General features: G+C 40.6%; 2 protein-coding genes across 2 annotated transcripts; both read left to right on the top strand.

The window, feature by feature from the left end:
- Positions 1–13,461: 13,461 nt before the first annotated feature.
- On the top strand, positions 13,462–157,105 carry LRP5 (LDL receptor related protein 5). Its single transcript, XM_035539937.2, has 23 exons — positions 13,462–13,650; positions 48,521–48,917; positions 61,130–61,327; positions 66,217–66,413; positions 68,405–68,536; positions 85,403–85,799; positions 86,393–86,564; positions 124,087–124,303; positions 124,485–124,774; positions 126,792–127,018; positions 127,392–127,576; positions 130,751–131,074; positions 133,437–133,639; positions 135,798–136,009; positions 137,990–138,180; positions 143,522–143,731; positions 145,742–145,867; positions 147,764–148,000; positions 148,718–148,828; positions 150,315–150,551; positions 152,984–153,123; positions 155,925–156,022; positions 156,660–157,105. The coding sequence occupies exons 1-23, from the start codon at positions 13,560–13,562 to the stop codon at positions 156,919–156,921; spliced, it is 4,854 nt and encodes a 1,617-aa protein (XP_035395830.1). The 5' UTR covers positions 13,462–13,559; the 3' UTR covers positions 156,922–157,105.
- Positions 157,106–190,301: 33,196 nt separating this feature from the next.
- On the top strand, positions 190,302–251,272 carry MUC2 (mucin 2, oligomeric mucus/gel-forming). The gene is made up of 59 exons (XM_035539225.2): positions 190,302–190,371; positions 191,977–192,241; positions 194,254–194,368; positions 194,789–194,879; positions 195,274–195,383; positions 195,624–195,840; positions 196,298–196,423; positions 196,963–197,080; positions 197,398–197,536; positions 198,216–198,326; positions 198,663–198,732; positions 200,580–200,717; positions 201,574–201,738; positions 202,319–202,413; positions 203,185–203,311; positions 203,974–204,229; positions 205,122–205,174; positions 205,449–205,558; positions 205,985–206,136; positions 206,592–206,730; positions 207,323–207,433; positions 207,774–207,953; positions 208,995–209,234; positions 209,891–210,047; positions 211,150–211,278; positions 213,566–213,713; positions 214,636–214,679; positions 215,259–215,519; positions 216,286–216,759; positions 217,684–217,881; positions 218,944–219,408; positions 223,029–223,199; positions 224,498–224,737; positions 226,714–227,355; positions 228,653–228,892; positions 230,190–230,429; positions 231,728–231,967; positions 233,192–233,503; positions 234,729–235,040; positions 236,266–236,601; positions 237,645–238,105; positions 239,192–239,366; positions 239,961–240,208; positions 241,580–241,763; positions 241,897–242,101; positions 242,768–242,946; positions 243,330–243,332; positions 243,687–243,756; positions 244,074–244,174; positions 244,337–244,368; positions 244,523–244,700; positions 245,332–245,436; positions 246,060–246,100; positions 246,750–246,872; positions 247,334–247,432; positions 248,066–248,194; positions 248,855–248,894; positions 249,175–249,304; positions 250,709–251,272. Exons 1-59 carry the CDS (start codon positions 190,302–190,304, stop codon positions 250,947–250,949), a joined length of 10,551 nt encoding a protein of 3,516 aa, XP_035395118.1. The 3' UTR covers positions 250,950–251,272.
- Positions 251,273–251,552: the final 280 nt, after the last annotated feature.

The following is a 251,552-nucleotide window of genomic DNA, read 5'->3' as shown; positions in this document are numbered from 1 at the left end:
AATTGAGCAGCAAAAAGGCAGGCAGAACGTCAGCATTGCAGGAACTAATATTTTCTGAGAAGAAAAAAAAAAAAAAGAAATCACTAAGCAGCTCTGAAAGTCACCACATTACAAGAGGGTGCATTGAAATGTGCTGCTGGTGCCTGAAATCACTCAGTATGTCAATGGCTCGCACATGGTTGTTTTTTTCCTTTGAGTAGCAAAAATCGCACATGATAGATTTTTGGGGTTGGTAGAGTGGTTCAAATCAATTTCTGTTGTCCCAGGTTCCTCAGAGTGCAGTCCACCAAAATGAATTAAATTGTTTTTGTGCCAACAAGGGCCATGTCACGACTTGACTTTCATAGCCAAACTGGAGGGGTAAAATTCTCGCCAGCCTTCTGTTCAGTAGGTACGCAGCACTTTCTTCTGTACTGAAACCTAAACGCAATCACCCAGACTTCTCCAGTTTGCAAAACTGGACCTGAAATATCACATGCCCAGACCTTCTCTCTGAATTTTGCCATAATAGTTTCTGTCAGAAAATTGGATTAAAAGTGAAATAGAGGAGAGCTGTTCATCACCTGCCTGTTTTAATCAGGATTCCACCTGGTGAGAAGTTGTAGTGAAGTTCAGTCGGACTCTTGTTGCTCTGCAGTGATTTTCCTATCTCTACTTCAAACCACCCTCTGTGGTGTTTTTTTAGAGAAGGAAGAATGTACTGCTCTGCTCCACAGAAGCTACTTATAGCAATGTTCATGGTGCTGGAGGGATGTCAGCTTTCCTAAGCTGTGGGGCAGGGGGTAAGCAGGGATTCAAGATAAGAATAGCACATGAAATCTTAAATTTGACAGGCCTGTCAGGGAGGAAATTACAGCTTGGAGGAGGAAAAGTGGTTGTCTTTTTGAATTTTCTGTAGTAAATATAAAGTCTGGGGGTTTTGGCGGTGAGGAGGCAGTTCCACCAGGAATGTGTAAGGCTTTGTTTGGGACATGCCTGTCACAGCTGTTTTCCATTATAAGAGAGCAAGAGGAGGACTTGGTGACAAGGAACACTCTATGCTGTGGTAGAGCTGGTGTAAAAGGCAGGCTAAAGGTTAGAGGCTGGAAGATACTGGAAATCACTTAGACAGCCCAGGTGGTACTTGAATGAGCTTGGCATAGGGTTGCCCTTTCCTCCCCTTCTCCACTGAAACAATAAATTGCTGACCTCACCTGGCAGTAACTGCAGTGCAGTTTCCAGCTGTGCCAGGGGCCAGACTCTTGTCTCTTTATGGTCTGTGTTTAAGAATATTTTGCTTGCTTTTCAAATTATATTTTAAATTCTGTTCTCAGGCCAGCCTGAACGCATACCGTGGAAGAAATAGTGGTGTCTATGGCTGCTATGCTGAGTTTCTGCAAAGATTTACGCCACAGGGAGTGGAGGGCAGAAGGGGGGACGAGAGGTGTGGAGAAGGGCTTTGTAGCTCTGATCTAGAAATGTGCTGGTGCACATACATGCACTATCACAGGCTGTTCAAAGGTCAAGAGTTGTTCTGGCCTTGTCTTTGAGGCAAATTCAGTGTCATCCCAGTGTTGGAACAAAGTTGTCCAGAAACATTGAGACACCCCTTACCAGCCGGTTGTGCAGAAGAGTCCTACACAGGGGACAGAAGCTCTGTTTGTCACCACCTGTGCGGCTGCTTCTCTGGAGATCAGCCTGCGGTTGTGCCACCTTCTGTGAGCCATCCTCTCCTCAGCAGACTTGGGCTGACTTAGTCTGTTGGTCAGACCTTCCCCAAGGGAAGAGGAGATACTACCAAATAGTGTGAGCGTTAGTGAAGTGGGGCCAGGTATTCTGGTGCTGTGAACACCCAGCAACTAGGCCTGAGTTTCTGAAGTGCCACCCTCGGGCCCAGTCTTTCCGTCCTTAGCACCCTGAGATGTTTAAGAAATTCAGCCTTTTATTTCAATGCTTATATGACTGCCAGTCTACATACCTGGCCTTGCATTGTGTGTGTGTAAGATATCGGGATATTTCACTTTGCTCTTCCTGTTTGCCCTCCTATTTTAAGGGAGGGAGGTGAATGATTTTTTGCTTGTCCTTTAAGTAAGACTCAGCACTGATGATGTCCCACCTTACAGGAATACCAAGTTACTAATGAGTTTGGTCTTTGAATTCAGAGCTGTTTGTTTCCCACCTATTCCAGCCTGGGTTGTGCCCACAATTTTTAAACTCTTTCAGAGTCCTTTCGGATTCTTTCTTAAAGAGCAAATAAATGAGAGTTCCTCTCATTTATGAGGGAAATAAGAATGTTAGAACCAAAAGCTGGCCTGTTCCCTGTGGACATGTTATTGTGATAACGGGCAGCTGATGACTAACCCGGGGCAGTGCCAGAAAGCCAGTATGATGACCACCACTCCTACCAGGGCTCTGGTGTTGGCTTCTTACAGTGACATCACGGCGCTAGGAGCTCAGGCCAGGGACAGTCGTGGAGCCAAAGAAAATATTTAAGCAAGGGCTGATGAGCACAGACTGCGTCTCTAACGTCATGTGTTTCTTGGAAATTTGAGTGCTAAGAGCTCAAGCTTTTTCATTTCTGCTATAACAACAAAGTCAACAGCTCAGACAACCTCCTTCCCTCAATCTTTTCCCCTATCTCTTCTCTTCCAACTTATTTTTTATTTTTTTTATTTTTCCCCGTGGGCCATGAATAACGATTATTAATCACTTTAGAAGGCTTGAAAATAGCAGGGAGGTATGGAAACAAGGATTCAACCTCTCCCATCCACATAGCATGGGCTGGAACACAGAGAAAGCAACGGGCTTTGTGTCCTTGCTCCTGGCGAAGACAGGACAAAGATGATATGCTGGTCAAGTTGCCCAAGGAGAGGGTATCAATAAGGCATTGATGAATTTTGGAAGGATAGCTTGGTTGTTGTTTCTCTGTCTTTGTTCTTTTTGGCCCCTCAAACAGGTTACAGAACTAGAACAGGTCTGGCTTCTGCTTCCCAGTCAGCTGAAATTCCATGAGATGTGGCTTCTCTGCTTTTCCCCTCCAGTCCTCCAGAGATGAGACTTTCATACTCCAAATACAACCACTTCAGAGAGGAGGCACAGGCAGACTTCCCCACACCCGTTCTCTCCAAACAAGCAATGAGTGCTCCCCCTTTGACCAAGTAGCAATACAAAGTGCATTCCACAGCTTCTTGCTGAAATTCACTGCCATAGGTTTAGCTACCACTTGTCTTCTTTTAATTGCAATTATTCAAAGACATAGCTTTTAGTTCAAGAAGGAGGAGTTCTGGTATTTTATACTAAGTACAGTCATGGTCAGATTTCAGCCTGCAGTTTTTGGAGGCTTGAAAAACATTTTTTTTTTTTTTTTCAAAGCCAAGCTGCTTAATAACCTGTTGCAGCCTATACTTACTAATGGTCTCAGACACAGAGCTATTGCCCCTGTATAGATTTCTTTTTCTTTCCCCTGGCATGCCTTCCTGAGGTTAGTCTTTTAGTCTTGGCAGATAAAGTGCGAGCTCCTTGTTTGCAAGTAGCTGCTTTATACTTTCCATTTTGGCTTTTTATTGCCCAGTTGCTAAGGGGCCTTTATTCCTGTTGCGTTTTCCCTTTATTTTCCATTTGGTTTTGGGTAGTTTCAGAATTTATAGTGTCTTCTCACAATAATAACAGATGTCAGCGTGGCTTGTCTTATGTCATCGACTGTGTAGACCAAAACAGGATTGACCACCGTTGAACCGGGCTTCTTCATATGAGCTGGCAGTGCATCCTAAAAGTCCTTTGGGACTTAAAGGAAGGTAAAGATGTGATTTTAATGTGAAGAATCTTTTGCTTTCCTCACTGATGAATTGATGGAAGCTGGTGTAGGTGTCATGTAGTGTTCTTTACCTATGGACTTGAAAACATTTCAGAGGAAAGCAGGATTCTTCCCCCTTTTATAGGTGGTTAAAGCAAAGCACATGGTAAAGGTATTCATCAGATCAGATGGTGAACTTGAGAATACAACCCGAGCATCCAGCACCTCAGACCACGCCCTCTTCATTAGGTGATGTTGCCTCTATTTTCATTCCATTGCTGTCCAAATCTGACTGCTGGTGTCAGGAGACACTGGGAAAAGTGTGTGCAGAGGCTGGATGGGCATCTTGTTACCCCATGAAACCACAGAGCAGCATCAGCCCTTTGCAGTGTGGCAGAGCCCTTTCTAATGCCATGACTTCTCTTTTTAATGATGTCTGAGATTACTAAAGTAAAGCAGCTCAACAGCTTTATCTACTTCTTTTCTCTCTCTTTTTGTTTTTTCCCTTCTTGGTGAGTATTCAATTTTTTTCAGCCTGGGAAAGAGAGAGAAGCTAGTCAATCTGTACTTCTGTTCACTAGCACTGGTTTACCCCTTTGTGCTACTGGGCATCCTAGTAAACTAATGTAATTCTTTTGTAAGGAATTGTTAAAATCAGGGTGAAAAAGGGACCGCAAGAGGTCAGCTGGCCCATGCCCCAGCCTCAGGAGAGAACTGCCTCTGCAATAAATCTGAGAAGTGTTTGTCTTACTGGATTGCTTAAAACCTCTGGCAGGGCTGATTCCTCACTCTCCATTAGCATCTATTCCAGCTAACCTTATTATAATAATATTTTTCCTCACTTCTAACCCAGACCTCCCTTGCTGTGATTTGAGCTTCTTGACCTGTTTACCAAGGGCGTAGTTTTTTTTCTTTTCTCTTTACTGAAGCTAACACTCTTCTCACTTTTCTCAGTCCTCTTTCCTATAGACCAGCCAATCCTGATGACTATTGCAGCTACTGATGCCATTTGCCAATGAATATCACAGCTACTCTAGCATTTTTATCCAACCCATATTTTTCTGGTTTGCTTTTGAGGTCATGTGAAACAGTGCTAAAGCCCTTAGCAGAATTAAAGTATGTGGTTTCCTGTGCTTGTCATCTGTCTGTATCAGAAAAAGAAATTTAAACATGCTTCAAGTGATTTGTTTGTGACAGATGTGTGCTGGATGTTACTTACCTGATGATTTACCTGGTGGGTGCTTCCAAATGGTTTGTCTGTGTTTGGTTTCTGTTGGAATTGAAGTTGAACTAAGCAAGTCATGCTTCTGAGTCCTCTCTTTCCCTTTTCAAATATGAATACCGTCTTTGCATTCAAAATGTGTGGATGACTCTTCTGTCTTCCAGAAACTTTCCAGTCCCGCACAAGCTGTCAGAGATCACCTGTGATGGCTCTGAAGGTTCTCCTCAATTTCCCAGGATTAATATCATCCAACTAAAAACAATGTATCAAGTCTATTCTATTCTTCCTGAATTCTAACCTGAGGTTTTCCCATATATTTCTATTAATTATGTCGACTGCCTGATCCATAGGGGCTTTTAATAGATACTGAAGCAAAAAATCATTAATAACTATGCCTGCTTCATGACATCCAACAAGAGACTTCATTGCCTTGTAGTAAATCAATTCCTCACTGGTTTTCCTTTCTCTGTTATTCTAACAAGGCAAGCTTTGTCATCTTTCTTCTCCATGCTAGTTGTATTTCCCTTTCTGCCATGGCCTCCCTGATTATCTCTGTATACCTGTACTGTTGTTTTATATCTACAGGCTTCCTCTCTGTGGGGAGGGCTGCTGAAGAAGTCATGATTTGGTCTCTTTGTCCCTGCAACTTCTACGCTAGGGCAGTTTGTGTCTTAGGTACCCTTTCTTTAAGGATTGGAGACTCGTATGAGCTTCTTTCCCATGGGATCTTTCCTCTGAATTCTGTTCATTTAATTCCATGTTCCTTACAACAGCTTAATCTGTTTTTTCTCACTCTTTCCTTTCTTAAGGCTCTGAGGCTTTATTGCTTGGTCACTCTCAACCAGCTTGCTTTCCTGCTTTGCTGTTTCAGTGTGTTTCAATACTGCTAGCATCAAATAGGGGGGACTTCAGTCCTCTGTGTGGTTTCTCAAGATTTTGCATCCACAGTGTTTCTCCTTACGTATGGCTGAGGAACTTGTGGAACAGCCCATGCTCTGCGATATTCCTGTCTCTCTAGTCCCTTACTTCCCCTGGCAATTAAAGGTATTTTTATAATGAAAATTGCCATATTTCAGTTTGGCTGGAGTTTTATAACTTGGTTTCTTAACAGTTTTCTTATGGCCTGAATTTACACCAGGTGTAAATTACACCTCTGTAAGGTTTTATTCTTGATTTACCAGCCACATTGAGGAATTTAGGTGCTTGCTTTACAAAATCCCTTAGGGAACGCAGCAGCAAGGAAAACCCAGAAATGCTGGAGAGGTGAAAATCAGTAAATCAGAGCTAACTTTAAGACTGGCCTGTTTCTACAGTGAAGTCAAACAGTAAACTGAAGATAGAGCAGGTGGAAATTTCTTGGAAAGACACCATTTTTTTTCTCTGGACTGAAGAAGTCCAAGATGTTAACACTATCATATCCTGCTCTTTGGCAGAGTGCTCTGATGTGTTGACTTAAGCAATTGGTCTGATCTCACAGAAATCCAAGTAATGAAACCCTAATACTTAACGCTTCTGTTTCCTAAGCTGAATGTCATAAGTTTTGTTGTAATTGATGATGTTATGCTGATACTTCATTAGTACAAGTATTAGCTTTCAAATAAATTCTTGTGCAGAAGTTCAGAACTTCTGCATGGTGCCTCAGCACCACATTCCTGTGCCTCTGTATGTGGTGGGCTGTATCAAAATGCACGTCTGTTATGTATTTGTACTGTGCAAATATTGTTTGTTTAATGCATGATCTCAGCATCAGAGAAATATGGGTGAACGCGAGCAGTGAAGAGTCCAGAATCATTAATGATTTAAAAAAAAAAAAAAAAAAAAAAAAAAAACCAGCACCACCCTGCTTTCCAACAGTGAAAGGTGCTACAAAAATCGTAGGTATTAGTTGGACTACCCGGAGCTGCGGTGTGGCTGGTGATGCTCACCAATGCTGCCATCTACGGGAAGTAATTCACCATTGCCGACCTTCAGGCACGTTTCACGCTGTTGAACCACCACAGAAATAACTTCATTTTTCTGTACAGAGTTTCAGTCAACTGACTTGCCACATAGCAAACTCAGTGTAGGCATATTATAGGTTCTTATATTTACAAAGTGCTAAGAGGATAATATTCAAGAGAATACTAAATGTAGGAAATTTGCATGTGTATGTATTGATGCCTGCATAAATCTTATAGAAATATAGGAAATCAGGACTCTTCTCACATTTACACCTGTCTGCAGCTTTTCCTTTACACGTCACCTTCCTTTTTTTCCTCCCTTACCTTCCACCTCCTTTCTTTGGCAGCCAACAGGAGCACTTGGTGCGATCCCAGCAAGAACCACTCCAAGTGCTGTCAGCAGGCAGCTAGCACGTAGGGTTCACGTAACATTGCATTTGGGACCAGTTTCAACATCCACCATTTTAATATCTAAATAGTCATGGCACTGAGCCATATCGTGGGGCCTTTCCCACTGCATACGAGAAAGATTCGCATCTTGCCAGGACAAAGCAAGTCTTGCCTGGCATCTTAACCGCCCACAAAAATTAGTCAGACAGTAACTAGTCGAGCATGGCTTCACCCCTGCTTACAACACTTTTTATCTTAAGCAGCTTTGAAAAGTCAAAGAATTTTCTTTTTACGTGCTGAAAATGTCAAAGAAATGACCTTTGTGACCTTCGCTTGTAACTTAGTTAAGGGAGCATCTTACCACCAGTTTGTTCTGATACTATTTCTACATCTTCTAATCCTACACTACTTGACTTGGTGATGCTTTTAATGATTGGAGGTGAGTTTTGTCTTTTAAGGTGTGAATGAATATGACAGGCATGTACTAGTGCTAACAGATCATGGTGTTTTGCAATGTTTCCTCTCTACACCCAAGTGCTTGCTGAAAGGGTAATCACACTACAAATGTAGCACATTCTGTGGCCTATCACACACATTGTAGCAGCTTATTTTTATAGTATTATTTTATAATATTTATAGTATTATTTTAGATGTGAGTATCAACCACAGTTGTTTGGGGGTAAAGTGAGGCAGGGCTTGGCTGTTGTATGAATAAATGCTGTGTCTCTGAAGACAGATGGATGCCAGACTTACCTCTTCTCCTACGAGAAGTGTGGGCTATTCAGCAGCTCAAGTATGACTGCGTGGAGCTTTGGTTTGCAACCACTGACTGTAATCTGCCAGCTGTAGCAAACCTATGGTGCATAGAGAAAAGAAGGCAAATACACCAACCTAAGTTTGCAGTGAATTCAATATTGTGGTGAAAAGCCAGTTACCATGGGTGGGCAGATGGGAGATGTGATCATTTATAGACATCAATTACTGCATAATGCTTTTCTTCAAATAATGAGATTAGCGGGGCTTCAGGATCCTTCAGAAGAACCTTTCCTTGCTCTGCTTGGTACAAGACTCCTGTGTAGTGCAGAGATGCTTGGAGCAGTGTAGAAGCATGTAAAGATGCCACCCTAAATCACAACACTTCTCTCTGACCCTTTCAGGATCTGTTCTTACATTCTCACTATCTCAAGCCCAGCTCTTTCCAATCAATGCTGCATTTGGAGAAGTCATCTCAGGTTACCCTTTATCTTATGTCATGACTGGAGCTAAGACACTCCTTGAGAAGTTCCTGTGTGATGAATATAGCACTGGAGTGAGACCGAAGAAACCTGCCACTGGCTGTTGTAGTAAGGCCTCAGGTGATACCTTGTGTTAATGGCTGTGCAAACTTAATGTTTTAGGTCCCTGCAAGCACTGGAAAAAGGGAGATGCTTAGCTCTATGAATGGACCTACTTGGTTGGTTATGTGGATGTAGCATAGGCGAGATTTAATGACCTTGCAGTCTGGATCAGGCAGAACATATTATGTTCAACTTCTTATCTGAATTTCTTAAAAAAAAAAAAAAAAAAAAGTTTAATGTGGGGATTTTTATAGTGCTACTTCAATACTTAGTTCTGTGCTGACTCCTTTAATTTTTGCTGTCACTTTAGATTTCCACTGAAATATTGGAGTTGCTCGTAAAAAAAAAAAAAAAAAAAAAGTCTTCCACGAGGAATATAGGGCAAAGAATTGCAGCTGACTTTCTGTGTCTCTCCAGGCAGAATCATTCTCCTTTCACAGTTCCCTTATTTCCTGCTAAAGGGATAATATTTCCTCACTTTGATACAGAACTTTGGTGACCAATAATGAGATGTAAAGTGCAGCTCAAATAGTTTTACAACTGGCTTTGCAAAGGTAGCTGACATGGAAGTTTTAAACAGCAACTCTTGCTTGTACAGCGCAGAGAAATGTGATGACTGCTGGTCTGGTAGCTGTAGCAGGGAGTTTATTTGTGACCAGAAAAGTATTCAGAGTCCAAGAATCACCACCAAAAAAACCCACTGAACTATTTTTATGTTTTCATAACTTTTTATGGTGACATGTTTCTCCTCCTCAGGCAGTGTCAGCCCCTCTGTTCCTGAGGCTGCTGGCCAGCAGGAGGCTTTGGGAACAGGCTCTTTACCCTCGCCATCTCACTAACACAGTACAACCTTAACTATTGTTTCAATTAATACTACCAGGACGCCTTTCATACATTTTTTAGTATTAGTGTTCCTCTTGCAACCCTGTCAGCCATCTCTCCTTAAGCTCACTCCTTCCAGGAAGTCTCTATCCCATAGCACTCTGATCTCTTGACTCGCAATGTCTCCAGATTTTCCTGTATTTACATTATTGGTGTGTGCGTTCTCTTTGTCTCTGTTGGAGTAAAGCTCAAGGCAGATGGGCCCTGAGTACTGTGGAAGATCTCAAGCACTGGCAAATGCTTGAAGATTGCTATTCTCAGGCTCCTTCCTTCTGTAGTCCCATCTAGATTACTTACAACACTTCCCTTCCTTAAAATATAACTATTGGACAAAATTGACTTTTTTTTTTTTTTTCCAAGCTCCCAGCCCTGTTTAGCTGCTGTACCCTCACTGGGGTCACAACAATGGAAATGGCTGCACTAGAAATGTCAGGGTTGTAGTTCCATGCGTGGCACTGGAGCCCTGCCTGGGAAGGAAAGTTCTCCAGTTTATACATGCATAATGCACAACGTTCTACAGTTGTATCTATAATGCACACACGCTCTTTCGCTTGGCTGCCTAGGCCCCAAAAGAGTAGCTTTTTTTGATATTTAACCGTAATGCTTTCCTGACCAACCTAAACCTTTTAACCTTTTTCAGTGCTTGAACCCTTATAGCTTTCCTAATAAGCGTAACAAGTCACGTATAGAAAACTTAACATAACAAAGTTTGGCTTGTTGTTAGTTTCATAAGTGTCCTAAAAGCATACAAATCAGAGGCTGAAAGATCACTGGCTTAAACTTAAGTCACACATTTTTATGTCTGTATGACAGATTCTTGCTGGTTTAACTGTTCAGTTCATGTTATAGTTTATCTGGGGAGGGGGAAGAAATAATAAACTGGACATGTTTAAAAAAAAAAAAGTTGGGTTGATGAGGTATTTTGGGGAGTATTTGCTCTGAACAAGATCTGCCTTTACTACTGTGCAATGCCAGGGAAACTGCATGATGTAAACAAATGTGTACGTCTTACGGTCTTTTTTTTCTAGGGATTAGAAAGTAGTAATGATAATGCTCTTTTACCATGTCAGGCAGCTTAATTAGTGTCAGTGCAGCTTTTTAGTTCTAAACGTTAAGTGACTTTTTTCAAAGCAGTGCCTAAAAGTCGTGTGCAACCTCAGACCTGGCTTGGACTGTGCTTGTATCTGCAGGAAATGATGCTCTGAACTGGCAAGACAGATAAAGGAAGAGGAAAAAATTTACCATGTGGGCAGAATATGAGCAACTGATGTTGCGGGAGCCACCGAGTGGTGCCTATAGAGTCTGATGGATGGACGTGAAGACAAAGCCCAGGTTTTCTGAAGCATGTCATGGTGAGTCCATAACCACACCCATCCCTTGCACAGATTTCTTCAGATGTCTTCTCAGTAGGTGTAATCTGAACTATTGTTGTATACATGCTGTCCTCCTTGCATCTAGTTTTTGGAGGAGATGAGGGAACCTGCATCCAGATGATATTTTCCTCAGTCATTTCTTACTTATTCTAGATTACCTATACACATTTTCTCTTGTGATAAAGGGTGAGAAGGACTAAGAGTCCCTACATAATTTTAGTTTGTGGCTGCTTTCTGTCCAAAAGGTGGGTGAGGAAGCATGAAGAAGTGTATTTGAGACACTGGAAAAGGAAAGTGATTCTGTCTTATGGTCTTAGAAGTAGTGAAGGAAAATGTCGTCTTATTATTATTTTCTGTTCACTTTGCATTGTTTTTGCAAAACCACAGAATATCCTCAACGAATTTGGATCTAGAGACTTTGTCTTCAATAAACGGTGCTGCCCCAGAGGAATAAAAATGCATGTCTTGGTACTGATATTCACCATAAAATAAACCTGTGTGTCATTTATAAGGCAGTAAATTTACTTTAGGGGCTTCTGCAGTTGTCATTAAGTGTTTAGTTCTACAGGAGCTCAGACAGCTCTGGCAGCTGGGAGAGAAGGATGCTGTAAACTGGGGTAGGAGGGAGAAATACAGGAGGAGTAAATACGTAGAAAGCATTTAAAGCAATTCAGTCAAGCCAAGTTTTCCAGCTGTGGTGGGATGGCTAGGCTACCCCGAAGGACATCCCTCAGAGTTCACATACAGCTGGGCTCTTTGTTTTCCCTTCTATGCCTCTGCACTTCCCTCCTTTCTCTGTCAGGGATGACCACAATGGCAGAATGCAAGAACTGGCCTGCTTGCAACTTCGAGGGGGAGTGCTGGGCTTGCAGCCTGCATTCCTCCTCTTCCTTCTTCCTATAGCCAGGCCCCAAACCTGCTGCAGCTTCCTTTACACTATGTGTACAGAATGAAAGGGAAACTATTCCCCCTGCCCCTTTCGTGAAAGGAGAAACTGACGAAATGCTAGACTGTGACTTGCCCAGGGGGTTACTCAATGCCTTGTTTCACCTAGGTTTTCTTGGCTCTGTTCTTGGAGTCCTACTTGAGCACTGTGCACATGCAACCTTCTCTGAAAGGAGTGCCTCTTCTATTAAGGAAAAGAAAAAAAAAAAGTGTAACACCATGTTGTTGCTAACCCAATAAGGTATTTTTAACCTGTTTTTCACTTCCTCACAAATGTGTCTGATATTTCAGGAATGTCACAGCTTTGCTCTCCCTGGTTTTGCTGGAGGAATTCTTGCACGGCTGGCAAAAAGGCAGGAGGCAGCTTTCTCAGCACACAAGTCAGACTTCCTTTTGGAGTTGTCCAAATTTAATTTTCTCCCCCAAACCCAACAACATATTAGCTGAGGTTAAAACGGCATCTTCCAGGTTGGAGGAATACTGCATTCCTCCTGACTGCTACTAGATTTGCCAGCACTTCAGGTAACAATATCTTTTAGCAGAAGTGTTATTGTCAAAGCCCCCCAAAAAGCATTCTGGTAAGACTTGTTTTTTCCCCTAGTTGCCTACCTCTATAGCCTGGTCTCTCTCCCCTTTGCTTTAGCTTTAAGTCTGCCACCCAATCTGTTAATTGAGGTAGGCTGATTCAGGATGGAAAGGGGGTACCAAGCGAGAATACTCTCTAAAAAGAAACGTTAATTTTATTCAAACATTTTATTCCAGCTCCATGCTACTGTGAAGAATGAACTTCCACATGGCATGAAACTCTGCAGTTTATGCCTGTGAATAGTTCTCTAGGGTTGCTGCGTGGCTCCAATTGGTCACCAATGGATCTTTCTAGTCTAAACAGTTCTTCTTATGGCAGGTACCTTCCTTTGGAAAGCATGTTTTCTGTTGAAATCTCTGTCTAAATCCAGTCAGTGCCATCTTTATCTCTTTTAGCCTCTACTTTTGTGTAACATGTTTCTGCCCCTTTCATGTTGGTAATGCGTTTATATGAACAGGGAGCACATTTAACAGGGAAAAAGCAACAAAACGTTGTTGAAAAGTGCCTTTCTTTGAGAAGTAAGGTAGATGAGAAGTGTTTTCAGAAAATGTTTTGGTGAGAAGAGAAAGGTAAATTCCCCCTCACAGAAGCAGGCACCCACCTTTTTTCCTGGAGACAGGTAAAGGAGTACACATCTGCACACTGAACTTCTACATCAGTTGCAGAAACGTTTCTTTATAAACATGGGGCAAGCAACTTTTTCTGACCCTTCCTGCATCCCCCTTGCAACCTCCTGGCTGGTTTTAGAATAACTGTTCCAGAAAGAAGAGGGAAAGAGGAAGGAGGGAAGGCAGGGAGGAAAAGAAGGAAGAAGGAAAGAAAATATCCCTAACTCCCCCACCACCAGACTCAAAGAAAGAACCGCCCCAACAGCCCCCCAGAGCCAGGACTCCACCCGCATCCACGGGCTCGGGGCCTGGGCCGCTCCCCCCGGCGTGGGGCGGCCGGGCTCGGGGCTCCTCCCCGGGTGAGAGCAGGAGGAGGCGGAGGAGGAGGAGGAGGAGGGTCGTCTCCAGCGCCTCCCCCCTTGCCCGCCTCCCTCCCCGCCGAGCGCAGCGCCCCGAGCATGGAGCCTGCCTGAGACGCTCCGGCGGCTGCTGCTGCGGCACAACATGGAGGCGGCGGCGCCGCCGCCGCTCCTGCTGCTGCTGCTGCGACTCCTGGCCGCCTCCCTGCTTCGCTACCAGCCCGGCCCGGCCGAGGGTGAGTTCTTCTGGGCGCCGCGGGGCCCGTGGGGGCGGCGGTGGAGGGGAGCCTCAGCCCCTTTTGTTGTAGGACTTCGCCAAACTTATCCAACCGCCCCCCCCCTTCCCTCCCGGGATGTGGACGGGATGGGGTGAATGGGGTGAGAGCGGGTTTTGGTGGGGGGTACATGGACGGGATTTGGGGTGAGGGGGGTTTTGGTGTGGGGGTGCTTGTGCCACGGGTTGCTATTCCTTCTCCTAACCCTTCTTTGCTCCCCTTAAAGGCACGTGTGTGGTGGGGAGGGGGGGGGCCTTCTTTCTGCACCCCCTCGGGACACGTCCTTGGGGTCCGAGGGTATTTTCCCCCCGGGGCAGAGGGGGGGAACTCTGGTGAACTCGTAGGGTTGCAAAAGAACAAAAAAAACAAACAAACAAACAAAAAAAACAACCCACAGAAGTCGTGCCCCCGGAAAAACCCCAACCCACCCTGTGCCGTGCTTCTTCCGCGGTCCCAGCCGCGGATTTCTGCGGGGTTTGGGGAAGCTGGTGTCGGGTGTCGCTCCCAGGCGGAATCAAACCTCTTGGCACGGCTGCCAAAGGGGGTGGGAGGAAGGCGAGGGCCCCCCCGCAGCCCCCCCGGCTCCGTTTGTCAGGCTGTGGGCGGGCTGGGGGCTGCCACGCGTGGGCCCCGGCTCCGCCGAGCCCGGTTTGCTTCCCCGTTCCGACCCAGCTTGCTGACCTGGGCACTCAGGTTACTGGTACCTTGCTCTTTGCAGTGATCCACAACACTATTTTGAAGTAAAAGTGCTCCCACTTAAAAATAAAATAAAATAAAATAAAATAAACGAAGGCTGCGTTCTGTCCGCAACATCCTTGGGGAAGGGTCCGGGAGTTGTTCCTTTCCTCTCCTTTTTCTCACTGCTTCAGTCCTGCGTTCGTAACATCCTCCGCTGGGAGACTTCTGGCTTCTTGCGGCTGCATCTGGCCTGCCTGGATCCATCAGCTCCCTTGGATCCATCACCTGAGCGCTTTAGCAAGCTGAAGCCTAATTGTTGCAATTTCCTAGGCAGTTTAGAAAACTCGGCAGCGCGGCCAGGGCTGGCAGAACATCACCTCGGGGCCTTTTTTATTAGGCCACCCACCTTTAGAAACCATCTGTAATTATTAGAACTGTCATTTAGAGCAGGAGAACTGACCGTTTTCTGCTGGCATTGTTGCTCGCTGTTTTTAGTTGGAACTGTACGCAGGTGTATGCTGTGCCTTGCTTATTCTGCCATAATTATAGGAAAAAGACGTCCTTTGCATCTCAGACTGAACCTTCTCTATCTATACATATCGCCCTGGTCTTTTAAAAACGTTTCAGAAAACCTGAAGTGTGACTTGTTCCATTCTGAGCATTTCTGTTTGTGTGAAGATGTTCAAGTTCCTACTTGAGTGAATTCAGCTATGTAGCTTTAGGAAGAGGGGAAAAAAAAAAAAAAAGTTAACTTCTAGGGAGTCTTAAATGGAGAGAGAACAGGCTGATAGTGCTCCTTGAGGGTTTCCACACATTTACTTGTCGATGTTACGGACTCTAATCGAAAGGAGTATTTTAAAAAGGAGGTAAGTTTGCTTTTGGAACTCTTAAGGAAGAAATGTAATGGGGTTCACAGTAAAACTAAGAAATACGTTGTAACTTGAAGGTTGGATTTGATTCACCTCGTATTAGAGCCAGTGATTCTTTTAATATAGTATATATTCTGTATCAACAAACACCTTCCTGAAAAATGTGTGGAAAAACTCCTCTACAAATGTGCTGGTTTTTAGTAATTAGCTGAAGAGTCTTGGTTATAAATCTTAGTGACATTGCTTTTGTTCTGAGTGCTTAATAGGAAGGTATGTGATTCTTTGTTAGGTTGGTCTAGATGGTGCTTTTAAGGACAGCTCATCTGTCCTTTTGGAAAGAGCATGAATGTACTATGAGGGGCTCCCCACATTTTCAGTTGAGTTGTCTTGGTTATCAGTATGTTCTGTATTTGTAGACTGCAAAATATCAGAGAGGTGTAATATGTACTGTATTTTCACCTTCCAGACATATTCATAAAGCTGTGATTCCTCCAAGTTCGAAGAATTACAGCGTGTTTTTCATGCATGTGAGACAGACCAGCTGTAAACAATCTGAAGAGGCTCGTGCTTTCTGTTTCCATTCCTGAGAATCGAAGCAGATGCCTGACTTTAAGGGACTTTTACCTCTTGAAATTATTTTGATGTGCTTATATTACAAATATGTAAATAGATCTCTGCAAGGTGGGGGATGTGTTGGAACTTCTCTAGTGTTAAAGCTTCTGCTAAGTTTAGCGTGTTATAATAGATTCTGAATACTTTGGCCATGAAATAATTTTTGCTGTGGAGTAATGTCCTTGCTCTGTATGTGGTTGTGTCAGGAGTGGTTTTATTTATGTGGCTTGAAATAGTGATAGTCAAGATGTGTGTTATAATGGATTCTGTTTTCACCGAGGTGAGACAAAATGATCATTGCATTTATTGCTTCCTTGAAGGGGGGTTCATTTGCCTGTTGAAGTATTCAGGAACAGGATAACTATAGCAATTACATGTTTGTTGTTTTTTTTTTTTTTTTTCTGAAAATATTTTAAGTTCTGAATGCTTAATACTGTATAGCAGATGTTTTATGTGTGGCTCTTGAAACCTAAAAGCATTTGAAATAATTCTTGCTAAGAAGTTATCTTAAGCAAGAATTGCTCTTTCTTAAACTCACAGGAGTTTGGTTAGCTGTTGTTTGTGGTATACTAGAATGCTTGACAAAATTGTGAGACTATATCATAATTTTCTTTAATGGAATGATTATTTGCCTAACGTTAAGAAAAGCAAGATAAGGAAAGCTGAACAGAGAAGTGTGTGGGTGATTTACAGAAGTTCGAAACCAGGGATGCAGTGTGAAATAAAAAGTGCAGTTGAGCACAGCACTAAGATGGCTTTTATCTCAAGAAAAGCACTATGAATTAAGCTAAAAGTAATGAAACTTATCACTCTGCTTAAACACAGAACACAGCAAGATAGAACATGTGCTACTTTTATGATGAGGGAATGTGCTACGTAGGAGTCCCTACAACTTCAGAACTGTTTCAGTCAGTCTGTCGCTGGTTTTGGTAGCTATTTTCCTAGTAGCTACTACTAGCATGGTGTGAGGGTTTGTCACAAATTATGGTCATCAATCCGCTGAACTAGTGAAGAAACGCTGGAACTTCAGACTAACTATGAAGTTTAAGTTCATGTTTTCAGAGCACTGCTGCTTCTCTCTCCAGACACAAAGGTTTCACTCTCTTTTTGGTGTGGTGTTTGAATTCATTCGTTAGTTCTGGATGCTTTAAATTTACTCTTGTTGTAGATGTTTACATAATACATATATCAGTTTGACACACAAGGTTAATACTGTAGAAGAGTGAATGTATTTCGTCAAAATTTGGCCAGTAATGTAAAGTTGAAAGCAGTTGTCCTCTTTTTGTCAAAGCATAAACAATAATGATAAATCATTCTTCATGATGTTCAGAAATAGCTTTAATGGCAACAGTTCAATTTGTTTAGTTTCATATTAGGTCTGTATTTTTTGTGAACATAGTGTGTTGTACGAAAGCAACCTGCCTTGTTGAGGTTGAGAACAATGACTAGGTTTAAATCTATTGTTAGAAAGAAGCTGCACATTGTAGGTAACTTTTTTCTAAGAAACCCTCTTATTTTTCCCCTTAAATATTTAGCCTAAGAGCTATTAAACATCCAAAATATTTGACTTTTTTCAGTACAGAATTTCTTCTGTGAGTTGGTATGGCTGAGAAAAAACACAGTATTGAGAATACTTGAAGGAAATTGTTATTTTTTTGCTTGGGATCTCTGTGAAGAACTGGAATAGGTATCAACCTGATCCTTGAGAGATGAGTGGCAGTGGAATAAGTATCCTTCAAGTTTATGGCATAGGCCAGCAGCAGTGCAATTCTACTAAGCACAGTAGAGTTGGCGTTTTGTTTAGAAATTTGAGGCAAGTGGATTGTTTTCCTTTTTCATTATTTTTTCTGTCATTTTCTGTCAGAATGTGCCCAGCAACACTGCGAGTTCACTTAGGGCATGACCAAGTAATGAGAATATAGGCTGGGGATACCGGCTGGTCAAAGCCCCGTGCTGTTGGACACTTGGGACGTCGTGAAGAAGTCAAAGATGTGCCATCTGACAGTGCACATCTGGGACTTCTGAACTAGAAAAACACTTCTGGAGAGCCCTACGCTCATTAAGTTAGGCCGTGGAATGTATCCTAATAGAGTTAAAGGATATTTTGAGCAGTATTTGAGATTGTGGGAGATCAAACTGTTGTGGTGAGAGGAAGAGAGAAAAGTGGAAGTATGCCCCAGAGGGTATTGAAAAACTGTACTGAACGTTAGGAGTTTATGGGCCAACAATTCTTTCGGTTCCTTCTCTCTCGTGGAAAAAATAGAATGTGGAACTCACCAATGTTTCATCTCTGTGGTTTCTGCTCACTAAAGAATAGATGGAAACTATCTGTCAAGCCACAAACTTCCACTGAGATGTTCCAAGGAGTTTAAGGAATGGATGATGTATTGGTAAGGGTGCTGAGGGTCCATGTAATAAACAGGATTTTTAATTTAGCTGTTGATTGCTTCGCTCTTACTTGACTTGTACTTTACCTGCCAGCACAGGCAGATGTAAGGTTGTTGTTTTATATTAATAGTAAATCCATGGGTGACTTTTGCAAGGACAGAAGTAAATTCACACGTTAGGATTAAATTGGTTAGTTTGTTGTGGATAATAAAATGGTTAAAGCAACCAAAACGACTTTTAAACAAATAAATAACTTCTGTGATTGTGTTGCATTAAATTAGCTGAAAGGGGACAGTCTTATATTCAGGCAGGCCTGTTGGGAATAAGAATATATCAAACAATATTTAAAAATATATCATCAGCTACAGGTATTGTTTCATTTCTCACAGGTCAGTGTGCTGACAGCAGATGCAATAGCAAGTTCCCACTGCAGTTGTGAATGGTCTGAGACCATCAAATGTTTGTATATGTATTTAAAAGTGCCCCTGTTCAATAATATAGTTGTTGAATACCATTTGGTACTTTGGGTTTCTGAAGTGCATTAGATAATTCTGAATATTCTGCTAGCATAGCATCTATTATTTATTTTTAATCCATAAGGAAATTGAGCTTCCTCAGTGTAATTAATTTTGGGGTTCTGTCCTTTCGTTCATAGAGGACCACCACTGGCTTGAGTTTTGTTTGAGGCAGCTGACTCATGGTTTACGTAGCTACATTAGGCTCAGTATTTAATATCTTTTTTATGGTGATTTCAGAGGTTCTCTGCTGCCCTTTCTTTAGGTTGTCATGAGTTTATGTTGACATTAATTTCAGTGTTGTTGCATTAAATCTGATTCATTAATCTAAACATTCTTTTTGCAAGTGACTTATTACATACGATAATAAAGGTGTTAAATTAGCCTTGAGGGACTCTAGATACTCAGTCTGCAAGAATAGGTTCGATCTGAAGTAGGAGGTGGCTGCAAGTGAAGACAGAAGCTTGGCCTCTCCTTTCTGTGATGTTTGAGTTTTTTTTTTTTGTTGTTATAATTTATTTAAAAAAAAAAGCCAGAGTGTGAAGGAAACATTGTCTACATAGTGTTTCCAAACTTCTTGGCTGATGAGGAAGATGACTGATTGAGTGGACCTGCTGAGTTAGTTTCTTGTTTTTTGTGTTTGGGGACCAGATAACATTTACAAAATCATGCTGTAGTGATGCTCATTTTCTTTTCTACTCTTCTGTGCTGTTTTAACTAAACCAAAGAGAAAAGGAGTAGAGAATGCGAGAAAATTTGATGTACAATGCTGCTATAACTTATGAACTTTTGAGATGTCATTTTAGAACTTCTACAGGATGTTGTATTGAGAGTTTGTCTTCAGTCCTGTGCTCCAGGTTTTGAATTGGGCTCAAGTTATGCCGAACGGCAGGAATCCACTTAAATCTTTATCAATAACTTCAATGTACCTTCTGTGCAGATTTCAATTTCACTTGGATTCGATTCATGAATACTTTGTCCAGTACTTGTACTTCTATCGATTTTTTTTTTTTTTTTGCATGAACACATTCTTTCTGTTTGTTGTTGTTTGTTTGTTCCAAATTAAAACTCTCCTAGCTGGAATTCAGAGGGTAGAAAAATGCTCAGAAGACCAGAAATGTAATTCAAAGTTATTTTTTATGCAAAATTTCATGCTATAGAGTATGGCTGTCAAGAAGGTTGTTTCCTGCAATATCATCGTAAATTGAGAGAAAAATGTAACCCTAAGCTTGACAAGTGTAGTTGTCTTTATATGAATTAAAAACAAACAAAAAAAAACCAACTTGAGCGCCTAACTGACAATGTATCTTGTGGATCAGCTGAGCAAAATGTCTTTGTGATAACTTGTATTGCTTCAAATTATCCAGTGCATAGGATATCCTGACCTTAAACTTCTGTGCCCGTGTACTCCACTGCATGCCCCACTTCTGCCAGGCTGTTTTCTCTAAGTGGTTCTTACAGATGTGGGTTTGACCTTGCTGTGAGAGAAAAAGTGGAAAAAAGTGAACTTTCTGGGACAGCGGTGTTCTGCAGTACCACATTTTTATGTTGTTGCATGCTGCTGGAGGAAGGAGCTGGGCTGTGCGTGCTGTGGGTGTTTTGCAGGTTTCCCTCCCTGGCGCATCTCTGTGAGCTTTTTACCTTTCTGGAGTAGCTGGCATATGCCACCTAAAGCTTAATTTCTTTGTAGCATGTTATATTTCTTTTTAGACTTCTTTATTTGTATTTGTTTTTTCTTTCATTATAAAGGAATTTAAAAAGCAAGAGTTTGGCTTTTGGATAACAAGCTGTCTAATGATGGTGAATAATTCAGAAGGAATAGAACGTTATGAGATTTATTACCTGATGTGTAACTATAGGGGATGTCTGCATAATATACTTAAGCTAAAAGTACTAAGACAGAACATTAATACAAAAGCCAGAATGCTGTTTCTTGAACTTTTTAAAAGAGCAGAATTTAAATTAAAAAAAAAAAAAAAAAGAATCCTTTGTTTTATAGACGGTGTCACCTTTGACCACCGAATCATAAATTACCCAGTGTAATACGTTGCGATTGATATGCGTTTATTGTGCAAATTTTGCCTTGGTTTAAAGTTGCTTTGGAGGCTTTCTTTCATTTACGTAACTTCAGTTATTTCAGGTAAAGTGTGGCCTATTTATGAATTTGAACCCATTTAAGGAAGGTCACTCGGGCCACAGAATTACCTGTTTTCTCTATCACACTTTACTTTCATTTTAGTCATTGAAAATTTTCTGATTCTGGATCAGTTGAGAAGTTCAGATTAGAGCTGCCTTCCTACCTCAATGAATTTTGACGTAATTTCTCATATAAATAGTGTTTTTTTCTTTAGGTTTTTCTCGTTGCTTCCTCTACTTGAGCACTGGAAGCTTGAAGTATGTGTTTAAACTTTTTTTTTTAGGGGAAAATGCATTAACATCAGAAAACGGTGTTGGTAACTTACCTGGATGTGTGTTTTGCAAAATCTATGAAAGCAAATTAAACTGCTGTGTTAGAGTTCACATTTCCAAGTCAGAGCCAAGAGGATGGAAATGCACATGGGCAGCATTTTCCACATACAGGGTCTACACAGCTGTGGATGGTTTAAAAAAAAAAAAAAAACTATACATTTTCTGAATCTTCAATAGTCGCGTGAAAGAAATCTGTACTATGGAGAATTTTTGTCTGTCTGGGTTTTCACAGCTTGTTTTTACTATCTGGATAAAGCTAAGACTTACTTATCCATGCTGTCAAACTCAGTTTGCAGGTGTTCAAGCGCTAGAAAGTATATACTCAGAAACAGTTCAACATCTGGACTGATTTAGGCAAACTGCATGGTGAGATTTAGATAGGGTGTGGCTATTGCAGGCAAAACCATAGCAAAGCCTCAATAAATCGAACTTGGATCACTTGCAAGTCTTTCCCTTTTGCCTTTCTCAAAACCTGCGTGAACCTAGATATTCATCTCATCAAAACTTTCTTTATAACCCCCTTCTACCCCACCCCAAACCACGAAGCCCCGCTAGACTAGATGGCAGCTCTGACTTGGGAACTTGTGTACAGAAGGAGAGTGTTTTCTATGATGCCATTAAAAGCTGTGTTTTTCAATTGCAAAAGTCAGATATGGGACTATGAGAAGAAACAATGCATGCCATAAGGAGACAGGAAATATTCCTGGAGATATTTTTTTTTTATTTGAACAGAGTAAATGAAACTCTAAGGGAGATCAAAATTTTGGTCAATATTGTAGCTAATGACGTGACTGGGAGAAACGCACACAAAATAGCAAAAAGTTAAGTGAGCATTGGATAATATTTGCAATAAATACACCACTGTCGGGAGGTATTATGGAAGAGTTGCGGACAAACAACTGCAAGAGTGAGCTCTGTAGCTTGCCTACAGAACTAAGGCGTACCATTTGAACTTTGAATTGTGTGCTCTCAGGAGAAGGACCTGGAGGTGTTGGTTAATGAGAGAAGCTCAATGTGAGCCAGCAAGCTGCACTTGCAGCTCAGAAAGCCTCCCGTACCCTGGGCTGCACTGAAAGCAGCGTGGGCATCAGGGTGAGGGAGTGAATTCTCCTCCTTTCCTCTGCTCTCGTGAAACCCCATCTGGAGCCCTGCGTTCAGCTCTGGGGCCTCTGATATAAGAAGGACATGGATGTATTAGACTGAGTCCAGAGGAGGGTCATGAGGATGATCAGAGGGCTGGAGAAGTAGAAGGCTGTCTGTGAAGAGAGGCTGAGGGAGCTGGGGTTGTTCGGCCTGGAGGAGAGAAGGCCCTGAGGAGACCTCACAGCAGCCTGCCAGTGCCTAAAGGGGGCTGCAAGAGAGCTGGGGAGGGACTCTTTGTCAGGGGGTGTGGTGATAGGACAAGGGGTAGTGGTTTTAAATGGACAGAGGGTGGGTTTAGATTAGCTATAAGGAAGAAATTCTTCACTCAGAGGGTGGTGAGGCCCTTGCACAGGCTGCCCAGAAGAAGCTGGGGGTGCCCTATCCCTGGAGGTGTTCAAGGCCAGGTGTCTGTTAGTGGCCAAAGAAGTGATATACATTGTGATTAATTCTCTCAAGTGTTTTTCATGTCTCTGTTCATTTCCACTGGTCACTACCATCACATCTGACTGCAAGCAAAAATGAAATGCTCAGCTCTGAAGACTTTTACTTTAAAGGGCAGGGAGTTGGCCATGAAGTTCTTGTAGCTACTTCAGAACTTCCCTTCTGCTGTCATAGCAGTAGAAGCCAACATGTTTGCTGGGGGTGAGGGGTGGTAATCCTTCTCCTTGAAGGAATCCCAAATGGTTGTGACAAAACGCATATGTTGCATGCCTGCTAACACAGAGGTCATTCTGTTGTTTGCAAATTTCAGTGCTTTAAAGAGCCTTCAAGACATTTGTGGAAAGTGAACACGTTTTGCTTGAGCCAGAGGACTGGAAAATGCTTGGATTTTGTTTACTGACTGGTAGTTACTCAGAGTTGAAATGTGCTACCAGATAACTTAATTCCCCAGAGCAGAGACAGATTTGCTCATAGTTCACAGAAGTGCTGACATAGGCAGAAGAAATCTCTTACAAGGTCCTGGTGAGCTTATGCTGAAGAACGTACGTGGGGAAGCGTGAGATGTTTGAGAGGGGAATGCGTTCCCTGTGTGTATACAATGTGTGTTTTTATGTGCTTAAATACTTGATTAACCAGTTTCTCCTGCTCTGTTTTTTTCCTCCATTCTAATGTTTGTGTTATTCAATAACCCTCCCTTTCTAAGGGGAAAAAATGCTTTTTTGTGTAGACTTCAACTCCATGTCTTTATACGGGATTTTAAGGAGGAAAGTTTCACAGTTGCTAGGCGTTGCACTGGAATTCAGTACACCTGGGTTTCTTCTTGGTATTGTTACTGAAGCATGCCCTTAAGTCTGTGAACTTCAGCTTTTCATCTTAGAAAAGGTGACAGCGGTATGTAAATGATCTCTCTGAATGCATCTTGGAGTGTTTTACACGAGAAGCACCTCGGAGTAATCTTTTCCTATACCAATGCTTTTTAAATAACGTTCTAGTAATAAACCTGCTCTATTTGACTCCGTTGTATTAGTCTCTCAGTAAATGGTGTTTCATTAGAATAAAATGAAGCTGCAAACTAGCAGAACAATAGGGAAAGTGTCCCTGAAAAGGTAGGAAGATGCGTTTTATTAAGCAGAATTGTATACCTGATCAATTTTGTGCAGCTAAATCTTAGATCTTGCATAACCAACACTTTCCAAACCTTTTTCAGTCTTTATTTTATAATTTCTACGTGGTGTACCTTTCTCCTGTGTTGGTAGTGTTTCTTCTTAACTTGTAAGCTCTTCTAGGCAGGGATCTTTTGTATAATTTTTCTTTTTACCTGCTTGCTTTCTGCTTTTTTTCCCACTGTCTGAAGAACCACGATTGCTAAAGGCTGTAATGTGTGTAGGTGTGTAATTAAAAACAGTGGTCAAGAGAGCTCTTGGAAACTTGTTGGGTTACTTCTCTAAGTAGGATGATGAGACAGCATCATTGAATGGAAGAAAAACAAAACAAAAAACCACCACCTATCTTTTTCTGCCAGCTTGAGGAGACTGCTTGCTGTCCCCTTAGCATGTGGTTCTGCTAACATTGTCTGCCCATGGTAGAATTGGTAAAAAGGGAGAAGCTGCAACTTACATTTGAGGATTGCTGTTTGGCATTCAGCCTTGTGCACAATGGAGAGAAGATGATTAGGTAGAAGTACTTTACATTTGTGACCTCTGTTCCAAATCGTCTCTCAACTTGCACGGTCCAAATTAAGGTCTTCATTGTTATCTGCAAAAGATTTAAGTGATCTAGGATTCATTTACCTTGGCGATTATCACCTCAACACATCCAGCCCTTCTCCATACTGCTATAATAATTACAGCTCATGGAAAATAACTCTGGCTGCTGCTCCCCAGGGTGTGGGACTCCTGGCATCTGGAGATAGAGCACATCTGGCGCTGGTCCTCAGAGGCACAACTCAGTCAGCCAGAGCTTCAGAGCTTATTGCATGTGGGGAATGATGCAAGTGACATGTTTTCTCTGAACAATGGCTATGGGATCTTTGTAAGCATTGGCCTCTCGCCTGGTTATCCTGATTTTTTTTTTTTTTTCCTGAGGAAGTCTGTGTGCAGTGAGGGAGGATATGGAGTGCTGTTAAGTTCTTGATACAGCCAGCTCAGTACCTGCAGCCATACTCACTCCTTGGGACTGTAGTTCTTACATACGCGGAAACTGTGTGTAAAGGCTGCTGGGCCCATCCAGAAGGCAGTTGGTAGATCTTGGTAAAGATTCTGGTGTGCGTTTGTGTTTTTCTGATTCTGAGGGTTTTGTGGGGTCAATGTTGTAGGGACATGGAGTTTTCTTTTTAAAGTCGTATACTGTAGTGCACAACTTTGAGGAATGTTCTTGGGACCTGTTTGTATGGATTATGAGGCTTTTGTAGGGTAACAAAATGTACTTCATTTGAGATGGAATATGCATTCAGAATTTAACAGCTGTTGCAGAATAAATTCCCCAGTAATGCTTTTATTTTAGAATGGTTTCCATACAAAGCTCTGTTCAAAAATACTTCATTGTAATTCTTTCTTAGCATTAGCCTTGGAGCTTGTTTCTGCCTATAGGAATTGGGGCTGTATAACAGGTTCATCTATTGAATCTGAGCATCTTCTGGTCACATCATGATATAAACTGATTCATTAGCATGGTTGTCTATAACATAACACCTGTCCATATGATTTCTGACGGCCTGTTAAGACCCTCTTGTCTATGAATGCTAGTTTGTGAGGGAGGATGCCTTCTTCTATGTATCTCTTCTCTTAACACAATGTTAAGAGCCTGCGAGAACATCTTTGGGGCTATGCAGCAAGAGAAGAGCATCTGGACCTGTTTTGCTGAGGTTTGACACTTGTTTGTCATTGCTAGGGGTAGATGGGAGGACTATTTGAGTGGACAGCAGAAGAACTAATGCTTTGCTTTGGAGTCCATGCTGTAGGACAGATACAGTCAAAGCAGTGAACTAGTATGTGACATGCATTTGTTCTTCTACTTGCAAGCTTTGCTGTTCTTTTTTAATTGCTGCTGAATTCTCCAGATGTTTCTCTTTACTACAGTTCCCCAGCTATTAATTGGGAAGAAGCTGCTTTAGACATTCTTTCCTATGCTCATTTTGAGACTAGCAGCAGTTCCTTTTTTTTTGGTTATAAATAAAATCTTGGTCTGTGTTGGAAACCAAAATGACTTCAGGTCTCTCTTCCCTGCTGGGTGACTGTCATTGCAGTTGGAAACCACTGTGTTGACAGAACCTCATCATGGGCTCAGTAAAACTTGAGCGATTGAGAGGTTGTGTACTGGTGCTTAGGAAATGCCTTTGTGTGCTTTACGGAGACTTGGACATCACCAGGCACGTGGAGGGGCTGCGGAGAAAAATACAACTTGACAGCTGCCGTGCTTAGGATTACACCTGTATACAATGCTTTGTCCTGTATAACTTGTCAGCTGCTTCATTGTGAGGCAGTAGTAATGTGTTGGATTCTCCAAGGATATCCTTATTTTGTCTGGGAAGTTGAATTTTGAAAACTTTTTTTTTTAAACTGGAGTCTCAGTACGCAAGTATAGCGCATTCAGGCTCAGTGGGAGATGGGAAGCATTACGTGCACACACTTAAGACTGTAAAAAGAAGCTTTAGCACTAGTTTGTTATTATAAAATCTGAACTAATGTTGGCTGCTTATGAAAAAGAATGGAGTTTGCAGGATTATTTTCCTATTTGAACATCAGCAGGACACAAAATCGATTACTGTGAATATTTGAGCAAGTCATGTTTGCTTAGTGAGCTTGGCAACGTTTCTGTCATTGAAAGTTTAATTTTTTATCCAAGTTCAATTTCAAAACTTTGGCCTCAATCAGGAAGGTGAGGTGGCTGGGAAAAATATTTTTATTTTTACTTCTATTTTTGGTGTGGATGATGTCAATCGTATATATGGCCAGAAGCGAATGTTTTATTATCTTTGTTGAGAAAGACTTTTTGAAATGAGGAATGGCAATTTAAATCCAGTCATAAATATTGCTTGTTCCTAGGAGGATGATTTTTCTGGAACATTTACAAATAGATCAGCCTCCAGCAGATAGTATTCTGTGCCGGTCTTTCTCCCAGGTTCTGCTGAGCATATGCCAAACGTATGATCAGACTCTCTGCAAGATGCTACAGATCTTCCAACTTCGATTCCACTTGTTGTACTGGCTTTAGCGATGCATTGCTAAAGCAGTAAAGTTTCCAAAACACTTTTCAGTGTCTGAAACGGCATGAACGTTCTAGTCCTGACAGTGGTAAATTCATGTTAAAAACCTGATCTTAAAGCAAGAATCCGTGAAACTTGTCTATTAGAAACTTCAAAGGCCATCTTTCTGTACAGTTGTAAAATTGGCACCAACAAAAAAGGCTGTGTTTAAATTGTACGCAGAACTTTACATGCAAACCCCAAATAGCACAGAATTTGGATTATCTGCAACTTATAGTTTAGATATTATTTTTTCCTTCTTCCCTGATACTTAAATTGAATTCAACAAGTGCTTCTCTTGTTGCTTCCTAAATGCAGTAGTTTTGCTTGTTTATTTATTTTAATAAACAATTGAATCAATATTTAGGCATAGATTACTGCAAATGGGGTTGCAACAGTATCATGCCACTCAGTGGACTAATTTTAAACATTCTAGACCCTACTGGGAACATTTTCTTAACTAACTGTGTTGCTTTAAGCTCGAATGAAAAGGAATTTGGTTGCAAAATCCAGCATAGTTTAGGAAGAGGCTGTTTTCTAAAGGAGCATTTCGTCCAGTGGTTCTAGTTTAAGCAGCTCCCAGCTTCCATACCGTGACCCATGCAGGGACAGCACAAAAAAGTGTGGTCGCATGGCAAATCAGATTTAGAGGACTGGTTGGGCTGAAAGTAACCTCCTGTTACAAACATTACCTGCTGGTTTGTGGGATGGTTTTTCCTTGCTGGATTTTTTTTTTTTTCTTTCTTCCCCTCCTCCTCCTTTCCCCAGCCAAATCATTTTCCTTTCCTGATTCATGGAAGCATGATAGCATAACATACAGCTTATGATAGCTGGGAAGCTACTGGGTGAAAAGTAGCCACAAAGATATCTAGGTATATTTCTTCTAGTTTTGGCTGGGATAGTTAGCTGCATTCATAGTAGCTGGTGTGGTGCTCTGTTTTGATGAAAATGATGGTGATAACACACTGATGTTGCTGAGCAGTTTTTACATGGACTCGAGGGCTCTTCTGCTTCTCTTCTGCTCTGCCCAGTGGGGAGGCTGGGGTTGCACGGGAGAAGCTGGGAGGGGACAGGGCCAGCACAGCTGACCCAAACTGCCAAAGGGGTGTTCCATGCCACACGGCATCATGCTCATCCGTAAAACTGGGGGGTGAGGAAGGAGGAGACGTTTGGAGTGATGGCATTTGTCTTCCCAAGCAACTGTTAGGCACAAGGAGCCCTGCTTTCCTGGAAGTGGCTGAACATCTGCTGCCGGTGGGAAGCAGTGAGTGAATTCCTGATTTTGCTTTGCTTGTATGTGGAGCTTTAGCTTTACCTAGTCATCTCCCTTTTTCTCAGCCCAGTTTTCTTTCTTCTACCCTTCTGATTCTTCCCCACATCCCACCGTGGAGTGAGTGGGCGGCTGTGCAGTGCTGAGCTGCCTGCCAGTGTTGAACTGCAATAATATTGAACGTCTCCAGACTGCAGGTGCTTCTTTCAGCCACCCAGCCTCTCCCTGATTGACTTCATCTCTTCAGTAATAGTGTGCTGTCTGACCAAGTCCCTGTAAACTAATGCAGAACATAGGTTTTAGGGAGAGTGGAGCATGTCTCTTATCTGTATGCACATAGCAAAATCAGAGTATAGAAGTGTTCTACACCTTGGTTTACAGTTTGCTCTAAAGCTGCAGTCATACAGCTCTGATGTGTTATGATATGTTAGTGGTGTTGCTGTCCTGTGTTCAGCTCTGGAGCCCCCAACATAAGGACAGGAACCTGTTGGAGTGAGTCCAGAGGAGGCCATGAGGATGCTCAGAGGGCTGGAACACCTCTCCTGTGAAGACAGCCTGCAGGAGCTGGGGTTGTTCAGCCTGGAGAAGAGAAGGCTCTGGGGAGACTTTGCAGTACCTAAAGGGGGCTGCAGGAGAGCTGGGGAGGGAGTCTTTGTCGGGGGGGGGGTGGTGATGACAAGGGGTGATGGCTTTAAATTGCCAGAGGGTAGATTTAGGTAGGTTATATTCGTCAGTGAAATTCTTCACTCAGGTGGTGGTGAGGCACTGGCACAGGCTGCCCGGAGAAGCTGTGGATGCTCCATCCTCGGAACAGTAAGGTCAGGAACAACATCTGTATGTGGAAGGGAAACCTTAGCTTAGAAATGACCTATGCCAGCTTTGCCAACATCCCTTGGCATCCTTTTGAAATCAGTTTCTGAGAAGTGGAAGGTGGTAGCCTGTATGTAACTCACCTACCTGATGGGGGGATAAGAGGTGCTGCATTTGCATTGTCAGAGTGTGGGTGGTTGGAAAGCAAAAGCAATCTTTGTACTGTGAGTGCAGTCATGGAGCCATTCATCAGATGTAGTGTTAACAAATACCTGCATACCTGAGAGAGGGGCTGCTTTATGATACTGGGTAAAACATGATTTAAATCAATTTTTCTCTAGTCTAATAAGAATTGTGATAGTGCAAGATCAAGGATTTGATGGGTCTAACTTATTCAGCTTTGAAGGAAGGGTAATGCCACATGTTTCCATGCAATTCAGATGTTATGCAGCCTATGATGTTTTGTTCTGTTCTTTTTTTTTTTTTAAATCTAAACTCAATGTGTTATTTTTGCAAGTCTTTAATTGTTTGTTCTGCACCTCATTAGCGACAAGAATAGCATCTTGGAGAATCTTCTAAGGAACACAGAAATGGAGCATGTGTTTGCATTTATAGTGTGATGTTATAGAGGGTTAATTGTATGGATTAACTGTTATGCAGGAGCAGATAGACGTTCTCTTCTTTGATGTTGTGTTGTTCTGTGGTGTGCTTGGACGATTACTGCATGAGCCAAAATTTCTAGTTTGAAGGCTTCAACTTAAGTAGCCTTAAGAAATGTTTGGTGTCATTTGATGTCAAGTCCTACAACCATATGAAGTGTATACGCGCACATATATTTATATATATAAAGATAAGCACTCTAGGGTTTCATAAAGGAGGCAACATAATGCTGTAATCAGTGGGGCACATGCTTTTGAGAGATTTTAGATACCCTAACTGCCTCCAAGTAAAACATAAGATGTTTTTCACATGTTGAGAACAGAGAGGAAATAAAATGCATCTTCTTGCTTCAGTGCTTTGTGGTGCAATTATTAAGAAGAGGAAGTGGCCTGATGGTAAAGACTTAGAGTTACTGGTTCCTCAGTGACTCGTAGAAAACGAGCTGGTAGTTCTGAATCTCATTCCTGCTGAATCGGTAGGTGTTCCTCACAATGCTGCTGTATGGTACAAGTAGTGGTATCAGCAAAGGGAACAACAACAAAACACACAAACACCCAACCTGAATTGTCCTTGAAAGTGATTTACTTGTCACCTAGCTAAGGTCTGTTAACAGCAAGGTTGGCCTGTATTGCACATGGCAATTACTAGAAGACTGACATAAACAGGGAATTCAGTGTTTCAAGTCCACTTATTAAAGGAGAAAGAAGTCTTCATTTCTTTTTAAATCTTCATTGATTTATTTTTGCACTAGGTGAGCTTGATAAGGGAGTTATTCCTTTTCACTTTGTACTGCTTTTGCTCTTCGTGTAATGTTGCAATGCTTTCTGCCAGTAGAAAGCGAAGGTTGCCCTAACTCCGAGCAAGTATTTGGTTACAGATCGAGGTGCCTAAGTTTAGTATAGAAGCAAAGGACTTCTGTCAGCTCTGCTTCAAGTTTGTGCTTGTTTGTGTGGGCTGGGGTTTTTTTATTTGCTTTGTTTTTGTTCTCAGGAGAAAGCTGAGTTTCATAAAAAGCAAGTGCTTCTGTGGTCTAGTTTACATCTAATTTTTGGGGAAGGTAGGTTTTTCCTTTAGTTTAGCCTTCTCTCTGACAATGCTGCAGAGGCTGAGTGAGTGCAGACAGTGTTCGATTTTCTTGCAATTCACTAATGAATTTTAAGGTGTCTTTTCTGCTGTTGTTTTTTAAAAAATTATTCACATAAAGCTTACGTTTGGGTCAAAACACTTTTTAAAGAAGTTTTCCCCCTTTAGTATGTAGGAAGAACAGCCCTTCTCCTCTGTATGTAAATGTGTGGGTTAAATTCGTAAGCCCCCACTGTTTTTTAGGAGGGTAGGTGTTTGCTTCTGTATTTAGTCATTGTAGGTCATACCTGGAGGGAGTTACTTAAATGCAGTCATTTCTTGCGTATATTTATGTTTATTAATCTACTGCAGGGGATTCTTTAGAAAAGGTAAAATGCAGTTGTTAAATGGTAATGATGTCCTAGTGTCTGGCGTGACGACTGTGCCACACGTGTCACATTTTTGGATTGGAAATGTGATTTTGGGCTGTGGGCCCATAGCTTTTTGTATTAAGTGGCATGCAGTGTGTTTTATAATTTTTTTTTTTTTTTAAAAAAGTATACTGCAGAGCGCAGAATCCATGGTATTGCAACTCCAAAACATTCTGCAACAACTGGAAATGGAAGAAGTTTCCTGGTTCGGCTCCTGAATCATAGCAGTGTTTTTTTTTTTCTTTTTCTAAGCTATAGCACGGGAATGTTTGCAGGATGGTGCTTGGTGGTTGTTTGTTAAAGTAGTGGATGTTTCCCAGACACAAAGGGAGCTTGCTTCCTGCTCCAAAAGGCACGCAGTCCAAAGTCGTGTCTGCGGTGCTGAAACAGGTGTAATTGTTACGCCGGGAGAGCAATCCTGCTGTAAAAACCCGGATAGAGGGAGTCAATGCGGCTCCATGTAGCTGATGAAATCTCAGGTGAGGAGTGCCACTGGCTTTTTACTTGATGTAAAAGTTTCCTTTTCTCTGCTGGCATTTTAAAATTGAAATAGCGTCTTACTCAATGTGTCTTACTCAGAGCATATTAACTCCCTGTCAGTGTAATAATTACATCTTTAGCAAGGAGGGCACAGCCAAACAGTGAAAATGAAGGGGAGAGGAAAGGGATACAGTGCACAAAACAGTATAATCAGATCACTGACAGCAACACATTGTTTGAGTTGGCTTCGTTTTAGTATAAACAAATGCATTTTGCTCTGCCCTCCATGCTGCTGCTTCCTTGTGTAATGCTCATAGGCTTGCACCCTTCCTTCTGCAGAAATAAGGGGTAGTTAGAGCATTAAATGAAATAATAAAAAATGAATAAGCTTCCCCCCCCGCGATGTGTTTTGTCACCTGTGTTCTTTGAGCAGATTCAGAATTTGTATACTTAAATTTTTGTGGCAGAAACTGTGTTCCTGTTCCTCTCCCTATCATTCCAGCAGTGTGCTGCTTGTATCTTTGGTCTTCTGATTTTGCAGATGAGCCAGCTGTCTTTTGATTCCCAAAATGGCAGCCTGTATCTTCATTTTTCTTTGATCTGACACTGGCTTTTTTTTTTTTTTCCCCTCTATTCGAAACAACTGACTGTAGCATAGCCCCAGAGTTTTCTTTTGGCACTTAAATTTGCTGAAATTGGAGAGGGGAGAGATGGAAAAATCTTCAGTCGCATTTCTCCGGATGTTTTGTACATCAGGAGTCCAGTCCATTATTTGCAGTACACCTTGTCTAGACTGCCAGAGGGATGGGAGAAGGGATGGGGGGGGGGGGGAGGGTATTTGCTTACCCTGTCTGGAATGAAACCCTGGTTACAGTGTAGTGCTCCACTTGGCACATCTGGGTTCCCATCTCGGCTCGGCCACAGCCTGAAATGTGTAGCCACGGGTAAGACCCCTAATCCCAGTCTTCTGTGGGCTTCCTTTCTTTGTCTTGTGTGTCTAGATGTCAAGTTCTTCAGGTGTGAGTCTTTCACAATGTGTGTGCGTCGTATTTTGAGGGTGAGAATCTCAGTTCTGGCTTCTAGGTGTTACTCTAAAGGATGGCGTAAGGCTTGTGCTTTTTTCCCCCTTGCACAGTTCCTTTGAAGGGAACGTATTGAATTCCTTCTCACTTTGGACCTCTTCTATGATGAACTGAAAACTTTTTAGGCATTCATTTCCTTTCTTGTTTGGGAAAGGCAGATATGTGTTGGGTTAAAACAACAATTAGGCTGGGCTGTTTATACAGGTGGGGAAGCATGTGGGCAGAAGAAGAAAACTTCTCAGAGTGAACTAGGAAGAAAAGAATGTTTTTTTCCCTTCAACCTGCTGCTGAGGTTGAAATGCACAAGACCTTTCTAGTTGCTTTCTAATACCTCTCCAGCTTGCTGTTAGGACAACTTTGTGTTTCTGCAATAGGAGAGGATCTGACAACCTTGTGGCAGCTCCTCCTGTTTGTGCAATGAAGGTATTTAATTTATTCTGGCAGTAGTATGCCATTGAGACTCAGATGCAAATTTCAAAAGGTAAAAAAGCATAACTTAAAAAATCAAAGATGAATTGTAATTTGTAGCTCTACATGAAAATATTTTATAATCTTAATCTTGTGTATGTGTGGGTGGCTAGGTCTGTGTTTGGACATCAGACTTGCATTATGCATTGCTGTTCAGGCACTTCAGAACAAATGTTTTAACCTCTCTCCTGACCCTGTTATACAGGTAGGCTGATTAAATGAAAATTTTGCTTACTGCTTCTTCAGGTCATGTTTGTGTTGACCTGTTCTGATGTGGAATTTAAGAGATGAATGGCTTCAACCCGAAATGAGTAGTGGTGTTTATGTGCCTTTGCTATGAAAAGTCCACCCCGTTAACCTCTCTGTGCAAAGTGTTAAATTGTGCATGGATTCCTTATAGGACTGTATTAGACTCAGAGAGCTGCATTAGGAATGGATGTTTTTGGGGTCACGGTACTGGTAAGCCACTTGGCAGATTGTAATTTGTTTTCTATTTTACCAGACCACCTCCTGCAACCACTGTTTAAATATTGCCCCTTTTTGCATTGCTTCTAAGAAACAGTTTCATACTTTGATTAAGGATTCAAGTACAAACTTGCATTTTGCCTAACACAATAGGGCTCCAGTTTAAATTCCATAGCAGTGTTTACCATTTTCAAACCACACTGGAGCTATCTGTCAGCTGACTCAAGACAGTTTTCTTTGTGAGAATTAATATGGCACTGTGCTTGTGACCACAAAAACTGGAAAGAGCCTGTCTGTTGAGATTTCTGGTATTTTCTGATTTTAGAATAAGCAGAAGTGGCATCGAAATAGTCTCTTACGTGGTATTGCAGCTGGGCTTTGCCAAAATGGTAAGTGCAAAGGCAGTGCTTAAAAATACGGATGGGGGATGTGGCAGGAGGAAACCATACTTGGATGTTTCACATCCTATGATGCAGAGTACATGGCAATAATTCATTTCACTGCTGTTATTTTAAATGTACTAGGCATGGATTCCCCCACCCCCAGTGTTATGCTCAGTGCAAACTGAAAATTTGTCCTATTGATGCATAAACTGGTGTGGAAAAAATGCAGACGAAGGGGTTACTTCCATGAACACCTAAACAGTAGTTTTGTTTTAAATGGGGAAAAAACAAACAGACCTGTAGTGTCCCCTTTTAGATTCTGGATGCCAAATGTTTGTGAAGGGAGCAAGGTCCATTTCTGTTGTTTTTGCAGTTTATTTTATTCCTTCTTGGTTTGGCAGACAACTGTCTAGCCAATAATAGTAGATTATGCAGTGATGACGGTTCCAAAATCTTAATGGATAAAATAGTGGTTCTACATCATTTGGAAAATTTGGCTTTCAAATTTTCTTCAGGACTTCAACAAATATAGGCTTGACAAAGGTATGCTTGTTTCTAATCTGAATTGTTTCCAATTCCTAGTTCCAGATGTTATATTAACTCCAAAGGGTGCACATCTTAAAAAAAAAAAAAAAAAAAAAAAAAGCTGAAAAGAGACTTCTTGCTTCTGTCTGCACTAAATATATGATATTGCTAAAACTACGAAGAATTAGCATATGCTAGATTTGACTAGTGGCAAATGTCGTTCGTTGGAACAAACGTATAGTTGAGTCAGATATAAAGGTCTCAAATGTAGGTTCTACAATAAGATTTATTTTTATTCTAACTGTTACAAATCTTCCCAAATAAAACTGTTTGTTAAGTGGAACCTGCCCCATGATGCTGTGCTTTAGAAAGTATGAAGTAGGGAGAAGTTTCTAGTGACTAGTCGTGGACAGCACTTCTGTGCCAGTCGTATGGCTGTCTTCCAGGCAAATATTCAGTCTTTTGGTTTTGTGTTAGCTGGTTAGGAAGGAGAGCAAAAAAGAAGGTGAAGTGGAAAGGGTTATTTAAGATAATGAAATCTGTAATATTGTACTTGTATTTTTATCAGTGATAATACTTAATTTACAACCTCTGATGTAGCACATAACTATCACAATCTACACTCAGCTCTGTAAATCATTCCTTGCTGGGGATGCTTCTGCTTTAGCCAAGATCATTGATTAAACTAAATTCGGTCCTTATGGCTCCTTTGTTTCTCTGTAAGGCCACTGTTTGTCCTGCTGCAGCGACATGAAGGAATATTTTTTCTACTGTCTTCTGTATTATTCTATAAATCTAAGTGTTGCTTAGTCTTGTGGAGTCAAACACGTGACACTTCTGAAAACGTGTTTTTTTTTTTTTTTTTTCTCAAGCATCTGGTCAAAAAGAGTGGTTTCCCTGGAAGAGAGGGCATGTTCAAAATTTCACTAACTCTTCTCCCACTTTCTGTCAGAAGTTTGCCAAGGGTCTGGAAAAAAATAAATAAATTTGAGTTTATTTTGGAGTTAAAATGTTCATAGTATGTTACAAACTGAGTGGAAAAATGCTTCCAAGATCTGTAGGGATTCCAGTGCTCCTTCAATTAAAAAAGGCATCAATTCTAGTAATTTCCATCATTTGGGTGGGATTAACAATTTCTGTTACTGCCTCGAGTTTCTCCTTCAGAGTCAGTGCTTATACGTCCATTTATCATACTACAGTTGCAAGAACGTATAGAATAATTTTAGGACTGTAAAGATTATTGCTTGCGATGTTGCTAATCATTAGTAGAGGTCTGAAAGCTGCCTTGCAAATAAAATGGGGAAGAAAGGGGAGGACCTATCCGTTGGGTTGCTTCAGGTTTTGCATTGGCAAATCTAGTAAGTGTAAAAATACTGCAAAAAAGACTTAGTACCAAGCTAAGGTTTGGTGGCATGTCTCTGTTGGACACAAGAGCTTGAGTGGTGTTTTCTCCATGCAGTTATTTTCCTTTTCAGTTGGAGTGGCTCACTGATAATTCCGCTGTATCACAAATCAGTGAGGATCAGGCTTGACTCTAGACTGGAAAATTGGTTTAAAAAAGAATCTTTCCAGTATGTCAGTGCCCAAAGGGTCTCTAATAGAGAGCAATGAAGTTAAGTACAAATGCCAGCCTTGCTGAAGAAGCATGAAATAGTTCTGTGCTGTTTGTCCCTCCAAAATGTTGAATTTAAGGACATTTACATGAAAAACAGTTGTCATTCCCATGCCTCCAGCATAAAGTTGGCTCTCTAAATTTGGGCCGTGTAGGTAATATTCAAGAGAAGGCAGATTGTATCAGTCTCCTTGTACCTATTTTTTATAGGCTGGTAGGCTTTGTGTGGAGGAAGAGAAATGCATTCAGGAATTCAGCCTCAGAATATCTTCTTGGCTTTCTTGGAAAAGATTTTGAGTCTAGATGATGATTTGAAACTGAAGAAAATCTGCGAGAGAGTGGAAGTTTGGGACCTTGGACTCTTAAAAGATGAGTTACGTAGGAGCCATTTAACGGTTTTGTTCTGTGTTGTTTTGCTTTTTTCTGTTTTCCTTTACAGCTAACTAATTACTTCTCTGCCTGATGATGTGGCTATTAACTGGTCCCTTCTTCAGTGTCTGAATTCTGGTGCTTCTGGCCTCGTGCCTGCAGTATGATACGTAGTTGGGGCTAAACCCCAAACACAAGTGGTGTGAGAAGGCTGAGCTACTGAAGTGGGCAGGTGGCACCAAGACTGGAAACCAGTTTTTGCCAGGGTATAATGGGCTGGAGAGGAAACTAGAGGTCCCAGGACTACTTGGGTGAGACCTTGGCCCTGGGCTGTTGCCTTTCTTCTGTGTTTTCTCTTGTGTCCTGGCAAAACAGGCAGGCTTTTCTGGAGGCACAACGAGGAGCTCATCTCTGTTGAGATTGCAGGGCGGACCTCCCCGTGGGTGTTTTCTTCAACGCACAGGTTCAGATGTAAAGCTGCCTTTACCATATGGTGTTTCTAAGTGGTTAGTCCCAGAAAGGAGACTAAAAACAACAACAACAAAAAAGCATCGATGCCAGCCTCTGGTTGAACTTTCTTGTGTGTTCCTGCCCGTCCCCAGCTGCTGGCTGCTCCCCAGCCTCTCCACTGCCTCGCGGATGTTTCGGTGCCCCTAGAGCTACCAGCATGACTGCACACACCGTTGCTTTCCTTGGGAGGATTCTGCCAAAAGGATCCAGGTTTGAAAAGGCGAGCCCAAAAACGTGTGCTATGGCAGCTTCTTCGCTTGGCTGAGCTGCAGCCGGAGCACAAATGGAAAAATGCAACAAATGGAAAAACGTTTTACTGTTGCAGTAGGTTTTTAAGAAATGCTCTCAGTGCTGCTGCAGTAGAGATGCACATGGATTTACATCGAAGGGCCACAGACCTGGCCTTGAAGCAAATGTGCATGCCATCAGCAACTTTTTTTTATGCCCGTGTCTTCTTGGTGACTTGCAGAGTGAGTGATCTCAGAATATGGTCCTGAGACTTCTCAGTTGCATTTCCGTGGGCTTGTATGAGAGGCACTGTGAAGGAATACTCTTCTTCCCACAGTGAAAGTAACTTGTGTTTTGGAGCCAGGGTTACACGTTTGCATCTCTCGCTCCTAGAAAAGGCGTAGCAGAGACCGTGGTTTGGTGTAGCCGAAGGAAGCGAGATGCCAGTGCAGTGCTCTGTGATGTCTCTGGAGCGGTTCGCTCCTCGCATTTTGAGACAGCAGCTGGTGCGGGAGGCCTGTGACAGCCCTCATTGTGTCACACTGTTCTTAATTTAACATAGAGGGGATTTGGAGGCTAGCTGCAGCTGGCTGTGGTGGGGGTCAATGGATAGTCCTTGCATATGCGATGGGTTTTCTTCTATCCGATTCCTTCGTTTGGACGCAGTGGCAGACTCGAGCAAACGGGTGCTTTTACAAACCAGGGCTGCCTGGAGTTTGCTGCTTTGCCCTTGAAGCTGTTGTCGATTCCTCCAGTGCGCAGGTAATTCTGCGAGCCTGCATTTGGGAGCACGGGACCTCGGGGTCTCGATACTACGATCCCTTGAAGACTGAGAAACTGCAGGGCAAAACTGGAAGGGAGCCAGCTTCAGAGCAGCTTAAAACAAAATTGCTGCTCGGTAGTAAAATAAACCAACCAACCCAAATGCAACATGTCCACAATGAATGAGGTGAACTGCAGCAGAGGGACTCGAGAGGTATTTTTTTAATGATAGGTTGCAATCAGATGTGTGTTGGTTTTTAAGCTAATGCAGTTCCATCATTATTTTTCAGGGTATCAGACATTCTTCAAGACAGCAATCGTTATCTTAACTGATACGTTAGACCTTTGCGTTACTGTTGTCCAGTTGTTCATAAAGACTGGGAAAGGTTTTTCAGCTTCCTTGTGGAAGGTCTGGAATTTACTGTCTGCATTTAGAGTGGGATTTTCTGTGGAGCCAGGGAGCTTTGGCCTTCATTGCTGAAGTTTGATGGCAATTCTGTTTAAACTCCCTTTGAATTCAGTACAAATCCAAATCTCTAACCATCACCAACCCAAAAAGTGGACTTTTGAGCCGAGCATGCTCAACTTAATAGTTCTAAAAATGCGTAGTAGTTTTCAAAGCTTGCTGTTGGCTCTCATGTGGAGGAAAAATGTCCTAATCCCAAATAGACAACATATTTGCATTGAAGCTGTCACATGCATTGTGGTTGAGTAGCAAAGTCCTATTATCCTATCACAAAAAGCTTATATAATGATTACTTCTTCAGAAGTACTGTGCTTAAAAACTGACAAACTGTTGGTGAACAGCATACTTTTGCTTTTGGAGTGTTGAAACTGGAAAATCCTATGGATGTTTTAACCTCTGTAAAATGCTCAGATGGAGAATCTGAGGTCAGGAAGAGGTGGAGGTTCAGACTGCAGAGAGATGATCTGTTTAGCATTAGCTAGTCAGGATTGCATGAGACTGCAGTCCTCACAACTGTTTGGCTGAGCACCAGCTCTGCGTTACATAGAGAGTGATTGCCAAGAGCCGGGAGTTTAGCAATAATGTTTAGAAATTTCCTCTATTTAACAAAACAGAGCAGAGGAAAATTGCTCTATACTCCAGTGAAATGTATTCTCCTCTAAATAAAATGGTTAAAGTGGTTGAGAGTCTTATCTAATGAGTATCTGAGCAACTTCATATATGTGTCCCCAGATCTCTGCTGATATTCTGGTTTTTGTTCAGTTATCTAGCACATCCCTAAACACGTTTTGCGTGCTGCTTGGTGGTCCGGGCCATGTTGGCTGCTCACATGGGCTTGGCTGTCCTCCTTCCCAGCTGCTGAACTGTGTTAAGAGATGATGAAATATGCTGTTCCATGTAACCAATTTCAGTATTTGCTGCAGGGATATTAAGGACAGTCTGAGAGCTATTGCCTTGTGCACCAGGAGGGGAGTTCATGTGGCATGCTTAATGGGTGGTCTGTGGGAAAAGAAAGAAAAGCTTGAGGAACCCTCCATAAAAATATGTCTGTAGGAAGGTGGTCCGAAAGACACGGAGAGCTTGTTTCCAGCCTCTGCAGAGATGGAAGTGTGCTAGGTTATGCGTGCTGAATCCAGTCATTTGCCTGTTCTGGTGTGTGAAGGTTTTTACTTGGAGTAGGCGATGTAATTAGAAGCAAGACAAAACAGTGAGTAAGTTCAGAGTGTGCTGTTGGGGAGTTTTGAAACATTTTAGTGCCATCCCAGAGAATCCCAACAAATCCTAAGTTACAAATAAGGAAAAAAAAGAAAATTAAAAGGCAGCTTTTCTGGATTTCTTCAGAGAAATCCTTTCACATCTTTGATCCAGGTGCTATAAACCAATTCAGGCCAGTTGAGATGAAATTATTTACAACAAAATGTTATATTCAATAATGTTAACAGTGACAAATGGTAGGCTGCCAAAATCAACACTGAACTAAATCTCTTCTTCCTCAGACACTGCTATTATTGGGGGGGAAGAATCCTATGAAATATAATGAGATCTTAAAAAATAAGCTTGCTTATTTTATTTAAAAGCTAAATAGCAGTTTATCTTAATATTTTATCATACTTTAACATTAGTATTCAATAAAAGGTACTAGATGCATCTGCTTTGAGAGGCTGACAGGATCGTGACTATGATGTTACTGGGAGAGGTGTGTGGTTTTTGGTGGCGGCGTTTATTGTATGTCTTGCGTTTCAAGACACAGATGAAACTCCTTTGCAGGGGTAAGATTGAACAAAAAACTTCAGGGCGATGGCTATCCAACTGCTATTTAAAATCACCTTTTGCAATGAATTCTACAGCTTCTGTAGCATGTTCCAGTGTCTTCAGTGCACGTGTTGCTCTGTACCCCATCCACATCGACCAAAAACCCGAAGCCTGCCCAGATCTAATTTCTTCAGTGCGCCTTTTCTCCAGGGTCTAAGGATTAATGATCTTGATCCTCTCGTAAAAGCTTTTACTGATCGGACTGTTATTTTACTCCTCTCTTTCTCCACGACCACCTTAGCACATCTCCTAAACAAGGAGAACAAATCCTTTAATTCTTTCACTTCATGTGTTTTCTGAACCCAGTTACAACTTGTTATTTTTTACGCTTTGCTGTGGGCCCTTTCCAAGTAGCTGCTGCTAAACCAGATGTCCTCTAAACTTACAGCTAATTTACACGAACCCTCTCCTTCCAACATACGTGTAACTAAAGCTTCTTTGCTTCTTGTAGGTACATTGGTGGCTGAGCAGCCTCTCTTATTCTAGCCTGATGGCAAATAGATGACTGAGCTTCTGGTTGTCTTCTAATACTTAGCAATGATACTCAATATAATACTTAGCATATATAAATAAAACTGGCACCAAATAGGTTTGTATTTTGGGATACGAGTGTGGATATGATTACTTTGCACTAATTTATGCCTAGTGTAACCATGTAAACAATTTAAAGTATAGGTTTTTAAAGAGTAAAACTTACGAAAATTGCCTGACATCTGCTACACACTCTGGGCATATATGTGGGATATTCTTAGTGGTTTAAAATAACACCTCAGTCTCCCCCAGAATTTCAGACCTCAATTCCACCCAAAATTAGATAAATTGCAAATGAATCCTCCTTCCATGATAACCAGAATGCTTAATTTCACATTTTAGAGGGGGAAATTACCATCAAATGGATTTGGAGAGTTAGATGGAGTGGAGAGTGGGAGGTGTGGAGTGAGTGAAAATGGAGTGGAGAGTCAGAGGAACGAGGTGGAATGTGGGAGAAGGAACTTACTTTCCTCTCAAAGGTGGGACTTTAAACCAGCCATCACCAAATAGCTGTGTCTTTACAGCTCCTCAACCCCCAAGCTCACTGCCTGATTAATTAATTTATTACAAATGGAGCGAAGAATAGGCTGCTGAAGCAAGGTGGTGTGTGTGGGAGGAGAAGTGGGGAACCCTGGTTTTGGGTCAGGTCTGCGAACTGCTACCACCTACCTCTAGGTTGCAGCAAGAATATTCTTTAATTCAGTAATTACACTGGGAATTCACCTTATCTAGAATAATGGGTTTTGAGGATGAAAGTCATAGCCTTCTATTCTTTGGAGGACTGTATCTGGCAAGTTTAAACTCGGGCTGGATATGCGCAGTTAGTACAAGATCAACATTTAATCTCTCTTTTTGAAGTTGGTGATCAATGGATTTCAGATTCTCTGCAGCAGCAGCTGCCAGTAAAAAGGGCTGGGGTCCAGAGCTTAGGGTTTTTAAGAAAGATTTTTTTTTTCTACTGAATATATAGCAGTTGTGTTAAAAAAAAGAAAAATTTGTGTTTGTGGGATTTGTGCGTGCCATTGTCTTCTTGCACAGTGAGTTGTCAGAATTTTATTTTTAGTTGTGCTTGATTTTTGGAGATGGGTCTGGCAAAACTCTTGATTGCCATACTTTCTCTTTCCTTTTTACCTTCTTTCCTGGGTCTTTATGGTTCTCGTAGCATCTGTGTGTTCTGGCATGTGAGCTTCCTGCTGCCACCAGCTGCTGGCTCACCCCCTGAGCTAAGCCAAGAAAAATGGGGCTAACACCCAAAAGGGTGACAGCATGTGGAAGAACTTCCTTCTCTGGATGTTTAAAAGCAGCCTTATGCTTCGTATCAAAGGCCTAGTCTCCTTATGTTCCGAAAGTGTTAGAGCTGAACGAGGAAAGGAATCACACTGTGCTGTTGGTCTGGTTTCTCTGTTGAATTTCAAGCTGGTGGGACTGTACTTAACCGAGCTGTTCCTGTGCAGCAGCTATTTTTGAGCACAGAAAGCTGGTGCACGCTGGCCCTGTATCCTGCCTTAGAGTTTGCATAAGACTGTAACACACTTGGGTGCAAAAGTTTTGACATGTTTGTTTTTACCATCTTGTGTGCCTGTGGCATCGGGTGTGGGGGTTGTTTTTGTTCCATGGTAATGAGTGCTTTTGTGGTTTGGGACATGGACTGCTGCAAGAATTAGATGCTATTCTCTCTGTCCAGCAGCACAGACAGCTTAACCACGGAGGTCTCTGATGCATTTGTCCTGTTAAGAATTGCTGTAATATTTAAAATTTCAGCTGTTGCACATACTGTTATTTTGGATAGCTGGTTTAGGTTGTATGCTTATTAAAATGAGATCTTCATTCTGTGTTGTGAACCAGGCTCCCATGATCCTCGGTCGTGTCTGTTAAAAGTGCAGCCAAACCCTTCTATGACCTTTAGCCTAGTTAGCTGTGTTAAGATTTGTTAAGTAAGGCTTTTTTCCTGGGCTATACATAGGATTTATGTGTCTTCCAGTGCTTTCGAGAGTAAGAATCATGCGTGTGTCCAGTGGTGTCACGCCTTCAGCTTTCAGGGGATGCAGACAAACTGTGGGCACGTAAACAACTGTGAGCCAGTAATATAAATATCTCTGCCTAAAAACCTGATAGCTCAGCTCATCCTAGTAGGGCTACTACTGCTTCACAACTGACCAGCAACTGGTAACATGCTCTCTTGGTACTGCTTAATGTCATCTTGGTCTTAATATGTCAATGAGTTGAGCAGTGTCTGACTTTTGCAGAACTACCGCTGAAACCAAGCGCGAAGGCTGTTTCTGAAGATCATGTAGTCATCTAAGTGCAATTAGCAGTCGTTTGTCCCACACCACTTCTGCTGGGGCTAGCGGAGTGCTTCGTAAGCTTTAAGTGCTATAACTGGGGCTGGTGAAGTTAAACCCCAAATGAACGTCAGTGACTGAATACAGAAGTATGTTGGGGAACAGGAGGTACATACTGGCCTGCTCTGCTAGAAGGCAGTTGGTTATAGCTGGCAGATGGCATCAACAGAAGATGAGCCCAAGAGCGTTCAGAAGATCTAGAGGAAAGCTGGAAACCGAACCCAAGCAGGCTGATCAGGACTGTTTTCTCCAACTAACAGACCGATGAGAAGCTGTATTTTCACACTCTTGTGCAACAAGCTTCTGTGTAGACAGCTCCCTCATAAACTCAAGGGCGTGTTTTCCAATAAGCAGAAAACCACTGGAAAATGGTGTTTTAAAAATGTGGTGTCTTTCTAGAATGAAGTGATGTTCTTCAGGCACTGCATAATCCAGATTAGGTTGTAGAACTACTACAGATCTGTACCTAAACTGCAGTAGTTTTTACCTGTTTAGAGTTCATTTGTTACTTTGTGGGATTTCATGTTCTTTTTTTTTCTTTGTCAAGGGATTGTGATCTCCAACTATGTACAGAGGTTGTAAATGTTGCCTATTATGGAAAAATATGAACTGTTCTAATTTTACTGAAGAAAATGCAACTTTTTTTTTAGTAGCTACATTAAAATGTTGTCCTTTCAATTGGGTGGTAATAGGCTGCATATAAACAGTTTGTCCTCCACATTCATCATTCATCCTCTTAGTGTTTATTCTTTCCTCTTTTCAAAATAGAAGCTGGTTTTCCTTTTCCAGCATTTTGTAATTGTCTGGAGTGTTGCTGATCAAAACAGAACATAGAACCAAGTGTTCCTTTGAGTGTCTTTTAACTTGCTACCCATGAAATAACTTCTCAAGCAAGGGATGTTGCATCTCGTCTAACAGATAAGCTCATTTGAAGGTAAGCAGTAATCAAAATTGCTGCTAGTTTTTTGGGTCTGCTTCATGTGCCCTCGCCTCTAGCCCGTCTTAGTAAAAAGGGTCAGAGGTTTCAGAGGAGTTTGGAGTAGGACGCAAAATGAGCTTGACCACAGATGGATTTTGAATATCAGCCCACAGTGACAGTGTTTACAAATTAGTTGCTTTCACTCAGATTTCTGTAGAAACACATTGGCTGTTTGACATAATAAACATGACCGAGTTTATGGCATGAAGATGGAGCAGATAGTGGTAAGAGCAGAAATTGTTATTAACCGTATTTCTAGTTTGCCTTTTTAAGAGCTGTGCAGTAGACTTAAATGCACCAAAGATGAAGTGTTCTTGGAAGCTTCAAGCCTAGCTCAGGATTTGAGTATAAGACTTGGAAGGTTTGTGAAGAGATTGATCTTCACGTTTTTGGAAATGAACCTTCCATTCTACATACAGATGGGATTAAAAATAAACAAATTAGTACTATGTGTTGATGGGATGATATTGAATCTCTGGTTGTTTTGAGGATGGCACAGAAAATCAAGTTGTTTTATTTTTCGTCATTCACGTTTGTGTTGTTTTTCTGAGCTTTCTGTGTTTTCTCATTCTAACGCCTTTAAAAAATAAATGGTTATAATCACATAGAGGCAGAATGTATTGTTTGAATTGCTAAACTGTTGAATTTAGTAATTCTATGAAACTAAATGCCATGAAGCAGTTGCCAGCATATTAGAGGTCTGAGCTGAGGTATAAAGCAATTTTTTCTCCCTCTCCCATATGTCTTAAAGCCCATCTTTGTTGGTTGCAAATGACTACAGCGGTATTGCCATAGGTCATGTTAACTGACTGCTGACTGGTGGCCTTTCCCCTTCACACCCCAGACACCCCTGGGTTGTACACTTCACAATTCAGTGAATTGTTCACAAATGTGAACTGATTTTTCTTTGGTCGGGTTGAAGTCTGAAAAGGCAGGTATGTTTGGCTACCAAGAGGAGTGCATCTCTTAGCTGTGAAAGTCTAATGCTACTTATAAAGGCTGCTGTTTTACCTGTCTTTCTAGAAAAGCATCTGCTTTCATGAGTGTCCCTTTCAGATTTACTCTTTACTTACTGGGAAAGTTGGAAGTTTGCAAAATTTTGTGAACTTTTCTTTGGACACCACGGAGTTTGTATTTACTTGTAAAGCTGCAGAGTTGGCAGAACTAACCTTGCCACGGCGTTGAGTTCGGACCTGATGTGGTAAGTGCCAGGCCATGGAAACGGAGCATTTAATCTCTCTTCTGACTCTTGTGTTATTTGCAAAGTTGGGAGAGCCTGTGTTTCTTCAGCAGTATTCCGAGCAGGAATCAGTGTTGAGAACCAGCTTCTTGTTTTGATTCCTGTTTTTTTTCCCCTTTCTTCTCCATGCCAGCAGTGCTCTAAAAGTGCTCTGCGGTGATTTTTATAGAACATGGTCTGCATAAAACACGCTAGTGGGGAGGAGCAGAGAAGTGAATATGATTTTTAAAATCAGAGTTGCGCCAAATCTTTTTTTTTCCAAAGGAAATGAATAGTCGTTTGTTTTTTAAAAGGGATGAACTCTGGACATCTTTCAATAATCAATCGGTTTACATCTGTGTACAAATGCACTAAAATTTTAACACAACTGCAAGCAGGGCAGTATGATTTCCCTGCTGGGTGTTCGTAGCAAAAACAATGCAGCTGTACTTCAATCAGGACAACTCTGAAGCACAGAAGTGACAGTGAACACAGCGGTTAATGCGTTATCTGTATGCTGTTGCCCTACTGTGTGCATCAGTGGGGAAGAAATCTCATGAAAGGGATGGGGAACTGGGATAATATTGATACTGATTGGATTAGACGTTGTTCATGTCTGATCTTTAGTTAAGAAGCTGTTGAGTTCCTCTGATGTTGATTGGAGTTGATATTTCAGGCTCCTTTTTCCTTTGTAGCAGTATTAATGATGGCTTCAGTGTGGAAATGTCTAGTTGAAAATCTTGTCTATTCATATTCCTTAAAACATTTTGGGGACTATATATATATTTAATTTTGTACATAGACTTTTTATGGCTTTAATCTTAGGCTGGATATGGGACAGGTTTGGTGAAGCAATATGCATAACTGAAAAATCCTGTCCCAAAGAACTTGTGACTTAAACAGAGCCCACTATCATCAAACTTTCCAAGTGTTCAGATGGTTTGGTACAGTGCCACTTAAAATAGACATAGTTATGGGGAAACAATGAGTTGCAGAGAAGAAAACAAGCACTTTGCATTCTAGATGTATTTTTCTTCTGTTTTCAATAACTAACCTGTTGGGCTTTCGTGATATTGCTAGTGCTTTTAAAGATGACGGGAGGACGTGGCAAGTTAGGAAATGAGATGGAAGTGATACTGGGACTTCATTACTTAATAAATAATTCTCTTCAAGCTGTATAAACTTTTCTGAGTTATAAATGTTGTAGAAGAAAAATGTTTTATTTTCAGTGAAGCATTCACGATAACAATTGTCTGTCTCTGTGTCGTCCGAGATCCCCCCAAAACCTGCAGCTGAACTAAATTTTCCTTACTACTTTCATCAGTATAGGCTTCCTCTAAAAAAATAAATAAACCCATCTCTTTCCTGACTCAGGGAAAAAAGGCAGCACAGAATGTTAATAAAAAGGCTGAGTTTTTAAGCATGTTTTTAATTTCATCTGAAGTTGAGTTGTAGACTCTGACTGAGCCCTTGGCCTGCAGATACATACATAAAGCGTTGTCCTGGACGTACTTTGCTTTGGCCCATGCAGTTCCAGATGCTCTCCAGTGCGCATGTAGTTGGAGCCAGAGGTCAGGAGCAAAGCAATAGCATGGGATCAGGCTGCCAGCATAGCAGACCTGCAACTCAGAACTTGTATAAACTGTCGTCCTTTTAAAGGATTGGAGGAACCGAGTCTGAAAGACATTATCAAGAGCTAACTTTGATATATCATATACAGTAATGTGAATTTGAAACTGGAGGTATTTATATCACAGGCCTGAAGTAATAGATGAAATAACATTATCTGTCATTGCTGCTCTGTTCTGTGTGTTGTTCCTTGAGATGAGTGGCAAGTTTATGGACCTCTGCTGGTTGTGCGTTGGAAGCAAAAGTGTCAAGTGAAATGTTGAAGCTAGAAGTCAACAGTTGATCAGCCTAGACCTCCGCCAGCTGTTGTTTGAGATAGAAGAACTGGAAGAAGGGATGGGGAGAGTACTGGGTTTCAAGGTGGCCAACAGTAGGGGCAAATTAAAATAGTTCTTCATTCGATGACAGAAGATCGCTACCAGACTTCGTCAGTCTTAGGAGAAGCTGAGGGAGCTCCGTTACTTCCAGAAGTTAATGACTTTTTCTGGAACATTGGTGTTCTCCTAACCTGCCAGTAGTATTTGCAGCTGTGACAGGTATGGTAGCACCATTGTACTTGGTTGCTGTCTCCTGAGCCATATCTGAAGATAAGTACTTTTCTAGTTTACTGCTGGATGAAGAAGAAAGACTGTACTCTTAAGGGAGAGATGAAGTAGTTAATTTGGCCATCAGTCTGACTGGTGTGGTTGGGAAAGCATGTTCTGCAATATGTCTATTTAACGTCCTCTTCTGGAAGGAGCAGTGGGGCTGAATCATGCCTTTGGTCCCATTTGTAGTGGGTCCTTAAGAGGACACTTAAGCTTTCCCTTTCCTGGAGTTTTGTAACTTGGCTTTTTAGAATTTGTCCTAAACCTCGGTTTACGGATTGACTGAAGGTACCTGTGCATGTGGGCTGGAGTATTCATGATTACACTGGAGGGTGTGAGTACAATAGCGAAGAGTTTTTTGTTTGTTTTTCTGAACTGGCAAGGTATTTCCTGTGTTAATATTGGCATCTTGTCTATGTTAGTCTCAGCTGAATGCTCTTTTACCTCAACCCACTTGCTAACATGTAAGAATGAGTTCTAGGTGAGTTTGGACTAAACTACCGAAGGGCCTCAGTCCAAACCCTTCAGCTGTGTGAAGGGCTCTATTGTAGATAAGGAATCAGTCCCACTTATCTCTCTTTTCTTTTACTCCTTTGTCTGACAAATAGAGGCAATAAGTTATGGGCAGTGTGCATTTTTCTCTCACGTGAAACTTCTGTGTGTTCCTTTTGCTGTACTGCCTGCCCTGATGATCTGGGAAAATACATCTTCCTCTGCTGTAGTCATACTCAGCACTTGAACATCTGTAGATGCTGCTAATGCTAATATGTTTTTGTTTTTTTCTTCTGTAGCATCTCCCTTCCTGCTTTTTGCCAACCGTCGGGACGTTCGACTCGTGGATGCTGGAGGCACGAAGCTGGAGTCCACTGTGGTGGTCAGTGGCTTAGAGGATGCTGCTGCGGTTGACTTCCAGTATTCGCAAGGCATCGTTTTCTGGACAGATGTGAGTGAAGAAGCCATCAAGCAAACTTACATTAACCAAACTGGCAATGTGGTGCAGAATGTCATCATTTCTGGTTTGGTTTCCCCGGATGGCCTGGCATGTGATTGGATTGGGAAAAAACTTTACTGGACAGACTCAGAAACCAATAGGATAGAAGTAGCTAATCTCAATGGAACATCTAGAAAAGTCCTCTTCTGGCAAGACCTTGATCAGCCCAGGGCAATAGCTTTGGATCCGGCTCATGGGTAAATATTAATTTGACTTAAACGCTTAAATGGGTACGGTCGTGATTTATGTTGGGTTTTCATTTCCGAAAGAGAAACATGGTCTTTTGTTTCAATTTACATTTTCCCAAGGTATTTTTCTCAAGATCCGTAACTGAACATAAGTTTAAACTTTAATATTTTGTGGCCAGAAATGAGAGTCCTGGGCCAAAAAGAAAAATACAGCTGTTCTTAGGTGCCAAGTCAAATACTCGATCAGTATGATTGCCTAACTTATTCCATAGTGCTTCTGAAATGCAATTAGTTGTTCCAGCCTTTTTTATTACTGTTCCCTCAGTTATCTTGTCTGGTAAGTTCCTTATTTGATATATGATATCTGATGTGTCCAGTCAGCAAGGTGTGTAAATCTGTGTGAGTCAAAACAGAAATTCTTTCTTGCTGTGCTCTGGTGAACACAACCAGGATATTTTTAAGTGGTGACTTCAATGGTTATGTTTGTACTGGCAAGTGAAAGAACCCAGGTGAAATCAGGGGCACTTAATGCTTTAAGATGACCAGGTTAGGCAGTAAAAAGAGAACAGGCTGGATTTGTTGCAATGACCAGTCAGGTGCTTGTAGTACTCTTGAAAATACTTCTGTCTCTGTATGGTTCATCCGTTCCTCCCTCTTCAATAACCTCCAGCCCTGCACATGCACTATTTGCTGTCCCCATGCACAAACAGTACTGATGTTCACTTTGTGCCCTGTATTCATTGCAGTGATGATTGAAGGGGTCCCTGCCCCTTGTGGAAATCATACTGTCAACAATGATGAACTGTGGATAAGGGGAGCAGCAAGGAAGTATAATGCTCATAAGCAAAGCTATTTGCTGTTTTTAGTTTGCTGCCCTTTTTTACAACTTTTTCTGAGAGTATTTTTCTTCTTCTGTACGGTATGTGCCTTTAGGTTTCTCATCTTTAAGACGATCTGACATCAGCTGACAATTTCATTGAGTCTAGCCTCTTTGTAAAGGGATGCTGAGTTAATGCAAGGTCTTAGCATAAACCACAGACAAAGTAATTTTATTGCTTATTGGTAAAATGGAACTGACTGCTCTGGGAGACCAGCAGTCTCTGGAGAAATGATCATCTTAAGGTGTGTGAGAAGTGAATACTGAAACAGAGCAATGAAAGAGGGGAGCTTGGGATTGCCATGTCAGCAACTGCCATATGCTACAGACTGAAGCTTTGAAAAGGTATTTTTGCAGTGATCTCAGCATAAGGCTTTTCAGATGAATGGGAGGTGTTATGGGTACATTTATGATACATATACGAAGGACACAAAAGTACTAAATGAAACTGTGTGCACCCAAAGAAACACAATCCTTAGTTTTGTTGACATACCAAGCGCCAGAGCTGCCTGTGTTCTCCAGATAACTGATAGAAGGGGAAGTAATAATTGGTAAGAAGGAAAGTGGAGAGACTGTTTTGGACCGCAGGACTTTCAGGAGAGACTTTGTCCTCTTAATGCTGACTTCACTTCTGCTACTGATGCCTTCAGGTGAAAGGAAGGAGAGAATTTACCTGCAGGGCTCAAGAAGTTCAGTAAAATATTGATTAAAAAAATCTTCAAAACCTGAAATCTGTAAAATTCTTCCCCTAGCAAGTTGTTGTATGCAAGTATTTTAAGTAAAGTAGCAGGAATCCTATGTCTATCCTTACAGTAACTAATCTATGGTTAATTAACATTACGCTAACTTAAATGAGTTCAGTAGTATAATTCAGTAGTATAAATTAAAGAGAGAATATGTTAAATTCAGTGTTTCTTAATGAAGTAGATCAGAAATAGTGGAATGGCACTGTATAGTAATACTAATGCCAGGCTGACATCTTATAAGTGAATCCAGTTCCTCACCTTTTGACTGTTTTCTTTAGTGTAGCCTACATGTTGGTCATGGAAATGCATTTCATGCCTTATTAGGTGCTTTCTGACTGTTTTGAAAAACTGATGGGTTTAATTGGGGATTTCTGGTAACATTCCTCCTATGTTATGGGAAATGCAAAATTATTCTTTTAATAAAAACTGGATTAAAACAACTGGGAGAGAAAGTGTGGCTGGTACAGTCAAATGGAGAGCTTTTATAAAAATCACTGGTATTGTTGGTAAAGCTGTAGTGTTCTGCAGATCTAATCCTTGGTTGTGTTTGGAAGGAGGAGGAGGCACAGGCATGGTTTATTTTGCATGACTTTGAAAGACAGATCTCGGTGGCAATACTCTGTTCAGAACAGATGTGCAGCATTTCTTAAGCGTAGACAAAGTTGACCGAGTGTAACAATAGAGGACTTTGTTTCACACTAGCTTCCTGTTGCCTGGGAGTTGTACTGTGTCCAGTTTACAGCTCAATATTTTGTGGTTATGAGACACATTCCAAGATTAAGAACACAGTGCCAGCATACAAGGAAGTTACCTGGCATTAGCTGCCTGGTATGTGCTAGGCATCATACCTTGGGTTTGCCTTTCTATGGGTCCTGTGGTAGCCTTCTCTTTCCTTCCTGGAGAACTTCTCCACTCCCAATTGTCTTGCATTTACTCCTCCAGAGAAAGTACGCAAACATGAACAATCACTGTGGAATGGGCTAATACAAGGAACAAAATTTATTTGCCAAAATGGTAGGTGTCTGCAGGTGTACTGGTCACCTTGCAACATTTTGGTTTTGATTATCGTAATTACTTGAGGTGAGGAGAGAATGATAGTTCTTCTGATTTTTACACAGATAATTTTTTTTCACTTGCTGGTGTGGCTTTGCTGAGCATTAGTTCAGTCTGTAGGGATTTTTTTTCCGTTGGGAGCAGCAGCGTTAAATGAAACACTTCCATTGGATTTTAACTTGTGGCAGATATTTCTAATGTTTAGTCTGATTTAAGTATTAATCCAGTGCAACAAAGCAAAGTAAATTAAACCCTAAGCATTCTGTGAAAATGAAGATATATATATATATATATATATATATATATATCTCCTTTATAATTAACTGATTCATCCCCATTAAGGTTTATTAAAATCAGCCTCCATAGAGCTGCTGTTCTGGTTAAAAGTGACAAAATCCAGTATTGCTTAATTGCATGAGAATCCTATTGAATTAAAAGCAGATTTGTCCAAATAACTATGTCTGTTAGTTTAATGCAGTGAACTTAAGTCAACAAATCACGTACGTGGCATGACAAATTTGAATTTAATTTGATTTTACAACCAATTTCATGTGGTAGATCTGAAATATTTTATAGGTGTAGACATGACATTTCACTTAGGCACAGCAGGCTCTGGGTTGGAGCTCCTCTAGAAACAGTTGTTCCTTATTGACCAGTATTTCCTGGGGTAGGAAAGTGGGTTTGTCAAGTATGTTATCATATCGTATCTATATGTTAACAGAATTTCTGTCACTAGAATTTCTTTGTAATGATGAAATGTGTCCTTGTGCAGATAAGGGACACCGTTACTTCCCTTGTAGATTCAGTGAGGCTGTTCTGCAGAGACGAATGGAAGACCCAGTTTCATGATTGGCAATTTACATTGGAATATTGTGCTCAGTTTGGTATTTGCATAATATATATATTTTTTTCCATTTTGAATGCAATTCAAGACATAGACTAATTTGAGAGAATAGAGGAGAACGTACTGAATATACAGTAATCCTGAAAACGTGGCCTCTGAGGAAAGATCAAATGGTTTCATGTTGTTTGTAGAGAAGGAGGTGACAGAAGGGATAGAGAGGAACATGAGATTTGAAATACATAGGTTTTGACAGATGATTAGCAAAGTTGTTCTTAAAACCTTTAGTGTTTAGTGTTAGAGACTCTGTGACCTCTCTGGGCTGTCTTTTCCAGGTCTTTAAGTAGCCTTACCATTAGAAAGCTTTCTTAATAACAAGCCTAAATCCTCTTCACTCTTTTCTAGTTGTTTTTTAAGCTCAGTACTTTCAGTCTGGTCTGCTGTGGGCTTATGGAGTGTTCATCACTAAAGGCTTTAATAAGAGTTATTTTGATCATCTCTCAGGAATGTTGGAGGTGTAATTGACCATGTTGTAGGGTGTGGAGATGGACTAGCTGACTTCTAGAGGTTATTTTTAAAGCCTATTTTTCTGTGTTTTCTAGCTGAAATTCAAAAATTTGAATATATGAATGTGATTTTTTTTGGGTGTTTTGGCAGGACTGCTAAATAGTCACTTGGTTGTTTTTGACATAATGACATTTATAAAGAGAGCATCATCATTTCCACACCAAACTGGCATTCCTTCTTTAAAGGTAATGCTTGTCTAAAGCTTTCTATATTATGGCAGTGGAATTTAACTGAATACTCGGAAAGTTCAATTATGTTCTTTGTAAAGGATTTGTTACCTGCAGTAGGCAATATTACCCGGAAAGAATTTCAAATAGGGCAGCAGTACAAATTGTAGTGTAACGTGAAAGAGAGGCCCTTGTCATCTACCACCTAGCCTCAAACAGTTATTCAGAGCACTTCTGGAAATTTTCTTTTAAGGCAAGCAATGAGAGACTATTTTAGATCATCCATGTGTCTTCACTCTTCACAGCACTAGTGACAAATCTTCATTTGTACAGGATTTTCTTATGCCCCGATCGTGATTAACATGCAGCTACTTAACATGTAAGATGGCATTCTTTCCTGGGCACCTTAAAGCCTTCTTGCTGGAGCCATCTCTCGTTGACTAACGAGGTGTATTTTGTCACTAAAGGAAGATAAGGATGGGGTGACTAAGAACGACAACTGTGGGATTTAAAAAATCTTTTTAGAAAGAAAAATCATCAAGATTAAAAAATTAATCAGTTGGGAGTCTGAAATGAGAAGCCTTAGACAAACTTAATTGGTAATCCAGTGTCTCCTCAGTGTCACAGCAAAACCATGACCTATAGTTGTGAATTATGTAAGAGCAGCTCTCTTTAAAACAGCGCTTAAGTAAACTTTTAGTGGTGTTTACTGCTGATTCACCAGGACCGTGGTCCCACACAACAGTGTATTGTGTTTAAGGTTAAGCATGTTGGCTTTCTGTGTTGAAATCAGTGGGATCATCTGTATGCTGAAGCTGATGTTTATATGTGCTGTAGCGGGCAGGTTTTTGAACATTTTAATTTAAATTATCGGGTATGGTGAAATGTATTTTGAGTGTATCTTCCTTCTGATCTTATCTCCTTTGGAATAGTTGAGAGGAGGGGGATTACTATTACACACTTGTGACAATTGAAAATACTGGAGGGGAAAATCTTCAAACACTGTATGGGCAAAGAGTGTGTTTTATACTCACTTTTACTTTCACTTGTGGCCACCTTGTTAAAATACAGAAGATACTCTGATTTAGAGTAAAACATTATTATTGCTGCATTGAAAGCTAGAAATTAGTTTATATCCTGTGCTTCTATACAGTAATTAATTTAAGTATAAAAATATTTCGAAGCTTTTGGTTAATTGTTTAAAATGCTGTAATGAGAATGAATGTATGAGTAGCACAGTTGTTTTCTTAAAATGTAAAAAGGGTACTCAAATGTAAAATTGGTTATGAGTCGCATCCAGTCTCTTGGTATGGCTGTAATTTCTGGGAGTTGGAAAGCTTTTGATATGTTATGTGGCCAAATAGCTGCAAATGTCTCATGCATGAGAAACCTGACGTTCTTGTGGGAAGTGTTATTTACTCTAATTTTCAAATGGGTGACAAGCCCATTGTCTTGATGGTGACAGCCTCTATATAAATGTTTCATCATTCTCTTTTTTGGTTGTTTTTCCCCTTTTTCCTCCTCATAGGTATAAAGGGCACAAATTGTTCAAAGACCATTTGCTTCATTTGAGAGCAGAGCTGCCTGTTCAGGAAAGGCAGAAGGAAGCATTTTTCTTTTCTTTTCCTTTTTTTTCTTTCCCTTTTACGGCTGAGATTGTACGGGGGAGAGGTGGAAATGTGTACATTTCCTTAATAACCCCATTGAGCTCTCTGCCCCATTAGCACTCTTTTTCACTACAAGTTCTGTGATTCCTCATATCCTGGAAAAAGAGTGGAAGTGACTGAGAAGAAGCTGAGACTTCTTTGCCCTGTACATGTTTAGCCTTCTTAAGTAGTTGGGAAATGATGGTATTCTGATCTTTATGATTTCTACACCATTTCTTAGGGAGCAGGAGGAGGTCGATATCATATAGCAAGAGGATGACTTCGGTTGTCTCGGTGCTGGTGTTTGAGGTGACCAGGGACATGGTCTTCATTTGCTATTGGCCCTGAGCCCAAAGAGATGGTGGAAGCTGGAATTTTCTTTGGTTAGAAGTCTTGATGGATGCTGTTTTTTAAAATGCACAGAGGATTGTTCTGTTCATCGTGAATGGGTGACTTTGGTTTGACTCAAAACATGTTTTTATTTTTTTCATGTAAAATTAAGCAATGATATAAACTGAAGAACGACTTTTTTCACGTAACCAGTTGAATGTGAACTTAAACAGGATTATGTTTGTTTAATTGTGTTTGAAATTACAAGCTTGCAAATGAACAGGCCCTGACAAATCATTGATGGTCAATTGAGTGTCCTGTTTTCCCTAATTTTGAGTTAACCTGCATCAGAATGCTGAAATAGATCAAATCCATTGGCTTGAGTCAAGCTTTCAAGGGTGGTTGTGTGAGATCTGTGGGTAAGAGAGCAAACAACATGTCCCTTGCAGGACTGAATTGCTGTTGTTCGCTATGTTTGTTGGATCCCTGCCCTCTATTAAGTCAGTACAATGTGTAGGTATCATTTCTTGGTCTGTCCTGACACACTGTAATCCAGTGTTCCTTATGGTCACAAAGATGATTTAGGATTGGAGCATATGCCGTAGAAGGAGAAGCCAGTTGAGCTGAGACTGTTTAGCCTGGAAAAGAGGAAGCTCAGGGGGATCTTACCAAAGTGTATAAATACCTTGATGAAGGGGAGTAAAGAGGATGGAGCCAAACTTACCTCAGTGCTATCCAGTGAAAGAACTAGAGGCAATGAGCACAAACAGAAATAAGTTCCACTTACAAAAGAAAAAAAATCTTTTCTACTTCGAGGGTGGTGAAACACTGGAATAGGTTGTACAGAGGGGCTGTACAGCTTCCATCCTTGGAGGTGCTCAGAACCCACCTGGATGAGGTCCTGGCTGACCTGCCTTGGTTGACCCCACTTGGAGTGGTGGGATTGGAGTAGGTGATCTCAAGAGGTCCCTTCCAGCCTGAACAATTCAATGCACCTGCGAAAAAGGTGCCATTCTGGGGTAGGGCTCCTGACCTCCCAAAGTCTTTTCCCTACCTTCTCTTCTGAGACTTCCCTGACTAACCTAGAGTGGAGGTAGGTTGCTGAGTTGCTTGTGGGGTGCTGTCAATATGAAATAATTTCTTTAAATATTATATGTCTTCATTCCTCCTCAGAAATGTCTGGGAAGAAAATGTTACCTTGCATTGTCCCTTTTGCCTTCTTTACCTCATTTTCTGGCCAGGAGGAGCAGTTATAAGGGCTCATTTTAGCTTCTTATAGTGGTTTTCCTGTTTTCTGTATAGTTTTTTTTTTTTTTGGCATATGAATATGGTAGGCATTCTTTTAGAGGGGTAAGTGCTTTACCTCCCCCCCCCCCCCCCCCCCCCAAAGGAAACCCTAGCAGTGCAATTTCTTCTTGTTTCAGAGGGTTTTGCAGTAATACTGAGTTCCAAGTGGAGAATTCTCTTCCTAACCCTGCTGAGCAGTGCAGCCTATCAGCTGATAAGCCACTGTTTCCTCTTCATTCTCAGCTGCCAAATAGCATCCTATATACATTAAAAGTATTTTAAGGAATATTAAAAGAATAAACCTTTCACAGTGAAAGACATTGTAGGGAACCTGTAGTGGAGAGAGGTGGTTCTCGGGCTTGTTTTCTTTTTGTTTTGTTATAAATATGCACTTTAGAATGCGATTAGGTGTGATTAGTTGTAATTATTGCCTGCTGTAGCATATTCTTGGGCTGGAGCAGGAAGATCTTTTATACATATATTTATATTTATATTTTTATATATATAAATGAAGATCATCCAGGTTGAAAAAAGGAGGCAACTTGAGTAAGTGTCTTGCAACTTCTTGCTATGCAAGACAGCCATTCTTTTTCTTTCTGTAGATGATTGGTGCTATTTCTTGTAGCAGTTGAGTTTTTGGAGCTTAAGCAGTTGGATGGGGGAAGTAAGTTTTGAAAGTGCAGGATTCTAAGCTTCATGGTAATTTCCTGTAAACTCCTGTTTTATGCCTTGGGCTTGTATAAGTTGGAGAACTTTGAAATTGGAGAAGTCTGTGCTGATTTACATCATCTGTATGACTGGCTCGTTTTGTGTAAGCAGGTTATGTAAGATTTGGCAACCGCATTGCATTTGGGGAGGTGGAAAAAGTGTTCAGCCAGTGTGGCTTCTTTTTATTATGACCATGGTACCTTCCAGCTCGGATGGCTGATCAGCTGCTCTTTGAGGGCATAGCCGTGATTCGTAATCTCTTCAAAAACGATGACAACAGAGATGAAGCAGCAGGAAATAAGAAATGACCTGCAGCGTTACAACTGAGGGGAAATACTGTCCTCATCCTGTTTTTGCTTCTGCACCTGGAATTTTAAAATGAGTTAAGCTGGCAAAATTAAGGTCACTGGGGTGCAGTTCACCAATTTTATAATCAGTTTATTTTGCAAGGTGGCTTTCAGTCCCGGTCTTCTGATATTACTGAAGCACCATTTAAGCCCTGATTCAGTGTGGTAATCAAGTATGTGCCAAAATCTAGTGACTTGTTGGCTGTTAAATTTCTGGCTGATATGAATTTCTTTCCCCACAACCCTGCACTTTCTGTTTTTGAAAGTTTGGGGTTAAAGGCTAAAACCCAGCAAAGGAGAAGTAGTAAATGACAATTAAGGTTCCCCAAAGAACTGAAGAAAGGAACCAGAGAATATGTCCCAGGGTTGATTCTCTGGTGCTCTTTGGTTTTTCTTTTTGAGAGTAACAATTTGTGATAGTTGCATAGCAGTGAGTTTTGCTCACAATGGCTCTTTTTATTAGCTCTTCAGGAGTTCATGTTTTCTTTTGCTTTCATAGCCTCACTGTTCTTATGCTTTTATTTACCTGTTGTAATCCAGGGGGGATACAAAACTCCTGGGGTGCTAAATCTTAGCCCTAAAAACACAATCTATTGAATTTGTGCTAAAATACAAGATAGCAGTTCCGATATTTTTAGCTTCCCCCAGTTGTTATGGTGTGCCCTAACCCAGGGATATTTAAAACTGTGCAACTTACACTTAACCAACCAACCAAAAGAAAAAAAAAGTTTGCAGTGCTGCTCAAGCTAAGCTTGTGTCATTCTTTCCACAATAATCGTGGATTTTTTCCAGGATTTATAACTTGTCTGTCTTCAGCTGAATCTCAGCGTAGCTTGTCTCAGCCAGGATACTGTTTGTATTTAATTTGGTCCAAACTAGCTTTGTCACTCTTGCAAAACAGACTGGAAAAAAAAGGAAAGTTTGACACTGCATTCTTGAAAATCCCCCACAGGCATGCATTTAAAACATGACATTTTATGGCCTTATTAATGTTTCGTGTCAAATGCTGTGTTGTGCCTTGTGTTGACCAAAAAAAGTCAAAACAGTCTGGATGCTGTGGTGTGGACGGGGGTTGAAGCGGGCTGCCCTAGCTAGTGACTGCCCATTTGCTAAGATAGCTGAGAATGTTTTCTTGTAGGGTCCTCATGTCAGAAGCAGATATGGGGACCAGGGAAGGAAGGAACTGCTTCGTTTGGCAGCGGCATGGTTTTAAATAGGCTTACACAGACCAGAGATTCCCCCTCCCTGCTGCAGGAACAGTTCAGCTGTTCTTACAATGATGTCTAAACTCCCAGTTCAGTCTTGATGTGTTAAGAGACCCCCAAAATGGTGTTGCAGTTCTGTTACTTTGGTTTTAGACCTTTGAATGGCAGCAGCATCGGTGAGGATTGAGCTTGGTTCCTGCTGATGAGCTAAAAAGTAGGGATGTAGTTCTTCTGTGGCAAATTACGTGTGAAGTTGAAAGTGCTGGTTATATCCAGCAGTCTCTGCGTGGCCACGTATGTGCTTTGTGGGAAAGCACATATCAGCTATGAAACAGGGCAACAGGTTCAGGGGCAGAGGGGGTGAGTTAATGGAGCTCAAGCTCCAAAAATATAGTAGAAAAGCCACGAGGGCCCTTTGGCTTACCGACTTTTCTTCATCTGAATGTGTTGAGCTTCAGGGCAGGCCGCAAGCCTTATTTAAGAAAAGAGAATTGAGAAGAGGGAGTTTGCTCCAGGGTAATATTTTGTGTAGGCAGGATATTTTTCATCCTTTTTATTCTAGCCTGCTTTTAATTGGACTTGGGTAGTTTTGTCTCTTTTGTTTTGCTTTAAGTAACTATTGCAGGATTTCTGATTCAGGTCTGAGCTACTTTTTAGTCTGTATTTATGCATTTAAGTATATAAATGAGTGTGGCATTATCATAACCATATTAAATAGCCTAACATCACCTTTTGATAGCCAGGGTTTTCTTCATTCAGCAATCAGGTTTTTGACTGCTCTGAACTGATTCTTCACTTTGTATTGAATTCAGAGATGCTACAAATCTGTGAGCTAGGGAAGATGCAGGAGAGAGGAGATTCTGTTTTGTGGTTTGAAATTTCAAGTGGGAATTCCAATTCAGGAATTCTGGATAACCTTTTTTTTCTAGGAGCAAGAACTGTTGATGCTGAGACAGCTGTACTGGGACTTCTCTCTGTCTCCCTCCTCCTTGTTCATTTTCTTTCCTGTAGAGAGGTCTCAAGGTGTCCTTTGAATACTTAAAGCTAGCATGGGTGAGCCAAATCAGAGAACTGATTTGACTGAAAAGTGACTTGACCAAAAATGGCCGGATCAGTTCCTCAGTCTGATTCACCAGCTGGTTGTATACACGGTTTCTTTTATGTCTGCCCTTCTCTGGCTTCAGTTGTTTGTCAATAGCTGCCTCACCACACAGTTTGAACTGCCACAAATTACAGCCTGACCTGTTAAGGAAAACCAAAATGAGTGGCAATTTACATTCATATGTTGGTTTGTGAGCTGTGGCAGCTCAGCTCCTGCTTCTGCTTCTTCAGGATCAGCTGGCCTGGCCTGGCTGGGGGAGCTCAGACATTTTGGGAAGGCGCTTGTGGACAGGGATCCACTGCAGCCATCCTGAGGTGAGCCGTCTCAACTCATGAATCAGAAGCCTGAGGCCTCATCTGTATGGAAATTTTACTAGTTCAGCTGGCAAATAGCCTGTTTTACTGTCCCACACTCAAAAATGTATGTTTATTGTGATACGAGTTGTTTCTTTCTCTGTTTGAGCTCCTGGTGGCAGGACATAGCTTTAATGTCACGTAGTTAGTGCGAATACCCAGCTGTTACCTGTCCAGTGCTGCTGTTGATATAGCACAAAGAACCTGGTGTGTTGGGGAGTCCAGTGCATGGACACTTAACTGTGTTTGAGTGCTCACTCAGGTTGAAGGTTTGCTGGCACAGACGATGCCAGAAATATCTGTATCGGCACTGGGAAAGCAGTCAGTTTTTCTGAGTGGCCTTAGGTAGCAATGTGTAGGGTTAGCTGTGTTGTGTTTGCACGCCTGGGGTGCCTAATTTGCAATTTGGATGTCTGTCTCTGGGTAATACTGGCTGGAAACGGACTGTCCTCTCCTAGTCAGAAAGCATCTCTCCTAACTGCACAGTCTCAGCTCACCCAGGCACTGGAATTTGCTGATTTCTCATCTTCTTGGTGTACCAACTTTCAAAAGGAAGTACAGCGATGGTCATTTTGGAAATTGCCAGTTTGGGTAGTAATTGGTTGTTTCTGAATGTGATTTAGGATATCAAGTTGTAATAATTGGCCATGCAACTTGTAATAACTGGGCATACATTGGTTGTACATGCTTGTGACAATCAGGTGATGCCCAACATTGAAATATGATGGCAATACGTTAAGCAGGCGCAATACTTTTGAGACCTGCTCTAATGAAGGACTTTTTTTTTTGTGCTCTCTGGAATGGTGATTTGAACTGGTGAGTGCTAATATATTTTGGGGATATGTATTTGTGCATATACACGGCTTTAAGGTGCAACACAAAATAAGCAAAATCAAAACAAAACACCTCAGAACTCTATAAAAGCCACTATTCCTTCTGTTGCTGAAGCTAACAAACATGTATCGTGATATATTTTCTCCTTTCTTTTTTAGATACATGTATTGGACTGACTGGGGAGAAACACCCAGAATAGAACGAGCAGGAATGGACAGCAGCACACGAAAAATAATTGTTGATTCAGATATCTATTGGCCAAATGGACTCACAATTGATCTTGATGAGCAGAAACTTTACTGGGCTGATGCAAAATTGAGTTTCATTCACAGAGCGAATCTGGATGGTTCCTTTAGGTAAGTTTCCTTTAGTCTGTAATATGGTGTGAATTATTCCTCATTTCGTGCATTTGTTTTGCACTGAGACTTTTTTCAGTAATCTAGAATAATGTAAATGCCTTATTGTTAATTTTAACCTCAATTGTTGATAGCCTTGCAAAAATAAAACACCCACATGCCATAAAACTGACTTTAAAATTTAGAGTATTTGTATCATTATTTTACTCTAGATAGTTTCTAGCCTTCTTGTACAGCATTTTTTTTAAGGCTCATACTTATCTTTAGAATAATTGGAAATGCTCTTCTGTGGCTCCAGGAAATCTAACATTTAACCAATGCTTATAGGGATTTTACAGGATTTTACTGTATTTTTTTACAGCGGGGTAATATATGTTGAGACACCTGTCCTTGGCCCTGTCCAAAGATGTACTTTGTGACATGCCTATAAAGTAACCAAATTCAGCTTATTTCAGGTTGTGAGCAATTGTCATTTTCCTAAGGCTTGATACAAAGCACAGTATACAAGTTTTGTTTGGAGGGCTTCTGTACAAGGGTCCCTGTTGATTTTTGGCAGAGAGATGACCCTTTAGACAGGCCAGATTTGGGCACTTGAGTTTGTACCTGAATCTCTGTGAAGTGTTCAATGGGCACGTTGCGTTGGCTCTGAAGGGCAGCTGCCATCTGCCCGTGAAATGTCCTGCTGAGGATGCAGTTCTCTGTGTTTTGGTCTAGCTTTGGTCTTCAGGTAGTCTTAAGGAACAACCTGTTGAATAGGCAGTAGTATACTGAATGCCACGCTGCAATTGATTTCTGTGCAATTAGTAGAATTACGTTCGATTTGGTTGGATGAGGCACCCAGAATTATACCTTCTTAAGTGTAGCCTACCCAACTCTTTGGATCCTAGATTTTCACATGAAGACTTAAGTATGTGCTTGGGTTGTGTGGATAGCAAGCTCACAGTGCAGAAGTCTTTCTGCTGATATTCTTTTAAAAAGCAGCAAATTATGACACTACATTATCAATTTACTGTAAGAATACTGTAAATGAGTTGTCTTATCCTGAAACACAACTTCAGATGCTGAGATTTTGTTAATCGTTCTAAAGAAGTTTACCTTGTGGAAATAGAGAGGGATGTTGGGTTATGGTATAGTGCTCTGCCAAACTGTGCGTTGTCAGCAGGTTGCTGTCCTGACGTGTCAGCAGCACCTTAAGGCAAACTGGAAATTGCAGTGACCTTTATATAATGCACATAAACTCTGTATTTTAAAACATCTAAAATTTATTTGTTATGAAATCATTGAGTATTGATCAAAATTCGGAGTTTTATGTCTGTCTATATAATATGCCTCCCCCTCCAAATAACACTGCATTTTTTTTCATGGTGTTTCTCATTTCTTTTTGCAGAGGTGCATTCTGTGCCTGATTTTCACGCTCATAAAAGAGGCATAACAATATTGATATCCTTCATAAAACGCTCTAAGCTCTATTGAGAGTACTATGGAAGAGCTAGATAATGGTGGCATTGTAGTCAGTGACAAGTACTAAGTGACAGTCAGAAGTACAGACAAGGGAAAAGGCCTTTACAGAAGCAGAGTGGAAGCTCAAAGGCTTGATACAGGTTCATAGAAAGAAAATACTGTCTCAAAATTCTAAATCTAAGAGTTTTTCGGACAATGCAATGTACATACGTTTCTCTAGTTTGGGGGTAGGTGGCAGAGTGTAAGATTTCCCGTCGCAGTCTCAGATTTCTGCCAGTTCTCTTACACGTGCAAATTTAATAAACGTTACTTCTAAGTTTGAGTGAAAACTTTGAGTGAGTAGGAATTGGTAGGTCAAATGTATTTTGCTTGTGTTAAGGTAGAGAGAGAGCACCTGAAAGAGAACCAGCCTTTGAATACATTAATCCCAGCAATCAGTCCAAATTATTCTGTGATAAATTGGTGCATTTTGTGATAAATTGGTGCACTACACTCCCTCCCCCCTCACATGCAGTATTGTATCATAAAGGAATCAGTATTTTAGGAAAAATTAATGTATGTGCTATTTTGCATTTAAAAAAAAAAAAGTTTAGCTCACTGATGCACACTCTTACATATTTTACTATCAGCTGCTGGAGAGCTGATGTCACACTGGATGTCAGGACACTCCTCTGCAGGGTGCGTTCTGTGAAATTCCTTGTCTCTAACTGCATGTGGGCTTCAGGCATTATTTAGTATAATAGCTTAAATGTCATTTAGCTGTGTATGTTTTAGATTGTAACTATGACAAAATTTCCTTCTTAAAATGTTATGCCTATTAATAAATCCAATGAACATTGATCTTAATTTTCTTTTTCAACACTCAAAGAAAAAGTGAAATTTGTGAAGTTTCAAATGCTTCTTCTCCTTCCATCCCAGAATTGCTTCAGAATTCAAATAAAAAGGAAATGTACCCTCTGCATGGTGGATTAATGCTACTGGATCAATCTGCCTGTTACATTAGCAAGATTCAGTTTCCAAGCATGTCAGCTGGAACTTTTTCAAGGGATGTAATTACGGGAGAGGGGGAGACTTGATATTTAAGAATGATGGAAATAGGTACACTATATAGTGGAAAACAGCTGCTACAATACTAGAATACAAGTCCAGTCACTACTGTTACTAGTTTAAAAAAAAAAAAAGAGAGAGAAAGCAACAGCAAAGGTGAGAGTGGACATGGAAAGTGAAATCAGTATTTCTATTTGTTCTGCAGTATTTCATGGTGAGAGAAGTGATAATTTGAAGTCCAGAAATGTTAGAGCAGTTTTGGTTTTATATTTGGAACAGGAAGAATAATATTGTTTTTCCCCATTGCCTGCTTTATACATGTATATGAAAGTATTTGTTTGCGTATGCCCATCTGTTTTAAACTTGTCCTTTATGCTCAAGATGTGTCTGAATACATATGAAGAATTCTAGGGCTATGTTTTATTCCCTCTCAAGAAACTGCAAATGGTAGCTATGCTGATAAAAATGAAACAATCCTTTCCTTCCCAAGCATTAGATGTTTTTATTATTATCATTAATCTCATCTACGGAAACAATTCAAATCTGAATATAGGTATAAGAAAAATTCATTCCTTACTTTCCTTCAGGATGACGCTGAGACTTAAGGTTTCTCCAAGTTGTATGCTGAATAAATTTGAATACTGGTTTGCTACGTCAGAGCACTGGTTTAGAAGGCATGTGAATGCCTTTTTGTTTGTACACACACAAAATGCATGAAACTTGTGAAAACCGAATTTGTGTTATTTTGACTGAGGAGTTGTCAAGTGTGTTTACACTGAGTTAATGTCTCTGAGACTGATGAATCTAAATTACAAAAATTTATTGCGATATGTATAAACTTGGGGATCTTGTGAGTTCAGAAAACATGTTGGTAATGTCATGTGTTTGGTGAAAATGTGAAAATGCATGCATCCACAGAAGCAAAGGAGTGTGGCTGAATGAGGAGGGTGTGCTGAAAAACATCTGAAGTGTTTCCGATTTATTTTCATCACAAGTATTTAGTCTTAGACAAAGTATAACTGACAGGAGACAAACAGTTTACTGCTTTTAGGGAGAGAACACTCAAAAATAACACATCAAAAACCCTGCAAAGTGTCTAGTATTTGAGGTGACCCCAGAAAAACTCGGTGAGAAATAAGGTATCCAGGCAGGACGTGTTTGACTGAGAGGAGAGAGAGGAGGGAAGAAGAGAGATAATAAGTTGGCAGAAGTCTCTTACTGGGTTTGAACCTTCTAGGGAGAAAAGAAGATGCTCTCTGGGCTTTGCACCTCTTTGGGCTTTGGGAGCTACTGAGCTAGGTATTTCATGTGGCTATGAGATGGCATGAGCTGCTGCAGTGGTAAGGAAGCTGGTTCCCGAAGTAGGCAAGATATTTTTCCAGATGCTGTCAGGTCGTTTTCTAGGGCAAGCCTTTGCTCTACTTTTCCAAAGGGATACCGAAAAACTTTTGTTTCTTGCTGTTGGGCAAGTTAAGAGGGGTAATTTATAGAGAGTCTTAGGTCATTTCTTCATTTTCCTACTATAAGGAAGGACTGGGTGCAGCCGATGATCCAAAATGTGGAAATCCTGGGTAAAGAAATCATATATTACAAATGGAGACCAATAAATAAATAAAAATGAATGTGTTAATTGGAGGAACACACTCCAGACCTGTGTTTCCTCCAAAAGGCAATTGTATTTGGATGTTTGCACAGCCCTGGTAAGGAACTTTGGTGTGGCCTTTCAGAGGTCAGTGTACAGCTGGATTAGATACTGTGTTGCTATGAAACAAAGTGTATTTGTTTCCTCATTGCTATGAAGGAGCAAAGTCTAAATTTTCATTCCTGCATTTTTGCATAGCTAACTATGTATTTGGGAGGTGCTTGCCATCACGCTGTATGGGCATGCTGACATGATGTGACTCATGGCTGCTAAAACTACTTTTTTTCTTTAATTTGCAACCTTCGAGGTTAATTGTTAAGTTTGTCCTATGGTGGCTGTTGCTAACAGTGATTTATTTGAAAGCATTTTCAAATTGATGTGTGAAGAAAACTAATTTTCAAGTTATGAAGACTGGGGAAAAAAAAGGAAAAAGGAATCTGTATCATGAGCGCTTTTAACATGCGGTAGAGGAGGATATATGTAAAACAATCTGTAAAGATATGCAAATGAATGTGTTGGTTATGCGTCTGCTTGGCTTAAGTTCCTCTAGATTACTGTAAAAACTTACTGTACATTTCAGTGTGATTGTTGCTTTTATCACCAGATGATTCTCTTGGTCCAGTGTTTTTATTAAAAGATGACAATCCCTGTATGAGTTGTGAAGAAAGCCAGATGTTTTTTTCCGAATGGCACCTACTGAAAGCAATGCATGCTAATCCTTGCCCTTTCTTTTATGTAGGCAAAAGGTTGTTGAAGGTAGTCTTACTCATCCGTTTGCACTGACGTTGTCTGGGGACACTTTGTATTGGACGGACTGGCAGACGCGCTCCATTCATGCCTGCAACAAACGAACAGGAGAGAAAAGGAGAGAAATATTATCTGCCCTGTATTCGCCAATGGACATCCAGGTCTTAAGTCCTGACCGGCAGCCCTACTGTATGTTTTACTTTTCCCTGAAGCTTTTTGCATTACTTTAATTTATTTGTCAGGAATAACATTAATCATAAAAATGGTCAGTGTGGAAAGTTTTAGTGTTTTGAAAACTTTTGGGAAGTTTGGTCTCTAAAGGTGTAAGTACCCGAGTCCTTTACATCTCTTTGAAAAGTTCAATCCAAGTAGGTAGGATCTCCATCATCCCAGTTGGTAACAAAATCCCAAATCCAGGGCAGTACTTCAGTGACATATTTTGATTTGGATAGCTCAATGAGAGTGATAAAGACTTGCCTCACAACTTTTTAAATACCATGATTTTAAAGACAAATGAAAAAGTGCATATCATGGCATTTTAAAAAAAATTATAAGTACAATTACCATAAAATATGTAATGTTCATTTTGTACTTATAAGGGTAATTTTTGAAGTCCAGACTTGACCTTGCTTATCTTCAGTATGTAACAAATAGTTCATGAATGTTTTCAGAATGAATGGCATTTAGTCCTGAGCTTGTATAAGAAACATGTATGCCTGTATTTTTTTCCTTTGTGTGTGGTCCTTCAAAGAAAGTTGAGTGTAGAGAATGGAGTATTGAAAGAGCCCATGTGTATTTTGTATGTGAGTGATTTCATGTAGAGATCAGTCTATTTTTTTTTAGTAGGAATGTGGAAATGTGATTTTAAAATGAGTGGAAATGTATGTAATTCAGTAGCTGTGGGAAGAACCATCTCTTGCCTAGAGGAGATACTCTTGCTGTTTGGATTGGCTTCTTTGTTTATGCCAACTATAACGTTAGCTTCCCTGAAGATAGCATCTGTTTTCCTAGTAAAGTTTATAGGATGTCAGTAAACAGGCTTGAAAGTAAGCAAAAGGAGTTTGGAGATCATCTTGGTGATGGAACGTGCAAATTTTCATTGAGGTTGTCAGGTATGAGTAGCACCCTGGTTTATCTCACTGCTCCAGATAAGAGTTTGTCTATACTGAATTCTTGTCATTGCTTTTAGCTAAGGTTATGCCCCAGCCTTGGGTCACAGTATTTCTGAGTCAGTCACAAGAAAATATGATGCACAGGGAAGCAGCATCTGCTGAAAATAGCTCAAATGCTGTTGACTTCATTAAGATCTGGCTCAAATTCTTCTCCATCTTCTTTCTCAGTGCCTGTCAGTGGAAATACCACAAATCAAATTAGCTGAATTGTTTTTATTTTTAGAATAAAGTAGTTCAGAAGCTTATTTAAACTATGATTGATTTTTGGAGAGGTCTTGCACAGCTTGCAAGATTTTTTAAAATGTAGCAATATTGTCTATATTTATGGTTATGGTTTTATCTGTTGCAGTTGTTACTTGCTCCAGGTAAATGAGATAGGTGTGTGCAGTTGCACTCCCATCCTTACCCCCCACCCTCCTTATTTTTATCTATTTATTTATTTTACATTTTCAAAATAGCTGGGAGGCTGAGAGAAAAGAGTAACTACTTGTAATCTTTTTAGTATTTGAGCTTTTCCTAATGTTGATGAAATATGCAAGGGACGTAACATGTTCCCTTCATGCATTTCCTGGTGATTCAGGGATATGTCTTGCTGAAAAAGCTCTACAGCAGAGAAAGGTATTTCCTAAATGTAGCAGCACTGTAATGTACAAGCTATCCCAAGCCCCAATTTTCTTTTTCATGGTGCTTAGCAGACCCACCATTCGGCAAAGGAACTAGTGTCCGTAGTTCTTAGCTGTATTGAGCTTGAGAAACATTGAAAGAACTGCACAGTGAGAATGTGAAATTGGCTTTGCATGAGTCTCAAATTAAATACCCTCAGAAAGAAGTTTTTGGAGAGGTGGGGAATCAAATGCTTTATTTTATGGCTCCTCTGTCTTTTAAAACTAAACTTGTGCCAGTCATTTGTGATCTATAATTTCTTCCTCAGGGAGGGTTGGAATGGCTTTAGGGGTTATAGAAAAAAGGAAAATAAAATGTATTGATTGTTTGCTTGGTTTCTTGAAGTTCACACTCCATGCGAAGAAAACAATGGTGGTTGCTCCCATCTGTGCCTGCTATCTCCCAGAGACCCCTTCTATAGCTGTGCTTGTCCCACTGGTGTGCAGCTAGAAGATGATGGCAGGACATGCAAATCAGGTAAGAGCCTGGCTTTTCTACAGTAGCAGCCTTGGCTTGGCTTGGGTTTGCTGCTTAAAAGTTGAATTGTGAAGAAGTGGATTGAGAACTGTCTGACATGCTGAAGTTTACCTGTTGCTCTGAAACTGTTGAGTTTTTGTCCTAATTGCAGAAACTTTGCACCTAGATCTCTGAGTGATCAGAAATTTTGTGCCTTTTGACTGTGTCACCAATTCCCTCTAGAGAGGAAGAGGCATGCAGAGGCTCTTGTGGAAGTGATTTATTAGAATTAACCTACTCTAGGATCTCTTTCCATCTGGACTGAGGACCATGGACAGAGAGGTTTGCCCCCTCCTGTTCATTGGCTTGTAGCTACTGATGCATAGTGGCGGCCAGGTTGTTGCCTTCCAGTTGCATCTCAAAGAACAATATGCTTTAGATACCTTCTGTACACTGAAATGCCAAAAACGTTCAAGGCACAGTCCATGCGCCCATGTACTATTTCAGAGATAAACCTGTGTGTTGGCCCTGATTCGATTAATTTCATAATGAAATAATCCGAACAGAAAAATGCAAAGTTAAGGTTTAAACTAAAAATACCATTTTTCTGATGCTGAAGGTGATTAATGTCTCTCTCTTTGGGCTGTCCTTTGTGAAGGGATATATGAGGAAATTACACAGGGAACTTTTTCTTGCTGAATCTAGTTTGTGATTTTGGACATTAATTTTAAAAAGTCAGCCAAGGTTTTGTGCAAAGCAGCTTATAAAGTTTGCTGATTGAGATAATGTAGGTAGAGAAAATACTGTTTTAGGTGCCTATTCCCTGTCACTGAAAAATAGATGAGTCTTTTGTACTACCATAAAAAAAAGCTGTTCAAAGAACTAAGAGCTAGAGTATATGCTTTAAATGAAGCGTATAACTAGATGCATATTCATATTAATAAGTTGAGTGAGACAGGTGGTATACTTGGAAAACTTGGCTTTATTGTTGATGAGGAAGCTTCTTGTACAAATTCATCTTGCAAAAACAGGATTAACACTGATATGGCCATAGAGATGCTAGGAGGCAAGGTTTAAGACAAGATTCTGATTACAGACTGAAAGACGCTCCATTGCCCATCTCTGCTGCGTTTTCATGAGGCCAGTCAAAGTGTATAGTCACTTTCTGATGCGCCTTGATTCCTCTGAGTACTAAAGCAAGCATAATAGACTCCTTTCATTTGTGAACTTGAAGCAGAATTTGAACACTGAACCTCCAAGGTTTAAGGGCCAGCTTTATTAGCTCATCCTGCTGCAGTTGAAAGGCTTATAAGGTAGTTCTTGCAGCTGCTGAAAGACCTTTCTCTTTCCTTCTTCCAGCTTTGGAAAGTTTCCTTTTCACAGCCTTTAAAAAACTTTGCTGAATACGCAGGACAACCTTTTTAGACGTTCATATTGACCTTATGTTTCTGGCAGTGGGAATGAAGGTCAGCCTGCTTTTGGCATTTTGGCGGATAGCACAAGCAGGAGTGACTGCTTATACTGTGATTTCACCTTTCCATTGTCAGGGCAGACAATCTGTCAAGGGTGTTCTGTCAAAGGAGGGCAAAAAAGTGGGATGGGAACAGGAAATCTGGTTTTGCATAAGAATGCGGCCTTTTGGTTCAGTTTTATGGATTATTTCTTTCCCAAGCTCCACATCTTTTGTTATCCTGTCTGCCTTATGCCAACATCCATGTGCTTCCCTTTCCACTCTTATAAATTAACTCCTTGGTTGCAAGGAACTGACTTTTTGTTCTCTGCACGAGTCCTTTGTAGTAAAGCTGTATCAAGAACTACTGATGCAACAGTGTTGACCACCTCTCCATTTTGTTCCCTATTAGCTAGAGCACTAAGTCACTTAGGCATATCAAGTTCGTTGACATTAGGATTTTAAGGCAATTGCAAAAATGGTACCAGGGATTTGTCTGCAAGAGGAAAAAGCATTTTGTTCTCAAAATCTGTGTCTGTATGGGGAGTTCACTGGTATAAACATAGCTATGTAGTGTTATTATATAGCTCTGTCAGAAAGTATTCTTGTGCAAAAAAGCCCTGAGATTCGTAAGCAATTTCAGCTTCCTTGGATACTGCAGAATATACACATATAGTTCTCATGTTCAAATATTCTGTATAGCTTATTGCAGAGTAGAAGTGTTGAATAGTAATGGGCCTAAGTAATTAAGAAAATATGAATTCAAGAACAGACAGTGCCACTATTTGTTTTGTTGTGGGTTGTGTCTTTATACATTGGAACTTCTGAAGTCTGGATTTTTAGCCTTTTTCTAAACATAAATGTTGATATGCTGAAGCCATTAATAACTGTATCTGTATTAAATGAATAACTCATTATTCTGCAGTCTTGGCTTTCAGTGTTCATTCATTTCTGCTTTCTCTCTGGTGCTAAAGAGTTATTCTGCATAAATTAAAAATGTTGTACAGTAGATATACATCACTGATAATGTTAAATATATGGACAGATTGGCAACTGGTACCAAGTTCAAGGTCTTCTCTGGGAACATGTACTTGTTCTGTGTAGGTAGATGCTTTGTGTTGCTTCCCTCCAGACACATGATGTTAGTCTGTTTTGCTCTGTTGGTGTGTGATGTTTTCTTTGCTCATGGGTAACATGAACTAGTACTTCCAAGAAGACTGCTTGTGTAGAGCCATTCTCAGTGCAAGAACAGGTTTTATATCTGTAAAGGACAAAAAGCTAAAACTAACAGCTTAGCATGAAAACAAAGCACCTGTTGCATGAACTTTAAATCAGTTGATTTCTCCTCTGTCCACACCCCTACCTGGATTTGGTAGCAAAAGATGAGTGCAATATTTGAAAAGCATTAATAAGGTCGTTCTGGTCTCTGTAGTGGCAGTCTTGTTGACTGGTGTCTGATCGCTGAAGGTACAGGCAAGGTGAGCGTTCCTCTAGCTTTTGTAGAGTTGGGTGAGGAGGTTGCAACCACATGCAGCTCATTATCTCAACAAAGTTGTTCCCTTAAGCAGTTCTGTGAACACTCAGAGAAGTGATCTTTCAAGCGAAGATCTTCAAAATTACGTATGAATTTGTGTTGGACCACTACTGGAAGGGAGGACAAGGAGGCTTATGACCTGAGATACTGAAAACAAACCGACCTGTTTGCCTATATAAAAGTATTGCCAGTTGCTGGGAACAAGATTTAAACGGTATGGGACAAAGTAGTAATTGGTGTTTTGTTTTTAACTTTCACTTTTTAACTGTTCAGTAGAACAGCAGCTTGTAACAAATAGAACTTGGGGCATCTTTGCTGCTGTTCTGGTTTCGAAATGCTGTTAATTTATCTCATTACAGCTCTGGTGCGCCTTTAGTACAATTTGTACCACTTGATGTGAATGGAGCCATGGTCTTTCCATCTTGCTCTACATCATCCCAGTCTGTCATATAATACCTGTATGCATTATTCCAAGATTGAGCCCATTTCTGCAAACTGTGTTCAGCAGCTTGTTTCTCTTATGTTTCTGGAAAATGTGTAATTTCTTTCTGCAGTATTCAGTGTTACTAGCATACAGCCACTGCTGCCGGCCATCTAAAAGAATGTTTAAAACCTCATCTTTTTTATTAGAAGTGGATATGTTTCCCAGTAAGTGGCTACCCCTATTCTTAAATCCCTTCTGCGTTGCATTCCCAAAGGATCTTACTCTCATTGTGCATCATTTTCTGATATCATGGTACTAAGTAAGTCAACTGCATATTAAGTAAAATTTATTAGAGTTTTAAAACCAATCATCTGATACCACAAAACATTTTGAGTAAAAGCTCAAAATTTAGTCCCTACCTCACCCTCCAAAATTTTTAATAATTTGTATCTATGACTATAAAGAATTGAAGTGAGTAGAAGAAACTAGGACTTCAGTAATGCTTTTTTTATTGCATATATTTTAAACTCAGTAGAGGTGCTCAGAGGTACATAAGCTCAGAATTAGTCTAGGATCCATGCAGTTTCTGGAAGCTGCATACCCCAAGGTTCTAAAAGCAATATTCCATTTTTTATTTTTGTTTCTCAATAAATGTGTAATGCTTCGTTGCAGAATACGGGTAAAATATTTCAGTAAAAACTACATATTTTTACTTTATGCATTGCATAACTTCGTTATTGCAAATTTACTTGGCCTGCGCATCATTGTTTTTTGATCCATTTTAATTGTTGTTCTGGTTTTGGCTGGGATGGAGTTAATTTTCTTCACAGCAGCCCATACAGTGGTATGTTTTGGATTTATGACCAAAACTGTGTTGATAACACACCTACGCTTTAGTCATTGCTGGGCTGTGCTTACCCAGCCTCCAGGCCCTTTCTGCTTCTCACACTGCCCCACCAGCCTGGGGCTGCACAAGAATTTGGGAGACGACACCACCAGGACCGCTGACCCAAACAGACCAAAGAGCTATTCCACATCACATGGTGTCATGTTCAGCAATAAAACTGTGGAAAAGAAGGAGGAAGGGGGTGGCATTTGGAGTTATGACATCTGTCTTCCCATTTAACTTTTGCACAATGGTGAGTGTCTGATAGGTGCTTTCCGTGGAAAAATGTTATTTTGTTGTTTACACATTGCTCTTTTTTTCTCTTCTGTGATAATTTAGTTGTTTTACTCTTCTCAGGTGCTTTTTATATTTTTACATATGAACATGTAAGGTTTTTAAACTTTTTAAACTTTTAAGGTTTAATTTCTCTTCTTAAGCTAGAGATGCTTTCAGGGTGAAATTATCAGTTCAGTAAAGTACATTGAGGTGTAATTTGTCCATTTTGTGATGGAGATGGAAACCTGGCCATGCCAAGCTCAGTGGAAGGCTCCCATTAGTTTCCTTGGGACAAGGGATAGCGTCCAAGAACCTCTGGATATTTTGTGATGCTCTTCAATAACCCCAAAGTGTTTGTTATTTTATTTTTCAATTTTCTTAAATGGAATGGAGGAGGATAAGCCTTATTGTGTCAGAGGAGATTGGATTATAAGGTAGATATGAATGTTTTGGGGGGAAAAATACACATGGTGTGTGCAATAAATGCTCAAGTGCAGAAACTTTTAGTGTTTTTATGAATGTGAGTGATTACTTGGGACGTATGGCACGTTCACCTCAACTCATCAGAGAACCATTTCTGCAGGAGAAAGCAACTGTTATTTGCTTGAAAGTGAGAAAGCTTGGGCTTTTGAATCAATTTCATATGGTGGTAGGAGCTGTAGGGTTTCTGCTGGGAAGACAGGACAGCTGTAGTTTCTCAAATGAACTATGGAAAAAAAAACATTTTCATAATTGGGGAAGAAGGCAGCAGCTTTAGGTGTTTGAATATTCATCTCCACTTTTTTATCCTTGTTTCTGTTATTGAGGCAGTTGATCAGGGTTGGGCAATATTCCCAAATGTGGTATTTCTCTTTGCCCTTCTTCATAATGCAAAAACAGCAGTGTTCTTGGAACCTGCTGGCTCATACTGCAGGATTATGCTATTTTTTATGCAGGAAATCGGATAGTATTGAAGGAAGAAATGTTAAGGCATTTCTTTCTCATCTCCTCTGTGTTTCTTGGTACGCATCATATATTTGAAAAAATTGGTGTCTACAGTTCCTTCACTGAGCAATCATCAGCTTATTTGAGCAACTGAGCTTCCAAGCAGGACAAGCAGGAGGATGAATGCCTCCATTGTGAAGTCTTTCTTCCAATGCAATTTAACCCTTGTGAGTACCAGAGGAGAAGATCCCTTTGTTCACACATCTTCCTAAAGAGAAACAGTATGGACTAATCCAGACTTTCTGATTAAATATGTCAGCTGGTAATTAATGATGAACAGCCTCTTTGTCAAAGGGAGCAGTTAAGGAGTTGATTGTTATTTGGGATAATTGCTGTAAATCTGCTCCCTCAAGTTCCTGAGAAGACTTCTCCTGGAATCGTGTGAATAACACACAGTAACTGGCAGGAGGCTTCTGGTATTTGGAAGATGCTGGAAGATAAATCTTGCAGATCAGTAGATAAACTCTGATTATATTCTGGTATTGATGAAGAGCTGTATTGGGAAGGAGCGTTCACGTACATATCTGTTTGTTGGAGGAAAATAAACAATAGAAAACCTATTTTCTACAAAAAAAAAAAAGTTTGTGGAGAATAGTATTGAAGGGATGCCTGCATGCCTGTCTCCTCCCCTTGCTCTCTCTGTGATTGAAATGCAACTGTGGAAAAACAAGATCTTTTAATTGCAAAATGCTTTGACTTCATAGGTGTCTTTTGTCCTGTGCCTGGTGTCTGGTTACCATGGGGAGATCTTCAGAAGTTCTGGAGGACTTTTTCTTGTTCCCCATCTTGCATCCACTGTGATCCCAGTGGTGTTTCACGTTTCCTTCGTCTACCAAGGAGTAGCTGACCCCCTGTGTTCCCTTTGTTAGGCTGAGCTGGGGCCACCTTCAAGCTCACTGTGATGCGTTTTTTCCTCCTGAGTGAGGGATTTGTGAAATTGGTGTCACCCTAAATGTCTGCAGCCACTTTAGTTCTGTACTCTTAGTAGTTTTATTTCTGTGCCCCACCACCACAGCAGATCTAGTCAAAGGATCCATGGGTGTTGTGCACCACCAGGTGAGAGGGAGAGAGTTTGGATAATAAAGCAAGCATGCAAGTAGTGTGCAGTGGCATTCCTGCAAGGTGGAGAATTAACCAAATTCCAGGCATGAAAACGAGATGCAGTAGGTTGAAAGAGAAAATAGGACTTCGCTCCCTACATCCAGACCCCATATTGGCCATGATGTATAATACAGGAACACACCCCATTGACTCTTTAGCACTAAAACAGTGGGACAGAAGGTTATTTACTACGTTAGAAATACCATATGTGAAACTGCATTTCACTGAGATGCCTTCGCAATTAACCAGGAAGGATTGTAAAAGCTGTCCAGCAATGAGTATCGGATGATCTAGGAAATCTGGAGGCTACTCTGCAAATAAGAAATCAGTGAGTGAGCCATCCGTTTTGATATGAACTCCATAACTTATTTCTCCTAGGGTTCTTCCATGTTCTTTATTGCCAAGGATGATGGCTCTTCCGTTCAGTTTTAGGAAACTTTAGCTTCTGCGTGCATCAGAAACACAATAGTGGAAAATCTGTCCATTTATGTGCTAGTCGTGAACCCTGTCTGCATCTATTAAGTAAAGCAATGTAGTTCCCCCCCCTTCTGTTTCTACTCTATTTCATAAAAATTTCATGATTATTTTTTCATTCATTTGTAGCTGTTGTTTGTTTTGAATCTGTTTTTCCCCTTGCTTTTGTCAGTATGTTATGGTATGATTTCATTTGATCTGCATGAAAAGATTACATTGCTTTCTATTCATAGCATCTTTTATCTTCCTAAATGGGGAGTACTTTGTGTAGCAAAGAAATGAAACAGCCTCTTATGGTAATGGCCGTGTTTAAAATTTCATTGGATAGAAGCCATGAGAAACACGCTGTAAGGAACAAACCTGGAGGGAGTGTGGAGCATTCTGGAAGATCTGCCACATCTTCTAGCTCTGTTTTCAGTGAGTTTACTGGATTAATGACTGAAACTCTCCTTTCGGTCTTGGACATGTTTCGGATTGATGACTACTTTGAAAGACTCTGAAATGCAGTCTAGTTCAGAGCTCATAACTAATTCATTTTGTGTGCGTGTGTGGATGTGTGTATAGAAAAGAAAGCAGCACTTCCCCTTCCCAGCAATGCTGAGTCTCTAGCTAGGCTTAGTTTTTATGCTGCAGTAGAGCCACACCTTGTGTCTGCAGTGAAAAGGTTTGTGTGTAAACTTTATCTTGCGTTCTCCATGGGCTAAGTACATGAATGGGGAAAGTTACCAAGTCTTAGTGCTAAGTTGTTAAGCTGTTCTAGCTTGGCTGCATCTTTATACTGTGACCAAGCTCTGTTTTACTGCGTCGGAGTAGCAACAGTAAGGTTGAGATTTGCAAACCCCAATTTACAGTTGTTTATAACTTTTTCCATGATGTTTACCTTCTGACAGATGATGATGATGATAGCGCAGAATTGATTTTTTTTTTTTGGTGGCTCCATCTTACTTGAAACATAATTAACACTTAAACTTCAAGGCATTACACAGCTATCATTCTCAGAGGGGGCCCATGGGACACGAAGTATTTATTCCTATTTGTGTTAAGGAGGAAAATAGTGCAGAGAAACTAATGTATATGAGGTCTCTTGGTGAGTTGGAAACATTTGTGATTGGAATGCACAGGAGCAGGAATGCAGTAAAGCTATTGTGTGTTTCTGTTCAGTATTTCAAAAGAGTGGTAATTATGTATCTTGCTGGGTTTTAATGGATTTTTGATGGCATGTATTTGAAGGTGTCACCACCAAAACTTTGTTTAACAGAAACTAGTTAAGTGGCTAAGACCCTTTAAAAGTTAGTGATTTCGTAGTCTGAGCCAGAAGGGTTGTATGTCTCCAGGAGAGAATAGGTGCTTTAAAACTTTTAAACCATGCTTTGCAAGAAAATACCAGAATCCAAAGACTACTTTTTTTATAGCAATGGGAATTTCTGGCGCACATTTTATTTCCCCATCATATTTCCTATAGCTTGCAATGGACTGTTGTTAATAATTCTGTGCAAAGAGGTGTTAATTTTTTGGTAATAAAAAGTAGAAGCCAGGACTGATATCCGTAAGATAACATGCTTTTTTTAACGCACACATAGTACAGACAGTCAAACCTCAGGGTAAGTGTTAAGACTTAATTGTTCAAGTGCTTTTTGGATGAAGTGTCTGTACAAGGGCAAGTTCTTTTCTTGGAACTGAGACAGACACACAATGGTGTTGATCTTTGATTCAGGTTACTACCAGTGCAGTTATGACTGTTGCATTATTTTGAAAAGTTCTCGTAACAGTTTGCTACTCCTCTGTTGGTAGTAACTTCAGAGCTTCGTGCTCACAAATATAATATGTATGTATTATGTATGTACAAACTGTAGGTGTTTCACAGAACCTAGGTCCTAAATTAGAATAGAGTGTTAACTGTGTCTTCTCTGTTGCAACCGCTTTCTCTGGAAGAAACATTGCTTTATGTCTTGGTCAGCTGTTTTGTGCTAATGATTTTATCAGATGTAAAGTTTAATTAATACTCTGAGTTTGTTGTTGTTTTTTTGTTCCCCCCCCCCCCCCCCCCGCCTCCAGTGGTCATATGAATGTGTCATAACCCTGCCTGGAATTGTAGATCTTCTCTGGTTTAGGCAAAGTAACTATTGGAACTCTAGAAGTCTGCTGCTGAGATAATGGAAGAAGCACTGGACACCAGCTTTTCACTATAGCATGCAGGCAGATATGATGTAATTTGTTAGTTAGGTGAGTGCTCTGGTATTTCCTTTCGTTGTCATAAGTGTTAGTTTTCCTTATGCCTACTTACCTTTCAATTCAAATTCTGTCTAAATGTGGGCACTCAAAACATTTTTTTCAAATAAACCTTTCTTAATTCTATTTTGTTGGTTGCTTACTCTCACTGCATGCAATGCTCAGTTATAAACTAGTAAACCTGATGTGTGCTGCATGCTTCCCCTGGTCCACAGTATCAAGTAGGAGGAGAGCACGTTCCCTGCTTTTCCCAACCCAGAGCCATCACCACTGCAATGTGAAGCAGTGGTCTCTTAGTCTCAAACTGGTATGTAAATAAAGAACTGAACTGGGATGCACAGTAGTGTTCTTGTTTCAACTGGCTCAAAATATACACACACAGGAAAAAAAAAGAAAACAACAAGAAGAAGAGAATGTAAAAAGAATTTCCATTTATTTCTAGGTGTTACCAAAGTTTGTTTCAACTCCTGTAAATATTTTTACGTTCTGCAGGAGTTGAATAACAAAAGTGGGGTTTGATACCAGATTTAAACATCTCATAATTTCATGACATCATTCTTCCTGTGGTGTGAAGACTGGCTAATGCTAAGCACTTGTGCAAGATGTAATTGTTTTGAATATTAGCAAGATTATTAAACAGTATGGCAACATTTCCTATTTTCATCCACTCTATACAGAATAATGAAGTTTTCTCCCACCCCCTTATTTCAAACAGCTTGTAAAAGAGTTGCCTGCAGTCAAAGTACTTCTAATGGACTGTTTTCAAAAAGAGCTAACTGCTTTGTTCCACAAAGAACTAAAAGCTTTACAATTATTACGGTTTATCTGATTTTTCCCCGTAAATACAGAGATTTCGAAAGTTGCCTTTAAATAGACTCAGTGTGTATGTGCATATGCATGCACATGCGTGTACGCAGAACCGGGGGAAGAGTCCCACAATGGAGCATTGTTCTAGCCTGATTAGCAGACAGACAAATGGGAATGGAATAGCATGGTGTTTTCTGGCATAGATTAGCAGAAGCAACCACTGCAGTCTACATTTGTTTAGATTGGACGAATAAATTGGAGCATTTGTTACTGTATTATAGATGTCTTGTCACTTGTCAAATGTGAAGTGGGCCAAGGGAAGAATAAAAAAGGCTCTTGTCAAGCTGATGAGATGGCCGGTTTCACTGCTGTCAGCTCTGATTGCAGTTTATTTTGCAAATTGAATACAGCTGCCATTTTCAGCACTGAAGCACGAATTTTTAATAACAAGTGCACAAAACAACAAAATCAAAGCAAACAGTATACCTAGCATGGGTATTGAAAATAATAGATTAGTGGGTATGGGAGGGACAGAGTCACATGTACAAACAAGAATATCTCTTAACGTGTTTCTATAGGATTTCTTGATTGCAAAGAGAGAATGTAGTCTTCAGGAAGGTAGAATAACTGCCTTGAACAGTATTATTTTTTCTGTTCTGTTTTTTTAAATTGAGATATTGTTAGCATTGGTTCTGCATGTTAAGCAGAACAGTTCATGGGTATTCATGGATGTTAGACTGTCTGAAAAGTTCTATGGAAGGTCTGCAGAAAGCTTTTGGTGAATAAAAAAAACAATGCTAGAGTAAATTAAACAGTTAAAAGTTTAAACCAGTGGGAAAAATAAAGCAGTATGTAGTTGGGTCTTTTAAAATGCTTTCCAAATGGAACCTTCAGAGAGACCTCATTTCTTCTATTTTTCTGTCTGCATGGAGGACTTCTGCTGTGATACGGTAGTACTAGGAATGGTTTGCATTCTACCCCCATGATCCCCAAAGAAAAAAAAAGACGTTTTTCATTGTGTGGTGTTATATGTGACTGTGTTCTAATAGTTAGTAATTCTGCTGGGAATCTCTTAATCAGTGGTTACATAAGTGCAGTGAGAGAGGTTTGTGAAAATCAATTTAATTAAATAAATGCTGTAGCACTCCAGTACTAGCTCACTATAATGTATTAGACAGGTTCTGGGGTTTCTAATATTACAGCAGACAAGTCACAGCATAACACTTCCATAGCTTTCAAAACATTCCTACCAACATTAATAATCAAAATGCCTACATGATACAGATAAAACTAATGAGGCAGACGAGCGTGTTTGTCCAGGTTTTTAGGGAGAACTAGCGACGGTGCTGAGATAAGTTCTCGTCTCTTAGAGCTCTGCAGAGCCCACTGCCAATTTTTTTCTTCTCTTCTAGCAGGAATTTATTAAGAGAGGCAAATATGGTTATAACAAAAACTATTTTTTGGACTGCGCTGCAATAAAGGCCGGGATTTTTGCACCTATAGAAACCCACCCACAATAAGGATATTTTAGCAACTTTTAAAAGTAGCTGGAGGAGGGGAGAATGTAATGAGACGTGCTGTGTTAACATTTTCTCTGGTCACATGTATTGTAATGGCTAAGGATGTAGATACACGTCTGTCATGAGGTCTTGTTGTGTAATAATTTGACTTCATTTTAAGCAGCTGCATCTCTCCAATAGAAACTGCTAAGCAGCCAGAACTTTAAATCAGTCAAGTAGCTCATTCCTCTTATTATTTCTTTTTCCCATAAGTCTTGGTTAGAGGCATGTTAAAAATCAGAAGAATTTTCCAAGAAGCATTCTGTTCAACTACCAATAAGCTGTCCCAGTTGTCAACTGGAATGAAGGATTTTTTTTCCGGTCAGCTGGGTCAACAGAGAAAAAAACAACCTAATCCTTAAATCTTGGGCTGCAAAGTTGTATCCTACATGTTCATTTTAGCTGTGTATGCCCATGGGGCAGAACTGAGTTTGGGAATATTCCTCCAGTAGTGCTTGCCTGCAGAAAAAGCCTGAATGGCTGAGTACATCAGAAACAGGGTTGTTTGTTCCCTGTGCAATGAGGTTGTAGTCATCGTGCAATTGCTGATTCAAGGGGTAGTAGTTGCTGCCCTGTGCCTTCTCTCCCTGGTCAAAGTATTATTTTGTATGCAAGCAAACGTGTGATCATATGCACAGGTGTACATAGGACAGAGGTAGATGAGATAAAGTTGAGCCTGGTTATTGCTGCTTTGAGGAACTTAAGACTGTTTTGGTTTTATTTGTGGATTTTAGGGGAATATTAAAAGCCTGTTGTCTAGCCAGCGCGTGTAGGTATAATTTGGGCCTTTAACTTTGATCTGCTAGTTCCTTCCTCTGGTATGTTCAACCCTGACCTTGTTCACCATGAACCAAGGTGAAGATGCAATCATTCGTGTGAAGATGCGAAACACATGCATGTGATTTTTATCTGTCTGTTCCCATGAAAAGATGCTCATAATGTTGGTAGTCCTGGAAATGCATGTAATATTGGTAATTGCTGTGTTATCAGTTGCTACGCATATGTTTGATGCTATTCTGCTTCACACTACACATACTTAATATTAAGATTATGATTGCAGACATTAATATAATAAAAATTTAGGAGGTCAAGTGGCTGTGAAACTGAGAGTGCTGTGGGTGGCTGAACAGCTGCAGTGCTGCTCACTTTTTGACCCAGTTGAGCTAAAACAGTTTATTCTTTTCTGGTTTTGTGGAACATTTTGATGACCAAGCACATCCCCTTTCCACATTGAGTGTTAGGGCTTGAATTTTTACTGAAAATCTCATGTTTAGAGCAAGTTATTTTGACTCCCTAAAGTGAAATATTTCAGAAACATAGAAGCAACACATAAGACTTCGTTACAGGAGCTATGTGTTTCTGCTGTAGCTTGCTGCCTGACCTCTGCAGTTGCAGATTAGGGTCTGCAGATGCTGTCTGTAATGATGGCTTTTTTTTTTTTTTTTTACCTTGGCTGTTGAAGTGTAATTTTAGTTTACATTAAAAACTGAAATATTTTGTGTGTGTTTCAGTGTGGTAAGAAACAGGACCTTTGGGAACTTTTTCCTGTAAAGAAACTGTGATGGTGGATAATCTTTACTATTTCAGGTCATGTGCAGGATTCGAGTGACCTGGGTTCTTTTTCATTTCTGCTCTCGCCAAGCTGACATGCTCTGGACAAGCAGCATGTTTTCTTCTTTACTCTGTTGTGTGCTCTCGCCAAGCTGACATGCTCTGGACAAGCAGCATGTTTTCTTCCTTACTCTGTTGTGTCTGGTGACGCTGCAAGTTCTTTGCAGATGGTACTGTCAGAAAAATCTGCGTTTTTAATACTTAGCACAATGGGACCTGATACCAATTACCAAGTACTTCGAACGTAATTTTAACACCCACAATTTAATGAAACAAAAGAGATCTAAAAGCCTTTCTGTTTGAACAGGCTCCATAAAAATGTCCTTTTTAACCGCATTAATCAGCTTTGAACACAACCCTTGGATTCAACAATATTATTTTGAAGGTCCTCCCTTTCTGTTTAAAGTGGATCCTCATCATAATATTTGAAATGAGCATAGCTGTTTGGTGCTTGTTTTCTAATCCAGAAACATCAGCATAACCCATGACTGTTTCTGGGGAAATCCTTGAAGTAGAGAGAAAAAAGTATCTCAGGCTATGAACTTCTTTTGTTCCCAGACAGCTTTTTAAAGTAGTTTAACAACTACAGTTCTTATGCTTGTTTAAAAAAGAAAACTGCCTTGCATTTGATATACTCAGAAGTAGGTAGAGTAGATAGGATAGTTAACAGTGTCGCCTTTCATTCCTGCTCTCTGCCATTATGTGTAGTTAATCAGTCAAAGATCATTTAGCTAAGAAGCATTGCAGAAGAGAAGGTGTAAGCTGTATATTTTTATTTCTGTCCACCATGGTCTTTTTTACCAAAAAAAAAAGCAGTTGATTTTTTTTTTTTTCCACGGTTCAGAAAGGAAACCGATGTTTCTAAGCATGATATGAAGTACCAAATAATGTTTTAGGTATTCCACTATTCTTCTCTTTCTAGGAATCTTATAAAGCTTTTGAAAATTAATAATTTTCCTAGCAGTGCCTTCTTACAGTTGCTGGTACAAGCTGTTCCCTTAACAGAAAGGAAACGTGAAAAAAAAAAAAAGAAAACCTGATGCTGTGTTTACCTAAGGGAGCAATGGAGGAAAGAAGCCTTACAACTTGTCTGGTCACCTGGGGCTGTTCCCTTCTCAGCTTGGACTGCAAGTTACTGGTTTTGATATGTTCGGAGAAGTAATCAGAACTTTCAAGCACAACTGAAAACTGTTCCTGAAAACAGTTTTAATTTTGCCACCTTTGAAGCTGGAAAATCTTAAGGAAATTTGATGGCAGATTGCTTTCTTGTTTTGCTATCAAGAATGTATGGGTTCTCACTCCTCCCATTTCTCCACATGTTCTTAGGCTCTGAATTTCTGTTGCTTTCCTTCTGCCCAGCCTTCCTTCAAAGTCAGCTTGTGCAAATGATGGTGTAGTTATCAAACCTTGTCAGCCAGCATTGACTGGAAGAAACATACGTGTTGGCGGCCCTCCCCATGCCAGCACAAGCATTCGTGGAGCTCTGCAGTGAACTGGGCTGCTTAAAAACCTCAGACTTCTTTCAGCTGAGTTAGTTTTTGTTTAGATCAGCTCTTTTTAGAACAGTTTGCAACACACAGCCTTGCTGCCTGTTGTGCTTGCACCTGAGAAGGACTGATACAGGAGTGAGGCCAAGCAGCCCATGGCAAGGAGAAGAGCAGCGCCACTTCATTCAGGAGCTGTGGTGGCTTAAGGTAGCTCAAAGTGTGCATTGATTTATGTCCATGCAGTATAGCAAAATAGCTTGGGTATGTTCAGATGCTTTTTTTCCTAGATCCTTCCTTGTGTTTTAACATATCCTTGCAACCTAAGCGCTGTTTCTTTTCAGCACTTCTGAGATACTATTTGGAGATTATACTCTGATTTCCAAACCCAAAAGCAGAGAGCCGTACTTCAGGAGCAGATGGTGAATATAGTGAATATAGCAGATAGTGAATATGAATTTGGTTTTGAAGTGCAATAGACTAAATTTCCGAGTCTCCAAAACTCCATACATATGCCTAGGTGCAATTTTCTCCTAGAAGACTGTCATGAGGATTTGAATTTCTGGTTTTGTTAGTGGTCTTAAAAAAAAAAAAAAAAAAAAAAAAGTGTCCCATGTTGGCAGCTGGTGTTTTCTGGTCTGGGTGAAATGAAACAAGTGACTTTGTTTTGCTTTCCAGTTTTGGAGTGTGGCTAAAAACTCCATGTCAGTTTTGAAACTACATGCCACCGACTTAGTAACCAAGTAGGGAAAAGACTATACTTGCTCTTTACGTGCTGAAGCACGTGGGTGAATGTGGGAAAAATGTCTGAAGTAGCTGGATGTTTTTCTGTGTCTTGGGTTTGTTCTGATAAAAGAAGTTGCCAGAAAGACAATGCTGAATACTCCATTTGTCTTTGAAGCGTGCTCCAGGTTGTTGGCTGGCACCCTTTCCACCATCAATGAAACTTTGCAATGGGGAGGTGGAGTAGGGTAGAGAGAGAACTGCCCTGTTGCCTTAGAGTTAGTTTTGTACCAGCTTTCACCAAATAAGAAATACTTGCTATACCTGTGGCTTGTTCTGATTAGTTTGTCTAGAGCAAATCAATACTGTAATTATTTTGACATACTGAAGTCTTCTGTTAGCGCTGTCATTTATTATGTAGTGCTTGTGTGTTGAAAAACATGTCTAATGCAGTGATACAGCTAGTGGGAAGGTTGGCTGAGCTGGGGAATTATATATAACATGATGAAATATTTGGACATACCCCATCAATTTTTTTTTGGTTCACCCTAATGAAAGGAATGGCATTGTTCTGCATGCAGCCTGGCCGATCTACACTTTCGTAACTTTTTTTTCCCTATTACTTCTTTCCTGGTAGTGGAAAAAATAGTTGCATAAAACTTCCTTTATGTAATCAATGTTTAAAAAAATATATATATCCCAATCTTTTTTACTTGGAGGAGTGGTAGACAGAGACACAGGTGGTATTTGATGCCAGCAGTGTTTTCAAGGCTGGCTTTATGATTGTTGATTTGGAACCTTTGTTAGATGTGCGTTCATACCAACTCTATTTTACCACTAGAGACAAGGTTGCTAGTGCTGTGCAGTCCTTACTTTTTCATAGAGAATGTGGTAAGTTGTGATACTGGTTGGAAGCTGGAGCTTGGTGTTTTCAAGCTGCACATTTGCATTGGTCAGGATGTGTTGGATCTGGTTGTTGGTGTGCTCCTTGGGAATTCCACCTGCACGTAGATTTTTGGTTGGCTAATGGAGGCTGCTGATTTAAAGCAAATCTGTTGTCCTCGGTTAACTACCTGCATGGATGCCTTTATTCTAGACTGAGGGTGCTATGTTCCATGTTAGTGTAGGAGGCTGGGAGAAAGATACTGTCATTGTGAATTAAGAATGCCAGCACAAGTATTCAGTTGAGAAGAACTGTTTCTGAATAACTCCCTATTCAGACAAGGCTTTATTTCAATGAAAGGGCTGTACTGTATTCAAGTGTTCACATTGATAGCAGAAGAACTCTGTTGCAGGGGTATTGAAGAAAAAAAGAAAAAGATACCATGAATGGTTTTTTCCCCAGGTGCTGAAGAAGTCTTGCTGCTTGCTAGAAGGACGGACTTGAGAAGGATTTCCTTGGACATGCCGGATTTCACTGACATTATTCTGCAGATAGACAATATCAGACATGCAATAGCCATAGACTATGATCCTGTGGAAGGCTACATCTACTGGACTGATGATGATGTCCGGGCAATTCGTCGGGCGTACCTTGATGGTTCTGGAGCACAGACTCTGGTAACCTCAGAAATCAACCATCCAGATGGTATTGCTGTGGACTGGGTGGCAAGGAACCTGTACTGGACTGACACTGGAACAGACCGCATTGAAGTGACCCGGTTGAATGGGACATCAAGAAAGATCCTTATCTCAGAAAACCTAGATGAACCTAGAGCAATTGTGCTCAATCCTGTAATGGGGTAAGTTTTATTTTCGTTGGTAGCCCTGTGGTAGGTCTTTGGGTCCAGCTTGTGGTTTTATGAAACTGAAAGTCTGCAGGTTACAAGATGATTATTTGTCAAATGTTGCTTTTGTTTTGAAAATAACTTGCGTTTCTATAAAAGGTGACTGCAGTGTCCTTTGAGTCTATATGTTGCATGTTCAGTTGGATTTTTTTATCTGTGTCTTCAGTATTATAACTATTAAAGAATTGGGCCACTGCACATTTTCAGTAGTTTAATTTAGTTAACGGAGTTTAGTTTAGTTATTGCTGATGGCAAAATGACAGAATGGTTGAAGTGGGAAGGAACCTCTGGAGTCATCTGGTCCAACCACTGCAGGGCCATCTAGAGCTGGTTGCTGAGGTCCATGTACAGGCATCTTTTTGAAGATCTGCAAGGAGGGAGACTCCACAGGCTCTCTGGGCAGAGAGGATACAGTTGAAGTCAGTTGGTTTGTTTGTTGCAGTTTGGGAAGCAGAAAGCTAGGATGTTTTGTCAAAAGTGGAACGGATCTTGATGCTTTTTGGCTGGAATGTTATGTGCATTGACTGTTTCTGCCCTTTTCTTTACAGCTACATGTATTGGACAGACTGGGGTGAGAGTCCAAAGATAGAGTGTGCTTATTTGGATGGCTCAGAGAGGAGAGTTCTGGTGAACACGTCCTTAGGTTGGCCTAATGGCTTGGCACTGGATCTTGAAGAGGACAAACTTTACTGGGGAGATGCAAAAACAGATAAAATTGAGGTGAGTAACAGAGCTGTCTTGTTTACATTCTTAGAAAACATGTGTTGTTGTTATGTGCAGCTTTATGTCTTGGATATATTTATCCATTTGGGGGGGGGTCTTTTGTTTCATTAATATTTACAATAAATTTATCAAAATAAGACATTAGAGAAGAAAGGAAGTATGTTCATATGCTGTACCGGTTCTGAAAACTTTCGCATCAACTGCTATGCCAAGGGATATGCAATCAGAAACTTCTGCAGTGCTGGAAGTATAATCTAATTACTTGAAATCTCAGGTTTGATCTGAAGCTTTTGAAACAAATTGGAACACTCAGGTACAACCTCTTTTAGTAATGTGTTGCATTTTTTGTGGTGCTTGGAACTAGTGTCTGAAATTGCTGCATGCAAAAGACTTGATGCAAGGTTTGTGTATGGGAGAAAGTGGATGTGGAGGCCCTAGAGAGCCATATTTCAGGACTTTAATGATTATGTGGTGTCCGGACGCATGGAAGAAAAGTTGTTTTCAATGTACCATGACACTTAAAAGTACCTTCTGCCTGCCTTGAAAACAATGTAGGCATTCTGTCACACAATCTGGGGAGCGGAAATCCCCTTCAAAATCCCCTTCATGATGTTGTATAAGTGTTTATGGAAAATTTTAAATATTTCTTAGTTATTGAAAGAACTTCTGATAAGAGTATGACATGATTTCTTTTTGTTCCCCTTTCTTTGGGAAGAAATTTTTTTAAATGCAAAAAATCCATCCTGTCTACCTGTTTTCAAACTCATTTATTTTTAATCAACCTGCTTTGGACATTTTGTATGCTAGACAAAGCTGGAAAAATTATCTGCTTCTTTGTTACGTGTGTTTCCAGCAGTAAGATTGTGAGGTGTATCTGGAGATTCATTGCTTTAAATTTAAGATATGATCAAAGCAGACATCTGGCATTGGTGTGGTCATAGATGTTGACAATTGCACAAGTAAGGCCTGAGATGTTCTCATAAAGGAGATGCCTTTTTTTCCCCTGATTGTTTTTGCCTCAGTATCCCATGATTAAACCTTAGTCTAAAAGAATAATTGTGAAGTGTGCTACCACAGAAATGAAACAGCTTTTAGATACAGCAAAAAAGTCCAGCAACTGAGTCCTGAAGTAATTTCACTGAGAAGGTGATAAATAACTGAAAGATGTAGAATCAGGTTCTGGGGCCAGGCTATTTGGGCTCTGAAGTCGTGTCTACGAGATTCTGAAGTTTCATTGAATTATTAACAGTTGACTGTTAACTGTGGCATTTTAGGCCCAATACCAGTGAGATTTGGTGGCTTTTCCACCCCCAGCTCCCAGGAAATTCCAGCCTGAGAAGATATTGCTATCTTGTTTGTGCAGCTCACCAGTGTTTTCTCTTGCAGCCTGCAGCTTCCAGCTCCTGATGCATATTGAGCCAACTTGACGTCTTACCTAGCAAGTGTAGAAATACTGTTTGGCCTAGGACAATTGTTTCTGTAGGAGCACCAAATGGTTTAGAAGAGAGCTGGCAGTAAGGCATTTAATAAGGTGTTAGTGACAGAAATACCAATTTCAGGCCAATAGGTGTAGCTTTTCACTATTTTTCTATGGCCAGCAGAAAAGGCATGGTGTTAGTTAGCTAAGCAGGATGCTGCAGAGATGATTGGGAAGAGAGGAAGTTTTCCAAGAGAAAGCAGAAAAATATGGATACAGCCAGGTGTTGTGAGGAGGTCTGAAACATTTGATTTAGATGCTGTTGTGTTCCCCATCACTTTCAGTGCTTGGTTTCTTAATAAAATAGTTGTTTAGCAAGGTCACCTTATTGCTGGTGAACTTCCTAAACTTTCTTTAGCTCACATTTCTGAGAAAGAAGGAAAAACTGGATTTTGAACCTCAACCTAAAGTCGTTATAGTAGGCTATAATTAATCCGAAGGCTTGGTTGACAGCATGAGACATGACCTGAGGTCAGACAAATTTGAAAAGTTTTATTCTATTATCATTAAATGATGAGATTTGTCATACTGACAAACATTCATTTTTAACGTCTTGTTGTAATGCTCTGGGCATCTGGTGGAAACAGGTTCCTTGAGCTATCTCTGGTACGTCGTTGTTGTGAAGCAGTTGTTTATCTTCCACAAAGATGTCAGAAAAGCAGTTTGAAAATTGAAGGTGCTAAATAATTAGCTCTGAGTATTTTAATTTCAAAAGGGAATTCTCCAGGGAATTTGAAATAGCTTCAAAGTAAGATGAGGTAACCTAGCTAATTGAAATCAATTCATAAACAGAATTGCCAAACCAGAATGGGATGAAGAAGGGGATAAAACTATTGCTTTAGAGAGATTTTTTTTCCCTATAATGTAAGTTTTCTTCCTATAATGTAAACTAGTTTGTTGAGGTAGTGTTTTGACTGTACTATATATTTATAAAAAAGAAACAGTCCATTTCTGTAACAGTACTTAGTAAAAGCAGTATAGAAATTTCACCCTTGTTCTGTGAAGTCAATTGAGTTTTCATGTTACTTGAGGGAATAGTATATGCAGCATTTTCGGATAAATAAATTTTGGGGCCTTTAGTAATGTCTGTGCTCTCTAAAGTTTTTGCCCTCTGGAAGAAGTGAATCAAGACTGTCTGCTGGCTTCAGAAATATAACTTTGCTGTCTGGCAGTGTCTTGATGTACTGGGCTTGATGACTAGTAGAGGGGTCTTCTCCTTCCTTACCTTTCAGGCTGTAGGAAAGAACATTCTAGATTCCACCTTTTGTAGCTGGAACTGTACTAGTGCAATTGATCTCCCTGGTTTAAGCAGTCTGTTCAGTCTGTCTTACTTCATTTTAAGACAGTAAAGCCAATGGTACTGTTTGATTTGGCATCTAAGTTTAGGAAAGTTGGAGAAGCCAAAGTAAGGGCTTTTTATTCTCTCAGTTCTGCTTATTATACTTTTAGTGGTTCTCTTCTGTTTTCAAAAATAGAGAGAAGAGGGTATTTTACTTGGTCTCAGAAACAGAAGGTATTTTTTACATGAAGTGGATTACAATATCTCTAGATATTTTGATTGCTGTATATCATACAACCCAGTTATAATTGTTAGTACAAAGATTTAGATACTTTTATCTCTTATGTCCCTACCAATGAGTTCTTAGGTTAAAACAGGTATAAATATTCCTGGTTTAAATCTGCACCCCCCCCCCCCCCCCCCCCAAACACTTTTTCTCTTTATGCTTGATGTTTACTTTTGCTAGTTAGCATGAACAGACTCCTGACATTTACAAATCCCTAAATAGGCCCATTTAGGACATGATGGGGAAAAATATCATGGATGTTGTCTGGAGTTCGGAACAGTGCTGTGAAGGGGCCTGTTGTGGTCCACTGTGCAGCTGCGTGAGTTAAAAAGGCGCTGGCATGCCATCAGTAGAAATGAATGTTAAATGTCTATTGCAGAACGTCCATTAGAAAACAAATTTTCAGTTTCCATTTTGGAACACATGCCAGACATTTGTATTCTGCTCACTTGGGAAAGAACTGCATGACTTAACTGGTTATTGACACAGCTTAGGTGTTGGCTGATTCCAGACTGGTCTCCAGTAGAGCTTCTTTTTATTAATACTTCTCTGCAAGATCAAAAAATTGCAGTAGGGATATATTTCAGAATAGAAACATTTATCTAATGGATGGTATTTCGTATCTCTTGTTTATCTTGTTCTATTTGCAGCCTTATAATTGTTTCCTGAAACATTTCTGTTTGAGAGCTTCCTTCAATACCCTAGGTCTGCCTAGTAAGCCATATTTCATGCTGCTCTGCTAGCCAAAGTACATGTGAAGTCTTGTGTATGGTATATGAGGTGGGACATTTCCACTTAGTGTTGAAGTTATTCTTCACTTTAACATTAACACATTCTTCTCATGTATGTGTTCTTTTGCCAAGAGGATGCTATATAGATGGCTTGCCAGCACAGCTGGTGTCTTGGTGATTTCTTCTGTGTGTCTGTATGTCTGTTGCACCCACAGTTTGTCAAAAACAAAGCCTAGCTTAGCTGCAAGCTGAGGATGTGTTTAATATTTTCTACTATTGTTGACCTAGCTGAGTATTAAGATTTTTTTTTTCTTTTCACTGTTGAGGACATAAAACTATTTAAAAGCGTAGTGCTGGCTAAACTTTCCTCTAACCCTTTAGTTTTACCTGCCTCAAAATGTCCCAGCTGACTGTGTAGAAATTGCAAAATGGAATTAAACTGAAAACATTATCTCTACTACTTTGCAGAGTATAGTTGCAATTAAAGTCTGTCTGGGTGGTGGAAAAATGAGAATTAAGCCTTATGCCCGATAATATAAAAAGTGCGCTACTAAAAACTTGTACGCTTTTCTGTAGGTTTCTGAAGAGCTGCTTGTAGAATAGAATTGCTTTCATCCTATGCTATGTATTCAACTGCTTTCCATTCAGGGAAAAAAAAAAAAAAAAAGCAGGAGTGAATTTAGCTTGTGTATATTTGTGCATCTCTCTGCTTGGTATTCTTTTTGCTAGACCTCAGGTTTGAAATGTACTGTGAATGTCTGGTGTGTTTGTGGCTTTTTTTCAATTATTATTTTATTTTTCTCTTGTTTAGTTGGTTTTAGGTTTTGGTTGTGGTTTTTTGGTGTTTTTCGGTTGTTTTTTGGAGGTGTATTTGTTTGGTTTTGATTTGGATTTTTTTAACACATTTTCACATTGCTTTTGAGTGCACTCTTTGAAAAACAGAAAAGGAATACTGCAGAGCTGCTGAAGGTACCAAGCAGGGTCCTGTACCAGGAGAGTATGTTCTTATTTGCGTGCCTGAAACTTCACATGGTGCAAGCAGCAGTTACTCTTTCCTGACGGAGACCTTCCCATCTGCAGCATTCAGCTGCAACACAAAGGGCCCAGTCACTTCGCAAGCGGTTCGTATCCTGAAGAAACCATTTGGCAAGGCTTGTCAAACTTTGCGTGACAGCAGCCTGTGAGGCTTTCACTGCAAATTTGGCACCCCGTGGTAACATTGTTCCCAGCTTTTTAAATTTCTGCTTAGTTTGGCAGAGGCGACGGCAAGGAAAAATATATAGCAAATTTTGAGTCAGGTCTGTTGAAATCATGTGTTTGTCCACACAGCTTCAACTATGAGTAAGGGGCATGGAGTAATCCAAGAGAATTTGGGATTTTACTGACAGAGAAAAGGTACTTTCCAGGAACAAACAATAGATTAACAAGGATTACCGAGTTCCAGCAGGGAGAGAAGCAAAGACCCAATGGCATCCACGTGTAGAATTTCCTAATTCTCCTTAAAAAACAATTTTGTGGTTAGCCAGGTTTCCCTCGTATTATTTCTTCAGTATTTGCTTAAAGTGCCTAAGGTGTAATTGCATAATGAGCAATTACTGAATTCTCAGGTGCCTGTTATTATGTATGCATTTTACTTAAGTTTGTGCAGTATTCTTGGAATAAGCGTTATGCAGACTACCCCTTCTGGCAACTTCCCTTTGTCCTCCTGCTTTCCTATCTCCCCCTCGACAAATGTCCTTTGTTTATCTTTGCGGAAGATGTATAATTATACATACAGTGATTCTTTGCAATTTTATAGGATGTTCAAGCTAAAGTGTAAGCATCAAATGACAATTCTGGAACTCACCAAAAAATTTCCAAGATTATTTTACATGGGCTGTCCTTGAAATTCAGGGACGCAATTTTATAATTAGTTTGTTGTTAACCTACTGCATAATAGGGTAAAATGTCATTTGGAACAGTTTGCTACTTAAATTGGAGTAGTCTTTGCAGAAGTGAATTGTAGAGAGGTAGAAAAATTAACAATCTAATTTAAAGCTACTTTTTCTAGATAAGTCGGAGTATACTTCACATATTACACTTTGTTTTCCACGCATTTGAGTAAAAAAAAAAAAAAAAAAGGCAATATTGAGTTCTAACTGATACATTTTAATTTCTTTCTTTGCTCTGGCATATGGTCCATATAGTGTAATAAACTCATTGGGAGATATTGTGTATTAATTTATTGAAATAAGAATGTCTCTTGGAAAGAACAGCTATTTTGAATTTACCTCCACATGCTAATTAGACATTAAAAAAAAAAAATCTGGTTCTGGTAGACACCGAGTTCAACAAGAGTCAGCAGTGTGCCCTTGCCACTAAGAAGGCTGATGATGTTCTTGGCTGCATTACACGAAGTATTGCCATCAGGTCAAGGGAGGTGATCCTTCCCTGCTGCTCAGCACTGGTGAGGCCACATCTGGAACTGTGTCCAGTTCTGGGCTCCCCAGTACAAGAGAGGCTGAAGAGAGTCAAATGTAGGGTCACTAAGGTGATGAAGGGATTGGAGCATCTCTCCTTTGAGGAGAGGCTGAGAGCTGGGCCTGGTCAGCCTGGAGAAGAGGAGGTTCAGAGGGTTTCTTATCAATGTCTGTAAATACTACCTGAGGGGAGGGTGCAGAAAAGACAGAACCAGGACCAGAGGCAGCGGGCCCAAAGTGGGACACGAGAGGTTCCCTCGAAACCCCGGGCAGCACGGCTGTGCTGTGCGGGTGCTGGAGCCCTGGCACAGGCTGCCCAGAGGCTGTGGGGGCTCCTCCTTGGAGAGCTCCAAAAGCCACCTGGACGTGGGCCTGGGCACCCTGCTCTGGGTGGCCCTGTTGGAGCGGGAGGAACACCAGATGACTCCAGAGCTCCCTTCCCATCCTGTGATTCTGTAAAGTAAACAATCCCCACACTGCGTATTAGTATGAATGCATGAGAACGGAGAAGTAAAATGGGGATAGAAATAAGGAGCACAGGTTCTTTTTGATCTAAAGAACATATGTCATTCCAAGTAGACAGCTGCAGGAATAAAATTGCTTAAATTGATAATATAGTGAGTGGCCTTTATTTCAGTGAATTTAAAACTTTTAATGACGCTTGATTTGATTTAGAGCTGTGGCTGAGAAACATCAGCTAAATGTAATTGTTAGGAATGAAGTATAAATTGACGTGCTTACAGTGTTGTCCCTAACCTGAAATACAACTTTCCTATACTTTTCACTCTTGATCCTTTTCTGTGTTGTATCCTTTTTAGATGCAAGTGCTACATATCTAAGCCAGATTAGATGTTAATCTTGAAGAGCATATATTGGAATCAGCCTAGCAAACCCGTATACTTTCCTAGTCTTTGTATTGGTCTGTTCAGCAGTGTATTCCTGTAGCCTGGGCTGGCTCTTTCAATGCTGTTCTTAATGCCACTTCAAATTTTTCTTTTTCAAATTACTACTTTTCTGTCTGGGGTCAAACCGTGTTGTTGAGGGAGTGAGGTGTATAAACCTCTCTCCATTTGTGGCCATTGGATATTTGTTGATGTTGTATGTTTGTGTGTAGTTGGTGGTCATCAAATACTGCTACGTTTTCATTAGTTTTAAATGGCTTTTAGGCTCCTTTATTGCTGTGTGTTTTGCTTGAAGAGCAAGCAAGCATGAATGCTGTTGCCAATGATTTTTTGTTTTACTTGGAGGGAGCCACTCAGTTCTAGGCAGCAAATATTTTTGTGTGAGCACTAGATTTGCAGCAGTATCCAAAGAATGGGTGTATAATTATCTTTCAAGGTTCTGAAGGAGAATAATCTCTAGTAGTGACCTTGGGAACAATTTTTCTTGCCAGTAGCCAGGTAGTCATTGTAAACTGGATAGGAGGAGTCATTTGAGGGCAGGACTTTATTAAAATACTGTTACAAGTTTATGTCAGTTCTTGGACTTTGTGAAGACTGACAAATTAGTTGTGATTGCTTTTCTCAGAGGGACATTGCTGGAATGGAACACAAGTTTTCTGGGAGGGATGAAATCTGTATCTTTGACTTCAGTGCTTTAGCGATGACAACTATAAATATACGTTTTGAGAGTTGAATAAAGAACAAAACAGATAGTAATTCTACAAAATGACAGAAAGCCTAACAAGGCTTCTTCAGTGAAAAGGCGGTGTGCATCTTTAGGAAGAAAAAAGAAATCCAGCAGCAAGGGGGACAGAGGGTCTTCTATTCCTTCCTCTTCAGGGTTCCCCAGTCTCTCATCTGCCTATTTGCAGTGTTCAGCTTGCACCATCAGATTTATCACCAGATTTGGAGTCAAGTATGAACACCTCGGTCTAGACTGACAAGGATGTTGGTGGAGTCTCAACTTCCTCTGCTAAAAAATGTTGACTTTTTTGCTTAGATATATTTGCAATGCTCTTTCTTAACTAGTTTGCTACCATAGAAATGGTATTGCAATTGTTTGAACTTTGTGCACACCAGCCTGTAGTTTGGAACAGAGACTGCTGAGATGAAACGCACTGTCATGTTCAGTAGGTCAGACCTCTGAATAGTTTCAGATCCTAATACTTTCTTATGAATTTAAACTCTCTGGCTGTGTTAATTCTTTCTAAGACAGATTCTGGTTCAGGATTTCCTGGTGTGAGACTGCCTCTTTCTGGAGCACAGAAACATAGTCAGCCTCTACCTGCTTTAAGAGCATAGAGTCTTTTGACTCTGTTTTTCTAATTACAAGACTAAGTTGTCTGTGTTTTGCTTGCTGCTTGATTAGGAATTTCCGTGTATTATTTTATACTTTGCACTACACAGTCCTTGTTTTCTTTTAAGGGGACTGTTACCAAGTGTAGCGGCTGCTGAAGCAAATGAGATCCACATTCACAAAGTGAGAGGCTTTAGCTGATCTGAGTGCAAGCACTGCACCTTTCTACTCTAAACTACGTAATAAGGAAGTGCTCACAGAGCAGAGAAATTTATTTACCAAATAAAAGAAGACATACTTATCAACATGCATGCAGTCCTCTCCCCTTTTAATGAGTCAACTACCAGGTGAACTTGTATCTGAGCCCCGAGTGTAGGAAAGGTATGACAGTGAGTGGGAAACTGTTTCAAGAGTTTGCAGCCAGTGTTTTATATAAGGGACACATACAAAGTTTGGCCAATTCCACCTGTGTTCAGGACTGCTCTCGGAGAAGCGTATGTTTTAAGTATATTATTTTTCCATTCTTCAGCTGTCTTGAGTAAAACCTTTCTTGCCATTCTGGGTGGGATGGGGAGGTTTCTTTGCAGGTGGATGATGATCTAGCCTCGATTATTCTTGTCCTCATTACGTTCTGACTGAAGTGCAGCGGCCCAGTAGACTGGGATGTGGAAGCTTCAGTACTCGAGGGAAATGTCCTGGACCAGTGTCTTACCAGTAGCCTGTGGTGCTGTGAGCATGTTCATAGTTCTTTAACCTGAAACTTCCCAGAAAACCTCAAATCAGTTTCAAGACCCTAGTTCTTTTTTTTGGCCCAGTATAATGAGAAGGTAGTTTACACATCTGGGGTGAAGACTGCTGTCTGAGATCCATTTGAGCATAAATGGATTTTCCACAATAAAAGCAAATCTCTTCTGTAGTAAAGATCTTTTTTTCTTAAAGGTTATGCTGAGATAGTGGCTTAACCTCCCCTCTTCCCCCCTTTTCCTAATTTCCAGGAACTGAAAAAAAAACATCAAAAAGTTCAGTGCTGTCTGTTCCAAGTGCAAAGTTCTTATTAGCTGACCTTGCTTTCACCATTGTAAATAACCAGAAATGTTAATCTATAAAGGAGTAAAGCAAAACCAGCTTTGCAGCGAATCCCCATTCTGTGGAAGCAGTCACAGCAAGGACTTCTTTTCCCAAGTTATAGATCCAGGAGATGATGTGTCCCGTGTTAGTCACACCACCTAATGCGCTAGTAGAGGACTCTCAGATAATGATTTGATTGAATGAGGAGCCTCCATAGAATGTTCTTGATGAGGGATTCTCCCAAACTTTTATATGCCAAGCTTGACATTTTATCCATTAGCCTCAAAGTGAAAATCCACAAATGCTGGCAGCTGCCAGTTTAAATACTCCTCTGAGTCTTTCCATGGTGGAATCCATACCACTATGAAGTTATTTTCCTTTACAACCATTTATAATTTATTAGGGTTGCTGTACAGTCATTAAAACCTCTAAATCTTGTCAATTTTCCAGGGACTGTATTTTGTACTACTTTTTGTAAATGGACAACTTAAAAACTTAGCAGCTGACAGACAGCTTCTAAATTTGGTCTTTGCAGAGTCCTTAGGAATTACTTCTGTATGTGCAGCTTTTGCTATATTTATCAAGAGGAAATCCTGAGGATGTATTAAGCTACAAAGTTGAAGAATTATTTGAGTTTTACATGCTTGAGGCTCTCCTTTCTCATCGAAGAATTATTTTAGGCTATCTGATATCAAGTCACCCTTTTCCGCTTTGCTAGGGAGAGAATTCTGCTTTTCTTCCCTTGCTGGGATCACCTTTCTGTATTTAAAAGATTCCGTATCTAGCTGTACGAAGGCTTCTATACCTATGACGTGCTGTAATGGCTCCACTTTTAGGAGAGCCTAATGCAGTTTTGGGCACAGAATAAGTAAGTATATTATTCTAGATGCTGAGGAAAAGGTGGGTTCTGTTACATGTAAATTTGATTCCCTTTATCAGACAAGCACGTAGGATGCATAAAGTTTTTAACTGTCACCTGCTTGCCAGTAGCTGTGAGGAATTTTCTGTAGTACTCTTCTCCATTTTGCTTTTGCTTTTTTCACAGTCTCTCTTCCAAGAATAATAGAGAGCATTGCCATACAGCTCACCTCTGGCCTAGGAGGAAGATAAGGAGCAGCTGCCCAGGAGTTGTGACCCTGTGAATATTTTCTTATCACAGGGTTGAGAGACATTTGTTTCTGTCTTTGTGTAAAACTGTGTCAATATGCACAGTGCACTCTATCAGATTATCAAGTTTGTCACCATGGTCTGGGCACTAACTTTTCACTGGTAAGAAGTCTTTCCCCAGCTATTATTTTTCTGTTGCTGTTTCGGAAGGAAAGTATTGAATATAGTTGACCTTTCAGTGCCTGGAACTCTACTTCTGCTTTGTAATCCTTTGAAACCACTAGGGAGGACACCGCACCCTTTTGGTGTTTATTGACATTAGGTGTCAGGTTTTCAGATGAAGAATAGAGTGAAGTGCCACGAACACAAAATTTAGCATTCTTCTTGGTCTTTTTTTCACAAAGCACAAGCTGGACTGTCTTTAGCTCCTCTAATACAGTTGCACACTAGTGATTGCTCTGTTCTGCCTCATTTTCCATGATACAAGGCTAAGGGATCTTGCTCCTTGTGCTGGAATATTTCTCCAAAGCCTCTCATTCTCACACCTCCATTCATCTCAGTTAGACTCTTTTCTGTTCAGTTTAAATTTTTTTTTTCTTCCCATAAGTTTCATGGTAATTTGCCACTAAACCTCCTCTCCTTCAATTGTATTACATCAGTGAGCCCACAGTGCAGCTGCTGGGAGGGCAGAAGGTACCAAATCTGCCCATCACTGAATTTCTGGAACCTTAACGTTGTAAAACGTGCAAACCTGGTTACTGTTAGAAACAGGAGCCCTGTCGTCATGGGCTGCCCTGACGCAGAACAGGGATTCCTGTGTTTCTAAGGAATGCAATGCTAAAAATAGGGGTGAAGGACTTTGGTTTTCGTGCCACATCTTATTAATGAAATTTTGAAAGTTTTCAGCACCATTTTTAGACTCCTATGTTCTGGCCCTAATAAGAAAGAAATCTAATGGACATACATGATGGCCACCGCCAGCCTACCCTAGGACTCCCAAGGTTGCCTGCAACGGTGGGAAATTTTTCTTATAAATGTCTGTAGTGTAGATGAGACCAAAGGTTTTTGTGTCTATTTAGCCTTTCTAAAAATTCTTCAGTGTGCTGATGGGATAGCAGTCACTCAAAGGAAGACTTCCTTTGCTGGCTTGATTGACCAGAGTCATTCTGTGGGAAAGGAAGCTAACTTACTCTAAACTGAAGGTGACCCTTGCCTTTTTGTGAGCAATAAAGACATAATAGAAGCCAGTTAGGGTTCAGTGGAACCCCCACAGCCATCTGCACACTTCATTGGCAGAAGTGGCTTTCACTTGAACTTGCATTTGACAAGTGTTTTCTGTCTCTTTCTCATTCAGAAGGGTCCTTCAAAGCCAAGTAATTGAAATGCTCTCACCCCTCGCTCCTTTTCCTCCTTCCCCCAGACTCCCTTAAATTGCAGCATGCTGGTATTCAGCGTTAATGAGTAAAAATGCATGCGCCTCCAAAGCTCGCACATTTTTTCCTTCCCATAGGGAAGTTTCTGAAAAACTCTTTTCCACACCCTCTAGCACCAGCCTCATAAAGGAAAAAAAAAGCTGAAAAAGTGTTTCTGTTGCCTGTTGCCATTGCTGTTTCTCTCCCCGCCCCCCCCCCCCCCCCCCCTTTTTTTTTTTTCTTCATAGTGCTGGACTTTTGAAATGAAACACAAATCAGGTCTCCGGAATAAAAGGTTGTGAGTATGCCTTGTGGCATTTGGAATGAGACTATTCACTGCCTGAATAACTATAAATAGAAAGCTAGGAGCTGTGTATTTCTCAGTTCAGACTCCCTGCAAAGAAGCGTCCTTCCCAGTAAAGGGTGACTTTTGAAAGAAACCTTGTTCCTCGCGCTGAATTGAATTGCTCCAGGAATTCTTCTTCGTGCAGCTCGCATAAAAGGCGTTAATCTCTAATTTATTTCTCCTTTTAAAGGCAGTGTTCTCCGCACTAAATGTATATTCTCAGCCATGTAGCCAGAGATGCCTGTCTTGTCTGTGCAGAGTTTGGTGTAGGGTTCTGAGCGCAGAACAAACATTGTTCTCCGCGTTTTGCTCCTGAAAGCTTTCCTTTGGCTCCCTTCCAGCTGTCGGCTCCTTTTTATCTGGCATTCATTCTTCAGTAAGAAGGCTAAATTAGTGGCACTCAGGTTTTTAGGGTTTGAGGAACAGAATGGGAATTGTGATTGATTTTTTTATAATAAAAGATTTGATTCTCCCAACAGGCTTCTGATGTTACCGACGTAAGAACCCCGATAGCTTACTGTTGCATTTCTGCAGACAATTTGTTTGGCTGATTTGGCTGTTAGAAATGCTCGCAAATCTCCTGTGTTGTGCAGTTATGCAAATTTAGGACAATCATTTTTCTTCTTGCTCCCCTTTTCAGAAGTACTGTAGTATTGAAGGAAGAAGCATAGTGGACAGGAAGAAAATGTTTGACAGGTTTGTGAGTTGGCAGTGCTAAATATCCTAGCACTCAAGAAGTTGTCATGGCTTATTTCCCCCCCCCTTCTTTTTCCCTTTTTTCTACTTTCCCCCCCCCCCCCCTCCTTTCTCTTCCCTCCCCTTTTCCCTCGTAACACACTGGTGTTTTTGTGCAGTGTTATTTTGAAAGCTGCTTCTAATTTTCTCCTCAGACCTTTTGTTTCACTTTTTTTTTTTTACTGCCATCTGAAAGCTAGCAAGGGTAGCCTTCTTCACAGAACCTTTTTTTCCCCTGTTCAGAATTTTTCATAGAATGGATCCATATATTCCTTGCATTGCTGCTTCCATTCCTGCTGGATTCCTAGTTGTGTTGTGGTTTTGGGTTTATTTTTTATTTATAAAATTTTTATTTTCTTACCTCTTTTTCTTTTAACAAAGGAATTAAAAGTTTGGCAAACACCCACCTTCATTTCTTAAAGCTTGGTCTCTGTGTGATTTGTAGTGCTTTTTTCAGTAGTGCTAATACAAAAATGAGAGCAATGGTGAACAAGTGAAAAATAAGGTGGCTGTTTGTGTATGGGGTTTCTACTAAAAGGGAAAAACAAGCAGAAAAATAAGTATGCTCTTCAGTGAGCTTAGGAAAGCAGATTATAAGGAGTATCCAAGGAGTAAGGAAAGAAGAGATTCTAGAATATATAATATCTTTGTAGTTTTGTAAATTATAATTTCCTTATTGACTCACAGTCCATGTGACTATAATAGGATTTTTCATAGCTGGACACATGAATGATAAACTTTGTAGACAAATATATTCAAGGTGAATACTTCCTTCTCTTGATCCTGACCATTGGAACATCTTGATTATCCCTGTCATTTTACACTTTGTGCTCTGTTTTCTGCCTGGAGTGCCATCTGTTTTCCTCGTCACCTTTTATTGAGGTGACTTCCTTCACCTAAGACGGGCCCCTGCCATCCTTTAAGGCTGCTTTTGTCGATGACACCTACCATCCGTTCATAGCTAGGAATAGTGGCAGGAAAATTTTACATCTTAACTCCTTGTATGATGTGCTTTTTCTGTGATTTTTATCTGCCTTGTAATTTGAAGTAACTTTGCTTCATGGATGTGTTTTACCTTTATAAATATACTTGAGCAGAGATCTTAGTTTAAAAATCAAACAATTGCTTAGGTTATATTTTGCCACTTATTCATTTGAGTTGCCCTTGAGTTCTTTGCTTGACTTATGGTCACTTTCTAGGTAAATTAAATAAATACTAAAAATGCAATTTTTCTTAGATCAAATATTGCATTGGCTTATTTTTAATTATGTTGCATGCTATTTCAATTTAAAATTTTGGACCATGTGCTTTTTTTTGACTTACTGTATACGCATAATATATTTAATAATTACGTATATGTAATGTTGAAAAGTACATTATTATGATTTGTAAAATGGCTGGTAAGCACAGAGCGCCCCTTTCTTCTACCTATGTGTCTGGTTTTATTCCTTGTTAAAACACGAAGTACGTTTGGCAAATTTACAACAAGAATAAACTTGCTGAAAATGGCATCATTAGAACCCAGGTAGTTGCTTGTAACATAAACCTCCTTTCTGTCGTATGCATTCTTGATATTTTAGTCTTATTTAGGATGCCTGAAAACCCCATTGTTCTCACTGAGCAGGTAAAGCATGGGAGAGGCCCTCAGCTTTAGAAACCAACAGCATGAAAGCTGTGCACTTGGAGAGAAGGTAAGTGAAGTTTCTCTAGGAAAACAAATCTGGGTTTTGTTTCCCTCTCCTGGGGTTCTTCCTTATCAAGCTGGTTAAAGGGACGTGGCTGTAGACCAGCTGCACTTTTATCATCTTCTGTTCCTATTGAGAGTCCTAATTTAGCCCCAAGCAGTGAGCATAAACCTATGTGAGGAAAGTCCCTTATTTCATGAAAACATCTCAGAATTGGATCTTCAATTCACCAGATTATCAGCAAGACTTAAGAAACATTTATCTTGTCTTTGAGACGATCTTAAAACATCTTGACAGCAGAGTTGAACGCAGCCATTTTTGTCGTCATAGCTTCCTAGTGTTAATCTGAACGACTGAATGCATACAGATCACTTCAGAATAGCATCTTCTTCTAGGCATGATTTTTGTTGGTATAAACTGTGATTTAACCACTGTGGGCTTATCCCATCTGGTCCTCTCACTGAAAGGCAAGTGTACAGTTCAACATGCACAGCAGAGCTTATTTTCCAATCTGAATGCATTGTAAAATGTGTGCAACGAAAGATCTGGTTTTGTTCCCTTATTCAGATAGCAATGGAGACTTTGACAAATTGTGCTCATAGGTTTTACAAATTGTACCTGGATACTCGATCTTCTAATTTACCTCCTCAAGTTCCTTTCTGTTCTGGTCGTGTTGAGGTTTTCCTAAGCCAGAAGCAACGGATGTTTAAATCTCATCCAAATTCTGTGCTGTCATACATACTGCTGACAGACTTGCAGTTTGAACTTCAGCTGTCAGGGGAATGGTACAAGGCTTAGAACAGTAACAACTATGGAACCGCCTTTTCCAGTGATGTAAGATAATAAAAATGTTGGTTTTGCTTTAATAGTGCTTCCACTGGGTACGTCTGTGTGTTCTTTTTTATTTCTTTGCTTTACTTTTCTTCAGTCTAACCTCACAAGGTAGCATTATTATCAACTCTCATGGCTCAGAGCTTCAGCTGTATGCCTGTAGAGTCAGAGGATTTCTGTCTCTCACGTATATCTGAAAAGATGTATTCAGCTTGACTGCACCTGGAGGCAAGACATTGAATGAGATCTGTGGTCTGAGATGATGCAGAAATCCATTTTTAATATGTACTTGGTGTGCCTTATTTGCATGTGCAGTCGTAAGGATAACTTGATCCAAGGTTAGGAAGGAATATTCTCTAGGTGGCTGAGAACTTGCTGGTAATAACATAACTATCCAAGTCTTTTGTCAGAGCAAGGCCCCTTCCTGAACTTTGATAGATGGCATGTTTAAAACAAGTCAAGATACTTGAAAAAGAAGCTACAACCAATTTAAGTGTAGAGTTGCTACTACCTGCCTGTAGCAACGTGAAGCAGGACCTGGACTGAAGGCAGAGAACTAAGTGTCTCTGTTAAAGTGTAAGTTAAATATTTGTCATGAGCATTAAAAAGAGAAATCCTTGGTTTTATTTGCACAAAAATAGTATCAACTTAAGCAAATTTTTGACACTCAACTTGTCACTACCTGTGACAGCTTGTGTATAAATCATTTCAGCTGGAAAATCTCATGCTAGTGAGTTTATACTTATAATGGAGGTTACTCCTGAAGATACTGCCATGTTTTGGAGGTACCGTTTTTGCTAGTGCCAAACTAATGCAATAGATGTGTTAGTTGTCCTGCTGAACTCCCACTCCAAAATGGCAAGGCTCAGCCTAGGATGTGATACTACTTTCAGTGATTCTGAAATGTTAGGCACCAGAAGAATGACCAATTAATGCTAGGCTACAGGGGGAATCTGAGAGCATCAGATGTCAGAACCAGGACTGTCTGAAGATCCTTCTGGAGTAGTAATTACATAACTCCTGTTTTTACTCTTAACAGCTGGTTGCATTCTGATGGCCCAACAGAGTTTTAATAGTCCTGTCTTGTCCCTGATATCTTTGTATTGAGACATGTATCTGCCTAGTAGGTATTCTGTATTTTGCCGTGACTTTTCAAGAGCATCCTGTGAGGCAGTGAAACATAAGTAGTTTCCTTTTAGAAAGATGAATCCTCCCTGCCCCCTGCTTCTACAAAGGTGAAGAGCTCTGTAGGTAGGGAGCATCATTACCCTTCATGTTACAGATGATTAAATTGACACCTGTTTCAGTTTAAGTGAATTGCCTGGAGGCGGTTAGGTCTGGGACTCAGGCCAGGTCCAAGAGTTTAGCCGGTTAGGAGTGTGAAAAATGTCATGCCCTTCAGCCTAATGCTAGAGCTCAGAAGAGTGTTTGCTTGCAGTGCTTGTGTCATTCAGAGAGTACCAGCACTCCTCCTGTTGGTGTGAGATGTTTCTCTGCTACTAGGTGTTTCGGGCTGAGTACTGGTGAAATCTTCTAGCACAAAGTAGTTCCCCAGGTGACAAAAATAGGTGGTACTTCCACTGACTTACCCAATGCAAGGTTTTGCAGCATTTCACTGTCATGTGCCCCTGCAGTGGAGTATTTTGCAGCTTAATGAAGGCTTACTAATTTAATGTTCTAGAATGCTATGTAAATGCAAATTTAGCAATGCAAAGAAATGAGGAGAAGCAAGGCATCTTTGAGTGCCACGGCTTCTCCTTTGGCCTGCTCTTTCTTACCTATGGTTTGTCTAGTTTTAATGTTCTGTTCATGTGAACCCTCTCTTGAGGATTCAGTAGGACACCAAATGTCAAAATTGTTACTTACAAGCATTTGTCTTTCATCTTGTTTTACGGCTAGGTTTCTGGCATTGCCATACAGGCAGCAAAAGGAATGTCTTCTCCTCTTGGTTTTCGGCAGTTTGCAGTCATGGCATTATGGAATATGAGGCTGGAGCATTTGTTATGGTGCTTATGTGGGACCACCTTTTGTTGTGAGCCTAACACCCTAGCAAGAGTTCTGCCTTGCCTATCACCAGGTTGTTTCTTCTATTGAGACAATCTTCCAAGGAAGAGGAATCCCGTTTGTTCCATAGAACTAGCACACTTTATGCCACCTTTGTGTAGTCAAGAGCTTCTCATCTGTGTTTTTTTTCTTCTGAGATGGGAAGGATCTACAAGACAACTAGCCTTTTTCCTCCACTTTCATAGTCAACAGTAACCTCTTGCTTGTGCTGCATTGTATGGAAATCAATGCTAGCTGCTGCTGGCCAACTGTAAGAACCGAGTAAAGGTTGCATCAGTTTATCCCCATTATCTGTTTCCTAACTTTTCAAAGTTGGAACTTCTAATTCTAATATCGTACCTGATTGCACAGGACAGCTTTGTAAATGCAAAGTTAAAGTTGTTTTTTTTTGTTTGCAACTATCCCAGCTTCCTTAGATCTTTTTGAAGGAATTGAAAACACATAGCAAATAATTCTGGAATGAGGAAAGATTGCCAGTGAGGACTGGGAGGGGGGAGACGGTCTGAGATCAAAGATAATTTGTTGCTACAGACTGACAGTAAAATGTAACTCATTTGGTTTTGGAGTAACATACTAAGTTCTTAAATGTGTCAGATCATTCCAGTCTCTGAAATGGAATGGGATACCTTATGCTGTGAACAAATGCTGGAATAGTTAAGACAATTGATTTTTCTCCATATTAAGCCGTAGTGGAGCTTCAAATGAACGTGTTTTGTTTTTCATTTTTTTCCATGCTGTAACGAAAGATTGTAGGAAACGCATAGGCACTGAGAAAAGGTTTTACACATCTATATGCCATTCATCTTATTTGAGAAGTCATGGCAGTCCGGTGAAGTTCCCAGTGACTGGAAGAGGGGGAAACATAACCCCCATTTTGAAAAAGGGAAAAAAAGGAATACCCAGGGAACTACAGGCCAGTCAGTCTCACCTCTGTGCCCAGCATGATCATGGAGCAGATCCTCCTGGAAACTCTGCTAAGGCACATGGAAAATGAGGTGATTGGTGACGGCCAGCATGGCTTCACTAATGGCAGATAGTGCCTGACAAATCAGGTGGCCTTCTACAACAGGTTTACAGCATTGCTGGATAGGCAAAAAGTGATTGACATCATCTGCCTGGAGTTGTGCAAAGCATCTCATGCTGTCCCCAATGATAACCTTGTCTCTAAATTGGAGAGACTTGGACCTGCTGGAGGGACCACTCCATGGGGAAGGAATTGGCTGAATGGTTGTGCTGGGGTTGTTCAGCCCGGAGAAGAGAAGGCTCCAGGGAAATCTCATTGTAGCCTTCCAGTGCCTAAAGGGGGGCTAGAGGAAAGCTGAGGAAGGACTCTTTGTCAGGGAGTGTGGTAACAGGAGAAGGGGGAGATGGTTTTACACTAAAAGAGGGTAGATTTTTAGATTAGATACTAATATGGATGAAATTCTTTACTATGAGGGTGGTGAGGCACTGACACAGGTTGCCCAGAAGAAGCCGTGGATGCCCCATTCCTGGAGGTGTTCAAGGCCAGGTTGGATGGGGCTTTGGGCAACCTGATGTAGTGGGAGGTGTCCCTGTCCATGGCAGGGGGTTGGAATTAGATCCTTTGAGCATCTAATAGTAGTTTACTATGTAACAGCTTCATAGCCCAGGTGTTTCCAAAATTTGAAATATTTTTCATGTGGAAATGATCAATTCTTTTTTAAAAGTAATTGGGCTTGGGCGTACTGAACAAATTCACCACCGGCAGTGGTTGAGTAAATGATTTTTATTTTTTTTAACTCCCAATCAGCATAAAACTAACAAATATAAACAGTGTGACCCAGATCAGGAAACAGCCTTATCCCTAACACAAACAAACAAACAAACCCTTCCCTCTACCCAGAGAAACCTCTCAGATGATAAACCATCAAATCCAACTATGCACCCAAATTTAAACAGGAAACTAATATTTTTGTAGTCATAGTGGCTGCCTCCTTCCATATCCTCAGGCTCAAACTGAAAAGCATATGTTTCTAATACATGTGTGGAACAGTTGTTACTTCTTTTATGTCAATTCAGTAACTTAGAGTAGAAAATCAGTTACTTTGGTTTGTGATTCTGTTTAGGTTATCCTCTCTTGTTTTCAGGCTTACTGAGTAAAAACTTGGGGGAAAGGTTTAAGAACTTTTATCCAGAACTGAGGATCTGGAGTTTCCTGTACCTTATATACCAATCCTTGAAGTAGCCAAAATCAGACAGTGCTGGAGTGAGATAGCCTCTTAATGATAAGGTGATGAGAGGAGGGAGCAGTGCCATCTCCCAGGTGAACCATCAAACTGGTCTTGGGAGAGCTAGATTCCTCTCCTGAGTTGGGCACTGCAGGTACTGTAATTTTTCAAGATCCTCATGTTAAAAGTGTTTAAATGAGGCCAAGAGAAGTTTGTGAAAATAAAATAACAAAAATTGCTGCAGCACTCAAAAAATGACAACTGGAAGGTAAAACTCACTTTGGGTAGACAGATTAACTTTCCAGGCTTCCATACACTTAAGACCTGGTATTCGGGCTTTAATTTACATGGAGCTGAGCTCATCCAGAAATTTCATTTAATGACTTTTTTATTATTATTTTTAAACGGTCATCTCCATTTTGGGTACTAAGTACCTGATGTTGGAGATTGGCAATGAGATGTCATTTTCCTGTTTCATACAGTTGGATTTACATTCTTGATTCTGGCATAAATGCCTATTTTCAAGATAATTATAATTTGTCGATAATAATTTGTAAGTGGACTTTGAACTTCTGAAGGGAGAAAAAAATAGTGTTGTAGTTTGTGGACTTGGTGTTTGTCTCTCCTTACTATCTGTGCGCAAAGCTTTGCAGCACTGGGAAGTCAGAAGAGTGACAAGAGCCATATGTACACCCCCAGTTAAATTTTTTGTGTTCCTTTTAAACATTCCTTCAGCCAAAACCTTCCCTTCAAATTTGTTCTTCCTGGCCTGTCATGCACTGCCTGTTAGGGATGTGAGAACTATGGATACTTACTTCTGGTGCTTTTCGTGTTTTTCAAAATGTGGGGGTGACGGTGTCTGTCTGGAGGCAGCAGTGCATCTTGTGACTCTACTGGCTGCAGCTGCCTGACCTGCAGCACTGTGTGTAGTTTCCTGACTCAGTTTCCCTGCTTGCAGCACTGAGATAACTGGTAGCTTTTGGTATGAAGTGCTTGAATCTGAGGATGGAAAGAACGGTGAAAGAGGCGAAGCACTCTAGCTTAAGTGGAAAACTGACCTCTAGCTGTACTCCCCCTTCAAAGTATATGTTGTGTTTGGTTGATAGTGGAAATCTAATCCTTTGGGAATTACAAATTCCTATAATGGCTCTGATATGTATAAATAAAAACATATTCCTCGTTACAAACAACTTCAAAGCAATCGCAATATGGATTAAAATACACAGCCTCCATCCTCCGTACTTATATCCAGCAATGTGAAGTTCAAATGAAGTCATTAGCAGTATCTCCAAATATTTGGCAAAAGCAACCACACTTGTGTAGCTACAGGCAATGAAAGTCCCTACTACAAAAAGGAAGGGGGGAAGAGGGGGAGTAGCCTGCATTGATCTAATTAGTCAATGAGGCACAAAGTATGTAAAATCTCATTATATATCACCAGGAAAATTTGGCTTGAGAAGTAAAGAATATGTAACTGGTTTGTCTATGGGTGGGTTATTCATGTCTTTGAATCTTCCAACAGGAAACAGGATTTCTGAAAACATTAAAAACACACACACGTCCTGCTGGACACACACATACATACATGTGTATGCATATACACATGCACACATACATGTCACCAGGTCGCGAAACTCTCAGCCCTTACTCAGGGTAGTCTTTCATGAGGTAGCTCCTGATAGGGACAAAGTGAAGGTATTTTTTTGTTTCCTAATGGAGTCTGAATTTGGCTAATGCCAGTCACAGCCCAAAAACACGGTGTGTGGCTGTTACAGTATTACTAAACCCAGACGATGGGTTTGTCCCATTGCCCCAGGCAGTACAGCTCATGCATGAAACAGCTCTTCTCCCTAAAGAAGATTTGCTAAAAAATGGGAACTTAAATTGACTTCTTATAATTTGCCTTTTGCCCTTTTCTTTCAAGCCTTTCAGGGATTCATGTTACATTTTTTAAATTTCTCTAAAACCAAGAACACTTGAAACATTTATATTAGAATTTAAGCCAGGATTCCCACCCAATCAGTTTGTCTCAAGAGCTGAAGATTTAAGTACAATGCCAAATATGTTACAACACCCCCCAGCACCATCACCCCCACCCCAAAAAAAAAAAAAAAACAAAAACAAAACAAAAAAAAACCCACCACCACCCACCAAGCCCTAAAGCTAAACAGACAAAACAAAAGGGGAGAGGGAGAGACAGAGGCAATGAAACAAAGAGACTAGCTCAGTCTTGCAGGTAGCCAGTGGCAGGTAAAGGAAGAACTCTTCCCAGCCTAGCATTGGAAGGAGGGATGGGATTTGGAGAAAGTGCTGAGTGTTACCAGTGCAGGTACAATTAGTGATTTAGTTCTTGTTTGCAGGGTTCTTTGATAAATATTTAGTATTGGATATGCTCCAACCAGTCTGTTTTGACCATTCCCCTTTCCTTTTTTTTTTCCACACTGGCAAGATCATTTGTTTAGTCTTGCTCTCAAAGAGGTTGTTCCCATTCTTTGATTTAGATGTTAAAATTTGTTTTGACCTGGTCAGGTTCTCCTTTATCAAAACAAAGTGAGGGTCATTCTTGTTCCTTGTTTGCTTTCTCCTAAATATGGAGAACTTGAATTTATCTTACATGCTTCCTCTTTTGACATCTATTTCTACCTACCCCACTTCAATAAAACTTCAATAAACAAACATCATTTTGGAGCTTGCATTCCAGGAGATCAGGATTTCTCTTCCCTCTTTGATAAATGAAGACAAACTGTCCCCAGCTAATAGGTAGGTACAGCACTGATCGTTTCTGTAATCTGTTAAAAGATCTGAAGGGTATTAATGGTCTTAGCAGCCCTGAATGCAGACATCCTTGAAATAAAACAGGGAGTTCCATGTGTTTGGAATGAATTTCATACCAACTTATGGAATAATTCTTAGAGAATTATAAACATTATCAGTTCCCTGCTACGTGAAACCTACATCCCTACCTACTGAATGCTCAGTCCTCTGTTTTGAGCAAACAAGAGCCTTCTGACATTACAAAGTATGTACAACCTCTGTGTTACACTGATATATGCATCCTTGTGAATCAAAGGTGGCTTTATCTTTCCTATCAGGTCAATGAACTATTTTCATAGAAGCAGTCCTTCTTTGTGCTATTTTACAGCTCATTCTTCAGGAGATGGCAGCTTCTGAAAGGCAGGTCCGTTAGGTTTACTGCTCCCTGAACCAGACAGAACTGCAGCTGCTAAGCATATGGCAGCCTGCGTCTTCCCCTTCTCTGCCCCAGACAGAATGGTGGATTTATTTTTGTTAGACATCTTTGCATCCGTCAACACTAGTTCTGGTTTGCTTCCCTCCCTTGAACTCTGCCGGGACACAAGTTCTCCATCCAGCTCCTCCTTTCGCTCTGGTTGAGGAGGTGATGTGGATCCTGGTCATATCAGAAGCGACTCAGTGAAGAGGAGAAAGATCTTGTGACTTTCGGAAGTCAACGTGAGCATAGTTGGATCCTAAAGTTCTGCCTGGACTCTGCTGGTAAACTGACAAACAGAAATCACAGGAAACACATACCTGCTGTATCCTCTCAGAGACTGGAAACTAGCCAGATCCCATCTTGTGCTATTCCTGAGCAAAGTCTTGTGTGTTTTGTTTTTTTTTTAATTGGTTGGAAACGTAAGTGATGAGGTGCTAGTAGGCCAAGTCCTGTTCCCACCCCTTCCATCAGAGTGGTTCTGAAAAGTGTTTATCAATATGGTAACGGGTGCTTTGTGTATATATATATATGTGTGTATGTGTGTATATATATATGTATATATACATATATATATATATACACATGTGTGTATATGTATATATGAAACTTGCTACAACTTACCATGTTAGAACAGAATCTGTAAAACAACAAAACCATGCTGTTAAGTGTTTAAATTTGAGCCTCCATCTGTGAAAAGAAAAAATACATGCATATGTGCCACTGACATTGGCACCAAATGACCCAAGTAATCACCGAAGTGTCTGCTCACGCACATAAATGTGACTAATTAGTTGCTTCTGAACACACAGGTGTTCCTCATTCCAAAACTTGGATGAGTATAGTTGAATATCACAGTTGAAATTTCTCATGCTCTTCTATAGAGTACAAGTCTGTTAGGTGGTCTTTGGCCTGCAGCTCCCTATTGACATTGTTTTATCAGTGGTGGTGAGGCAATAGGATGCCTCAGCAGAATCCGTTGCATCAGATAAATTTACTTGCTGGAAGGCTACGGGGTATAAGTTTCTCCTTTTTTAAGAAGGAAATCTTATGTTGATGTGTATCACAGTTGGAGCTCACATCACAGATTAATTATTGGTACTTGTTTTCTCTCTATAAATGGTGCTAAGTAGAAATACATGAAGAGGTAGCTAGCTGTAGGTTTTTTCTTCCCACAGATAATGGGTGCCTTAAAAATTGTATTTAATCCTTCTGTGTTTAGAGATATCTTTTTATTTTTTTCTTTTTCTCATCCCCAGAGAGCCTCCTGAAGGGTTTGTCTGAGGGGAGAATGCCTGCAGGGCCACTTCATTGCCATTAAGAATCTATGGCTTTGTTTTTACAGCTATTTGTTTTTGTCACTATTTCAGTGTATTTTACAAGAGAGTTGTAAACCACTTCTGGTGAGTGGTGTATAGAAGTGAAACCTTTGCAGGTAATTATAATTGAAAAAGAAACAGATGTGCAGGTGGACATCCATGGATCTGGGTTTTTGACGAGGTCAGTCTGATCCCAGAAAATGTTGTATCCTTTCATTCTGTGCCTTCCAATGAATGGTACAGCAACCTTAAAGCTGAAAGTGCTATGTGAGGTATTAGCTCAGAAGTATAGCTGGATCTAATGCAGGAATGCTGAGGCCGTTTTGGAACAAAGATAGGGTGCCTCACAAGTGTTGAGGCCCTGCACACTGAGCCAAAGTTTAAATCTAACTTTAGAAATGAAGTTGAATATTTGCATCCGTGAAAACTGAAACCTTGTCTCCTTGCAGGTCTGCAAATTTGGTGGAGGTTGTACTGGGGGGAAAAAAAATGTTGTCAATTACTGAGTTCATTAAATGAGCGATTACTTTTATGTGGGGTTGGCAGAGATCTCTGGTAAACCAGGGGCTCCGTTAATGTACTTCAGCTGGTACTGGGAGTCTTCTACCTACAGCCCCACAGGAGGGAAGTTTCCTGAGAGGTGGAAGTCAGCCAACATTCTCTGGATCTGGATTTGACCATTGAGTGAGATGCTGGAGGGAATGATTTATACACGTGGAGTATGAATGCAGCACAGTGTCTGATTTTGAATAGCTCGTGTGCTTTTTGTAGCAGACTTCTTAAATGAAAAGGCAGAAGGTAGCTAAAACAGACTGTCTAGCCTTTTTATGAGCTGCTTTGTTTTAATGTTTTAAAACTGGCTAAAGGAATGAGCAGAATATTAGCTGTGGTATGTTTAGGAAGACTGTGTCTTGACTAAACAATCAGAAGAGCTTGGATGCTTACTGGGTAAAGCTTACAAAGAGAACGTGGCAAGTTAACCTAAAATTCAGATGCTCTCTCAATATTTTTAATATGTTTGTTCCCCTATAAAAATAGACCTTTTTCAGGGGAAAAGCACGTTTGCATTGTCCACAAATGTAGGGATAAATGAGGTGTGTCAACCTGCAAAGAGTTGGGGAAATGAGTCCTACAGTGCACTGGAAGTTGGTGAAACTGTGGTCTTGCGTTAGGCACGTTCCACCCCCCTAATAAAATAGTGTATTTTTTTTATAATTTGGATTACAGAGCACCTAAGTCACTTGCTTGCTTTAACCACAAGCTCTAGGAAATACAGACTTAGAGTATGCAAGTTCTTTCCTGAAGTTAATATTAAATAAATGCTAAGAGGCCAGTAGTGACAGATCTGAGAAATATTTAACTATTGGTCTCTTATCTTTCAAAAGCTAAATCTGATACCCAGTGTCTCAAACTAGGATTACAAGAGCCTTCTGAGCCCCCACAATACCCAGTAAGACACAATTCTTTTTCTCTTCGGTACCAGTCAGTCAAGAGGTGTTCTTTCCATCACAAGGGCAAAATTACTTTTAGTTCAGGACGTCCTTGGCATGAGGTACCCTGATAGTTTGATATGTGGCACACAGATTTGCCTGCTGTCAACAATTCCTCAAATATTTCTGATGTGATAGGTGAACTTTTGAATTGAATGGAATCACACAGATGTGACAAAAAGGAAGTCTGATGAAAAATGTGTTAATACTGCACAGGTACTTCGTCTTCTACTATTAAATGGTTCATCAACTGTGTGAAGAGCATTGATACTGTGAAAGGAAATAAAATTTCAAGAGCAAGTCTGTCATCTATTACAGTATTATTACTTAAAAATATTCTTACAAGCCCTGTCTTTCTAGGTGTAGCTTCTGGCTACATATGTACATATACACCTTTGGAACAGTTATAACCCCAGAGATGGCAAAACGAAATGGGAATTTTATATAGTTAAGAGTATATATGTTTTTAAAAAATGCCTGGAAATATATCTGAAATATAAGGATTTTGACTTCTACTGTATGAAACTAGGTTTTAAAGGACTACTTTGGATTTAGAAGGAGAAACTTAGAAGTTCTGTAACAAATTATCAAGGTGCGGATTCCACCACCCCATCCCCCCACCTCCCCCCCCCCTGGGACTGAAGCTTCTTGTTTTATAATGGTTCCCAGTCTCCATCAAAACTGATGGATTGACTGCAGTCCATTCTGTACGTGCTGGAGACCACAACATGGAGGAGTTCACAGGGTACAAGGTAGAGTGCAAATAACGGAGATGGGAAATGCTCATCTCTAATCTCTATGCGTTTTGTTTGGTTTTTTTTGAAACCATTTATAACTGTTTTTGTGGTACAAACACTGAATGAATGTCTGAACACAAATTAATTTCAGCTAAGGGATCACAATATTGGTAGAAGGGATTCACCAAACTGTAGAATATGTTGGGCTTTAGACACATTACCACATTGTACGTAAAGTGAGAGTGACAGTGTTGACATTAAAACAGAAAAAACATCAATGAAGATGTAGTATTATATTTGCTTCCAGTTCTATGTGACTGATCTGTCTAAGGGTAATCAAGGAAAATGTATTTATATGATGTAATGCTCATTACACCCCCAAAAAGAAACTGGTGGTCATTATATATAGTTCTTTACTATAATTGTGTCATATTAAGCATTTGACAATATCCAGATATTTTGCAAGGCTGGAACTGGAATGCACTCTAATCACACAGGCCACCTGATAGCATACATCGTAGGTCAGACAAGAGCGTTTCTGATGTGTCACCTGGAGTCTAGACCTTCAAAACTGGTGGGAAAAAATTTCTAAGAGCATTTTGCTTCAGGTCATCATAGAGACAAGAGCCTTCAAACCAGATTTACACCAAAGCTTTGAGACTGGTTTAAGTCAACCCTGTAGCTGAAAGAGAACAGGAGAAGGAATTAGAATCATAGAATATCCCGAGTTGGAAGGGACCCATAAGGATCGTCAAGTGCAACTCCTGGCACCGCACAGGTCTGCCCAAAAGTTTAGACCATGTGACTAAGTGCACAGTCCAATCGCTTCTTAAATTCAGACAGGCTTGGTGCAGTGACTACTTCACTGGGGAGCCTGTTCCAGTGTGCAACCACCCTCTTGGTGAAGAACCTCTTCGTGATGTCTAGCCTAATTTTACCCTGAATCAAATCCTTGATCTAGTTGACTGAACAGCCACAGAAATGCATGTAATGGCATAGAAGGCCATGAGAACGAGCTGCAAAGGCTGGTGTGTAGGGAGAGGGTCTTGTACCATCCTTTCCGGTAGCTGTGTCAGTTTAACCTGATCATGAAACGACAGTGCTGTTGCGTCATGAAACTCTAGCCTCAGCTTATGTGAATCTGTTGAGAGAAAACAAGCGTCCTAAACCCTTACCTCTGGCTTGAGTTTTCCAAAGTTTGTGCAGCCAAGTGTTCACCTGAGAAAAAGAAAGACCTAGCCCTTCTCATGGGTACCCGTCAAACTCTGCTGGCTTTTGTAGCTCTTAATTCAGAGCCACAAGCAAAGGGAGAATCAGACTGAATAACTTTTTCCTAGGAAGTATATCAAAAAGTTTCATACTGGTAGCAGTGAGAGCCAGGAGAACCAGTTTCATGCCTTCACATAGCTCTGAAAGAAAGAAGAAAAGGGATTTGGAAATCTAATACACATTTCTAGGGGTACTCTCTTGAGAGGAAATACTATTGGAATTACTATGCTTCTACTTTTCTTGGCTGGAAGATAGTAACGTTTCTTCTCCTTTTCCACAAAAAATATTTTAAGCAAACATTCTATGATTATTTAACAGTTTTCAAAGAAGCAGCTTCTAAATTCGTTTTCCTGTAGAATTTGATTTTTTCCTAACGTTAGATATGTGATTCCTAAATGGACTTATGTGAACGTCTTGCATTGTAACATTGACGTCTTTCATTGCCAGAAGTCTTCAGGATATCAGGTTAAATAGAGAAGTTGACATGAACGCCATCACAGAGGAGTCCTCTCTCTACCACCACCTCCGGAGCCCATTTTATGTGTTGTTACAATACTCTGTCAGGCTCCATCAATCCTCAATGAATCTATGAAATAGGAGAGTGTAGGTAATTTCTGAGCTGAGAATAGGCTTCTCTTTAATTCATTGTTTAAACAAATTGGGAAGAAAAAAATGTTTGTATTGCTTTCATTCTCTCTACTGAAATGAACTGTTGCTTTTTTCTGAAACCTTAATTTGGGCAAGGCTGACGTTGCTAGATTAGAAGAAAATAAAGGAGAAGTGAATAGTTCTGTGTTCCTTGAGCAAGATTAGGAGTAATCCAGCCCTACTCATAGGATGACTTAAATTACGGTGTCCATCTCCCAGAAACAAATCAATGTTTTAAAATTCTAGGAACTAGCCTTGGAGTTAAGTTAGCTGGGGATCTCGATGAAATATTAGTAAGGGCTGTCATTTCCAATTAAATCTAAATCCCTAGTAGCATGTGTGTTAATGGATTAGGCCAGTGAAGGAGACTGAGTTTAAAATGGCGTTATGGTTTATTGCTGTTACAGTTTACAGTTTTTAAATGTGTGAAATTTGACTATTTTAACAAGGTTAAAATAATTGTGTGCAATGTGTGTTGAATAAATTAGCTTTAGGATTAAATTAAGTGAGCATGTTTTGTTTGCAAAATTAAGTATTCATAGCTCAAATCCGTGTTCAGAAGTAAGCATTGTTAGGTGATTGCTCAGTGTTTTTTTTGTTTGTTTGAAACTAAATGCTTATTTCAGGTATTTCATGCAGAGTTTTAGTTTTTTTTTAATTTTTTTTTGTAAGCAACTTTCCAATGATTTCTTTAATCTTCTTTTTTGTTGTTGCTGTCAGAAATTCCAGCAGGTTTAATAAAGCTTAAACATGTGTTTCTGATTAATTCGTAAGCTTTCTGTAGGGATACTTGGAAGTAGACCAGTAATATGACTGCAAATATTTTTGTTTAATTTAGAATGCATGCTTTATTGCTGCTTTAAAAACAAACAAACAAAACCAGCAGTGTTACGCCATGTACAAACAAGCACTGAGGTGAGGTTATGCCTTTATGGTATGTTAGCAGATAGTTGCATTCAGGGTGAATGCTGTACTCACTGCTATACGTGCATATAATATTTGGCAGAGTTTTTAAAAAAAATTCTGTTTTGTATAATTGAGTTCAGGTCTTTAATATTCTACGGTATTTGCATGTCTCCAGTTTACCCTTCCTTTTCACCTCCTTATTTGTCTATCTGTTACAAGCATTATGAACCAGAAGTGCCACATCCAGTCTAGATGTGAACTCAGCCTACCTCTACTAAGAGAAACAGCTTTGGCTTTGCATTAATTAGTTACAACTCTGTGTCTTCTTCTACTTGAGTTGAGCTGTTTGAAAGAGGCATTAATAAGATCCTGGCAAAGAGGTGGGTGCAGCTGATACCTACCGCCTGTGATCCCCCTCACACTAAACAACTGAAGAGTTAAACTGTGTATCTGAGAGCATTTACCAAACGCTTCTTGAGCACTAACAGGCTTGGGGCCATGACCACTTCCCTGGGGAGCCTGTTCCTGTCCCTGACCACAATTCCAGCAAAGAACCTTTTCCTAATAACCAATTTGACCCTCCCATGATGCAGCTTCATGCTCTACCCTCGGGTTTTATCACTAGAGAGAAGAGGTCAGCACTTGTGTTTTTACTCCCCCTTTTTGAGGAAGCTGTAGGATGCCATGAGGTCACCCCTCTACCATGTGTATTCTAAGCTGAACAAACCAAGTGACCTCAGCCACTCCTCGTAAGTCATGCCCTCTAGTCCTTTCACCATTTTGTTGCTCTCCTTTAGACATGTTCTAATATTGTTAGATTCTTCTTATGATGCGGAGCCCCAGACTGCACATGGTACTTGAGGTGAGGCAACACCAATGCTCAACATGGTGAGACAGTCACTTCTTTTGACCTGTTAACTGGGCTGTGCTTGATGCACTCCCAGGATGTGGGCGCTAGGGCATGTTGCAGACTCATCTTGATCTCACCATCAACCAAAACCCACAGATTCCTAACTTATATCTACATCCAGGATTACACTGTCCGAGCAGCAGAACTCTGCACCTCAACAGTGTTTGCGAAGTTGAGGGAATATAGGGCAGACAGAAATCTTGGCTTGTAAGCAGGTGGAATCTTTGACTTGTCTGCAAGTTCAGGGTGAAAAAACAGTGCTCTTTTCCTCCTGTCATCAGGTTGCTCACTTTTCACATACAGTAGATTGAAGATAAGTGTGGAGGCCTGAATTTTATTGCAGGAGAGAATCATCAGTGGGCAGATTAGAGGTGCGAGGAGGTGTTTGGTCAGTTTTTTATTGCTTGGCTTTGCAAACATGCCCTGTGGGTCACTTGTTTACATGCAAAGTTTTAGCTGATTGTATTTTGTCCCTTTTTTCTGAGATCGAGTGTGTTCAAATGCTGCTGGATTCACATTCAATATGAGCTTTTTGGACATTTGCTAGAATAACGGGAGTGTAAGTTTATGATTTGTTTATAAGACTATCAGCGCTCTCAGCTACAGTTATCAACTATAATCCACGGTTCTTCAATTCCTTAATGTATTTATTATTTAAAATTAATTGTAGGATATATTATGTATAAAATCACTCCTACTCACTGAATGAACAAACTCCTCTTGTTACCCAGTGAGGCATGCTATAAAGAGGCATTTTTCCCATTAGTCCTATATTACATCTCTGAAGATGGTGCTTCACAAGTAAGTTCTTTGCCTGCAGGCAGTCACCTGCCCTCCCTGTCTGACATTGTGTTTCTGCCCCGTTCGGTGTAGAAAGTACACTGTTTCTGTAGCCATGATTTTCCAAAGATGTACTGTGTGTGCCTCAGACTATGAGGTGTCCTCCCACCTTTGAGATTTTTACTGGTACTGTTCTTTATCTACTGCCTTTAAATGTGGTGTTTGAATTTAGGAAGTTGATCTCTCTTGCCAAGTAATTTGGGGCTGAGTTGAATTAAAAATGACACGAATGAACCACAAGGGCCTGTTTTGTGGAACTCAAGAATGTAAATGAAGGGGATGTGAGCGGTGGTTGCTGCTGTCTCCAAAGGTGACAACGTTGGATGACCAGAATGGGAAACGCTTTTGAACACTTGAACTTTGTTGGCAGCTAGATCTTTGGACAGTGTTGTCAACACAGTCTTTTGACTTAGTTTTAAAACCTGACTGATGGATGGGTCTCACAATTGGAGGCAGTTTCCAAGACAGGCTTCTTTCTGATACGTGGAAAGTTTGCCTGAGCCTAAGTGTCGAAGCATTGATCACCTCCTCCTCAAAAAGATAATGGGATCTTGCCTGATTTGAGAGAGGGGTTGAAAGACTAGCACTCAAGCTAAATAAACTGTATGTGACAAAGCTACCATCAGCTCCAGTATCTCTGTTTTTGCTGGGTAGACATGTTGATTGCTCCTGTGGAAAAGTTTTGGGCCTGTAGGTAACTGGATTCTAGCGATCTACCACGCAAAAAGACCAGGACATAACTCATTTAAACGAAACAACAAAAAAAAAAAGTCGTAGAGGGAAAGAGGGAGGATTAATAAAACTTGTCAGTTGCATGTGACTCAAAAATACATGAGGAGGGCTCTTACAGATGGTGTAAGTTTAGTGTTATGCACTTCGCTTTGCTTGCCTGTACCAACATGGATTTTTGAAGAGTTTGCCATTACTGCCATGCTTTAGCTTGAGGAGGATTGTAAAAGGGCCTGTGAGGCAAGGCTGTCAAAAAGAGTAATGACATTTGGTAATCCTACTTGAGATTCTCTTCCCTGAACATCTCAAAGTGGTTTTTGTGTCATGAATAAAGATATGACACGTGTGGACATAGAGAAGTATCTTTTCCTGCTATATCCTCAGTGAGCTAAAATGGCATGGTCTGTAGTGAGAAATGATGACATTTCTCTTGGAGAAAAGAATCTATATGTAAAGGATGGTATTGTGTCACTACTTGTATTTGCTGATATCTAAGTATCTGACAGTTCAGAAAATAATAATAAAAATGTATTTCTACATCAAAACTTGCCTGAAATGAGAATGACCGGAAAGAAGAGCCACAGTAGGATGTATAGGATTTATCCATTAAACATAACGACAATTAAAAACTTACTGAATTTTATTTATGATGCAGCTTTTACCAGGTCATCTAAGTATTGTAAAGGTGGACTGAAATTATTGACAACAGTGAGGAGTGCTTTCTAAATTCCCAAGACTCAATAGAGTGTTTGCGCCAACAGATTGCAGAGTGGTTCAAATTATTTTTTTGTGTGTGTGTGCAGATGTGGAAAATGGCCAGATATATCTGTCATCCAACTGTTCCCCCAACCTTTTTTTGATACTGTTCTGGTACTGTTTGTTTTAATTCTATTTTCTTTTCTGTTTGCCAGTGTCTGCCAACACATGCCTGGCATTAAACCCCTTCAGAATGAAAAAGGAGGGGTCAACTTTTAGCATTGAAGCATTGATGAAAGGTGGTTTTATTTCAGCTGTTGGAAATGTTAATGAATGGCTTAAACTCAGCTGAATATAGACTGCTCACAGCTGCTTTACTCTTCTTTTTTTTGGGGCAGGCTTTTTGACCCTCTGGAGTTTTCTGCTTCTCTCCATTTTTCTTTGTCTTTTTCTTTCCCTGTTGACTGCCACCCACATAGTTGCTCCTTCGGGTTCTTTCTCTAGCCAAGGAAAACTGGGCATGATTCCCTTGAGGGGATGATTCCCCTCTTCTGGGGTCTTCTGAGGAGAATTGATAGAAGCCATTCAAGGAGCTTTCCTTTCCCACAGGCTAACATCATGCTCTGGATAAAAAGACATGGACCTGCAAGTCTACCAACCTAATAGTATGGCAATCATGTCATTTTATTAGTGCCAACCTACTGTGTCTGCTTACTAGTAAGCAGACCTACTATGTCTGCTTACTGCTCATGTCAGTGATTTAGCTTAACCCAAGAATGTTTCCATTTCTCTCAGCTTTGTCTGTAGCAATTGAAAAAGTTTTGTTTTTTATTAATGAATTAAATAGAGGAGCAAGGTGTCTTGAGGTTTTTTTTTTCTTTTTTCTGTCAAAAGACATTCTATATATGATCTCTTCTCTCTGGTGACCGGTGATAGGATCCGAGGAAATGGTTTGAAGCTGCGACAGGGGCGGTTCAGGCTGGATACCAGAAAAAGGCTCTTCACTGAGAGGGTGGTAGGGCACTGGGACAGGCTCCCCAGGGCAGTGGTCACAGCACTGAGCCTGCCAGAGTTCAAGAAGCATTTGGATGATGCTCTCAGACACGTGGTCTGATTTTTTGGGTGGTTCTTTGGGGACCCAGGAGTTGGACTCAATGATCCTTGTGGGTCCCTTCCAACTTAGGATATTCTATGATTCTATATGTGCTGAATAGCTGTTGTTTTTCACAGATGCACCTGAAATACAACTTGACTACATGAATCACACCGATGCATAGAATTTAATTGCATTGTTTACTTTAATCTTCTTCAAAGAGCCAAGAGCTTTTGAGTGTTATATTTGGAAATATTAGTTAAATCATTTTGCATATCGTGCAGCAGCATCCAAAAAAGGAAAAGAAAAAGCACACCTTATCACCTTATCATGTTTTTTGTGTAATTCAGTTCATTAGAGTGTTTGATGTTGATTTCGTTTTGCCCACAACAGATTTTGGCAGAGCTTGTCAATGCCTCATTAAGAGATTGTCATTGAAGTCTAAAGACTAATCGGGGCTTTTAGTGCATGCCTCTGTTCAAGGGGACCTTTTGGTGTTTCATATGGAAAGCACAGCAGATTTAGTGTTGTATTTGTCCTTCAACCCAAGTCGAGATAAATTTATCAGTTATAGGAAGAGGATGAAAACCCTGAGTAGAAAAAAGCCTGTTCTGTTTCTACCTTCAAGGTGTTTTGAGGAAAAGTTCTGTATAATGAGGGAAAAAGAAAAGCTATTTCACAAAATAATCCAACTGTTACCTACGAATGGGCTTAAAAGTCCAGGGTACCTTTTTCTTGCTCTGTCTCATAAACCTTTGTTTCTTTCTGTTAGTGCTTGTGCAGTTAAACATTGAATCATTTCAAGATGTTGACTGCCTTAAAGCCCTCCCCAGAAATACGGTTTGTTTTCACAGATCATCTCTCTGAGCAGTTTCAACATGCAAGTAATATCAGTGCAAGAAAGGGAATTGTAACGCAGCTGCCTCATCTGCACTGAAGTTGTAATTATTTGACACGTATTTCTTTGAATATACCTAACATCATACATTCAGTATGAGGCTGTCCTTAGGTAATTAAACTTGGAAAGTACTTCTTAGTGCATTGTTAGATTTCTGTTAATAGCATTATTTTTGCACTAAAATCTGTATGCACTGTTACAGCTTCCCTTTGGCTGCAGCTGGCAAGCTGCACGCAACTTAAGACATTAAATGATGGGATGATAGGGTATTTTATCAGCTGTGCAGTTTTAGTGAAAGGAGTTGTGTTTCTGGTCATACTGTGAAACCCGTTTACAGGTGTTTTTTTTTTCCTGCATCCTCAGGGTTTAGGTTAATGTTCTAGAGTAGAGGTGAATCTCAGGGAAGATAAATGACAGCAAAATCCAAAAGACAAAACATGTCTGTACCTTTACTGAACTGCACGTGACAGCTTACTGTGTTCAAGCTTTGCCCTGGTTACTACTGCAAGATAGTCTAATTAGCACTTAGTTATCACTTCCTGCCTGTTGCCGTGGATTAGCTACCACCAGGCAGGCTCAGCAGCCCATCACACAAAAACGTAGAGCTGCCTTTCTGCATCCAAGGGAAACCTTAGGCATTCTGCTGCCTGGATGGGGAGGGAGGGGTGTTTGAGACAGAGAAGGAAAGACAAGGGAACACTTATTCTATCTCCTTAGCCAAAATAGAAGCCATTAAACACCTTTTTTTTTTCTTTTTGTCTGATTCAATGTTCCCTCTATGCTTGATCAGTCATATAATTTAGGAATCCTTCTTTACTTGCACAGGAAGGGACTAGATTGCCTAACAGGCTTTTCATTTAGTAATTTCAGTGGAGATTGTTTTTTGACAACATGCACAGGTGTGCATGGATATAAATAATGTATGTTTCTGCATCTTTGGATCCAATCTTAGCCCTCGTGTATTTTAGTCAACAGGTATAGTATTTGAACTGTACATTTACTGTCCAGATCTGTAAAAACTAGTTTGAAATGTGCTAGTTTGATCCTCATCCTGCTGATGCAGTGTTGTGTTTGTATGGGAAATGTCTTGTTTACTGAAGGTTCCACCAGTTTGTCTCTGGCACCTGAGTATGTGTGATGAACTTTTGAACCTGCAGTAGTGCCTGTGGGATTGATACTGTTTTAAGTAAGTGAGCATTTGGGGTTTGCCTGGACATGATGTAATGAGATAATTGCAGAACCATTTGGCTTTTAACCGCAGACAAACTTTTTTTTTTTAAATGTGCTCTATTTAGCTTAACGAAATAAAAATGCATTAATCTTAAGTCTCTGCTACTTCATCAAATAGTAGGTTGGTTGACACAAAACTCCCCCAAATCTTACTTTGAAGGAATGTCAGTGTTATTTTTAATTGTCCCCAGCAGGAGGCTTTTTGACTGGAAGGAATCCCTGGATTTATCCCCTTCTCACAGTTCCCGCGTGGCTGGGAAATTTCTCTCTCCTTGCAAACAGTGCTTTTGCACAACTTCTCCAATTTTTAGTTAATTAAAAAGGTTTAAGGAAGAAAAGTCTGTGCACTTTCTTTTGCAGAGAGAATAAAAAAAGGAGAAAGGTGTTCTGATTCTTAAAACACCTTTCTGCTGCCGATTCCTTGACTGTGCAGAGATTTCTGTATCACGACTTTGTAACATTGCAAAGAATGAATATTTTCTTGTTCTGCTTTCATACTTGCTGTCTCTCCCAAAAGGTTATGTTGTAGCATGTGTTCAAATTCACATAAGCTGTTAGTCTTGAAGATCTTAAGAAGTTTTTTTAATCTGCATTTGAAGACACCTGCATTATAGTAATGCAAGATAAACTATGTTGTAGTGATGCTTTTTGTTTGTATTATGCAAATAAATATAGGGTGCAGCGAACGACTGCATACCCCTGCTGTTGGGCTGGTAGTAGCTGGAAAATCTAGGTTGCTCCATGTGTGCTAACATTTAACATTTCTTTCAGATAACATTCATACAGTAGAATTGGTGACAATATTACTCCCGTTTCTCTGAAGTGGGAATGTGCCCAAATTAACTGTGTAATCAAAGAGAGATGCACATTGCTTTCCCGAATTTACCAAGTATTACACAACTAACTGTAATAGATACATCAGGTTTCGAACTGGAGGTTTCTTTTATTATTATTTTTATTTGGAAACCTACCACAGGTGTGCATGCACATATTAAAAGTCAAATACAAATCTAATAAGATGTGATTGTCATTAGTCACATAAAAAATAGTGTGCTCCCTCTGTCTACCGTGTATGGATAGAGTCTTACAACGTACTGTTTTTATGGTTTCTGTATGAAATCGGGGTAAAACTGTTGATTTTGACTGCCCATTGGATTGTTAAGCATTTAATGGATTAATGTTACATAGCCTTTAAATTATGGATGTTTTTAACAAGAAATAAATATCAGTTAACAATTTACAAGTCGGGGGATACGGTGTTGAAATGACCATACTTGTCTTTAAACCAAAAGAAAATAAAAGCATTGTACAGTGAAGACAACTTAATTTCCTACAAGGTACAGGTTTAATATCTTGATTCTAAATAAAGAAATAATAAATGAATGATAGCAAAGAAATTATTTAAATTTCTACCTCAATCACAGGCAATGTGTAGCCTCGATTAAAGCACAGGTTGTCCACCTGTGAAGTGTTTCTAGCAGCAAGTAGAAGATTGGATTGCATTGGAAAAGAGAAGTTACAGTATTTTGATTTAAATATGTTACTGAACTTGATGCTGTCCATAGTGAAAATTTTCAAATAGCACTTATTTATTCCTTTTTTCTCATGTGTCCCACAGGTCATAAATGTTGATGGAACAATGAGGAAAACCCTCCTAGAAGATAAACTTCCACATATATTTGGGTTCACACTTCTAGGAGATTACATCTACTGGACTGACTGGCAGAGACGAAGCATTGAAAGAGTTCACAAGATAAGGGCTAGCAGAGACATTATTATTGATCAGCTGCCGGACTTAATGGGCCTTAAAGCAACAAGCGTTGCCAAAGTGTTTGGTAAGCCTGGGCTGGCTGGATCCAATGGTGAATGGCTCTTCTAGAATTCCCTGTTGACAACCCATAGAGTTAACTTATTTTGAAGATTTGTGATTACATTGCAGTTCCTCTCAGCCTTCCCCTTCACACTGTCTCCGTAATACACTAATACCTGTTTTGTTTTTGTTGTTTTGTTTTTAAGGAACTAATCCATGTGCAGAGAACAATGGAGGCTGCAGTCATCTATGTTTCTTTACACCCCAGGAGACCAGGTGTGCCTGTCCCATTGGCCTTGAGCTGTTGAGTGACATGAAGACTTGCATCATTCCTGAAGCCTTCTTAGTTTTCACAAGCAGAGCAGCCATTCATAGGATTTCCCTTGAAACCAATAATAATGATGTTGCTATTCCTCTTACTGGAGTCAAGGAGGCATCTGCTCTGGATTTTGATGTCTCTGATAACAGAATCTATTGGACTGATGTTAGTTTGAAGGTATTACTGACATGTGAATTCCCTGAATATAATGCCACTGAGCAGTTCCTTTGATCTAACAAAGGTCTCTGTTACATGATCTATCCTGCAGTTGCTAGTGTTGTCATTGAATTGCATCCAAGGAGACTCTTGGAGTTGAAGACAGTTGCATTGTTGAATGCACAGTTGGGTGACAGGCATGTTCCTGCTTCAAATAAAAATCCAAAGTGGTGTTTGCTCATACTGAGTGCTGAAGTCTCAGATGCTGCATGGGCTGCATCCGTATATGTCCCTATTCTAGAAATGCCATTTTCGTGTCACGTAGTAGAGTAATTCAAGCACCAAGCTTGGCAACCCCCCAAGCTTTCTACCCCCTTACAGTTTTGACTTGGAAAACAATCTTATTTAATATTAACAATTGGCAAGAGAGCTTTGTATTGGTTGCTGTTAGCCTATGACTCCAGCTTGTCACAGAGCGGACCAGGGAACTGGTCTAGTCCTCTCCATGCCGTGTTAATTGCCCCCTGCCAGCCCCCACCTCTGTGTCATTGTGTTCCCCAACAGTTTGAAATTTCAGTTTGATGGGTTCTGGTTCATATCCAGGTGCATGCTGAAGTGAACATTGTGGTGTTCATCAGTGCTACTTAACTTTTTGAAGCTAATTAAGTAACGGTAGAAAATGACACAGTCACTTCACTGGAGCTGAATTCCTCTGTTTAGCCTTTTAATGGGTTTTTCCAAGAGCAGTTGAAGTTTCCTTGCTAATGTGCCTAAGCCATAATAGGAAAAAACTCACCCGTAGTGATGGCAGGGCTAGTGCAATTTTCATAGCCTCTCTGGGAAGACTAATGAAGGTTGTGCTTCAGCATTAACAGTGCTGCTTGTAGTGTGGATACCTTCCTAGGAACAGTGCCAGTGTAACAAATCAGTGTGCTGCAGACACGGTTACTAAATAAATCTCAAGAAAGCATGTAGAGAGCTGGGGCTATGGTTGTCTTAACCGTTTTTAGTGGAAAATACATTACTTGAGCTGCATCAGTCAGGTCCCACTCTTACTGTGCAGAACTGGACAACATTTTACATGTCTGTGGCCTCCTGAATTATCCAGGAATACTGTGTTTTCACATACATATCAGCATAGATTTCAGCATGCCTGGGCTTTCCTTCCCTCTGTCCCCCAACTTTCTGCAGTTTAGCAGTAGGCAGTTTAGCAGTAGGCAGTGTAACTTCAGAGCCCTCTTCCTTTTTCCATAGACAGCTCCCCTTGATGACCACTGCGTCCCTAAAAATATAGCACATGAATTCTGGTTTTGACATTTACCTTTAAAAATATAAATCATCTCTTACTCTCATTTGTTCATTTATCAAACGATTAAGAAATTTATACCTGAAATTTTAGCAGGCAGTTAGGAATAAATGTAAAATGTTGTGTTAACGTGATAACAAGGGAGGGTAATTGTACATTGGTCCTGGATGTTCCCAAAGGTTTATTTGGGCATTGTTCATCGGTAGGAGGAGCTTATTTATATGTACTCAGTCCTTACCCTATGGCTTGTTTAGCTGACTGTATATAACCAAAATGTAGATGAGAGCGATTAACTTGCTCAAGGTGACTGATCATGAGAGGAAAATTAATTCAGGTTTTGTTGAATTGTGATGTATTCCTGAGAATTAAAACATTAGAGAGAATTAAATACTTAAAAAAAAAAAATAAATATTATATGCAAATGGCAGAGAGGAAAACAGGTCAAGGAAGAATCTGCAGATGTACAGTGCTTTCTGAAAGTCACGTCCTCTTAAGATGCTTTGAACTGGTCATCAGAAACTGTACTGTTAACTTTTCTGAATATTCAGGTCTTTTTATCCTGTGAATTCCTATATAGTTTTCTTTTAAACAGACATTTATTTTAAAAATGTAATACTGACTGATTGTTGTTTTTACTACTAACCTCTTTTTGTATGCCAAACTTCATAATAACTACTTATTTTGTTTGAGTATCCATAAATGCTGAAATATTTTTACACAACTGTTTTCCAGACCATAAGCCGAGCTTTCATGAACGGGAGCTCTGTTGAACATGTGATTGAATTTGGGCTAGATTATCCTGAGGGAATGGCTGTAGACTGGATGGGAAAGAACCTGTACTGGGCAGATACTGGAACCAACCGAATTGAAGTAGCCCGCCTGGATGGACAGTATAGGCAGGTCCTTGTGTGGAAGGACTTGGACAACCCACGGTCTTTGGCTCTTGATCCTACCAAAGGGTAAGGGGTAGTGTTGGTTTTCTAAGTTTTGTGTGCTCATACTCTTACATGACAAGATACTTGACAGTTTATATAGCTTCATTTCTTCAGGGTCTTTGAAAACACAATGAAGGCTTTGTAAGCTCCACAACCCTGTGGGTTTCAACGAAAGTTTGGGAGTTTTTGATCATGTTTTTCTGTCTATGCTTAAAAAAGGGGTGCTCTAATATATACTAATTAACTGCCCATAATCACATGGGTTATTCCAAATTAAAAAAAAAAAAAAAAAAAAGAAAACTTGAAAACTTGAAAGCAATGAAATGAAAAATCAAAACATAGAGCCGAACTCAAATCTCAGCTAGCTGTAATCTTTCTGTTCTGCTTCTCGTTTCAGGTACATGTACTGGACAGAGTGGGGAGGTAAACCTAGGATTGTTCGAGCATATATGGATGGAACAAACAGCATCACTTTGGTGGATAAAGTGGGTCGTGCCAATGACCTCACTATTGATTATGCAGACCAACGGCTATATTGGACTGACTTAGACACCAGCATGATTGAATCGTCAAATATGCTAGGTATTCTGGCTTTAAATTACATCAGTGTTACTCCATCCAGTACAGAAATACGCACTGGCCACAGTAAAAAAAATTGAGTAGATTTTTAGAGTGTTTTAATTAAATTCTTGAAATGATTGTCTCCAAGCTAACCCTGATTTTTTTTTGAGTGGTGATTCCATAATGAACTGTTAAATCACTTATCTTTTTCTCTAAAATGTTGAGTCTGTTAAATTTATCAGACTTAAAGCATGTATGTTACCAATTTGTCATAAGTAGTAACTTGAAAGATCGAAATAATATGATTTATATTAAATCTGCATGTATATTTTCCTTGTGAGAGTAGGCAGAGTTAAATGCTTGAGGGGATGATAATAATAATAATGAAAGCTTCCTAAATTAATAACCATGTGGTAGTTTTAATAACAATAGTGAAATGTAATACCATTTTAACCTTGTTTCTCTGTATTGCCATGAAATTATGTGCACTTTACGAAATTAGAGATATGACCTCTGAGAAAGTGAACACAGCTAACAGCTTCATTATAAACCAGCTTTGACTTTTCAGTCTTGACACTGATTTTCTGTCAAACTATTACCCAGGTCTCTCTTTCCAGCTTCAGACTAATTTTGTTAGTTCAAAATCCAAACCAAGGTACTGCTTGGCATTCCATCAGAGATGGAATCCAGAAGCTTGTGACCTGACATCATATGTCCCGTTTCCAAAGACAGGCCTTTGTTAGATGGGAATTAACTAACACCTGTGGGATTCCAATATAAAAAGCAGAGTTTGTGTGGCAAAACATACAATATTTAAGCAAACTCATACAGGATTGTTGCAGCAGTGCTCTGGCTGATGACACACACGGTTTCCCTGCAACTCACTCACTTTTATTTTTAAATCTTCTGTGAAAACCTATCATTACAAAGACCTTTCTTTTAAGGTGTTATTGTGTATGCATATCTTCAGAGTATGGAGAACCTACTACAAGGTTTTATATGCTTTTATTTGAAGATCTTATGCTATACTTGAGAGAGAGAAAAAAAAGAAACCTGGAAAAATCTGTTAATGGAGAAAAGGCTTTCTCACATGTTCTGAATGAACATAAAAAAAAAAAAAAAGAGTTGTATCAGCATTTTGACTTAACCTTTGCACCTTCTTATGCTTCTGTACACATATACTGAGCTGTAGGACTTCAGTTTTAGCCGATGACCTAAATGAGTTGAAGTAATTGTTTGATAGCTTTTTAGTAGCCCACTGTGTATGTCCAAGAAAAAGAAGCATTAGAAAGAATCACATACTATTCTGGTGATGTGACTGTATGTCAGTTTCAGCTTATGTATGCTCTCCATCTACAGTAAAAAAAAAAAAAAAAAAGTTTATTCACAAGTTGGCATTAGAGCAGGATGTTTAGGAAAAGGATGTTCTGAAAAGCCATAACAAAAATGGATTAAATCTCTGGAAAACAAAGCCATGCAGTTTTGGATTCCAAGGCTAGCAGTGATTTTGCATCACTTGTATTCATTGTTTTGGGATAAGTACTGCTGAATGGATGTTGCTAGTTAGAAATTGCATGAAGGTTTTTTTTCTTTATCTGGAGTTGTGGGTGGATTTTTTTTTGCTTTTTGTTTGTTTATTTTCATCTACTGCATGATCTATCAAAGCTAAGCTTCTGCATTATACTTCGAGAAACAAAATAGCCAGAGGCAAATTTGGATTAGAAACTGATTGTGGTATTGAGAAGAAACACAATATTCAAATAATCTGTGGTAAATTAAGCTAGTTCTAAAGCTGAAACTATGGTTAACATTGATTTGTGGTGAGAAAGTAGGAGAGGAGGACTGCTGAAGCTAACAACATTGTATGCTTGTCCTTTAAGTTAGCAGATTGTAGGGTAGGCTTCTAGCAAGTGGGCTTATTGGTTAAGGAAATGTTATTAGACTAGAACTTGACTTGCATTTTGCACTGCTGGCTTCCTGGCTAGGATGGATCTGCATGACAGCTGGTGCTAGAAGCACCTACCCTACCAGCAATAAATAATGTACTCTCAAGTGGATGATTGAATGCTGTCCCAGCTTATTCTTGTCCATTATAAATGTTACCCAGCAGGCCAAAATCACTGTTTTGGGAGATTTTTCTCCATCTACTGCCTGGTAAAATTCAGGTAGTTTATTTGCTTCCCTTAAAAGAACCTCTACCCTGAATTCATCACTGTAGACCAGGATTGGTCTAAGTACCTGAGAGTGTTCAGGATATTTGTGCCCTTAACTTGGGCACTTGAGATGCCTAAAAGTAGTTGGGAAGTTTGCCTCTATACTTAGTTCTAGTATTTTATTTAAAAAAATGGCTTAATGGGTTTTTAGTTTTTTTGTTTTCCATTCCTTCTCCAGTGTTGGCTGAATGAGAGAGGGTGAAAGGTAAAGTGAGGCGGGGAAAAAAGGTGATGTTCTGTAAAATATAGCATTGAATATTTGTTTGAGGCAGGGAGAGATGTTGCTGATGAAGGCTACATCTTCACTTGATATAAAGTGGCAGAGATTCAGGGAGTTTTGTGCTTGAAAATGTTTCGGAGGCTGATTTATAGGAAGACCTTACTATAGTAGTGAATCTCTGGCAGAGGCCATCTAATGCTCTAGAGGTGTTAAATCTGTTTTGAATGTTGCGAACTGAACCACTGAGTGTGAGAGTACTGGGATTTCTGCCAAACAAATGGTTTCCAAATCCTTTGGGGTATCTGTATGTTGAATTGCACTGCAAATAATTTGATTCTTGAGTGAAACACTGTAATTTCTTATCGCTCGTTCTCTTTGAATCCCAAGTTTGCTATATGTTGCTGTTGTACATATTATTATTATTGGCCTAAGTCTTGGAGCTGATAACATTCTTGAATATGTCTTCCAGTATTTATTTGGGATGTTAAGTGTAAGACATAGAGCAATATTTATTTAAATGGCAGCACATTGGCACAGTTTCAGATTGCTCTATAGGCAAGAAGTTATCAGGATAACATTTTTGAGGGCTAGTGTTTAGGTTACTTCTTCAGCAGGTACTGCTTCATAATGAATCCCATGATGCGACTGGCAAAATGAGGTTTTATTTTAAAAGGGGAAGGAAAAACTTTTTCTTAGTGTCCATCACACTCAGTTTCATGACTTGGAAATTGTGTTTTAGTTGTTTATCTTTATTTTTTGCAGGACAAGAACGAGAAATCATAGCAGATGATCTACCTCATCCATTCGGATTAACCCAATACAGTGACTACATCTACTGGACAGACTGGAATCTTCACAGCATAGAAAGAGCAGACAAGACCAGTGGGAAGAACCGGACACTTATTCAGGGCCATCTGGATTTTGTGATGGATATATTGGTCTTTCATTCTTCACGTCAGGATGGCTTGAATGATTGTGTGCAAAATAATGGCCATTGCGGTCACTTGTGCCTTGCCATACCAAACGGATTTAGGTGCGGCTGTGCTGCTCACTATACATTGGATCCCAACAGCAGGAACTGTAGTTGTAAGCCTTTTTGTTTGCTAGTATATTCCTCGTTGCTTGTGGATGCCATGTGCTTGTGATTCCTTTCAGTATAGGAAAGTGTTGTGGGTTAATGCTGGTAGGTAGCTAAAAACCACCCAACTACTCTCTCACTAACCCCTGAGGACAAGAGTCAGAAGGATAAAATGGAGAAAACTTTTGGGGTGAGATGAAGACAGTTCAATAGCTTAAAAAAAAAAAAAAGCTGTGCAAAGCAAAGTAAGGAATTCATTCGCTACTTCCCATTGGCAGGCAGATGGTTAACCGTTTACAAGAAAGCAGGGCTTATCACATGTAATAGTTAAATGGGAAGACAGATGTCATAACTCCAAATGCCACCCCCTTCCTCCTTCTTTCCCCCAGTTTTATTGCTGAACATGACACCATTTGGTGTGGAATAGCCCTTTGGTCTGTTTGGGTCAGTGGTCCTGATGGTGTCCACTCCCATATTCTTGTGCAGCCCCAGGCTGGTGGGGCAGTGTGAGAAGCAGAAAGGACCTGGAGGCTGTGTAAGCACAGCTCAGTAATGACTAAAACATAGGTGTGTTTCGGTCATAAATCCGAAATATACCACTGTATGGGCTGCTGTGAAGAAAATTAACTCCATCCCAGCCAAAACCAGGACAGTCTGCGCCCCTTACATCATACGCTTTGTCATGCTTGGGTCCAACAGTATCCAGTACATCTCCATTAACCACCATCTCCCATTCTGTCCTATAATTTTCATACATAGATATTACTCCCTTAGTCTATAGGCTTCCCACGTAAAGATGTCCATAAAATGTCCAATTAGTTCATTTAGCCCATGACTTGGGTTCTGTGTGTTAAGGTGGTCACTCAGGACAGGAGAAACAGTGTTGTGTGGAGTTCTCGGATGTCAAAACCAGATCATCTCAGGTCACTGCTGCATTTGCGCAGCTTCTTTGAGGCTTGTTTGTGTGGTTCCTGCTATAATATTTCCTGTAACATGCAACTCAAATCGTGAGTTACAACCGTTTAAAGGTATATATAATCTCCATCCCTGGTCTGTTTGGACCAGGGTATAGGGCTTAACATTGCAATGTACTCCTGCCCTTGCCCCTTTTCTGGCATGGATTTATGCATGGGTAGAGGTGGAGCTGTTCCTGTATGGTCTTGTTCATGGGCTGCAATCCCTTGAGGGGCACATTTCCTGCATCATTGTCTTATCCACAGCCACTTTGAGGTGATCTAGGATGGCCTTATCCATGGCCACAGATGCTTTGAGGTATACCTGCACCAGTGTGGGCTTACCCATGTCCACAAAAGCTTTGGGGTGCACCTGCCTCACTCATGGATTTATCCATGGGTCACAGTTCCTCTGACTCAAATTCACCCTGGAATTCCAGCCTGTCCAGTACAGCAGCACGGGAACAGCAGCAGTTCCCTGGCTGCCTGCCAGCCCAGGCGCATGGCTGCTGCTGTTATCAAAATGTTCCTAGGCATAGCAAAGTAAGATGATAAGGACTGCAGCAAACAGCAAAAGCAAAAAGCAACCCACTACCAAGCACTCCAATACACAGTAAGCAAGCAAGTCCTGTGGCAAGCACAGCAGCCTGCCAATTAGCAGCTAAACAGCTATAAGAACTAAAAAATTCAGTCTAGGATACTCCACTCAAATTTATCTCAAACCCTTCAAGCCCCCATGTTGGGTACCAGAAAGGACTGTTGTGGGTTAATCCCAGTAAGCAGATAAGCTCCCTGCCAGCTGCTTGCTCATTCCCCATTATGGGATGGGGAAGAGAATGGAAGGGTAAAGGTGAGAAAATGCTTTGGTTGAAATGAAGACAGTTTAACAGGCAAAGCAAAAGCAGTTCATGCAAGCTATTCCAGCCTAAACCAGTATGAAAGGGAAGGGGTAGTACAAATCCATTTCAAAGGTTCTGGCTTTAAAGGTAATCTGAAATACGAGGACAGAATGTGGAGTTTTATATTCATTTTTGTGACATGGATTAGGGATGAAGATTTGTATTTAAAGTCTTAGAAATAACAGCACTGTCAAGTCTGGTCCTACTTGTTTTGCTGGAAGTGCTTTCCAGGTGATTCATGTGTGTGATTGAAGCTTTCCCAGTCTTTAACTAAGTGTATAGGTGGGTGGAAGAGAAATTCTTTTCGTCTTAAATGTTGTTGAAGTCAACAAAGATAGCACCCAAAAAACTTTCTTGGTAGTCTGAAGAGCAGCACGCACGTGCGCTTGGAGTTTGTGGAAGTTTATGCGTAGTTACGTAAGTTTAACTAGGTAAAAGGATAATGTAGGAAAACCTGTGCAACTTTGTATTTCTCAATATTGCTGGTGTTACTTACACTCTTTTTTGACTTGTTTCAGCCCCTACCAGTTTCCTGTTATTTAGTCAGAAGTCTGCAATCAGCCGAATGATACCAGATGATCAGCAAAGTCCAGATATCATCCTGCCTATGCATGGTCTAAGGAACGTGAAGGCTATTGATTATGATCCCTTAGATAAATTGATCTACTGGGTAGATGGACGTCAGAATATTATAAAAAGAGCCAAAGATGATGGCACTCAGGCAAGTTTACATGGTGTACATACTTTTTTTTTTTTGGGGGGGGGGGGGGGGGGGGTCTTTTTTTTTGCACTTTATGCTTGACTTTCCCCTCCTGTCCCCTGCACCAGGGAATCATCAGTTTAAACTTTACTCTTGCTAGCACTTATTCATGTGTATTCTGTTTATATGTAAAGATTACTGAAGGTTTTTTTTTAGGATTGTGATTTTAAGTTATACACAAAGAAGTGTAAAGTCTATGTATATCATATGTACCTGAAACAATGAGCCTTAGAATCCTAAAATCATTAGGGTTGGAAAAGACCTCCAAGATGATCTGGTCCAACTGTCCCCCTACCACTATCACCCACTAAACCATGCCCTAAGCACCATGTCCAACCTTTCCTTTAACACCCCCAGGGATGGTGACTCCACCACCTCCCTGGGCAACTCGTTCCAATGCTTGACTGCTCTTTCTGAGAAGAAATTCCTCCTAATTTCCAACCTGACTGTGAACCCTTAAACTGTGATATTATGCTAAGGGTGGACAATGAAGTAAGGCAGGCTCACTATCTCTGAATTATACTAGAGACAGAAATTGTATTCTAAAATCAATATTGTGCATAACAGTTGTGTGATCATATTGTCATCATTGTAAAGCTGTCACAAAATGAAAACTCACACAGCTATCCAAGCTGTAGTTAAAAACCCTCATTGAATGTAAAGCTGACTGTTGTGTCAGATAGGGGTAGACTTATGCGCATACACAATAGTTTTACTGAATTAGGTGCATAAATGTTTCTTTGCTAGTTATTCATACAACAGTGGAAAGAAGTGTGCTGTTCTTCTGGGCAGTGTTATGCATTAATATTGCTTACCTCCCAGGACAGAATAACAGATTCTTTAAAAGCTGTAGTTTGAATAAGAATACAAAAGGAAATGGAGAATGGGTGAGGTATATTTTCTTAGCTTTGGGCAGTCATATCTAAACAATGTAATGTGTTTTCAGTGGAACTGAGTTGGTCTTTTCATGTGCCTGGGGAATCAGTGATCTTACAGTGCCCTTTAAAGAAAAAGATGGTTTTATTTTTTGGCAATTTCTTTTAAGATTGGAAGAGGTATCTTAGGATAAGCAGCTAGCTGGGTTGTGGATGAATTTTGAAGGAGTGTTTCTTTTGCTCTTTTGGATTGTGCTAGGTGCTAATTGTTGCAGTCTAGCTTCTCTTTGGTACTTGCTAGGTGCAAATTGCAATGGAGATTTGTCTGCTGTGTTTTCCAATACCTTGGCCGCACAGCTTTGAAGATGCAGATCCCCTTCAAATTTTGACTTTCCAATTTTCACTAACTATTTTTACTGAATTTTGCTAACTCTTGTTTTTTTTTGCAAACAGTGCACGTGACATACTTGGCTAACATTATCGTTGATTTCAAGATAAGAATTATTTCTTTATATTCCTGGGCACACTGACAAGAAAAGATAGGGATAAAGATTTAAATAAAAAGAAAACATTACATCACTATGTAGAACTTGGTGGCTTAAAACCAAATTATGGAAATATATTGTAACTTTCTCAAGTAATTCTGTTTTGAGTAATTCGTTTTGCTTAAGTTGAGTGTGGAATAGTGGATTCATCTTTCTTGACCCATACAACCTTTTTTTTTTTTTGCTGCTGTTTTTCTTTTGGATTGAGAGTACCATATCAGGACGCTTTAAAGAAGACACCGCTTTCCCGTGACCACTCTGATGTGACCAAAACCAGTCACCTTTGAAAACTACTTTGATGCTGGGAGTCCTGCCAGTGGTATTAGTATCCCAATGGCACTGGGATTAGCAGTACACTAGTGGAGCCTCTGTAATGTCCAACTGAAAGGTTATTTTCCTTTTGGGACTTCTTATGTGCTCCAGTACTCTTGAGTGGCTGAGGGAGCTGGAGTTATTTAGCCTGGAGGAAAGGAGGCTCAGGGGAGACCTTACTGTGTTCTACAATTACCTTACAGATTTTCTGTAGATATTTTCCCTCTAATCTACAGTTTGAATCAAATGTATTTTGTTACATTTGTTGTACTTGCTTCCTTGTGGTTTTAGGTATTTCTGGACCTTTCACATAAATAAACCATGCTTTTTGTGCAGCGTTCGTACAGAACAGTTATTAGAAGTCATTCCCTATATATTGTCTTGCAGCCTTTTACTGTCATGAGTGCTCCAAACCAAAGTCAGAATCCCGAGAAGCAGCCACACGACCTCAGCATTGATATATACAGCCATACCTTATACTGGACCTGTGAGGCCACAAATTCAGTCAATGTCCACAGACTGAACGGCGAGTCAATTGGGATGGTGCTGCGTGGAGATCACGACAAGCCCAGAGCCATTGTGGTGAATGCAGAGCGAGGGTGAGATTCCTTTCTGTTCTTCACACAGAGCACATCTGGGATACATCAGCTGTGTGCAAATCTTGTGATGCATCTGTGTATTTTCAAAATGAGAAATTTTGCGTATTTAATCATTCAGGTTATAGGTGATTGATAGCCTGATTCTGGGTTTTAAAGGTATCCAACTTTCTCTTCCTGTTTTTTCCTTTTCTGCCTCCTCTGGTGTGCCAACTTAGATGTTCACACAGCTGTGTGGTAGGTTACAGTGGGAAACTAAGCTGGGTGGGGAAAGCACAACAAAACAACCTTATTCTCTTCACTGTGTGAGTGCACAGGCAACAACCTCACCACTAAATCCAGAAAAAACAGGAACTGCTATAAACTATAAAACTGCTGTTTATAGCAGCTGAGGATCCACCTCATAAATGTTCAATTATCATAAAACAAATGTTTCTAGAAAAAAAGGGATCTTTCATATGATATAACTACTCCTGCTAATGTAATAGTATAAAGGTTGAAAAAAAAATGAAAATAACCTTACATTCTAGACATTTTAAAGTCAATTCTGTCTTGATGTGTGTCTCAAAAAATGCTGAAATGAATTAAGACAGGTAAAGGCAGTGCAGTGAGTTCCCACAGGAAGAAAATTTGTAGTTTTGCTTTAAAGCAATTCTGTTTAGATTCAGCAGACCACATCTCCACTTCAGGTGGCTGGTAACTTTATACTTAGAGGTCAAAGATGGCCCTTTTGCTGTTCTTTCTAATAAGTTAGATGCTTAAACCCCAGTTTACTCTTAGGTGGCTTTGATATGTGTTTGACAGATGTTGGATGACAATATTCCATAACTGTGTGGATACAATAGTACTCAGAGACCCTGTGTGGAACATTTGTAGGACTGTTATGGTGTACAGTGCTCACTGCACGGGTCAAAAGCTGCTGCGGGAAGAGGGGGATTAGAGAAAAGATTCTAATCTGATTGGGACTAACTCACTTGGACATATTTTGTATTTATAAAAGCTTTCCTGCATTCTCCGTTAAAATGGGAGTTTGGGTTTGTTGATCACTAAAACACTCGACTTTTCAAGTCAGGTTTTAAAATGAATTAAAGATAAACCTGCTTTTAAATTAAAAGAGGTAAAAATGGGAGAAAGACAATGTGGAAGAACACTGTGACTACCTGGGAGGGCTGAATCAGTGATCTGTTCACTGTCCTGCCTTAGTTCCAGAAATCCTTCCCTCCAGCTCTCCCTTGGCTTGCTCGTTCTCTCTGCTGCATCTCCTCGTTTATGCCATCAGGAATGTCTATGCAGCAGTGAATCTGCCCAAGTTATTTATTACTGAAGAAATGGTAGATTTTTCCCTGAGGGAGTTCTCAGCTCACCATGTGGATGCGCAAACCATTTTTTAATTATGCAGGGGAGAACAGAAACTGCTCCTGTTTGCAGCTGAGCTGGCTTAGGCAGAGATAAAGTATTCATGGAACTATGTCATCAGGAACAACATTCTCGGTTGTTCTTTCTTCTGTGATCTTTGTTCCTCTGAAGTTTAGTAGGAACTTACACTTGCTGAGAAGAAAGGAACCCCAGAAAGGAGGTAATTGTGTTGGGTTTTTTTGTTTGTTTATTTGTTTTTTGTCAGAAAGAAGGTGAGGAGAGCTTTACCCAAGGACAGTTGCAGAAAGTCTTCTGTGCTAGCCTCTTACAATCCCTACCTCCACTGCAGGAATATTGCAGGGCAGCAGTGCTGAATGCTGAAGCATTTTATGGCCTGGTGTATTCAGGAGAAATGCAGTTACTTTTAGGCTGTCTCCATATGCCATTTAGCAAATGTTGGAGCTTCTGCAGCAGCATAGATCTGGATTTTTGCAGTTGGGAGCAATAGTCACCAGTCATCCCTGTGTAAACCATCCCCACTTACAACTGAGAACCTGTGTGCAAAGGTGAGCTGCTTCCCTTGGCTTCTTAAGCTTTTAGTTAATCAGCTGGTGGCTTTGTTCTCAGGTACATGTACTTCACCAACATGCAAGAGCGAGCTCCCAAGATTGAGCGCGCAGCCCTCGATGGCACAGAGAGAGAAGTGCTTTTTACCACTGGGTTGATCCGCCCCGTAGCACTGGTGATTGACAACAAACTTGGAAAGCTTTTCTGGGTGGATGCAGATCTGAAGCGCATCGAAAGCTGTGACTTGTCAGGTATGTGGTATGCAGTTAAACATTTGGAGTAGCGTGTGTGATGTATAGGACATCATTCCCTCTTTGATACTGACCCCAGTAACTTCTTCCACAGTTGCCAGTTCTGTGCAGGCAGGCACAGCTAACAATTGTTGGTGGGCTTCTGTCTTTGATGTGATTGGAATAAATGTGTCTGTAATGACTGCCACCTTTCAAGAGGGACATTTGATTTTTGATATGTTCTGAAAGCAGCTCTTGGAAGATCAGATTTAAATAGGTGTTGCCAGTCATGGCACCACTAAATCACTCCTGCTTTTTATTTTCTTGTGGCTTGAAAAGCTTGCATAACTCTTCAGTACTTTTTTTCTCTGGAGGTTACAGCCTACCAAATCAAGGTAACTAGAAGAACAAATGGAAAGGGTAGCAACTTTTTTCTAAGAAGGATGATAAGGCAGCTCACCTGGAACACCAGTGTTGTAAAACAGTGGAGAGATGTCAATTCATTGCACTTTTTCCATATTAGTAAAATAAGGCATTACTCCACTACTGTAGCAGTAGCACCACATGCTTCTTACAGAGCGTTGTTCATCACTGAATTCTCAAAGCAGTTGGCAGTGCTGAGAAATGTGCAGTATAGCACAGAGGATCCAATGTCTGTGTCTTGTCACTTGTGATTCATTCTCTCTTCCTTTGTGTGAAGAAATTAAACTCCTAAAGGAAGTACAGAGAGTAGTGAATGAGTGTCAGGGAGTAGAAGCTGGGTTGTTCTAGTGATTGGCAGCTGCCATAAAAAGCTGAGCCTCCAATTTTTGGTGGACTTTCTCTTAATCACATGTAGTCACATCCCTTCCCTTGTGAGGCAATGAACTAAAATAGGTGAAATTTGTTCTTTTTTTTTTTTTACAAGAACGGGAGGGAGAGAAGAGGTACCAAGGAAGACTGAGAGGAAGTTTGATGGCCTTGGAGAGGGGAAATGCACCTGTGAGAAGTTAATGAGCTGAGGAGAGGGCTGGTAACTAGTGCTGCTATAGATTAAAAAGATGACCCCCACGTAACAGAAAGCCACATTACTTAGTGAAGCTGTAGCACACAGTGGACCTAGCTGTGGCTTTTACATGTGTATACATAAGCATGCCTTTTTTCCCCTTGGATTTAGCATGCATGGAAGGCTGAATCACAGCTAGCAGGCAAGGAGGATCACAGGAGGTGGGTGTTTCTTGCTGGAGATGAGCTGAGTCCTTGCGTGGTACAGCATAAAAGGCAGAAGCAGTATGTACATTACTGTTCTAGATCTAAGTCTTGAATAAATAAGACCAGACAAAACGACTTTGGTAAAGTGATATATGAGTAAATTAGCAGCTAGGCCATCACACTCTGGTAGTTTGTATCATGTGATTGTAATTTCCTTTGTATGTGGTATACATTCCTCCTTTTGGTGACATAGAAACTCCATATAAGCATGAGTTTGAATCCTGGATCTGTATTCTAATCCATTTATTTATTTACAGAGAAAACTAAGCTTTCTCTGGGTAATATTGTAACAAAGCTTTTAATGCACATTTATTTGATGGGGTCACAACTGAAGAATCAAACCCTAAAGGCAAGATAAAGGGGAGAAAAGCTACAGGACTAAAGGAAAGCAATAACTGGAAGCCATGTATCATGTAGCCAGAGAACTATGGTTGTTTGATCCAGCTAAAGCTCGCTGTAATTTGATCCATTGAGCTGTTTTGTAGTTGTTGGTTTTTTTTTTTTTTAGAAGTTAACATTTTTATTTTTAAGTATTTTGTATATTTTGCAGTCTTGCATCACAACTTCAGAAAAAAATTAACAGCCAAAGTTATGTTGGGTTGAATTAGTTCCTCTAAAAAATAATTCTTGAGCTGTCACTTTTAAATGGTCATACACTAGAAATCCTTTTGCTAGCATAAATTGAGGCTGCTGAAAAAAATGGACCCAAGTTGTGTGTAGTGTCCTTCCTGCAAATTAGACAGTTCCAAACAATCTTATTCCCTCACAGACTTGAGGAGATTACATGTTTCTGGTGGTTTCTGAAGCTTTCCCTACACCCGGATAGTTAATAGCAGCCTGCTAAATGCTCGGGTGACCAATATTCAACTTATTAACTTAACTTTTAGAGAGGAGTGAAAGAACTACAAACCTGTCCATAGAGCGAACACTTGTATTTGTGAAGTTGTTGGATTTTTCAGCTGGAGCTATTGATGCTTTTCAGACATTCATAAAACATTTGCAAATGACTTGTCTGCCATATCAGTCAATTAAAAAGTAGTATTTTATATTATTGTTGAAGTGACTGGAAAAATCTATAAAAATGCTTTAATTTCAAATATACTTCAAATACAGCAATTGGTGTCCTTCCACCTTAATGTTATTTACATTTAAGTATTAATTTCAGTCTTGAAAAGACTACACATCTGTTTCATTTTGATAACTAAAGTACTTAATTACTACGGAAATTCAACACTTGTAACAGGTTTTCTTTACCATTTTTTAAGTATATCTGCTGAAAATATCTTTCTATTCACTCTATTTTTCATTTTATTCATTCTTCTAAACAACAATGTAATGGTGTCATCCAGGGCTATCTGTGCTCTTTGCCTCTCCTTTTAGAATTACTATTTGGACTGTCATTTACTTAAGATCAAATCCAGCATAATTCAGTATAAATCAATCACCATCTCCAGAGCTATCTCCAGAGCTTTCCAAATCACCAATGTTCAGCTTTTTATAGAGGAGGGAGGAAACAGATGATGCTTGAAGGTATATCCCAAAAACCATTAAATGTAGCCTGTTTGGGAGGCTGTTCAAAGCGGCTAGGGTTGTAGCAGGACTGCTAGCTTGTGAGTGTCACCAGACACCTCGTGTCTTCACAGTTTTAGGATGGCCTCAGGATACCAGCTTGCCTTTTATTTCTAAATGGATGTGACCAACTTAGCACTTAAACATGAAAATGAAAGGAGGTTTTATCATATCAATTTGTAAATGAGGCTTTCCCATTCTTGATGTATTTTAAATACAGCTGAAACTTGTGCTTTTTCAAAGTTTGACCCCAGAGTCTGACAAAAGAACAGTTATTGTTGATAGTCCAATGTTGCTGAAGTTTGTAGGGACTAAGGGTGCTCATAGGCTGCAGGGCAAATGAACAAAGTGCCCTGTGTTTTTTTCACTATATACCTTCTTTTGTCAAAATGTTATTTTCACAGTATTTCTAATTTTTAAGATCTGTACATTTAGGAGAAGACAAAGGACATGCCAGGAATTGCACTGCTAGAGAGTAGCAGTAAGGGTCTGATTTAGTGAAACCAGTGCAAGTGCGTCTGTTCTGTTCTACATATGTCCTTACAAGAGTAAAATCCAGTGGAAGCGTGTACAATAATAGATGCATCAGATTACAACCAGGACTGTGCTGTCATACACACTTCCTGAGTGTTCCTTCTGAAAATGAAACAAAACAGGTGTCTTGGTCATTGGTTTGAAAGCAAAATATATTCAGGGATAAAGAACTAAAACCCTAACTGCAAGTACAAGAATTTCTGACCTCTCTATATTCTGTTTTCTAAATTTCATTTGAATGTATGCTGGGCAGTGTTCATCATGGCAGTCAAGCAAGAGTTGTGGGCAGTAAGTTTATGTGCAAAATTAATAGAATCTGTAATTGAAATAAATGTCATTCTTATGCTTGGCTGAGCTCCACGTAATTTATGCAGCAAATTAGTTGAATCTAGTGCTCATTAGCATTTTTATTATGTATCCAGATTCAATAATCTCATTTTGAGTAGATATTTAAAACTTCAATTTTTTAAAAAAATGCAAGCAGGCATAAGGTCTTTATTCCAAAATGCAACATCAGATCAGAGGTAGCACCAAGTTATAATTCTGTTTTGTATTCTTAATTTTTGAAATCAGATATGTCTGGTATACACTAAAAATGTTTTCTGAGAATTAATAGAATAATCTGGGACCTCTTGTTCACCCTAGGCAAGCATAACAAAAGCAACAATTAAATGCCACTAACTGTAGTGCAGCATATGATAGAATACTGCAAGCAATTAAAATTAAAAGCAGTCAAAATTCATTTTTGTTTAACCTGATTTTTACACCTTGATTGAGACTTATTTTGTAGAGCAGTAAATCTGAACATTTGATGATGATCCTGTTTAAAAGCATCTTGAGTTACATTTCACTTTTGCTAAACATGGAACTTGGGTTTTCTGCTTGGTTACTGAAGAAAGAAAGAAATTGAAGAAAGAAGTATGCTTTTTGGAATATAAGGTGGTTTTTTTTTTGTGATCATTATCTCTGAGGATGTGATATAGCATATGACAGGATTTGAGTGTTTGATTCTTGTTTTGCATGATTACTGTGTGTTGTGTTTTATGAGAGGAATGGCAGTAAAGCTAATTACTTCTATTTCACTCTTGCTTGTACATTCCAACAAAGTTTACTGCTAGGTATGTGAATGTATTGTTTAAAAAAAAAAAAAAAATGTCCCAAGAGAGGAGGCCCCTCACAACCCAGTGGGGTAGGGGGGAGAACTGCAAAAAGCAAAAACTCATAGGTTGAGATAAGGACATTTTAATAAGAATGAAAAAGGGAAAGCAAAATGATTAAAAATAATAAAAATAAACAAAACAAGCAATGCACAATGCGATTGCTTACTGCCTGCTGAATGATGCCCAGCCAGTCCCCAAGCAACGGCAGCCCCAGTTTGATGGTTGAGCATGATGCACATGGTGTGGAATATCCCTTTGGCCAGTTTGGGTCAGCGGTGCTGGTTCTGTCCCCTTCCAGCTCCCTGTGCACCCCAGCCCCCTCCCTGGCAGGGCAGCATGAGAAGCCAAGAAGTCTTTGACTTAGTGTAAGCACTGCTCTGCAACAACTAAAACATGGGTGTGTAATCAACATATTTTCATCCTAAATCCAAAATATTCCAGCTACTATGAAGAAAATTAACTCTATCCCAGCCAAAACCATAACAGAACTGCTCACAGTTATTTATAACAGAGCATGCCAATGTGAGGCTCTTCATGGCTGGCTGACGAGCCAAAGTACCCAAGGATGAGCTGTGCTTCATATTGGATCTGCTTGCCTGTGTAATAATTCGTTGCACTTACCTGAAATGAAACTGAACGAGTAATGCCATGGTCTGCCAAGACAAATGGAGCCGTTAACCTAAGAGCTCCTTCTAAAATGAATGTACTGGAGCTGGTTATAGAAACCCCCAAAATTGTCAGAGCATGTTTCAAAATGTAGTTTTTTTTTTGTTTTTGTTTTGTTTTGTTGGTTTGGTTTGGTTTTGTTGTTGCTGAAATGAATTAAAAGTTGTTTCTGTTGATCTCAGGTGCTAACCGCGTGACCCTGGAGGACTCCAACATCCTTCAGCCGATGGGACTGACGGTGCTGGGGAATCACCTGTACTGGATTGATCGTCAGCAGCAGATGATTGAAAGAGTGGAGAAAACTAACGGGTACAAAAGGACTAGAATTCAAGGCCGAATCGCTCACCTAACAGGCATTCATGCTGTGGAAGAACTCGATATGGAGGAATTCTGTGAGTTTACTTAAATATCTCTGTGAATCTTGGCCACTGTCTTTCAAATTCCTCATCCAGCTGCGTGTTTTAATAATATTGCACTGTGGGCTTTAAGTTAAGACATGGAGAGCTTTCAACTTGGAAGGCTGGGACTCTAGAATAGAAAGATAAACAAGTTTCTCACTCTTGTCCAGAGGAGTCCTCCTGTTCAGCTAGACTGTGCAATTTCACAACACCTTAGTTAGCTGCTTTGTACAAGCTCACATGATACTGAATTCACTCTAAAAGCTGATTGGAATTATGGTTTTTATTTTTTTCTACATATATATAAGTACAACCAAGTAACAGAGTTCAAAAAAACTTTAAAAAGAAAGGAGAGGATAGTACTTGCCTTTTCTTGAGGCATTTCAGACCCATTTATAAAATGTTTGACTTAGCACAACTGATAACATAAAAGCCTTCAGTAAGGGAGGGGGAATTGGCACGAAGCTCCTAAAATGAATTTCAGTGGATGTGGAATTTCTCTCCTATCAGAGGTGGAGCTGATCCCTTCTGAAAGGGGTCGCTGATGGTTGGACCTTATTTTTCTGGCCTGGTGCCTCAGTTCCAGTGCCCTGAGGGAGAGTGTAGAATCCCCTTGAAGCAGTCGCTCCTCAGGGTGGCAACCTGCAGCTCCTCCTGCTTTTACCAGGCCTGCTGAGAATATAAAAGCACAAGATGTGGGAAACAGAAAGCCTCTTTAGACTTTGTGGCCTGTGATGAGTTGAACTTGTATGGTGACCCTGGATTAATCTGTAAAGGGTACTTGGGGGACATTCGTGTTTAAAAAAAAAAAAAAAAAAAAAAGAGAACTTTATATCAATGTGTTTTTTAAAATGTCTATTTTTTTATGGCAAGAGTAGTATTTATTCAGAGATGCACTGAAGCAAATCACTTTTTACATCTGAAATCTGTCCAATATAGGTGACTTCTGTTACAAGGGAGTAAAAATACATGTGCATGTGTGCATGCCCACACAAGTATATGTGTGCACTTTTTCTGCTAGCAGAAAACCTGCTAACCTGTGCCTCACACGGTAATGTTTCCATCACTGTGTTAAATTGATGAATTTATTAAGGGTGAAAGCAGACTGCTGAGAAGCCTGAACAGATGGAAGACAACTTTGGCACAGAAATAATGATATTTATACCATTTCTTCCCTGTGGAAATTCTTGGTCCTCACTAGTAGTAAAGAATGCATTGTTCGGTGGCATCACGAATAACAGAGGCTCCTGCTCCACAGATCACTCCAGCAGATGCTCGGCACACTTAGGACATGAGATAAGCAGGCAGGAGACTGGCTCTGTTCTCACTCAGCTGGGCTGGGGTCTTCAGACAGTGACTTCACCTCTTTGTGCCTGTTTCTCATCCAACTAATGTTAATTTAGTTTGATTGCATTAGAAGCTCTTGGGTACTCGGTGCTTTTGAATAACTGATTTGGGAACACAGCCATGTCTCTTCCGCCAAGCGTGTGTTCTTACACTGCAGTTTTGTGAGTAACAGGGAAGTGGTGAGGGCTTGTTGGGGGGAACAGGAGCTGAGTGGTACGGCTGGATATTAAGAGGTCTCTGAAATTAAAGAAGAATTCCCGAGGGTTTTGGGGAGGCTGGCATTCTGAAGTAATATATGTTAATTCTTGATGCCTGACTACCCTAGAAGTACCGATGAGATATGTAGGTACATCTTAAATGTGACCTTCTCAAATCTGCTTTCTCACTTCTCTTCACCTCAGCTTCCAAATTCATTTTAGAAGTCCTTTAAAGGTCTCCATATCACTCTGTCTGGGAGAAATGTAGTCCTCGTGTAGTAGTAAATCAGCTTTTGAGCACAGACCTGAAAAATCCTGCAATTATCTTCCTATGAATTTTAGTGAAATCTTATTTACTAAAAACAGAAGTGCTTTATGAGTGGTTTTGTGAGCTTGCCTTAGCTAGTAGTTAGGATTTTTTTTAATACTGTCTAATATTCCTTTCTGTATGTTTCTGCAGCTGCACATCCATGCTCCCGTGACAATGGTGGATGTTCGCACATCTGCATTGCCAAAGGGGATGGGACTCCAAGATGTTCATGTCCAGAGCACCTTGTGCTTCTACAGAATCTCTTAACTTGTGGAGGTGAGTTATGTAAACTTCTTAGCAGAACTGTTGAACTTTAAAAGTAAAAAATAATAATAATAAAAAAAAAAGGTGGGGGTTGAGGAGATGTAATATTAGAGCCATCAGAAAATTGGTCTTGACTATGTCACACGCTGATGCACTGATAGGTCTTGAGAACTCCCTTTCTGGAATAAGATATTTTAAAAAATAACTAAATGAATGAAGTCAGAGTGACCAAAATCAGTTGGTAACTGATGCAAGAAACTTGTCCACCAGGATATTTGTGACTTTTATGTGCTATAAAATTATATGAACTTTCTGTAGGAGGTTGCATTCGAATCTAGAACGTGAATTTACACAGTGTTTTCTTAGACGTGATATGTTGCATTATGTCTTAAATGTGACCTTTGATTTTCTGCTAGCTTTTTTCTGCTTAACTTTTTGGATGTGTGACTTTTCATTGCGTGCAGAATACTTGTGTTAGACCTTAAAATAGTTGCATCTTCCACTGAGATTTTCTTATGGTTGTATGATGTGACAGCTTTGTGCTATAAACAGCTGCTTATAACATGATGTTGAATCAACCCACGATAACCTAGTAGCAGAAACTATGCATGTGATTCCCACACCACTCCAGTCTTTCAAATGAATTTGGCCTGATAACATGAAACTGTTCTGTCTAGTTAATGAGAGAGAGGCCAAAAACTCAGTTGTAATCCTTTTTAATTAAGGTAGCTCTTGTCTTTCCATGTGGTAGACTTACCCTTTAGACTTCGATATCCCAGTCCCAGGATTTTTGAAAATTGTTACCTTACTTTTGTAGAGAGTAAATGGGGAAAAATTATTTATTTAAAATGGGGAAAAAATATTTATTTTTTGGGTGGTATCCCGTGTTCAATCATCTGTCTCTTTTGGTTGTCTTGGCTTTTTTATGTACTCATTTTGCTGTGGATTTCATTCTTCTGGCTGAGCTCTGATCTCCCATGGGACAGTCCTTTCTATTATAAACTGTTTTCTTTCCCATGACCACAACATGCTATGTGGTTTCAGAGTAGTGGCAGTTACATCTGCAGGAGGGAAAATAAAACAATCTACTTATATTTGTTGCTGTCCTTTTTTAAAAAAACAAAAAACATGGCCTATGGGAGATTATATCCCACTACTTTATCTTCTATAAATGTAAAAATTAAGGGGCCTTCCTTTCAGTCTCTGGTTTTTGTTTATTTGTTTGTTTTTATTCTAATCCTTCTGTAAGCCTGCAACAGCTTTCTGATCTATCTGGTCTGCAGCGGTAGCAGCCCATAGCAAGTATTTCCAAACAGATTTGTAGCTATTTTGACTGGAGGATATTTGTCCATGTACCCTCGTGAACACTCCTGTCAAGCTTTTAAACGCAAGCTTGTACCTGCCAAATGAAGCCATAATGCAGCAAATCATAGAATCATATGTGGCTCTTGATTCAGACAGAACTAGTAATCTGGCTGTTGAATTATTTGAACAGGACGTTCCTATCAAAATTAATTCAGGAACTACCTTGATGTGTATATCTGGGATCTTTATCTTACCTACAGCTGCCAGGTCACTGGTTGTATTTGCAGTCCTCAGTATTGCTACACCAAATAATCATAACGCAGAAACCTAGAAATCATAAGGTTTTGAAAAAATCAAGCACATTTGGATTTTTACTTGCATTTGTGTTTTTCAAGCTCTTGATTATACTTCGTCTCATTCTTGAACATTTCTCCTTAATGAAGGAGGATAGCAGCACTTCAAAAATAGCTTGCATTTTTACAGAAGAACTTCAGTGAAGGCATAAGCATGGTTTTCTCCATCTGTGGAAAAAGTCCATCTCATTTTACACTGTCAAAAGAGCTAAAATTGAATGCACACATGTGCTTTGTTTTCTTTCTCCAGAACCTCCAACTTGTTCCCCAGACCAATTTACGTGTGCAACTGGAGAAATCGACTGTATCCCAATGGCATGGCGATGTGATGGATTTCCAGAGTGTGATGACCAGAGTGATGAAGATAGTTGCCCCATATGCTCTGCATCCCAGTTCCAGTGTGAGAAAGGACAATGTATTGATGCACATCTGCGGTGTAATGGAGAAATTGACTGCCAAGATAAATCTGATGAAGTGGATTGTGATAGTAAGATTCATTTTCCTTACCTCTTGGCTCTAACATAAGCACCTACTTGGGATTCTAACTATTCCTGATGTACATTTATGATTACTAGTTTCAAATGGGGAAAAAAAGCGTTACCCATAAGCCTAGCTAAGCTATCAAATGATTCTGTTTTTCTCTATGCAGTGAACCTTCCAGGGGTGCTGGTTACTAGCTCTCACAAGAACTCTTTTTACTGATCATTTAATATGCTTTGACATCAGAGATTCCAAAGTTAATTAACACGTCCTTTTTACTGAAATGGAGGCTTCTGTATATAGATAAGAAGTTTAACAGTTAGCCGAGTAAGAGTTGATAGGGTGGCATAAGATAGCATAGAGTATATATAGGTTTGATAATATTTTGAGTTACTACATTTTTTAAATGGCAGATGATCAGTTACACTTTGTTAATTATTGTAAAAGATCCTTGCTGATTTATTCCCAGTTTTGCCCCAATGGGACCAAATTGACAAAGGATGTGGTGTTACTGGGATCAGAATTTTATTTTAGTCCCACTAAGTAGGATGTGTAAGAAGAAGGAAGAATCAGAGAAATTCAGACTTGCATTTTACCTACTGCAGCAAAACAGGTGTTCTGGTGCCTACCTGTTTGTATTTGTGGCTTGACATATCTCACGTTTTGGTTTTCTTAAGGTGCTGCCATGCAAGACATGCTTAATCTTTTCTTTCTTTCTGTGCAGCACTTTGTCTGCCCAATCAGTTCCGATGTGCCAGTGGCCAGTGCATCCTCCTGAAGCAACAGTGTGACTCCTTTCCAGATTGCATCGATGGATCTGATGAGCTCATTTGTGGTGAGATGTCTTTGCTTCAGATTCAAGAGCTCTGTTTTCAGGTGTAATATCTTGCAACCATATGCCGAGCCTCAGGCTCTGGGTAGGAATATTCCTTCAGGGAAACCCAGTGAGTCTTTCCAACTCCTGTTGGAAATTTCAGACTGAACACGTTTCTTTTCATTCTCCAATGTCTTCCATTTACCTGACAGCCCTCACCCAGTTCCCTGGATATTGTAAAGCCACTTTTTTTGTTGTTTTTCTGTGTGTGTGTGTGTGTGCACATGCACTTGGCAAACTTTTGTGCTGCCAAGTTAATGCAGCTGTTTCCTGTTTGCACTTTGGGTCCAGTTCTACAATTAGGTCTTAACTGATTTAAATGAGTCTTTTTGCAGACGTAAGACTGTCTCTCCTGGAGACTTTGTGACACAGCGCATTCTGTGGTTTCATGCTTGACTGAGGGAAAGAAGTCAAGTAGATACTAAAAATGATTGCTACTTTCAGTATAAGGATCTTGCATTTAAAAAAAAGCTAGAATTGAGAATTTTGTGCATTAAATTAGCTAATTTGGGAATGTTTTAATTTTGTCTTCGCTTTTTTCTGGTATCATATCTGAACTAATCTGCCTATTTAAAGGTTATGTCCTTAGCTGACATAAAAGCTGCTACGCACTAATAAGTACAACAGAAATGAATTCTTGTTGAGCTGTTAAAAGTTTGATAGATCTCTGTATTTCCTTTATCTTCCTTCTCAAATTTCAGTTCTTTTGCATTTCTTTCAACTGAAAGGCAAGAATTTGGGAATAATTTGGAATGTGTTGCCCATAGTCAATGGGAGATAAGGTATAAAACTCATCTCAAATACCGCAGCACTTTTTATTATGTAACACTAGGCTGTATATGAGGAAAAGAAATAAAAAGTAGAAAGTATTAAAGATATTTTGAGTTGTGCTTTTCCTCCAATTTTTAAGGTTCCTTTTAGAAAACAACTTACTTAGTGACATTTTAGGAAGGAAAAGTATTCTGTTTAAGGGATATTTTAGGTAGGAAGAGATCCACTGTAGCTTCCCCACCAGTGAAGACACTTTTTTTAATGGTATTGCTAGCCCAAATGGCTTTTGGGAGACCAGATTCCTCTATGGATAAGGAATTAATGTTTATGAGTGTCCTATATCTTTAACAGATAGATTTTGAGGGTGGGGAGTAAAGAAAACTCTGTGGGCTGTTGTTATATCAAGATGATAAGGAATCCTGTTACAGGACGAATTGCTAGACAGAAGGGAGAGTAGCTTGCTATGACTTCTTTAAGTACATGGAGGGTAAGGAAAGGCTTAGTGTCTTGTGTGTTAAATCAGAATAGATAAAGTTATGCCTGAGTTTGGTGCAGAGACTTTCAAAGACACCGTGTGAATGACTGGGAGCTGACTGATGTGCTGCACATGCTCCAGGACAGCATCATATGTACTGCCATGTTTAATAACCTCCTTGTTTTTTCCTGCTCTTGCCAGAAAAAACAAAGCCAGCCTCAGATGAACCACAACCCCACAGCAGTGCCATCGGTCCTGTCATCGGGATAATACTGTCCCTATTTGTCATGGGAGGAATGTACTTTGTTTGCCAGCGAGTGGTGTGTCAGCGCTATGCTGGGCCCAATAGCCCCTTTCCACATGAGTATGTCAGTGGAACCCCTCACGTCCCTCTTAATTTTATTGCTCCAGGAAGTTCTCAGCATGGCACTTTTACTGGTAAGAACCATAATGAGTATCATTACATTGTCTGGATATATTTTTTTTTACAGGTTTTGCAGGTTAAGAGTCCTAGAGGCAGGGATTTCAAAGAGCAGAAATGGTGTTGTTGATCTGCTCTATGGTTTTGGTGTAAATCTGTGATTTGGGTCAGATTTGCAAGAACTACTAGATGCAGTTCACTAGGGACCCAGAAAATCACTAGATTTTCAAATACATTTTTTTCCCTAGACTGCATGTACACATTTATCTAAAAAGACAAACTATAAAAATATTTTGCCTGTGAAAACATCCCCTTTAACTTTCTGGTGTATGTAATGGAGTCTGCGTTTTGCATAATACTTCTTACTTGAGGCCTGCAAAACACCATGAAGAGTAGTGAACCATGCACAGTATTGGAAACTAAGAATGCTTTGTGCCATTCAAGGTCTCAGTGAGAGCTCTGTTCTGTTCCCTGTGACTTGTACTCCGATGTCCTTGTTTCTGTCCTGTACATTCAAAGGTCTTCACACAGCTTTCCCCTGTGTGCTCAGGGTGGATAAGTTCTTTCACAGTGGAAAGAAACAGAGAAAAGAAGTGAAGAAGCTTAGGCTAATGTAATACATAAAAGCAGGGGCTAAACATCCCTCCCCAAAGTTACAACAACAAATGTGGAAGAACATAAGCAGTCTGGGTGTGGTTTTGCAGTCTGGCTGCTCAGTGCCTGAAATGTAATGAAAACATCCCCTCTGGTTTAGTCCATCTCTGAGATAAATTTCCTGTTTGTTTTGGACAAAGTATTTATATTCTCTCTGTGTCTCAGTCCTCCATCTGTAAAACAGCAAAACTTCTCTACCTTGAAAAGTAATCAAAACACTGATCCAGAGACTTGTATGCAGATATTAAGATGAGATTGAAGGACTTAAAAAGGCTGGCATATTCAGCTAATAGATAACAGCCCAGAGTAAACCCTTAAGTGATGTATTTTGAATGATTTTACAAATATAAAATATACTTTTCATAGAGGAAATAATAAATTCCTAACTGAGAAGAAATAATATTTCTTATTCAGGAAGCTGTAAAGTAAATGGTCACCTGTAAACCTACCAGACAGGGTCAGAATGCAAGAAATCCATATTTCAGAGTGCTTAGTCTGTTTTTCCTGTCAGCTGAAAATCAGATAAATGATAAACTTACAGACCAGTGAAAAGATGTGTCATTTCTTCATATAAACAAGATTTTGAGATGTGCTAACTGTTGGTTTCGTCTAGCCATGATTTTGAAGACAACCAGATACTCTTTTTTGCTTTTTAATGACTGTGCTCAGCTGTTCCTGTTTAAACTATGCTTTTATGGTTATCAAGAGGTTTTGTGGTAGGAAATAAAATTTGAGGATGAAATCATTGCAGGTGAAATCTTTGCAGTGGTGTTCTGAATCGGACTTCATATAAAAGCTTTTTTAATTAAAGAAAGTATTAGTGGTTTTTAATCTGTAGCACTGTGGGTGCTGATCTAAGCTGTTGTTCTGATCCCTGTTCATATTTGTTGGGTTTATTTCCTAATCCTGCTGCCATAGATTTTTCTCTGTATTGTTGCGACAAATTACAACAGCTGAAAAATCTTACCATTAATGTTAATTCTAAAGAGAAGACATAGTTTATTAATAGCATGGCATTTCAAAAAGCTAAGTGGCCATAAATGATGCTCACAAACGGTCACTCTGCTTGTAATGTATATGTCCCAAGTCTCAAAAATTTCTGAAAACTTCCAAATTAACTCTTTCATTAGCACTGGATATTCTGACAGGAAGAAGCTGAAAATCTATTGCCTGATTTAAGTGCATCATGGAATTAAACAGATTGGAGGATGTTTTCTTCCCCTTTTCCTGTCACCCAGATTTCCTTCCTTTTTCTTCTGTTGATTTTCAGTTTAAGCAGTTATTATTTTTTTTTCAGTAAGAATAATTATTTTTTGCTCTTGTTTGTGAATTTGCAGTTGAATTTCTTTGGATGGAAATTAAAAAAAAAGAAAACTTTGTAGGTCTCTACCTTGTTTCTCTTGGGCAATGTATAATGTTTTGGTTTTTGTTTTGATTGTTTTTTGCAAATGCATGAGCTTGGTTAATTGGAAAATTTCTTAATTAACGATTTTGTGGAAAGCTTGGATCAACTGTTCTAGAGATTCCTTCCTCAGCAGATGGTGAGAGTTGTTTGTGAGGAGTTCGCTGCTGCAGAGACACAATAGGTGGTCTGGGGATGAGATGTTTTCTTTACATAATATAAAACCGAAAATATGTTGTTCCTTGTGATCCTGAAGTTTTTACATAAAAGATCATTCCAAAAGTGACAACCGAGTTGCATGGGTTTGCCAAGCTGTGGACTTGTTTTCTGTTTTGCATCGGTAGATGAAGTTGTGGTTTATCTAACCTTGCTTTTGTCTCTGTTTCACTGCAGGCATCTCTTGTGGAAAGTCTATGATTAGCTCCATGAGCCTCATGGGAGGAAGCAGTGGTGCCCCCTTGTATGACAGAAATCACGTTACTGGAGCTTCTTCTAGTAGCTCATCCAGCACTAAAGCCACTTTCTACCCTCAGGTATGTCTTGAAAATATAGATGTGAATTAGATCCACTTCTCAAGAAAACGAAGATGAAAATTTTTGCTACTACATAGGAAGTTAATAACAGTTGTTCTTGGGTGTTACTGTTTATGAAAAATACAGGCCGAGTCCAACACCTGCTGAGCTTCACAAAAGGGCTTTGTTGTATTTCACCAAGGTTACACAATGCTATATGATGTCTAAAATGTTTTGTTATTAGAGTGATACTCAGTTGGGTTGTTCCTGGGCACTTCTGTTCTCCTGTCTTGACTCCCTTGGAGATACCTTTGCACCTCTTTTGCTCTTTGTGAACTCTGATTTCAGTGGCCCAATGACATTTTGTGCTGTATAATACAGCAGGCACACATGGAATGAAAAGACAAGGAGTAGAATGAAAATGCATAAGAAATAAGCTCAGCGTGTTCTTTACCTGAAGTGTTGATTATTGATTCAAAGAACCAAGTGTTCACACTGGGAGAAAATGCTGGTACCAGAAGAGGTGGTTATATTAGTGTTTTTTCAGCTATAACTTATATAACCTGTTTCTGGATTTTAACTGTTGGAAGTGACAGAATTTTAGTCCCCAAATCGATTTCTTGAGTTCAAAGATGTATAGTATGAATGGAAAAGAAGCTCTAAGAATATATAGGAGAGATCAAAGTTTACTCATGGCCAGTATTTGGTCATATGACAGTTTTTTCCTTAGTGCTTTTGAGCAGTAAATTCATTCACTTTTCTGTTTGCACAAGCTTGTAATATTAATCTTCTAGCTACTGAGGTGGTTTTTCATTAGTGTTTAATTGGGAGCCCACATGTTGTGTGGGTGTATGTGCCTTTGTGTTTACACGTAAACTGTTATGTTATATATGGACATTTTGATTGATAGTGTTCTGCCTAGTGACAAGCATGTTCTCTCCCCTTTGAGAAGGGTAAAGATGGAGGAGAGACGACTGAGCTTATTAATTGAAGAGGTAAAATTTGTTAGACTTATTTTCTACATTACCTTCTCACTGAAGCCAAGCTAGTCATGGCTAGCAGATACTGGAATTCAGCGGGCCTCCTAATTTAGTTTGTCTCATGCTTCACCAGCATCTCTGAAACTTGCTGAACAATTTCATGCTAGTACATGGTTGTTGTGTCAGTGCCACACTAAAAAGGATGAATAGAAAAAATGTAGGTGGATTTATTTAAAAGAAAAAATCTTAAATCTTGAAAGACAAAAGTAGCCCAAAAGCTGATCCCGGCTCTGCCATTATATAGTATCTACATTTGGCCCAGACTCTTCCATTAGGCTGCTGGCCTAAACTAACATGATAGCTACTGGGAATTCTTCTTCCATCCTTTCAGTTCAGGGCTTTGTGAGCTAGGACTTTCAGGGACAATATCAGCCTTGTGTTTAGGAAAGGTGGGGTGGCAGATTCTTATACAGAGGCTGTTGTGAGGGCTTTGTTACTGCTGATCCAAATGTTTTTGTCAGTTCTACCTGGTAACTAATTACCTAGCTTCACATTAACAACAAAAACAAGTGGTCTGAGCTGGTTTTGGTTTCCCCCTCACTGCCCAGTATTTGTTTAATACACCTTAGTAGCACTGATGGATAGTCCGATACAGACTAGGGAAGAATTGGCAATTATGCCAGTTTATATATCTGAGAACCTGGCCACAGGCATCCTGGCTGACACTTTTTGCTGTATTTTATCTGAATGTGGAGTGGTGTTGACGAAGATCAGGATAGATCAAGAGGATTCAGAAGTAGAATTCTGGAAGAGATTCTTGGGGCAATTAGATATCATCCCCCACAGCTGGCAATGTGTGGGATTCAAGCTTGTCTGCCTTCACATGAAGTCTGGATGCAGGGCTTGACATTATTAGTCACATTATCAGTATTATAGTAGGTGCTGATGAGCTCAGCTCAATGGCCAGGAGTCATTTTGATAGACACCGCACAGTGAAGACCTAAAGGATGATCTCTACTCCAGTGATCTTACAGTATTACTATGAGAGAAGGACAGAGGCTGAGGAAGGATGCTGTCACAGTTACTGTGGCAGGCTGTAGCTCAGCAGAATGCCCTAGAGAGGCTGCTCAGAAGATGCTCACAACAGTAGCAAGGCCTTGCCATCAGCAGCGATGCAATGGTTTTCTGCATTGGAAGGGATGAAGCACGCTCCTTAGTTTTAGGCCACTGTCCTGCTGGTCATGTCACAGGTTCTGCTTCCTGCTAGAGGGGTAAGAACCCTAAAGGGGTTATATTTGTCCTGAATCATAACAAGCTGTTTTCATAGATTAAGGGTTATCAACAATCATGTACATGCACACACAGGCTAGGGCAGGCTGTAACTATTTCTTAGCTCCTAGGCTCGTTGCATTGTGAACTGTGCCAAACTGGGCCTCCTGACCCTACTATTGTATGGTGGTGGAACAGACTTTATTTCCTATCAGCATTTGCTGAGGATGATATCAGTCCTTACGTCCAAGGAACTGCACTGAGATTCAGAAAAACTGGGTCCAGTTTCCAGCTTTACATCAGCCTTCCAGCAGCACAATGAGCACAGCAAGGAAGGAAATTCCCTTTACCACGAGAACACAAAAGACCTGCAGTGTACCTAAGCCCAGAGTAATCTCTCATAGTGAATTTAGGTGACCTTTAAAAAAAAAAAAAAAAGGCATTAATCTACCCAAACAGCAAGGAGAGGAAACTAAAATAAGGTAGAGTGACCTGTTGAAGACATGAGTAATATTTTCAAAATAGAGTTGTATAATGAACTCAAACTTACGTATTGCTTTTTATTTTTCGTAGATCTTGAACCCACCTCCGTCCCCAGCTACTGATCGCTCCCTGTATAATGCAGAGATGTTTTATTCCTCAAACATTCCTTCAACCACGAGATCTTACAGGTACAGCTCAGATAAAAAGACTTGATAAATTTTCTGTTGACCTGTCCTTTAGTTTTGGATCTTAAGCAAAATGTTCTTGTTTGTATGTTGTTGGGTTTTTTTTTGAACAAGGTAAAAATGCCACCTTTCCCTCTGCTCATAAATGACCATTCAAATTGAGATTATGCCAGCTGTGACCTTAAACAATGGATTCGCATCTTATTTTGACATAACAGGGTTTAACACCTTTCAACACAGTGTTGCTGATTAAGAATAAAACATATGTGCAATGTATATATTGCTTAGTTATGGTGCCTTAGCATCCTGTGTAGAGAATTTTGGTGTTTTCTGTTAAAACTCTGGTGGATTGACCTATTTGTTAGTGACTGGACTAAATGGTCACGGTGGTCTTCTCTGGCTGTCCAGATCTATAGATCCATCTGGTCAGGGGCTGTCATAATGCTCTGCTGGCTGTGGGTGACTGCCATTCAAATTTAGCACAGTTCAAGTACTTCTTGTTGGTTTCTATCAAAGCCAGAGTTATGGTGCATACAGGATGAATAAACAGCTCTCTTGACTGGGATCACAAATTCTTTTTCAATCTCTTTGTTTTCCTTTTCCCCAAACTACAACTAATGTCTATGCGTTTTCTTTGCAGGCCTTACCTTATACGAGGGATAGCTCCACCCACAACCCCATGCAGCACAGATGTGTGTGACAGTGACTATACTACCAGCCGATGGAAGGCCAACAAATACTATATAGATTTAAATTCAGACTCAGACCCTTATCCCCCTCCACCCACACCTCGCAGCCAGTATATGTCGGCAGAAGAAAGTTGCCCTCCGTCTCCTGCCACAGAACGAAGCTATTTTCACCTCTACCCCCCTCCACCCTCTCCTTGTACAGACTCCTCATGACCTCAACAGAAGGAACTTTTCCTGTAAATATTTTTAAATATGAAGATTTAAAATATATATTTTATGATTTAAAGTTAAATAGGGGTGGGATTTTTTTAAAAATGTGAATAAAAATGGGTGGGAGGGATGGGGCTGTGAAAATTGTACAGAGGAAGAATATTTATAAAATTGATTTTTTTAACTTAATTTCCATTCTTTTGTGCCATATTTGCCTTTTGAAATCATGGAACTGACTTAATCTCCAAAGGACTGGGGGGTGGGTGGGGGATGTTGAGCTTTTTTGGATTTTGTCACCTTTTTATACACAAAACGTGTGTAATTATTTTTACTAATGTGAAAAAAAAGTTAAGTGGCTTGTGGGAGGAGAATGCTAAAGAAAGACTAATACTCTTGGAGAAGACATGCTTAAATAGAATTGTTTGTCAGTATCTCATCCTTTCTCCACCACTGGGACAAAACGTGCAAAGAGTACCGCTGTCAGATGCTCCTGCTGGGAAGCATTCAGCTCCCTTGAAATAGAACTTGTATATGGAGACTTGGATTTTGAACCTCACTCTCCATTTGCTCAGCACTGAACTAAAAGAAGCCTTCTTTTAGCCAAACCTTCCAGCTTAATTACTCCCACAGTTGTGTCCTAACTCATGCCAACAGTGCATGTTGCCAGTTCTGGAACTGATTCTAGCTAAAAATATATCCAGACCCAAAAAGCTTATTTTAGCTCCAGTCAGTTCCCCACTTCGAATGTGTGGTAGTAGAAGCAGTTATACTGACCTGTCACGGAGATCAAGGGGCTCTTAACATAGCTTTTAAGCAGAGAGAAATGCCTGACGAGCTGCAGCTTTGCTCAGACTCGCCATTTTAATGGTGTTGAAACCAAGCTCCTTCATCCTTTTCTAGCAGCCACTTCATTGTGAGGCTTTGGTGACTTGTCTGAGAAGGAGCTGTGATAGTCAGCTGCTTCTCAAAAAGCAGTGGTACTTCAGTTTTTACCCAAAAGTCCAGTAATTCACTGTGCTGCGTCTCTGAGGTGTTTACCTGTGTTGAACTGATCAGAGAATTGCTTCGTCTTTGATGTTCGTTTCACAAAGTGGGATGATATGGTGACCTGTGTTCATTTAAATGAGAAAGCTGTTGCTTATTAATCTGCGTTTGTAGAAAATGTTACCTGCCTAGCTCAAAAACAAAACGCCTGCCATTTGAACAATTTAGTCGTGTCATCAAAATTTTCCACCAAATTAGTTCAGGTTTAGAAACATAAAAAGCACAGGAATTAGAGAAGACATAGTTCTAATTCTCTTAAAATAATAATAATAAAACAACAAAACTCTCCAACAAACTCCTGTATCCTCAGGACACCACGATCATTGAAGTGCTCGTGCTTCCAGCTCCTACCAAAAAACCCCTTTGTGAATGGGGGGCTAGAATCCGTGCCTTTCACAATATCGGAGATTTTTTTTTTTGCTTTGATTCTTCTCTTGCTGTAACAACAAGGATTGGGTATTGCATGTCACTCACAAATCCAGCTCTGATGATGGTAAAATCCAGCTCTGATGATGATAATGTGAGTGCCTACCTGGACATCTGAGGGAAGATCTGAATATGCAGACCTGCACCTGTTTCTGCAGCTGCTGAATAACAGATGTGTTAGGTCTTTGACAGCCTTAATATTGTTGGCAACGACGAAAAATTTTTCTTTTTTGAATTTAATTTGTATTTGGTTTGGGGTCTTAGGGGCTGGGACCACAGTATTCTGATCCAGTTTGTGTTTCCAGATTTGTTAGTGCAGATCTGTCTTCCAACCTACATTGCTCAAGGATAATATTTGTGCTGGCACTGGTGTATTACTGAAACTTTTTAAGTAGCTTTTATTACCTTCATGGCTAAACTTTCACTTCTGAGATTCACGTTTGGCACAAAGATGATGCCCACCATTTTCTTTGTGGAGAAGAATATAGAATTGGAGAATACAGCACTGGAGTTCGGAGTTTAAGAATGGATTATCTTCTCCTATCCCCTGTCAACATTAGTAACTATAGCATGCCAGGAGAGACAAGGTCATAGATTGTTACTCTTAGGATGACTTGGCAGATCTCTGAAAAAGTGTCAATGATTTGGTAAAACAAAAGAGCGCTTTCATGTGATCATGTTTCAGTGAACTAAATCATGACTTTAGATCCACAGATATTTTATGTATCACATCAATCATATGAAGGAATACTTGTCCTGCGTTACAGCAGTTGGTGTAATTTCACATCATCTGTAGTTTTGTGCATAACCATTTGCCACTTACAATGAATGCATTAACTGTTTCATGTTACAGTCCTAGCTTAGAACCACATCATATTAATTTCCCTGTGTTCCTGTGATGACACTGGATGAAAAATTACCTTTTTTTAAAAAAAATTAAACCACTGGTCATTTTAAAGAGCCACAACTGTAGCAGTCCTAACCACTTCATCTTGTATCCTAGTGCAAAGTTTGGAGTTGAATCCAAGAAAATTAGCAGTCGTGCTGAGAGTTAAACTGTCTTAAGGGTCAAATTCTTTTGGACCTTAGGTATTCAGTAGGAAGCAATCACTTTCTGAATGGAATGAATTAAGCATGAATGAATTAAGTCTTTTATTTCAGTTGGACATTCAGATCCTCTTGCTGCTGATATTTGCTGAGAAATTACTTCGTCTGAGGGACTTGAGGTTTTGTGATCAGAATCTAAGTCCCACTCTGCTCCATACTATTGATTAAAAGCCTTTCTAAAAAGAACTTGTATGCAAATTTAGCATCAAAACATTTAAATACTAAAATATTACTTTTGATTGCTGTAGGCTATCTACTATAAAAGGATTAATGCACTCCTGGTGTCAGAAAATATGATATATTTGAATGAGAGGAGCTACTTCTCCCCAGAACTATCTCCCAATGAGTTTTTAGTAAAGCGTGGTTTCTATCCTGTGAGCTTTCAGGCTAAAACTTCGAAAACAGATGCTAGTTTCTTCTAGATCAGGATGAGGGAAAGAGTTGCATGGAATTACTGAATGCATATGATGAATTGTAGCATTTCAGGGCTAAACAGGAAGTAAGTGGGGAAGAGCTGTCTAATTGAGGTTTAAGCATAATTCTACTACTGCAAAAATTCTACTACTACTACTACTGTAGTCTGAGAAAGCTGGCTGAAATATCCCAGGAGTTCTGCCCTGAGAATCTGCAGGGGGATGCATGCGACTAGACTATCTGTGTGAACTTGTGAGTATTTGTATCAGTTTATTCAAATGTTTTCCAAGCCCATTATGACTACATATCACCACTTAAAGCAGCTCAGGATATAATATAGAACAGTGTCTGGATGGCAGCTAGTGATAGGCAAATGATCAGGTTGATTCTGTGTCACGTTGAAAGGACAGATGTCCTAGCAGCTGATTTGCCTTCCAGTGCAGTCATAAAAGCTGCTACTAGGGACGTCTTCTCTTTGTCTTTGTCCTGTTTGCAGAACAGATGTAGCAGCAGTGTGAAGCTGTAAGGTAAATAAGCAGACTTAAAATTAAATCATGGTCTTCAGTACTGAAGTATCCTTTAATTTCAAGCAAAGGATTTGTGTAAATTATTGATGGACTTCAGCTGGACTGATCAACAGACACTGCACCCTGAAATTTACAGTGGGTGTCATTGATTTGTTCACTACTGCTGGATGATTTTGAGGAAACTTTGTTAGTATTGCCTAGTTGTTTTAGTGTTTCAATTTGCCTGCTTGGACAGATTGCCAAAGAGCAGTCAAGCTAAGATTAAGTCTGTATGTACAACGAACTGTGTTTTCTTCAGAGTAATGTCAGAGTACAAAATGTCCCAAAAATGAAGTTGTGCCATTATCATCATGATCTAAAGAGGAAAGGTGAAATAATCGAAAAATTTCTTCTTTTTCAATAACGGGTTTGACTTTTTGGTAATAAAGTTTGATCACTCTGGTTTGCAAAGAGTGCAAGCACTCCCTTAAAGTTCTGATTCTTTTCAAAGTAACAACAAAATGGTCTCTCTCTCTTCAACATGTCCCACACACCTGGGATAGGCTTTTTGGAGATCTCCAGGTCCAAGTCCATTTACCCTGGACCTATATTTAGTCTGATATTTAGAAGGTCATACGCTAGATATAAGACTCATCATATTCTTCCATTTTTATGGGGGCCAACTAGTCATAGTTGGATTCTGGGGCTTTCGAAACTCTTAAGTGTCTGGGCACAGCAATGAACAAGGATTTGGAGGCAGCAGCACTCAGTAGGGGCTTGTCATGCTGGGCTGATGTCAATCACACTCCATTGCCCGTAGGGTAGATCCCTTTACTAGAGAGAACTCCATTGCTGCCCTTCATTAGAGCCTGTGGAGCATGTTGTAGTACTTTATGAGTGTGGTCAGTCAGACTTCACAAAAGTTGTGTGTATCTTGTTTGCTTCAAGCGTTATCAGAAGCAGATCTTTTCTGATGTCAGTCATTTTGTTGGGGTATGTGTTGAGTCACTCCAAATGAGTAGCTGTGCTTATAATTGTACTACAAGTGATATCCATTAATGTCAGGAAATGAAAACAGAAGGCAGGCATGTTCCCAATAATTAATAACACACAAGAGTGCCTGGCATGGCGCCCTGAGTTAGAAATAACATATTTGCTGCTACAGTGCTGAGGGACATCTTATAAACTTCGATGTTTGGACTGAGCCTTAGACAAGCCACAGTCAAAGATGACAGTCGCTTACAGATCACATATTCAGTTGTTTCCATGCTCAGTTATGAGTGCATTATAAATGTTGAGTGCAGTCCTCACCAGAAGTTTGACTTCTCTGTAAAAGACTCAGGGAAGGCTGTGTCCTAAATGCTGAAAGTGCCTGCTGGTTCTGTTACTCTTCCATTATGCAATGCAACATTTTCTGTTCACCATTAAATGTAAAAAGCCCTTCCTTCATTTATTAGGAGTTTAGCTAAACAGCTCAAGATATTTACGAAATGTTAAAAGAAATAGTCTTATACATAGGTATTTTTAGTGCTGTCATGTCTGCTAGCTCTCCCTCAAGAAAATAATTTACAAAAATTGTTGTTGGTTTTTTTTTTTTTTGTAAAGGGGATCTTTTCTTTACTACGTTTATTTTGCAGTTGGCCAACTATGCTGTGGGTCTCTTCACATAAAATCATAACCCCTGGGCAAGGGGTTGGGAGTGGGGGAAAGGAGAAATTGATTTTAAATGAGCCTACTGATAGGAATGATGGAAACCAGTCTGATACAAACGGCTTCTGCATTCCACAACAAAATTCCTCGTGTGCCACATGCTGACCATGCTCCCAGCTGCCCGAGGCAGCAAGTCAGCCTACCTTGGCTGTTTGCAGCACAACCCACAGCCCTCATTGCAGCCCGCCTCAGGAGTCGGGGGCTTGGTTTTCTCCAGAATCCTGGTGACTAAAAGACCACAATCCCCATTCCTTAACGGGATGTTTTATATTCACAAAATACATGCAGAGAACATGCCTTGAAGGAGTTATCAGAGGAGAAAAGCGACTTTGACAGCCACAGTAAGTGACAGCCCAATTCACCAGCATTCATGTCTTTGAAAAGCAAGTACTCCCACTGATGCCCGTTTCTGTAAGAAAAGAGTAATGCTGCTCTTGTGACAGCATTCCCAGGGTAGCTCCGTTTGACAAAGGGAGTGATGTTCCAGTTTGGTTTGTACAGAGATCCTGCAGTGTGTAAATAAGTATGGAAGTGTTTTAGTTGCCACTACAGCTGCAACAGTTGTAAATGGAATTAATCAGCCTAAAGAGAAAAAAACAAAAGCTATTGAAAACAGGAGGACTGCTTTGCTGTTGGATGTGAAATTTGGAGGGCATCATAAAGAAAAACTCTAACCCAGACTGCTTTCTTACTTATCTAATTGTATTGTAATTGCTGCTATTGTAAATGTACATGAATATACAAAGACTACCAAGAATTTTTATGATAAACCCACACGATCTTTTTTATATTTATATTAAAATGTGTATTCTGCAAAAAGCCTAATAATTACAGCTTTATATGTGTATCATTTTGTAGAATTTGTTACTACAAAGGACAAGCAAACCCAATACTTAAGTGCCTTGTGTATTTTAAACAGCTCAGACATTGACTGGGGAAAGAAGTAAAGCCTTAAATCACAAATGTCCCCAGAATCATACGCTGATTGTACTCCCCTGGTTCTAACACAGCATCATGTTACTGCTAGGGTTCTCCTCAGTTAAAATACATACAGCCTCAAGTGGAAGTGAAAGCTGACAACTTTTGATTTTTTTTGAGCGTATTTATCTTAAGTTTGTAATATATCAGAATTTGTCTCAAATGCATTATTTCAAGTGGACTTTTATATATTCATATCTGTTTCAACAGCAATCTTGACACCTCTTAAGTACATAACATTAAAAAGAAATGCGAACAAGTGATACTTATGTATTTGGGGATTAAATTGACATTATTTTCAGATTGTCACTGCAGTCCTGTTCATTAAAGCCATTTATTGTGTTACAGCAAGTCTTTACCATTTTTTTTTCCAAATATGGCCTTCCAGCATACAAATGAACCTACTGGTAAAGTCTTAAGAAAAATTTCTTTTGAGGCTTTCCTCACTTAAGACAATTACACATTAACAATTTTCTGGTCATGAAACTGCAGTGTTTATGTTAACAAAACTGAAGTCTTGTTTGAAGTAACCGATATTTTGTATAAATATCTGTAAGGATAACAGATTCTGCATTTGTACTATAGATTTTGTGGATTTTGTTTTATAATAAATACTTCTAAAAGATTCAATTAGCAGCCCTTTTTATGAACAATGATGTTTCATCATCTACAGTAGAGACAAGTAACCAGTGTATCACAATTGTTTTAGATACTGTTTGGTAAGGATAGTGTTGCTCTCTCCTTGTTTTTATTTTAAAATATATAGAGAAGGAGGTGAAGAGGTTGATTGGAAAATTGATTGTCTTTAAGATTACAATTGTTAGCACACTATAGAGTCTACCACAACATTGTTGGCACCGTTACCTTGTAAAAAAAAAGTCGCACTTCATAGCAATAACCTATGTGGTTTTGCTAGACTGGATGAGATCTGTATTTTTTTTTTTCTTTTTTAACGTATTTTTTTCAGGCAGGTGCAGTTAAAATGAAAGCCAAACTGAACAGAAGCCCACTTCTCCTTGATAATAAACTTACTTAGAGGATCACACCTAGAGACTCAGGAGTTAGTGTTGGGTTGAAAAAGACTGAGTAATATGTGCTGTTGGGAGCCCGCTGTCGTGACATGGGCATTGTGAGAAATAGTGTTCACTGGAAATGCTTAGAATCGCTCAGACCATCTGCAGTCAGACCCCAGAATTGCTTTTCAGAGCTCAGGCACTGTCGAATGACCAACAGGTGTAGGGACAAAAGTTCCACAGTCTTAAAACAGAGAGGATTGGATTTCCTTGCTGTAACCTCAGTGAGACATGACTGCAGCTAAGGTTGGGGAAAGAAACTTGAAGAGGCATAGGCTGACCTTCCACCTTGTTCATAAAACTATGGAGAGGGCTCCTGACAAAGAGACAGCATCTTCTCTTCCAATTTTGCTAAAGGGTTACGTCTGGCTGAAGAAGGTAAGTAGCAGTCATTTTAAAAGGAATTCTCACTTCTTTTCTATGTTCTGCATCATTTAAAGTAGTTTCAAATGCTTTGAATTACTTCTTCTGAAAACAGATTAGTGATTTGTTTGGTTGGTTTTTGGTTTTTAATTGGAGTAGCATGTTCTCTCTCACATTATAGCAACCACTTTTGTTTTGAGGAATCTGTCTAATTATATACTTCTTAATATTTAAAACTAGACAGGATTATTATGTGGTATTTTCTCTGCATGGGGGGATACTCTGTAGCATGCAATGTAAGAGATCAGACAATTCATAATTCTCTCCTACATGAATGAACAGAAACCCAGAAACACTTTATACTTGTACTATTTTCCAAAACTCAGGAACTCAGGTGTCTAGAAAGACTGAAATCCTCAGCATTACCAGCATTTTCTCTCATTCAAGTGAAATAGTTTAGCTACTATCAACTTAAATTCTATATAGTGTTTGACCTATTGCCTCATAGGTCCTTTTTCTGTCTATAAAACAAGTTTCTGTCTGTGATGTTTACATAAACGTAAGTGAAACTCAGTGCGTCTGCTAATCTTTGACAAAGTAAAGCTGAGTTATCAGCATTAAGTGTCTGTTTTTCCACAGGTCTCAGTGTATCTGTGATTTCACAGAAAGTAGACTGAGGATTTATAAGAATAAGCAGTTCTGTTAGTTTGTAACTGTGGAGTGAGGGAGAATTGACTGTGAAACAAACATTAGGTAGAAGACATAAATCAAAAAGGATAAGGAAAGACTCCAGGTCTCCTCAAAGACATGTCAGGTACGTCAACAGGCTAGAGAGAGCAGTCAATCCCCCCAAATATGCAAAGAACATCCATCGGAGATCAAAGCCTGCAGTTATGGCAGAATTGTTCTGCTAACACAGACATAACTTATCCCATTTCACAGACATATCCTATCACAAGGTAATAGTTCTAACAACAAATGACGTATATGTAAAGCTGTATGTATCTGCGTGTCAGCAATACTTGGAGCTGCAGAGAAATTTAAAATTAGAATCTGTATTTGGATTTCAAAAATCTCTAGCATCGTAGTGTCTGAAACTCATGCTTGGAGACAGAAAAGTTTTTTTTTTTTTTTTTTTTTTTTTTTTTTAAGTACCTTAAGGCTGGGGAGAAGATAAAGCATGCGTAGGAAAGAACAGTGATATGTATATATTAACAAAATCATGTTACAAGCCTCTAAACTACAAAGCCAGTCTAGGCCAGAAACCCATAACCAACCACCCATGGACCAAATGTGATAGCTCAGCAGGTGTGCCATGTACAGGCATACAAAGGCTTAATGTTTTGCTTAAGATGGGGTAAAAGGAAGATCCAGGAACAGAATACAATTTTCAGGGTCCTGATGCAGAACCCAGATTATTTTCCCGTTTGCTTTAAGGCTGCATTGGCCTTGTTAAAAGGACCATTGGGCATACAGGCAGATTGATATGGGAAGATAGCTTTACAATTGTTCCTACCACAGCTGACTCTTGAATCCTACAATGAGCCTTCATTGCAGTAATACTACATACATGTGTATATATATTTTTTTGTATGTGTGTGCACTGAAGAAAACAGCATCTCTGCTAAGCAACTTTGTCTGTGTAGCTATAGCAGCAATTTATTTGGTGCCTGATCCAGTAACTATGAGGGGGAATCTCGTCCAACATGATGGAGTCAACGTCCCTGACTATAGCTCATCAGTGGGTGAGATTAATCATTGAAGGAGCCAGCTCTTGTCAATTTGACACGTGCTTTTCTCCCAGCTTTATTATGCTTTGGTATGCTTATACTTAATTTTTTTTTGCATTTCATTTAGTACACTCATGTTTGGATTGTTTGCATGTTGCTTAGGATGCTTATGCTTAAATCATTTACATTTTGTCTAGATATAGATGTTTGTGTAGTTAAGGCTCACTGCTACAATAAAATCGCTGCTACTTGGCACTCAGTTCATTGCCACTTTGTTGTCTAGTATCCAAAGAACCCTGTTGTGCTGTGACATTTTTGGCATACTGGGAAGGATAGCAGGCACAAAATGACTAACGATAAATGGAATGCCTTGGAGGAGATGTCTGAAGGGATGTTGGAAGGGACTGTCCTGTAGTCAGGACTGGATCTGATCAAATTGCTCTGACCCTGCTAATGTTTGGGAACAATCTGTGGGCTGACATTAATGCCAGAAAAATAAATTAGGCAAAGAAAAAGGAAGGTCTGATCAAACTTCTATGTTGCTGTTGGAGGGTGTCTGAGAATGATAAAGATGATTTATAAAGAAAAATTGAACAATTAGAATCTGAGTTCCAGGTTTAATGAAACAATATCAGAACAGGAAAATGGATGTGAAAAATCTCATGACCACTACACAATTTGGGGGAGATCAGATTGAAAATCGTATCATTGAAAAATCCTCAAAAGAAGGATGAACAACCCCAATCCTCCATTTTAGTGGCAGATCTGGAAGGTGGGGATGGGAATATTTGGTCATCCAGTGACAATGAGGGGGGTTCTACTGGCAAGTAGATAGTCTGGTATCCAAAGAACCCTGTTGTCCTGTGACCCTTATGTTTCACTATCATGAGACCGGTTTGGCTTTTTAGAACTAAGTTAATCACTCATACATTTTCTTCTTTGGAGGTAAACACAGAAGGTTTGCAAATCCAGAGATGAGAACTGGGAAAATGCAAATACCCAGGAGGATCAAAGGATCTTATATAAAAACAAACAAACTAATGCTGTCCTTATATCCCTTATTTGCAGACATCTGCATGGTGCCAGGGCAAGGGCATGGGGATGATTTAGCATTTCAGGGAGAAGAATCCTCAACATGTCTTTCCTCCTATCCTTGTCATCAACCACAGAATAAGTGCAGGCATTTTGTGCTGCTTTTGTTTACAGACTGTGATGTTTGACAGCAGCTGGGAATAATTTCTCCCATGTAGACTGTTTTGCTTGTCTCTAACAGGAAGTATGCAAGCACCTGACCTGCCGGTAGATAGCATGGTCCTTTGGCCTGGAGCGGCCTGTGTTTGGCTCTTCATTTCTAACAGAAAGGCATTAGTTTACCCAATGACGTGACTCCTGCCTACTGCTTGGTGTTTAAACAGTTCTGATAACTGATTCTTTGGTGTTGCTGAAAATGGTGTCTATCTATATTTATCTATGTTTATATATATACACATGGACTTCCCTGTCCCTCACTTCTGTACTGTCCTTTTTTTGAGAACACATATAGAGAATCATAGAATGGTTTCGGTTGGATGGGACCTTAAAGATCATCTAATTCCAACCCCCTGCCATGGGCAGGGACACCTCCCACCAGCCCAGGTTGCTCCAAGCCCCATCCAGCCTGGCCTTGTGCATTTCCAGGCATGGGGCCTCCACAGCCTCTGTGGGCAGCCTGGGCCAGGGTCTTACCACCCTCTGAGTGAAGACTTTCATCCTAATATCTAATCTAAACCTACCTACCTTTTAGTTTAAAAGCATTACTGCTTGACCTATCGCTACACCCCCTGACAAAGAGTCCCTCCCCAGCTTTCCTGCAGCCCCCTTTAGGCACTGGCAGGCTGCTGTAAGGTCTCCCCAGGGCCTTCTCTTCTCCAGGCTGAACAACCCCAGCTCCCTCAGCCTGTCTTCACAGGAGAGGTGCTCCAGCCCTTTGATCATCTTCATGGCCCTCCTCTGGACTTGTTCTAATATGTCCATATCTCTACATGTATTTTCTTTCTCTCTATTTGTAACTGCTACATATGCTTAGATGTGAATGCTTGATTATCTAAAAATTAACTCTCCTTGACCCTTCCCCATTGAAATCAACTCCCACACATACAACCAAGCCAAGCCAAGCCAGATTCCCAGCAAGAAAATATACATTTGCTACCCTGTTGTTCAGTTCTGTACTGTCCCTTTTTTGAGCTTTGTTCCTTGCCACAGGCTTAAATGGCTGTGATGAACCTTGTGTCCTTTGTGAAGGCTTCAGACGTGAGACAGATTAGGCTTAAGCTACACTGGTATGATGCTGTGGGGAGCAAAGGCTGGTGCAGGACCTAGAAGACCTGGAAAAAGCCAGACTCTGGGCTGGGAGCTTGCAAATAGCCTGTCCAGGTAAGGCCTGCTCTAAACTGTGCTGTTCATCATGAGGTTGCATAAACCCAGAGTGTATTTCAATAAGAATGAGATCAATTTTCTGGAGATGCTTTTGCCTCTCCTGTCTGGGAGGATGGCCTTTGTTCTTCTCATTAATTAAATAATTTGGGTCCTCTTCTGGCATAGAAAATCAGAAGCATTAAATGTCTGTAATCTCAGACCCTGCATATGAGTGATGTGAGAAAGCAGTGCCTAACTCATTACTCAAATGAGAAGACACAAGTAATTACAGCCTAGCGTCCACTCCTAGCTCCTCTTCTTACTGCTTTCTGTACATTGTGTGGGCTCTCGCCATCACACCTCAACAAAGGTCTAGAAAATATCAGCTGTGGCAACCCCCAATTGCAAAATAGATATATTCTCACTCCATCCCATGGGCAGGTGCTGAGGTATCTGAGCATCTTCACCTGGCTGCTGCAAGGGAAAATGTTACCCTTCCCCTCCAGATGGACCAGCATTAATGAGACATAGAAGAGCTGCCCGTCTAGAATTTAACTTTTTAGTGGCAGATTGAGTTTATGATGGAATATTAGTGAGAGAGCATCTTAATGCATTATTTCTTTGCCACTCCCTGTGCTCCTTCCCTTGTCCCCACCCCTCTTCCACCACTAAGACAGAGTACTTACATTTCTTATCCAAACATGCCACCTACTGTTGGCATGGGAAGTATGGTATAGTCAGTAAAGGCAGTGCATACATTAACCAAACTAAATGCAATGCTTATTTGCATTGCAAAACCAAGCGAAGGACCTGGGTATCACAGGTTAGTCTGCTCTCTGCCGTCGTGGAAGAATCATACCATGTAAATGCCATGGAGTAGCAAGGCCCAAACCTCGACAAACTTACAGCCTACCATGATGTTAGTCAGAGCTGGAGCACTTAACAGACACTGCCTGAACAATCCCTTTTCAGCCTCCTGCCGAGTTTCTAACACAGCAGGGGTGGAGTCAGTGAAGGTAGGAAAAAATGGTGTTCAAATGATACTGGAAGTGCAAAGCAACACTCAATGGTTTCTTAGTAAGAGTAGTGTTAGCAAAGAAGGACTAGAGGAAATGGTTTCATAAGAATGAAATAATCATCTCTAACTTTTTTTAGTGAACAGAGTAGCGTTTAGATGAGTGTATACTGGAAAGTGTTAAACCTCCTAGAGAAGAAGAGACGTGTTTAGAAGCAATGCAGAAACTACTCCTTCCTACCCACCCCACTCCCCCACGTGGCTGAAAGTGAATCAGACTTCCTTTGCTTCTCCCTCCTCTCTGTTTCCTAATAGCTGGGTGAGAAAGGGGAAGAGGGGATTCCTCAGCGGCAGTTGAGGGAGAAAGCTGTCTCGTACCATTGGAAATCCAGGGCCAGGAGGAAGGTGGATGGTCCTTGAGGTTGGAGGAGGATAGCAGGAGCATCAGAGTTTAAGCAGGAAGTTAAAGCATGTAAGGTTAATTTGGGGGGAATGAATAAGTGGGGTGAGGTGAACAAAAAAGGAATGAGTTAGAGGGAGAGGCTAACAAGAAGCTTGGTGATCTGTCCTAGGCAGACTTTTCTGTCCCTTTCTGTAACATAATTTTACATTAAGGCGTCTTTTATTTAAGTCCAAGTCATCTTTTTTCTCCATATTTTGGAGAGTCAGTTGTTCTGCAGCCATGTTAAGTCTGAGTACTGGGGTCTTGGGGAAAATAAAGGCAGACAAAAACAGTGATTAAAAACCCTATCGATGATCTTTCTGTAGTTTGGCTCAATGTGCTCTCAGTATGTTAGACTGATAATTCAATTACAGGATAGTTACTGCAATTGAAAAACTTGCATAGACAGTACTCTTATTTTCCTGTGATTATTTTAAGGTTACTCTTATTTTCTATTTTCTCACCTTCTCGATTGGGGCGCAGCTGTTTTGTATTGGTGCTTTTCACTCAGACTTGTTCAGTGTGTTTTCCCATTCATGCAAAGTTACGCTTCTTGACACTTACTATGAATTTACTGAAAGATGTGTGACCTTAATGTGAAGTCTAATGGAGATTAGTTTTTGTGTGTGCATGTAGATGGGATCTTTCCAGGTTTAAGCTGTGGTAATACCTATTAGAGTAGCAATAATGTCAGTGAGGTTAAGAACTACAAGCTCATTGTGCAAATTCCCCCATATTAATTTTTTGAAGACAGACTCTTGTGGGAAACACTCAAAATGTCTTAATATGAATGAATGACAGATAAATCTTATTCCGTATCTTCCTGTATTTTGTTTTGTTTCAAGCCAGGTTATATGCCTAAGCTTTTGGCTGCATTTTTTTTCTATTTTGTCCTTGAAAGGCATACCTCTTGGATCACGCTATCAATTTTGTTTATGTTGTTTAAACAAGTCTATTATGAGTTAGCCAGTCTGCTTTACCTAGAACTTGAGTACGATTCCTTGTGTCTTTTAGAAGTGAGTCCATAACTGATATCAGCAGAACATATATATATATATATATATGTGGACTCGTTGCATATGTTTAGAGACACTACTCCAGTTACGGCATCCTTATTATTGTGTACTTTGCTAAAACAGTGTGGGGACTGGTTATCACTTCAGCGCAGTGTTAGAAACGGTTCTTCTTGGCAGGCCAGCAAATACTTATTCTCTTCATTGGAAATGCTGCAATTGTTGGACTATTGTACCTAGGGAGCTTATATGGTGAACTGCAGCCCAGTGATACCTCTGCTGAGGTTTGTTGTGATGTTATAAAATGGTATTAGAAGGTTGAGGATAAACTCTAAAATAGCACACAGGCCTCTAAAAGATGTCAGTCTGACAAGTCCTGCCTAAAATGCTGTGTTGTGCTTGAGATATCCAGAAGAACTGACCCCATACCTAACGATGTGTTCATGTACATGCTTCATAATCAGTGACTTTTCTGTAAGCTGTCCCAACTCCTGACTTTGTACTATAAATCCAGGAACTAAGTGACCTTGCATTTAAACTCCCAGACGAGACTGGTATGTTTGGCATGCTCTGAACACACCTAACTCCTCCTGCCTGTGCAGAGTTGGACTCAGGCCAACGCTGACTCTGAAAGCGTTGGGCTGATGTCGTAGGTCTGCTGAAGCCTGAGAAGACTGAAAAATAAGTGTTGAGAGTGTAGCTTCATGACCAGAGTTGCGGGCATGTGTGGGGGGTGTGTATGTGCACATATCTGTGCATGTGTGGGGAGTGTGTGTGTGTGTATGTAAATATATATGTACAGAAATACAAATTTACTAGCTGACTTCCTTACAGTTATTTAGCTTCAGCAGAAACTAAATGCTGTGCACAAATACCTATGTTTATGTATTGTCTCTTGCAATATAAATACTTGTGTATAACATTTCACTCCTGCTGAAGCTAAGATTTACTTAGCTCCGTCCACCCCCCTATTTTTTTATTTTTCTTTTTTGGAGACGTGGTGGTGTTAATTACACTGCATATGAACACTCAGGACTTTAATTCTCTGTTATGCTATCTGAAGCCGAATTCTATAAAAGAGTGTTTTGAAGTTGGCAATCACAGCTTTTTTTAAAAAGTGGTGAAATGTGTATGGCTTGTCAAGAGAACCTTTTTGATGACAAAAATTGATCCTCCTCCAAATGACAGATGCTTACTCTTTTTCATAAAAGCTATGAGGAGTTCCAAAATATTCCATGTGTTTGTTAGGGATATTTCTACCACAGCTCCTTACATGGCCTTACATTTCCAATTTTCTTCTCTTGCTGTATTCATCCTGAATCTTTTATGAAGTTTCAGCTGCCAGCCATGGCCACAGCAGCTAAACTGCCTTAGGTACATCCAAATAAAATGCAGTGCGCGTTTAAACTTAAGCAAAAGAGTTTCTTCTACAGAAATAAGGTTTGTTTTTGTTTTGTTTTTCCAGAATACTTGGAATATACCAAAATTCATTTTTATTCACTGGTATCAGTTGCTCTAGAATTCATGAATTCATACTTAGAATGGGAAAGGTACCTCTGTATGAATGCTATTAACTTCAACATTGAACTCAAAGATTTAAAGTACTTTTAAAGTTTTGCTCTGTCTGTCCCCAGTAGTGACAAAGTGTTCATTAAAAAATAATGGCAAGCCTCCCGTAAACTTAGGAATGAGTTTAACATCAATAGGGCACATAGATTAAAATGTTAGAAAATAAAATATACTTAAGCACTTAAATATATTGAATAACATCTTTAAGTGGACCCTATATTGTACAATACAGCCTAAATTTAGGAATGTAGACTAAATAATACTGTTTTTTTCACATTTTCAAGTTCTGTTCTTTCAATCCCCGTTTTAGCAGTCACCTCACTCAGCTAACAAGATACTCTGTGCAACTGAATGTGTGGCATTTTAACCTGGAGTCCTGTTCAAAACGCATTGACATGCTCCGTTACATGGAAAGATGGCATAGATACACTATGTTATTGTGTGTGACAACTGTCTAATTCATGGTACAGCAAAAGCTGATTTTTTTTAGGAAATGGAAAGTAGAGTCCTGTATTCATATAGTTATAAGGAGGACATTGTTTACAAAACCGGAACTACCGTCCCTTGCACCAGGAACTTGCCATAAATCTCGTCACAAACATGGAGACGGGTGCAAACTCCATTGTAGGCAGTGTCACAGTCATTATATTTTTATCATCTGTGGCAAACAGCTGTTGGTGGTTCTTCAGAACACTTGGAAGATTTATTGCTTGGTCCCTTAAGAAACTGGACAGAGATTAAATAATGACTTTCTTTACTAGCTGTTAATCTTGGGCCAGGCAGCTACTTCAATGTGAATGTTGTTTTCACCCCATGGCAAAGAGAGTTTTCGTTTTCACTATCTCAGTATTGCTGCAGTGTTCTGAGAACTGAAACCTGCTTCTTGAAAACTGTCAGTTTCTTTTCGGTGTTCTCCCCCAGAACCTGAGTTTTTTCTGCACCAAGTGATACAATTTCAGAGATGCTTCTCTCCACAAAGAGTTTGACGACTGTTAATGGCCTTATCTTTTGATTGAGAATCCAATTAATGAAAAACAGGTGTTTTGTCCAATAGATTGAAAATGTGTACGTGTGTTACGGTGAATGAAATGTCATTCACCTGTTGAGCTGTATGCTAGTGCAGCTTATTGAAGTTCAATTCTGGAAGGCAGAAATACTTTGCGAAGGACAGAGTTGTGGTGTTTGATTTTGTAACTGTACAAGCAGCAAGCTGTACTTGTGGAACTGGAAGAACATGCTCTGTGCACAGTTAGTAATTATTTTCTAATTTTTAATTTTTTTGAAAATTAATGCATGCAAACATGTGAATCATAGAACTATTAAGATTGGAAAAGACCTCCAAGGTCATCTGGTCCAACAGTCCTCCAACCACCAATATTATTAAGGAATAGACTAAATTGCTACAACTAGGTGATTAAATAATGTAATATAACCACAGAGTTGATATAATATAGTCAGGAGCAGTTTATGCTTCTTCATCCTTTCTAACTTTAGTTTTCTGATGCAGAGTGACCACTGGCAGTAATGAAAAATATCTGAAATACTACTGCATTTGATTATGATTTAAGTCAGACAAATACCTGTGTACAGAAGCTAGGAAGAAAATAGCACATTCCTATGCAGTGTTGTAAAGCTGGAATGATTTAACCTCAGCGCTATTATCTAAGTTGGTTTTGAATTTCTGTCCAAGATATAAAAAGGCTCTAAATCTCATTAACAATTATTAAAAAGATTAGTGGTCTACAGTGACAGAACTGTGCTAACCATGATATCTGTTTCAGGCTTCATACCTATGCGTCTTATGCGCAGCCTTTCTAGGTACTCATCTTTTAACCTTTTCTCCAATCATGCCTGCTTTGTTGTGCAATCACTACAAGAGTTGCCGTACTTGCTATGATTTCTTTTTAAACAGGGTGTGCATGCAGTTTGAAGCGCATTTGAGCTAATGTTCTTTTGCTGTGTCTTTAAGATGCTATATAAAAGGAAAACGCCAAGTTGTAAAGATATGTTCTATTATTACCCCTCAGCTCTAATTCCATCTCAGTTGTTGCTTTAAAAAACTGAAATCAGTATAATGTGATAGGAGATTTGTGATGCTAATGGTTCCAAATTTGAAGGGGACTATATATGCATATGCATAGAAATGCATATATAATTATTACAAGTTTTTTTCCCAAATAATTGCCATCCTGTTGTAGTTCAGTCATCAATATCATATATTCTTCTCTTTTTGCTGAAGAATATTATTGTTCTTAACAATCTGTTGTAATACTGTTATCAACAATATATGTTACTACTGCTACTGGCAAAATTTGTATGCTTATTACATACTAGAGCAGGCCATATATCTAGAAAGGACATAATAATTGAATATACCAAGATGATTAAGGAAAAATTGGAACTGTAGATTTGTAAGGGAAATTTAACACTTGCTCACACTGGCTGAAGGCCTAAAGGTGCCAAGAAGTGGAATGTAAATTATTTCTGGAGTTCAGAAGTAAGGAAACCATACAGTGGAAACTCCTGCAAATGTCAACACTTGAGTCATTTGCAGCTAAAATTAAGGAAATGAGAAGTATATTTCAGAAAGCAAGCATGTTTGCATAAAAAAACAGAGGCAATAAAAAGAAGTGTGTCTCTGCATTCAAATTAATTGGCCAATATCTTTCAATCAATGTCAGTATTCTTGATATGAAAAAAACAATACGTGTATGACTGATTAAGTACAGTTTTATATTGACTTTTGTTTAATGTTACATTTATTTGTGGTTTTTTTTTCAATAGCTTGAATTAACTTTTGACGTAAGAAGGAACTAGCACTAGTGTCTATAAAACTGTTGTGTACATAAGCAGCTTCGTTTGTAAAAAGGGTATGTTTACTAAGTAGGTAAGTAGAGGTGAAGTGGCAAGTCTTGTCTAAGAAATGAAACTTGTAAAAGAAGGCTACCAAGGTACATGCTAATTACATAAAGCCTCACTGCAAAGGAAGAGACAGGAATAAGCTGTCAAGCACTCAGATTGAGAGGACTGGTTGGTGGCCTCAAGCACATGTATTTATTACTGGGCAAATAGGGGCTTTTATTTCACAAGTCCAGTCTTGCCAGAAAGTGCTAAATATTGCTGCATCTTTTTCTTCCTACATAATGCATTTTTTTCTGATAACCGCAAAGAGGAGTTCAGCACTTTTTCTTCAAAGAGTGAAATCTAGAAATGAGCAGAAATCATGGTGCTAACAGCAGGCACAGAATCAGATCCTACTTTATGTAAGATGCTTATGTGTTAGGACTATGTTCATGTGCTTTTGATTATACATGCAGCATAGGAAAAGGCAGAAATGGAGGAAGGAATCAGAAGCGAGAAAGGGGATATGACTGAGAGTACGTGTTTGCTTAGTAATGTATGTGCACAGCAGTTACGTGTTCAAAAGAACTGGCACTGCTTCTAATATGCTTTTTTTTCCAAAGATGGGGAAATGAACTCTTGATAACATACACCTGCAACATCCTCCCACAGCACCCCTCCCCCCAAAAAAAAGGCCCACAACCTTTTCAATGATTTTTGAAAATGAATTACTAAATAAACATACTTTCTGTAGACTGTTTATCTTACTCTGTGACCTCTCAAGTCAGCCCTTTTCTACTCGTGATCAACTATTTCCTACTTTTTTGAGCATAGAAAGGAAAGGTTAATTATTACTTGCATAGTCTTCTTTCATCCTGCACATGACTTCTGAATGTCTCTCCTGCATAACCAATACTTCATGGCAGTGTTTTTTTTTGTGTGTGTATGTTGTTTTTTTTTTTTTTTTATCAGAAAATCCAGTCAGACTGCATGCCTGTGCTGCAGACATTACAATGCTGTATGCAGCATTGCTGAAGAGAAGTCTTGATGAAAGGAATACCTATCAAAAATCATTTGTGAAATAAGACTGTCATAATTATTATATTACCTTGTTAGGGTGTTTGTATACCTCACCGCATTCATAGAAAGGCTGTGGGAATTGCATAAATTGAAATGGCCGAGACAGAATATTTAAAGAGTGTTAGATTGCTTGGATTCTTGCAATTTGTGGTTCTTGATGTGCAAGTGGCAGTGCGTCCCTCTCAAACCTTCCTTCAAAAAGAATACTGTCTAGAGACTAGTCACATATTCTTAAAGCCTTTGAGTGCAATGTGGTGTGGAATGGTGTAGGTCCAATGAACTTTACTGTTTTACTCCAGTTGAGATTTCAGTCCCACACCTCCATCGGTGAGGAGCTTGTGTTCGATTCCTGCAGTACAGAAACTTGCAGAACACATTTGCCTGGGCGGGATTTTCTTTTCAGCACCATGGGCAGGGCCCAAAGCCAGGAATGCGGAACAAAACCAACCAGAATATTCAAATCATTAGGAATAAAAGAAAAAAAAATAATGCCATTGATATGGTGCTGGCTGTACTTCCTATGGATGATCAGTACTGTATGGTCAGATAGATTTGCCAGGCACAAATCTGCTTGATTTTTGCTCCCTCCTCTTGATAGTCGACAGTACGTCTCTCCTGTAAATCAGAGCTGCCAGCAAGTAAGGTGAATTGCAGCAGCATTCATGACCTCTTTATCTGAAGGGAAAGATGGTATTGATTTTTCAGGACTATAAAGAGGCCCAAAGGGAACTACACTAGCGGTCTTTTCACTGGTGTTTTGTTTAGTTTCTTCCTTAGCACCACAAGTCAGGAGTTCAAATGTTTATCCTAGGAAATCTGTTCCAAGTTTGAGAACACAGTGAGCATAAGAAACTCAAAGTTGAATCTGAAGGTGTAGTTCAGCTTCAGGAAGTGAATAAAGAATATGAAGCATATGCATGCCTGTGCGTTCTTTCTGCTTCAGAGTTGCAAGTATAATAATGGTCTTCTTAACTCAGCTTGCTCCACAAATTGGTTTTTAATCACTCTGCAGGAAATTTTATACAATAAAATGTAGTATCTTATGGAAAAGACAGGCTGTACTTATCTACAAAATCTCTAAATGAGTTCATTTTATCCTCTTACATTAATATTCTTCTGAATTTCGCTCATTTCACCTCACACACTTACATAGTTACAAGCATTAAGCTTGGGAAACTAAGTGTGGTCAGGTTGGACCAGGTTTGCAAAGTAGACAAGAGACACTGCTGTCCAGTCCCTGTTGCATTTCTGGATTTCTTCTTGATTGGCGATGACAAATTGCTTTGGACAGATCTGTATAGCCTTTTGGCAGCACTGGCTGTTAAGATGTGATCCTTTCCATAGAATATGGCTGCTTTCAGCTTTCCTAAATCTTACATCTGATTGATGTTCATTGTCTGTTTTTCTTCATTTGGATTATGTCTTTAGCGAGTTTTCTTGGTAAACTAGCAGGAAAATTAGTGGTCTATGTAACATGTTGCTGCTTCATTGTCAGCCTCCTGAGAGCAGGATGCTGCATCTTTGATGATAACCTCTGCTGTGGTCTTGGCAGAGTGCAGGCCTTTTTTCTTGAAGTAAACAATGCTCTTCTGCTTTATGCTTGGGAGTAGTGTCTTGGGAACAGTGTTCTTCATTATCATTGTTCTACTGCTTCTTCCACTGCTTAAACACATATACATTTCCATTCATATTTCATTCATGTTCAAATCACTCTTAATTTTTCTTTTACATGTCCTTACAGTACCCCCCCAAATCGTGTCATGAATTCTAAATTTTTTTTAAAGGCTGCCATGGGCCATTGCATTTATCTGTCATCTTGGTCAATTTTTTTTGCAGTCATAACTAGCGTTGACTGAATGGACATTTCTGCTTTGGTCGGGCTGCAGAATTCATCTGTGACTCATACATTGTTGTTAATGTTGGCTGTCCATGGCCAGCAGAGGCAAAAAGCTATGTGAATAAATGTGGTGTCACAAATGCAAGAGCAAGTCTGAGGAATTTGCTAAGCTTTTATGATACCTTTCAGGACAGAGCCATCATTTAAGCATCTCAGGAGTATTCAACAGGAGATACTGTCATTCATGGTGAGCAAGTCAGGCACATAATAAGATTTTTCTAAAGCTCAGTGCTTTTCTCTTGCCCGTTTTAAATACATTGTTTAGTGCATTTCTTGTCCTGGTGCTGTTGCATGGTGAATTAGTATTTCTGTGTCAAATGCATGACAAGGGATAAAATACACTTCTCTCTACTAGCCTGCTGTGTGCTACACTGAGCTGAATTTATTCTGTCTTAAATTTCTTCAAGAAAACAATCTTTAAAGACAAATACTGTGGTTTTAGAATTGACTATCAGAACATTAGTAGATCTCACCATTATCTAGCTCATTGCCTTTTAATGGTGTAACCCATACTCACTGGCACTTAATAATATATAACATATACACTTAGCAAGGGAAAAAATGGTGTAGAAGAAGACAAGCAGCCATAGCTATTCAGTCCATTCGGTGTTCTTACAAGCAGTTCACATATCATAGCTGGAATGTTACATGGCAACTTTTTTGTCACTTTTGGGAATGTATCCCATCCTGACTCTTCTTTTCCTTCTCTACTTTTTCAAGTTTTAAGATATGCTTTTCAGGATGGACTGATTAGAATGATCATTCTATTAACATTTTGACTGTCACTGGTCACTTAGATGATATTTTTCTGATATTTGTCATGTTGGTTTTCTGATCTATTTCGTGAGAGGTGATAACTAATATCGTGCTTGCATGTGCACAGGCATCCACGCACACACAGAAGATAGAAAGACAGCATGGGCAAACTGGAATTCTTTGTTGCATATATTGCTTTACACAAGTAGTCACTGATTTTTATCTGTCATTTTTTCCTTCTCAATGTTGCAAGATAATTCTTCAGTTCTCTTTCAGTTTATTTTTGTCTATCCTGGATAGTCTGGGATTTTAACAAACTGTGTACCTTCACAGTTCTCTCTTAAACCTTGATGAAACCCATCATTTATTTCTGTCCATTGTGAAATTTCCTACAGTTTGTATAAATCTCATAAGAAGGTTGCTAATCCAGGAGAGAACAGGCTCTTCTATGTGAGCTTGAGCTTGTCCATGTAAGAGCCTTTATTGAATTTTAGCAGTTTTATACTTGAGCTTCTTTAGAACATTTAAGGAATGCCATCTAGCCTTGGCAGTTTGTTACATTTGGTATTAATGGCTTTACTAATCCTATAGGTGTTGAATTGTTTACATTAAAGCGTTATTACAGCATCTCGTAGCTCCATTCCTACCTATAGTAGACAAGTCCCCATATAGAGCTCATTGGCATTACAAACACAGCTCTATATGTGGTAATCAGATTTCCAACACTGCAGCACTGCCAGTCTCTGCCTTATTGAAAATATTGTTCCTAGCTGATGTTCATGTGCAAAAAAAAAAAAAAATCAAACCAAACCACCCTGCTTCCTGAAATCTAGAGAAAAAATAAATTAATAGCATTGAAAATGTGCTACATAGTAGAATTTTTTAATCCACCCAGACCAAAAAAAAAAGTTGTCTGTGAAAAGACATGTTGCTGATATAGATAAAAATGACTCTTTGCCTCAAAACTATTTCTGTTTTAGTAGCTGAAAAATTGACATCCCATGAGGATGAGCCATAAACCTGAAACAGAACGAGGATACTTTGTCAACTTCCTGAAGTAGGTATATAGCATATACATAGAGGTATAGGCTTCTAGGTGTTATAGATCTATCTGCCTTTTCTTATACTGCTTGACTTACATTATAAAAGAACATATGCAAACTAAATAGTGGTAGATCTGGGCAGGTACAGCAAGATCAGGCTGTGTCTCCGGAAATATGTCTGCAACTAGCAACGCTCAGGATCATTTGAATGTCTTCACTAGGTTTTCCCTGGAATCAAGAGAAAAGTTCCTGGGAAATGCAACTTCAGTGCTGTGTGCTTCATGGTATTATATAGTGCTGACCAGACTATTTTTTTTTTCTTTCCTCACGCTCTCACTTTTTTGTTGTTTTGTTTAATTTTTGTTATTGCTCTTTTGCAATTTTTGGCTCATATTTTAGTGGTGTTTGTATTTCAGGCAGGTCCAGACATGAATTATCTGTGAGATTTTGTGAGAAGATGAATGGTAGCAAAGACAGCTTTGTAGGAACTAAAATCCAGTGCATTTTCCTGTCCAATGACAATACTTAGGCAATCATTATTCTGACATATCTGTCTTGTTCTTTGATTTGTATTAAATACAAATAAATGTTTACAGATTGTATAGAAAGTTAGAAACTGAAATCTTTTTGTTCATTTTCACTATGTATCACGATCTCTCTTTTGTTGTCTTCCCTTCCAGCTAATCAAATAAGAAAGCTTCTTCCTAAGACTCATGTAGACTGTGCATACCTAACTTGCGTGCACTCAGTGACTCAGTAATACACACTAATCTTCTGTTCACATCAGTCTACTTTTATAGTTTTTAATTTCACTTTGTAAAATGGGAGTTACCAGGTTGTATGGTAGTTTCTCAGGATTCACACAAAGAGGATACACCTTCTTAGTCAATTAGAAAGTTTACAATAAAGGTAAATGCCATAAGTTAAGCATCAATTACTTCCATGTTCACTTTGTTTACCAGCTTGTTATAGCCTGATTTATATAGCAGGATTCAAGATAATATAGAGGATTATACAAATATTGTTTAACTTTGGAAAACCGAATTCTCTTGGTTCAGAATTACTGTCTGCACTGTTCATGCAGATCTTGTTTATGTATCCCATCTTGGGATGAGATGAACCACCCTTTCCAAATTCATTGAATTCCCTTGTAATGACAATGAAAGTGAAGAGTTTAGGAGAATAAAGAATGGAGAACAGGGTTTTTCTTTGACATATCTAGATTCCCACAAATTTATTGGAGAAAAAAAAAAGGGAAAAGTTTACCTCAAAATACATGACATTACCAGATTTTTTTTTCACATGACAGAAGTATGATATACATGTTGTTTTATTAAAATAGTCTTCAAGAGCTCATGTTCATGTGTCTTAGTTTTTCTGTTTCCATGGCATCCAGTTATCTTGAACACTTTGTTCAAGGTAACTGTCAAATCTGCCTTAAGTTCTGACTGTTTTTTTATCATTTTTTTCTTGTTTTAAACAACTTCTGAATGACGGGTAAGTACAGAAGAATGTTCTGCTGATGTCAGACAATGGTAGCGCTTGGATTCAATACCTGAAGAGTAAAAGTCTAATTGCATTCTTAGTTTGTAGACAATTATGTTCAGTCTGGTCTAAGATTCTTGAAAAAAAAAAAAAAAAAAAGATCCTTTTTGAAACCTGTGGCTCTCTGAGCTGGTAAAGAGATGTTTATATGACAAGGTTTTGGTAGTGGAGACAACTACCCACAACAGACCCACCACAAGCCGCAGCTGAGCCCATCAGTGAATTTGGTGGTACCTGTGTGAAAATATATTTCAGAAAGAGTAAAATGTTATGCAGTGATATGTGTGAGAGAGAAGTGAGGAGAAAATGTATGAGAAACAATACTGCAGACCCCGAGACCAGAGAAGACAGAAAGGGAGGAGGTACTCCAGGTGCTGAGCAGATACTCCTCTGCAGCTCATGGAGATGACCATGGTGGAGCAACCTGTGGAGAAGACCACCTCAGAGCAGATATCCGCACTGCAGCAGCCCATGGAGAACCCCATACCTGAGCAAGTGGCTATGTTCTGAAGGAAACTGCAGCCCGTGGGAAGTAAACATGCTGGAGCAGGCTCCTGACAAGAACTGTGACCTGTGGAGAGGAGGCCACGCTTGAGCGGGTTTTGCTCAAGCCTGTGGAAGTTCCACACTGGAGCAGGTTACAAAGGAATGCTGCTTGTGGGAAGGACCCGTGCTGAAGCAGGGGAAAACTGTGAGGAGGAAGGACTGTCAGAGAGGAGCTGACCACCACTCCTCATTCTCCAACCCACCTGTGCCGCTCAGGGTTAGGGAGGAGGTAGAAAAGTCAGGAATGAAGGAAGGAAATTGAGCCTGGAAAGAAGGTGGGTGGTGTGGGAAGTTGTTTTTAGTTTCTGTCTTCGTTTCTCACCATCCTACTCTTACTTTTTAATTCGCAATAAATATATATATATATTTTTGTCAAGTCTGTTTTGCCCATGACAGTAATTCATAAGTGTCTTTATTACCGTGTCTTTCTTTTAAACCCATGAGCTTTTTCATCCTATTTCCTCCCCTTGCCCCTCTAAAGAGGGGGAGTGAGAGAGCTGCTGGGTGGGTGTCTGGTAGCCAGCCAAGATTATCCCACCACATCCAGAAAAATGAAGAAGATTTTTATCTAATTGTAGGTTTGCTCGACTACAGCAAAGCTTAAAGTGATATTGATGAGGTACTATTCTGAACTTTGCTCTATCTTGGAAAAGTACAGAGAAGATATTATCATCTATCTTCTGGACCTGCTTTTGATTTAGCATTTTTATTAAGCTATTTGCTTACAGCAAACATCTCTTACTGAGTTGTTATGAAATACTTTTCGCTGTAATGCTTCTAACATACGGAAGCATTGCCAAAAATAACTTCTACAAACTGGGGAGAGAAAGCTGATTTTGATTTATTTACATTCTGTTTGTTACTTGCACATTCTCTTACACATATCACAGTGCATCAACAACAGTCTGCTGTGGTGTATTCGAATAAGTCTTACTGTTTAGGTCAAGATACAAATTTAAGTATTTTTGTTTAATCTTTCTCTTTGCATAAACTCAGAAACATCTTTGTAAATGATATTAAACAATCTGATCCATACCAAAGTTGCTATTCCCAGGACGTGACCAGTATTTATACCAAATGTTTGGATAAACTGAGGCCAAAACCCTCTTCCCTCTACTCATGGACAAGTCCTTCTAATTTCTGCCTTGTAGTTATCCTCACTCCTGCTTTCCTGGTCTTCAGAACAATGAAACTCTTACATATTCTGTGCAAAGCAGTTTCAAAAGTAGGAGGGAGCCTTAGAGCCCAGGGATATAGGTATTCTCACAGGAGATGTGAGTAGGTGTCCCCAGTACAGATTTAGGTACGTCATTCTTTTCTGAATGAGTACTCAGTTGAGCTGTAGGATGAAAGAAGGGTTCTCCTCTGACATTGCTTTGAAGAAATGGCTCTGTTCCTTGAAACTCATGAAGCAGCTGTCACAAAACCACAGGATGGATGAAGTGGGGAGGGAGCTCTGGGTCCATCTGGTCCCACCCCTGCTCCAGCAGGGCCACCCAGAGCAAGGTGCCCAGGAGCACATCCAGGTGGCTTTTGGAGATCTCCAAGGAGGAGCCCCCACAGCCTCTGGGCAGCCTGTGCCAGGGCTCCATCACCCACTCAGTAAAGAAATGTTGTGTTCATGAAGAAGCTCATGTCTGTGAAGCTATTAGCCATGGTTGACAGGAAAAAGCTAGAACTTAGACTTTTTATTTTTTTATTTTTTTTTTTTTTGGCGGGAGTGAGGGGGGATTTGTCAGGCAGCAACTTGTTCAGGATGCTGGCGATGTAAATCTGATTTTGAGTCCATCCTCTAGATCGCCTAAGTACTTCTGTTGCTCTGTATCTCTGGGTGTTTAATTCTGCAGCTGTAAATAATGGGACAGGAGTTTTGTGGAGACACATACTGTGATCCAATTTAAATTCTGCAAATGCACACAAAATAAATACAAACAGGGCAAAATATTGTGGATGTCTGTGAAGGAAAATGTTAGGTTGCCTAACATTTCCTTCATTTGCTGCGAGGGAGGCAGCAGCTCGCAGTGTTCTTCAATGTATACCTGTATATTCACCATGTTTCTATGATACTGTACTCTGTTATTCACAATATTGCCTTTCTGATGATTCAAAAGTTAATTATAAAGTAATGTTATTAAAAAATGTGCATGGCAGCTGGAAGACTTGGATATGAATCAGATATATTCTTGCATTTGACGTAGTTTTTCCCCCGACACGCAACAGAAGGTGCTATAAATTATGTAACTGCTTGCTTATATAACAGATGAAGTTAAAGTTTACTGTAGCTATGGCAAGTGTAGCATATTGTACCAGCTGGATTGTAATATGTGGTAGTGCGAGGAGGAAGACTACAAATTTTTAGCTGAAATGCAAGTTTCATGCAGGTGAACTCAAGTTTCCATAGCTTCCTGTTAAACCATCACCACAGTCATACCATGGCTTGTATATTTTTGTATAGCTCAGGTATTAGATATTAAATCTTATCTGCTCACTTTGTTTCATGTTCAAGCTCCTAACGTCTTCTTGATGCAAGTTGCAGACTCCATTCAGAGTATGCAGGTTTAGGTGCACATGCTTTGCATAGAACATTTCCCAGCTTCTTAGCAAGCTGCATTTTCAGGATGAAAAAAACACTTCTTAAGAGGATGGAAGGAAAAAAAAAATGCATATTTTGCCATCATTTTTCTTTCCAGTGTTTCCTAGAGAGAGAATAAAAGGTTTGGAAAATCCCACTCCACTGAGACAAAATTTGCCAGGGTGAAGGGAATGATGAGTGTGATTTGTTTTATGGCCTTTCTAAGTCATCCCTTCTTGGCACTGTGTCCAGTTCCCTATAGTAAATCCCACTCATGCTCAAGCAAAGGAGAACCATTCTAATATTTTTTGAACGCTCAGTTATTTTTCCATGTGTATTGCTATAGAAGCGGTCATGCTGAGACTTCTCCCAGACACACCTTTTTCTAGAAAGGAAGCGTTAGCAGGAAAGTTTACTAGTTGAGGTTATTACTTACTACTTCCGCTCCTAGTCCGCAGTAATTGTGTCACAGATTTATCCCAATTTGTACCTAATTGGGAGAGAATGAAAAGTTTTGCAACCTCTGTCTCAAATAGACTATGGGCTACTGACTAGAAGAAGGAAGTATTATGAGTGGAAAGTAGATGCTAATCTTAAAATTTCTATGCAAAACCATTTAAGGAAGGGCATGTGAAAATATTATATTCCAGCTAGCATCAGTAGATACCTTGCACAGTTATATTTGTTTGAATAAAAGGATGCCAAGAACCAAAGACTTGCTCAAGGTCGCAGTGAGTAAATGAGTGGTAGTGCAGCAATTAGTCCAACCAGACATTAAATAGCCTAGGATAAAATTAAAAGAACTAATTACATGATATGAGGTCACAGAAGGAAGCTAGGATCAGTCAAAGGTATGTGTTGTTTTCTGACATCTCCTTTGCTCTTTTGACATAGAAGTCTGACTGTTAGTTGAGTATGTTTAAGTGGGCATTCTGTGCTTTAAAGTTGTTTGTAAAAATTGTAACTAGTGATCTCCCCATTATAATGTCTGAGAGGTTAGAAAGTTGATTACAGGCACGTTTTTGCCATTTATTTTTAATTATTTAGTAACATGCAAAACATAAATCTACAGTGATTTTATACCAGTTATACCTCCATATAAAGACAGGCCATTTCATGTTCATAATTCTAGGTTAATCTGTTGACAACATATATATCAAAATGAAATGCATCCTTATTACTTCTGCTTCATCACTTTAACTCTCTTTTTCACCCACTATTCAGCATTCTGCTGCTTTTCTGTTTTCCTTTTGTCAAGATGCACTATAGAGTACTTGCTGGTGCCTCAGTCAAGGAAGCGCTCTGGTTGCTTGTCAGGCATCTCTTAATTCATACTCTGCCTGTATTTTGCTGTTTCAGGATGGCTGACAGGGAATTCGGATAAACCATCTCTGCGCTTGAGACAAATGGAGTGCAGTGTATGTTGTGCAGTTGGATGGGCATGTGGAAGCCTTTGTGTGCTCTTGTAAATGCTGGCAGATGGGAGAGTGGCAGAACGAACTCCTGTGATTGCTCCTGCAGGGTAGCCTCACTGATGGGACGATGCTTGACAGCCTGGGATGGGCAGCAAGTCAGAAATGCAAACCAAATACGGAACAAATTTCAGTGACCAGATATAGTTGTAGTGAACATAAACATGAGCCAGCAGTGAGTCCTTGCCTCTAAGAAGGCTAACAGTATTCTTGGCTGCATTAGGCAGAGGCAGAGTATTGCTAGCAGGAAAAGGGACATGATCCTTCCCCTTTGCTTCAGCACTGGAGTTTTTTTTAAACTTTGATTTTGATTGTTGCCTGTTGCTATTGTTGCTGTTGGGGCACTGGTGTTGGGGCTCCTAGTTCAGGCATACTGGGGGAGATGTGGAAACTTGCATTTCTATTCATGGACTTGAGGAACTTTTAAGAAACTATTTGTGTTGAGGCTCGGGAGTGGGACCTAAATATGAAAAGACCACTGCCTCATAACTTGTTCTGGTGATGCCACTTGCATTAGTAGCTTTTGTCCAGGTAGGATTACTGTATGTTCTCAGTTGTTGTGTCCCTAATGGGAGAGAACTGGACTGCAATGCTGAATTATAAGAAATATCATTGGCATTAAAGGCAGATGAACAGCTGGTACTGGAAAGAGGAAAGATGACTTCTGATTAAGATGACCAGAAGCAAGGAACAACACAAAATTTTACAGACAGGTCAACTCAGCTGTGAGGCAATAAAATGTGGCTTAGCAGTAGAGAACCCAGATAAACTTTAAGCAAAGATGCTACTGGTAGAGCAGAGTTATCTCCGTTCTAAAATGGTTTGATTACTTTAGATTGTCAAACCATTCATAGTAAAATATGGATGCACTTTATCTGCGCATTACCAGTAAGATTCATCTGGATTAAAATGCGTAAAGCAAGTTAGTTGATCATGACATAAAACAAGCTATGATTGTGTATCTCAAATATTGTTATTTCTGAGAGGCATATAAAGCAGCTGGTAGACAGGAGCGTTACCTTTCTGACAATAAGGAAACAGAGATGGTATAGTTTAGCTCACTTCCCAATGCTAGCAAAAGTATGGATGCTTATGAATTATGAAAATAGGAAGCTGTACTCAATTTTCAGATTGTCATAGCTATGCTGGCCTAAGTACAAATTCTGTAAGAGTGGTCTCGGTTCAAAAAGCATTCCTTTATTCTCCAGGTCGGGATGTCACAATGAGCCACTGCTTCCTGTGTGCCAAAAGGAGGGGCAATGAGAAGTTGTTGTTCACGCTGAGAATAAAAGATTGGAGAAGGGAAGTAGTGTTGTTTTATCTGTATACTGTGTAGCCCAAAATGGGATCGTGCCTCCTGTACAGACAGGTGAGAGCTCAAGCAGAGAAAATCAGTCACTAAAATCGAGTAGTGCTTGGCTCAGAGCAGCTTTTCAGGGAGTTTGACCTCTCCATACAACCCAAAGAAAAGTGCATCTGTCACCATGCACAGGAGGAAAAAAACACCAGCATATTGAATTGAAGGATGGTGCATCTTTAGGTGAAAGATGATTACCTTTCACAGTCATAGCAAATAAATGAGGCAGGTTCCACATCAGGAATTTTCGTGGCAAAGAAACTTGAAAGGCAAATATGCAAGTTTGCAGTTTATACACCCAATTTAATGTAAAAAAGGTCGACTCTGCTGTGTATGTGGAGTTTCTGTTAAAGTTGCTAGACTGTATATGAATTTAGTCATTGAGACCTATTTTTTTCTGGGACAACATCAATTCCAGACAGGAGTTTATCTGGAAAAGAAAAGCTGAGAATAAAGTCCTTCAGGAATCTCCTAAGTACTTTTAGAAAACATTTCTGAACTGAGAACGTTGGTGGCATAAAAGAAAGAAAATTCCAAGTCAGAGGATGCCTCTGAGGTGGCATAGGAAGTTAGACCGGCTAAAATAACCATCAAGGAGAAATCTCTATAGGGTTACTTCTTTTTTCTTTGAACATTTTATTCTAACTGGCTATTGCTGCATTTATTTTTGTTTTCCATGAGGGAAAATCAATTCTATGTTCTTCTAGTGATAGGCTCCCACAGGAGAGCAGGGTAGCTACTAAAATTCAGTTAGGCCTGTTAAGTGAATGATACCCTGTGTATGGGTGAGAGAAATGCAAATCTGCATCCTCAAATAGGAAAAGCAGAATGCCTGAGATCTTTTGAGGGAAAACAGTAAGATGTTAGGCGTGAGTCTAGGCTGTCTGTGTGTCAAAAATTGTAAATAAAAGGAAACAATAGCTAAAAACCATGCTTCCATGACAAAGGGGTGTTTCTACTTGACTTGAGAAGCCAAAAGGGCTAAGTGAAGAGTTTCCTTGTGTTTTACAAAATATAGAAGTTCTACTTAGTTGTAATTTGAGCAATGAAAGTAAGGAACACTCTGAACAATTAAGAGGATTAGAGATTTCACGACACTGCAATGAGAAACTTATGACAAGAAAATTGAGCCTGGCCTGGGAGCTGTAAGAAGTAAACTTTTAGTGCTCTGAAGCAACTATGTTTAAAGATCTGATGAAATAAATATATTGTACCTCAAGGAACCTGTGTTATGTCGTCTGAAGAGAGTTGCAGAAACGTCTCCCCTGAGGAATTTTTCAGAGCAAAATACAGTGCATGTGAAATCTTTTATTTCTGAAGCAGCATTCTGCACTGGTTCCTGATTCTGTCTCCTGCTTTTTTCTTCTCCCAAGGATCCTCTACATCTTTCTCTGCACAAAGCAAAGCTGAGCCTGTAGCTTTTTGTCGGATCTGACATGGGACAGTAGACTGGATATTTATCGTTCGTGTAGAAGGTAAGCAAGAATGAACTGTTGAGGGGGATTCTGTCTGAAAACAAACATGAAATTTTATTCAGTATAGACAGTAATGTTTTCCCATTTTTCCTTTTTTTTTTTTTTTTTCCTAAAGCTTAATATTTTGTGAGGTACTTTACCAATTTTTGATGGACTTACTGTTACTGTTGCATTGCAGCAATGCTCAGTAGAGCATCTCTTGTACTGTGAATTTCTTTAACTTTTCTTGATACCCATTTTAAATTATGTTTGGGGCACAATATGATGACATATGGGCTGTATATTGTTTTGGATGCATCCCAAAGCTCTAAAAATCCAACAGAAGTCCAACAATTGTCTGCAAAATAATTTTACCATGCATAGTGTGTCATAATTTTTAAGGGTTTTATAAAGGTATATATATATATAAGATATATATATATATATCATATATATAAAAAGGGTTTAATATAAACCTTATAAACCTTATAAAGGGTTTTTTATAAAGGTATTATTTTTATTTATAAGGGTTACAGTTGTCTAATAGGAGCTCCACAAGACATATTTCATATTTAGGGAAATCATTCTATGTGATGGTGAAAAATGAAAGTCCTTTGGCTTTGAAGCTGTTGTTTAAGGGTATCTCACTTTAAACTTCATTCAAGGGATTTCATTTCTCTGCCACTCCAAAATTCACTGTTTGTTATAGGAGTTACTGAAGGTTAAACTTGGCGTGAGCATTAGAAGGATTTAAAAGCATAGCATCCTGTAGGAGAAAGAAATAGAGCAATAAAAAACTTAATGATTAATGAATCAATATTATGCCATTTCCTGTATACTAAATTCTTTCATTTACAGTGAAAAATACCTGTCTGTTTACTTCTTATCTTCTGTAAATATCACACCTATTTTTTTTACCCCTCCTCTTTCCTCCTCCCTTTGCATCTCCTCCCCTGTGATAGAATCAATTGCATCAGTGGATATTATATAAAGAAAAGTTTTCAGTGGAGTTCACAGTTCACCCACCTTAGCCGCCATGGGGCTAAGAATTGCCAGCCTCTTTATGCTCTGGCTGGCTCTTTCCAACACAAATGAAATAAGAAAAGGTAAGCTCTGGAAATGATATGGTGGTAGATCACTTCCTGGAAAAGAGAGAGGAGAGAATTAAAATATTAGTGCAAAGGTAGAAGGAGGCAGTGTATTTAAATATCACAATGGAGTTTTAAGGTGTCTTGAATTTCTTTAACTTTCAAATACTGAGGCTGCATGGCTCAGCCCAACATAGGTAAATACTGTTCTCTTCGGAGAGGTTGTTGCCTATATCTACAGCATTAATCTCTCGTATGAAGTGCTTGGAAAATATTTTCAGTATTACTTTTCTTTCCATGTGTTGAGAATTTCTTAGGCATTGCAACTACTCGACAGAAAGAAATTACAGAATTTCGTTGGGTTCGTTGTTACACAATGAAGAAAGCATATGATTGTGCATTACGTGGTTACTTTGGAACAACATAAACGCTTTCTTCAGAAGTGAGCATACTGACATTGGACAAAGCTCATTTTGTCATTCAGGGCATGAATAATCCTTCTCTACAAACTCCAATTTACTCTATATGTTATCAACTTTAAAGTGTTGAAATTGAATGCTTGTACTGATAATTATTTTAGAGAAATAGGTGATGAATTTTGTGCAGTGTTAGAGTTTGGGATATTGATCTTGGTTTGCTGTGTCTTGAGTTTAGCAATAGGAGGAAAGCGCTATCTTGCATTTTGGATCCTAGTTGTGAGCTGTGGGCAAATCTCTGTGTAGCCTTCATTTTGGGGAGAGAAGCATACCAGCTTGGTTAGTACCATCATGGCTGGATGCATCTGGTATGATCGATACCATCAAAGTACAGTAACTTTGAGGTCCCCATGGTAGTTCTGCTTTCTCAGATTAAACACTGCAAGAAAACCCTGTGGAGGTGAGTGGCAAGTGTGCTCTTGTCAAACTGCCCAAGTATGCTCAGCTTCTATGCTCACCTCTAATCTGCAGCATCTTGAGATTTACCATGGCTGGAAAGGGAATAAATTTCACAGCATCAGCTTTATCTGTTTTTTGTTTTTCTTTTTCTTGGCTGCTACTGCCACAGTTATTCTCTACCCTATCTTCTGCAGAGCTCTCTGTGGTAATAGAAATTACTATTTCAGTTAGGAAAATGAATAATTCTTTAAAAACTCCTGCTATGCACAGATTTTACCTATTTGTCCTCCAGAATAGTAGTGGCACTTGCTTGACTTCTTAACTGTTTCCTTTCTAGTGCATGTTGCACCGGGGAAGGAAATAACTCTTAGAAATACTAAATACTGCTAATATATCACTGTGATTCAGAATAAATTCATATATTTGGCAAAGCAACCTCTATTGCACTTATGCACCAGCTTGTTAGTGGTCAGAGGGTTAAGTTTCCCCACCTCACAGATTCCTTCACCTCAGTGAGGACTGCAATATATACCCAGGTCCCAGCAATATTTGTTAATGTCTTGTTTTTCATCAAATATTCACATCTCTTCTGCTTAATAGGCAGATACTTGATTAGGCTTGAGATATGGAGTCACCATGCATTTAATTGCAAATGGCTTCTGCTGTATACTGCAGCACTTGCCTTCTCTTGAATCTAGTTCATTCATTTCACTTTTTTCCTGACTACTTCTTTTTCATAACTTAACAGGAAGGACAAGAAATCATGGACACTATGTCTGCAGCACTTGGGGAAACAACCACTTCAAAACTTTTGATGGAGACGTCTATCAATTTCCTGGCATTTGCGAGTATAATTTTGTTTCTGACTGCCAAGAGACTTACAAGGAGTTCTCTGTCCACATTCAGCGTGGTCTGAACAGCAATAACCACCCTGAGATCCAGTATATTCTATTAACAATCAAGGATTTCACGGTGTACCTCCAACCAAAACTGACTGTGGTGGATGGGCGGATGTAAGTACATTTAGTGTAATACTGCTGGGAAGCTAAAAGCAAGATTAATTCTTTACACATCTGTCTGTATACCTCTTAAGTTAATAGCTAAAAACATTTCTATAAGCCCAAAAAGCCATTGAAAATCCAGCATAAAAGTTGCTTTGGGGAGGGGCTTTACTGTGATAAAAATCTGTTCAAAGATAGAAAATAGCATTCTGTTCTCCAGGGATCATACCAGAATGCATAACAAAATAACATGAAGTTACACAAAATGCATTCTTGCCCCAAACTGAAAAAGCCCCTCACCATGTACTCAGGTCTTATAAAGAACTCCATGAAAAACATGTTTAGAAATCCTTTAAAAATTGTTTTTCTTGAACCAGGCCTCTTTTTATCTCAAGTATTGTTCATAAAACAATAGATCCTTTATGAACAGAGGCTTGTAGAACAGGTTTTTGCTGCATGCAGGATTTAGTTTTTGTAGAACTTAATTTCCCATATTGCTCTTTAAATGGGTATGATCCATTTCCATATACAATACCATTTCACACCACTGAAGTGAAACCTGCAAAGCAGATAAATCTATGAATTTGCCTTTTGGTGCCTGATCCACTGCTTAATTGAATGTTATAGTATTAGAAGAAATAGGAATATTCCACGCTGTGATATCTAAGAGGTGAAAAGCTGCCCAATGTTTTATAATCCTCTCTAAAAATATGATCAAGTAAGGCTTCATTGTGAAGGACAAACAATGCAGCCAGAAGTAGAAATAATAGCCTCTGAGTTCCTGCCTAGTATTTAGATGTGTGAGTCATATGGCCGTATTAAAAATACCTGAGGTAAACAGTTAGAAAGATCCGATTGACAGGAGATAAGGAGATAAAATTCTCCCTGTCAAGACACTAGTTAAGTAGAGACATTCATAGACATATAAATCGTAATAGATAACAGTTACCACTGGCAAATCTATAGAAAATGTACGGGTTATTTTGACTGGACTCCAGTGTACACTCCTTTTGTTTGAACAGACTCAGCCTTTTCAATTTTATAGGATGAGGCTGCTTGCCACAATCCCTTTATTGCTGAATGAATTTCAGCGGTGTGACTTGTTCCATAGTGCACTGTAAGACAGATATACACAAATAGGAGAGATGTCCCATGAATTGATTCCTTATCAGACAAAAACCTTCTATACTCAGCCTTGTGCAAAATACCCTATGTCACATGAACATGCATTACTGTCACCATTAATAAGCTCGGTCCTGCCAACTGAAAACTACTGGACTGACTACTGAAACTAACTACTGAATTTCTCTTAACATGCTTCCTTCTCTACACATTTTTCTAACAATTTTCTTGTCAGTCCCCATACCTGCCTGTGTTTTTTGAATTATCTCTTGAAGTGGAAAATCCATTCAAAAGAACATTCATTCTTTCTGAAATGGTTGCCAGAGTTTTTAAACGGAGAAGCTTCTATTTATGCTGTTATTTCTTTGGTAAAAGTAAATGATTAGTGAGCATTTGAATATCCTCTATTAATACCACAATGATGATGTTGTTGAAGAGATCTGGAATTTTTTTTTGCCTGTTTTTTTTTCTTTTTTAATTAAAGAACCTATGCTTTCAAGGAGCCTTTTGCCGCTGAAGTTGCTTTACAACTTAAGGGCAATGAGTTTTTTTGTCAAGTGTCAGCGAAGGAGTTTTTTATGCCTCATTAATACCAGGCATCCTGTGCAGCTAGAATCAGATAGATAGAAATATCAAATATAGAATAGAATAAAATACAATAGTTCAGTTGGAAAGGTTCAAAGGTCATCAAGTCCAACAGCTTGATCACTTCAGGGCTAACCAAAAATTAAAGCATGTCATTAAGGCAGTATCCAAATGCCTCTTGAACACTGACAGGCCTGAGGCCATGGTTTCTGTAGAGGCTGGTTTCTCCATTCATTAGGGTATTTGGCTTATCACAGATATTCACACCACCCTTTATGTTTCTGTACTAATTCAAAGTCTGTGATTTTTTTTCCTAGAGTCAAAACACCTTACTACAGCTCTGGTTTGCTTATTGAGAGCAGTGACATTTACACCAAGGTTTATGCCAAGTTAGGCCTGATTCTGATATGGAATCAGGAAGATGCGCTGATGGTATGTATAATCAATTTCTTTTTATCTAGCATTTCCTGAGTTTAACAGACTACTATAGACTGAACAGAAGTAGAATTTGATGGACTGAACAGAGCTACAGTGTTAGGCTGACTCATCCAACTGGCTCTTAGTGTACCTTATTTTAAAAACGTAAAGTTCCTTTCTCTGCAATGAGACAGAAGTAGTAGTATGGCATGCAGATGATCTTACTAGTCAAAAGAAAGGGAATGGGAGCTTTTTGAGAAATAGCTAAAGTTTTTACTGTAACACCCCACAGTCTGATCTACATTTTCCTTTATTTGCCTTTTAAAGGACCGCTATCATCAATTTACCTAATTTCCAGCAAGACTTAAATCTTATGTATGTAGGCAAAAAAAATGTAATTCTTTTCTGTTTTCCCCTTTTCTTTTCATTACCTAGGTGGAGCTGGACAGCAAGTTTAGCAACCAGACCTGTGGTCTTTGCGGGGATTACAATGGAATTCCAATCTACAATGAGTTTATCAGTGGAGGTGAGTCATCATACCACACTGACAGTTATCCCAAAAGATAGGCTCATAAGCATTGTGTATAGGAGCATCACAAGAGAGCAAATTTTACCTCTGATATCTCTGTGTTTGTCCCAGAGTAAGCATCATATTCCAGTGCTGCCTTCCTAGTCTATGCCTGCTTTATTCCAGGTTCATCATCTTTTTCTCTTCTCTGCTGGCCTTCTTTTCTTGTTACCTGTTTAAATTTTTAAGTACACTTCAAACAGAGATAATTCAGAGCAGAGATCCACATTTGACAGACCTAGTTTGTACTATAGTAACTGCTTTTTTTAATCAGTAGAGTCACAGGAATCAGATGTTCCTTGTTGTCAATTTTTTGGTCTTAGCAAAACCTCTTGTTAATTTTTTCTCACAGTTGCAAGCTACAATGCAATTACATATGGGAATTTACAGAAGATCAGCAAACCCAATGACAAATGTGAAGACCCCGACGAAACTCTGGCTCTTCCAAGCTGTAATGAGCATGTGAGTAATCCTACTTGTGACCTTCGCTTTCATAGGCACATGGAGACATCCTGGCACTGTGGAGAGTTTGTGCACGAGGAGATGGGAAGACTTCAGCCATTCCAGGGCAAATGGTTTCTTCTTCCTTGCTTGAGTAATTGTTGCTGTGCAGGAGAATACAGTTTTTATGACCAGGAAAGGAAGTGTCTAGGAGGTCAGGTGCTTACAAATCTCTTAAATAATTTTACTCTTCCTCCTCAGCGTGATGAGTGTGAGAGGCTGCTGACCTCCTCTGCATTTGATGACTGTCAGTCACGCCTTAATTTGGAAATGTACATCCAAGCCTGCATGCAGGACAAGTGTGCATGTAATGGAAATGAGGACTCCTTCTGCCTCTGCAGCACCATCTCGGAGTATTCTCGTCAGTGTTCGCATGCAGGTGGCCGGCCGGGTGAATGGAGGACACAGTCCTTTTGCCGTAAGCAGCTATATCAATTTTACAAAAACAAATGTCTCATGAATGTAGCACTGTGAAATATTTAAATTAATTTCTCCTTTACAAAGTTATAGCCATACACAATGAATTGCATACCAGTAGTGCAATAAACTAAATACTATGGTTTTGCTGTTTTCTTCTTCTATTACCTTGATTATAAAGAAATCATTTTCAGCAAATAGAAATTCTGTTCCCATTAAAAAGCTCAAGATCTGATACTGTAGGTGAGTGAGATAACTTGACTTATTCAAGACTGAAGGGAGAAAATAAAAAAGGCAGGGATAGCAATTCAGAAACAAACATTAAACATGCTTTGCAAAATGGAGGCTGTCTTGGGACACCACCAGCTTGAGGGGAGTGGGTCATATGATCTGTATTTTTTTGAGGAATGATGGACTTCTCACTCAAATAACTGGTGGTGTCTTTCTCATTTTTTCAGCCAAGACCTGTCCTGGCAACATGATCTATAGAGAAAGTGGCTCACCCTGCATGGATACTTGCTCACACTTGGAGATCAGCAGCCTTTGTGAGGAGCACTACATGGATGGTTGTTTCTGTCCTGAAGGCAAGTGTATTTCTAGTTCCTGTATGTGCATGCATCTGTATTATTTTTACTTATCTTTGTATTAGAAAGCAAAACAAGAACAAAACTAGGAACTCTAGCAAAGGAGGTATAATTAAAATATTAAATGTCATCAAATTGTATCTTAAAATTATTATTGCAACTCATTATTTTGAGTTAAATTCTAGGACTTATTGTCAAATTTAGAAAAAAGATTACTATGACAGTATAGGTTGTATGCCAGAAGGTCTGAAAAGCTGAAGAGGTAAAATTTTGAGATTGTTATTTTATATTTTTATTAATCTTTTCATTAGTGTATAGTTGTGCAAATGGCTAGGCTAAGATTTTCAAAGCTGGATGAAAGTGTTTTCCATAGCTCTTAGATTACAAAAAATTAGAAACACTTTTCTTCAGTTTTGCTAACCTCAGCCTCTGTTTTCTGTGCCAAGTTGAGAATGTCCCCACTCTCAGATTTTCTTCTTTGTGGAAATTGCTTATTTCAGAAGGAGCTGTAATGGTTTGTTTACTGTTGTGCTTTACAGGAACTGTGTATGATGATATTACTGAAAAAGGCTGCATACCTGTTAGCCAGTGCCACTGCAGACTCCATGGAAAGGGGTATTCCCCTGGAGAAAGCATTACCAATGAATGTGAAGAATGGTAAGGATCAGGGTTATACACCTTTTTTCAAATGATTGTATGTGGGTCTGTCCTTTTCAATATTCCACTTAGTTGTAAAATTCCTGAAAACATTCTGAACTTATATGTATGTTGACTGTCTATACGGCCAGTTATCTGAAAAGTTGTCTTGTATCTATAGCTTATGAGAGGGGGAAATCTTAAGGAAATGGTCAAATAAACAGTTTTAAAACACCTGGGGATGTGTTGCCGTTTGCTAGCTATACAGATGCTTTCAGTGCTCTCAGCTGCTATAATACCAACATGCATTTCTGGATTATTTATTTCTCTGTTTATAGCACCTGTGATTCAGGCAGATGGACATGCAAAGATTTACCCTGTCCAGGCACATGTTCAGTGGAAGGAGGTTCCCATATCACTACCTTTGATGGGAAGAAATACACCTTCCATGGAGACTGTTACTATGTGTTGGCCAAGGTACTGTGTTCTGTAAGGCTTTACTCTCATAGAGTAAAGGCAAGTAAGTGTTTGCGCACTTGTGTAACAGCTGTAAATTTTTTGTTTTATTCCACTTTTATGGGATTAGGGAAGAAGAAATGCTAAAAGACTCAGTGAAGATTTTAGGATGGGCTATAACAGCCCCATGGGAGGACTCGGGCCCTTGCTGCAATGGGTGGCTTACTTAGCAGACTACATATGCTGTCATTACCCAACGGAGTCCTTCATGTATTAAAAAAAAAAAAAAATCAAAGCAGCATGCTGGCTACCTGGATAGGTATACTGCAAAAAATTGGCAGTTGTCAGGATTAAAATGTCTCAGCCAGATCTTTATAGCTGTTTCTGTGTTTGAGTGTCAAAACCAGCTAGGGAAAAGAGCTTGGCAGCTATTTCGTTCATTTATCCCTAAAATATCTAGTGCCTGTTTTTCCAGAGAATGACAAAGATCTTGTTGAACTAGAAACCATACCACTGTTGTTTTTTGTTGTTGTTGTTTGTATTTCTGAAAGCGTTCTCTTATGGAGATAGCTATAAAACCTCAGTTTTAGCACTAAGTTCTACAGCAATTGTTATTGTGACTGATGAGTTTAGTCATTGTTTTGGAAATCATCTTGTATGTGAGATGTTTGATTGGACATTTATTTCCCTGTCATTGTAGGGTACTGTAAATGATACTCATGCCCTCCTGGCAGAGCTGGCTCCCTGTGGCTCCACAGATGGGCAGACCTGTTTGAAGACTGTTGTGCTGTTAGTAGATGCCAAAAAAAATGTAAGTGTTGAGTGGGTTCTCCTGAATGTTTTGAAAATTAGCATATTTTCTATACTGTGGAGCAATAACCAACTCTTTTTGTTACTGCCATGAATTGTTGTAGGCAAGTGTAATTGAAACACTGCATAGCAAGACCAAACTTTGCTCATATTATACAGGCCCACTTCCACTTTAATTTTAAGACAGATTCTTCCTGTCCTAAATTTTAAGTTCTAGCCACGATCTACATGTGCAAAATGTTGGCTCTTCTCTCTCCCCTCATATAAAGTTATTTGTTATCATTTTGTGTTCCTCTTAGTACCTGGAACCTCATTGATCCTATTTGCTTTTGTACAGGTGGTGGTTTTCAAATCAGATGGCAGCGTGTTACTGAATGAGATGACAGTGAATGTGCCTCATGTATCAGGTAAGGGATACAGCCTTAAGTGTTGTCACACAGCTGACTTCTCATGTAGGGTTGTATTTTTTCAGAGACAAAAGTTGGAGAGAGGCATGTGAAATATGTTCAAATGTTGAAAAAAGAACTGAATGTGTTCTGAATGATTTTGAGGTGAATGTGATGTGATCGTTGTCACTGAAAATTTCATGGACAGATTCAATATGTATGCAGAGAACGACTTAAAAAAAAAAATGTCCCTTAGCTTTCTTCATACAGCTTGAATATATTTTGGCATGTAACTTGGGAAGAGGAATTGTCATGGCTTAAACTTAAAGTATATAATTAATTTACTTACAAAGCAGTGTTTAGCACTTTCAAAGTCTGGGTATGTGATGTTGGAATGTCCTAGCTCTCAGTCATCATAAGGCTCAGGCATGTGGACCCCACCCCACCACTTCCCCATGTCCTTTTGTCTGTGGAAAGAAAGCCTGGCACAAGATAACTGCCATATTTTATGGTCAACCAAGGCAGGAAAGAGAGATGTGCTATGTAGTGTCCTTTTATCTTCCTAGCTCGCTTGAGACACCAAAATATTTTTATATAATCAGTGAACATAGACACTTCCAGAGACTGACTCAGATGACCTAATTTAGGACCCTAACTTCTGGTGGGATGTAATTATCAAACAGCAGCTGTGAGGTCCTGGAGTAACTTCTGAAAGCAATGTAGAACTTTATCACTCCTTTTTAGATATGCTCAGGCAGCACACTGACACAGTATGTGTTGCTTCTTATTTACCAGCCTATCTGCAGATGATAAAATACTTGCAAGGAAGTAATTCTTTATCTGAAAGGACAAGCATTCATGGGAGGAGACAGTTGTGAATGTTTATTTTAAAACAATTACAGTGTCTAGCTGAAGGTTTAGAGAAATAAAACTGTTCTAGGCAATAAAGTAGACCATCTAATAAATGGATTAAATAGATAAATAGAGCATATAATAATTGATTTGCTATAAGAAATTATTTATCAGGAATTAGGGAGCCCAGTTCCTCTACTATGCTGATTTTATACATAATTCTTCTGGGTTTTCTATAATGGCTTGATTATGTTATATTGTCCATGTAAAATATAAGAAAATCCAGAGCCTTTTTTTTCAAGTACCTTATGACTAAAACAACGTTTAGAATTAAGTGGTTTTATTTTGTTAATATTATTGTGTGTGCAGTTTTTAAAATAGGGCAAAGCAGTCTTATCCCACTGGATCAGGGCATAAGTTGATCGCTAGCTAAAAAATGACATTCTCTTGGATAGTATTGCATGTTGCAGGGGCTTGTTATATATTGCATGTTATAGGGTTTATAATATTCCATATTATGCAGCTTTAATTTCATTTCCAGAAGTATGCAGCAACAGCTTATGAGAGAATTTGACTGGAAGGACCACTGGTCTATATCTTTCCCATATTTTGCTCAGAAAAGAGTATCTAAGATTTTATTAGAAGCAGTATATAGCTGTGATCTCTTGTAGAGACACATCCATTACTCAGTGCATACAGCAGTGCTGGGATAATATTTTCTCAAAAAATCTCTTCCTTTTCAGATTGCTCATCATAAATGAGTTTGTATTGAATCTGCCTTGCAGAAAATCTGAATTTGGTTCTGATCTTAGGGTTGAATCATTTTAGGTAATTAACGCGTTAAGTTAGTAAGTGTATTGTGTCTAGCTGACCAATGATATTTAGAGGAAAAAAAAATATTCTGATCCTGTTCTCTGGAGTTTTTATGATAAACAATGTCTCAGAAGCTAATAAGAAATGTTTCTTTCAGCAACTGATGTGTGTATTTACTACACAGTTCATGTTTTGTTTTTCAGCCAGCTTCTCAGTTTTCAAGCCATCTTCCTACTACCTCATTGTACAAACTTCTTTTGGGCTTCAGCTGCAGATCCAGTTGTTTCCAATCATGCAGCTGTTTGTGACTGTCGATCAATCAGTCCAAGGAAATCTTCAAGGTAGAGTGTCCACTCAAATGGGAAGCAAAGCCATGCTGTTCCGCAGCTGAAGAGTCATATATTCTTTACATGGGTGGTAAATCATAGAATTGTAGAATGGTTTGGGTTGAAAGGGGACTTAAAAATCACTTAGTTGCAACCCCCCTGCCACAGGCAGGGACACCTCCCAATAGATCAGCTTGCCCAAAGCCCCATTCAGCCTGGCCTTAAACACCTGCAGGGATGGGGCATCCACAGCTTCTCTGGGCATCCTCTTCTAGTGCCTCACCACCCTCATAATGAAGAATTTCTTCCTAATATCCAATCTGAATCTACTCTTTTTTAGTTTAAAACCATTTTTCAGTTTAAAACTGCTACCCCTTGTCCTGTCGTGCTATTTATTGAATTCAGAAGACTAAAGACAGAAACCAGAATACTAGAAAAGAATTGATTCAAGCAAACTAGAAATATGTTATTATTTCATATTGAATTTCACTTATCATTCCTGTGCCAGTGAATGAAAGTTTCTCAGAATATTCCTTATTTCTTTATTCAGTTTAATTTCAAACTATCCACCAAACCAGGCTCTTAGTAGACTTTGTGGTTTTAATTTCACCAAAAAACATTAAAAAATACAGATTTTGGGGGTGATCTCCTGAGGCAGAGATATCTTTAAGAAGATTATTCTTCTCAGAGATTTAACATTTAAAACAGGGTTCCTAAATTTTGAGTACTTACAGTATGCATTAATACTGAGGTAGAAGAATCAGCTGTATGAGCTTCTGTCTCCAGTGTTTGAGATTGGTTGTCCCTTTGCCTTTGACCTTTCAGAATGAGAATGAGTAATCATTAGGGAAAATGTTTCCTTTTTCAATAGGTCTTTGTGGAAATTTTAATGGAATGGAAGGTGATGACTTTAAAACAACCAGTGGGTTGGTGGAAGCTACAGGATCTGCCTTTGCTAACACATGGAAAGCTCAGTCAATCTGTGCAGACCAGGCAGAGAGGCTGGAAGATCCCTGCAGTCTCAGCATTGAAAGTGGTAAGCACACTAATAAGTCGGATGGTTGGCTCCTGCCAGGAAGAGCAGCCTTTGCTGTATATTACTGCAGCAGGCATGTAGGAGTTGCACTGTGATGTTTATCTGTTTTAGAGGACCGTTAAATTAATAATTCATTTCTGCAAGTATGTATACATAACAGCACTGATTTCACAACAAATTGGAATGAAAGTTTAAGGAGAGTTGGAGAGGAATCCTGAGCTGGAAGACAGGGAAGCAATGACATTAATTTATATTACCTGCAAAGGCATCACGTAATTCCTAGTATTATTTCTTATTATGTTCAACTTAGCTTTATGGTCACCAAATGGAAAGGGCTGTCATGATTCTATGCAGACAACTTGCAGCAGTAAGATTTTTGATTTTATGATTGTGTGTCTACTGCTAGATAACTGAATCATAGAACAGAAATACATCTGCAGTGACTGCATGTAGTTTCTCCACTCCCCAGAGTGTTTGTATTGTTGCATTGCATTTATTGATGTGACAGCACAAGGAAGATAAGTGAATGTAATGAATATGATTATGTAATGTCATTTTCCTCCTTTTTTTTTTTTTTCAGCAAATTATGCTGAGCATTGGTGTTCTTTGCTGAAAAACTCAGAGGGCCCTTTTGCAAGATGTCACTCAATCATTGATCCTTCAGAATACTATAAGGTATTGCAATCTTGCACTCTTTTTAGTAGTGCTTTATTTCAGGTGGATGGTACAGACATCATTGCTCAAATGTTTTAGACATTACTGAATGGCTTGGCCGTAAGAGCTGGTGAAGTTTTTGCAGTGATTAACTGAGGCAGCATAGCGTGTATTCAAAGTATTTTCTATAACAAGATTCTCATGGTGTGCTCCTTTAGAAAAAGGTAACTTTATTCTTCTGTTTTATTTATGGTTTGTTTTTAATGTACATTTTAGTGGATTGGATTTCTGAACTGGAAAGAAAATTCAACAGATGCAGGTATATACAGAAGTGTAAGTGAAGATTATCTGAGCAAAAAAGAAGAAATTCCTAAGTCTTCACATATACTTGGAACTCAATCTGAGCTCAAATATTGTGAAGATCTTCATTAATCTGGTTAATAGTTTGCCATTATGATTTTTTGTAGTTGTGGATCTCTGGCTTTCCAAGTTGTAACCAAGAAAGAGTGGTATCAAAATCCTTTATGGAAGGTGTTGTTAGGAAGCTGGCTGCTTTTTAAAGATTCAAGAGGCTTTGCTTAGGTTAGGATAAGCATACAAACATTTTTATTCTGGATGAAATGAAGCAGCACTATCAGTCTCTGAGCTTTGTCCATTCCTTCTATTGTTTGTAGATCATGGGAATTAATAAAAATGACATGAGAGAAAGGGTGCAGGATATTTCATAGCAACTGAGTTGGAATAGCTAATTGTTCTCCTACGGGCTTATTGACCCCTTCATTCCTTCTTCAGAGATGTAAATATGACACCTGCCTCTGCAAGGACAATGAAGAATGCTTGTGTGCTGCCCTGTCCTCTTACTCAAGAGCCTGTGCTTTCAAAGGGATCATACTGGGAGGCTGGAGACAAAGCATCTGCAGTAAGTAGTGGAACTGTAATCCCCATGAAATTAATTAGCCACCAGAAATGAGTAGGTTTTCTCTGAGTTTAGTTGTCAATGATCTTAATGTTAAGAGGTGTGGAGTATTTTAGAAATGACTAATGGAATTAAAATAGACAATGCTTATAGTGTTAACTAATTTATGCTATGTTCTTTAGATCTCATTTGTTTATGACACACATTTCAAACTCAGAAAGCAGTATTTTTCACTTTCACCTTCTTTCCCCACTTTAAATAATGCTATTTCCATCTTTGACTAAGGGAGTCCCAGCCATCGTGGCTTTTACGTTGTCTTTGCCTATCAGTGTCTTTGTTTATCATTGTTTTTCCTTTTTAATCAACAATACAGTATTGTTGGGAATAGGAGTTTGTTATAACACATTCTCTCTCTGGTTATCTGTATGTGAAACATATGGGTATGAAAGTACCAACTATTAGTAGCAGTTAAAATGAAATTTTCAACTGATAAACAAAGTTAGGCTTGCATTTCTTATGAGTTATGATATTTTTCACTTTAGTAAAATCTAAGGGAATATTTTTACCATTACTTGCTGCACAGCCAAAGAAACCAAAATAGAAACATGAAGATTAAATTGTCTATCCTGCATTTGTTGTATATCAGTTTGCTATTGTCCTTCCAGCTGGTGAACTGTCTGCCTGCCCAGGAAATCAAATCTTCCTTTACAATCTTACAATGTGTCAGCAAACCTGTCGTTCCATTGCTGATGGTGAAAAGCACTGCTTGCAAGACTTTGCTCCTGTGGATGGCTGTGGCTGCCCAGATAATACATACTTGGATAACCAGGATACATGTGTGCCTGTCTCCAAATGCCCGTGTTATTACAAGGGGTCATACCTGGAACCAGGGGAATATGTCATAAAAGATGGAGAGCGTTGGTATGTTTTATTGTGGCTTCTCATTTATGGGGATAAAAGCCCTTTTTAAATTTACTTATTAAGTGTAAGCAATTAGGCTACTAATGGTGCTTTGATGAACATTTATAATGTTTCACACCATCTTCATGCTGAGCAAAATATTGTCCTGTTGCAATGTAATTCTTTAATAAGTGAGAGGTACAGCTTTGTTTGGAGTTGTGACTACCAGCCTTCACAAGTAATGTGCCCCTGAAGCTGCACTGTCATTAGGATTTTGTTAAACAAAGGGAAAAAATAAGGTAATAAAAGGCCAGCTATTATGTTTTGTTGTTTTCTTTTCTGTCAGAAACTGATTGCTCATGTTTTCCACTGAAGGAAGGTCCCCTTGATAGGTATTTGCTATACCATAGGCTTTTGAAAGCAGTTTTCACAGGTCTAGTATTTTTTATCATGAACACTCTGACAACTGTTTGCTGCAAACATAAGTGCAAACTCTGAAATACTTCCTTCTCTCCCAAGGAGGCCTGAACTGGGAGAAGAAGTGTACAGGCCAACAGATTTACAGCATATTACATGAATGGGCATGAAAATTTACTGTGTATGCTTTGATTTAAATGATCATTACTATCTCTTTACTGAGTTATTACGAAGCATAGTATTAAGGATTAATAGATTAACATTAATTCCTTAAAACATAATATTTCTGTGCATTATGACTAAAATCTCCCCACACCTTTACCCCAAGTGAATATTCATAAGTGCACCTCAATAGAGTTTACCTTGAAATATCAGTAGAAATTATTTAGGATGTCTGTGATACATACTTTCTTTTTTATTTTAAAATCCTTAAATTTAAATTAAAGATACTGAGATTACATTTTTCTGAATTTGTCGTATTTCACTTCTTTCCTAGTGTTTGCCGAAATGCAAAGGTCCAGTGTACTTCAGTGTACATGAGAATGAAAAGTAAGTGACATTCTATAAAGTAACCAAAACAAACAACCCAAGCCTCCTAGCCCCACAATGTACTTTCAACTTGAATTCTCCATTTATTTTGCTTGTTGTTTTTTTCTCTTTCTGGAAAAGAGTTACACATTTTCACTTTGTTCTGTCTTCACGGAGTCTCTTTTTTTCATAAAGATGGACATTCCTTGGGGTTTCTGTCTCAGTGACTACCACCCTTCACACACACTTGTTTTGCCTTTTCTCAGTTAACCTAAACCAAAAATGTACCTTTCAGGTATAACAGAATGCCCTTCTAACAAAACCTACTTTGACTGCAACACCTCCCCGAACTGGTCTTCACAAACGCCTATACAACTTCGCTGTGGTACTCCTCAAACCGATCATGTATGTGCTTAATTTTTCTCCATGTCATCTTCTTTATTCTCTATTTTATAAATGACACAGTGCAACACTGTATTTCAGAGAAAGTAATTGTAACTACAAATTTTTGTTTCTCTTTCTTATTTATCTTCCTTTATTTTTCCCCAATGATTTTAATCTGTTGCCAAAGTAATGGTGATTCTACTCTTGTTTAGCCTCTCATTTTTGTTTTCACTAAGTGTTCTGTAGAGATGTACCTCCCAAGCAAATACAATTCAGGTTCTCAGACAATCAAAAAAGAGAATGAAAAATGTTAGGAACCTAGAAAGAAAAACCTTAAAAAACAAATAAATGTGAGGCTTGTTTGTACCAGAGTGAAGTGAAGAAAAAAAGTGGAAGAAAAGTTTAATACTTTTTAATAAGGTAGCAATTTCTCCGTCTATTCCTTAGTACCAAGCAGAGTGTGTCTCAGGCTGTGTGTGTCCTGAAGGTTTGTTTGATGACGGCCGAGGGGGCTGCGTTAAGGAAGAAGACTGCCCATGTTTTCATAACAATGAGTGGTATAATCATGGACGGAGCATAGCAGTGGACTGCAACACCTGGTAAGTTATTATTCTGTGTTCTCTTCTAGAATATATTCCACGTGTTAAATTAAAAGTGATATCTAGGCTTAAGTACTATAGTAGCTATGATAGCTGCAAGTATACAGTCTTTATTTTCTGGCATACTTTTTGCTGTCTGAGGAAATAGAGGTTGTACTGAAAATATTGGGGTAACTAGCTGCTTCTGTTTTCAGTAGGCATCTCTTATAGGGGAAGTGCACTCATTTTTCAGGCATAATTACTAACCGATCTAAAAAAAAGTAGCTAGTCAGAGCTAAAAAATGTTATAAACTTAAAAACAGGCTAAACTATTGAAGCTGAGGCTTAAGACACTCAGTAAAACCAAAGTGGTTATTATGAAATTGTATCAGGTAGCTGCTTGGTTTGTTCTGTAGTTTTCCAAAGAGCACACTGTTAGTGAGATCTGAAAAGTCAACTTTTCTGCTCTCTTCTAGTACCTGTCAGAAAGGAGTCTGGAGCTGCACTGAAACAGCGTGCTATGGGACTTGTATGATCTATGGCAGTGGCCACTATATCACATTTGATGGAAAATTCTATGACTTTGATGGGAGTTGTGAATATGTGGCTACTCAGGTAATGCTCATCTGCACTGAACTGGCATCTTGCAGTGCCTTCCAGTTGCCTTGAAGATCTAATTTCCTTTTTGGTTTTGCCATTTCTTATTGGCTGTCATCACTGTTCTTGAGATGTTTGCAGATTATGCCAAGATAAATTCTGTATTTTTAGCACAGGCAAGCTGTGTGAATGTTTTCTTTTGATACAGTGTACATAAATTGTATGTAAAAGGACTAGTTTATAGTGAGAGCTAACAGCTCATCATCATAATCTGAAATAAGTGAAAATCCTGAGTTTACAAAACAAAAATATTTTTATTTAAAGATAATTGCTTATTTTGTTTCATTGCACAACTTGTTTCCCAGGTTCTGTCAAACATGAGACTGCATACTATATGTATGCCCAAACATATACACATATGTTTCTGTATACATAAAATGTATTTGTTAGTGCATCTGTAAAAATATAGGTATGTAGGATCTTATATATGAAGCAGTAGGAACAATTTATACATTGTGGAGATTTAAGTGTTTGCAATTATTATTAGATTGAAATAAAAATTAAATATCCTACTCAATTTTCTTATGCTCATTTGTTCCTTTTCCCATAGGATTATTGTGGTGACAAAAATTCTGTCAGCTCGTTCAGTATCATCACAGAGAACGTCCCTTGTGGAACTACAGGTGTCACCTGCTCAAAGGCTATTAAAATGTTTCTGGGGGTGAGTAGTGATATTCATGAGTGTATATCAATATTCAAGTATTTCAAAAAAAGTAATGCTCTGAATATATACAGATACAAAGCCACATCTAGCCACTAAAGACAGCTATAATAAATAAAGGTTAGAGACCCTATTAAATGTGTGAAGGTATAGATTCTTAGGTACTGAAATCTGTTCTAGTTATCTCAAGCAAAGGTGCTACACCATGTTCTGTCATCCTGGAAAGTCATCCAACAGACTTTGAGTTCTTAGTTTCAGACTAAGTTGTACTGTCACAAATGTCTAATATTTCATCTCATCAGTAAAGTTTTATAATATTTCTCATCTTTTTAACTTTCAGAAAACTGAGCTGAAGTTGGAGAACAAAGATTATAAAGAAATTCAGCGAGATGTTGGTGATGATGTGTATTACTGGAACAAGACTGTAGGCCTCTACCTCGTTATTGAGGCTAGCAATGGTGTGATGCTTATCTGGGATAAGAAGACCACAGTTTTCATCAAGCTGACCCCTGATTACAAAGTTAGGATCTCTCTGTCTTTTTTTGAAATAGTAGTATGAATAGATGAGATGAGAAAACATGGATAATCTTTTATTCTGACTCTGAATTTAATCCTGTATCTTCTACACATGAATGATTAGCTTATGTTATTACTATCACAGCTTGCAGGGGTGCAAGGTTTCTTACAGTCCATTAACGTGCATCACAGAGGATGCATAGCATATGATTGCAATAAAGCTAAGTGTCTAAGACATTCAGAGTTTGCGAATGTTAAGAGCCAGTCATCCGGAGTATTTTAGGGGATGTTAATCAACTTTATATGAACTTGGAAACCTGCATAGAATCTCAGATCCAAGTCAAAACCACACTCCCTGTGCAATGTCAGGAGATGGTTCAGATTTCTGAAAATCAGGGCGCTGAATTATAGAGTACTAACTTCACTGGGCTGAAGGAGGAGGTGCAAGGTTAAGTAACAGGATCATAATTCTTCATGGGTCTGATATACCTTAGTATATATATCACTACCAAAATTTCACTACTGTGGGTAGGTTGCTAATTTTTTTTTCTGTCAAGAAAAATGAGTGCCTGGCTTTTTTGTTTCATGGATAAAGAAATGATGCTAAGTACGTCAGATGCTTTTAATGAAAAAAATAGTTTTGAGCTGAATTCAGTTCTCTCAGGTTTACATTAATAATATTCATTCAACTGAGTTGCAATAAATTGAGAAGAATGGAAAATAAATTCATTCGTCTCAGCTGAAAGAAGCTTAGCCACTCTTCAGTGTTAGAAGTGGGATGAAGGGACGCAGGCATGGAGATACGGTGGTTATAATTGGTTTTAAAGAGGGAAGACTTGGCAGCTGAGTAGTTTGCTGAGTACACAGACAAATGAAAGTTTAATTTCTGTACAAATGAGTTGGAAGTAAAGGTGAAAATACATCATTTACAGGGAGAATCAATTGTCCTTTTTAATGTCAATGTTTTGTTCTTACTTTATGTGAGTCTGCTTCTCACTTCCATGGTATAGTTAAAAGCTGTGGATATGTTCATTTCCTTTTCCAGGGCAAAGTGTGTGGTCTATGTGGCAACTTTGATGACAAGTCTAACAATGATTTTACAACCAGGAGTGGGCTGCAGGAGACTAATGCTCTGACATTTGGGAATTCCTGGAAACAGTCTTCTATGTGTCCAGATGTCACAGAAGAGGTTAAGCCCTGTGATTTGAAACCACATCGCAAGTCCTGGGCAGAGAAAGAATGCAGCCTCATCCTGGGTGAAGTCTTCAAAATTTGTCACTCCAAGGTGTGTAGAGAGCAGTAAGTGACGGGATTGCACAGTGCATCTCTGTTACTGTAGGAACAGTGAGATACCAGAAATGAATGAAGAGAGTTAAGTAGACTGATGTTCAGCTAAGTCTTCAGTTCAGCTAGAGGTGTTAGCACAGTTCAGCCAGCCTTAGCTTCTATATTGATTCCTTCAGGAGCTAAAATCCAATCCAGGTTTCTCCTCTTCTGGTCCCAAGCAGAAACATTGAAATGTGTGATGAGATAAACTCCAAATCTGGCAAACACAAAATTCTTTGCTTTGTATTTCCTGTTGAGTGCAGCCTTTTTGAGATTGGTCACAACTTGGCTGGCAAAGCTTGCTGAAAAAAAAAAAAACAAAACACCAACTTCACTGGCATTAATCCAACTCATTATTGAGGGCAATAGAATGGAACTCAGAAGATGTGAGTACTGCAAAAGACTTTTATTTTTTTAATCCTAACAATTTATGAAGGTGCTATATTACTTTAAGTCCATTTTTATACAAAATACATTAAGCAGTTTCTAGCCTATAATGTTTGGTAATTCTTAGAAACAGCCTCATTCCTGCCCAGCTCAGTTCCCAGATCTCAAAAGGTATCTCAAGCTTATTAGTTTGGATATGAACTGGGGTATCATTCCTTTCTCCAACAGGTAAACCCAACTCCTTTCTATGATGCTTGTGTTCATGATGCCTGCTCTTGTGACAGTGGTGGAGACTGCGATTGCTTCTGTTCTGCAGTTGCTGCATATGCTCAAGAATGTACCAAGGCTCAGGCCTGTGTTTTCTGGAGAACTCCTGATATATGTCGTGAGTAACAGTTAAACACAACTGTGTCTTTCTGTCTGCTGTCAGAAAGCCTATTAAATAAACTATGAATACTGTAATACTGTCCTCTGCAGGGTTGTGCTGGCTGTGCAGAGTGATTTATTTTCACAGCACATAAGGGAACAAATAGAACTAGTAAATTTTTGTATATCAATTATCTTTTATCTAGCCTAGCTTTTTTTTTTGTTTTTTTTTGGGGGGGTGGGGGGAGGTGGGATAGTTTTAAGGCTAGTTGTTAAGTGATCCTTCCATTTTGCTTGATAATTGGTGAACTGCAAGTCCTGTTTCCTTTCTTCTTGTTCCTTTTTGCAAATAACTCAGAATTTGGTTTTAACAAAAGTACATAGAAGTACCCCTGTGTATATTAACTTAATCAGTATTGACTGTTTTAAGCAGTGTCTACTAGCGGTGCTAATGCTCATACCATTATGTGTAAAATAACATTTAAATTCATATTCCACTCTCAAAAAAGTGCCAGAAATGTTAAATTTTTGAATTGTAAAAATCCATTCTGATTCAGAATTAAGACTAGTTTAGGTTTCCAAGTGTAAGAAGTTGTAAATTTCAGTTAGCTCTTATTTCTAGGTTTATGAAAGCTCCTACCTCTGTCCATAGTCAACTAAGCTGAATTCCATTTAAGTTGTGTTCATAATGTCTCATATGCTTGTTCATGGTCTGCTGGAGGTGACTGTCTATGTGATACACCAAGTAGAACTGTTTTGAATATATACTGCAAGAGATTTTTGAAGCTTGCTAGTAGCTAGGGAAAAAAAAATCAGTATTTCACCCTTCATTTTAAATTTAAATAAATACCAATTCTTACTTTTCTTGTGTGGTTTGAATCAAACATTTTCCCCCTCAGCTTAAGTGTTTAATATCAAAATCTTAGGCCTCAGAGTTTTGACCCCAAATTTTGAGGGTATCCTGTGTTTATGTGTAGTAGAAAAAAATCCAGGTCCCGTACCTTAAGAGAAATTTTGCTAGTGTAACTTGTAGATTCATTTAGCTTTTACCTTTAAACATCTGGGCTGAGCTGCATTTTGGCAACTGTATTTTTAATCAACTTTCTTTTTTTTCTCATCAGCAATATTTTGTGACTACTATAACCCTCGTGACGTGTGTGAGTGGCACTATGAGCCTTGTGGCAGCGATGTCATGACCTGCAGGATGATTAATAATGTCAGCACCAATTTTTCAGTACCATACCTGGAAGGTAATAAATTCCTTGCGATTTTGGTCTTCTCTTTCATAAAACTTCGTCCAAGTATGTTTAACAACTATGGATAAGTCACTCATCTTGACAAGATATTCCTAAATATGTTATGTTGAATTTGTGTCTCCAGTCACATGTAAATGTTTCATGTAATGTAATTTATTATTTATTAACACCAGTGGATGTTAGTTACAAAACTAAGTCTCTGCTTGGATAATATCCTGAAACATGTAAAATTATTACACCATTATTATTTTTAACAACATTCTAAGAACGTTTCAAGAAATTGAAAGCTTTTTATATGATAGAGAAGCAAGTTACTGATAGTTGTTTCTTTTTATTTTTTTAATCTTATCATTGCTTGATAACTATGATATAACTTGATAACTGTCAAGTTATATGCTTGATAATTGAAAAGGATTTCATGTTATGGAAACTGCAATGATCCAAAAATGTGAATGAGGTTACAAGTATTTTCTGTTTTACTGGATCATAAAGGAGGAGAAAACAGGCATCTTTTTGTCCAAACTGTCTTTTTGGTCTGAACTGGAAGCAGTTATCTCCAGTTTAGGTGTTGCAAAGAAATGCCCAGAGTTTGGCTTTGTTATTTTACTCCTTGAACTGATGGTACAAAATTGAAAAAAGCAAAATCAAGAATAAAATATAAAAAGAAAATTGACCCTATCGTTTGGAATGGATTGTCTTAGATTACTAAAAAGTAGGGCAGACTTATTTCTGTTAGAACATTTTTAGTACAGCGTTGCAGTGTGAAGTGACAGTGTAAGGCGGTCTTTGCGTAACCATGACTTGAATTTTATGAGAGTTTATTTGGAAGCAGAACACAATTTTTGAAGTGTATTTACATGAGAAATGCAACGGGGATTGACAGATAATTAACCCCTTGCAGGTGGGGTTTGTGTCACTGGCTGAGAATACAGAAAAATGCAGATAAATGATCTGCTTGGGGTGGAGATGCCTGGTCTATTAAGGGCACATAAATAAGACCTAGTATTCCAAGAAATGTAGTAAAAACCTGTTCATTATTGAATCCACTTCCATATTCTTCCCCAAAGTATTATTTGAGATAGTGATGACATTTTAATATCTGTAGAAAAATCAGTATGTTTCTTTGTCTTAAAATTACTAGCTACCCATAGAATATAAGGGTTTCTCTGATATTTTGAACTAGGAAAAAATACACTTCCCTGGTTTTCATGAGTAGACTCTTCTTTAGTTCTCCTCACCTTAGTATTATAAATGAAAATTGATTAAATTTTAAGTCTTTTGGAGAGGCTAATTGTCTAAGGATTCATTTGAATTGGGAATTTTTGACTTCATAGAATCATAGAATATCCCGAGTTGGAAGGGACCCATAAGGATCATCGAGTCCAACTCCTGGCACCACACAGGTCTACCCAAAAATTCAGACCATGTGACTAAGTGCACAGTCCAAATGCTTCTTAAACTCCAACAGGCTTGGTGCAGCGACTACTTCCCTGGGGAGCCTGTTCCAGTGCACGATAACCCTCTCAGTGAAGAACCTCTTCCTGATATCCAGCCTGAACCTCCCCATCACAGCTTGACACCATTCCCGTGGGTCCTATTGCTGGTCGCTAAAGAGAATAGGTCGGCGCCTGCCCCTCCACTCCCCCTCATGAGGAAGCCGTAGACTGTGATGAGGTCTCCCCTCAGCCTCCTTTTTTTCCAGGCTGAACAGGCCAACTGACCTCAGCCACTCCTCATACATCTTCCCCTCTAGGCCCTTCACCATCTTCGTAGCCCTCCTCTGGACACTCTCCAACAGTTTTATGTCCTTTTTGTACTGTGGTGCCCAGAACTGCACACAGTACTCAAGGTGAGGCTGCACCAGTGCAGAGTAGAGCGGGACAGTCGCTTCCCTCGACCGACTAGCGATGCCGTGCTTGATACGCTCTAGGATACGGTTGGCCCTCCTGGCTGCCAGGGCACACTGCTGGCTCACATTCAGCTTGCTCTCAACCACAACCCCCAGATCCCTCTCTGCGGGGCTGCTCTCCAGTGTCTCATCGCTGAGTCTGTACGTATAGCCAGGGTTGCCCCGTCCCAGGTGCAGGACCCGGCACTTGCTCTTGTTAAACTTCATGCGGTTGGTGATTGCCCAGCTCTCTAATCTGTCCAGATCTCTCTGCAAGGCCTTTCACTATGCCTGATTCAGCAAGAATCATTTACCTTCAGAAGATATCCTGTTACTGAATTAACTTTTTATACTTTTCTTTACCCTGTTTTCTGTGCTACTTGTCATCAACAGGTTGCTATCCCAGATGCCCTGAGAAGACACCCATTTATAATGAAGAGACAAAGGAATGTGTGACTTCAGATAAATGTTGGTGTTACGTCAATGGTAGTCCTGTTCGCCCTGGCGAAGAAATACCTACAGAAGAGAACTGTACAAAGTGGTGTGTAAAAATGCAAAAATATTTGCAATAATTCAGGAAATAATTTATGTATGCTGAGCACCTCATTTACTTTACTGGGCCTCAAGCATGTATTTTAATAAGCAGAGATACAACTTCAACTGACGAACTGATATATTCTAACATTTATCAATACAAGTCAGAGTAACAATGCCATTTATTCTAGATGAGACATAAACTTGAGAAATGCTGCACTTCCAATATATACAGATTCAAAATTTTTCATCCATAATTTTACAGACCCATAATAATACAGATTTCAAGTTGATAGTGTCTTTCCAATAGGTCTATTAGTAAAACAAACAAACAAACAACCTTTAAATATACACTTAGAAGTGTCATAAGTGATACAGTGACATGAAACCTGGCTGTGTCTCTAGAACAACCTTTTGATTTTCATGGCTCTTTGGGAAGAGAGGGGCTAGTTTGCCTTGCATTCTCATTTAAGACTAGAATTTCAAAGTTACTGTAATCTGAAATGATCTGTACTAGCCTTGCAGGAGGTAGCTGAGTCTTAACTGCTCATTCCTAGAACTTTATTAATGATAGAATTGCCATCTATGACTCCACATGATGACCAGAGACAAAAATATAAAAACCAAAAAAAAACACTGATCTAGCTGAACATTTACCACTCAGAAGAATGTCTTTTATTACTGCCGTATTGCAACTCGCAACATAAAGCAGTTTATGATAGCTTAAGATATTGCACTTAAAGAATGCAAGTAATGACTTAGTTTGAATGAATAATGATGGGCAATATTGGAAAATGTTATACAGAAAAATATCCAGTAGTATGAATGAAGACTAAGTAACAAATTTGTACACTTCTGTGTTCTTGGTCTGCTAGCAGAGCACCATAAAACACCTGTAACATTTTAATTTTTGAAATTTTTGCTTTTAGTGTCTGTGGCCCCTCAGGATCCATTGATTGTGCACCAATCCCAGGTAAAGTCTGTTTGTTTTTAGAAAAACAGGAATTAAAAAATGCATAGAACTGCTATGTCTGTCTCTACAAAGGCTTTGTACTGATTTGGAATAATTCTTTCCAGTGCAAGTGAAAGTTGTGGCCAAAGAAATCTGGGCAACACTTTTGCTGAACCTTGCTGTTAGTACTTGTTGTTCAATCTTTTTCTCATGTCCCTGTATTCTTTCTTCCCGTGCCCCATATCCAAACTAACGGATTTCACTACAAGAGTTTGCACTTTCGGACCATGTAGTATTATTAAAAAGTGTCAGATACTAAACCTAAGTTGCAGTTTCTCTCAATGTATTTTTAAGCCTGGTTTGTAAGTCTGTTCTTCCAAGTCACTTTATATAGGGCTTTGTTAGATACGCTTTAACATTCCTCTAAACGTAAAGATAAATCAGTATATTAGATCTAACCTTTAGGTATAGCTATGAGATGAGCATGCATGACACAGCATTTAAACACTTACTTGTACCCTTGGCAGGTCCATAGGTATTATGCCTTTGTCTTCTGATAGCATTAGTAGAAAAATTGCATACAAAAGCTTTTTCTTGCAGCATGTCCTTGTGTCATCAATGGAACGAGATATGAAGTGGGAGAAGCTGTGGCAGTAATACAGGATGGTGTCATGTGCACAGTATATATTTGTGCAGCAAATGGAACTGTAGTTCTTGGAAAGCATTTTCTTTGTCCATCAACTACTTCACCTTTGATATCTACAACACCTTCGACACCTTCTTCAACTTCAACCATTATAACCAGCACTGGTACAGCTACAATTACAACCATAGGTAAATCTTCAACAGAGATCTACATCTGTAAATTACTTTCTTTAAGGAAAATATTTTAGAGATAGAATGTGCAAGTGTCATACTTATCAGAGTTGCTTACCATAGTTGACACAGCTAGAGCAATACTTACGAATAGTTTTATCACACTGCACTAGGAAAGATTTTTAACACTTTGAGTTGATTTACATTTTGTGGAAGAAATTGTGACTATAAATGTACAGGATTCCCTCCTTTCAGTATCCTGCTGAGATAATAGAAATTGTCTCAGTAGTCACAGCAAAAAATCGGAATTAGAATATTTAAAGCTAGTATTATATGTTTTTCTAAAACTTGCAGATGATGAAGTAATTTTTTTTTTCTATTTCAGTTACAACTTCAGGAACTACAAGTAAGTTTTAAATAAAAAAAAAAGTTACTATAAAATGTCAAAGGAACTTCTAAAGGATTAGTAAGTTGAAGATGACTACTACAGAAAAACATTTTAAAAAATGATTTAGAAACATTTGGTTTTAAAACCAAAAATATGTATATTTTTAAAGACTTGAAATTGTAAAAATGTGATAAGTATATTGAGAAGAAAGACCTTTAAAGCCTCCAGGTTGGTGATTTAATTTTTATGCAAAGCTTCCTGTTGAAGAAACTGGTAACATTGTACCAATTTTAGAATGTTTGTCTTGCAAAAATGACAAATTGCAATGCATCACTTTAATCATTAATGGAGTAGAATACAAAATGAACCTACTCAGGATTTCCTCTGTGAGCTCAGATGCTGAACCTCTGTCTTTTCTTGCAGCTCCATGCCTTGGATTAATCTGTGATTGGTCTCAGTGGTTTGATGTTAGTAAACCTGAAGAAGGTGGTGGTGACTATGAAACCTATTATGAAATAAATAAACATGGACATGAAATATGTAACCTTCCTGAAAACATTGAATGCAGGGCTAAAAATAAGCCTGATTTAAGCTTAGAGCAACTTGGCCAGAAAGTGGAGTGTAATGTTACGTATGGACTCATCTGTAAAAATGAGGAGCAAGACACAAGTATCTGGCATCTTTGCTATAATTATGAAATCAGAGTAAACTGTTGTGAGTGGCAGGAAATTCCTTGTGGGACTCCAACTACAAGCCCAGTCACCATCAGAACAACAGTACCCACAAGTACTGCAACCCCGCCAACAAAATCAACTACCAGCCCACCAATAACCACTCCAGCCACCATAAGCCAAACCACACCACCAGTTACCAGCCCAGTAACTTCAGCCTCCACAGGTATTTAGCAGACCAATACTCTCTTTTCTTGCCTTGCCATAGGATAAATAGCAGGTTGTCAGCTACTTAAGGCATGCCATCTCTGTGACAGATACTGAGCTGGCACAAAATCTTACTTTGCTGGTTTTGAGCTGTATCCTTCCACTGGAGAGAACATTCTCAGAAGGACCCACTGTGTGAGATTAGAATAGACCTTGATTTGGAGTGCCATCATTTTAAGCATTATCTGTGTGGGGTTGTGCAGAATTTCTTCCCCTTCTCCTGCTTTCCTTCTGTCGATACTGATACTTGACTGTGGTTGTAGGTCTAGGAAGGAAGCCTTGGTAGCCTTCGCGGAATTATATCACCCTGCCAGTTGTCACTTGCTGTGAGCTGTGGCCTTTGGCTATTGAGACTCACTAGTACTTCTTTGAACCTCTTACTCAGGCTGCCATTGCACCACAGGGAGGTGACATGAAGTTCAGACAGGAACATATCCCTGTGCATACTTCCTTCCCTGACTACACCTTTCCCTCTTAGCTCTCACTGAGATATCTCTGAGATAGTGAGGTGTTCAGAGTGATAAGGCAAAGGTGGGAAAAACCACAGGGCCTTTCTCCTCCTCATGTCTTACTCACTGAGGGGTTTATTCCATCTAGTGAGAAGCTGACCAGAGCAACATCCCAACTGTCTTCACTAGTTAAAGGGTGTCTCAGCCATGTCTGTGTACTGATTTGGCCCTAGTCTGCATTCTTGAGTCAGAAAGGAAAGACTAGTGATATAGACCTTTGTTGCAGTAAGACTGAGCTGACCACTGTAGGTTTGTGGCAAAGTCCTACCTTCTGTTCAGTAAATCTTCTGTCCCACTCATGCATCTGCTTTCATCTTTACTTACTGTCTCTGTCCCTACTGTTTATAATTGTTCCTCTTGTTGATGTCTCCCAGTACCAACCACTACTCCCACACCAACTCCATCGGAGTCTCCCACCAGTGCAACCACCAGCATGCCACCCTTGAGAACCACCAGCACCCTGGGGACAACGACAACAGTTCCTGGCACATCAGTACCCACTCCAACTATTACAAGCATGGTCCCACCAACGATAAGAACTCAAACCCAGCCTCCTCCAACTACACTACCACGTAATTCTCTGCTCTGTGTTGTCACGTGTTGCCTTAGTATGGGGGAAGAGGTCTATTGGCACCTTAACATATGTCTTCACTGTGGTGCTTTGAAGAAAGCTGTTGATGTAGATTTCAAAAACAAAACCAAAAAAAAAACCAAACAAACAAAAAAACCAAACAAACGAAAAAAACACAAAAGGCTCCTGAGCTCTAGGGTACTAAGCTCTCCATTTAGGAGTAAGAGTGTACAACATATTTCTTCATCTCAGTTCCAATTCTTTGATTATCTTGAGCGTAAGGATATTTTTTTCATGGTGCTTCTGCCCAGCTTAGGCAGCTACTGTGCTGATGAAATGTCTGGCTTTTGCTGCTATTGGGCTTCATACTTCAGCTGGAGAGGACATACACAGCAGGATGTGTGGTGTGCAGTGGCAGGGGGATTGTTTTTTGTGGCACTATCATTTCAACCACTGTTGGGGCATGGCTTTTCAGACTTTATTCCCTTAATTCTCCTGCATTGACTTTGTGGTCGTTGCTGCCACTCACCTGCAGTTCCAGCTCTAGGAAGGCAGGTTTTAACTGGTAGGTTTGGGGAAAGGCTTTAGACCATCGCTAGACACTTGCTACAAACCAAGACTCTGGGCAGACAGATTCTGTTAGAGTTCCTATGACCATTCCTCACACTGCTGGGAACCAGCCTGACATTTTGGCAGCACTGTGTGTCCTATGCCTTCTCACTTTGTGGTCCTGTGTTTTGCCCTGAGATAAAACAGGCACTGTGATTGGGAAGAGAAGGTGTGAGAGTTCTGGCAGTCCCTGTTTGGTCCTGTTCTACTTAATGTTTTTCCCTTACACCAGTTTCTTCCCATGACAAGCCCCAAACAGCAGCTTGCCCTTGTTATGAGGGGAAGCAAATCTGGCTTGACAGTGCCTGTGTACTGATTTGCGGGGGGAGGGTGTAGGTGAGTGGCGATGACCAAGGTGCACCCTTGTGTGCAGTGGAGGACCACGGCACCACTCATGAGTATGCTGTTTCTGTCCCTGCTGTTCCTAATGGTTCTTCTTTCTGATGTCTCCCAGTAGAAAACTGTGACTGCATATGGACAGACTGGTTCGATGTGAGTAAGCCAAACATTTCTGATGTAAACAGTGGGGACTACGAAACCTTTGAAAATATCAAGAAGTACAACACATCCTGGAAATGCCTAAAAGCTGAGAATATCTCATGCAGAGCAACGGACAAGCGGGAAACATCCCTTGAAGATTTAGGCCAGAAAGTGGAATGTAACGTTAACACAGGGCTAATCTGCAATAATAAAGATCAGGTAAACAGCGATACTAAATACTGCCATAATTACGAGATTAGCATTTGCTGCATTGAGAAGCAGGAGTGCATTCCAAGTACAGAATACAGAACCAGTACGCCCACAACAGTGTCCACAACAAGGAGCACTGCTACGACTACAACTCTGTGGACACCAACTCGCCCGCCGGTCTCAACAACAGGTCCCAGCAGTACCACCAGTGGCACGACGCCCTCCAGCAGCAGCACCCCGGGGACAACGCCTGTTACTCCTCCAACGACCACGTCCCCGACTACCCTGACTACTACCAGTGCATCCACGCCCACGCCGACACACACCACCTCCCTGGCACCTCCGTCCTCAACAAGCGAAGGTAATTGTCTGTCCATGGGTTCACGTGTTTCCTTGTAGGGGGAGAAATGAAGGTCTGTGAGCACCTCGACTTGTGTGCGCTTTCTGTGTGGGATGAGGGCTGGCAGGAATTACTGAGCCTTCCCGAAAAGCGCTGGTGCCCAGCGGTCGGCCTGGGTCTGGCTGTGTGGAGGTGTTGTGGTTTAGCCCGGCTGGCAGCCAAACACCACACAGCCGTTCGCTCACCCTCCCCCCTCCCTCTCCGGGATGGGGGAGAGAAACGGGAAAGTGAAGCCTGTGAGTTGAGATAACGACAGTTTATTAAGACAGGAAAATTAATAACAATAATAACAATAATAATAATAATAATAATAATAGTAATAATGTGTACAAAATAAGTGATGCACAATGCAATTGCTCACCACCCGTTGACCGATGCCCAGCCTATCCCCGAGCAGCCGGCCCCCCCACCCCGGCTAGCCACCCCTATATATTGTTCAGCATGACGTCAGATGGTATGGAATACCCCTTTGGCCAGTTTGGGTCAGCTGTCCTGGGTCTGTCCCCTCCCAGCTCCTGCTGCACCCCCAGCCTGCTCGCTAGCAGGACAGAGCGAGAAGCTGAAAAGTCCTTGGCTTGGTGTAAGCATTGCTCTACAACAATTAAAACATCAGCATGTTATCAGCGCTCTTCTCATCCTAATCCAAAACATAACACCCTGCCAGCTACTAGGAGGAAAATTAACTCTGTCCTACCTGAAACCAGGACAGGAGGTGAGGAGGGTGCAAGGGTCCTTGGGCAGAAGGTCTGGTGTTTCCCAACGCCGCAGGGTTCTGTGAATGTTGTTCCAGGCTGGGTCCTCTGGCCGGCTAGTCAGATAGGGATGGGAGTGGAAGTCTTGCGTTTGCTGCTGCGGGGCCTCATCCTTCAGCTGGAGAGAATGTCGTGAGCAGGGAGGCGGTGTATGCGAGGGCAGGGGGGCTTGTCTTTTGTGTCACTGTGGTTCCAGGTGCTGTTGGGACACAGCTTTTGCCAACTTTCTTCCCTTTTCTTGTGCTGCATTAGCCCTGTGCTCTTGTGGTGTATGCAGTGCTCCTGTATCTCCTATGCGTGTCTTCACGTCTCGCTGTACTAGCACAGAGGTAGCCGGTTCTGAGGCAGGCCTCAGTGTGTCCTCAACAGTTTCTAACAGTGCAAACGAAAAGTAATTGTGGCATTCAGGCCCAGAGCGAGAACTAGAGTGCTCACGAGAGAAGGATGAAGCAGCATAGTGAGCCCGAGTGTCCTATCCCGCCATGGCAATATGTGGGGGAGTAGTTTCAGAAGGGCTGGCTGAGGTCTAGCGCAGATATTGCTCAGGCAGCTCCTCAGCTTCAGATGAGCCAAGTCTCGCAGAGGGGTTGGGCTTCTGGAGTGAACGTGCCCCAGTGATTTCACGTGTAGGGAGCGGGGAACTGTCCATGGCTTACAGGGTGAGAGCGATAGGGAAGGAAGCAAAGAGGTGGCTGATGATCTCCGTGAATTGGGCTGGATTTGGGACTGCTGAGCTCTTCTGTGCAGTGTAGAGTTTTCAGACTCCAGAGAGCTGCTGCATGCAGCGTTGGTCCCTGGGGAAGTGTTGGCATCTGTCTGCCGTGCAAGCTGTAGGAGATTTTGTCAGTGATCCCCATGTTGTTCTGCAAGAGCCACGAGGAGAAGTGGTTGTGCTTTATTCCTGTCGGCATTTCCTCTGCTCAGGTTGATGGCATTTCATGAGGTTGCTGGAAAGCCACGGAGGTTAATGCCAAGCGCCATTTGCCGGTTTGCAATAAAGCACTGTGTTTTCTCAGGAACCTCTCCCCCCGGCACCCCACCTGTTGAAACTGTGTCGACCACCACTCGCCCGCCAATATCGACGACAGGCCCCACTCCCCCCGGTACCACGACTGTCCCTGTGTCGACCACAACTCTCCCGCCAGTCTCAACGACAGGTCCCAGCAGTACCACCAGTGGCACGACACCCTCCAGCAGCAGCACCCCGGGGACAACGCCTGTTACTCCTCCAACGACCACGTCCCCGACTACCCTGACTACTACCAGTGCATCCACGCCCACGCCGACACACACCTACCTCCCTGTCACCTCCGTCCTCGACAAGCGAAGGTAATTGTCTGTCCATGGGTTCACGTGTTTCCTTGTAGGGGGAGAAATGAAGGTCTGTGAGCACCTCGACTTGTGTGCGCTTTCTGTGTGGGATGAGGGCTGGGAGGAGTTGTTGAGCCTTCCCGAAAAGCGCTGGTGCCCAGCGCTCGGCCTGGGTCTGGCTGTGTGGAGGTGAGGAGGGTGCAAGGGTCCTAGGCAGAAGCTCTGGTGTTTCCCAATGCCGCAGGGCTCTGCGGAGGTTGTTCCAGGCTGGGGCCTCCGGCCAGCTTAGTCAGATAGGGATGGGAGTGGAAGTCTTGCGTTTGCTGCTGCGGGGCCTCATCCTTCAGCTGGAGAGAATGTCGTGAGTGGGAAGCGGTGTATGCGAGGGCAGGGGGGCTTGTCTTTTGTGTCACTGTGGTTCCAGGCGCTGTTGGGACACAGCTTTTGCCAACTTTCTTCCTTTTCTTGTGCTGCATTAGCCCCGTGCTCTTGTGGTGTATGCAGTGCTCCTGTATCTCCTATGCGTATCTTCCCGTCTCGCTGTACTAGCACAGAGGTAGCCGGTTCTGAGGCAGGCCCTCAGTGTGTCCTCAACAGTTTCTAACAGTGCTAAACGAAAAGCAATTGCTGGCATTCAGGCCCAGAGCGAGAACTAGAGTGCTCGCGAGAGAAGGATGAAGCAGCATAGTGAGCCCGAGTGTCCTATCCCGCCATGGCAATATGTGGGGGAGTAGTTTCAGAAGGGCTGGCTGAGGTCTAGTGCAGATATTGCTCAGGCAGCTCCTCAGCTTCAGATGAGCCAAGTCTCGCAGAGGGGTAGGGCTTCTGCAGTGAACGTGCCCCGTGATTTCACGTGTAGGGAGCGGGGAACTGTCCATGGCTTACAGGGTGAGAGCGATAGGGAAGGAAGCAAAGAGGTGGCTGATGATCTCCGTGAATTGGGCTGGATTTGGGACTGCTGAGCTCTTCTGTGCAGTGTAGAGTTTTCAGACTCCAGAGAGCTGCTGCATGCAGCGTTGGTCCCTGGGGAAGTGTTGGCATCTGTCTGCCGTGCAAGCTGTAGGAGATTTTGTCAGTGATCCCCATGTTGTTCTGCAAGAGCCACGAGGAGAAGTGGTTGTGCTTTATTCCTGTCGGCATTTCCTCTGCTCAGGTTGATGGCATTTCATGAGGTTGCTGGAAAGCCACGGAGGTTAATGCCAAGCGCCACTTGCCGGTTTGCAATAAAGCACTGTGTTTTCTCAGGAACCTCTCCCCCCGGCACCCCACCTGTTGAAACTGTGTCGACCACCACTCGCCCGCCAATATCGACGACAGGCCCCACTCCCCCCGGTACCACGACTGTCCCTGTGTCGACCACAACTCTCCCGCCAGTCTCAACGACAGGTCCCAGCAGTACCACCAGTGGCACGACACCCTCCAGCAGCAGCACCCCGGGGACAACGCCTGTTACTCCTCCAACGACCACGTCCCCGACTACCCTGACTACTACCAGTGCATCCACGCCCACGCCGACACACACTACCTCCCTGTCACCTCCGTCCTCGACAAGCGAAGGTAATTGTCTGTCCATGGGTTCACGTGTTTCCTTGTAGGGGGAGAAATGAAGGTCTGTGAGCACCTCGACTTGTGTGCGCTTTCTGTGTGGGATGAGGGCTGGGAGGAGTTGTTGAGCCTTCCCAGAAAAGCGCTGGTGCCCAGCGCTCAGCCTGGGTCTGGCTGTGTGGAGGTGAGGAGGGTGCAAGGGTCCTAGGCAGAAGCTCTGGTGTTTCCCAATGCCGCAGGGCTCTGCGGAGGTTGTTCCAGGCTGGGGCCTCCGGCCGGCTTAGTCAGATAGGGATGGGAGTGGAAGTCTTGCGTTTGCTGCTGCGGGGCCTCATCCTTCAGCTGGAGAGAATGTCGTGAGTGGGAAGCGGTGTATGCGAGGGCAGGGGGGCTTGTCTTTTGTGTCACTGTGGTTCCAGGCGCTGTTGGGACACAGCTTTTGCCAACTTTCTTCCTTTTCTTGTGCTGCATTAGCCCCGTGCTCTTGTGGTGTATGCAGTGCTCCTGTATCTCCTATGCGTATCTTCCCGTCTCGCTGTACTAGCACAGAGGTAGCCGGTTCTGAGGCAGGCCTCAGTGTGTCCTCAACAGTTTCTAACAGTGCAAACGAAAAGTAATTGTGGCATTCAGGCCCAGAGCGAGAACTAGAGTGCTCACGAGAGAAGGATGAAGCAGCATAGTGAGCCCGAGTGTCCTATCCCGCCATGGCAATATGTGGGGGAGTAGTTTCAGAAGGGCTGGCTGAGGTCTAGCGCAGATATTGCTCAGGCAGCTCCTCAGCTTCAGATGAGCCAAGTCTCGCAGAGGGGTTGGGCTTCTGGAGTGAACGTGCCCCGTGATTTCACGTGTAGGGAGCGGGGAACTGTCCATGGCTTATAGGGTGAGAGCGATAGGGAAGGAAGCAAAGAGGTGGCTGATGATCCTCCGTGAATTGGGCTGGATTTGGGACTGCTGAGCTCTTCCGTGCAGTGTAGAGTTTTCAGACTCCAGAGAGCTGCTGCATGCAGCGTTGGTCCCTGGGGAAGTGTTGGCATCTGTCTGCCGTGCAAGCTGTAGGAGATTTTGTCAGTGATCCCCATGTTGTTCTGCAAGAGCCACGAGGAGAAGTGGTTGTGCTTTATTCCTGTCGGCATTTCCTCTGCTCAGGTTGATGGCATTTCATGAGGTTGCTGGAAAGCCACGGAGGTTAATGCCAAGCGCCACTTGCCGGTTTGCAATAAAGCACTGTGTTTTCTCAGGAACCTCTCCCCCCGGCACCCCACCTGTTGAAACTGTGTCGACCACCACTCGCCCGCCAATATCGACGACAGGCCCCACTCCCCCCGGTACCACGACTGTCCCTGTGTCGACCACAACTCTCCCGCCAGTCTCAACGACAGGTCCCAGCAGTACCACCAGTGGCACGACACCCTCCAGCAGCAGCACCCCGGGGACAACGCCTGTTACTCCTCCAACGACCATGTCCCCGACTACCCTGACTACTACCAGTGCATCCACGCCCACGCCGACACACACCACCTCCCTGTCACCTCCGTCCTCGACAAGCGAAGGTAATTGTCTGTCCATGGGTTCACGTGTTTCCTTGTAGGGGGAGAAATGAAGGTCTGTGAGCACCTCGACTTGTGTGTGCTTTCTGTGTGGGATGAGGGCTGGGAGGAGTTATTGAGCCTTCCCAGAAAATGCTGGTGTTTTGCGCTCAGCCTGGGTCTGGCTGTGTGGAGGTGAGGAGGGTGCAAGGGTCCTGGGCAGAAGCTCTGGTGTTTCCTGACGCTGCAGGGTTTTGTGGATGTTGTTCCAGGCTGGGTCCTCTGGCCGGCTAGTCAGGTAGGGATGGGAGTGGAAGTCTTGCGTTTGCTGCTGCGGGGTCTCGTCGTTCAGCTGGAGAGATCGTCCTGAGCAGGAGGCGGTGTATGCGAGGGCAGGGGGGCTTGTCTTTTGTGTCACTGTGGTTCCAGGCCCTCTTGGGACATGGCTTTTGCCAACTTTCTTCCCTTTCTTGTGCTGCATTAGCCCTGTGCTCTTGTGGTTTATGCAATGCTCCGCTATGTCCTACGCGTGTCTTCACATCTTGCTGTACTTGCACAGAGGTAGCCGGTTGTGAGGCAGGCCCCTGTGTGTCCTCAACAGTTTCTAAGAGTGCTAAGGAAAAGCAATGCTGGCATTCGGGCCCAGAGCGAGAACTAGCGTGCTCGCGAGAGAAGGATGAAGCAGCAAAGTGAGCCCGAGTTTCCTATCCCGCCATGGCAATATGTGGGGGAGTAATTTCAGAAGGGCTGGCTGAGGTCTAGCACAGATATTGCTCAGGCAGCTGCACAGCTTCGGATGAGCCAAGTCCCGCAGAGGGGTTGGGCTTCTTCAGTGAACGTGCCCCGTGATTTCACGCGTAGGGAGCGGGGATCTGTCCATGGCTTACAGGGTGAGAGCGATAGGGAAGGAAGCAAAGAGGTGGCTGATGATCTCCGTGAATTGGGCTGGATTTGGGACTGCTGAGCTCTTCTGTGCAGTGTAGAGTTTTCAGACTCCAGAGAGCTGTTGCATGCAGCGTTGGTCCCTGGGGAAGTGTTGGCATCTGTCTGCCGTGCAAGCTGTAGGAGATTTTGTCTGTGATCCCCATGTTGTTCTGCAAGAGCCACGAGGAGAAGTGGTTGTGCTTTATTCCGTTCGGCATTTCCTCTGCTCAGATTGATGGCATTTCGTGAGGTTGCTGGAAAGCCACGGAGGTTAATGCCAAGCGCCACTTGCCGGTTTGCAATAAAGCACTGTGTTTTCTCAGGAACCTCTCCCCCCGGCACCCCACCTGTTGAAACTGTGTCGACCACCACTCGCCCGCCAATATCGACGACAGGCCCCACTCCCCCCGGTACCACGACTGTCCCTGTGTCGACCACAACTCTCCCGCCAGTCTCAACGACAGGTCCCAGCAGTACCACCAGTGGCACGACACCCTCCAGCAGCAGCACCCCGGGGACAACGCCTGTTACTCCTCCAACGACCACGTCCCCGACTACCCTGACTACTACCAGTGCATCCACGCCCACGCCAAGACACACCACCTCCCTGTCACCTCCGTCCTCGACCACTCTAGGTCCCAGCAGTACCACCAGTGGCATAACATCCTCCGTCACCATCACCACCTCGACACCTTTTAATGGTACACAAATATCCACCCTATTTTGATTCCTGTTTTTCCAGTGAAGTGGGGCTTTTTTTCTTTTCCTACTCTTCTTTTTTGGTGTTTTTGGGTTGCCACTTTTCTGCTTTCTTCCCTTTCCTCTCTTGCATATCCTCTGTGGCCTTTCCTGCCACTGAAGTGCAGGTGTGTCTCTGGGAAGGTAGATATTCTCTGGCAGGATTCTGCAGAAGGCTTCAGATGGCAGCACACCTTTTGCTAGGGTTCAGACTCTGGGACAGCCCTTATGTCCAATATATGCCGCCGTGCATGACCATTAGATCTCTCTGAACATTTTTGAAGTGATTCTTTCTTTCCTCTTTCTAATCGTTTGCTTTTGTTGATGTTCCCCATTAGAGCCCTGCACAGTCCCTCCAGAGGGCTGCACCTGGACTGACTGGATTGATAAGAGTTACCCACAATATGGCCCAAACGGTGGTGATGATGAGACCTTTGAGACGATTCAGATAAATAGGCCTCCATGGAACTGTGCAAAGGTTGAGAATATTTCATGCAGAGCAGAGAAATGGCCTGACATTCCCATTTCAGATTTAGGGCAGAAGGTGGAATGTAACGTTAACACAGGGCTCCTCTGTAAAAATGAGGATCAGAAGCCAGGAGGCATAATTCAGATGCCAGTCTGCATCAATTACCAGATCAAAGTCTGCTGTGCTACCGAACTACCTCCGTGGTGTACTACAACTCCTACATCCACTACCACAACCACCATCCACTCCACAACCACAGAACTACCCCATTCAACCACAACGAGCACTCCTTTAACTACAACCACGACAAAAACCACTCTCCCGCTAGTCTCAACGACAGGTCCCAGCAGTACCACCAGTGGCACGACACCCTCCAGCAGCAGCACCCCGGGGACAACGCCTGTTACTCCTCCAACGACCACGTCCCCGACTACCCTGACTACTACCAGTGCATCCACGCCCACGCCGACACACACTACCTCCCTGTCACCTCCGTCCTCGACAAGCGAAGGTAATTGTCTGTCCATGGGGACACGTGTTTCCTTGTAGGGGGAGAAATGAAGGTCTGTGAGCACCTCGACTTGTGTGCGCTTTCTGTGTGGGATGAGGGCTGGGAGGAGTTGTTGAGCCTTCCCGAAAAGCGCTGGTGCCCAGCGGTCGGCCTGGGTCTGGCTGTGTGGAGGTGAGGAGGGTGCAAGGGTCCTAGGCAGAAGCTCTGGTGTTTCCCAATGCCGCAGGGCTCTGCGGAGGTTGTTCCAGGCTGGGGCCTCCGGCCGGCTTAGTCAGATAGGGATGGGAGTGGAAGTCTTGCGTTTGCTGCTGCGGGGCCTCATCCTTCAGCTGGAGAGAATGTCGTGAGTGGGAAGCGGTGTATGCGAGGGCAGGGGGGCTTGTCTTTTGTGTCACTGTGGTTCCAGGCGCTGTTGGGACACAGCTTTTGCCAACTTTCTTCCTTTTCTTGTGCTGCATTAGCCCCGTGCTCTTGTGGTGTATGCAGTGCTCCTGTATCTCCTATGCGTATCTTCCCGTCTCGCTGTACTAGCACAGAGGTAGCCGGTTCTGAGGCAGGCCTCAGTGTGTCCTCAACAGTTTCTAACAGTGCAAACGAAAAGTAATTGTGGCATTCAGGCCCAGAGCGAGAACTAGAGTGCTCACGAGAGAAGGATGAAGCAGCATAGTGAGCCCGAGTGTCCTATCCCGCCATGGCAATATGTGGGGGAGTAGTTTCAGAAGGGCTGGCTGAGGTCTAGCGCAGATATTGCTCAGGCAGCTCCTCAGCTTCAGATGAGCCAAGTCTCGCAGAGGGGTTGGGCTTCTGGTGTGAACGTGCCCCGTGATTTCACTGTGTAGGGAGCGGGGAACTGTCCATGGCTTACAGGGTGAGAGCGATAGGGAAGGAAGCAAAGAGGTGGCTGATGATCTCCGTGAATTGGGCTGGATTTGGGACTGCTGAGCTCTTCTGTGCAGTGTAGAGTTTTCAGACTCCAGAGAGCTGCTGCATGCAGCGTTGGTCCCTGGGGAAGTGTTGGCATCTGTCTGCCGTGCAAGCTGTAGGAGATTTTGTCAGTGATCCCCATGTTGTTCTGCAAGAGCCACGAGGAGAAGTGGTTGTGCTTTATTCCTGTCGGCATTTCCTCTGCTCAGGTTGATGGCATTTCATGAGGTTGCTGGAAAGCCACGGAGGTTAATGCCAAGCGCCATTTGCCGGTTTGCAATAAAGCACTGTGTTTTCTCAGGAACCTCTCCCCCCGGCACCCCACCTGTTGAAACTGTGTCGACCACCACTCGCCCGCCAATATCGACGACAGGCCCCACTCCCCCCGGTACCACGACTGTCCCTGTGTCGACCACAACTCTCCCGCCAGTCTCAACGACAGGTCCCAGCAGTACCACCAGTGGCACGACACCCTCCAGCAGCAGCACCCCGGGGACAACGCCTGTTACTCCTCCAACGACCACGTCCCCGACTACCCTGACTACTACCAGTGCATCCACGCCCACGCCGACACACACTACCTCCCTGTCACCTCCGTCCTCGACAAGCGAAGGTAATTGTCTGTCCATGGGTACACGTGTTTCCTTGTAGGGGGAGAAATGAAGGTCTGTGAGCACCTCGACTTGTGTGCGCTTTCTGTGTGGGATGAGGGCTGGGAGGAGTTGTTGAGCCTTCCCGAAAAGCGCTGGTGCCCAGCGGTCGGCCTGGGTCTGGCTGTGTGGAGGTGAGGAGGGTGCAAGGGTCCTAGGCAGAAGCTCTGGTGTTTCCCAATGCCGCAGGGCTCTGCGGAGGTTGTTCCAGGCTGGGGCCTCCGGCCGGCTTAGTCAGATAGGGATGGGAGTGGAAGTCTTGCGTTTGCTGCTGCGGGGCCTCATCCTTCAGCTGGAGAGAATGTCGTGAGTGGGAAGCGGTGTATGCGAGGGCAGGGGGGCTTGTCTTTTGTGTCACTGTGGTTCCAGGCGCTGTTGGGACACAGCTTTTGCCAACTTTCTTCCTTTTCTTGTGCTGCATTAGCCCCGTGCTCTTGTGGTGTATGCAGTGCTCCTGTATCTCCTATGCGTATCTTCCCGTCTCGCTGTACTAGCACAGAGGTAGCCGGTTCTGAGGCAGGCCTCAGTGTGTCCTCAACAGTTTCTAACAGTGCAAACGAAAAGTAATTGTGGCATTCAGGCCCAGAGCGAGAACTAGAGTGCTCACGAGAGAAGGATGAAGCAGCATAGTGAGCCCGAGTGTCCTATCCCGCCATGGCAATATGTGGGGGAGTAGTTTCAGAAGGGCTGGCTGAGGTCTAGCGCAGATATTGCTCAGGCAGCTCCTCAGCTTCAGATGAGCCAAGTCTCGCAGAGGGGTTGGGCTTCTGGATGTGAACGTGCCCCGTGATTTCACGTGTAGGGAGCGGGGAACTGTCCATGGCTTACAGGGTGAGAGCGATAGGGAAGGAAGCAAAGAGGTGGCTGATGATCTCCGTGAATTGGGCTGGATTTGGGACTGCTGAGCTCTTCTGTGCAGTGTAGAGTTTTCAGACTCCAGAGAGCTGCTGCATGCAGCGTTGGTCCCTGGGGAAGTGTTGGCATCTGTCTGCCGTGCAAGCTGTAGGAGATTTTGTCAGTGATCCCCATGTTGTTCTGCAAGAGCCACGAGGAGAAGTGGTTGTGCTTTATTCCTGTCGGCATTTCCTCTGCTCAGGTTGATGGCATTTCATGAGGTTGCTGGAAAGCCACGGAGGTTAATGCCAAGCGCCATTTGCCGGTTTGCAATAAAGCACTGTGTTTTCTCAGGAACCTCTCCCCCCGGCACCCCACCTGTTGAAACTGTGTCGACCACCACTCGCCCGCCAATATCGACGACAGGCCCCACTCCCCCCGGTACCACGACTGTCCCTGTGTCGACCACAACTCTCCCGCCAGTCTCAACGACAGGTCCCAGCAGTACCACCAGTGGCACGACACCCTCCAGCAGCAGCACCCCGGGGACAACGCCTGTTACTCCTCCAACGACCACGTCCCCGACTACCCTGACTACTACCAGTGCATCCACGCCCACGCCGACACACACTACCTCCCTGTCACCTCCGTCCTCGACAAGCGAAGGTAATTGTCTGTCCATGGGTTCACGTGTTTCCTTGTAGGGGGAGAAATGAAGGTCTGTGAGCACCTCGACTTGTGTGCGCTTTCTGTGTGGGATGAGGGCTGGGAGGAGTTGTTGAGCCTTCCCGAAAAGCGCTGGTGCCCAGCGGCTCGGCCTGGGTCTGGCTGTGTGGAGGTGAGGAGGGTGCAAGGGTCCTAGGCAGAAGCTCTGGTGTTTCCCAATGCCGCAGGGCTCTGCGGAGGTTGTTCCAGGCTGGGGCCTCCGGCCGGCTTAGTCAGATAGGGATGGGAGTGGAAGTCTTGCGTTTGCTGCTGCGGGGCCTCATCCTTCAGCTGGAGAGAATGTCGTGAGTGGGAAGCGGTGTATGCGAGGGCAGGGGGGCTTGTCTTTTGTGTCACTGTGGTTCCAGGCGCTGTTGGGACACAGCTTTTGCCAACTTTCTTCCTTTTCTTGTGCTGCATTAGCCCCGTGCTCTTGTGGTGTATGCAGTGCTCCTGTATCTCCTATGCGTATCTTCCCGTCTCGCTGTACTAGCACAGAGGTAGCCGGTTCTGAGGCAGGCCTCAGTGTGTCCTCAACAGTTTCTAACAGTGCAAACGAAAAGTAATTGTGGCATTCAGGCCCAGAGCGAGAACTAGAGTGCTCACGAGAGAAGGATGAAGCAGCATAGTGAGCCCGAGTGTCCTATCCCGCCATGGCAATATGTGGGGGAGTAGTTTCAGAAGGGCTGGCTGAGGTCTAGCGCAGATATTGCTCAGGCAGCTCCTCAGCTTCAGATGAGCCAAGTCTCGCAGAGGGGTTGGGCTTCTGGATGTGAACGTGCCCCGTGATTTCACGTGTAGGGAGCGGGGAACTGTCCATGGCTTACAGGGTGAGAGCGATAGGGAAGGAAGCAAAGAGGTGGCTGATGATCTCCGTGAATTGGGCTGGATTTGGGACTGCTGAGCTCTTCTGTGCAGTGTAGAGTTTTCAGACTCCAGAGAGCTGCTGCATGCAGCGTTGGTCCCTGGGGAAGTGTTGGCATCTGTCTGCCGTGCAAGCTGTAGGAGATTTTGTCAGTGATCCCCATGTTGTTCTGCAAGAGCCACGAGGAGAAGTGGTTGTGCTTTATTCCTGTCGGCATTTCCTCTGCTCAGGTTGATGGCATTTCATGAGGTTGCTGGAAAGCCACGGAGGTTAATGCCAAGCGCCATTTGCCGGTTTGCAATAAAGCACTGTGTTTTCTCAGGAACCTCTCCCCCCGGCACCCCACCTGTTGAAACTGTGTCGACCACCACTCGCCCGCCAATATCGACGACAGGCCCCACTCCCCCCGGTACCACGACTGTCCCTGTGTCGACCACAACTCTCCCGCCAGTCTCAACGACAGGTCCCAGCAGTACCACCAGTGGCACGACACCCTCCAGCAGCAGCACCCCGGGGACAACGCCTGTTACTCCTCCAACGACCACGTCCCCGACTACCCTGACTACTACCAGTGCATCCACGCCCACGCCGACACACACTACCTCCCTGTCACCTCCGTCCTCGACAAGCGAAGGTAATTGTCTGTCCATGGGTACACGTGTTTCCTTGTAGGGGGAGAAATGAAGGTCTGTGAGCACCTCGACTTGTGTGCGCTTTCTGTGTGGGATGAGGGCTGGGAGGAGTTGTTGAGCCTTCCCGAAAAGCGCTGGTGCCCAGCGGTCGGCCTGGGTCTGGCTGTGTGGAGGTGAGGAGGGTGCAAGGGTCCTAGGCAGAAGCTCTGGTGTTTCCCAATGCCGCAGGGCTCTGCGGAGGTTGTTCCAGGCTGGGGCCTCCGGCCGGCTTAGTCAGATAGGGATGGGAGTGGAAGTCTTGCGTTTGCTGCTGCGGGGCCTCATCCTTCAGCTGGAGAGAATGTCGTGAGTGGGAAGCGGTGTATGCGAGGGCAGGGGGGCTTGTCTTTTGTGTCACTGTGGTTCCAGGCGCTGTTGGGACACAGCTTTTGCCAACTTTCTTCCTTTTCTTGTGCTGCATTAGCCCCGTGCTCTTGTGGTGTATGCAGTGCTCCTGTATCTCCTATGCGTATCTTCCCGTCTCGCTGTACTAGCACAGAGGTAGCCGGTTCTGAGGCAGGCCTCAGTGTGTCCTCAACAGTTTCTAACAGTGCAAACGAAAAGTAATTGTGGCATTCAGGCCCAGAGCGAGAACTAGAGTGCTCACGAGAGAAGGATGAAGCAGCATAGTGAGCCCGAGTGTCCTATCCCGCCATGGCAATATGTGGGGGAGTAGTTTCAGAAGGGCTGGCTGAGGTCTAGCGCAGATATTGCTCAGGCAGCTCCTCAGCTTCAGATGAGCCAAGTCTCGCAGAGGGGTTGGGCTTCTGGTGTGAACGTGCCCCGTGATTTCACGTGTAGGGAGCGGGGAACTGTCCATGGCTTACAGGGTGAGAGCGATAGGGAAGGAAGCAAAGAGGTGGCTGATGATCTCCGTGAATTGGGCTGGATTTGGGACTGCTGAGCTCTTCTGTGCAGTGTAGAGTTTTCAGACTCCAGAGAGCTGCTGCATGCAGCGTTGGTCCCTGGGGAAGTGTTGGCATCTGTCTGCCGTGCAAGCTGTAGGAGATTTTGTCAGTGATCCCCATGTTGTTCTGCAAGAGCCACGAGGAGAAGTGGTTGTGCTTTATTCCTGTCGGCATTTCCTCTGCTCAGGTTGATGGCATTTCATGAGGTTGCTGGAAAGCCACGGAGGTTAATGCCAAGCGCCATTTGCCGGTTTGCAATAAAGCACTGTGTTTTCTCAGGAACCTCTCCCCCCGGCACCCCACCTGTTGAAACTGTGTCGACCACCACTCGCCCGCCAATATCGACGACAGGCCCCACTCCCCCCGGTACCACGACTGTCCCTGTGTCGACCACAACTCTCCCGCCAGTCTCAACGACAGGTCCCAGCAGTACCACCAGTGGCACGACACCCTCCAGCAGCAGCACCCCGGGGACAACGCCTGTTACTCCTCCAACGACCACGTCCCCGACTACCCTGACTACTACCAGTGCATCCACGCCCACGCCGACACACACTACCTCCCTGTCACCTCCGTCCTCGACAAGCGAAGGTAATTGTCTGTCCATGGGGACACGTGTTTCCTTGTAGGGGGAGAAATGAAGGTCTGTGAGCACCTCGACTTGTGTGCGCTTTCTGTGTGGGATGAGGGCTGGGAGGAGTTGTTGAGCCTTCCCGAAAAGCGCTGGTGCCCAGCGGTCGGCCTGGGTCTGGCTGTGTGGAGGTGAGGAGGGTGCAAGGGTCCTAGGCAGAAGCTCTGGTGTTTCCCAATGCCGCAGGGCTCTGCGGAGGTTGTTCCAGGCTGGGGCCTCCGGCCGGCTTAGTCAGATAGGGATGGGAGTGGAAGTCTTGCGTTTGCTGCTGCGGGGCCTCATCCTTCAGCTGGAGAGAATGTCGTGAGTGGGAAGCGGTGTATGCGAGGGCAGGGGGGCTTGTCTTTTGTGTCACTGTGGTTCCAGGCGCTGTTGGGACACAGCTTTTGCCAACTTTCTTCCTTTTCTTGTGCTGCATTAGCCCCGTGCTCTTGTGGTGTATGCAGTGCTCCTGTATCTCCTATGCGTATCTTCCCGTCTCGCTGTACTAGCACAGAGGTAGCCGGTTCTGAGGCAGGCCTCAGTGTGTCCTCAACAGTTTCTAACAGTGCAAACGAAAAGTAATTGTGGCATTCAGGCCCAGAGCGAGAACTAGAGTGCTCACGAGAGAAGGATGAAGCAGCATAGTGAGCCCGAGTGTCCTATCCCGCCATGGCAATATGTGGGGGAGTAGTTTCAGAAGGGCTGGCTGAGGTCTAGCGCAGATATTGCTCAGGCAGCTCCTCAGCTTCAGATGAGCCAAGTCTCGCAGAGGGGTTGGGCTTCTGGTGTGAACGTGCCCCGTGATTTCACGTGTAGGGAGCGGGGAACTGTCCATGGCTTACAGGGTGAGAGCGATAGGGAAGGAAGCAAAGAGGTGGCTGATGATCTCCGTGAATTGGGCTGGATTTGGGACTGCTGAGCTCTTCCTGTGCAGTGTAGAGTTTTCAGACTCCAGAGAGCTGCTGCATGCAGCGTTGGTCCCTGGGGAAGTGTTGGCATCTGTCTGCCGTGCAAGCTGTAGGAGATTTTGTCAGTGATCCCCATGTTGTTCTGCAAGAGCCACGAGGAGAAGTGGTTGTGCTTTATTCCTGTCGGCATTTCCTCTGCTCAGGTTGATGGCATTTCATGAGGTTGCTGGAAAGCCACGGAGGTTAATGCCAAGCGCCATTTGCCGGTTTGCAATAAAGCACTGTGTTTTCTCAGGAACCTCTCCCCCCGGCACCCCACCTGTTGAAACTGTGTCGACCACCACTCGCCCGCCAATATCGACGACAGGCCCCACTCCCCCCGGTACCACGACTGTCCCTGTGTCGACCACAACTCTCCCGCCAGTCTCAACGACAGGTCCCAGCAGTACCACCAGTGGCACGACACCCTCCAGCAGCAGCACCCCGGGGACAACGCCTGTTACTCCTCCAACGACCACGTCCCCGACTACCCTGACTACTACCAGTGCATCCACGCCCACGCCGACACACACTACCTCCCTGTCACCTCCGTCCTCGACAAGCGAAGGTAATTGTCTGTCCATGGGGACACGTGTTTCCTTGTAGGGGGAGAAATGAAGGTCTGTGAGCACCTCGACTTGTGTGCGCTTTCTGTGTGGGATGAGGGCTGGGAGGAGTTGTTGAGCCTTCCCGAAAAGCGCTGGTGCCCAGCGGTCGGCCTGGGTCTGGCTGTGTGGAGGTGAGGAGGGTGCAAGGGTCCTAGGCAGAAGCTCTGGTGTTTCCCAATGCCGCAGGGCTCTGCGGAGGTTGTTCCAGGCTGGGGCCTCCGGCCGGCTTAGTCAGATAGGGATGGGAGTGGAAGTCTTGCGTTTGCTGCTGCGGGGCCTCATCCTTCAGCTGGAGAGAATGTCGTGAGTGGGAAGCGGTGTATGCGAGGGCAGGGGGGCTTGTCTTTTGTGTCACTGTGGTTCCAGGCGCTGTTGGGACACAGCTTTTGCCAACTTTCTTCCTTTTCTTGTGCTGCATTAGCCCCGTGCTCTTGTGGTGTATGCAGTGCTCCTGTATCTCCTATGCGTATCTTCCCGTCTCGCTGTACTAGCACAGAGGTAGCCGGTTCTGAGGCAGGCCTCAGTGTGTCCTCAACAGTTTCTAACAGTGCAAACGAAAAGTAATTGTGGCATTCAGGCCCAGAGCGAGAACTAGAGTGCTCACGAGAGAAGGATGAAGCAGCATAGTGAGCCCGAGTGTCCTATCCCGCCATGGCAATATGTGGGGGAGTAGTTTCAGAAGGGCTGGCTGAGGTCTAGCGCAGATATTGCTCAGGCAGCTCCTCAGCTTCAGATGAGCCAAGTCTCGCAGAGGGGTTGGGCTTCTGGTGTGAACGTGCCCCGTGATTTCACGTGTAGGGAGCGGGGAACTGTCCATGGCTTACAGGGTGAGAGCGATAGGGAAGGAAGCAAAGAGGTGGCTGATGATCTCCGTGAATTGGGCTGGATTTGGGACTGCTGAGCTCTTCTGTGCAGTGTAGAGTTTTCAGACTCCAGAGAGCTGCTGCATGCAGCGTTGGTCCCTGGGGAAGTGTTGGCATCTGTCTGCCGTGCAAGCTGTAGGAGATTTTGTCAGTGATCCCCATGTTGTTCTGCAAGAGCCACGAGGAGAAGTGGTTGTGCTTTATTCCTGTCGGCATTTCCTCTGCTCAGGTTGATGGCATTTCATGAGGTTGCTGGAAAGCCACGGAGGTTAATGCCAAGCGCCACTTTGCCGGTTTGCAATAAAGCACTGTGTTTTCTCAGGAACCTCTCCCCCCGGCACCCCACCTGTTGAAACTGTGTCGACCACCACTCGCCCGCCAATATCGACGACAGGCCCCACTCCCCCCGGTACCACGACTGTCCCTGTGTCGACCACAACTCTCCCGCCAGTCTCAACGACAGGTCCCAGCAGTACCACCAGTGGCACGACACCCTCCAGCAGCAGCACCCCGGGGACAACGCCTGTTACTCCTCCAACGACCACGTCCCCGACTACCCTGACTACTACCAGTGCATCCACGCCCACGCCGACACACACTACCTCCCTGTCACCTCCGTCCTCGACAAGCGAAGGTAATTGTCTGTCCATGGGGACACGTGTTTCCTTGTAGGGGGAGAAATGAAGGTCTGTGAGCACCTCGACTTGTGTGCGCTTTCTGTGTGGGATGAGGGCTGGGAGGAGTTGTTGAGCCTTCCCGAAAAGCGCTGGTGCCCAGCGCTCGGCCTGGGTCTGGCTGTGTGGAGGTGAGGAGGGTGCAAGGGTCCTAGGCAGAAGCTCTGGTGTTTCCCAATGCCGCAGGGCTCTGCGGAGGTTGTTCCAGGCTGGGGCCTCCGGCCGGCTTAGTCAGATAGGGATGGGAGTGGAAGTCTTGCGTTTGCTGCTGCGGGGCCTCATCCTTCAGCTGGAGAGAATGTCGTGAGTGGGAAGCGGTGTATGCGAGGGCAGGGGGGCTTGTCTTTTGTGTCACTGTGGTTCCAGGCGCTGTTGGGACACAGCTTTTGCCAACTTTCTTCCTTTTCTTGTGCTGCATTAGCCCCGTGCTCTTGTGGTGTATGCAGTGCTCCTGTATCTCCTATGCGTATCTTCCCAGTCTCGCTGTACTAGCACAGAGGTAGCCGGTTCTGAGGCAGGCCTCAGTGTGTCCTCAACAGTTTCTAACAGTGCAAACGAAAAGTAATTGTGGCATTCAGGCCCAGAGCGAGAACTAGAGTGCTCGCGAGAGAAGGATGAATCAAGAATAGTTAGCCCGAGTGTCCTATCCCGCCATGGCAATATGTGGGGGAGTAGTTTCAGAAGGGCTGGCTGAGTTCTAGCTCAGATATTGCTGAAGCAGCTGCTCTGCTTTGATTGGCCAAGTCTCGCATGGAGTCTCACACTGTGGTTCCAGGCATTCCAGGGCTTTCTACGTGGAGATTAGGAGGATGCAGATGTTCTGAGCATAAGCTTTGGTGTTCCCCATAGCCTCAGGGTTCTGCGGAGATGCTTCCAGCCTCGGTCTTTCAAATAGTTTTTTCTTCTTTTTTGGTATCTAAATTTCCTTTGCTTTATTTGTATTCCATTTTTTAGCTTTCTAGAGCGTATAGGTTTTAATACCAAAAGTCATGTTTCCATCTTTCTGTAAACCACTGTGTTTTCTCAGGAACTACTTCTCATGTTATCACTACTGTAACAGCATCAAGTAGCACTGAGGAAACTAGCACCGGGACTGGCTTTCCTTCGACGTCATCGCCTACCATCCCTTTTAGCACGGCAACCTTGGGATCATCTTCCCCATTGTCAACTCCATCTATCAGTACCTCACCTTCTTCTGTATCAACAACCCCATCAGAAGTCACGACTTCAGGAACAACTCCCACCAAATCATTTACCACTACTTCAGGAACAACCTCTATTCCTTTTACCAATGTCACTTCAACCACCATTACCACATCTGCAATTGTTCCCCCTGGTTCAACTAGTACTTCTGGCACTACTCCAACATCAAGTGCAGTCACTGTTCCCGGAAGTTCCACATACAGCACAGTTACTACACTCAGTACTTCAAGTGCAACTCCCAGTCCTGGCGCAAATTGTACCATTTCACCTAATGAAACATATGCGGTTAGTAGATTTCATTTTCTGATTTATATCATTGTTCTTTCAAAGGTGTCTAGGTACATAATTACAATGTTATTATCATAGAGTGTAAATATTCATCTGGATAGAAAGCGAGGTATCTGTTCATTCTGTTGTGTTTTTTTTTTTGGAGGGGGTACCAACATGACTTCCAATGAATTTTGTGTTTGTTTTTTTAACAAGTATACTGGTATTAGCTCTTCAACAATAGTTTTTGAAAGGCTTTCTTCATTCAAGGAGGTAGAGTGCAGATCGATCTTTATCCTTATTGTAGAAAAGCTTTTCTGAGGAGATAACTAAGGACTGTCTTGCTAAACTTTCTTTTCTTATTTCTGGTTTTGAATATGTCCACGTTGTTTGTTGTGATTACAGTGCAACCGCCCAACAAGAAAACATTGGATTGAACTAGTCAGTGTTTGGAATTATTCTGCAGTTATATTTGGTCATAGTCTGATTTCAAGAGCTAACTGTGAAACAGATCACCACTTTCAAATGCTTATGAGTTTTCACTCCAATTCTAAGTTTTCTGAGACCATCTAGTTTTGCTGGGATAAAAAGAATTAGTGGCTGCAAAATGGTCCAAGTTAGAAAAAATACATACACTCACAATGCATGCTTATAGTCGCCGTAGACATTACTCCCCAAATTGCTGGTGTTCATTGTAGCTTCAGCTGTTAATCTGTTCTAAGCATCCATGGAAGGTGATTGAGCATACTTGTCTTTCACTGTTGGAGGGCAGCCTAGGTATGGAAATTAGATAAGACATCATACTTTTAGACAACTGAAACTGCAAAAGGCAATTCTGCTTTTTGGTTACTGGTTTGATTCATAATCAATGCCTTTCACTCAGCAGCTTTCAATAAAGCTAGGTTATCTTGCAGACCTTGATGGTGCTGAATGCTGCTCTTCCTTCCCAATTTCATACTTCCGCTGAAAAAAAATATTGTCAATAAACATAAGGTGTTTTAAAACTCTGCAAAAAGTATTCAAGTATAAATGTTACCCATCTGACTCACTCTGACTGCTTCATAAGGCTTCTCTCTCTCTCATTCTCTCTTTTTCCAAATACAGCCAGGTGAGTCATGGTGGCCGTGTAACTGCACTAAGGCGGTATGTGTAGAAAACAATACAGTCCAGCTGTTTCCAGTCATCTGTGAGCCACCTCCTAAACCCACATGTGCCAATGGTCTTGCTCCTGTGCAAGTCCTTGATGACGATCAATGCTGTTGGCATTGGGAGTGTGATTGTAAGTATATATTTTATGAAATATTTTTTCTCCTGTGTGAACAATACTAGTGTAAAGAACAGCAGTGTTTATCAAGGGCTAAGTGTTGTGCAAGATATGGCCCTCAGACTTCCAGTATTGGTCTCTATTTTAGAGTGCTACATTGATCCTTTTTACTTAACGAGGGGTTTTTACTTAATTTGGTTGCCGTTATTTCAACATCACTGTTCTGTTAGTAGAACAAATTGGTCTCCTATGGTAGAATTTAAATGTCCAGATGCTGACATCTATAGGCTAGAGGTCTGCATATAAGTTACTTGTTGAGGTGATCTGTAAAGGTACTTTTAGGGCACGATTAATCCTATTCTCAGTTGTTTTTCAGAAATGTCAGATATACTGTGCCCTGAAAGTCTGTTTTGTTGTTGTTGTTGTTGTTTTGTTTTTCTATTATTGATGAGTTTTAGAAATGAGCTTATGCATTGGCAGATGCACTCTAAATATTTAAATGCTTAAAGTTAGATGAGGTGAATCCCACACCTACGGATTTTTTTTTTGTAGTTTGATCAGATTCTGTATGTTACCATAAGAAGCTAACCTAGCTTTATGTTTTTATAGGCTACTGCACTGGCTGGGGAGACCCACACTACATGACTTTTGATGGATTGTACTACAGCTATCAAGGGAATTGCACATATGTTCTTGTGGAAGAGATTAATAAAACAGTCGACAACTTTGGTGTCTACATTGATAACTACCATTGTGATGCACGGGATGTAGTCTCATGTCCACGAACACTCATTGTGAGACATGAGACTCAGGAAGTGCGCATAGCAACAGTAGAACTAAATACCCTACAAGTAGAGGTATCGGAGAATATTACCTTTGATTTCTTGACTGAACTATTTATTAAGTATGAATCTGATAATTACACATTATTAGGAAAAAAATAAAAATAAAATCTGTGGATTATAAATTAGGACTGCAGGGAAGGACTGCTTTTCTGAATCTGAATACTGGAAAAATATTCTACAAATTCTTTTTTATCCCTTTTTTATAATAAATATTTGCAGTGCCTTATCTCTCCTAAATACATAAACATGGATGAATAGCTAAGAGTTAAGGGTATAAAATAAATTAATTTACAGTTGACATTGATGTAAGAAAGAAAAAGAATAAATGTTGAATGGGAGGATACAACATAAACTAGACATAGCAATTAAAGTACTGGCTTAAGCATTTAAGAAATGATCCTTACTATCTCAGATTGGTGTCACCTTTTTCATTTTTCAGAGGGGCTCCTGTGTGTTTATCTAATTGGTAAACATCATGTCCCAACTTTGGGAATTCAAAATTGGGTGACAACTGAGGTTTTTTTAGGCTTTTGTGGGGTTGATTTGTTTGTGTGTTTGTTTTGAATGTTACTGTGTGGGAATATTACAGATTAGGTTGTAGCAAATGTGCCCTTGCCACTAAAAAGGTTAATGGTATCATGGACTGCATTAGGCAAAGCTCTCTCTTTGGAGCTATTCAAAAGCTGCTTGGACATGATTCTGGACAAGCAGGTGGCCCTGGTTGAGCTAGAGAGTTGGACCAGATGACTCCAGAGGTCTCTTCCAACATCAGCCATTCTGTGATTCTTGAAATGATTGAAAAAATCTGTGAAATTATAGAAAAATTCCAACTTATAGACTTTTTTTTTTTTCTCTAAAGCAATTAAGTCAGTTGTTGCTGAGTAAAACTATCAGTGTTAATTTTATAGGTATATCAAGGAAAATCTTTAAATAAATAATACAGATTTTGGCTTAGTGCTTTCCTGCAATTTCCTTATAATTATTTCCTTAAAAATTTGCTGCAGACATGTTCCTTTTATTTTGGTGATTTTTATGGTTCCAAGAAGGATAAAACTCTGTGCACTCAGAATTTAGGAGAATTTTATATTGTACTTGTACAGGGTGTCCTCAATGCCACAGTCATTCTAACAAATCTATAGAGTGTTTGCTGGTCTAAACTCCAAACTGTAGTCTAGTTTATTAGTGACTGATAGGCCTTTTCTTTGGCTTCAAGAAAGTAAGTTTGACTTTTCAGTAATGTAAAAGGAAAGACAGGGACAATTGTTATAAACTAAATGCACATTATTTGCCTTTACATTTGCATCTCCAATGCTAAGTAATGAACAGTTGATTGTTTTCTAAAATCAAATGAAATATAAGTCTCTTTTCTGTTTTACTTATCAGGTGACTGTAAACAAACAGCCAGTGGCTTTGCCTTATAAAAAATTTGGAGTGAGCATCTATGAGTCAGGCATAAATCGTGTAGTGGAAATTCCTGAGCTTAAAATGAATGTGTCCTACAATGGCTTGTCCTTTTCTATCAGAATGCCCTACAGCCTGTTTGGCAACAACACTCAAGGACAGTGTGGTAAGTCTTACTGTTATGGTTTTTATACTCTCAGAAAACCTCAAACAAGTAAATGACAGCAGTGCCAGAGAGATGAGTGGCAAAATCTGTGACAAATCTGTGAGCGAATTCTTTCTCTCCCTACCCATTTTAGGTACTTGCAATAACAACACAGCAGATGACTGCAGGTTACCGAATGGAAACATTGCAGAAAACTGTGAAACCATGGCAGATCATTGGCAAGTTGTTGATCCCTCCAAACCACAATGCTCTCCAGGCCTAATTCCTACAAAATCACCCGGCACAACCACAGGACAGCCTTGCAAAGAATCTTCCATCTGCAAGCTTATTTTGGGAAGGTAGATATTCCAATAGTCCTCTGGTGCTTATAAGAATTTGATCTTTAAGTTAAGTGGCAATTCTGGGGTTCATTTCTCAATACAAAATGTTTCTAACTATTCTTCCATCTATTCTTCCATTTAGTGGCTACTTCCATCTAGTAGCTCTGTAGGTTTCTTCCATTTCTTTTGCTGTTTCTAGATGTCATTCTTTGCTGATACAGCTTACTCCCAACTGTGTGACTGCTACTTTAGCCTTTCTTGATGTTCTCACTTTCTTCTGTGCTTTCTGCTCTCACTGTCCTATGCTCTGGCCTTTTTCTATTCTTACTTAGCAGCAGAGACCAGCTGAAGAAAGAGATCTTCATTTTTGGAACCTGGCCAGAATTAAAAATAGTTTGAATAAAATCTAGTTTGAAAAGTAGTCCCTGGCTACAGTTGATAATAATCATGTAGCTCATGGACAGAAAATAGTGGTGCCTGGGTGTTTTGTAGATGAGGGGAGAATTCTTTAAAACATGTTGATAGGTTACAATCTAGTCGAGTGCTCTTAGGAGAAATCTCTCATTAATAGTCCTTGTTCACATCTCCTTAAGTGTCACTGTTGCCACATTATAATATGCTAAGCACACTGGAGAATTCATGGTTTATTCAGTAACTAATAATGATGTATGTTTCTATTTCTAGGGTGTTCGAGAAGTGCCATGCAGTTGTTAACCCTGATAGGTTCTATGCAGCCTGTGTTTTTGATAGTTGTGCACTTCCCAGCTTAGACCTGGAATGCTCAAGTCTGCAGATCTATGCTGCCATCTGCGCTGATCAAAATGTCTGCATTGACTGGAGAAGTCATACCAATGGTGTTTGCTGTAAGTATTTAGCTGTTTTATCATGAACTGTTAGGGAAGCTTGTATAACTATTTCAGCTATTTCAGTTTGAACCATGGGAAAAGCCTATGCTAGGGAGCATGGTAGGGAGCTGGACTAGATGATCTTCAGGGGTCCCTCCAACTCAAACCATTCTGTGATTCTATGATAACATCCAAATGATGCCATATTGCTTTCTGAGCAATGAAGATACCAATAAATTATACTAGCTGCTTTCCTCAAGTAATTGTCAGGTAACATTTTTATAAATGGAAATGATAAATGAGCCTGCAAAAATATGCATCCATTTACTGTATCAGAAACATCTGTATTAGTAGATTTTAAAAATTTTTTTTTTTAGCAGAGTCAACTGTGTATTTTACAGGCAGTAGCAGATCATTCACGTATTTAGTGTAATCAGAAGAGGATGGGAGGGTAGGAATACACTCCTCTTTGAGAACTTACACAAAAGAGACTCAAATTATGAAAAAGTTGTATTCAGGATATAGACTCCCGGCTTTATCTCCTTAAACTTAAAGTATGGTGCTATACCTCTGGCTAAATTGTATAAAGTAATCCCACTCAGAGACATGAGTCTGGTAACTATTTAATCTCTATGCTTCTCAAGATTGTCAAAGATACATAGGAAAATGACTAGTGTTTAATTTCTTGGCATAAGGTCATGGGGTTTTTCTATGATATTTTTCCTGAGCTGTTCCTCTTTTTTATTTTCCTATTCCAGCTTATGAATGTCCCAAACATAAAGAATATAGAGCATGTGGTCCTAGTAAAGAGATAACCTGCAAATCAAGGTAAAGAGTTCCTTCACTGTTAGATCTCATATAACATCATACCTAAAAGTCATACCTAAAGGATAAGTGGATGAGAGAAGTCAAACAGCCTCCTGTCCTGTCTTTAGCTGACTATCCTTTTTGTTACCACTGTTCTCTTGATCCTAAATCTGGGTGTCTGTACTTTTTATTTGGCTAAACCAAACATGAAAAAGCCCTGAATCGCAAGTCTGCAGGTTAATTGCCCTGTTATTTTCAATGAATGGTTATCCAGCTTAACCTTCCTCTGCATGCCTGTGACAGTAATGGTGTTCCTCTGAACATTTTGTCTCATACAGTCAGCAGAATGAAACTGCAGTTAAACAAGTGGAAGGCTGTTTCTGTCCTAATGGTACAATGCTGTATGACTCTGGTGTGGATGTCTGTGTAAACACCTGCGGTGAGTTTTACCACTTCAATTGGATGCATGTTGATTTCCTTTTTGTTATTTCCTTCTGATGCATACAACATAGATCTGACTATGCAGTATTCATACAACATATAGTGGAGATATCTACTGTTATATAAGTGGTAATGGAAATTTATTTTGATATTTTCACAGGCTGTGTTGGATTGGATATGATACCAAGAGAGGTACGTTTGCTTTTGTATTTCAAGAAGAGGTTTGGGATGGGGAGAAAAAAATATTCTCTGTTTTGTCATTTCCCAGCCTTTCATTCCTGCTTTTACTTCTGTTCTTTTTAATTGGTAACCATGCAATCACTCACGTTATTTTCTTTAATGACAGTTTGGGGAAAGGTTTACAGCAGACTGTCAGGACTGTATTTGCCTGGAAGGCGGAAGTGGCATTGTATGTGAGCCTCACAAATGTCCCAGTCAAAATAAGCGGAGTTGTAATGGAAACGGCTTCTATGAGGTCAGTGAAGTCAATCCTGAAGACTCCTGCTGCCCCATTGTCACCTGCAGTGAGTTTTTACTTTTGTTTCTAGCCTTTCTCTACCCTTTACGAACTGAAAAGAAAAGAGAACCTAAACTAGTTTAGCACCGGAGACCTGCAGTAGGGAGTCAGAAAATAGTATCATGCTTTTTAAAATCAGTTTGTCCAGTGTTAGGGAAAATGCATTTTAATATTGCAGTGACTCAGCATAACAGAATTTACGATTCTGGGTTTCAACATAACTGAATCTACAGTTCTTGAGTTCAGAATCCCATATTATTCAAGTAAAATGCAGATCATAGAATTCTGTGTGGCTGTAAGGTTTTCATTTTGCAGCAGTTGCCTACAATCTTGGACAGAGTACTGTAACAATTGTTCACTGTTTCTCTGCAAAAAATTGTGGTACTTTTCTTATACTTGATAATTACATACCAGAAGTTTCATAAACTAGTGTAGGCCCCCCATCCAGTGCCTGGATTCACTAGGAAAAATGTGTCCTTTTTCTGCAATTTTTTTCTTTGGGGAGGATCTGGAATATTCCCTAGCAGTGGAAAGTCTATCTTAAGTGCTCAGGTGGGAGTCTGAGAGATGCCTCTTTCTAGCCGTGATTTAATATACTTTATGTGTTTCTCTTTTTTTTTCTTTTTTTTTTTTTTCAGAATGCAATACAAGCTTGTGCACAACTGAACACCCCAAGTGTACACTGGGATTTGAAGTTTATTCTCATATTCCCAGTGATCAGTGCTGTCCTGTGTACGAATGTGGTAAGTACTCTGGAAATATACTACAATGAATAACATTATATATTATATAATTATTACATAATTTAGTATCAGGCTTAATGAGACTGTATGTAATATTGAAAGAGCTAATAACCCAGTTGGATTGCATGAATTGGTTACTATTAACATTGGTTATTACTGCCATAGTTATGACAAACAGCTTCAAAATCATATAGAGCTCTGGTAGTTCAAGTGCAGCTTTCCTGGTTGTAAGTACCTGTAAGAAAAGCTACAGAACTAACTGAGATTGTGGTCTCAGTTTAACCTAGCAAAATGTCCCTGTTAGTGTGCCCAAAAGAAGATAGCTTTACAAAGTCCATTTTATTCTTAGTAATTGAAACAGGGAACTTCTTGTAACTGTCAGGTGAACATTCTTGGCTATGAACTGGACTACGTATATTGGGCCAAATCTTCCTCCCTTTTTGCACATGAAGTATTTGTTTTTTTACTTTATATAAGCTTTATCTGCTACTAGAAATGGAAAATAACCAATGTATTTGAACATAAGCATTGTGATTCATTGTGGAAGAAATGAGTGTGACTAGAGTGGGGTAAAGACTTTTTTTTTCCCTGATGTAACCGCCTAACTCCTTCCTTGTTAACAGTTCCCAAGAGGGTTTGTGTACATCAGAATGCTGAGTTCTTGGTAAGTTCCTGTTTCAAAAGTCTTCTGAAAATGCTTGAAAGACCAATTAGCATACTTTAACTGAGGTGCTATGAGGAGGTTTATCCAGTAGAAAGAATATTTTAGAAAATTTCAGATTCCTGTCAGGGATTTATCAGCTCAGCATAGTTTAAAATTTTTCTGAAAATGTTGCCATGTGTGAGAGACTGAAGAATTGTTTCTAAATGTCAGTACCAGAGAGGGATATGGTTTTAGAGTAAAGTGTGTATACATTTTTAAAAGTCAGTTCACACTTACGGTCAGCACTTTATTTCGGTTTTAAGACTCTGCTTTCAGAAATGAAAAGATTTGTAAAGAAGGGTTATTCTGAACGGACTTAGATTCCCAACAAGTTCTTTTGAGTCTAGTAATTGATTTATTGTATATGTTGACTTCTCTGCTTTTAATATCTGAGTTCATCATTGCTGTGTAGGACTTCAATGAAGACACATACTAAATTAAGTTCAATATTGATGATGTTGTCATAACCAGCTAGTTAAATACCTATCCAGTAGTGTTTATGATGGATTCCTATTCCACTGCTTGGTTTAAAGGCTTCTGGGAATTAAGAAATGTCTGTCACACATCATATCTCATTAATACATGAACCTTTGTTTCTTTAAATTTACAGCCTAATTCCTCAGTCTTTGTTGATAAGTGTCAGAATTGCTTCTGCACTAACGAAGTTAACGTCAGCACTCAACTGAATGTCATCTCCTGTGAACACGTTCCATGTGACACATATTGTGAACCTGTAAGTGACAAACTTCAACAAACAAACAAAACTAAAATACACATGTACATGAAAAATACTGTGACCAATTTGTTGCATAATTGAAGGATAGGGAGCAGAAATCCAGAATCCAACTCTGGCTTGGAAACTGACTGTCCTTGAGCAATCTACTGTATGTAGCTTGGCAATGTAGTGAACAGTATTCAGTTCATGTTGGGAGGATTAGCTAACAAATTTCTGTAGAGCACTTAGTGGAATGATATTTAGTTATTAGGCATATTTATTATAGTGCTTTAATTGATTCCATCTATAGCCTACTTTTATTACTTGTGTTCTGTGGAGTCAGTGATATTCAGGCACAGAAAGGCAAAATTCTGGAGTAAACTTCTAAGCATAATCAATTCACAGGTTAGTGTGTTTTCACTTATTTCTCCTCAATGCATCTATCAGAGCTCTCATTTTTATTTCATTTTAATATCTAGGGATATGAACGGCAATCAGTGAAAGGTGAATGTTGTGGAAAATGTGTGCAGACTAAGTGTATTATACATGCATCACACAGTTCCAACCTCATATTGAGTGTAAGTATGTTCTACATCTTACATCTCTACCAAATCTGTAAACTTCCCCATTTCAGAGAGTGACCATCCCCTTGGCAGAGATAAGACTTAGTGTAACTTTATATCTGAAAGGTCAGCAGCTCACCTAAAGGAAAGCTTATCTACCTTTTTTTTTTTTTTGTCCTGAAAGAAGGATTCACAAAATCAAATTTTCTGGAAGGCTTTTTCTGAAATGACAAGTCAGTAATACAATAGCAAAGGATTTCTTGTGATATCTAGAAGCTTGAGCTTTTCTATATTATTTAATTTCTGTGTACTGAAGAATGTTAGAAAAGCCTGCATATGAAACAACTTTATTGCCCCTATTTAGTTTTCCCTACGCAAAATCCATTGGCATGAATGACTGTTAATATCACTAATGTGCTCTACATGCTTTAGAGGGTTATTTCTTTTCCAAGGGAAATCCCATGGACAACTGAAGATTCTCTCCACTTGTGGCATACTGCAATACACACAAAAATCAGTATTGAAAATGGCTGCTAACCTAAAAATAATTGAGTGGGAAACAATATGAAAGTCATTGTCAGAAGACAGGAAAATTTCTGCCTGAGCTCCCTTCAGCTTTTCTTATTACATTTTGTATTTCACTTGCAGCCTGGAGAGTTTGTAAAAGATCCTTATGACAACTGCACCATTTATAGTTGTACAAGTCTCCACAACCAGCTTATCTCTTCCACATCTGAGATTACCTGTCCAGCATTCAGTGCGGAGAGCTGCAAACCTGTAAGTTAATGTGGAAAACTCACCCTCTACTTAATGTATAAATTACTTCAGTTTAGTGCAGCCACCTAACTAGCAACAAAAGTCACATTAAACTTTGATGATTGTTCTCCAAATTTTCTCTGTCCCAAGGGCACAGGTTTTCACTGCATCCATGTACAAACCTACAGAGTGTATAAAATAAGATACCTGGCTTACAGTTTAAAGCTTGTTGCTGGCATCTCTCCCTCAGTAGCCAAAAAAAACTGGTCAGCATTGAGATAAAAGTCCTTGCTGATTGCTTTGTGTGGGGTCCTGTCTGAAAAAGAGCCATGTTTTCTTGAATACCACAGCTGTTCAGACAGTAGGCTGCCAGTAACACCACGCACCATTCAAATATAGAAGTCTCTGATAAAATGTTTTTCTGGGACTTTTTTTGAGTTAGAAATGCATGATGATAACTGTAGATTTCCTTTAAATCATAACCTGTATTTCTATGGTTGTCTGTAAATTGATAGATTTCAAGTCTGGTATAGACAATTATGTCTGTTTATTCAGATGCTAGAGTTTTAGCTACTAATTTCCAGCCAATGGAGAATTTCTCTCCTCAGTTATTTGCCTAAAAGCCTCTTTAATACAGGGAATGAAAATAATACTATTTTCCTGTCTTTTTTGTTCTTTTAGGGAACTATTACATTCTTACCTAACGGTTGTTGCAAAACCTGTAAGTATGTCAGCATACCTGAATCAACAAAACAGATAATTAATTTTCTTCTTATATTAGCCCATATCATGGAGGCTGATATGTTAGTATTTGAATAGATACTCGTCTTTATGTTTGTTATTCCAAGCATTCAGTGCCCAATCTCTCTGGGAAGGTTTAAACTGAAGCAGAAAGACCACTTAAGACAATTTTTCAGTGCACTAGCTAAGCCAAGTGTGCTGAACTGCAGGGAACTTATGGAGCTATTTCACTGAACGTATACTCTGATCTTTCCCCTTAGGTATACCTCTGGATAGTCCCACACCGTGCTCTGTCCGTGAAAGGGAAGACTTTATTGTCTATAAGAACTGCCGTTCTGTGGAGAGAGTTGTCATGACTGAATGTGAAGGAACATGTGGAACTTTCTCACTGTAAGTAAACTGATTGGACAATGAGATTGAATTCTGTCACTGACATTATTTGCATAAAAGGAACAATACATAGGTAGACTAGAGAATGCTAGACCTGAAACTATCAGCTCTCAAACTCATGGGCACAAAATCATGGACAACTGAAGAGCTGATTAATTTTAATGCAAAACAGAAAAGGGTATTGGATTGCATTGGGATTTAGCCAGCTATGATAAGGTTTGTACTTTCATTAAGAGATGGCTTGTCTGTCATTTTTGTCAGACCATCTTGGACAGAAGTCATCACAAGAGAACATGGGTTATTTCTTGTAATGTGAATGAGCCCAGAGAGCAGCCAAACCTGATGTTCATAAGTCGAAAAGTGGTTCTCAAGAATTAACATATAAAATGAATACACATCTGTCTTTTAAAGGAAGTTTCAAACATGAATGATTTTTATACAGTAACAAAGTGAGAAAACAAATGCCTTATGGGTGGTGTTAGTAGCTATAAGAAAGTGGCTGGTGTGACACCTGATATTAAGCTATTAAAACACATTAAAAATATATAATTCTAACTCCCCAAAGTAAATGTTATTTGCTGCCTATCACTGAGTATACCACAGGGCACCTTACATGGGATTAACCTCGTCTTTAGTTTAAGATTAAGCCCCAGTTAGCCAGAGGGATTATTAGTATTTTGAAATACCTCATAGTCTTAGTGTCCTGCTGTGGTTGCCTCTGTACACAAACATAAGAAAAAGATGGCTCTCGACACAATTTATAGGCTGATACTGACAGGTTCTGCAGGTTAGGAATGGTGTTTGGGAAGCTGATGAACACAAGGTTGCAAGGTTACTTTACTGTGAGATAGCAACAGAAGGAGCTGCTGGTTCATCTTCCTGTTAACTCTGGTTTGGAATAACACACTGTGATTTATTTGATACAAGTGTAGCTCTTGTAGCCTGTTGATTGATGTGATGCCATTGTAGATGGCATTGTAGCCACATATCTATATAGTTTTCTTACTCAGCTCAGGGCTGCATCTGCCTTTAATTGTTTGGTCTGGGGTATTTATCATTCATCATTCTTTGATCTGGCGTATTTAACATCCACCAGTGCTGGGATGATGAGACGAATACAAGGAAGCTGAGCTCCTAGAACTTACTGTGTTTTTTTAGTAGGATCTAGATTCAATTTTTTATTTTTTATTTAACCAGAAAATCTCAGCTAAATGGAATGAATTTTAAAAGCATATTGTTATAACCACTGCTCTGTCAGATGAACTTAGCACTATTCATTAGCCTTAATATGGCTTTTTTACATATTATACCAAACTTCTCACAGAGTTCTATATCTAACTTCACTCTTTCCTATGTACACTGGCTTCTAGCACAAAGTAATGTTGCCTTTCTCCACCTTAACAGATACTCTGTTGAGGCCAATTCTTTGGAGCACAGCTGTTCCTGCTGCAGGGAAGCAAAAACTAGCACGAGGGAAGTGGAACTGAAATGCCCGTCTGGGCACTCGATTCAACATAAGTATGTATATGTGGAAAGCTGCAGCTGCCAGGACACTCATTGCAACATCCCACAATCCAGTGAGCCTCTGAGCATAGAAGAAAATCACGAGAGCACTCCAACTGCATCGGAAGGGCCATCAGTTTAACAACAAAATGAAAGCGAAGAAACCTAACTGAATTCAAAGGGACTCTGCACTGCTCTCATCTTCCTTGACTACTTTTAAACTTTGCTTTTCCCAGTTACTATATTCTATGTGTTCTCTGACTATTTTTAACAGTGCTCTATTTATTTGTGTACAAAAGTACAGTGAACTTTCTCCTAAGTGCATAGCCCTCTGGATTGTTTTATAATCAGCTTATTTTCTCTGAATGATTAAAAATGCATTTCAAACAACATGGGGTTTGTGCTTATTCATGTGCTATCTAGATGAGCCTGAATTTTAAAAGAGAAGGATTTTTTTTTTCAAGTTATAGGAAGTGAGTTGATGTATTTCCCAAATACTTTGGGTATTTCATTGTAGCTCCCAAAAAACTGGAATATTAGAAGGTTCCGTCTGGAGGAGCCAACATGTAAGGTGGGGCAAAAATTTATCCTGCCTGCCAGAGCAAAGCTGAAGGTGAATAATGCATCATAAAATGATTCAGATAACTCTGAGAAATTTTCACTCTATTTCAGCACCAGGTCTCATTTTAGTAGGGCTGCGTGTGAGTTAGAACAGTCTCAGTTCATCACTGTTATGTCTTTTCAT

The sequence above is a fragment of the Cygnus atratus genome, chromosome 5, assembly GCF_013377495.2.
Source record: "Cygnus atratus isolate AKBS03 ecotype Queensland, Australia chromosome 5, CAtr_DNAZoo_HiC_assembly, whole genome shotgun sequence".
In the NCBI taxonomy this organism is placed as follows: Eukaryota; Metazoa; Chordata; class Aves; order Anseriformes; family Anatidae; genus Cygnus; species Cygnus atratus.
Note: the sequence above shows the minus strand (reverse complement) of the source record. Positions and strands in the feature narration are given on the sequence as shown.

Excerpts from the sequence above, each read along its gene's own strand:
- MUC2 (XM_035539225.2), top strand. The coding sequence starts at position 190,302 with ATGGGGCTAAGAATTGCCAGCCTCTTTATGCTCTGGCTGGCTCTTTCC. Across the intron at positions 190,372-191,976 it reads CACAAATGAAATAAGAAAAG|GAAGGACAAGAAATCATGGA; the intron begins GTAAGCTCTGGA and ends ATAACTTAACAG. Across the intron at positions 246,873-247,333 it reads GTGACACATATTGTGAACCT|GGATATGAACGGCAATCAGT; the intron begins GTAAGTGACAAA and ends TTTAATATCTAG.
- LRP5 (XM_035539937.2), top strand. The coding sequence starts at position 13,560 with ATGGAGGCGGCGGCGCCGCCGCCGCTCCTGCTGCTGCTGCTGCGACTC. Across the intron at positions 136,010-137,989 it reads GTGGTGAATGCAGAGCGAGG|GTACATGTACTTCACCAACA; the intron begins GTGAGATTCCTT and ends CTTTGTTCTCAG. Across the intron at positions 150,552-152,983 it reads TCAGCATGGCACTTTTACTG|GCATCTCTTGTGGAAAGTCT; the intron begins GTAAGAACCATA and ends GTTTCACTGCAG.